The 252,136-nt window shown below is 39.4% G+C and overlaps 10 protein-coding genes, 3 long non-coding RNA genes and 2 other non-coding genes across 19 annotated transcripts in view; 9 read left to right on the top strand and 6 right to left on the bottom strand.

Moving 5' to 3' along the window:
* Positions 1-2,146: 2,146 nt before the first annotated feature.
* On the top strand, positions 2,147-9,106 carry LOC141906792 (methionine synthase reductase-like). Its single transcript, XM_074796163.1, has 15 exons — positions 2,147-2,267; positions 2,437-2,650; positions 3,346-3,496; positions 3,584-3,701; positions 4,254-4,767; positions 4,858-5,001; positions 5,094-5,173; positions 5,741-5,897; positions 6,212-6,392; positions 6,775-6,817; positions 7,022-7,208; positions 7,599-7,717; positions 8,036-8,122; positions 8,219-8,454; positions 8,880-9,106. The coding sequence occupies exons 2-15, from the start codon at positions 2,507-2,509 to the stop codon at positions 8,957-8,959; spliced, it is 2,241 nt and encodes a 746-aa protein (XP_074652264.1). The 5' UTR covers positions 2,147-2,267; positions 2,437-2,506; the 3' UTR covers positions 8,960-9,106.
* Positions 9,107-10,413: 1,307 nt separating this feature from the next.
* On the bottom strand, positions 10,414-83,888 carry LOC141907713 (rho guanine nucleotide exchange factor 11-like). Its single transcript, XM_074797451.1, has 43 exons — positions 83,635-83,888; positions 76,110-76,204; positions 74,164-74,262; positions 73,790-73,839; positions 73,620-73,677; positions 58,338-58,483; positions 58,010-58,090; positions 56,923-57,090; positions 54,184-54,270; positions 50,724-50,771; positions 50,059-50,211; positions 46,616-46,816; positions 36,031-36,213; positions 34,952-35,089; positions 34,468-34,575; positions 34,101-34,199; positions 33,233-33,401; positions 33,000-33,114; positions 32,270-32,311; positions 31,305-31,470; positions 30,924-31,038; positions 30,002-30,145; positions 27,628-27,780; positions 26,795-26,915; positions 26,618-26,681; positions 26,334-26,452; positions 25,691-25,872; positions 25,448-25,594; positions 25,095-25,174; positions 24,864-24,992; positions 24,567-24,684; positions 24,245-24,420; positions 23,892-24,138; positions 23,363-23,453; positions 23,124-23,276; positions 22,135-22,319; positions 21,497-21,606; positions 19,579-19,620; positions 17,201-17,345; positions 16,711-16,820; positions 15,965-16,151; positions 13,951-14,289; positions 10,414-13,547 (listed from the first exon to the last, which is right to left on the bottom strand). Exons 1-43 carry the CDS (start codon positions 83,886-83,888, stop codon positions 13,471-13,473), a joined length of 5,694 nt encoding a protein of 1,897 aa, XP_074653552.1. The 3' UTR covers positions 10,414-13,470.
* Positions 83,889-111,758: 27,870 nt separating this feature from the next.
* Positions 111,759-155,678, top strand: LOC141907670 (amyloid-beta precursor-like protein). Of its 2 annotated transcripts, none has more exons than XM_074797389.1 (11): positions 111,759-111,890; positions 124,563-124,709; positions 136,298-136,430; positions 139,883-140,119; positions 145,018-145,268; positions 145,985-146,080; positions 147,003-147,161; positions 147,700-147,928; positions 149,178-149,297; positions 149,793-150,034; positions 151,292-155,678. In XM_074797389.1, the coding sequence occupies exons 1-11, from the start codon at positions 111,837-111,839 to the stop codon at positions 151,577-151,579; spliced, it is 1,956 nt and encodes a 651-aa protein (XP_074653490.1). In that variant the 5' UTR covers positions 111,759-111,836; the 3' UTR covers positions 151,580-155,678. The 2 variants fall into 2 exon arrangements, with proteins under 2 accessions (XP_074653490.1, XP_074653489.1); XM_074797388.1 differs by lacking the exon at positions 111,759-111,890 and adding an exon at positions 116,616-116,933.
* A 779-nt stretch (positions 155,679-156,457) lies between these two features.
* Positions 156,458-171,139, top strand: LOC141907010 (monocarboxylate transporter 12-B-like). 3 transcript variants are annotated; one of them, XM_074796546.1, is made up of 7 exons: positions 156,458-156,524; positions 160,666-160,955; positions 161,570-161,713; positions 162,143-163,207; positions 165,659-165,928; positions 167,057-167,182; positions 167,851-171,139. In XM_074796546.1, exons 2-7 carry the CDS (start codon positions 160,691-160,693, stop codon positions 168,051-168,053), a joined length of 2,073 nt encoding a protein of 690 aa, XP_074652647.1. In that variant the 5' UTR covers positions 156,458-156,524; positions 160,666-160,690; the 3' UTR covers positions 168,054-171,139. The 3 variants fall into 3 exon arrangements, with proteins under 3 accessions (XP_074652647.1, XP_074652645.1, XP_074652648.1); XM_074796544.1 differs by lacking the exon at positions 156,458-156,524 and adding an exon at positions 157,922-158,106; XM_074796547.1 differs by lacking the exon at positions 156,458-156,524 and adding an exon at positions 158,305-158,364.
* A 7,482-nt stretch (positions 171,140-178,621) lies between these two features.
* Trnav-cac (transfer RNA valine (anticodon CAC)) lies at positions 178,622-178,694 on the top strand. Its single transcript has one exon. It is a non-coding gene; the product is annotated as a tRNA-Val (tRNA).
* Positions 178,695-180,053: 1,359 nt separating this feature from the next.
* On the bottom strand, positions 180,054-180,126 carry Trnav-cac (transfer RNA valine (anticodon CAC)). Its single transcript has one exon. It is a non-coding gene; the product is annotated as a tRNA-Val (tRNA).
* A 1,289-nt stretch (positions 180,127-181,415) lies between these two features.
* LOC141906788 (anaphase-promoting complex subunit 13-like) lies at positions 181,416-182,248 on the top strand. The gene is made up of 2 exons (XM_074796150.1): positions 181,416-181,489; positions 181,950-182,248. The coding sequence occupies exon 2, from the start codon at positions 182,021-182,023 to the stop codon at positions 182,246-182,248; it is 228 nt and encodes a 75-aa protein (XP_074652251.1). The 5' UTR covers positions 181,416-181,489; positions 181,950-182,020.
* Positions 182,249-182,296: 48 nt separating this feature from the next.
* On the top strand, positions 182,297-184,540 carry LOC141906787 (AP-4 complex subunit beta-1-like). The gene has a single exon (XM_074796149.1). The coding sequence runs from the start codon at positions 182,297-182,299 to the stop codon at positions 183,929-183,931; it is 1,635 nt and encodes a 544-aa protein (XP_074652250.1). The 3' UTR covers positions 183,932-184,540.
* A 2,131-nt stretch (positions 184,541-186,671) lies between these two features.
* LOC141907125 (serine/threonine-protein kinase SIK2-like) lies at positions 186,672-209,662 on the bottom strand. The gene is made up of 8 exons (XM_074796696.1): positions 209,434-209,662; positions 207,751-207,867; positions 205,228-205,291; positions 201,265-201,426; positions 200,671-200,795; positions 199,980-200,103; positions 191,627-191,859; positions 186,672-190,933 (listed from the first exon to the last, which is right to left on the bottom strand). Exons 1-8 carry the CDS (start codon positions 209,548-209,550, stop codon positions 188,837-188,839), a joined length of 3,039 nt encoding a protein of 1,012 aa, XP_074652797.1. The 5' UTR covers positions 209,551-209,662; the 3' UTR covers positions 186,672-188,836.
* A 2,676-nt stretch (positions 209,663-212,338) lies between these two features.
* On the bottom strand, positions 212,339-226,205 carry LOC141907325 (uncharacterized). Of its 2 annotated transcripts, none has more exons than XM_074796930.1 (14): positions 226,130-226,205; positions 224,836-225,415; positions 224,179-224,387; positions 223,571-223,748; positions 222,748-222,974; positions 222,112-222,293; positions 221,644-221,740; positions 220,867-221,047; positions 220,663-220,788; positions 220,384-220,538; positions 219,532-220,075; positions 219,219-219,392; positions 218,984-219,143; positions 212,339-215,102 (listed from the first exon to the last, which is right to left on the bottom strand). In XM_074796930.1, the coding sequence occupies exons 2-14, from the start codon at positions 225,341-225,343 to the stop codon at positions 214,946-214,948; spliced, it is 2,898 nt and encodes a 965-aa protein (XP_074653031.1). In that variant the 5' UTR covers positions 225,344-225,415; positions 226,130-226,205; the 3' UTR covers positions 212,339-214,945. The 2 variants fall into 2 exon arrangements, with proteins under 2 accessions (XP_074653031.1, XP_074653032.1); XM_074796931.1 differs by having other exon boundaries at positions 226,115-226,180.
* A 210-nt stretch (positions 226,206-226,415) lies between these two features.
* Positions 226,416-234,143, bottom strand: LOC141907024 (NADP-dependent malic enzyme-like). Its single transcript, XM_074796562.1, has 12 exons — positions 233,811-234,143; positions 232,715-232,998; positions 232,122-232,197; positions 231,540-231,701; positions 231,340-231,443; positions 231,129-231,238; positions 230,952-231,049; positions 230,746-230,859; positions 230,546-230,657; positions 229,964-230,106; positions 229,618-229,788; positions 226,416-229,104 (listed from the first exon to the last, which is right to left on the bottom strand). Exons 1-12 carry the CDS (start codon positions 234,027-234,029, stop codon positions 228,847-228,849), a joined length of 1,851 nt encoding a protein of 616 aa, XP_074652663.1. The 5' UTR covers positions 234,030-234,143; the 3' UTR covers positions 226,416-228,846.
* A 5,153-nt stretch (positions 234,144-239,296) lies between these two features.
* Positions 239,297-240,087, top strand: LOC141907466 (uncharacterized). Its single transcript, XR_012619494.1, has 4 exons — positions 239,297-239,397; positions 239,483-239,638; positions 239,724-239,875; positions 239,961-240,087. It is a non-coding gene; the product is annotated as an uncharacterized LOC141907466 (long non-coding RNA).
* A 193-nt stretch (positions 240,088-240,280) lies between these two features.
* LOC141907467 (uncharacterized) lies at positions 240,281-240,798 on the top strand. Its single transcript, XR_012619495.1, has 3 exons — positions 240,281-240,355; positions 240,433-240,589; positions 240,675-240,798. It is a non-coding gene; the product is annotated as an uncharacterized LOC141907467 (long non-coding RNA).
* A 796-nt stretch (positions 240,799-241,594) lies between these two features.
* Positions 241,595-242,371, top strand: LOC141907465 (uncharacterized). The gene is made up of 4 exons (XR_012619493.1): positions 241,595-241,756; positions 241,842-241,998; positions 242,084-242,236; positions 242,322-242,371. It is a non-coding gene; the product is annotated as an uncharacterized LOC141907465 (long non-coding RNA).
* A 6,497-nt stretch (positions 242,372-248,868) lies between these two features.
* LOC141906711 (NADH-ubiquinone oxidoreductase 49 kDa subunit-like) overlaps positions 248,869-252,136 on the bottom strand; it is a 5,702-nt gene continuing 2,434 nt past the window's right edge. Inside the window, exons 7-11 of the mRNA XM_074796023.1 lie at positions 251,677-251,840; positions 251,121-251,240; positions 250,909-251,038; positions 250,268-250,447; positions 248,869-249,685 (exon numbers count right to left, since the gene is read on the bottom strand). Coding sequence (XP_074652124.1) covers positions 249,590-249,685; positions 250,268-250,447; positions 250,909-251,038; positions 251,121-251,240; positions 251,677-251,840 — 690 coding nt within the window. The 3' untranslated portion in view covers positions 248,869-249,589. The remainder of the gene's footprint in view (positions 249,686-250,267; positions 250,448-250,908; positions 251,039-251,120; positions 251,241-251,676; positions 251,841-252,136) is intronic.

The following is a 252,136-nucleotide window of genomic DNA, read 5'->3' as shown; positions in this document are numbered from 1 at the left end:
TTTTTCCGCATTATGTGTTAAATTTTGCTTAAGCCTACAAAAATCATGTCATCATTGATGCCGGTCCTCTGAAGAAAAATAAACTCAAAAGAAAAACCATTCAGTAAATGATAATAATAATATTGAGTTTATTAATCACGATACAATAAAAGTGGTAATTTTCAATTTGCCTCGTGCAAATTCATACGCTCGCTGTTGTAATGTGTCTCTGGTGAAATTAATCCCTTAAGTTCCTAATCTTTGTTTCTTGGTGAAATAATGTACGTTCAATATTGACCCTCGCCATCAATAACTCTCGCCTTTCTTTCCCGCTACCTGAAATAATAAAAAGAAAGTATTTCTTAGTGGTTAATTATTGATGTTAAAAAGTCTGTAAAACATTCTTTGAATTTAGAAAATTATACAGCGGAACCTCGTTGCAACGAACTTCAGGGCACCAGAAAATCTGTTAGTTATAACTCGTTATCAAGTATGGAAATAATTGATATTGTCTTATCTGGAATGGAATTCTAGTTTTGTATTAACTGATAAATTTTTAAAACGAGGTCCCGCTGTAAACAGAGTTCTACAGATGGTGAAAATATCTCAGAATTCATTGTCTCAATTCAGGTTGAAATTCCAAATAAATCCGTGACTGAAATATCTAAACATACGTGAAATAAACAATCACCAAATTTCACAAAAAAGAGAACGTTACCGCAGTAAGAGTCAGAGTCTACTATATTTCACAAACTTCTTACTCAGTATTTGACACCAACTCGGGGTAGAATTTTACCAGTCTCAACTTTACCGAAGTAAGAGACAGAGTCTACTATATTTCACAAACTTACCGGTACGTGGCCTTTAACTTCGACTGTTTCATCACTTTCTCCTGGCTCTTGATAATGCTTTTTGACGTTTTCCTTTCGACTTTGACCTTGTTTTTGAAGAAGGTGAAGGTCGGCATCGCTGAGATATTGTACCGATTCAACGCTTCCTAAAAAACCGACGAATAAATCATTAAAGCAAAATACGACGGGTTTTTTGGACGCTTAAAGTACGGTCGAACTTGTCTCTCTTGGACTTACGGTCAATTTATCGACGTTCGACTTTTAGAAAAACGGCATTAGAATATTTGGCGGTGTATCCTTCGAAAACAAGCGCGATTTGATGACAAGGGCCGCACCTACAGAAGTGATCAGGGTTAGGGTTAAAGCATTTCTATTAAAGGTTAAATAATGCTGGATTCGTTAATCTCTTTGATTCGTGATTGAGGTTACTTTCTGAAATTAAACCGATACCGGTATACATGATACCAACAATTAAACCTGGATTGACTTTGCAATTCATGTTTCATCCGTTTTTCAAACTTACCATGATACAACAACAATTCATTCTGTGTATGTTGAGCTCATTCAATTTAATACGTATAACTTCTAATTCTTAAGAAAACCTGAGTTGTATCTCAGAAAATCAACATCAGAACACACAGGCCAGGGCACAGGGGCTCGTATCAGAGTTGTAGGTAATGTAAAAACGATAATCTGTTAATCCAACGTAGGCCTATATAGTATATATCAAATAATATTTTATATAAACTATATACATTATATATATCAAATAATATTTTATATAAACTATATACATTGGATTAACAGATTATCGTTTTTACATTACCTACAACTCTGATACGAGCCCCTGTGGGCCAGGGGGCTGGTGGAAGCGAGTTCGGGAGCGATACCGGACCCCTGGCAAGCGAGGATGCTCGTGGTAGTATTATATATTAGAGGCGTTTTTACGAGCATCCGATTTTTGCGATCGATTTCGTGAACGATTTGCTCCGATCGTACGATCGAATTGAACGTTCGTAAAAATGACGATGGATTTGGCTAATCACATGACATAAATATGGCGACGTTGAGGAAAAAAATGTATGGTTTTGAACTACCCGGTGCCGCCATCTTGGAAATCAAATCGCCAAATCGCTCGCCGAGCGAGTTGGTCGATTTCAAAAATCGATCGGAAAATCGTGTTCGTAAAAACGCCGATTGTGAAATCGATCGCAAAAATCGGTGCTCGTAAATGCGTTCCTACGATCGATCGCAAAAATCGGATGCTCGTAAAAACGCCTTAGTTCACAGAAATTCAGCTTGGGGACCGTACGGTGCTGCCACCAAATTCACTGTTTATAGATCAACATCAACCTTATCCGGACGTCATTTCGTAACGCACCGTCGCAATGAACATGTCTATGTGATTATACAACGGACGGCCGGCAGTAAAAGATCGTAAATAAACCTGATTTTGACTCTTCGAAAATTTTGTGGAAACTCTTGGCTTTGTTTGTTTGTTTGATGAAATTAGATTTCTTATCTTTATCTTAAAAGATAACTTTGTTATATTTTATATTTTAAACATATGCTAATATAATATAAATAACTTTTATATTTTAAACAGATCATTTATGAGAATTGCGTGAAATTAGTGGTTATTCGTAAACATTAGCATAATCATCAATCAAAGTCAAATGCCAGAAAAAAAGGGTAGATTCTTGTTGGTGTACGGCTCGCAGACGGGTCAGGCAGAGGCGATTGCTGAAGAGATGTTTGAAACTGCTCTTTCGTACAATCTTCATCCAGAACTTCACTGTCTCAGCAAAACTGATAAAAAGGTTTGTCAAAAAATTCTGATGAACAAATTCTGTAATGTAGATACGGTAGTGCTTGTTTTCGTTTTCTCATTCTAGACTACTCTTACTGGCCACCATCAGCCAAAGTTTCTTTTCATCCTTCAACTTATTCAGTGACTGGATTGCAATTAAGTCACCATGTCATCAATGCCGATCGGCCAACCATCCCCTCTATGTATAACAGTTGAACTTATTTAATTCATCGTAGTGATCATTATATATTGATGACTTATCCAAAGGACGACCTGCCGGTCAAGAAATTGTTTTGCAAAATACAAACTGGCACTTCAATGATTGAAATGGGTTCATCTCTGTGTATGCAGACCTGGACCAATGAAGTTGGATTTTCAAACGTTGAAAATAAACAATTTTGTGGATTAAATGATGCAACAAATTATCTAATGACCAAGTTTGTGCCCGTAGCCATCCATGTCTCAGGGGGGAGGTCCAATTTTCATGAAAGTGGAACTTTTTTCAGGTGCTAGCAGGAATGTTGGGTCCTTGGGGTATTAAGAACCCTCTCGACCTAAATACGGGCCTAAAGTTGACAGGAGTACTGTTTTCAGTTTCCATTCTTGGGACATGGCAAGGCCTCTTAAATAAAAATGACAGCGTCAGCACCCTTTGACCCCCGGTTAACCCCTTTAACGATACGTCTTTTTCGATCGCCTTTTCAGTTCAATATCGAGCGTGAAAAGTACGTCGTCATCGTTGTCTCGACGACCGGCGAAGGAGACCCTCCGGATACCGCTCTGAAATTTTGGCGTCGGATCAAGAAAAAAACGTTACCCACCGATCTCCTCAGCGATGTCAAATACGCTATACTAGGTGCGTAATACAGGATTAATCAGTTTTCATTTCTTGGTTTGAGTAGTCGATGTTTTTCCATACTGAATCTGATGTTTTTCGCGATAGGTTTGGGCGATTCGAACTATACAAACTTTTGTAATTGCTGTCGGATATTCGATGAAAGGTTGCAAGAACTCGGCGCCAAACACTTCTACGCTACAGGATATGGAGATGATGCTGTAGGGTAAGTGCTCGCTATCAGGTCATTGACTTGATCATGGTCGATGAATGGGGAAATTATCTAGTATTTCCATTTAGGGCATATTTTGGGATGTATAGATATTGTGTTACCACATTTAATTGCACAGTTATAGGTTTATGACATGTTCTTGGATTGCGCTGTGATCATTGGTTTCTGTGTTTTACCAGGGGGCATTGAATATTGAAACTGTCAGATTGTTGACCAAACAATCCGCGTTCCAAGTGGCCACCATGTTTTTGGACCCCTAGTTTCTATGGTGATAAGTTCCAGAAACTGCATAACTCTGAAAAACTATGGAACATGTGCGATTTTGGAATTTCGTCTGCCAATTATGTCAGAATTCAATCCCCCAACAAATGACTAGCCTCGCATAAAACCTTAACAAGCCTGAGGACACTACGTCGTTTCAATCAAACGTTTTCCTGTCATTTGTAAATATTTGGTTGAGGCGGTATCATTTAACATTAAGTCCTTACGAGACCATCATCAATATGTTACATTATCTTGTATCTTAGGTACCTGTTTGTTTTGCAGGCTAGAGGTAGTTGTGGAGCCATGGATGGATGGACTGTGGCCTGTACTACAGAAAGAATTGGGTGTATCTGACCTTGATGAAGAAACGAGTTACAACAACGCAGTTTCAGAGCCTCCACTGATAAACGAAAATGCTGATACTAACGAGCCAAAGACTGCAGAAAATAGTCATAACCACGATACGGAAGATCGTGAAAATTTAGTCGAAAAGGTTGAAAACGGAATATCAGATCTTGAAATAGGCGAATCAGTAACAATCTCGAATGGCTACAGGGAATCTGTCCTAATAACTAATGGCGTCAGTGACTCGGTGGACGGTGATCAAACAGTGAATAAAAATCAATTACAAACTCAAGTTTCCGTTCAAAAAGAACCAGTAGAATCTGAACTGACTTCGACTCCTCCGCTTGAACGTTCTCTGACCTCATCTATCCCTCCCCTTTCCGAAGCAAACCTTTCTTTGCCCGTAGTCAGCCCGCCGTTTATAGAAATAAACTTCAGCAATGAAAAATGGGTAAGTGTTGTACGGCCAAATATTCTATATGATAGCCGATCAATTTTGGAATAGTTAGTAGAAACGAAGGAGGATTGTTTCGATTTTCAGGACTCTAGTCAAAGTTCGATACAAAACGGAGCGAAGCTACCGTCAGCCGCGAGCTCGGTCGCTTTGGTTGCCGTAACAAAGGCGACAGTTTTGACCAGCGTCGACGCGGTGAAGAAGACACTTGAATTGGAATTAGAAGCGCCTGTAAGTCTATCGGGGCAATAATTGGGTACAGATCATTCGATTTGATTACACGAGAGTTATTTCTTCGATCTTTCGCGCTTTTTTTTTAATAGGATTATCAATACGAACCCGGTGATTCGGTGAGCATCGTTTGTGAGAATGAACCGTCCGAGGTCCAAAGACTTTTACAGAGGTAAGATTTAAAAATTCCGCAAATTCTAAGCTCCTTTCTTTGAATTTTTATTCACAAGGTTAATGTGTACTACGTATATGTAAAATCTTTTGAACCCTTATATTTAGTACTTAAATCTCTCGACACAATCATTGAGATGTAGTAGACTTCATTTACCGCTGATTCAATTGCTTGGATTATCGCAAGCCCCGAACAAAAGGCCTTTCCTTACTTTATATCATCTTGATATCGATCCATCCCTGCTCTCCAACTACCCAAGAATTTGCGTTCCTCTGTGTGAGAATACTTGAAAGCCAAATTGCACAAATGCATGTACTTATAACTTTGATTGATGCGTTATTATTATAGAGGTTTTCAAGGTTAATTTCTTCGTTTTTCATCTGACTATGACCTCCAGTCCAGAATAAAAAGTTCCTTTTCTAATTACCTAATAATCGGACTCGGTGATAATAATACTCAATAATAGTGTTATTGATTCATTGAATCAATAACACTATTAGTGAGTATTATTATCACTAATAATGTTTGAATCAAACATTATTAGCATTGTTAAAATTGACTTGGTAGATTGAATGTTGCTGATGTAGCGGATAAAAAGTGTATTCTATCCGTCATGGCTGAAACGAAGAAAAAGCGTGCAGTGATTCATGATTATATTCCTACCGAAGCCACATTACGACATATATTCACATCGTGTTGTGATATCCGCACGACTCTGAAAAAGGTTCGTTCACAGGGCTTTATGAAACGGATGGATTGTTTCAGTGAAGAATTTCAGGGTTCAAATACTAGATAAGCTCAAAAGGGTTAATTTTAACAGTCTGTATTGAAATTAATAGTTGGACTATGAAATTTGTATATACCATAGGGTACGCTGAAGTGGGGCCTTTTGGGATTAAGAAAATGGTCATTAAAAGATATTTTGTATCAAGAATATTTCAAAATATTTTGTACAGCTGAGTTAAACGGTTATTTGACCTAATTAGATTTGATTTCTACCAGAAGTAAAAGGGAAAAAATGGCTGTGGTACATTTCAGGCGTGTTTAAGGATGTTGGTCGACTACACGACCGACCCGACTGAGAAGCGTCGTCTGCAGGAGTTGACCAGTAAACAAGGCAGCGAAGACTACGCCAAGTTCGTACGAGAAACGCACGTTTCGCTGTTGGATATTCTACTGAGTTTTCCCAGCTGTAATCCACCCGTTGAACGGTTGATCGGTGAGTCAGAGTCCTAGAAGATGTTACACCTGCTGCTCAAATTGCCACTCTACAGGGCCTCTCAAATTGCCTCTATGACTCATGAATCATTAGAAACTCCTTCGAAATGGAAAGGTGCTTGATGCTCCTTACATTTGAGCAAAATGCCCTAAACTCCTTCAATTTTGAGAAAAGAGCAATTAGGAATTTTTAGTCTAGTTTGTGATTGTACTGTAGACTACCCCTAGAAATCAGTCTACTGTAAATGTGTTATGAAATTCATGCAGGGATTCCTCGTTATTTGAAATGTTCTCCTTAAAAACTCCTTTAAACTTGATATCCACGAATGACCGATCTGTAGGGAACCGTTCTAACTAATGCATGTATTCTTACATTTCATCAGAACAATTACCAAGACTTCAGCCTCGTCCATACTCGGCTTGTAGGTGAGTTGAAAAAGAAATACCGGTTTAAGACACGTCTTGATTTAAATAATTTGGGGCTGATGAAATTCATGAGAAATGTGACTGGAAATTGTTTCATACATAACAAATTTCTGTCCGGCCTAGATGAGCCAGTTATCTTTTTAGAAGAATTTGCTCAATTAACTTCTAAGCAGGTCTGAACGAAGCTTTCTTCCGATGTTTCAGTTCACCCCTGGAAATTCCTGGCCGAATACGCATCGCCTTCAACGTACTCGAAATGGAAGCCGGTTCCGGTCGTCACAGTGACCGTACAGGAGTTTGTACCGGTTGGCTAAATCGTATCACTGAGAAAATGACAACAAATCCGACATCCACGTCGGAAAACGGCTTCTCGGGTGATGATACCATGCAGGTAGAGTAGAGAAAACATTGGAAGTATTTGTGGGGGTTTCTAGTGCCATCAGATTTCAAGGTGTCCACTTACGCGGTACCGTGAAATCGGGGAAAAATCGGCAAGTTTTCCATTTCTTTTAGAAAAGTGAGAGAATAGTGAGGGAATTTTGAATTAAAAAAAGTTAAAATCAAAGAAAAGTCGGGTAAATTTGTTGAGATTGCTAGATCGCATATAAAATCAAACATTTTCAACCTATGTCTTACAAATTTGACTTTGTTAATTGATTGGATTCTTAGCAGATCGAATCAGGGAAAACAACATACGTGTCGGGGAAAAAGCGAGTCTAATTAAAGTGGTCAGCCTGGATTCCTTGATTCTAAAATGAAATAGATTCTTATATACATTTAGGTTCCGATGTATTTCCGTACGAATCAACATTTCCGTCTGCCAACTGACCCATCGGTTGACTTGGTGATGATCGGCCCTGGAACCGGCGTTGCCCCGTTCGTTGGTATGATCAAACACAGGTAAAAAAAAACACATTCACTTCGAAGCCAAATTTTGGAAATACGGTTAACTCCACTTGATCTGGTAAATCTGGGACTTATTGAAATTTGAGTTATGATTTCACAGAATCATAGAAATGGGGAAACATAATTCGTATAGGTGGACTGTTAATAAAATCTGAATGGCATCAAAATGATGATTAATCTGATCCCAGTAAAGCGGGGCCTACTGTAACTAAAAGAGCTGCCATCTTTTATAAGGGGATATAGCTATAAACTAATGGGATAGGCCTGTGATTTATTTGATATCCGAGTCCAACTGATTGCTTTTCGATTCAGGCATGCTCAAAAACAAGCTGGTCACGACATCGGGAAAATGTGGTTATTCTATGGCTGTCGACATGAGGCCTGTGACTACATTTACAGGTAAAACACTAAAATCAGTTCATTCGCGCGCTGACAAAAACACCCTTGTTGTTCGTCGATGTGTTTAGTTTTCATTCTACGTCTTGTGCGTTGTAGGGAAGATCTAGAGAAGCTTCGCGCGTGCGGTTCGTTGACCGAACTGAGCGTTAGTTTCTCGCGCGACGATCGATCACCCGAGCAGCCTCGATATGTACAAGATAGTATGAGAATACGCGGGAAGCAACTCTACGAGTGGATACAAGGTGGCGCCCACGTGTACGTGTGCGGGGATGCTAACCACATGGCGAAAGATGTGAATGAAGCCTGGGCGGATATTATTTCAGAATGCAAAGGTCGGTAGCTAGTCTCTATATTGGTTCTCAGGCTTCCATGAGACCCTTATAATCAGTCTGTCTTTCACCTACTTAACATTAATAGTGCGTCGATCTTGATGAAACTTGGTTACGATGTTAGTATGGGGTCCAGCGGTGTAAAGAATGGGCCCAGTGCGCCACCTGGTGGCCGAACTTTTTTCAGCGACACAACCTTGAAGATGACCTCATTACTGAGGAAAGGGGTCGAAATTCCAGAGGCTGTCTTGACAAAATTTAGCTATTGGCCCAAGATACAACATATCCAAAATATAATGGGAACTAATGCATGGGAATTTCGGAGTTCAGCCCGAGTCCGAGAACTGTTGTCACCTGTGGCATGTTTGATTCGTGCAGGCCATCTGCACAACACTGATCAGTGATAGTTATTTGTTTCTTGATTTCAGGAGTTACGATTGATGTAGCGAAAGCAAGGTTGATGTCATTACGTCTCAACCATAGATATCTGGAGGACGTTTGGTCTTAACTACTGTAGAATTATGAACCACTCGTAAACTTTTCTAGTTCGTCATAGTGATTATGAATAAGTCTCCCGAGAAAATTCGATATGTGATTTTAATAAACCAGTGCGTTTGTTTTAAGATAGTGCTAGAAAATTCCAGCCGAATAAAATGTGTGAAAATTGTTTTCAAAATTCTAATGTCTTACCGTTGTTTGTTCACTGGCTCCATTGTACCATTCAGAGACTTCACCCGAGATTTTGCCTCTTCGATGCAGCTTTTGTATGAGAAGTGATCAGATTGTGACTTTTTCTTCAAGATCCACCTGATCATAAGAACTTACTTTTGAATGTAGATCGTTTTTTTTGTGAACGAAGGTCAGTGGAGCTGATGGTTAAGAAGGTGCTCCGTCAAGCCATCTAGCATCAACTTTGACTACTAGTCCTACAGTTTCTATCAAGAGCAAATATTGTACCAATGATCTGTGAGCCAAGGTCTAAAACAGTGAATAGGCATTTTTTGGGTTTGACCACTTAGTGGTTTCGGGCCTATATGTCTATGAATTGCTACTAGTCCTACAAGAATATAGAGCCATTCAATGGATTTGTCCCTATAGTTCAAGTCGTGTTTCTATGAATCAATACTAGTCCTACAGATTTTTACTAGTTTTCTAAATTTTCTACTGATGTTCCCAAGGGTGAGACTACTACGATAAAGACCCTTTGTTAAGGGATTCGACCTACTAGACAAGACCCATATTTCTATGAATTGTTACTAACTAATCCTTCTCGTGGTACCTTGACTAATCCATTGGGGGTACCTTTAGCGATGGGGCCATTAGATAAATGAAGAATGATGGATGATGAAGTTAACAAAGCCCAGCTGAGCTGTATCAGCCTACAGCCTGCTTTATCCTCTATATAAGTACTGCTACTTACAAGTAAAGAAACTTACATACTTGCAAGTATCCTATATATTAAGTGGGATGAACGAGGCTAATGGAATATTCCATATTCCGATCAGATATTACTGGAAACCTATCCAAACTCGGACATAGCAAACTCTTCCAAAAACGAAATTTCAGACTTATTTTCTACTCCTTATTTGGACTATCCCTTAACTCTTGACATCCATTTTCAGTCCCAGTTAGGTGATGTTAACCCCAGGCATAGTGGCATTGCTCTTTCTTATACAAGACTCGTCAGTCCAGAACAGGCTTGAATCCTAGCAACCTCAGAACCAGCTAAAGATGCCCATAGTGCCACTCATTGGGAAGAGATGGCCATCCATCCCTATTGCTTTTGAGGATTTCGTACAATCTACCAGTAGGTTTTGCGGAGTACTAAAAACATAGTATATTCCTCAACTGGATAAATGTGGTACCAGAAACGGCACCAGACAACAACTAACACTCCACGAATGAATTAACTCAAGACCGTAAACATTGAGTGAATATACAGTTTAATTAATATATATATGCACATAAAATGATAAGCCGATGATTTGCATACAAGTTGTCGAAACCTATCACTGACAGAATATTTATCGAATTCTCATTTTTTCAGATATATTTACAAGAAGTAAGAAGAAGAGAAATCGTAAATATATATATATTCATGTATATATATATTTATACGAATTTTGATATATATGACTTTACAGCATTTTCAATTAATACAACTTAAAGAGGTGGATAAAACAATACCTAATTTCTATTCTATTTACAATTTTGCTACTTTGTTTGTTTTTAAACGAATAACTACTTTTCGAAACTCATATTATATGTACATTCGACGTATGGACCGAGGAGAATGTACATGTCCAATGATATTTTCAACGACGTAGATTTTTTTCATAGCATCCGTATTATTTTTAACCGCCGGTTGTTTTTACACAGAAATTTTTCGACCCATACCGGCTGACCATCAGTCCTAAAATAATTTCCTTGTCCCAATGCACCGATTTCAACTTGGCTTTTACCAAAAAGACAGCTCGATCCAAATCATAAGTACAACTACTAACTTATCAACTTTGAATTTCACTGAAAACAGTAGGGAATTTTACCTTTACCAACACTCTAGGTAAACAAGGTCAATCTGCTGCAAAAATATATAAGTTATATACTGTTGCCTGTAGCATAATACGATGTAAATAATACATTATGTAATTATTACTGACAATATATACAGTAAAGTATGGATATATCGTAATTTCCATCATAACAGTCTTAGACAGGTAGTTGGGAGGCACAGGGTTACAAACCGGTGGTTGTCGAATTTCCAGAAATTCCGCGTGATCACCACCCAGTTCTACAGTTGTGAGTTAAGATTTGACTCGGAGTTAACTCATCGAAAATGAACTGATTTTAACTCAGAGTTAACTCTAACTCACAACTGTAGAATGGGTCCAGAAAGCTAAATTCCAAACGTTTTCGGCCATTTAAATAAGCGTGAACCCCTAGCAAAATTCCTGGATCCGCCCCTGTCTGAATTCTGACATTTTTAGATGTAGCACCAGCTACTGACAAAATTAAATGCAAAATGCATAGTATGGATCCCATATACGATACATCCATATTCGCTGTACAATTCAAGGATAGAGAACGAATTCTTCATCCGAACGAATAAACGTCGACGACAATTTCCCGATTGTCCGACTGTAAACGGTTCAAAGCTTCCTCTCATCATTGTATAAATGATAATATCGATCTAATACGTGAGCACCATCCATCGACAGGTCAGAACATAAACGTCGAAACTTTCTCTGTACAATGCAAACATCTGGAATTTTAACGTGTCACTGTATATATATATACACCAGGTCAAACGCGAAGAAAATCGATTTCGACTTCAATCAACGCATCATTATTCATCAAATATTCTCTTTCATGAAATATATATATATGTATGTATGTATGTATGGGATCTTTGTACAAATCCTATACAAGTTTCCAACACTAGGCCGTAGGCATTGACCATCCTTCAAAAATTGGCAATCAGTAAGTACGAACCTTACATATTGTACACGCACATGTGAGCGGGCAATATCTACCCCGCATTTAGCATATTTTAACGTGTTTTTTGAATAATAACCATATTACTATAATACACAAAACTGAAAATCATCATCAATCAGTCAACAGTAAGAGAAGGTTTTGCATATATAACAATGATATCATATCAATTACTGAGTAATAATAGCACAGCCGATAACTGGTAAAAAGTAGTAGCCCATCTCTAGCCCTTGTCGATTTTCGAATCCCCAGCTCCCCATGTACGCAATTCAAAGCATTTGGCCATTATGTACATAGGGAGAAATATGGACAATTTTTGGACCCGACTCCTTCCCACGTCGACGCATACATATTTGATGAATGAATGGCCCCTTATCACATTCACAAAAACCCTAGCCCGATCAAAACTAAGAGTACGAATTGTACGACCACAAGATCAAAATTTACGACTATAACTCGAAACGTTTTGAATTTTGGAAAAATTACGATCGAAGTAAAAAGTCACAAACAATATCGTACTTGATTTCAACCGTTCCGCACTGAAGCAGTTAGGCAAGATCCAATGTCGTTTTGTGGAACTTGAATAAAGCGGGTATCATCACCGCATAAGTGGAACTATGCTCTTTGCTGCAACAGTATGAATGGGGTGCCGGCAACGTTACAGTGGCAAGCAAGGATTCAGCGATAATCCGCCAGGATCACTAGAGCAGCTAGAGTTGCAGCGCTCCAATTATTTCCAGTCGACTTTTCTCATTTGTAAATCAATATTCAGTGAAATCCAAGCATTGACACAGGTGAGAAAGTCAATCTTACATATATTTGATGAGTTTGTTGGTGATTTCACATTCGGAAGCCTAAAAATCAAGTTCAAATTTCATCGAAAATGAATAGATTTTCGCTACGACTGACCATCTGGTGAGTGCCGGTGTCCCATTGTGTCGCAATCAATAACCATTGAAAATGTATTGACCAAACGACAGTTAAACAACACTTGAAATAAGCGCACAATCACAAGACTGAATCCATTGAGTGATATAATACTTTAAAACAGCAATAATCATGAAATAAGTCATAATAATGATAACGATAATAATAATAATAATGATAATAATTATTATCTTAATAGATCAATGAAGATTAAATCTAGATTTAAATGCATTTGTAGCATCTTATAGAAAATGATAAATTAACTAATAACTGCTAACTAAAAGGTTTTTAAGTAGCGGTAAGTAGGTCCCTTTTTGCTTATTATGTAGTTTTTTTTTGTCTATGCTTCACTGACATACGCTAGTGTTCAGACGTCTATCAGACGACACCGAAAATTCGAATCAAAAATGCTGCGGACAACTGAACTTAAGAACCAATATTCCGATTGGTCGAGTATGAACATTTACTGAGCGACATTCGAACTAGAAAAGATGACTGCAGCACCATTCGACACAGTCTACGAATTCCGATTCAACTTTGTATGTCAATAGCAGCTACCGCCGTATCTTAACGAGAGAATAAAATCGCCGATGTTGTTCACACCGAGCTCTCGACTGATGTATCCGCAGTGGCGTCTGTTATTCGGTCGTCCGGCGATCCATCGACATTCGCATCTGAAACATATCCGTATAAAAAGACTTCGGTTACAATTCCATGCTCAGAAATACCTCCATATTAGCCCTCGATCGCCTGCGTCTGATAAGGGAGACCATAACAGAAACTTAGGATTTTTGACTACGCCGTTTTGACTTAACTACGTAATAAACAATGCATCTAATTAAGGACAACTTAAATGGCGCGGATTAATGGAGTTTTCAGACAACATGATCCAGTTCCACAGTTGTTAATAGTTAAAATTGGCTTATTTTCGGTAAGTCATTTCTAACTCGGAGTTCTCAGAATCGGAACTCACAACTTTGGAATTGGGACCAGAATTACTGAATCTATTCTAATCAATCTATTGTCATGCATTGCGTTAGAGAAGGACTGTTGGTAGGTAGGATGTTAGACATTTACCTGTTTCATCTTTACCCTCGGTCAGATCTTCCGCTACGCGCTCTTCTTTTTCACTTGTCATCATCTCAACAGCTTTGTCGATCACGTTGTCCAATATATCAGTGACGTATTCTTCGGTCGTCTCTACCGTGACATCATCGTCATCATCGTCTGCGACATTTTTACTATCGTCATCGTCGATTACTTCCTCGACGACGATATCCGTTTCGATGGCGGCGACAACGATTTCTTCCGAGTCGTCGACGGATTGCTCCAGCGACACGGCCGCCATCAAAAGTGGTTCGTCGCCGTTGTCGTCGTTGATAGATAGTTCAGATGCGGGGGGTGGGGAAAACAGGGCTAAAATGTACAAACGAACGTAAAATCAACTACAAATAGATCACTCGTGATCGCTACTCACTAGAAATCAGGGGTCGTAAACAGTCAACTGTTTTTACTTCCTTAAATATCTAATTCATGCTGTGGGAATGAAAATATAAATGCGGGACACTTTTCAGACGCATGCACCTAAAAATAACTTCGAGCGAACGCCTAATGCATTTTGACAATTGAGCGCAATGAACTGCATTTTGGTCAGTTTAATCGCGATATGAACAAAAATTATTTTCTTCGTAGTTTTAATTCATAGTTTTAATCGTTTTTTGCCAGTTGCTTCATGCAACGTTGCTAACGAGTCAGGGTCCCTACAGATCATTTGTTCCTGGATATAAGGAGTTTTCAAAGAGAAAATTTCAAATTTCAAGGAAGCGTCTGCATGGCTTTCATATCCCAATTACTGTAGACTCCTCCTAAATTGGTACTGTTTATCTTTGTAAACCATTAATGGTGATTTTTTAAGCAAATATTTATCTTTTACACTGCCTAAACTTTCTAATTCAGTAACCACCTGATAGGATAAAAAAATCCAGATCCCATTTGTACTGAGTTCTAGGTGTAATCTACGGTACAACTGCTAACTAGCCAAACATTTCTAATTGTCTATTTCTCAAAATTGAAGGAGTTTTGAAGGTGTTTCTAACATTTTGTTCATATCAAAGGAGTTTTGAGCACTTTCAAAAACATTTTCCCTTTCCCTTTCAAGAGTTTTTCAGGAATCAAGGAGTCGTAGGGACCCTGTGAGTAAAGACGAACAATGTATCACTAAAATGAACATCATTAAGCCTGCAAATGTTGACACACCTCAAATCGAGAATAGAAAAACTAAACGACAACATTGCTTTACCAAAAAAAACCGACCAACAACGCGACAACTAAACCGGCGCAACAAATGTTTATCATCAGATAAAATAAACGATACAAAGAAAAACAACAGAGCAAACATAATCGGCGTTTCAGAGCGGGGAAAATATACCTATCACGAGCATTACATAGAAGAAATCTACTACAGCTTTCCATAATCCTAGAGGCGGTTGAAAGAGTTAAGAGAGGAGATGAAAATGAATTAAAACTCAGAGATCGAGTTGACGATTATCTACATACGACTATGTAACTACCGAAGATACGGCCGATTTAGAAATATATCGAATATTAACACTCGAATAGAGTCTTCACACAAATCATTAATCTATCTTTCGAGAGATGAATAGAGCGTAGTAAAGGCAATATTTTCGCAAACTAAACAAGAAATAACTACGTAATAATTGTATCCGCGTATTTTAAATATGTACGTATACGTAACGAAAACTTCAGTTCGACTAACTATAAAATGAACAACTGAGAACGCAGCGACAAACATCATAATGTTCACAAAACTATGAATTCACCTTTGATGGAGTTGATTATACGATGGACACCTGCTGAATGGAGTTATACAAAACACTCTTTTACTACTACCGATCTTTGTAGAAGTGAATATAAGATGGAAAAAGAAAGAGACCGCACTTTACTGCCATGTAAAAATGGATTCAAAAGCGCTTCCGACGCGATTGCCGTCGAGAATTTTTCGTAACGATTTCTAAAGTTTGAAGAGCTTATAAACGTGTACAAATAATTACGAATAATTCGAGGAGCGTACCTGATTCGTCGCTGGCGGGGACGACCGATTCCTCCACCACGTCAGCAGTTTCCGACGCTGACGATGCGTTCGACAGGAAACTATTCGGACGGCTCGTTTTTGGCGACGACGACACGAGTTCTCTCCGCGTGACCTTCAACTCGTGCTGCAAGCGAGACGTTTCGTGTTCTTGTTCGGTCATCACGGCCTAGCGCAGTAAAAAAATTTCGCACTTATCATTCAGGCTCAGACGTGTTAGGGGATATACTGATACCGACTACCGCATGTGCAAGGGCAGATCTAGGTAAATTGGAAGGCCGGGGTCCAGAAGAGATAAAAAGGTATTTTTCAGGTAAAGCGGCCAAGTCACAGGTATCGGGATTCCGCAAGGTTCCGACCTTAGTTTTAGATATTTTTGAAGAAATAAATCTGAAAGGTTGCAATTTCCGAGAGGATGAGTGTCAAATCAACAGCTTTTAATGATCCCTGTCTTGACAAAAAGGTCCACCTGAATGAGAAGGCAGTGGTCCTGACCCCCGAGACCACCCCATAAATCCACCCTCGATGTGAGTGTTCCCTGAACGGAGGTCTAACATTGCAAATCTAGGAAATGGAAGACCTCCCGAAATCAGGACTACCCTTCATCAAACAGGTTTTTCATAGGTTGGTACCCAGATTGTCTGGACCTTTCATATCAGCCTTGATTTCAGATTTCCGAGAACCCGAACCAAAAAGCAGCTCTTGTCGAGCATCTTATCAACACTTACCCGCAACTGGCCGAGGTTTTTGCCGAGGTTTGAAACTACTTTGAGAAGATCTCCGGATGGTAAGGTCAATGCCAACTTCAGATTCTGCGTAGTTGTCGATGGTCTTATGTCTACAATGAACAGCAATTAGAATGTGAATTGGAACATACGTATTTTATTTTTCCATTATCATTTCATTTGGTGGACTAGAGTTTTGCATTCGCCTTGCAAAAGCAATCCCCCCGGCCATCCCCAAAAAAACCTCCCTAACTCTGGTCCGGTGAAAAGGTTGCTTTAATCAAATATTGCAACGCAGTTATCTGGTTTCTCATCATTCATTCCCCAAAAAATTATCTTTTCAAAGGATACCATTGCAGTGCTTTATAGGAAATGAATTCAGAATCCCAGGGATATAATAATATCCTGCGAGGCTTTTTTTAAGGGCCACTGAATTAAGAATCTATTTTGTAACATAAACGCGCAGAAAAAGTCTAAAGACCTGTAGACTCACCGGACAAAGCGCGAGGTGATGAATCATTTGATTCCGGAGGAGCAGTCAGGGCATCTTTCACCATCTGCATGAGGAAGCCGACCTGAGTAATCGCGGATAGCACCAGTTCATTCGGCCCTCGCTCTTCGTCGAATTCACTGGCCATCTACAAAATAGAAATTCATACGTGAAAATGGCGATTATCTAAATAGATAACTGCTCATTATTCTAAACAGGCAATCCGAATGAAAAATACAATACAATGATATATTCTAATGATTAAATACGAGGGAACACATTCATAACTCAATAGAATGAATTCGTATTTTTTTTCGTATATATAGTACAGACATTATATCTAGAACTTTGAACGAAGAAGTATATGTTTTTTCTTTCAATCCAAACATAGCCACATGCAATGATTCAGAGAGAGAGAGAGAATCTGTCTTCATACTCAGTAATTCATTCGGTTGAAATTTTAATTCGAGTAAGCCACGATCTTTTTCATTTGACTAAGCTGATCGAAATTCATTGAGAAAAAAGATGAAATTTAAATGATATAAAGGAAGAACTAAAAATTATTGAAAGGATTTCTCACGTTTGAAAAACATCAAAAGAATTGACAGACAGTTTTTTTCATGCACAATATGATCAGAAAATTTACAATTGTTCAAGAAAGTTAGCCAGATTTTGTGTCATTTCGCGGCCGATAATGTTATCCCATTATGTATCGCTGTCTAAGCTTTTAATAGAATGGCCAATGGAGGCAGCTCTCTCTCCCGAGATCATTCCGAATTCATTCAAAATCGCATTACGGATACAGCACTTGAGGGAAATATAATATTTCATTTCAAAGATTAGCTTCGCATGTTGAAAGCCACAAACAACAACAGCTACAAAACTGCTCGACATGGACAATACTTTTGCAACGAAGCTGAAACAAATTATGTCCATTCGCAAAAAAAAAACATCCAAGTCATTTATCGAGATCATATCGAAGCCAAAAACCAAAACAACCAAATTCATACATGCTCAAAATTAACACGAGTAAGAAAAATACGTCTTCTTTTTTTACGAAGAATTTGCACAAAACATAAACGCATCCTAGAACTTTACCAAAAATAAACCCAGAACCTAATCTGAATACCGAAAAGAAATATCCACATAAATTGAAGCGAAGCAGGAGAACATCGAGAGAATTTTTTTAACGATAAGTGCATGAATCAATGAGCGCCGGGCATAACAACAGTAGCACCATCTATGAACGCACCTCAGAACTATCATGATACTGAATAGAGCTAGAGGTTCGCGCATAATAGTATCCTTTGTGTTCGGAATCGTGTGGCAGACTTACTTTTCACAACTCTTTCAGCTCAGAAGGTACATACATGTGTTTAAATGATATGAATATTGTAAATATATCTAAACATAGCACCGTAACTAAAAAGTGAAATCCGCTTTTAGGATTTCAAGAAATGGAGGAATTACATACAAGGCCGCTTCAGAAAATTATAATCATCGGGGGCCGATTCCAAAGTCAAGCAATAGAGCCGATCAGTCACTTGCCTCGGCTCATAAACTTCTGAGGCCAGTTCCATAGTCAGGCTTAGACTTAAGACCATTCTAAGACCAGTTCTAGTTCTATAGCCAATCTAACGACTTAAGACCAGTCTTAAGATTAAAGACCGCTTTTGGTCTTAAGTCTTGACTATGGAACCGGCCCAGGTCCCAGTTGCTCAGTCATAACTTAAGTCCAAAAGTGGTCTTAAATCTTAAGACTGGTCTTAAGTCATTCGAATGGCTATAGATCTAAGTTGGACTAAGAATGGTCTTGAATATAAGCCCCAAGGGCCGGTTCCATAGTCATGGCTTAGACTTACGCCCAGTCTAAGACTATGTTAGTCATAAAGCCAATCTAACAACTTAAGACCAATCTTAAGACTTAAGCCCACTTTTGGACTTAAGTCTCGACTGTGGATCTGGCCACAGGGGCTGGTTTATAGACTGGTATTAGCTTTAACCTGGTGGCGTTAACCTTCAATCGAAAATGAATTGAGTTAGACCCGGGTTTAAGTTAATACCAGTCTATAAACCCAGCCCCTGATTAACAATACTGAGCAACTCAAGATATATAAGCACGTTATATATCGACGTATCTAACTCGAAGATTCTTATGCTGGATACCCTGAAGTAATAAGAGGATTGCGCTGTTACGATCATCTGAGCTGATTTTCAGGCTCGATACGCGACTCCCGAACGAGGCCCCCGAATTTTCGTCATGCAAATTCACGTCGAGGTGTATTCATTGTCTGCCACTTCGCAGGAGCTTGCGTTACAACAAGCTATCACCGGATCGGATATACACACGTATACATATGCACATGAACAGACGAACTCACCGGATTAAAATCTACCGATAGATTTGGTGGTATCGGAGGGTTCTAAAGTAAACACACAAGATTATGTATATATGTATAGGTAATAATCTTTTCTATGTATGATATCGACGATCTAAAAACGTGTATCGATAACAACAAAAATAGCGAAACGAGGGGCTGCATTTTTCAGGAGCGCTCCGTTCTCCCTCGGAGATACAACCTTTCCGAATGAAGTACGAATTACCGAATTGTTTTTATGAACTGAGAGGTTGAATCCTATAGCAAAGACTGGACCTAGTTCCGCGGTTGTGAGCTCAACATTATTCAGTTTATATATTCTATTTGATGAGTCAAATTTGGATGTCAAACTGCGGAGCTTGGGACTTTCTTAGCATATAGCCGCGATCACACACGGAGACGATTTGTCCCAAGCCAAATTGACACAGATCAAGTCCGAGTCAAATTTGGCCTGTGCCCAGTAATGAGAGCGCGTTCACATGTAAACCACTCACTCGATACTAAACAATCCGAAAACGAAGCGAAGTGGGTCACTTCCAGAATCAGTTGTAATTCACATGCACTAACTTGACCAGTGCTAAAATTTGGCTCTAGCCTGGTCAGACATTCACAGGCCCATTTGGCACCCGTGTGAACAGTCGTTCCAGACCTGAAATGCTCGTATGGTCGTGGTTTATGGCTGATCTTGTTCATTAACTGAAGGCCAAATATGATATCGGTACTTCGGAGGATAAGTGGCTTCGAAAAAATGCAGCCGGGAGGTATGAAACAGAAAATTAAATGATCATTAAACGAATAAATGGGGGGAAATGAATAGAAAGAGACAAGTCTGAACAACATTCATTCCATATCTGAGAAAACTGATAGCAGTAAATTGGAATAGTCATCAGAATTGGAAATGGCTTTGTTATATCATTCAGACAGGACAATATATCATTATATCATTCAGGACAACTGAATTGAAATAAATGACGACAATCTAAAATAAATTAATCGGTGGAAGACCAGTAGAAAAAAATCTCGCCATAGCAATCAACAACTGTTTTCATCCCAATCAGTCATGAGAATAATTTTTTATTCATTCAGGTGAATTTCAATGGAATGGGTCTGCGTTTTGATCGAAGCTGGTCTGGTCTGTACGAAAGTAAAGGAATTAGTCCAAATTATAGGGCCAGATGGTGCGTACAGAATATTGAATTAATGGCAAGATTTTCATCCTCTTTTGTGTTACATCATTAGTTTTTTCTTACACAGTTGTCGCCTATAAACACACGCGATGACGTAACATAATCACTCACTACACAAAATACTTCTAACAAACAGAAACCTTTACGGAACTTTCACATACGATATCCAGACAACGTCCCCACTCCACATGGATAACTACGCTTACTTTTTAGCGAGAAAATGTGGATGATTGTCAGGTAAATTGTCATCGGAATCTCGAGATGAATCCACAAAGATTTTAACTAATTGATGACAATTACTTTATTACAAACACATTTTCCTATGAATACTAAAACAGGGTGGCCACTTTCAATCCATTTACTAATCCCCCGAGTTTTCCCTGATTTTTCCATATGATTACACAAAATTGACTGAACGAAACAGAGGGAATCAAGAGAAATTTCTAGGCTTAAAATCTTCATTCACTTTTCATTAAATCACGCATTGATAAAGAAACGCGTAGTCATTAGCATTATCAGAATTCCCTTAGTTTTCCAGGTTTTTGGTAAAATTTGTTAAGATTCCCAGAGTTTTCCAAGTTTTCCAGGTCAGTGTCCCACCCTGTAAAATGTAACACGTAGCTTTCCGGAGAAGCAGAGTTCCCGATGTCTAACCAACTTTAGCAATTTTATTCCCGTTACACGTACAACAACTAAATAAATAGCTATCAATCACGATAGAGCATCCTATTTACCTCTGCAACGTGTTCAAATTCCTCGACCGGTACTCCAAACATGTCGGCTAGAATGCGATGTTTCTCGCGTAGAGCACGTTCGATGATGTCGTCTTTTTGTCGCAGTTTTTCTAGAAAAAAATTATAAAAATCAAAACGTCTGAATCGTCGTTCAACAATTTTCATAGCCATTTTCAAGTAGAAGATGAATTGAATGATATCGGAAGTAAATCTGATTATGAGATTAAAACCTCGGGTTGACTAGGATCCGATCAGATCGTCGAATCGTAAGCAGTTCGCAGAATAATTGTAAGTCGAATCGTGAGGATAGAACATGTTGTTTTTCCTAAGACTGATCTTAACGTCGTAGCCAAAGTATTGCATCATAAGGCCTTTAGCTTTCAAAATGGCAAGTCAACAAACCACGAGACTCTGCAATGATCGAATCATCGTAGTTGACCTGAGTGCTCTCAAGATCATGAGACAAACCAATCGGCAATCAGCGATCGCGTGTGTACTACCGCTGTTTTACAACGACCTAGTCGGGTCTTAAGTCGACTCGAGCTAGGCTTAATGGGCTAAGCTACTCTGTATCTACCAGAAGGGATTAACCGCTCAGAAATCAGTTTAATAAACTGAAGCTTTGTTTGAACACGTACCTAATGGTGAAAGGATAGGTTCCGCGCGTGAATATACGGGATTCGTAACGCACACTTCGGTCGGAGTTATAAGCTCCGGTTCCTGCGTCACTTGCAACATCGACACTTTTCCGACTTTATCCAGACTCTCCGTGCTGCCCATCTTGATCGGTGGCATTTCGACGTAATCTGGCTCCGGTTCGGATCTGAAAAATCGTAATGAAATTCAATTGTAGGCCGCGAATGAAGAACAGAATCTGCGCCGGTATAAACCAGGAATGCGCGGAATTCTGATTGTTGCAGTTATCGTGGCACCTGTTAAACATTTCAGCTGAGATAATCAGAACACTGACAGGTAGACTGATATCAATCCCTCAGTATTTCAGACGTAATGAGCAAAACTCACTGTTGATGATTTTACTATTTATTCTGACAGTTTTGAAGTTCTGACTAAACTTCATCATCGGAGAAATGAAGGTCATTTTCTGTTCCTCTGATGATGAAGTTTAGTCAGAACTTCGAAATCGTCAAAATGAATTGTTAGATCATCAACAGTGAGTTTTGCTCGATTAACTATTCCATATTATAACAACCATTTATAGTACACCTTTGATTTTGGATATTTCTGGTTTAATACTCTACACAACGAAACACTTACTTCGCATCTGCATGGTAAACCTTTTTATCTTTAACTGGTGGTAGCGGTACGTTGAATTTCGACACTTCGTTGTCTAGACTCCAACATAAGCCCATTCTAATCAACTAATAAATCCATCCCACTAATAAATCTAGATATCTACGCGCATCATAATAATTTCCTGGTTTATCTCGAACCAGGATATAAATCTCAGATGATTGTTTACGGAAACAATGAAACCCATATTTTACCACATATGGCATAGAAGCTTTAGCCCAACTATAACGTGGTTAATTTCTAACCATTTCAACAATGAAAGTCTAAACAAATGGCATGAACATCATTCAAATTAATTTGAAAATATTCTTCTTACATTTTTCGTTCGCAGACTTTTTCGGCATCTGGTTTTTCAGCATCGCTTGGCATAGAGACAACCGATACAGGAGTGGTCGGCTCGTGAATAGGCATCGAGGTTGAGCCCCCTCTAGGTAAGATGGCTGCGGTTTCAGTTATATGTTTCACCCATCTGAAATCGTAAATAAGCGTAAATAAATCGAGAGAATAAACTCCAAAGACCCAGACGCACAATTTTACAATTCTTTTCGAACTCACCTTTTGCGTTCTTCCGCTGATATGGCGACTAGCTCATAGATCTGAGGCCCTGCCGTTGACAATGTACTGATCAAGAAAAATGCACGTTTATCTGAAAACAGACGCAAAGTGAACAATTATAAATACAAGGTGCTTATTCTGTGATAGAGTGAAGCATTATGAAGCATAACGTAAGAAATTTAATGCTGAGGCATTTTTCTGGGATTTGTCTTAAATCTTTACTTATCCAATCACTTTACGAACAATATGTAGTTTAACTTATCCTTAAAATAGAGATGTGTTAACCGATTGAAAGGGTGTTTCAACCCCAAGTTCTCCAGGTTTTTGTAAAATCTTCCCCTGATCCTTTTCTAGATTACCCAAGTTTTCCAGGTATTCCAGGTCAGTGGCCACCCTCGTTAATAAACATTTGATTTGCCATTGGGGGTATCATCGAGGCATCTTAGTATTGAGCAGCCTAAGGCTTACGGGGTTAAGGTTCCTGGACATTGATAAGTCCTTTGTTATGTCACTGGAGGCATGATTTTACCTGCTGCTACGTTTCGCGTTAGTATACTTTTCAGCTGTATTATTGGACTATGCGTGAACTTTGTGTCCTCTTTGCCTGGAAACTGCGTCGTGTTCTGACACTTGAGTATGTATTTATCATCCGATTTCTGTAGTAGCACCAATATATCCTCCAACATCACGCCCTGAACTTCGATTTGTTTGTTGCGATTCAGACGCCACGTCATGCTGCCTTCGTAAATCATGCGACACTTCGTGAAGTCCAAATTCTGAATAGAAAACAATGGATGAAATAAATGCGAGGCCCCTCAGTACATCTCTATGTATTTGGAATAAACTTTCAAGTTAGTTTTCTTGTCCTTGTTGGCATCATACCTTGAAAGCTTCAGCGTCGCTATTTTTACAATTTTCCAGTCGTTTTTCCGTGCGTTTCTGCAACTCGACTAATCTCTGATGATTTTCAAACTCTTTCACGGCCGAATTTACAAAGTCTAATATCTCTTTACAACATTCTAATGCCCGTTGTAGTTTGGTATGTTCTTCCTGCGATGCTAAATAAACGAACGATGAAGACTACTTATGAATACCGGTACCACAATGAATGAGCAAATAAATTGCTACCTGGGCTGAATTCAAGGCAGAAATTATTATCCTAGGATATACTTGAATCATAGTAAAGAGGAATATCTTCACTTACACGGTGTATACTTAAGTAAATTTTCGATAAGAAGCCGATATTTCGTCAATCTTTGCATCTGTTTGGGTAACTGTTCACGAAGCAATAACTTACGACATAGGGGATGACTTTCAGCTTCCTGAATAGGTAGAGAATAATTGAAACAATCAAATACAAGTAGATTTTCAACCAAAAGGTGCTAAATGTACATTACACATATCCCTTGACCACATAGGAAGAGTTGTAGAGTTATAAGATTTGTTTCTTCCATTGATGAGGCCTTAAAATCTGACGTGAGAGAATATTCCGAAGACTTACAGCTATAAACATAGCGACTCTGTGATCCTTTTTGGCTTGATGTCGTTTCAACGACTCTAATGCATAGGATTGACTTTGGCAAAATTTGGCACAACATTTACGAAACTTGATTCCGTTTTCGCCGTCGAACTGTAATAGAAAGACAGACAGCAATCAAACATCGACGAACAAAGAGATCGCGAAGATACGGCGAAATTTCGATTTCGATTGAACCAAAAACGATTCACTGACCCTGTCTAAAAGAATGTCTCCAACTTGTTCCACGACCGGATTTCGTTTTTGCACTTCTTTCATACTATCATTTAAAGATACTGAAATATATGAATGAAAAAAAATAGAAAATATTCACAGCGTTTCTGATGTACATCAGTGGATAATTGAATTTCAGAGCTACGCATATAGAGGCGCAACAGGGTGATGAAAACACAATACTAAAAATTTTTCCTGTTCATAGAGTACATACGCAAAATTTGGTCACGACCACTCTTCCCCTCATGAATGCATTTCTTAGCATGATGTACATAGAGAATAGACTAATTGTTTTTCGGCTTATGAATACTCCGATGATTCTCATTCTAACTCACCGTGCATTTCTAATAACTCCCCTAGATTTGGGAATAAACTTTTGACTAGATCTTTAGGTAAAGAGTTATCCGCGTGCCAGGGCCGATAGAACAACTTGTCGAGCAGTTTCAACGCGCGAGTGTGAGTCTTCTCCGTGAAAAACAATTCTGAATTTAAAAAGAACGTCCTATGAGCTCCCACTCCGATTTGCGACCGAGGAATTTCAGTTCAATCCAGAAAGGTAACAAGATAACGAGACGTACCGTTAATGACCTCCTGTCGCTTGCGTTCTTTCGGTTTCAGTTTACGGACGGTGTCTTTACCGAGTAACTCATCCAGTAACGGCAGTTCGTCGCCACCCTCGAAGTCCGAGTCATCATTAAAATTAAGACTAGTTGGAGGTAGTTGATTCACAGCTTCTGATGAAGTGCTCGGACTTTCACTTCTCCAAGAAAAATTGAAAACAGTAATCATTAATCGAAATTGATAACTTCAGTCTTACGGAGATGCATAGAAGTGGTAAGCACGTTTGCTACCAGCTTGTCAATACGGTGCAGCCCCAAATTGCAGCACGAATATACTCGTAGGTTGGCACTGAAGCTGTTATTTAATCAGCCTTTGCACAAAATCAACCAATGAGCATTGTGCATGAAGCTGATCATTTCAAATTGCCAGCCAATCAGAAACTGTTTCATTCCCAGTTGGCAAATATCTTATTGCAATAGGAAGAATCAGCTACGAATATATTCGTAGTGGCACATGGTGACTGACCCGGATGTAAAAGTATATTCGTACCCGGCACCAAACCAAATTGTCGATGCTGCCAAAATAACAAAACCAAATCTGGCATCGGATTTCTTTTGTTGAGCATTATGCCCGTAACAAGAGAGCTAAACGATAACTTACTTGGCTGAAAGACTGGAGTTTGAGGAACTAGAAGTTTGATCAAGAGCCTGGTTTATTGCAGTTTTATCCCCGGAGACATCACTGTTTGTACGTTTCACAGATCCAGATCTGTCTTTAGGCTGAAGAAAGAAAATAACCGAGAAACATAGTAGTTTTAATATCAGTACTCTTATCCGGAGCTGGTGTTCAGCCGAGGAAAGTTTCGCAGATCACTTATACATAGGCTATAACTACACCGTAATATTTTGAAACATTTCCACGGATCAGACTTCCAAAATACATACCCGTGTGCCTTTTAGACTTTCCGACCTGTTGATATTTACACTACTGTTTCGACCTTCATCTTTCCTGCAAATGACAATACCACCGTACAAGTTAAGCTCAATTTTCTGGTCTTTCGATAAAGCGCAGAACTAAAAATGCCTTCAATGCAACCAGTTCCTCACGATGAAGAGACTTACTTGTCTTCGTCTGACATGGGACTCGTGCTCCTCGGCGAACGACTAGGTTTATTATCTTCCGATGACGAATTCGCGTTATATCTCTCCACTAGTAGACTATGACGATTCGTGCTACGGTTATCTACAATAACGCGAATTACAGTAAGTGCGACCGAACATGTATTCTGGTTGGGTTACAATTTCACAATACGGTTAAGCCCAACGTACTAGACACAGGGAAATGTACAGGAACAGGAGACAGAATCATGCGTTTCGGTACATTTCCCTGTGTCGTGCCCATTTTCAAGAAATGAGAAATATAGCTCGGGAAACAATGTTCGATTCTGTGTTACTATGTTGCTATGTTTCCATATTTCCCTCCACCTTGTGCATTGGGTTTTAAAGCCTGGCTCAGGTCGACTAACGACCCAACTGCATCGTCTTAAAACAGCCACAGTGCACACATGAATGAGTACACTGATTGCGGATTCGTTTGTCTCACAAACTTAAGAGCACTCATGCAGACAATGACTCGATCATCGCCGAGTCTAATGCTTTTGACTAAGTCAGCAAACAAATTCTAAAAGTCACATGATCCAATACTCATCGCTGATTGGCTACGACATTTAGAATTTTCAATCGTAGGAAATTAAACTTGTTCATATCCTTACGATCACTAAGGATTGGTCTGCGACAATCCGTCGCGGTCGTAAGTACACTCATGTCGAAAAGGTTCCCAATTACAAAATCGACCTTCTAGTGGATCCGATCAGAGCTTACGATCTGATCGCATCTTAGTGCGACCTGAGTTAGGCTCAAGGGGCGCGGGAATTACGGTTATTACAGTAACTTACCCAATTCTTCTTCTTCCGTCGCTTCTTTGACCGTGTTGCCTAACAACGACGTGCTGACGCTTCCCGTCGGCGTGCCACTACCGCGTTCTTCTTCCTTAGCATCGTGCAGACGCTGCGCCTTCTCGACTGGAGTAGGATTATAGTACGACGGAACTTTAGAAATCGATACGACAATTCACACGAAACAGTGACGAAACGATGACGACAGGTGGAGGTGTGGTTGGTGAAAGAAGCGACATGACACAGCGGGTAGGTGGAACGAAAGAGAAAAAAAAAACACAAAAAGCAAAAAGCGATTAGTGAAATTTATCATCGATTATCGTTAAGAAACCAGGTGTGAAACAAAACATCATTGGCCGCGATCACACAGAGCCAAATTTGGCCCGGGCCAAATCGGCACAGATCCGGCTGAGTCAAATTAATTTGGCCTGTGCCTAATAAGAGAGCGCGTTCACATGTAAACCACTCACTTGATACTAAACAATGCTTAAACAAAGCAAAGTGAGTCAATTCCGGAACCAGTCGCAATTCACACGCAATTATTTGTCTAGTGCTAAAATTTAGCTTAGGCCTGGTCTGACATTTTTGTCGGCCAAATTTTGCCCAAGACAAACAGGTATGCCCCCAATTGGCACTTGTGTGAACAGTTGTTCCGGGGCCAAAAACGCTCTGTACGATCGCGGCTATTAACGCAAGCAATAATTTGAAGTCATTAAGAATATTTTGTAATGCACAATCTGGGGGCTGGTTTTCATGTTCCAACTTTCTGCCCCAAACGAGCAACAACAACTAAAATTCTTATTGACTTCAATTGAACAGAATCAAACATAGCTTAAGATAATAGATAGATTGATTAAAACAACTGGCTAATGTCAATTGAAAAAGTTAACTCATCTAAGATAGAGGGAAATTGAATTTTCAGTGTATAAAATGGTTATTTTGTGCTTTGTAAATGAACTAAATACAGATACCGGTACTCTTTGACATCTTAACTAAAATCATTACAACTTCTTGATATCGTACACTCAACAAGTGTCAACTGAACAAACTTAACAGCAAGGGCGGTTGCTCAAAAGTTGGTTCAAGATAACCAGCGGATAAATACCAAAGTGAAAATGAACTTTTAATTGTCACTACATCCTATCCACTGGTTAACCAACTTTTGAGCAACTGGTTAGTAACTGAATATATAAAGGATATATACTGGTATATATAGGAAGGAAAACGATTGTTAGTGGATTATTTTGATACGTGATCGTCGTCATCATCTCCTGTTTACAGTCAAAAACATCATAAAATCCTTCTTGAAAAAGCAACAGAAGGCATTAAGTAAATACAAACACAGTTGGGAAAAACAATAGTCACTGAATGCGTTTGATCATTGTGGATAGCTGCTAGCTAAATCGGGACGGATGGATCATGCGCAAAGCAGACCATGTGATCCCGCAATGGTGTACCGGGTCGTGAAAATCGCAACGCTACAGGGTGTCGGCATTTTGAGCAACAATGAAACCCCTGGTCACCGAAGTTACGAACACTTAAACTGGGAGTGGCAGTAGCCGCTATATACATCGTATATTTACCGTCGAAATGGAGGTGATAGTTGGTCAAATGAGTTATGAAATCCCATTCTTCGACGGCAAAGGAAAATTTATTAGAATACATCATGAAACGTACCACAAATATCATCATGAGGAAATCAAGGGCTCCAATCGCATAGAATTTTCATCAAAATATTAGTTCACCACCGAATAGTTTTCTGGATCCAGTTCCGCAGTTGTGAATTAAGAGTTTACTCCGAGTTAAAACTAGTTAATTTTCAACAAGTATCGGAACTCACAACTGTGGAACTTGGGTCCTGATCCATTGATCCAATGGGGCATCGACACACGACCGCTAACAATTTTATTACTTCATCTTGTTCGATCAACTTCAAATTTCCACACCCAAATATTACCGTATCAGCCGCCATAAATGTTTAAGATAAACGTTTAAGATGCACTTTTCTAGTGAGAATTGAATCAGGTTTACATATAGTGGATCTACTTTCTAGAGAAAATTACTTCAGTTTGAATTTCATTGAAATGCGAAAAATTTTGAAGTGCAGAAAATCCAGAAAAGACTAGCGAAAATTTAAGCCCCGAACACATTAAAATTTTGTTGCAGCGAATATTTTCGCACAGTTTGTCCGTGAGATGCGAATTTTACCGCGAACCAATCAATGACGAGCAACAACAACAACAATTTTAAGTTTCCTGGAGCCATCATTTTCTTTGATCGCACAGGTGTATCAGCGAAAATCCGAAGCTCGCTCGGGGCTTTAGCGAATGTTGCCGGTACGCCACTGACCACATCGATTCCAATGAATACTTACTCGCTTGTGCACTGTTGACGCTAGGTTTACGAATGCCCGTAGCAATCTTATCGAATACCGACTTTCGATTGCTGCGTTTTTTCACCGTACTGCACGATTCAGGCGGGAAGTCGAGGCAGTTTTTGTGGTAGTTTTGATCACAGGCTGAAACGAAACGAAAATGAATCCAATAACGAACGTTCCGAACGATACTGAACTACATTGCACGGTGAAACCTCGTTACAACGAACTCCGATATAACGAACTTAGAATTGCATCCCATGTAAGATAATCTAATTAGTCTCATACTGGATTCATCAAACTATCGGTTTCCAGGTCCTTTGGAGTTCGCCGTAACGAGGTTACACTGTACCAGGTATCGATAATTGAACATCGAGTAAAATCTCAAAAATCCTCATCATGTTCATCTTAATTCTAAGACTTTCTTAATTCTACCACTTTCTCTGATATGACAGGGTGATCACTCTCTGTCCACCTGCAAATCCCCTTTTGATGCATTTTCCATGTGATTACACAAAATTCCCTGAATGAATCAGAGAAATTTTTAGGTTTAAAATGTTGCAATTCATCCATTTTTCATTGAATCACGTATTGAAACAGGCTGTCAATAACATCATCTGCATTCCCTGAGTTTTCCAGGTTTTTTGGGTGTAAAATTCATCAAATTCCCTGAGTTTGCCCTGATTTTTTCTCTAGACTTTTCTGGTTCCCTGAGTTTCCCTGAGTTTTCCAGGTCAGTGGCCTCCCTGTATGATAACTGCTTGAACATTGAATACATATACTGCATATACCACACGCATCCAGTTAATGAAAGAGTAACATCCATCAATCGACGATGACGAAAAGTATAGAGTAGAAAGAAAATATCAACCAGTTATCATTTTTTCGACATTAATTACCATCCGTGCTGGGAGATACTTACTCGTACATTGGTATCCTTGGTAACCGATACCCCATAATAAGCCAGAACAGTGATTACAAAAAGTTGTGACATAATAATGTTGCGCCTGACACGCGTGTCCATTCGACATGTGGGCCTGAAAAACAACAAAATCGGAATCATTGCGATGAAAATACATCATGTATGTATCTATGATTTCAAGCAATATTCATTACAATGGTATAACCACCTACAAAGCACATTTGGATTCATTTTCTAGGTTGAAATAATATATTTATGTTGAATTTAACTGTTTAGGCTACATAGAAGCATATGATGCACGGCATGACTGTTGTACAGGTATTTTTTCAGGCAGGGTGGCCACTTTCCACCCATTTACAGCCTAATAGAACATGTACATACTTTTTTATTTGTCTTATTGAACTTGAGTATGAATTTCTTGTCTTTTTCGACGTAGGTCGGCACTCGTTCTAGAAGCTTCGCTCGCGATGTAGCACCAATTTGTTTGAGGAATGTAACTATTGCGGAGAGTAGGGCGGTATTACGATCAGAGGCGTCTTCATCTTCTCTGTAAAAACGTGCATAAAGACAAACAATGACTAACGAACATTATGGGTAAGGGTTTCTTTCTAAATGCCGTGACACGCGTTTTGTCGAAAATATATATTCGGTAAGCTCCGCCTTCGTAACTGTCAATATTTCACCGAGTTCAATGCATACCGATTAAAGAAGTTTTTACCAAATGAATTCTAGTGAAATACACCCAACTCGCATTGGTTTAGCAAGTTGACAGCTACTGAAAAGGGAGGAGTCCACCGTATAACTCAAGAAAATAGTGAACACACCTAAGACTGCAATACAAAACATAGTACTCGAATGACCACCATAGTGCAAGCAGTGAAGGCAAACGCTCACCCCTCCGAAAATATGTTTTGGCGAGAGAAGCCCCTTGTGACAGGAAACGCAAGCGGTATATATAAATATAGATATATACATATACGTATAACATACATGAATATACATTTGAGGAGAAATGTTTTTTCAGCTCTCCGCTCAAAAGTCGAGGAAACTCAATCTTAATCTTACGACTCAGGGCCCCAGTCTCACAAAAAGGTTTAACTCTTAAATCGATTTAATTTCTTCATTAATTCAGTTTATCTTAAATCGATTTAGGCCTTTATCCATTTCGTGAAACTGGGCCCAGAACACGTATACGAGACACTGCCCGAAGCCACATCGGAAATCACGAAATAAAATCAGTTTTCATATACGAACAAACAGATCGTCACATCATGAAGTCATAATAATCCAGTGGCATAAGCGATAAATATATAAGGTAAAGTTCATTGAAAATATCTTGCACTTACACATGATAACCTCTATATTGATGCTTATTCTCCGAGGCAATACTACAATCAAACGATTCAATTTCAATTCACACTGTTATGAATCTTATCTATCTCTTTCTTATTTACCGCTTTCACTCCTCAGAGCATCTGGTTATTAATTAGACTAATTCAAAATCCCAGGGACAGTCGTTAGAACATCGCCGATAGTTTTAATTGCTACAGTTATCAAGAATGAGAAAGATGTCATCGGCAACTAATCGTATTTTCTTTCGATAAAAACATACGTAGACTTGGTCCCACTCGTCAACATAAAAACCCAATACAAGGATTCAAAACTCATCCCAGAACAAAACCCTGCCACACTAGACCAGTGCGCAGCTATATGTGCAGTAGAGATGATGTCAGCCAATCAGAAATCCTATTCTATTTTTGCCTTGGTTTTTCTGTTTATATTCTATCTGTGAAATTTGCCTCAGCGATTACACAATGAGCAACCTGATTGGTGCCCCGAGAAGACTAGTCACAAACTTGCACACCCAGTCTAGTGTGGCAGGATTCCGTGCTATGGCCGAGTCTAGTGACGTGATGCTATCATGTTTGAATGACCTGTATGGCGTTTTGTTCGAGCCACACACAGACTATTCAAATATGTTCCTAAGAGTGAAAGATGTTAGAAGTTAAACAAACATCCTTTCGCCGACAGGACAATATATTCAACTCAACTCACCCCGACCGAAAATCAACTTACGATAATAGACGTTTGAGGTGACGTTCATAGATGATTTGCTCGATAATTCGAAGTTCTTCCGATCTTGGTAAACTGTAATTATGCAAATCGTTTTCACCGTACATACTTGCTAAGCCTGCGAATAAACAACACAACCAAACATAAATAAGAATTGAATCCATCAAACCAAGGAAAAAAAAAATGGTTTTCTATATTCTCGATCCAGATTCGATTTTCAAAAAAACAGAACTGACCTAATTTACGTTTATCACGAAATTCCGTCAACACGTCGTTAATTTGGTTGTTGGCCACGTGACGCGCGTGTTGGAACACAAGTCGCAGTTGATCCTCTTTCTCGTATTTATACGACAGCACGTTCTCAATGCCCTGCACGATGTTGTCATCCACGCTCACGCGCAACGGCTAGAAAGAAATGAGAACAAAAATGAAAGGGTTTAAGTGAAAAATTCTGGCAAATCTGATAGTAATAATTGACTTAAACCAACATTTATACAATGATCAAGAATCCTTTACAGTTTATTTGAGCTTGTTCTCATATCAAGTACTATATATCTCTATGAGTGGGTCATCCCTCAGTAGGGAGAGTCTAACAACATTCTAATATTAGTGCTCAGGGGCCAGTTGCTCAAAAGTTGGTTACAGATAACCAGTCGATAGTTGACATAGTGATAATTGAAAGTTCATTGTTACTGCAGTATTTATCAGCCGGTATCTTTAGCCAACTTTTGAGCAACTGGCCCCAGTAGGATAGGCGAAATCCCCAAAGATGGTAAATGATTTATTTGCCCCAGGTGGAGAGGCAATGAGCATGTGGGATACAAAAATCCATACAAAGCAAAACACAGTTTTCAGGTTGACTAGCAAACCCCGCTAGAACTGGAAACCATCAGAATATAGGTTTTCACATTCGTACGTTATGAATAAATACATCAATAGTATAGATTGAATCATACACGTAGTATTTAATTGACATTCATATTAACAATGCGGGATTTTTTTAATAAATAGTGTCACTTCCTGTTATTCAGAGCAGTAGATGCAGGTTGCATTGATACAAACACAGCGAACAGACCGGCATAACATACTGGCGTATATACTTACAGCCTTTTCAGCAAGGAATGTAGAATGAATTTCATAAGCCCATTTTCGCATATCTTTAGCGCTACCTTGTGTATATCCTTCAGTCACTAGATAAAATAGCTGCAAGAGACATACAAAGTAACCATTTAATTCATCATGCTAGAATTTATACTCTATACATTACTTTGTAGGTTGATAAATTTCATTGCTTTTATGCTAGAGGCGAAACATTTCTACGTGCTGTATTCTAATATATATATTCTATTCTTTACTCGCATACAGCATACACTAACTGTCACATTCACGGACCATCCTGATATCTCCGCCTCATTAGGATTCCCTATCGAACAGCTGATCAAAAAATTCACAAGTAAAATGACACACTTACCAATGGCGACGGGTCGCTATTTGATATCATGTAATTGAGGAATACAGTCAGATGTGCTGGTTTATCCTTTAGACTTGCCAGATCATTGAAAGGCTGAGACGATTCATACTGAAAAATACAAAATAAATCTTCAGTCTATTACGCTGTATATGATATGCAAACACAATTAGGAGACATCAGTCATCTTTTGTACAGGCTCCAACAGTTCATAATAAATCTTTTGTCTGAGTACCAAAATCATGTCATACAGCTCAGATGGGACTAGAGTCACGAACTAAAGTATGATTAGTCGCAACAACTAAATTAAAACAACTATTTTCAATGAATAAATCTTTTTAATTAACTTAAATGGCATTAATGGGCCATGCCGGTGTTTGTCGTCAACAAGAATTTCTCTGTTCCGAGAAATGATCGTCAAACGAGAATTAAGATGAAAAGATTGCTAAGAATCGTTACGGAAGATAGAAGAAAAATTTAAACATACCACTTCCTCATCGGCGCTGAACTCATCTTCTTCCATGTTCATAATGTGCTCCGTATGAGCGACCGTGTGAATCTGCGCCGTCTTCAACTGCATCGGTTCCACCGGACCGTGTTCGATAACGGCCGATTTTAAACGAGGCTGAAAGAATTTCATAAGATTTTCACCGTTACTCCACTACAACATCAACTCCTTCGTCGAATGCATATTCGATGCGTTATATAACCAGATTTATATATGTAAGGCAGGTAGAAGCTCCCCACGGCCTTGGCATCGATCACTAAATCTGCCAGTAATTGACTGGCGAATGAACCTGAGGCCATCTGCAATGGATACCTGTTGGTCGACAAATCATTATTTACATAAACACCGAATAATGAAAGCCAGCAGCAGCCAAATCAAGTTCTTCATATTGCAAATCGATTGTTAGACCTAACGCCTCCTTTGATGGCTTATTCAAAATGAAGAACATTATAGACTCTTCGAAAAAAGTTGAATATCTCATTGACAAAAATCGCCTGAATCTGCCAAGCCATTTCATGCATTTATAATCGGAACATGCAAAGCTTAATTTGACATCACAGGAAATTGTGATGTCACAGCCAACTTTCTGGAATGTCTGTAAGGAAATGTCAGACGTAACTTTTCCACAACTTCGACCCCGATGCATGGTGCGAGAATCAGTCGGTTGAATTGAGTCAACAGGTGGCAGACAAGACCTGCTACATCCTCCTCCACAAGAGGTGCTGAACATAATGCGAAAATTGCAATTTTCGAATAGTACTCTACCCTTTCCTCAGGAGTGGATTTAGGGGGTGGTCTCAGGGGTCCGACCCTTGCCTTCCCATTGAGGTTGCCCGCACGCACTTCATCAAAAACATCTAATAACGAGGATGGGACCCCGCTAGTAGCCTATGAAATGGCTGCTTTATCCGAGAAATGCCTCTTCATATCTTTTGGACCCCGACCTTCCAAATTTCCTAGATCCGCCCCTGCCTTTTGCGAATATTCTCCAAATATATGACGCCCAGGAAGTGCATTGAGAAATTCGAGACGATAACTGCCATCTCATTTCAACATACCACTGTGGATACTGTGACTGGTTCGTGTATTTTCGCAACTTCCTCACGGACCTCGGAGGGTTCGACGTATTCGACAATGCCTTGTTGTTGCATAGGTGTGGGTGACGGTATCGGACTGTGCTGCGGCGATTGCGAATCCGACAAACTGCCACTGTCGTACATACTCGTCGGCAGAGACGGCGTCTGTAAAACAAAAACGAAAAAATTCATTCATTCAACTAACCTGACATATATACATACGAAACATGGAAGATGACACACATTCACATTTCATGTCATCCTCCTCCAGTAAAGATTTGGACCCGATGGCACGCCACGGTACGAAACCCTGCCACATGGCACACCACGGTACAAACCCTACCACATGGCACACCACGGCACAAAACCCAGCCACACTAGACCGAATGCACAGGTACATGCGCAGCTTAGAGATGATGCCATTTCTAGAAATCCTGTTTTGTTCTGGCTGGATGTTTCCATTTATAGTTTATCCATGAAATTTGCCTCAGCCATCATACAACAGGCAACTTGATTGGTGCCACGAGTTTCCTTGCGACAAACCTGCGCATGTACCCGCACACCCGGTCTAGCGTCACAGAGTCAGCGACGCCATCAGGTTCGAATCCCTGCCGAAGGAGGTTGTCTCCGTGTCATCGACATCATCTGAGTCGATATCGTAAGCGGAATCCGTACGCATTACGTACCCGAAGACGTTTGAACGAAACGAGCGTAACATCGCCGCGTTTTAATTTCGTTTTAGAAGCCGTCATCACCGACGGCCGCGTCGTCGTTATCGACTCGGCGGCGTTCGCGCCGACGCCGTACGCGCCGCTTTCGCTGTCAGCGGCGGCGTCTATCAATACGACGGGCAGTTGTAATGACATCGTTCGATAATTTCCATATTGTTACAACGATGATGATTACTATTCTAATCTACTCGAGCGATGAGATTTCGTGCTATGATCCACCGTTCTTACCAGTAGTACCACTACTGTTCGACGTACGTACGCGTGAGCGTTAATCCATAGCTGTTAGTGAACGCTAATCGGCGTATAAAATGATGTTACCGACACTATTCCATTGGTTCTAATCAATGTAACACGAATTCACTGTGTTCGATGTCTTCGTCTCACAAGTACAGTTAGGTTATCAAAGCAGAACGGCAAAGGCAAACCGTTTTACTAGTTCATAATAATCCAGTCAAATTACGTATATTCATTGTAAACACAAGGCATTTCATTTGCATATGCATTACCACAGGTTGCATCTGCAGTAAGCTTAACTGCAGTACAAGTAGTACTCGGTCTTTATTCCCCTCAGACGCTTTAGAAACTAGAATTGAAGCCTTATTCATACTAGACAATAATGGTAATAATGCATCGAGATACATTTATGTTTGCAATGAATATAACCAACAGGATTTCTCGATTTTCTTCGTATAGCCCCTGTACCCTAAAATCCTCGATAACATAATACAATTCTTGCTACCCAAACACTGCCTACCGATATACGTAGATAATATATATATATATATGTAATGACATTCGAATGTAATAGCAAACGTAACTTTTCGCAATGAGTTCAGATCATGATTAACAAGCAAAAAATAACAATATACTGCAAGCAATCTCAGAGAAAGAAAATATCTTAATCCACTTAAGCAATCAATATTCCATTCGTGGTATAGGTATCCTAAATGTGCCGAGCTTTCAGGGTATGTAATATTTCCATCGGTAGTAACTACATCTTTCAGCACAATCCCTTCGCACTGCGCGTTATCATCCTCAACTGACTCTCTACGTAGTACACATATTATTACAATATTCCATATTGGCTGTCACACGAGGGAACAATAATACCTGAGAACATCGAGGCCGATATTACAACGACGAGGTTTAGGTTCAACTATCGATAAAACGATCTACTAATATCTAATCCACGCCGCTGCTGCTGCTGCTGTCACCGCGTACATACCAATAAACACTGTTTTATATATATATATATATATATCTATATATAGCGCACGCCACTGTTATAGCTCAACTCACCAAGACAGCGATGAGGCGGTTTTACATTGGAGATTATTGAAAATTCATACAGGGTACCTAATAGCAAGCTTCGTCCATCAGTGTGTTCGTTAGAGCGGATGGAGATTTTTGAACGGTAGATTAGGATTTAACCGGCCGACGACGATGTAGAATCCTAATTCGCTAAAAAGATTCTATAACTTTTATGTTTTTGAGTATGGAACGATTCAATTTCGAACAAAAAATCATCTTTTCCATATGAAAACCTGCTTTTCGACGGTTCACAGTCTGATAATGGGTTTGATCAATTACAATTTTCTTTCTATATTTCACTCTTAATCCGTTCAGTTCGGGCTGGATTGATGAGTCAAATAAACGACTATGGATTGGAGCCTTATTCATTCTCGAGTGGAGTCTTATTAGCAACAGGTAGATTAAGATTTAACCAATGTTGATATAGAATCGGAATTCACTGAAAAGATTCCATAACCTTTGTTTTTTATTTTGCATTTGGAACAATTCAATTTCGAACAATGCACTGGCTGAAATAGATTTAATAAATTCCAATTCTATCCCCCATATTTCACACACTTTCAATCTGTTCACCTTTAGGGCTTTAATTATGAGTCAACTGACTAGCAATATGACTATCACTTCTATATAACACCCCCTCCACACCCCCCAGTTAGAGAAGGCACCGGTCGGTTGTTAAAAAACTGGCCCCTGTAGTTGCGTTTTATCTGGTATTTCATCACACCATCGCAGTCTGACCGTAACCCCCCAGAATAAACAACAAGAGTCCACGTATCATCTACACAGGGCTCTGTGTGTGACGTGACAGACGGCAACACGATACTACAGATTTCCCATAATACAGCAATCATCTTCTCATGAGCCAAACTGTATCTCATCAAAATACACATAGGACCAGATACTGCGACGTCGTCGTCTGCCTAAAAGCTTGATGTCTGCCTAAAAGCTTTGCGGCATATGTCGATATTACACAGGAAAAATCAACCTAGCTTTGTAATAATAAGGAAAGCCTCGCGGCGTTCGATATTTGCTGAAACCGTTCAGAACTCGTATGAAATAATAATTGATACGTCATTCATCTACGAAACAACTGCCTTATTTGCCGGCGACGGTTGGAAAATAGTCTGTCGGCAAAAAAAAACAACTGAAGCTCAGCGAATGCCGTAATACGTATTCAAATGTCGTCTCGGCTGCAAAAAATAATTCAGGCTACTGAAATATATTAATAATCCTCTCATCAAAATTCTAAATTATCCCGAACAATCCTGATATCACCAGGAGGATGGGTTATCAACATTTTTGGAGCACACATAAACAGTGCCCGGGAGCAGACATACACGAATATACCCCTCTTATCACAGTCTACGCTGATCGATATTGCATAACACGCGACCGATATCCCCAGACAGACGCTTATAATAACAACGATAATAATTAAATAGATTTTTTCCAAGGAATTCGACCATCTTGAAATCGAAGCAGCGATATAATCCATATACTTGCGGAGTGACATTTTTTATACATGGATTCACGTAACTGAAAACTTAATTTTTTTCTATTAAAGAACGCTACGACTAAATCACAATATTCGAGTTGCATTTCGAGGGTAAGAGACGAAATCGACTACTTTCAATTTCAACGCCGAAAAGAAAAATAATGTTCCACGTTGAAATAGCCAGGAACCAGGAAGTGCCAGTAGTATCATTCCCTATATACCCGTAAAACACCGGTTCGCATAGACGTAATCCATATGTATGTCTCCGATAGAAAGAGCTACCCCCCACATCTAATAAAACCTGCGCACTAAGGTAATTCCAAATGAATTCTACCATCTGCAGTGTGTCAATATAGAGACGGTCCTTGTGTCGGTGAGGTGAACTCCTTTGCGTGTCTATGAAAACTGAACTGTCACACCTCGGCTAATCCTATACGTGCATAAATATACACAGAAATATATATCCGGCCAATAAAACACATGACGACAGGTCATAAAACGTTAACTTCTAAAGCGACGCGCGTACACATCGTGAAAGGTCATTTCCGAGTTTCCTAGTATTTACCCTCGGACAGCAGGCCGCCCTCGTCCCGAACGGAATCAAAGACCACATTGAGCGAAGCCGGAGCGTAGTATTAACCGGAGCATAGTAGTTTATGCCGGAGTAGCGGCGGCGTCGAAGCGCGGTTAAATATTGAATCTTATGATTTATTAAAAGCGCACGGCACTTATCTCACGAGCAGAACGTCGAGAGCTACGAATCGACTGAAACCGATACTCAATAGCAGTCGCTGCCGTCGCGTTTAAACGATCGACGTGTCGACGATGACACTATTGGAATGTCGTCATCATCATCGGTGGCGGCTTCACAAATTTTCAACAGTCATTAAGACAACGGAAGAGCTACCGATGAACCCTTGACTGTGACATGTTCCAATGAGAACTGTTACGCCCATAAATCATTTTCACAATGTGAATTTCATTTCAAAACGTCGTCGAGCCCCGTAATATCCATTCCTAACAGATTACTGGAGCAGAACGATACCACGAAACTTGCAGTCACTTTTTCGATTCATTTAACATAATGACAAACGAGTAACATATATTTTTCTTATTTCGAGTTGTTAACCTGTATATGCGTGTATGACCAAACTAGTTCTACCTATTAGTTTTCTAAGCTTTTTTTTCACATTTCGTGACATTCTCTTTACTAGGAAGCTATCTTGAGGAACAATCTAGATGAAATACTGAGCAGTAAGTCAATTGACCGTTAGAAAGCTCTGTTGCAAATTCGGCGTGGCCGCAAATGCATTATTCCATTTCATTTCGTCGCCATATAACCAAAACAAGTACAGTACAACATTTTGTTACCTAATCAAATTCAGCAGGACACAGTGAAATGAACCGTCGAGCGCTTTCTACCGAATATCTAGGCAAACAAGGCACCATTACTTAGCAATACGCAGTTGTTATGTCAATAGAAAATTCCTTTCTGACCCTCGCAGCGCTCATTTAGTCGAGACCAACGCAAGGCTAATGGTGACCAATGCAAAGCTCTTAATTACGAGTAATATCCCACACGTATCCTATTATTCAAAGGCGTCAATATATGTGCGTGACTAGTTCAAGGGAAACAGTGACATTATTCATCCACAGCATGAATTTTTCAACATGGACATGAGGCGATTTTTCCTATCGTTTTCCATCAAACTGGAAACCAACTTTAAGTAATTGACCAAAACGACTTATTCAGAATTAGCAATCTATTTTTACTCTATCTGGAAATTATTCGCTAGCTGCGATCGGACGAGCACTTTAAGCCCAGGCTAAATTTGGCCTTGCCAAATTAGGCCCGACCAAAAACATCGCACCAGGCCCGTTCCAAATTTCAGCATGGGTCAAATCATTGCTTATATATAATGCAACTGGTTCTGCACTCTCTAATTGGGTACGAGCCAAATTTGACTCGTGCCTGAGGACTGATCCGTAAGATTGCCACTTTAGTCAAATTCGAAGGACGTTTCGTGAGACTGAGGCTCTTAACTGTCTAAATTTAGCTTTCAAACAAGATCGCAGATCAAGTGCTGCTTGTCTCATATTATCAGTCGTCTGATTGATGGCTGTTTTGATGATCGATTCACTGCTGAGTTTAACTCGTGACAATAGACAATCTATATATATATATATATATATATATATATATATATATATATATATATATATATATATATATATATATATATATATATATATATATATATATATATATATATATATATATATATATATATATATATATATATATATATATATATATATATATATATATATATATATATATATATATATATATATATATATATATATATATATATATATATATATATATATATATATATATATATATATATATATATATATATATATATATATATATATATATATATATATATATATATATATATATATATATATATATATATATATATATATATATATATATATTGTGTGGCCTAGTTTACACACAATACCAACAAAAACAATAATCTTTTCAAAATCTATGTTTTCTTATTCACAAAATGAAGCAGGTTCAATCCAGATATAAGCCGGGATCACATAAGCCTTTGTAGCACGTACCAAATCAGGCCCGGAACAACGCACGGATTCCAAATGGGCCGATCCCTGTTTGACCCGGGTCAAATTTAGCCTGAACCAAATGTCGGACCAGGCTCCGGGTTTTAAGTCGAATTAAGACGCATATCCAAGCCAATCTGATCAAAGTCAAGTCAGAGGAAACAACCAGAAATATTACTACTTTGCTGATGAATCATCAGCTAAACAATGACTTACTGAGATCCCCTATCTATAGAAGCAAACAGATTGATCAATGTAATTGTTACTATTTTTAGGGTCAATGCAGATATTTATACATCTTATACGTAATTGCTAAGGGTTACTGTCAATTCTTGGAAATGTACGATCTGATTGAATAAATGGGGGTTTCCCCACCGAGGTGAAACCTGTAGTAATTATAGCTGCAAAGCAGCGATAACGGGTTTTCTGCATTAATGATCATCTGTTGTCCAATCATAGTCCTAAGCCTCATCCTGTAAATTTAGAATTGAATCGGTGGTGCCATCTGTTCATGCACTGCCACCAATTCACGCAGTGGTGGACTAATATTAGCATTGGTATAGATCAAGCGCTTTTTTTATATCTATATATATTTGCAATTTATATCTTTCAGGGCCCAGTTTCATGAAAAGTTTAAGCCTAAAACGGTTAAGTTTGAATTGTTGTCCTCATTGAAAACATGAAGTAACCATTGGCAATTACACCAAAAATTTGAGTATAACTTTTTTGTGAAACCGAGCCCAGGGCTTCGTATTATGATTGTCATATAACCAGTTATAGATTAATACATTTTGTGCGTTGATAATCAAATAAATCAAATCAAATCTAATAGCATCATGGCACTAGTAGTGGTGATTGGTGATCCCCCGAATGGTGTCGACCAAACAAATGGCTAATGCTTCATTAGACACTATTTTGTGACGTTTAACAACGCAAAGCTATTTTATGGTGACAATTCGTAAAAAATCCCATGCAGTAACCTTACATCATTCATGTCTGAATGTCTTCGGAAAGTTTTTAGCCTTCAAAAACAGGTAAGACTGCGATATTACACTTTCATTACGTAGAATGTGAAATGAGATTTTTGTAAAGTCTAAGGAATTACAATATTGGTTTTATGTCAAATGATCAGAAAAGGAATTACATCATGGGTTTTATGTAAAATGATCAGAAAAGGAATTACATCATGGGTTTTATGTCAAATGATCAGAAAAGGAATTACATCATGGGTTTTCTGTCAAATGATCAGAAAAGGAATTACAATATGGGTTTTCCGTCGAATGATCTGAAAACCCTAATAATGCGCGATGACATCAAAGACAACTACTAGATAGTAAAATGTCATAAACATCATTACCGAAGTTCTGTATTATACCATAAAATCATTACTAGAACCGTAAAATTCATACCACATCATTACGGTTTTTTGAGTGGACCAATATGATATCACGTCATCACGCGTACGGAGATTTTACGACTATGGCCAAGTACCGTGTTTCTTTGAGATAACTGAATATTAGTAATCACTACTTCTCAATTCCGAGCAATGCCATTAAACTCAAGACGTAAACAATAACGATGAACAATGCGTCAAACATGCCATGCACGAAATTTCAATTTCTATCTATCATATTCTGTCTCTCCGACTATCGCATCGACTAAATTGATATAGACGCATTTTTAATCTCTTAAACCACTGGGCACAGCTTATTCGGGCATCTCTTTTTTTTCTCTTCGAGAGAAACAGGCAGAGAAGAAACACTGCCACCATGTCCCAGGGATTGATAAGATCAGTATGCGAAACAGGGGTGGATCCAGCCGGGGAATATGTCTATATTCCTAAAAATTATTTCTCAATGATATGTCAGTGGCGAAGCTTATTCTCAAAAATATCTTAATCACATATTTCTGACTATATTCTGGAATACAGTGGAATATAGCTTGGATCCTTTTCTGTGAAAAGCCGACATCTTGTGCCACAGCCTTCTAGTCTATTAATTTTGGTTTAACAACGCTTGATGTTAGTAAAAGGAAAACGAAAAACTTAGAAATTTGCGAAAGCAATGAATTAACGTTACTTATTAATGAAAACAAACGTGTACAGTATCACATCAAATATTTCTATCTAATCAAAACGTGAATGTTGAGTTTGTTTCATACCTTGAAAAACTGGTAGTGCAGAAAGTTAAATTTCTGAAATGTAACAAGTAACGCACAAAATTGTGTGATTACAAACAGCATTCGTCAATAGAAAGCAAAAGTGCTGTGGGGTCTCAGATTGAAATAATCTTCAAGTTTAGTCAGTAGTGTGATGTACTAATGCAACAATACGAAAAATGGAATCTTCAACACACAAAAATGCAGATTGAAAAAAAAAAAATTTCGATAATAGATAGTCCCAAAAAATGAAGATGAAGAAGTCAATTTTACAGAATATTCTTTAGCTTTGTCTGGATTCATATCAATCCTGAGTTTATCTACCAGTGTATAAGCCTATCAAATTGGTTTCAGCATAGCTGAAAACAATGACGGTCACGTAACCTAATTCAAATTCAGCGGAAGTAAATGAAAAACCAACAACAACCCTGGTGGTTTTATTTATAGATTTTCCGCTGGTTTCCTGATGATGATGTAACAACAATAGACGTATTCGTGTACAGTACATCCCGACAGGGGCGGAACCTTTCATAATCATATAGAGCAGTACATTTTTTTATATACAATTCTAACTGGGTCAGTCATTGAATAATAGGTTTACTAACGGTCTGCGTTTGACAGGAATAGAGCTACGATCAATCGCTTCAGCTCACCATGTCATCGTGTCAAAATTAAGACGCATCTACATATATCACTGAGAAAATATTTTCGCAACTGCTACGATCATTCCAACTCAGAAGTATCAATTTCAAAACCAGGGCGCCAGTTTTACAGACTGGTATTGATTTTAACCCCGGGGGGGGGGGGGGGTAACTCATTTGAAAATGAATCGGGTTAGCCTGCTGGCTTAATTCGATATCAGTCTGTAAAACCGTCCCCAGGAGTTTAAAGCATAGGGATGATTTCTGCAGTTACCATGTATACGCATGTTTTCATCAATTAAATTTCAATGATGTCATGACATAATATATAATTTGCGTTGCTTATCAGGGGCAGATCCACATGGAAGCACGTGTGCCAGTCACTATTTTTCAATGCCCTTTAGAAAAATACAATGGCAACATTTTTCAGGGCACTTTTTCCACCCGAAGACAATAGTCTGCAACGAATGATGTAGTTTATATTCTCTTAAATGCCTATAATTTCAAAATTTTTCAGACCCTTTTTGTGGTTAAGTGGATTCTTAACTTGTCCTTTTTCAGCATATTTGTCATAATCATTTCTTCGTGCTCCTGTCAAAGTCTGTCCCTGGATTCACCCGTGCTGATCAGATTTGATGATATTGTGAATGTAGGTGCATGTTAATTTTTCATTCAATATGACCTTCCCATTTGTATTGTATTTTGTATTCATGTTTATTAAAAACGAACAGAACAAAAACATGATGTTACGATGTGGTCGACTGTGTTTAACGAATGCACAGTACAGTATAGAAAAACATTAATAAACGGCACTGATTGCTGAGCAAAACTCTTAAATCCCTTACGGTATTTATTATGACTGCACAATTCAGGTATGATTTTTATATGCATTAACCAGGAATTTGAAATATGCAATTGAAATGCTTGTTAGGTATATAGGCGACATCGACACAATCTATGAGCGGGTCAATTAAGGCTAGGTATAAATAGTGCGGAGGCCAACCGGGGACACATTATTCACGAACTATTCGTTAAAATCATAGACGATTTAATTCTATTCATACTGCGCGCGATTCGCATGAATTTAACTTTTCTCTCATCGAAAATAGCGCAAATTCTTTGAATATCTGGCGTTATGTGGAATAGAATCCTACATTCTTTTGGTACAGCTTTTTTGCATTGTTGCCCCACAATTTATATATATAAATATATGTATATACATATGTATATAGGCATCTAAAAAACTGGCTTATGAATAGAAAGCCATCAACTCGTATTCTTTTTGACAGTCACTAAATAATTATTGGCTACTGTTGGGCAATCAAATTGATTTGACTCTGTTAAATTAAACCCACAGCTCTAGAGCTCTTTGGGTATAGAAAACAAAATACAGTAAACCTCGCCTAACTCGGACAAACTGGACCGTTGAATCGGTGCGAAGCTAGAGACTCAAAACAAGCTTATATCGCTATTAAATGTATTTGTGTTTGGCAGCCCTTGTTCAACATGCGTAAGGGGAACAAAGGGTAATATCACTTGGAAAACCTTTCAAATTCGGCGGAAAGTGAAAAGTTTTCCTTCGTTAACCGGGTACTCACTCGACTTTTCTCCGATTCGGTACGTTTGATATTGGTGAGGTGCGGACAGGAGTCGGAGCCGGATAACGTACGATGGTGTTTCTGCTGCGATCCGACGTCCGACACGGACCGAGGTATCGCTCTGTTGTGTTCACCGCCATCATTATCCATTAACGTATCGGGCATCGACCCAGTTTTCTTGTGACGCGGACCGTCTGGTAACTGTAAAAGAAGAAATAGACGCGTTGAATAGACGACTTCTACAGTGTTTACCTTCATCCTCCCCCCATCGGCAGGGATTCGAACCTGATGGCATCACTAGGCTCAGCCTCTGCGCTAAACCCTGACACACTATACCGGGTGCACAGCTACATGCGCAACTATCTAAACTAGCTAAAATAAAACATGATTTTTGAGTGGCTAACAATGACATCATCTAAGCTGCTCATGTACCTGCGCACTTGGTCTAGTGTGGCCGAGTTTCGTACCGTGGCGAGCTTGGATGCCGCCAGGTTCGAATCCCTGCCGGGGAGGATGGTATAGTCTATAGGAAGAACATTCTCTATTGACATATTCTTTCATTCCACATGAACATCATTTCAACTGATAAAGAAATACATTTCTAAAACCAAGGATTGAACATTTTGGCAGAAAGGAGAAGGATCGTGGATAACTGACTGATAACTAACGGGTAAACGGTAACCATGATTCAAAAATTCACGTTAAAAATTTCAAACCTAAAATCTAAGATTATGGGAATCATTCGCACACGTTTTGTGATCGAAGTTAACGAACCTAATTGAAACTTAAAGGCAATAAACTCGTTGAACATGAATGGGTGTCGTCAAATTGTCGAATACATGCAAAATATGAAATATGTATCACACCATTCGATATAAGTCAATAATAATAATACCATAAGTGTTGTGGGTGTACAAAATAAACAATGTCCACAATGGCCTATACTAGTTTCATCTCAAGGTCGAACGAGCCGGGAGGTAAGTGACCCGCTTTTCGTGGGCAGAAAACAACAAAATGAAAGCGAAATCTTTACTCGCTACTTGCGCTCGGCAAAAACGAATTATAGCCATTGAAATATTCATAACCCTCTGATTGTAGGGTTTGTGCCTTGTCAATATTGACACGAGCTGGATGTGGCCGTGTTTATAATGACAGCTTGTTATAACGATGTACGGAGCGATGATAACCACGCGATAAGACTTAACAGGGACACACCGACGTGACCCCCGCGGGTTGGCGCTCCATTCGATGCATGGTTGATGGAAACATGGACTCTACACGATGGAATAGTGTACTCCGTCCGTTAATATCTGAGAAATAATGGCCATCGCTAATGCTATTAGCGGACAGCATAAATAGGCTAGCTGACATTGTTTCTTAATCCCTATTATATGCAAGAGCCATTTTCAGTGACTGTTCAAACACAACAAACTACAACTACAGTTTTAAATATTCAATACATGGCTCCTATTATATATGTTAATTTGGTAGTTTGCCAGGGTCGGCAGAAATCTCAGTCTATTGGCCAGCCGTACACCCACTGGGCGATCTTATAGACTCGTTGAATAAGAACAATAGCAGTCAATGACCACCAGTTGATTTCATATTCATGTTACTTACTACCCTAAATAAACATACTTTATTAACACTTCAAGTGCATTACACGCAATATTGTCTGATGACAAAGTCTAATCTAGCCGACTGAAGTATACCAGGCGACAATACAAAAATTAAAGCAAAATTTCAGCCTTTTTCATGAATTCCTTTTAGAGCTTGATATTAGGCTAATGATTAGCAAAAAACAGCATATCTCAAACTCTCCCATTGTTCTCATGTGTACATTTTTATAACAACAAGTCCTCGGGCATCGATAAAAAGTGCTTTTTTCAGAATAGAATCGTTACCTAACCCCCCCCCCCCTATTCTGCTTACTCCAGCCGCCCTTACCCTTCTGGTTTAGCCAAGATATACACCAGAGTAAGTTAGCAAACTTTTCATTCCTAGATATGTATCATCAGTCTGATCAATCCTTGTCATACAAGAAAATAAGTGGCGGTAGACACAAGTTTTTTTATAAAGTGGACCATTTATCATCTAACTTAAAAAGCAGCTTTTCAGTACATCAAAAGCGTATGAAATTCGATCTAAACAGTTGAAAAGCTGGGCGTTTTTTTCATCATAAAAAAATGGTCACATTGTGTCTATGGCCAAAACAGAGTACATTGCACCCAACAACGGCAAAGAAGATAAGAAAACATTGACTTAACCTCAAACCGTCAGAGAGTAGGTCAGGTAAATTTGTCTGATCACATTTAAATAAATTCAAGTAAGTTTATATTTCCCTGTTGTGTTGGCGGTCTTGATGCTCTTGTCGTTTAGTTCAAACACATTCTATGTGTATAGAAGCAAATTGCTCTTTATCGGCTACAAAATATCGCGGAAAAAATTCACTTTTAATAGGTCACTTCGAAAACAGATCAAACTAATATCGTACCTTATCATGAAATATTCCCAGGCCTATTTTAAACCTATCGATGAAATTGTGATGTTCCGTCATAGTGTTAACTCCTGATAGTTCATTCTTCCGATGATAAGACTGCGCTTTAGAAAATGTTTTTTTTTTCACAACTGTGACAGAACAGGATGTTACAACTTTAAATAGTCCAACCTATATAATATTTACAGTGTTGGTACCGTTTGTTGACACTAGACGTCGTTATCTCATGACACAATGGTTTTCGCCGCACACCATCGGGCGGACGGACTGTTGAATTACACAATAATTACATTAATCCAAGTCAAGACAACAGGAATTCCTGTCTGAACGCGGTCTAATAAGCATTTCAATCTAAATTAGCGTACATAATCAGGGTGCCGTGGCCACTTCTATTCGACTTTCTTTTTCCCTGACTTGTCCCTGACATGCACGTTTTCACTGACAGCGATCTAGCACTTAACAAATTTCCCTGACTTTTCCTAGATTCTTAGCTTCTTCTATAAAATTCCCTATTTTAAAGCAAAGAAAATTTCCTGAATTTTCCCTGATTTAGTGTGGCCACCCTGATAATGATTTGTAGTTACGTAACTTTCAGAAGGCAACTTTTTATCAATCTATAGACATCTTGTATTCAGTGAATGGCTGGAATGACTCAGTATTCAAAAGTGCACAATTTTGTCGAAAAAAAAATTTGAAATGTCCTTTTCTAATTTAATTTGCCGGTAAAGAATCGCTAAGACCCTCAGGGGCCAGTTACATAGTCACAGCTTAGACTTAAGACCAAACTAAGACCGACTTAGCTCTATAGCAAATTTAACAACTTTAGACGGTTCTTAAGATCTAAGACCACTCTTGGACTAAATTCATGACTGTGAAAACAGCGCCAGATCTTGCCACTTGGCTTGAAAAGTTGAATCTAACTTCAAATAGCAGAATGGTAGCTTACCCACGAGACCGGATCGTCTCCGGGACCTGGTAGATCTCCGGGCGTAGAATCATGACCAGATGACATATCCACTCCTTCGTCTAAACTACTGTCCATCGGTATATTATAACTATGACCCACGTCGTGCGGACTCTGAACTGGCGTCGTAGAACTCTGGAAAAGAGAACAAACGGAATGCAGCATCGACGGATAAATTGAGCTTTATGATACTGAAAAAATATCAAAGATTTGGGAAGAATAAAGGAACCCACAAAATTTTTGCCAAGAAAGATTCAAGAAAACCGAATCAAAGTAACTTCATCAGCATTCCTTAACTTCAGTCTTTTCCAGCTTTTTAATCTATTTTTTCATTTGCAATCACTAGCCTGTGATCTTACTCGTGGAAGGGACTCCGAAGGGAAAAAAATTGACGAACGGATGAAAAGGGACTTAATCGATCCGTGTACAGCTGAACATCGAGAGAGTATACCGTACATGCGATGCGGGCATGCTAGTAAGATCAGCAGCAGCTGGAAAGTGTTTCAAAACACTGAAAATTGCTTTTATTTGCACGGGGCGGGGGGGGGGGGGGTCTGCAAGTGTACATTCTAAAGCTGCCTGATAGAAATTTGTGTGGATGGCGGGAAGTGTACGCCGTGTGCAAGTGCAGTGCAATGTGAAATTACCTGTCTTAGCGAGATAAACTGGGAGCCGTCTTCATTAGCAGAAACAATCTGTCGGATAATAGAGAGAGAGAAAGATGGGAAGATAGCGTTAGTGCTCGAGCTTAAATCATTCATGCATAGTGAACAATGAATACAAAACATTTTATGTTTATATATACAGTAGAACCATGTACAATGAACATCAAGACACAGGGGCTAGTTTTATAGTCAAGACTGACTTAGTTCTATAGCCAATCTAAAAACATAAGACCGGTCTTACGATATGAGACCACTTTTGGACTTCAGCCGTGACTGTGCAACCAGCCCCCGGGTCTTAAGACTGATATCTCTAATAACTGGATGCCAGGGGTCCGAAAAACCAATACAATAGCAGGATTCTAACTAAATCTCTAGGCCTTCGTGACACTTCGTTTGAAATGAATGAATTATTTCATTCATAACAAAACATTCAATTAATTGTTTTCATCGTAACAAAGTTCTACGTTATACATTGTCGTTGTCGTCAAATGTGCCAAAAAATTTCTTCGCAATTAATCATCCATGATTAGAATGATCGAGAGTATTCATACTATAATACATAGTGATCTATATGAATTGATAGTGTCGTGCAAGGGCATTAGATGCCACATAAGGTTTTTTCAATCGCTTTCTTTTTTTGATGTCTGCATTTTGACCAAAAACGGCAAACAAATAAACGCTAAAAAGGAGCAATAAATTAATCAACTGATAAAACGACGGGAACTAAGAATGCATTAAAACCAGCAATTTATCAATATGTAGACCCTTCCAGAAGAGACAGCTACCTCCATAAATCTATCTGTACAGGGTCCCTACAGATTGGTCATTCCTGGTGGTATAGGGAGTTTTCAAGGAGAAAATTTCACAATTCAAGGAAGCACCATCCTCCCTCTGCAGGGACTCGAACCTGATGGCATCGCTCCACTCAGCCACGGCACGAACCCCTGCATCAGTAGACCGGATGCGCAGGTACATGCGCAGCTTTCCGAACGAAAACTGGCGGCACCAATCAGATTGCTCGTTGAGGCAAATTTCAAGGAAGAACTATAAATGGGAAAACCCGGCTAAAATAAAACGGGATTTCTGATTGGCTAAAAATCACATCACCTGAATTGCGCATGTATCTGCGCACACGGACGATTATGGCAGGGTTTCGTGCCGTGGCAATCTCGATGCCATCAGGTTCGAATCCCTGCCGGGGGAGGATGGGAAGCGCCTACATGACTATTATATCCCATTTACAGTAGACTCCACCCAACATCAGTACTGTTTATCTCGGTAAAGCGTTAATGCGTTGGTTTTATAACCTAGCATTCTAACTCGGTAACAGCCTAATAGGGTTACAAAACTACTGATTTAGGCGTAGTCTTATGTACAACTTCTAAAGTATCTAATTGCCTATTTCTCAAATTAAAAGGAGTTTCAAGCACCTTCAAAAACATTTTCCACTTGGAAATCTTTAAGGAATCAAGGAGTCGTAGGGACCTTCAGGATTTATCGAGGCAGCTTGTCGATTTAAGATAGGATTACACAGCCAAAGAGCTCACTAGAAGCAGTACAAAAACTTCGGCTCATTCTAAAAAGTGAATAAGAACGTCCTAAAAAGTATAATAAAACGAAAAAAATTTGATGTCATTAGGAGGTTGAACAAAACGCAAGACACTGTGCATGTGCTCCAACGAACAGCAATTGATTTTTAAATGTGTGCAAATTCCAATTCAATTTCCAATAAGTTAAAATCATTATGCGCGGTTTCAAAAACCTATAATTAGTCAATAGTTGTTTCATTCTTAAAACTCATCTCCTGTGCATTTTAGTCATCTGCAAGGGTTAATTTCAAGGGTTTGTGTTACTTTTCTAGTGCAGGAAACTCAAAAAATCCCCTCAAACACACATTTCATTTTGGAAGCACCTTCACTTCGTAGAACAATTATGTCATCGAAAAACTGTAATAATTTTTCAGCTATCAATCAGCACCAACATGTGTCATAGTTTGAGTTATTGTCTGCGTAATTTAGACACGCTGTAGCACTACAAAATATTCTCTTTTCTCGTATATTTCGAAACTCACATCATCGTCAATCGCGTCAATTTGTATTACCGACAGCATTGCCAACGCAGATGCAGACGATTCTATCGAAGTTGCTTGATCGTTTGCGGCGCTCGGCGCGGCGCGCAACACGAAAAATATAATTCGTTGTCATAACGACTATCATAGAAAAACAATATGCACATCGGCAGATGATCGATAGCCGATAAAAAAGTTTCTCCGTGTATAGCGCCCGGGTTTTTTTCCGAAGCGCACGCATACACATCATCGCGGGGAGCGTGTCGATTTGAGGTGACAATAAATCAAGATATATGAAAACGATCGGAGACTAAAATATTAGTAGAATAGATGGTTGGACACAGTTCCACTTAGCTGAGAGTTAACTTTTCCAGTTGAAAGATAGGATGGCCACTTTTCACCGATTTAAGAGAGTTTTCCCTGATTTTTCCATGCTATGACAAAAAATTCCCTGAGTAAATCCCGAGGTATTCCTTGGTTTTAGAATGTAACAATTTATTCATTTTTATAAATGACATATTGATGTGTGAAATGTGTGGTCAATAACATCCAAATTCCCTGGGGCCGGTTTTATAGACTGATATAACCTTTAACCTTGGGGCTAACTCAATTGATAATGCATTGTGTTAGCCCCTGGGTTTAAGGTAATACCAGTCCATAAAACCTGCCCCCGAGTTTGCAGGTTTTTGCGCAAAACTTGTCATACTCTGAATTTCAGAGATTTTTTCTAGATTTTTCTGATCCCGACTTTTCCAGGTCAGTGGCCACCCTGAACGATTAGTACATTTTCAAACGTGGAATGGGTCCCGATTATTATCTCTTCATAAAAAAACTCTTATACATGAACATATCACGTTTTTTAATACAGGACAAGATCATTCCGCTGAAGAATAGATAATTCGCGGATGAAGTAAAGCGCTTAAAAAAAACGAAAAGATTTGAAAAATACTAAACTACATATAAGACCACAGATTATGAAGAGTAAACAATGCGAAGTCTATCATTACAAATCGAACAAACTGGCGATATTGATTAATGTTCTCAGGCTGGGTATGGTCATCGAACATTTTGTTTGTTCGTTAGTGAACTATAAGTAAACGAACAATAATCACAACGATACTGATTGGAATTTGAGAATTCTAGAGACTCGGGTAGGTGAAAGCCAGGATTTGCCATTACTAAATCTTTTAGGAAGATTTTTTGTAAGGACAGATCCATTGAGATAGAGTTCAGGGATTGCCTGTAAATCGCGGAATTCGCCAGATACTATTCTCGACGGAAGGGTTGGTTATCACCGCTAGAGAGGGCGGAGGAGGACGAGAGACACGATAGATTTCGACGAGGAGGGACGGTCGACGTAGACAGGACATATACCTCACGAGTACACAGGAGATATCGTTCAGAACGATCACAGCTTATCACACCAGGTGGCGGTGCTGGAGTAGCGGAACAAATCGTAACCTGAAACCATACAGCGAGAAAAATAACCATGCGTTATGAATGTGAGAAGCGTTTCAGTAGTTAACAGCTCAATTTCACCTGCCACAGTGTTGCTAATCTCATATTTGCACCTAATTATACAGTCATATCCCAGCTACGGCCCACTTATGATTTTTTGATGCGTCTTTACAAGACATTTTCTAATAGTTCTTGGCATTGTGAAGAAGTTGTGAAGAAGTTTGGCATTTTATCATGTAAAATGTACATCAGATCACAATAGCATTACTTTCATTTTTAAGATCCTTTACTTCTTCAATTTCTTTTTTCTAAATTTCATCCTGAACCGTTTGTGGTAAGAGTAAAACTAAAAAACAATCCCTGGCAGGTGAGCATGAACAACACAAGAACAAGAAAATCTCATTCACTGATAGTGAGACATAATCATACAGAAATATTTTCATAATTCCTATCAAAAGGAACCATTCATAAAGTACATATGCCCGCCAATTGGAAGAGAAGGCCGACAATGATGTAGAAGCAGTGATCTTCATAGGCCTATGCTGGAATTCTATAGGGACTGCATTCATTGTTGTCAAGTGTATGACATCGTAGCTGCGGTAGTAGCAAGGCTTTCGATCCCCCCCAAAAATTAAAGAAAATTTGAGCTTCATTTTGGTTAATCACTTACTTTTCACATAAGCTCGATTTATTGCAAAACATTGATATCCACTCTGTTAGGGGCAGAAGATATCTTAGGGGTGGCTGATTTTCAGAGAGTGGATGGGAAAATGGGAAGGGTGGCCACCACTCTAAAACCTGTTGCGGAGAACACTGAAAATATCTACCAGTGTTTGTATATATCGTAGAGACAATAAGGTAAGAGACTGGTGCATACATACTTTACAAATGGTTCCAAAACATGGGTGAACTCGATGAACGGGTAACACAACGACATAGGTACATACACATACATCATGTAAGCAGAGGGGTATACGAAAGTTCATGCTACAGTAACATTTAATACATCAAAATATCCATATCACAAATTCTTCCGCCTCTAATCGCACATCTTATCGACCCATCCAAAAAAGATACATTGATAACTCCCCCTGTGAAATGAAATCATCTTATGGGGTACCGGCAACGCTAGTGTGGCAAGTGGAATTCCACCGTAATCCCCTAGGTTTGCTAGTCTACAGTACGACGTTGACGCTGGATATCTTCTCAAACTCAATTAAAATCTAACAATAATTTCTCAAAGCCTATGCATGATGTATGAAAATCGTAGCAAATATGAACTCTAAAGACTTATTCAGAATTTATTTCGAAGCGTGATTTGCCCAATTTTTGGATTGGAAGAGGGAAAATTGAGATCAAAGTTACTTGAAAATGAACAAATTTTGATCAAGTGCATCTGATATCTCAGTGGCGCCATCTGACGGGATAGCTGGTGTGCCAGTTCCCTATTGGCACCAAAAATTCACTGAAATTCACCAGTCAGAAAACGAGGGCCATGGTAATCTATAAGTGAAGCAATTAGCCTAATATGAATTGTAATGTCGGTGTGGGGATTTTAAGGGGGCAGCCATCTTTTGAGGAGGGCATGGGGTCTATAACATTCATGGTTGTACAACATAATCAAACTGGAATCCTTATTCTGGGTTAAGAAACCTATAGCCTTTACCCATTTTTTCATTGTAACATATTTTTATTATTTCAAGACGCCCACGGCACCAGAATTTGTCTAATTGAGCATTTTTTTTCAATTCATATTACATTTCATTGTTATCACAGAGAAATGTGTCTGGTTCCATGGCGACAACATTTTCGCACCACAGCACTCTTAGGCAAATCAAAATATCTTTCATGTGTCAATTAAGCGGCTAAATGAGGCTAATTCACTTTTCCGCAGTATCAGAAATATTTCACGCAGGTCTTAGCAGAGTCGCATGGAGTGCCATCTATCTCATAGTTTAAACATCAATATAGACAAAATAGGTGTAACCTAACAAAGCGTAATTATTACTGTATATCTCAGTTAACTAGCACACAATATATTCGAAAGCGGGTTCGATTTTCGGCGAAGGAAACATGTGCCGGCTTAATATCTATCAAGGGAAGAAAGCTAAGATCTGCGCATGAATTATTCGATATTTCAGTCGAACAAATGAGGGTATATGGACTGCCGGCAGAGTTCAAAAACTAAGAAAAATTGTTATCCAGGGCGTTATTTGTAGCAGATGAACTTCTATAATCCTAAGTCGAACACGGTATATACCGGTATTAGGCGGCTATAAGGGATACTTCGAGTAGATGATGATATTGTCGCAAATTGGTTAGACTTTTCTGCTAATGTTAATCAATTCACTGCACAGTGAAAATCAGTGCCCGCATATACGTTATTATATTGTGCAGATGTTCGTCTCGGTTTATGTATGCGGATATAAAAGCGGATCGATGAACTATACCTTCAGTCCGGAACCGGAAGGCGAAGGCGGGACGACGACAAAATCAAATGTCAGCTAAACGAAAACACCAAACATTTCAAAATCGGTAGTAAATAGTAAACCTTAATTCACCGACGCGATGGCTGAAAGACGAACTGCTCGGCGGTATAAAATTCAACGCAAAGCCTTGCGTAAAAAACCCTATACAAATATGTACTCCTCTCACCTCTTTATTTCCGGCGCCGTAGAACCCGGCGCGATGATCCGGAGACACCGGCGAATCCTGCGCGGCGCTCTGTAACTGCGCCTCTAAGATTTTCAGACGTTTTTCGTGGTCGCTTAGTCGAGCCATCAGTTTGTCGCTGGGGTTTCGTTGACTGTCTCGTTTCACTTTCTGTAACGCAAGAAATAGAGAAGCAAATAAGAGCACGTTCAAATTGTAGCAACTCGCGACCACCACCCCTGTTCGAATGTTCACGCACACCGCCGTCTGAACTCTTGACGATCATTTTCTAAAAGTGAAGTGATAAAATGACTAAGCCATAGGCAACAACGGTTCTCAGGCTCAGGCTCCAATCTGGAACTCTGAAATTCCCATGCGTCAGTTCCCATTGCATTTTGGATATGTTGCATCTAGGACCAATAGCTAAATTCATTTAAGATAACTTTTTGAATTTCGACCCCGTTCTTAAGTTATGACATAATCCTCAAGGTCATGTCACTGAAAAACAGCGTTTTAATGCCTAGTTCTGCTGCTAGGTGGCACACTGGGGCCATTCTCTGAACTTATTAACATTGTACTCAAGTTTCATCAAGATCGACCCACTATTAACGAAGCTAAGTAGATGAAAGACAGACCAGGTGGACAGTACGAAATAAGGGTCTCGTAATGGAAGTCCGAGAACCAAAAGTCTGGGACAGGTTGTATAGACTGGTATTAAGTTTTAACACAGGGGCCAGTTTAATAAACCGGTGTTACCTAGCTCAATCGGCAATGAATTGAGTTAAACCCTGGGTTGAAGGTAATATCTGCCTATAAAACCGGGCCGAGGGGTTAACTCATTTGACAATGAATTCAGTTAAAATCCTCAAAGAGTCAAATCTTAGTCGGTCATTATGGGACATGGTCCTGGTATTCATAGTCCAGTTTTCAGTTCATTTTCAATCAGATAAGTTTGGGTTGACGTCGTGACCACACACATGTGTAGCCTTACTGATTAAAAATGTAAGAATTATGATTAAGTATCGGATGTGTGAGGGCAGTGGGTGCAGGCAGCAGATTGATACTTCAGGGCATCCACAATTAAACATACCTCATAATCGCGTAGAGCCTGTTCATACATTATACGCAGTGTCACTGCTTTCTCACTGCGGAACTGCTGATTCTTGGCGATCTACAAGTATGATATACATCGACTAAGCACAATGCAAACATAATAAGCACGGTATCCACTCAGAACATAGTAAAGTTTTAAATCTTAGGTAGAGAGTTCAGGTAACCAAATATCCATAGAAGCGATAACTATAAAAACCTCATTTTCTTATGAGAAATAACAGTCGTTGATCATGAAATGTTTCTGTTATAGTCAAGTTTTGTTCGTAAAAGGATATTTCAATGAGAGAAATATCTACTGTACTCACGTCAACTGGCTGTGGTCCGGTGATTTTATTTTTCTCGCCAGCGGACGGTTTCTGATTCGGCGATGGAGGGACCTCGAGATCTTTAGTTTCTTTGCTCGGCGTGCCTGGCGGTCGGCCTAACAGCGTCAACGCCACATATGAGCCAGCTGTAATTAGAAGTTCGGAAACGATCGTAAGTTAAAAATTGAATTGAAATCCAGCTACATACCTGCAAACAATGTGTACAATATTCGATACGATCTGATGCAAATGTTCTGGCAAAAAATACAGGGGCTGGTTTCAAAGACTAGTATTAACTTTAACCCACAAATGAAAATGATTTACGTTAGCCCCGCGATTAAAGTTAAGACAAGTCCATAAAACCAGCCCCCGATTTCTAGTGCAAACTCTATACCAAAATCCTTGCCGTAATCCCGAAAAATTTGGAACCGAGAAATCCTACTCATACAGCCCCTATACACAGGGTTTAAGAGAAATTGCGAGAATTTAAATGAATATAGCCGACTAAATCAACATTACCCGAACAATGCAATACTAGTATTTGATCGAGAGATTTCGCAATCAGGTCAATAAGAAGAATACTGGAATTTCTTTTATTTGGTTACATATCCAAATATCTAATTGTCCCCAGTCTGAACGTGCTAATTTCAATAAGAACCTGAAATTCTGTACTGAACATTTCATGAAAGGAAAGCAAACAATCCTGGGCTATATTCTTTTATGTGCGCACATATTGCAATTTCAAACCTTGTCCAACAAGGCCAGTCAGTTTTCAAGTAACAAATTTTTTCAACGAGAAATAACCTTGGAACGTGTTTCAATGTAAAAAGTCAATTTTTACCACTACAAATACGAACATAATTTCGATGAAATATAAACAAAAGTTGCTTTCAGGCATTTCACATAATTTTTTATTTGGTTACTTCAAAATTATGCCTTTGTGCAATGACAACCCGGGTGAGCATTATTTCAACATCTAGAACCCACATCTCAACTATATCTGCACTTCGATTTCCGATTTCTAAATCAAACCCCGTTTCGCTCATGGCAGGTGTGGTGGGTTTGTGAGGAACACCAAATGAAAACAAACCAAAGGAAATCTACCAATCGAATAAATAACAGGGTCAATTCCTATTCTAACATAAAAAAGCCCGCATTGCAATTAAATAAGGTTTTTCAGAGGCAGATCCTAGGGTTGGGTGCAGGGGGTGCATAACCCCTCCTAAAAAAAATTGCCTTGAAATTTTATGGGAAAATGAAAAATATCAATCTTATTCCCTGTATTTCCAAAAATAAGTTAATGTTTTCCGATGAACTTTTTTCAGGGTGCCCTGTTAATCATATGATGTTCCTTATTTTGGGATGCACTCCACCCTGAATCAGACCCTAGATGCGCCCCTGTTTCACCCCTCTGCAGCCACTCCCCATTGTAAACTGTAGACATTGATACCTGGCAGTAACGAGTGACTTCAATGCACACAGCGGAAAAGCTTGAAGATTATCGTTATAAATATCCCAGGGTTGTTTCTGCGGCGACGGTCGCTTAACGTCGAAATTCGCGGAAATCGAATAAAGCTAAAGTGAATATCAACAACACCGAGCGAGCGAGCGCCGCGACTTCGACGTTGCCGCCGATATTCTGCAGTCATTTGTAACGGTCGTTCGTTTCCACGGAAATTATGTTTGAAATACTGATTACTTCCGAGAAAATGACGCATTCCGTGAGGACAAATAATATTTAGATTCTGAATTTTCCTTGAACCGCACGGCAGCGTGGGGCCACCATCCCAGTTTGAATTTATCGTATTGCCAATTCTATATTTCCTAACTAAATTAAGCAACGTTTATTAGAAATATCTAGAAATCACCTGGGCCCGGTTTAATAGACCGGTATTCCCTCTATCCTTGGGGCTAACTAAATTGAAAATGAACTAAATTAACCTTTGGCTTAAAGGTAATATCGGTCTATAAAACCAGGCCCTGGGTTTTCCTTGCTTTTTCTATGTGATGACATAAAATTTCCTGAGTGAATCCGAAAAATTTCTAGCTTTGAAATGTTACAAAATCCATTCGTTCATCATTGAATGACGCACTTATTAAGAAACACGCAGTCAATAGCATTATCCAAATTCCATGAGTTGGTAAGATTTGTCAAATTCCCTGAAAATTCCCTGATATTTTCTAGATTTTTCCAAATCCCTGAGTTGTCTATGTATTCCAGGTCCGTGGCCACCTTTAAAGACTTCTAAAGCACACCTGCCAGCCATGTCTTGCGATATTAATCTCTCAACGAGGAAGATAAAAGGGATAGAAATTCTTAAACGCAGTGTGCCTTCTAGAGTGCTGCCTAATAATCAATACAATACCAGATAACTTCAAATTGCTTTGACAAAATTTATGGCCGTTTTATAAATGCAAGACTGGTATCCCGTAAATATGATATCCGGGTGAGGCTGCAAATATCAATACAGAGAATAGGGAATACAAAAAAACAACAGATCAGAAAGAAAGTGATCTATCGACGACTCAGCAGCAGACGGTGAAACAATTGCCGGCAGACGGTGAAACAATTGCCGGCAATCAAACGCGGTGAACGCAAAGAAAACATGATTGGCGTTTATTTCAAAACAGCCTGCAGTGAAAAAATAATTGATTTGATTTGAATTCAAAGGGCGAAATCGTTACACTTCTACAAATAGTGGAGTGGTAAATGTAGCAAACGTCAAGAAAATACACACAACAGGTGAAGTGCTTTAGAACTAATCCACTACTTTGTCGAAACAGAATGAGTCCCACTAAATTGATGAAAACATTAGAAATTGTTCCGTTACACCTTTGAATGCTTAGACATACTAATAATGCTTGAGGCTTATCTTGTGTCAAAAATTGAGGCTTCAGCGCCAAACTATTCTGTGAGAGTTGCATAATCAGCTTATGCCCTAGTTGTCTCCTATTTCTTAATGAAGTTATCATTTACCTTCGCCGAGTTTCAACGTGAGATCCGAATTATGCCGACGTTTGCTTCGTCTCCTTCGTATCATCTTCGTTCCGTTTAGCGGTAAACAATTTTTTTACGGAAACGCGTCGAGTCGCATTCGGGTTTCAGTTTAAGATACCTGAGGCTTTAACCGATAGCAGCAGGATTCCTTACGTCCCGCCGCTGTTGACTTTTATCGCGTAAAATCCCTAAGAACCGGGTATCGGCAGTTATTCACGACGCAATGGCGACGAAAATACGGATACAATTCCAGGATGGCGGCGAATTAAACATATTCGATGTTAATCCCATCATTTCATGTCATTTCATACGTTACTGTATAAATCAGAAAGCATTGGGCAAAAGCGAATTAATCGCGGCACAATAGACAAACAGCGGCCACTACGACGACGACGATGCGCAGTTATCAATGAAAACGAGCGCAAACTTAAACGGCTTCAATTCTTCGCAGCCGACAATTTCATCGTTCCGTGATGTGTTGAGTTGCGTCGTCCATCGTTGCAGTACACACACGACACACGTAACTATCCAATTAGCCGATCAATAGTAACGATTTCACTGACTGCGTCGTTGTTCACCGCCGCAGATGCACCAGCAGCGACGACAAACACCGGCGCAAGCTCTCACACCAACGGTCTTAGATCAGATCACCTGACGGGCTCATTCGACGAAATCTGGCGTATATTACTACATGAATACATGAATGAGCCGCCGCCGCTGCTGTGGCTGCCGCACCTACCGACGACGACCACGCACGGGTGGTGACAATCTCGGCTACGACTACGAAAACGGGCGCCGATCGAACCGCGCGATGCGGTGTCCTCCGGTAATCGGAGCAAACCTTAAGACGCGCTGAAGATGATGAATGACGTATTTCGGTAGAATATCATCGGCGTTGATTGTAAGCGAGTACGCGTGAATTTGTAGAAATGAAGATCTACGGGAGCCAGAAATCGAATCAACATTATACACGTTGCACAGACTATGCTATTAGAATACCACGAGGACTTATCCTATGAAAACCGAGAGATATGAAATCTGATGGCTTTCACTCGCTTGCTCGCACTCGCTCGTGGCCAATAAGCGGTATTTGAACTTCAAACAGTCAGTACGACGCGAGATGATTGTACTCGAGGAAGGTGCGTACATCCGAAGCACTTTACGCAGTCGTGGTTACGCTACGTGCATTCACGTCGCTGAAATGCGCGACGCAAGAGCGCGCGACTTCGAGTGACGATGATCTAGTGGTGGATCAATATTAACACACGATATTAGACACCATATTTCAGCAGTTTCTCAATAACCACTTTCTGATTTACGATATTCTCGCTCTCAATCGGCCCTACGTAGCCAAAGCCGGATAAGTCGATTTCTATCTTCACCGAAAAATGGCCATTTACCATATATGGAATGCAAATCGCCGAACTAGTCTCGAAATTGGCCAGTTTTTTTCATCCAGGTTGAATGAATCATTGCCTGAAAAAAGCCGTGGACTGTGCATCCATATTCAGACTACGGATAAGACAACTGAATACAGTCCTCGCGATGTTGATCGAGGGGTGAACATAAAACAGCGTCACGCGACGATTTTCATCACCAACACAGTAATATCACCACGTCCCTAAACGCTAATCACCGTAATACACGGCTGATGGGCGTATGTTCTTTCACTTTTACCACGTTTTCTATGTAATTTCGGACTGTTCATTGTCGGTAGCTGTATATAGCATTTCCTATGTTGGTACTTATTAGTCGCTTACAAATTGAAAACTACGTTCAAGTCAATCGACATTTCGAATTCTCTTCACGACGAATCAGATTTGCCCGCGACCAATCAGATTTGCCTTTGAATATAATAATAATAATAATAATTGACATTTATATAGCGCATGTATCCAAACTAGAGTCTTGTTCAAATGCGCTCCAAACTTGGTATTATTATCCCCAGTCTATAACTCTATTCCATGTATCAGTCATCTCTCCCTGGGGAGAGGTAACATCCGAGCAGCTGCTAGGCGCTCAGGAGTCATCTATCAGACCAGGTACCCATTTACTCCTGGGTGGAGAAAGGCAATGAGGATAAGTGTCTTGCCCGAGGACACTACAGCAATGTACGGGGTTCGAACCCACGACCTGGCTTCCTAGAGCCGAACGCACTAACCGCTCGGCCAAACCGCTCCAATAGAATATGATGTCTTGTATTCAGTATATATTTTGTGCACGTGTACGCGTATTCCGCCGTGTATGAAATTCGACGACGATGAAGTAACCGGATGAAACGTGTCTGGAAATCTATAAAGCATTGTTTTTAAAAAGCGGAGCATTCTAAAAGCGTCGATATGGCAACAACTTGATTGGTTTGATAACCGCGCCGGCTGGCTGGATGATACAAGGCGCATGTATTGAGGGTATAGAATAAGATAATATAAATATAGGATAACCTCATCTAATAGATAGATATATCGCTTGCGTAATGTTTCATATGAATCGAAAAGCAACATTGGAAATTAGGCAAAGTGTAGCGGTCAGACTGTTTCAAGGTAAAATAGTCAGCAGTTTTCTCGAATGCAAAACGGGTTCCCGGCATTTTTCTAAATCAATGATTCAGCCATGAAATAAGAAAATGTATATCACAAGCACTTTTGGCCCATGCCAAATTAGGCCTGGAACAACTGTTCACAAAGGTGCCAAATGGGCATGTGTCTGTTTGGCCAGGGCCAAATTATTACGAGCATGTGAACGCGCTTTCTAATTAGACATGGGCCAATTTTGACTCTGGCCGCATCCATGCCAATTTGGCCTGTGCCAAATCTCCATGTGACCGTTGCTATGTTTACATAACAAAGCCATAGTCCATCTTCATCATTGGCCATAATAAACAACCTCGTGCAACAAGGGAAAACAGTTTGGAAACGCGCCAAGTATGACTGCATTAAGTCCTGCGATAACCGGTAACATACTCTTTCCTGATCAACTGAAAATATCCAATTACAGTTCGATAGTCGAGATTTGACGCTTGGGTGGAGACTAACGATATCGATAGGCTTATCATTTATTGATCGCGCGTGCTCCTTCATTCATTCGATTTACTGCCTTGGCCGGTTTTGGTTAACCAGCGCGTTATGTACCGCAATATCATTCAGCTAAATTCCGATGAGAAAAACTCCGGTTCACTCCCATTTTTCAGAGTAACGAACTTTGTTCAATCTACGGATGATCTCGAGATGGTCGCTCGCAGGTTCAATATAGCCTATTCTCATCAATCTGAATAATCATGAATAAGCAACCAAAATGAATGCTTCGAAGAAATTCATCCGTTCATGGGAACGTGTACGTACAGGAGAAACCTCTCCGGGTTCCACTTCCGCGAGTAAACAGCGCGTTAATTGAATTACACCTAAATCAAATATGGACAAACAGCACTAAATATTCATTCGTCGCAAAAAAGCGGCAGGAAAACCGTCTGAATCCCGATCAATTTCGGTCGTCATTCTAAAATCAAACGCTGTTCGAAACTGTTTTGATTTCAGCGTTCGTACGAACGAACAGGTTGAAATATTGACAAACTGGATTTCAAATCTAAACAGCAACGAGCGCTTTATCAATTTCAGAGAGTGTTCAATCGATGCATTAATCTACAAATGTAAATCTAATCGCCCGTGGAGTACGGAGTACGCGAAGAATGACAGGCCGATACCGGCGCTGAAAGAGAACCCTGCTTCACTTCAACGCGACGACAAATTTCATAAAACTAAGCGAACATCGTTCTGTCATCAGGCACGTGATCCCAATTTTTCTTTTTATTGTTGACTTCATTTCAGATCAGCTTTTTTAACAACTGATCGCAATTTCAAGGCCCCGACCTTCAGTTAAAGATGCTAAAATCAACCATTCAACTACCTTTTATTCGATGAGGATTGTTGAAAAGGGGGCTATTAGCCTGTATAAACCTTACCCCACTACGTGTATAATGATGTACAGGTGTTGTATACCGGTTATGATACAGTTTGACTGATGCTGACACGGCTGATGTTCGAAGCGAAACAGCCGAGCAAGAATGCCGGATTAACAGTGTATCTAAACCATGCGCTCTACGGAGCAAAAGCAAGAATTCCAACTCATTCTGCTTACAACAGCTGATAACCATACCTGTAATCCATTCCTATACGTACAAGCTACCTACTACGTACACTTCCGTGTATTCATCAGCAAATTCTAGGTATTTTCAAAACGCGAGTCCATCCTTACCCAACTTACAGATCTACTTCTAGAGCCAACCCAATTTCTTAGCATCTTTGATGAAAAGTTAAAAAACGGCATAAAAATCAATGCCAAAACAAAACCAAGAACCTTAACAGCAATGATGGCACCTTCTATGACCTCATCAAATTTACCGGATGTTTGGTTCTTTGAAAATCAGGCTAATCACGCTTAACGGGTTGGTGGTTATCACAGCGATATCTACAGGCACCATCATTTCTGGAAAAGTCCATACCTCCAGATCTCAATGACGATCTCAAGGAATCGATTAAAAGTAAATACGAACTTTTTGGCAACGCGAACCACTTAAAGAAAAGAATACGCATACCGACCAAACTTAACAAGAAAGGCTGGTTAGAACCACTCGTTATTTGAGTTGATCGACCACACTACGATGAAAACTTATCATCCATAAAAATCAAGCAAGGTGGCCGCTTTGATTTGATGTGTTTTCCGTGACTATTCCCTGACATGCACATTGTATGCCATGACTTCATCTGATCTGCTAAGAATCCAAACAAGACATATATGACGGAAACTGTTTGATTTTACGCTCAATGTAGCAATCTCAACAAATTTCTACGACTTTTCCCTGATTTGTAGCAATTTCACGAAATTCCCCGACTATTCCCTGATTTCCAAAGTAAGCGGCCACCCTGTCGAGGTCTTCGAAAAGTAGAAAAGAGTCGTAGCGCATTATAGTAGTATAATTGGAATACTTACAAAGTTTTCTCATGACTTCGCGCGCCGAATGCGTCGTCAGGCTATTTCCGCGGCTCGGTTTCGACGATGAACTCGGCGATGACGAACCCGAATTTGATGACGGAAAACTATGACCGCGATTGTGTTTCGAGCCCGGGGACGACGTCGACGTTTTCGACGCGGCCGCCATTTTCGGGCTCGCCGTACCCGCCGTATTCGTTCTCATGACGACGACGATGACAACAAATGAGATATGTAGCGATAAAATTCCTCCGGATCCAGCGGAAAATTTCAATCCGCTGTTAAATTCGACTTAAAGCCTGCCATGATCCGTATTCCGTATCAGATAAAACTAAATCAACCGATTGTATGTATTTTAACACAGCTTTCAACTACATCACATGTACATGTACTACTGTATCAGCGATCAAAGATCGGAGAAATCTATATAAAAACTATAACACAGCTTTCAACTACATTACATATACACGGTGTTACTGTATCAGAGATCGGAGAAATCTATATAAAACTATTTTCGCGATAAATCCATTCGCGGCCAAATTGAGACGATTTCAAACCATCGAAAAAGGTTACTTTTCGATTTAACGCCGACACTAATCTGCGGGTAAACAAAATTCCGCCACGGACTATGACGCAAAAGACTATACTTGTTGTCTGGTGAATCTATATACGCCGGTAACAAAACACCTGTAAAAGCGTTGTTGTTGATGGTGAAGATACTTCGTTTTTTACGCTAATACACCAACACACTTATATATACATCGTGTACTAAACGCTCGGCAGTACGGACGGTATACGTGGGAAAATATTCCTATATTCTTTTAAAGCTGCGCGCAGGGAGTTCTTCGATCTAGAAAACAATATCGAAAAGAGATTGCGCTGCGTGTAGCATAACGGAATCTTCTGTCACCAAGATCGCACTTCAGGATCAGGATACCGTATTACGATACTCCACAGCCTAAGTAAAAGTTTATAAGAAAAACGTTTTTGTCTTCGTGTGAACACGTTCTTGTTTTTCTCCAGACAACTTTCGCGACTCGTAGTCAGGATGTAGCGATCGCGCGTTTCCTTCGCACAATACAAGTAATCAACACGAGTGCAGCGTTCGTAGCTATCATTTCCGGTGAAATATATCATACGCGTCTACGCTTTTAAAAAAACTTGATGTCGCGCGCTATAACCGAATACCTCGATTTAACTCCAACAGTATAAGAATCCAGTGAACTTTCAAACTGTTTTGAGGTACTACGAATGCAACTTCGATAAATTTGTATCGTTAAGAACCTTTTTCTGGACGAAATGTGTTCATTTACCACGGTGTGAATATCCTAACCCGTCCGCAATTTCAAAACTTATCAGAAATTTTGCGCGAATCGTTCCGGACTATTTTCAGCATTTGTGCAATACGCATGAAACAATAACTAACTTCACTAGTTTACTCCGTACAGTATATAGTGCTCATGCAGAGAGAGCCACGTTAAACAAGATGAAAACCTTGACGGAAAGGAAGTTATTTCTAGTATCGCTGAACATCGATGATGATGATGATGATGATAAATGTGAAACGTTTGCAGTTGATACGCTTCTGCTAGTTCGGTCAAATTACCGAAACGAGAACTTATTCACGTTTAAACCTGCGAGCCCTCCTTGACAAATCCACTTTACTGGACTAGCGACTTATTCGGACGAAGGAACACAAGCGAGAGGTAACAGATATTCCAAAAAATTTTGCAATTCTCCTTCGACGTCTTCGTTGATGTGTAGACCTGATAGCGATCTGAATTTTTTATATTCTGTTATGACAGCAACCAGCGCCGATATCAATCGTATTATTTTCAGGTATTCTAACCTCTGGCTAAAGTGTCTGGTCAACTCGGTAAATCCCAAAATGGGTTAACGAAAAATCGACAGAATTTTCGCAGCGGACTTATCAAACTGCGTCATCATCATCATCGAAGTCAGTCGAAGTACGGGGAATAAGCGCGTTGAATTAACTGCGTGAACAGCACTTGAACTTTGATGTAGCACCACCCGTTAATAGTACAGAATAATACTACCTAAACCAGTATAATCTTAATTGACATAGCTGATGAACTAAAACCCAGGGAACGATTACTGATTACTTTGTGTGTGCCTTTTGATAACGGTTAGCCTACGAGAACCGAGAGAGGTTACCTAGATGACCTCATTCAGTTCACAGAACATAAGACACTCAATTATGATATCCAGAGTGAGGTGCTGACTTTTTTGCGCTCTCGCCCGATCCAACGAATTATAATATTATCAACTTAGCACTTTTTCTTCTGAGGTACATTAGGGTAACTGTTGAAAACTTTTAGGATGGTACTTTCTCAGTCACAATACTCAATAGTTAAATCATCCTACTAACATGCACTATCAAGTCAACTAACTTATTTACCGATCGCTTCCTCATCAAACTCCCAATATGACTCTGCAGCTAGCGTTATACACCACAAGATGCCCGGAATAAAAAGACGCCGACACTTCCCAACTTGAAAACTTCCGAATGATGATACGAAACGATATGTTCAGGCATTCCACGCGCGCACGAGCCACAACCAGGTACGGCGATGAAATCTACATTAACCCGATTCCTGTCATCGAAAACTTGTTCGATAATGGCCGTGATATATTCCAACTACTACACCTAGACCCTCCCCGAGAACAACGCGATAAATCTTTCCAGGCACTATCAATCTACATCTGTATCCGTAATGTATGGAAGCAGAATATTCCTTCCGATAACTCGGCAACACGTTATCATCGTAACATCGGCAGCAGTGCTTAGGTAACTTTCAAAATCCTTTAGGTCGACGGTGCGATGCCAAGTACGAATTTGGCAAACTCCAAACGCGGAAGAACGATAGAATCACTCGACAATCACTCTTCGCTGACGAAACATACGCCAACAAACAGTTATATGAATTCAAAATTCCCAAGTTTTTCCCATGTATTTCATGGGTGATTTTTCAATTTTCCCAAATGCAAATGAACACATATCGTCGTTCAACAGTCAACATTTTAGCGGCGACTGGTTGATAAAGGTGATTTTCAAGGGAAACTGCTGAAGAAAGTTACCCTTGGCAAATGCAATATGTGAAATGTAATGAATTTCCCAAATATTTCCCTGATATGAGGAAAATATTTCAAATTCCCAAATATTTCCAAACCGGGAATAATTATTTCAAAATTCCCAAGTTTTTCCCAATTTCCCTGTTCTGTGGGAACCATGTTTACAGTAATATCATAGAATCCATGATATCCTGATTTAGAATTTGTATAAGGAAGTTACGACTAACGACTATTGCAGCTTCGATCATCACATCATCGATCTCCAGCTTTCAGACTAATACACCCCTCTTGCGTACCCACCACTGCTTTATTTCAGCCAAGAGCTTAAATCCGGGATATGTTAACACGAAAAACTGAATTATAGCGTCGTCTCTGATTCCCGTTAAACTCAAGCGCACGACGACGGACGTTCTGACGAGAGCGGAAACATAAAAATTCACCTCGCTGGAATTCTGATCGGATATAGGGAAAAAGACTACCGCAAACCGCGGTGAACCGTAAAAATCATCTACACAGTGCCACAACCATCCTATCAAGACGAAAGCGTCAATGATTTGGCCTTTGGTATTTATTTTTCTTGCCGAATGGAGAATTCCTTCTAGAATGAGTACATTAACTGTTTCTATTGTTTCTATAGAGCATATACTTAAATATCAGCTATCATCTTTTACTCATTTGTCTATCTTGTATGTACGCGCAGGCGGTGTACGTACGCAGTTTTCCTGACATTTCGAACACTGTCTCCTGACTCACGCAACTATATTCATCGAAAATACGAGAACACAAAACATCGGTAAAATGCGATCAAACCGAGAAGGTGAGCCGCGCAGTTGTACCTGTCAGTAAAAAAACATACCAGGTTAAGGAGTCAGTAGTCAGTGGGAGGAGGAGACTAGGCGGCGGTCATAACCACTCATCGCAGTTAAAACCTAGCCATTTTGATGGCTATGCCCTCTTTGATCGCACGCTTCTGGAAGACGGAATATTTTTCTCAAGAGAAGATTTCAACTGTCACAGAGGAGGAGGAATTGGCAGAAACTTTTGAACCCAGTCACGGATCAAGGGGGATGTCTATTTTGAGGTCCTTTAAAATTTCCATGCTCAAATATTCAGGGCTGAATATTTTCTGAAGATCGAAATTACGATTGAACAATCAAAATCATGATTGAACAACTGAAAAAAATAGCAAAATTCTAGCTGTAATTAGCTGTTTTACCAATTCTAGAAGATCGAAAACATCATTGTGCATGTGAACGATGAAATTCCAGCAAAACTTAGAAAAAGGCCCTAAATTTCCGGAGTGGACAACCCCCCTTGCTTTTGACCCTGGATCCGCCCCAGCGAACGATAGAATATAGAAAGAAGTAGATAATTCCTATTCAAGATGAATAGGTAGAAGTTGGTATCAAGGTTATTATGTGCATATCTAGGAATGCTTAGGGAACTACGGTAAAATAGAACTCTAGGAGTTACCAAAGCGAAAGGAAATTACCTAACCAACAGATGGTTAACGCAAAAAACAATTCGACTCATCTCGCATGAAAAGGAGCTAGAGAATGGCGAAACACACATACACGAGATACCAGAAAATCTATCAGCCTAGAGCAAATAAATAGATAGCATTCTAGAGCCATGATTTTCCTATAGAAGAAATGAACACGCAATCTAAAGCCGGGCGTAGGTCGACCTTGCGACGCGAACGCGTTGCGTCACAAGTGGCCGCGCAAGTCGGTTGCGACGCGATTATCAGCGATTGTGTGCGACAGGTTGCTCCCAGTCGCAAGAGCGCGTAGATCGGTTGCGATGGTCGCGTCGCGTCGCAGAAAGTAGAACATGTGCGACTCATTGCGTAGGTAGTTGCGTAGGGGCAGTCGCAAGGTAGCGTAGGTTGGTTGGTCGTTGCGACGCGATCGTCGCTGGCGGCCGCAGTGAGTCGCGTCGCAGTGAGTTGCAAGCCGTCGCAAGGCCGACCTACGCCCGGCTTACACGTATATTGCACTTTCAGTTTGCCTATGACAAGAAATTCGGAAAAAATCCATCCAGTCTACTAATGTAGACAGATTCATTGATAATTCAAAACAATTTTAACCACAATCGATGCTCCATTCACGACACGGGTCGGCCGGATGATCGACGACAACGCAGGCGGCGATTTTCACACGGAGCCGCCCGATGAAAAAAACCAGTTCCACGAAATGTCCTGATCCATCGAGTGAAAGTCACATTCGTAAAGACTATTAGTATTACGATAATTGGTATACGTGCTGTTGTGAAGTATATGCTGTTGCTATGGTTATGAAAATAGTCGAGAGAAAGAGGCACCAGAGAGGAAAGCTAGAGCCACTTGTTGACTAACTGATGAACAAAATTACAGGCCATACTGCAGCAGTAATGGGGCCCAAAGAGCCAACCAGTAATTGATACCTGGCTTACGTTTCCGCTGCCACTCTTTGACAAAAAATATCATGACAGTGAAAATGCAGTGACGATAAGTCGTCTCATAATAACTTGTCCGAATTCTTGACTTGTCAGGCTTTTTTATCCTTTTTTACTTTGGTTAAAAAAATTTTGACAACACCCCCACTGTTATAGGTCTACATGCCAAAACTTGATGGGGAGTGAATAGTGTCGGTCGATATTCGAGGTTCCTCTTTCCCGATTGGGGTAGGAAGCCCAGAGAAGTTCCACTGATCAAGAAATGCAGCTGCCCCACAAACCATTATTTGATGAACAGATCCATCTGCCTAAACCGTACAAGGGCCATTGCATCTCTCTAGAGTAAAGAAAACTGTGAAGAGAATACTGTTTACTAGATTGAGCACTAGGCTGAGGCTCTAATTATGCCTATAACTCATTTGAATGTGACTACCAGCACATCAAACATATCAACATGCATATCTTTCATCCGCATCCACATTATTCAGTGCTGCCATCTAATAATAATTTCATGAACTACGAAATATCGTGAAAGGCAACTGTTCAGAGAATTTAGTTCTTATCATGTCCAACAACATTCTGCCTAAAAGGGCCCAGTTTCCCGAAGCTAGTTAAACAAACTTCAATTCTTGAGTTCAATGAATGAGGTTGTGATTACCAAATAATCGTGAATTTGTTTTGCGAAACTGGTCCCAGGTATTAGCATTTCCATGTTTTCTTTGAAAATAGTGTTAATTGAGAATGAATTAGAAACAAGTCTGAAACACATGCAGCAGATAGAAACGCTACTCTGTAACTGGATAGCACAATTTCTATGAACCATCTAGCAGACACTGTTGGCTGATAGAACATTGACACCTTTCTGAGATATTCTCAGAAGAAATACTTTCGGGTTGAATCCTAGGTCTTGCAATATCATCTCCTACCATAGAGCTCCGGGATACAGCTGTAGTTGTGAGGTTTCTAATTAATCCGCTGTTAGAATTATGGCATTATCTTCGAGCGAGCTGTTGACTGATTTCGCGCAGAAAAAAGTCACCTTCAAATATCGAGTCAAGTCAAATATCTTTTGTTAAAACAGTATCAGCGTACATATAGCATTATATGTACTTACATCTACATGCCTATATTAACTACTGTTGCACATGCTCTTCGTGCGATGTTTTGTTCCATTATTCCGTTAATAATCAGTTAATCTACCTTTATTTTGCATTAATTTGTTCATAAGGATTTTGCCTTCAGAACTAAACAATTTTACCCAAAGTTGTTTTTTTTCTCATTAATCAGCGATAGTTTATTACCCGGTATATGCACACGTAGTGCTGAAAAATGGAGAGGTTGCTGTGACGTCATTACCTATTCAATAGCATAACAAAACACAGTAGGTGGCACCACGGGCCGTGGAAGCTGTTTTCAGCATCACGCGAGTGTATTCTCATTAAACTATTGCTGATAAATGAAAATGAAAACAAGTGTATGTGAATTCTTTGTTTATTCTGAATTCAAAATCCTCACTAAACACAATGATGCATAACATACACAGACCAACTGAATATTCACAAAATTATGGATCAAAACATCGCATGGCGAGCATGTGTGACAGAAGTGTAAGCTTGTCTAAGCTCAAACCAAAAGGTTCATAAGTCCTGGCACCACAAGAAAAAGCACAAGGAGAAACAAAATGGCAAAATGACCAACTGCACCTGATGGGCAATTGACTCCCAATCTATAGATAAGTTCACAATGGCACGCAAAAGGGATTTTACACTTACATTTGATTAGCCGGACCACTTCTTTGTGATTTGAACCAGCAACTAACGTCCCATTCACCTAGAAAAAGATCATCACAAATTCATATAGGCTACATAGATTAGAAGAAAGATTTCAGATGAAAATGTTCAACTTGATTCTGAAAATACGAAAATGGACACGATGTACTTACCTTCAATATCTTATCACCTTCTCGTACACCGGAACGGTGGGCAGCACCATCTAAAACAGAATATAAAACAGTAATGATGAGTTTGATAATCACAAAAATCTCTCTTTTTCTTCAATAATTATGTATCCTTTTAGATCTAAAGCCTCTAGTGCTAAACATGAACAAAATAAAGCTTAACAATGCTTGAATCAAATGTCTTAGTAACTGTTTCTACTAGTTTTTAAACTCCCTTAATTGTTACTTTGATGAAAGGTTTCATAATGCTGTTTCAACGTTTTCAGACTAAATGATCAGCTTGCCATTATCAATAACAAAATGCCTAAGTTATAATCAAATTTAAAGGTATGCTTAGTTTAATGTCATCCAAAACGTACTTTCTTTCACAGATTCCACAAAGACTGGGTTTTCCCCACTGACAGTCAAACCATATCCACGTTCATCACGTTGCAACACGACACATCTCTGTATAAGTCCTAAAAATCAGAGTAGCATTTGCAATAAATGTAAATATATATTTCAATGGTATTCATACTACGCGATGTGCACTGATGTAGTAGAATGAAGTACAAATACGTCATATACCATATCATTTAGAAAAACCCACAATATCAATTAGAACAACTGTAATTGGTTGTTTTTCTTATCCATCCACACATCTTCAGAGTTAATTTGAAAATAGATTATTTTCACTATTTTGATTCAAATGATTAAACATTTTCAAATAAACTCTGAAGACGGGTGGAAGGATTCCACCCGAAATGTGAGAACTCACAAAAACAATTGATATTGTGGGTTTCTCTCAATGATATTCATCAAGATTAATTATCAATTAACCCATTAGCACTCAAGCCGCCCGTATCTGTCCTGCCTATTACTCCTCAAGCCGCCCGAATCCGCCCCGGTACTTTTTTCATGCAGCATATGGAAAACGATTATAGTGGGATTCGAACCCAATAGCTTATGATAAACTACACACCTATGTCCTCGAAATACCAAACAGAAATCAACATCCTCCTATTTCAATTTCTCGAGTATTTCGAGTTTGAACATGACACATCTGAGCGCTTCAAATCCACTTCAAATCCAAGTAAGTTTGGATGAATTTCGGGGGGCCAAAAGGACATGATTTTGGTGGCCCACCTCATCAAACTTATATCATATGAAAGCCTCGGCTATTTACTACAAAATAACACTAACTTGTCGTGCATGGAAATAAACAGCAAACGAGCTATTCGGTATCGTGATGAACTTGGATTTCATCTTGAATTTTCTGAGGAGTAATTGACACTACATAGTGCAATTCCTGAGTGCTAATGGGTTAAGGTGTCCATTTATACGCTATGAATTGAACGTAACAAGGTTTGAAAAATACGCTTGCTAGGAAGGGATATTTCTTGTGTTTTCTAAAAAAGATTCCAGATGTTTGCACTACACGATGCAATTTTCTACATTTCAAGTTTGATTGATCAGCGAGATTGCAACTGTCAGACGATGTAACACTTTCATGAATGAAGTTCGAGGGAAAAACCGCAAAATTTAGAGATTCGATCGACAAATCACACACTCTTAGAATGTCGAGATTTTTTTCAAATGTTTCTTTTTTTACTACAAGAAATTCTGACACAAATTCGATACATGATCTACTTTCCAAAAACCCGAACATTTAGGATGTGCATTACCCTAAACAGCGGCAGGGATTGAGGGGCTATGTGTTTGCATGGTTTACCCTTATACAGTGGCTGGGATCGAGGGCCTGGGTGCTTGCGTGGATTACCCTTATACAGTGTCTGGGATCGAGGGACTGGGTGCTTGCATGGATTATCCTTATGTGAATTGTCTGGGATCGAGGGGCTGGGTGCTTGCATGGATTACCTTTATACAGTGGCTGGGATCAAGGGACTGGGTGGGTGTTTGTGTGGATTACCTTTATACAGTGTCTGGGATCGAGGGACTGGGTGCTTGCGTGGATTATCCTTATACAGTGGCTGGGATCGAGAGACTGGGTGCTTGCATGGATTGCCTTTATACAGTGGCTGGGATCGAGGGACTGGGTGCTTGCGTGGATTACCCTTATGTAAACTGTCTGGGATCAAGGGTCTAGGTGCTTGCATGGATTACCCTTGTACAGTGGCAGGGATAGAGGGACTGGGTGTTTGTGTGGATTAACGGTGGCTCCACCGAGGGATTGTATATTGGTTAGAAAACTGTGCATGGCCAAATTACTCATTTTTCATAATGTAATTTCGAGCAGGGCACTATCCCATTATATACCGGATATGAACCATAACTTAAAACAGAGTCCAAAATCGATTCTTTTTACCTTGTAAATTATTGAGATCGGCAAACTGCTTTTCGTCTTTATCTTTATCTTTTTTCGGCGAAGTTGAATCTGTATCTTTACTCAATGATCCTAACCTGAAACAGATAACAGTAACATACGTAATGAGATATTTGGCGCAGAAAAAAATGCACAGGTACATCACGGACCAATCCATAGTGGTCAATGCACAGGCACGTCACGGTCCGATCCAGACGGTCACTTTTTCCCTGATTATTCCCTGACAAGTTGTTTTCCCATCTACTAAGAATCCAATCACAGTCAAATAGGTAATACATAGACATAGACGAAAAACTTTTTGACTTTACGCCCGATCTAGCAATCTCATCTAATTTCCCAGACTTTTAGCCTTTTTACATTCCCTGATTTCCAAATAAGTGACATCCTGTTTGCATGGATGAAGACAGAAGGTAAATTGTGAAGAAAAGACTCTAATAACTGGTGTAAAGGAAAAATTGTGTACGCTTACTTTCTAGGTTTAGAGAGACTGGAGATAGCTAAGGCTATATGTCAGGGACATTTACATTAAATCAATTAATAATTCATGTGTTGCGATTACTCATTTATCAAAGATACGCAGGCAAATTTAATACTACGATTAGAACGTCTAGAATTAAAATGTCATGATATTTGTGCAGAAATTCACTAGTACAATGATAGTTCTTTCGTCCATTTTTTAAATCTGGTGCAGATGGGCTATTTTCTTGCTTAAAAATCGCAGCTCATCTGCCGGTTCATGCAACTGCAGCTGATCTCATACAATACAATAGCCGACATCACACAAGCATTTTTGGCCCGTGCCGAATTAGGCCCGGAACAACTGTTCACACAGGTGCCAAATGTGCCCGTGCCTGTTTGGTCCGGGTCAAAATTTAGCGAGGGTCAAATAATCGCATGTGAATTGCTACTGGTTCCGGAAATGACTCACTTCGCGTTGTTTAAAGGCTGGTTTTAACGAGCGGTTTCCAGCTAGCTTTTTCCAGCTGCCGCAGGAAACCGCTCATGAAAACACCGAAAAATTGGCCCCGAGCTGGAAAACGCGGTAGCTGGAAAAAGCTACTGCAAAATTTTTCAGCTGGAAATTGCTGGCTGGAAACCGCTCTTAAAAATGCTTCCCGCAGTGGTTTCCAGCTCTGCCACCAAAAACGCTCATGAAAACGGCCAAACTGCTGAAGCGGTTTCCGACTACCAGCGGCAATTTCCAGCTATTGCATGCAATAGCTTTTTTTGTCCAGCGGCTGGAAACCGCTCCTAAAAACGCGTGCCACTGGTATTGAAATTCGGTTGTCCGGGTGACCATGCACATTCGTGCTTGTTGTTGCTCGGGGCGTTTTCACGTAGCTGGAAAAAGCTGGCAGGAATCAGCTACGTGAAAATCAGCCTTAAGCATTGTTTAGTATGAGTGAGTGGTTCACGTGCATGGACAGGCTCTCTAATTAGACACGGGCCTAATTTGACCCGGGCTTGATCCGTGCCAATTTGGCTCGTGCCAAATAGTCTCCATGTGACTACAAATATCAAACACGCCCAATATTATGCTAGTTGCATGAACGTGCAAACATTATTTGCAGGTTTCTTCATGGTCTATAAATTGCCTCCTGATTGGTAGTTGCGCTGCAATCAGCATCGGCAGTCAGCCGTCTGCGCCAGGCTTTTATGTTGTTTCCTGTATTTTTTCTCAACAGTTTTCAGACAAAAACAAAGCACATTTTGCGGGACAGTTGCTCGGAAGCATTCGAACCATTGTTGTACGCGAGAATGTCTGTAGGCCGCCTCCACTCACTGGGCTGAGATTGATGTTTTACCTTACAGCTGTGCAATCAAATACGAATCCATCTGCCAAAAAACCACCCTCTCCTTCGATCAAAATACAGCATTCTCCCGATGATTTATACCTCGATATAAACAGACCGTTTTTTGACGGTAAATCTCTTGAATATAATAATGTATGCTTGTGCACAATTTTTGTTGATAAACGAGACATTTCCTCATGAAAAAAATCCGCTTATCTTCCCGTTTGGACAGCGCTCCGAGTAGGTCGAACCGTCACGGCAAAAAATGGATTGCAGCGATCTAAAACGCGCTCTGCGGACAAGAATTTACGAGTTAACCGTACTAAGTTATTTATGACTCTGTGGAATGTCTAAGTATAAGTAACTATAATTCATCGTTTGCAGGGAATGAAGAAGAAACCAAGGCCGATATTAGGAACGATTTGACCTCGCGCCTCTCTCTACGGTATTAGCGATTGAACCGGAGAATACAAGGAGAATACAATGCGCATGTATTAGCAACATCGTAAAACTGGCGGTCAGTGATGAAAAACGATATCGACTCTCTTGAAAGGGAAAGTGGTCGGAAAGGTAACCAGAAAGTAAGTCGATACCGTATTACCTTTCGAAGGGAAAAGTGGTCGGAAAGGTAACCAGAAAGTAAGTCGATACCGGTATTACCTTTCGAACGCAAGTTCACTAGTTAGCGGAAAGACAGAAATATTCCGAGAAACGTGACGTCTCTCGTCGCGAAAATTCGATCGATTCTATACTTTTTGCATGGCTACGATTATTAAAAATACTGTTTCAACCAGAAGCCTTCAGTAAACAGCGACGATGATAACGTTTTCAGACTCAAGATACAGATGATTGAGTACGTGCCAGCTCAGACTTTCTGCATTTACCACCGTTTAATATAATCTTTACACAAAGTCGACGAAACATAAAAATCAAGAGACAAACAATTTTTCATTATTAATCCGATATGTTGCCATCAAATAATCGAAATAAAAGGCGTAAATCGGTGCATTGGTTTAAAAACATGAATAAAAGCACTCGATAACTTAAGCCGTGTATAATCAGACAAGCGTATTTGGCCCGGAACATCTGTTCATACGGGTGCCAAATTTGGCCCGACCAAAAACGTCGGACCAAGCCTGGGCCAAATTTCAACACGGACAAATGATTGCATTTAAATTTCATCTGGTTCCGGAAATGACCCGATTCGCTTTGTTTGAGCATTGTTTAGTATCCAGGAAGAAAGCCACTAAATATTTGGATGGATATATGAAAGCTGTGGGTACTGGAGTGTGTAATGGGTATTGTAGTGTGATCTGTGTGCATTTGTGGCCAGCACACAGATCACATTGTTCAATGGGGTTTGATCCAGGACTCGCAAGATTTTCAACAACACGGTAGTAACGTGTAATAAACGATGACTTGAATTGCATGACTACCTACCACCCCTCATTATTGTTGGAAAACTAAACGTTCCGCACTGACTAAAAATTAGTAATAATAATTAATAACATTTTAGAAATGGCCAGAATTTTAACTTAGGTTCTATCTCATTTTTATTTTACAATTGCGATTGGTATAATTTTTTTTTTAACGGCTGTTAAGGCTTCATGTTTCGTCTGCAATTCACTGCAAATAGTTACGCAACTACGCACATTTCAGTGTCTTTGGCAGCTATACACTCAATCGGCACCGTTCGTGACTAGCTTCACTGCGGAATTATCATTAATTAACATCGCCATATCACATCATCAACTTATATTGTGCCTTAAAACCCTAACAGCCGAAATAATTGAAATGCACACACGATTTCTATCATTGAAAATTGAGAGAGTGGCCGTGTTTGTGTTCTGCTGCTTCGCGTAAATCTCGCGGGGTGGCGCCACCGCGCGGAGTGGGGCCGATACGTCGAGTGAGTGGTTTGCGTGTGAATGCACTCTCTAATAAAGCACGCACCACATTTCGGGCCTGATCCGTGCCGATTTGGCCCGGGCCTAATCGTCAACAACTTATAATCAATAATCAAATACAGCTTATTTGGAAGCTTCGTTCATATTCAATCGAGTATGCTCCGTTTCATGGATTATCGGATTTTTTTTCTAGATTTCTTTTTTTACTTCATACGAAGAGCTTTGAACTGTAAGAGGAACTCGGCAACAACTCAAAGAGCACCTGTAATGCGTTTGCATGTAGTTGTGTGGTTGAATGCTCTCTGATTCAAGGTTAAACCACATCTCAACATGGGCCGCGGAGTGTACAACTGAGGTAGGTGGCCACATGGGAAGACAACATGCAACAAAATGTTTCATCTCTACGCACTTCACCCTCTATGTTTTAACCTAGACAAACATAGCCATATATCAGAACTAGATGCCAAAGACATTGTAGAAAATCCCAATGGATTCATTACCCTTAGTATAAATCCAGCACCTCAGCCAGACATTTGATTATTTTTCAGCATTCCTTTAATTTTGTTCGAAGTAAGGATCCAGTTGCTCAAAAGTTGGTTAAACCTAACCAGTGGATAGTTGCCATAGTGACAATTAGAAGTCCATTGTTACTTTGGTATTTATTCACCGGTTATCTTTAACCACCCTTTGAGCAACTGGCCCCAGGATGTTAAGAAAACGTAAACATGATAAAGTATCTAAGGTTTCGGGGGGGGGGGGGGGTGGCTGGACACAGTTAGATATACTACCTGCATAAAGGAACCCTGCCTAAAATTCTATATACTTTTTAAGGCTTCAAACTCTTATCAGATTTTGATGGTATACGGTCTAACATATTCACGTCCATGACATTCACATCGAGTAGGAGGAAGTTTAATGTCACCGTTGTTGCGACCGTCAATGTGGTTATTCATCAATCTGACACCAAACCACAGACGAATCTCTAGAGAGCAACGACGTATTTCAGATCGCCAGACGCTGTGTAAACAATGCTTTCAGATTTGAGAAATATGACTTTCGAACTATGAAACGAATCGTCGGATTCAGTAGATTCATCAGTTTAATTAAAATCTATTCCCAAGTACGTACCTGGACTCAGATGTGAAGTCCTTACTTGCAAAAAGTGATCTCGAATCTGAAGCCTGGTGTTTGACCCTTTCAGTGTGTCTACTGGTACACTAAAGCCGTGTGTATATACCTATTCAACACACTGGGTGGAATTTTTCAAAATTTTCAAATAATCTCCAACAAATGGTATTATTTAGTCAGCACTGAAAGGGCTTTTCAAACAGCTGGATGACAAAATTAGTCTTAAAATGGTAATCTTTGGTCTAAAAAGTGCATGGTGCCCAGGGGATGTCCGGAGCATCTAATTGCGCTCATCTATTTCTAATATATGGCCTAAGTAGCCGGTGTTGTAGAAAATGAGTAGAAATAAAGCATTTTGATGCAGATCGTCTTCCCAGCATTTGGCATTCTCTTTTGGAGAAAACGGAAAGCATCCAACAACACACCCAATATTTAGCAGCGTAATCCGGTATGATCCAAATGGCCTCTACATAACAGCGGTCATTATGGTCCAAACAATAGCATTTACTACGATGAGCACTAGCCAGGCAGCTTAGGTGCATACCATTATTTAAGAATAACGTGGACGTTCCGGACAAAAGGGCCAAATTTTTTTACATGCTTCCGATGGGCCAAGCTTCAATTTTTTATAGGAGCCATGACCGGAAACGACATATTGGCGGCCATTTTGGATTTTCAAGATGGCTGCCATGCTTAAACGTATATCTCCAATATCTCGGCTTCCAATCACTCTAGACCCTCAATTTTGGTGTCTAACATTACATTTCGCTGATCAGACCTAATAGCTTCAAACCAACCTAGCACAGGATATGTATTCGACATTAGAGGTACTAGCTCGTTTTTAGGGACCGTACAAAAAACTAAGCATAATTCTACGCATCAAAGGTCTTACTTACTATGTACTAAGTATAACACGAGACAGTATGCCAAAACAAGCAGCAATGCACAAAATTTCTGTGTATATAAACAAAGTTTTCTGTTTTAAGTAAAGTCATTCACTATAGCGAATATCTCGGATGAGAAGAAGACATAACAAAAAACGATATGTATTATGTACTGCCTGCGGGCGAGAGCATCGCCGAGGAAATAAGGCTAAAGCAACAGTAGGAAATTCTCTCATTCGCTCATCGGAATTTAAGAAGTTTGTACCCAAATCTACCGACAGTTCGCACGCCGAAACATTCTCATAAGTTCATCATGTTTTCCATGATGTAGATGATTAGAACGAAAAGACTCCAGTGGCGAATTCTTTCTCTTCGGCGCGAGTAGTTTTTCGAACAAGCTTTCCGATAATTTACACCGAACGTAAGCAGCATACGTCGTCGTAAGACACCCGAGGAATTAACGCAATCTTAAACGGATTTCATCTCGGTCGAGAGAGTTGCTGCACCTGATTATATCGCGCAGCGACGAAGTGGAGTCGAAAAATATCGCACGAACTCTCCCCCCTGACGCTGTACGACCGTCTAACTGTAAGCCATTGACAAGCTATTAACGATAACGACTTCTGCATTACAGGACGAACGCAAACACGACAATTCGAATAAATACAGTTTCAGAAAAGGGAGTTAGCTTAAAATTGCGGCGACATCGCACAGCTGTTTAAGCCGACTTATGCCGCCGACCCTTGAGCGGGGCGCAGGTCGACCTGCGAAGCAGCGTTTTTGTCCCTGACAATCGTAGACGTCCCCGCAACTGGAAACAAATGTGTCACTGCTAGTTGCTTGAATCAGCTGGTTCTAAATGTACAGCGTCATTCATTGTTAAATGTTGAAATCATGGCATAGCCGGAAGATCAAGCGAAATTTTGGCATTATCTTCTATTGTACGCATCTCAATACATTTCAAAGCAAGCATCAGCATTGATAGAATACTGACTTTGGTAGGGGTAGCTGATTTACAGAGAGGTGGATGTAGAAATCGATGGCCACCCCTCTAAAACCTATTGTGGAGAATGCTGATGTAGTTGCCAATCGCAGGGCCCCTGAAGATCCTTTCAATGATTTCCCAGTTGGAGACAGTTAATTCAATTCCAGTCGTTAATGATAGACCTAAGCCAGCCATGTTGAAGTTGAGACATTACTGGGTAATCGGTAATGGATTGTTACAGCAGGAAGAAGAAAATGATGAAAAGTTTTGTTCGACGGAATTTTTCAACTTAATTTCCAATGTAAATCCAAATTGTTTTAACAGAGAACTAACTATCTGCGAGAAAATGAAATCATTCTCAGAAAATTGAGAATATAACAAGCCAAAGGCGAAAATGGTTCTCGGGCTCGGGCTAGAAACTGGAACTCTGAAATTCCAATGCATTAGTTCCCATTGCATTTTGGATATGAAGATAACTTTTGAAATTTCAACCCCGTTCGTCAGTTATGATGTCATCTTCATCAAGGTCATGTCACTGAAGAACAAAGTTCTTACTGCCTAGTTCTGCCACTAGGTGGTGCACTGGACCCATTCTTTGCACCACCCAACTAGACCCCCATACTAACATTGTACCCAGTTTCATCAAGATCGATCCACTATTAACGAAGCTAAATAGCTGAAAGACAGACACGCAGATAAACAAACACAAGCCAGACAGACATTATGGCAATAAGGATCTCACGGAAGCCCGAGAACCAATAAACACGCGGCATTTCTTCGAATTAGCGATCAGAGATGATGGATACAAACCTTGAAGAAGCCGAACGGAAATCGTCGCCCGACGAATCGGACAAAGCGCCCTCGATTTCGTCGATGTCGAAGAAAACGTCGTCGTCGCCGACTATATTCCCGACGACATCGACGTCGTCGAAAACATCGATCAATCGACGGTCACTCGTATCCTCCTCGTCGTTCATGTTCTCATCATCTTCATCGTCGTCCCGTTTCAGTATGTGCGCCTCATCGTCGCCGAAATAGTGCTGCAACAAAATCCAACCGAGCATCGCACACATCGGCGCCGCTTTATCGTAACGCGCACGCGCGCTTTTTACTTTTTCATACGACCCTCTCACGAAAAACTAGGTCAAATCCGTGTCAAGGTCAGAAGCGAATCGATCGGTTCTGAAGTGTTGTGGCGATTATCGAACCGGGCTGCCTTACCACCCGCGATTTTGCAGTTAAAACGAATGCGCCGAATGCGTTCACGCTTAAATCCGATCAACCGATACGAAATGCTTCCACCAATTTCAAGGTCACGTGAGCTGTAAGGTCGAGCTCGTTTAAAATACGTCGAGAACCCGACCGCGTAACGTTGACACAGGTTAACCTGATTACGACGGTTGACAGTCGATATATGAGAACCTTACAGCAAAACGGTTGTTGTACAGTTTTGTGAAATATTCCAAACCGGACGCGCGAAGATGAAATATTCCTAAAAATAAACTTCGAAATGTTCACCGCGCCAATAAACGCACCGCTACCACCGCTGCTCTCGCGGGTTCACTATTCTCTTGTCAAGCAAACACTCCTTCCATCTCGTCACGGTGTATCCCCCGTATATTGACAATCATCTCACTTGTATTGCGCAAAGTGATAAATAAAACGTGGGCGGCAAATCGAAAGGAAGAAGCTATTCCTACGAATGACGAATACACAAACCGTCTAATTACCGAAAAAGAACGACGAATACACAAACTGTCTAATAACCGAAAAAAATCCGGGCGACGACGGATTCAAACGTTATACATACCGACATCGTTTCTGAACGTAGAACCCAAAATCCTACACACAATTCGTTCGTACAGCAATCGACTACAACATCTGATCCGAAAAGAATACATACATCATAAATCGTGTATGTCAAAAAATTCACTCGTTCCAACTCGACATCGCCATTAACACGCAACGCTTATCGTTATTTAAAGAGCGAAGAGCGAATAACCACTTGTTCGCACGGAGTGACAGCGGCGAAAGAACAATCAGCGCTGTAAGACGACGACTCACTGTCCAATAAATCCGTGCATCTCTCGCGATGATGAATGTGAACGTCGTCAGTTATTATCAGCCTGCAGCGAGTAGACACATGTAAACGAATAGATGTATTTTCTATTACTCGTAATAGACGTAATAATCTGCGATGCGATCGGTCTTACACCAGCAGTAGAGCTTGCGACGACTGGGGTTGCTGTGTCATTCTCATCGCGAACTCTTCTAGGTGTAAGAACGATCAGCAAGGCAGCAGCAGATAGAAACGTCCCACTAGAAACCCAGAGATACATGACCGATGGATCCCGGCAACTCTAAAGGCCGAGGTTAGTATATACATTGGTACGCATAGACCAATCGGTTGGCACACATGGATATAGTTCCACAGTTGCGAGTAAGAGTTAACTCTTGAGTTAAAATCTGTTCATTTTCAATGATTAAACACTGAGTCAGATCTTAACTCTCTCAACTGTGGAACTCGAACATGGTGTTTTACTAGTTAAACCACAAAAAGAAAATAAATTAGGAAAACGATGAAATAGTTCATTAAAAGCGATCTCGAGGTCTATCGCATTGGTAAGAATATTTTTGGAGACACCATTCAAAACAATCAGCGCAGGATTTAGGAATTATTTTTTGAAAATAATTAGCAGTCAGTTGGAGCGCCGTCTCTGGGAATGTCTCAGCTGGGTCACTACTTCAATATCTAATAATAGCCAGGCTAAACGGCGGCGCCCGGGTTTCCATTTCACGGAAATTCGATGCGAAATGAAGATTTCTGCGTTGGTGCGCGCCATCAGAGAAACACTAGCCAAAACGTTTCAACGATTTCTTATTTTTTTTCAGAGCCCTCGCGCACTGCAGCAGTCAACAGCGATTTACGACGCGAGTCTACTTCAAACGAGAACGCGATCTTTCCTCGAAGACTAGTATCAAAGAAAGTGACATCGCCCGAAACATTACCTGAGCTTCTAAGTACCGGAAATTGATTAACAGTGCCTACGGATGTACGACTAACAATCCATATAATGAAACCACGCTGGCGACTTATTTTTTTTCACGAAATGCAGGAAATTATTGAAGCTTCAGCGAATGTTAAATAGCGCACCGCACCGATGAAATATCTGTTTCTACCTGAACCTGCTTTACTCATGCCGAAGTAAAAGAAGTAAAAATAACTACCAGTATACCTATACCTCGCTGCTGCTACTACAACCCGAGTACTGAAAGCTTCTAATTAACGAACGCACGATTAACTAAATTCAACTAATGATTGTAAGATAATGATCGTTTGTATATAACAAAGTAGTTAGTGGCCTCACCACTGGTGGTGATTGAAGCTTCAATACTCCGATAGATCAGATCACTTTTAGTGAATGAATAAATTCTACTCATGATCATGCTTTCTTCAGCAACTGCGGATACAGGGCAAAAAATCCAAGGGCTAGTTGTAAACGAGCGGTGTGAGCGAGTAGTTAGAGAGTTCGATTCAAGTCAGGCCGTGGGTTCAAACCCTGTTTATTAGGATGACTCTGGAGCGCACAGCAGCAGCTCAGATGTTACTTCTCACCATGGAGAGATGAATAATAAATGGTTAGAGTCTGTGGTTAGAACAGGCTGTGGGTAATATTACAAACATAATGGTAAGCGCTGTTGAACATTTTATCAAATGGATAGAACTAATGAAATCAAATTACTATTACTATCACTATTCCCGTTCTTGGCACCTGAATGCGAGGGGTGACGGCGCAAAGTCCTTTAGGGGGGGAGTTTAAAAGTAGATCATTTTTTGAGCATTTAGTGATTTCAGAACAAAATGACCACAAAAATTTGTCACTGTAAGTGTAAATTTCTTAAGCGCGGTCGTGAAAATATCCTCTTGCCAAAAAATAGGGGCCCTGCTTAGGCCCTCCCTTGGATTCATCCCTGTTTAATGGGCTATTATTTTCAAAGCATTCAGTCGGGTATTCCTACGTACGGCATTTCCATTTTCAAATCTAAGTAACGTGACTGAAATGAACTACTTCCTCACAACGAGAAAAAGAGCTGATATCTTTCTTATAAATCACGAATTATGCTCGTCTTATCATAGACGCCTATAAAACAGATATCAAGGAGACTATAAAATTGAAATTGATCGCAAATAATACCGCAGTATGCTCAATAACTGACTTGTTCTTCGGCCGATTCAAAATCCACAAGCTTATGCTCTAGTTTTAGAAGTCCTAGAGAGGTTTTAATCACCTCATGAGACTTTCAGGACCGAGGTTTAGTCAACCACATTCATTTCGAGGATGGTTTTAAAAAAACCCCATTTCATCGGTTTTACATTCGGCACTTCATAGATGTCTACAGCTCCCAAAGAAAACATCGCAGCTACCATTCAAAACGAAAACCGTGATGATACGCTAATCTGTACGATAAATCAAAAAACTAACCATCGTATTACGAACCACTAAAGCTTTAGTTAGAAGTTAAGTAAAGTATAACGTTACTTTATATATACAATTATCATAACTGCTAGGGCAATTTTATCACTTAGCGCTTTTATCGGCGCGCGCAGAATGAGTCTTCCGAGTAGTACTTTTGTATACTGATTTATCGTCCGTCCGTGAATTCTTTTATGAAAATATTAATCTTCTCCCCGGCGCGCGATCGGATACTACGACTACATAGAAAGAGAGAGATATGAAATATGCTATACTTGCACTCTTTTGCAGCAGATTTCGGGGATTGCCAGGCAAACGTAGCCCTTAAAACTGCGAATTTCCCAATCATGTACTTCGATTTAAACAAAAAAATATGCAAACTCGACCGCCGATCACACAACTATATGTGTACTTCGATTTCCGATTTCAAAATCAAACCCCCTGTTTTGCTCCCGGCACGTGTGGTGGGTCTGTAAGGGACACTCAATCAGAAAATCAAACAAAATTTACCAACCAAATAAATAACAGGGACAATCCCTATTTCAAGATCAAAACTGCGAATATACATGCTGTTCGAATAAAGAGAACCTAACCGCCGACTAATAAATCATTATACTAGAAAAATAAATTCTTTTCTCGTTGAAAACGCAATCAGATTAACCAGGGTGGCCAAATGAATTTGACTTGCTTTTTCAATGACATGTACGATTGTGATTGTGTTTCAATCTGACATGTACGTCGACTTGCTCGGAATCTAATCAATTAACACAGGCAAATACGTAAGGTAGAGATGGAAATTGTTTGATTTTACACGCGATCTAGCAAACTCAACAAATTTACCTGCATGTTTAGTTTTTTTTCAACTATTTGTCAAATGAAGTGCAAAACTGATCACATTAAAAATAAAAACGAATACGAATACAATATCTTAAGGGTTTCAGAACTCTTTCCTAACAAATCCTGATCGAGAATCTCGGTTCAATAGTTCTAGGTTGAATTTGACTATGCAGAGTTGCAAGCAGTTCATTTCCACAGCATTCTTATAGGGTTTCCCAATTTCATTTTCGCATATTTTTTCCATACCTTTTCCACATCCAGATTATGAATTAGAGAAAAAAAGAGAATAAGAGAGCAAAACTAAATTTCCATAGATTTTTCAGGGCCTTGAAAATCAATTCCCGGTCTCCAAAACTTCCCAAGATTTTTGAAAACCCATGTTTAATCAACAACCAAGAACCGTTGAACCAATTCCACATCTACCACAACAGATGCGCCATATCTGTCCGTATTGAATTTCTCTCTAATTCCGTAGTCAAACGAATAAAGCACGAGATTTATAGACGATCCTATCATTTACGCCGCGGTATTCGGCGCTGCTGCAACCGAGGCAATATTCCCGTCGTCATCGATGATATATCAATACAAAATATTTCTCAATATTTGATCGTCAAGCGCGGCGCGAGAGGGAGAGAATATTCAATATTTGCTCTCTCGCGTTGTTGCGATCCACTTTCATTCCCGACGATATGCCAGCATTAAAAGATCGGTCACCCACCCGACCCCCGCAAAACCAAATTACACCCGAAATCCTATTCGTTGACGCGCGTTTAAATCCACTTTTCATGCGAGCGATAAAATAATGCGAATATCGACGAATAACGACGTTTCAGAGCTCGCGTCCACACCGTCGCCGAAAACCGGTGTTTAATCCGCCTGGAGAATTTAAAACCGGAATCATCATCTTCGTCATCATCATCATCTACGATATTACCATGCATAAACCTGTTTCCTCTACTCGCGTGTAACAACTTTCTCGATCGCCGAGTGCACAAGAAATCTTCTCATACCCTATAATACACAGTTTATACTGATGCGTGTCTGTGCGTATGTGTACATGTATCCTTCACAGCTTCTTCATAATATTCCTTGCACCTTCCGACGAGCAGAGAGTGAAGAGGAGCAGTGTTTTAAAAGGTTTTAATACAGTCAGTAACGATGCTGCTGCTACCACTGCTGCTGCCGCCAATGCTGCTTCAGTCGTTGTTGTTTTCCCAAACATCAGCTGCCGCCACCGATGCACTAACGTTCCCCGATGGAAGCATCTGAGAGTGAGAAAGATACCGGGATAGACGAAGACGGAGGAAGGCGGAGAGAAGAGTATATATTCGCTATCATAACAGCGTAGTATGCTCTCAAAGTGCTCTACATATACCTATACCTAAAAACAAGGTGCAAACCATGGTCTTTCTTCCCTTGACAAAATTATGCCCCTCTCCCAAACCCAATGAACAAGCATTGAGCAATAGTGACATTAAACCGATAGCCGACGACCTGAGATGTTCTGCGGTGACGCTGCTGATGGAGAAGCAAGGGGTCGATTATTTCCACTTCGTTTACTGCAAATATGGCTATTTATACATACAGTTGACACACAGCGTTAGTGGCGAGAAGAGATCGCCTCGAGCGCTGCAATAAAAATTGATTATATCCTGATAAGCATGCGCATCGGTCATTTTCACAATGTCAATGAAAATATGTCCTGGCATCGACTCGGCCACAGCACGAAACCCTGCCACACTAGACCGGGTGCGCAGGTACATGCAAAGGTTTGCAAATTTCATGGATAAACCATAAATGGAAACACCCATGCTAAAATATAATGGTATTTCTGATTGGTTAATGTCAACATCGACCAAACCGCAAGTCAGGCAGGGTTTAATAATGTTGCTGTTACACGATGCTATCGGGTTCGAATCCCTGCCAGGGCAGGTTTGGGCACTGGTCTGTATACCGTATCCGATGCATGATTGAAAACCAAACTTGTACTTCTTGTAGCAGCCTGTGTCAGCGCGTGGGATAATCGGATCGTAGGTCATCAATGAGTTCGCTCTTACGAGGTTTGTCGACTGATAGATTGATGGTAAGCTTAAAAAGGCATTAGACGTCCATGTTGAAACGCCTAACACACAGATAAACATTTATTAAACGAAATGGTCAGGAGAGAGGTAAGGTAATGACACCTCGGTACAGTTCAACGAGTACATGAACATTAAATTCAAGAGCCAACCGGTGATGGCGAAGGACAGCAATTCCTGCTAATCATTTCCAATTTATACAGATTATGAGATTCATGATGATGACTATTAGCAAAAATACATAAAGAGGATGTATTTTTGCTATTAGGTTACAGTTGAAACAGCTCATTAAATTATAAGCTGAATGGAAACTTTTCTGACTTCATCTTTCTCATTATATCAGTGTGGAATTCTCTATAATTCGTCACAACACTGTGTTTCATGGTTAATACAAATACAGATCATGATCTTCCTCGAGCATCCCGTGTGTTTATATGGTCCACAAAATGATCCGGCGAAATCCAAACGTTAACAGGACATTTCCGAATGCCTGCAATCGCAAGTTATCACTTCGAAGATTTAGAATTTGATCTGTTTTAACTCGGTGTCTTTACATTCATTGCTCGCTCGGTGTCAGCACCAAGAAAATATCACAGTTTGTACTATAAGGTGGGAGGTTAGAGGAAAGCCGTAAACTGTGCGTTCCTACGAGCCGACGAATGGAATAAAGCTGAAATTGGTAGATTAGGCAACCGCCGCTGGAGCTATTAAGCCGAGGCTTAGCGTCTTAATCCGACCATCAAGTAAGACTCTCGATTAATCAATTTCATTAATGATTACGAGGTATAGAGATAAGGATGACAGGTATATTAACACGTTTCACCTGTTGAATCTTATCCGCATAACTATAAGCCCTTAAATTCAAAATCTAAGCAACGAAGTTCATGATTTCATTTTGAAGAAAGTTTTGCAATCGGGTGAAAGGTTTCGGTATGGAATGAGTATTCACAACAAATAACTTTCAATCTCTAAAGCGGCAAAACGTAATGAAAATGCTTTTAACGAGTCGTGTTTGACGTATTGAATGATGATCTGCGGCGATCGTTTTCCACAAATCCGCATTCTATGATCAGTAACACGAACGAAGAATTGGTAGAATATGCATTAAAGAAATTAGAATGGATGTCTTCAAATGGTAAAGTCGACTTCAATTTTCATGATTGAATTGGAAATCCATCTTGTCCGCCGAGCTCTGTACATGGTCTCCGAAGAAGACGTTTTCCATAGAGAATAGGTTTCAGACATAGCCCGGGTCACAAAAACAGTAATGAGGTCTTCATCGAGTAGGCAGCAGAACAAGAGTAGTTTAGTGCCGATAACAATTACGCCGTCTTTTTTACTTTCGGGACAAATATTTTTTTGCGAAATATCGAAACCTGACAAAGCCACTCATAAAATGTAAAGATGATAATGACAATAACAATTGAATAAACACTATTCTGTGTTGTGACGATAAATACAGAATCCTACGCTGATATGACAAAAGATAAAGAGGAGGAAGTTTCCTTACCGTACGGTAAAGAAACTTCTCGGACTTTATCTTTTGTCATATCAGTGTGGGATTCTCTATTTATGATAAGAATAATTTCTTACAACACAAGTGAAGAAGACACTTCAAAACGGAAAGTTCAGTCCAACCATAAGTAAATATCACAATGCATATTCATACGAACGTTATGAAGACCACAGTCAGTCGAGTCTAACCTAAATAACTCGATGATTACAAATATACCTCTATATTTATCCATTTAGGTAGTTTGTACATACATATTAAGTACATACGTCTGTACATCGAGGCAAATCATTTTTATAAAAGGCAACTAATGAGGAACCTTAATATTTGTCGATTTGACCTGAAGCGCAAAAACGTCATATTTGTATGTATAAATGAATGAATATCTTTAGTTCAGTGGATATTCAGTCCACACCACCTGATATCTCTAATAATCATAGTAGTTTTCACCAAAACTGAGAGTAATTTTGAAAAGATGAACTACGATTTGAGAGCATTTTGATATTTTTGTTAGCAGAGCGTTTAAAAAGAGTAGAGACTGCTCTCAAATACCCAGCAGTCATAGCCAAATCTGGATAATAAAACTGTTTTACCATATTGTAACCAATCGTTTATTCAATTAGATATACAATTGTTCAACGAAACTTAGATATAAGAAATTAAAGTGTCACACACAAAATCTCGAGATCATGAATCCGTACTTGAGAGAGTATGTGGGAAACGCAACAATGGCAGCCATCTTGTATCCAAATCTTACCCTATCTTTGCGATTGATTACGGTGGTGGTGCGTCTCAAAGAAGCTCAAAGCTCAGAATTCTCGGAAGTTTTACTGATGGTGTATATAGCCGATGAAATATGTACCCCCTGCACGTTCACAGGTGCTACAAATCTCGCAACTTGGTTCAAACTTCCACCGGTAATACTACCATACGGGAGCATTTCCCGGAATTGTGAGTTACCATCAATGATTCCTTACAACTGGACGGGGGGGGGGGAAAGAGCTCAGAAACGTAGGAGTGGTTACCATTCAGTTATGCGTGTTTACTCTGCAAGGTTTCTAATACCCGGATAATTTGCCTCCGGTAATCACAGAACCACCAGGTGGCAGCACAGGAAAGCTATGCCGTGTTCACCCTAATACATTATTCAGATTTCAGAATGGACCGCAGGCGTCCACATTAGCTTAAAAAGTGTGTTCTAAATTGTTCAATTCCATTTCGGCGCAGATCTATTCAGACAACTGAAAGACCGACCCAGGTCCGTTCCAAATTGTAGAATGGACCATTTCTCTAACAGCGGATGTACGAACATGCAGCATTGATTTGCTCTGTTTCAAATCGTTCTGTCCAGGTACGGGCCATATTAGAATGGACTTATTGGTGGATTAACTAGTTATAGAGTGAATGCAGCACTAGTCACACAGACATTTCACTCTGATGCTCAATATCATCAAGAGGGAATGGGAACGCCATACCAACTATTCCAGAAGATAGCTCGCAAATCACCGATTGCCCGAGAAAAGAAATTATCGACCGCAACAGTAGCTGAATATCGTCAGCCGCCCATTGTTCCGCGGTCCAGATATGCTGGTAATGATTGACGACCCGACGGCGGCCGCAAAAAAGCGACCAATATCTAAATTCTTCCTTTTCGGCCATTAACGACCGAAAGCGTTACATATACAACGTTTGATTTATCGAAGTATATCCCGGCCGAGATATGATCGATGGCGGCGTGAAAATGGGAAGCACGCTATTCTGTAAACACGAAATGAACTCTGCGCGTCCCCCACTCGAGAAATTACTCGCCGCAGCCCGAGGGGGGTTGGGGGATCCGGTCGAAATCTGGAATTCCGACGTCGGCGTAAAACAAGCCAATAATTGTCACCGTGAATTGAGATGTTTTTTTTTTTTTTTTGATTAACGCCGATGATCAAATGGAAAACGATTGCGGCTGACAGCGGTAATAGGATACATTCGTCGTCGTCGTCGTCGTACAATAACCCACAGGCAACTACGACGCTGCTGCAAATTCGACGAACACAAAACACTGCGCGTCGTGTTCACACATGAGAATTATCGAATGACTCGAAACGGCTGTGGCTTCCGAATGGGGAAAAAATTTTGTCGCCGACAAATACCAAATCAGCAAATTCTCCTCAAATCAAATCAAATCAATCAGTCAATCAATCAATCAATTGACGATGACATGACGCTAATTTGTGGCAGGCTAGAATTCTCGCAATCACAGCATACTGCATTCGCTACAGCGGACTAGATGGTTATCTATCTTATACTTGTAAAAACCAGATTAAAATTCAAATCGATATTTCGACGAGAAGACATTGTACGCCGGATCATAGAAGCGGAAGACTAATTTCGAGAGCGAGGGAACGATGAGAAGTCGATTAAAGGGGCGCCGCTCGACCCGCGGGGCAGCGACGCGTCGAGGAAACGAAAATGATCAACCGGCCGTGATAGCTATCAAAACAGTAAACGTATCGATTCGATGATCGCTGATTGATCTGATCGGTTATCGATCGTAGAGATATCAGGCGCTCACGTCGGAGAACGTTTAGTCAACCGAAAATCCCATTTACTCGTGATTAATTGCGAAATATCCTTTGTTCATCAGCGTAGAGTATATATAGTCACGGTTAGCATGAAAGAATAATGAGCAACGACTGGGGAGTAGGGGGTTAAAACAACCAAAAAATGAACTGGCATCGACATTTCCTATCACGGGCATGTACTTCAATCTAAAATTTCATTCATTCAACAGATCATTTGACAATATCTGCACTGTCTGAATCAAACGTCCTTTTTCATTCCCGGTGTTTTTTCTAGGGATACAACAATCAGATCATATCAATAAACACTCAAGCAAATAAATAAGAGGGAAAGTTCCATATTTCCAGGTAGAAAAACAACCATTAACCAGGTAACCGGTACAACCCAAAGCAGAAGGGATGCAGCGATTTGGAAATTCTCGGAGCTGCCCCTATTGGGTACATGGCTTTACGTATTCATCCGAGACCACCGAATTGGCGATACCGCGACCACGGAATTTTTCATTATTTGCCGTATCTTTCTCGTTCTGCAACAGGTTTTATCAACCATCCACCAATAACTACAACCAAGCTACGACTTATAACTACTCATTGCTGCAATCAAAATGTGGCTAACAGGTAACAAAAATCTCTCTGATCAGTAAATGAATGGACTTAATCTTTGACAAATACTGAAAATGACAACAAGCTATAGAAATATGCGTCAAAACGTACGAAAGGGTTAATGATTTAATATGACGCTGACTCTGGTATTTACCCAACGTATTATAAATGGAATGTCGCCCTATTTACGCAATTCATATTGCATTAAAGACATTTTTAACCCGTACAAGATATTTCACGTGAGGTTACGACAACAGATTGAAAGTTAGGAACCTGGAAAATAGTAATCCGTTCAATGATTATACATATAATTCAATCTATGACAATTGCTTCCCGGAAAAGTTTGAAAACATGCAAAGGGTCTTAACTTCACAGGGCCCCTACAAATCAGTCATTCATGGATAAAAAGGAGTTTTCGAAGCGCCTGCATCACTTTGATATCCCAATTACTGTAGACTCCTCCTAAATCAGTACTGTTTATCTCAGTAAACCAATTATTTCATGGTTATCTCAGTAAACCATTTATTTGATGGTTACGTAGTAAGCCAATTCCAATCCTTTTTAATTTGGCTTATTGGGCAACAAATCCAGGTCCCAACTGTACCGATTTAAGCATCGTCTATTTATTGTACAGCTTCTAAAATTTCTCATTGCCTATTTCTCAAAAATTGAGGGAGTTTCTCGAACTTTGCTCAAATTAAAGGAGTTTCAAGCAGTTTTAAAAGCATTTTTGATTTAGAAAGAGTTTTTAAGGAATCAAGGAGTCACATGGACCCTGTTTCACAGAGGGCGCACCAGTATCCCATCTTAATGGAGGAAAAAATGTTGGCGAAATATACAAATATATATATGTATGTATATATATATATATATATACATATATATATATATATATATATATATATATATATATTGGATGATTTTCAATCCGACTAAACAATGGTTAATGGTTAATATTTTCAGCTAGGTATACCTACGTACCGCCGGAAACTTTGTGGTGATCTGTGCAGATAAACCTGTTTATTTTCGGCGTGGAAATCGTGAGACCTCGACCGCTGGTGGCCGTACGAATCAGCCGGAATCGACCGCACGCGATCGTATCGCGCCGACGACGGCGACATTAAGGAGGAGCGCTGCGGTCCAGTCGGATCCGACGTCTGGCGTCGTTTTTGAACATATTTCGGTAACGGTCGATTGAAATTGCGTTCGAGAGTTCGGTCGGCGTAATCGCTCGCGTAATGATCGTCGACAAACGTGATTTCCAATCTCGGACTTACCGAACACCGATCACAATCGCTTTCGTGCGATAAACTTTTCACCGATTCCGTTGATTCCATTTTTTTCAACCCGACGACTTTTTCGTCGCCTTCGTCGTCAATACTACCCTGTAAATCGATCGCGTTCGCTCGTCGCAGCGAGTACGTTTCGAAATCTTCCGGGCCGACGGCATCCGTTTTGGCGCGATCCCGCGCACCCAGATTCGGCGAGATTCGCCCCGTGCCGTCTAAATCTCGCGATCGTCGCGACGCGCTGCGATTCAGCGTGAACGACCGGTACTTGATTTCGGTCGGAGTCGATTGTTCTTCGACGCGATCGGATTCCGATTGTTGTCTCGGATCGTCGCGCGAAGGACTACTACGTTCGTGGCGAGTCGTAGGACGTCGTGTACCGTTTCCTTCGTGACGATGGCTCTCTACGCCGACGCCAGAATCCGTGTTAACCGTTACATCCGGGTGACTATTGCCGACAGGCTCGTGGCGCCGCTGAGCTGCTAGCAGGAAACACATCTGCCGTCTGTCGTCGTGAAGCTCGTTTAAATTAGCCGACCACGAATGACACAGGTCGGAGTTCAAACGACGATGTACGCGTAGCGAAGTCGGACCCGATGCGCTGGGGCCACCGGTGAGAAACCGACGATGTTTTAGTCGTGCCCCCGATGGCGCCGCCGTCGTCGGACTCGTTAAACCGCGCGAGATCCTCTCGGCATAATATTCGCCCAACGTCAGGCGATCGGCGTCGCTCAGATTCCTGGCGGCGTCGTCGACGAGATCCGGTGACCGTTGCGCCGAATCGTTTCGATAGATATCCTCGCACGAACCGGTGAAAAATCGGCGCTCGTCCGACGGGCGGTAGAAAAATTTGCGCCGTCTTCGCGGATCCATCGCGATTCTCTTGCGACGTCTGCGTTAAACTTGACTGTCGCGAATAACTATCGAATTGTGCCGTACTGCAAATATATCTAATGCATTTACACCACAAGCAGCGATATTATTCAAGCAGTGTTGAGATTAAACCCTAAATCCCTATAACAAAGCAAATCCTCTAACAGAATAAAAGGTATCAAATATCAGGTATCGCGTGCGATCCTTGCATTTTTTCGACTTCCGCCCTGTCAACATCGTTGAATTCTGTACGAAACCATGTCCGCTGATTATTACAGTACAGTTTGGCGTCGAAATATATTTCCAGCCCAGCAGCCAGGCCCCGACAGTCGCAGGCCGCAGCAGCTGGTCTATACATATATATATATATATATATACACACGCGACTGACGACGGCTAAAACTAAAACTCCTAGCGCAGTAAATCTGACTATATATGCGCAAAACAGTACAAATAGCGAACAGTATATTCTCGATCAACTCGTACATATATATCTGTGCAGTTCCGATGACCCAGAAATTTATTGCTGAAATTGTGTTTCTATTATGATTATTCATCTGAACTACATAAACGGATGAGTAGGGTATATGCTGAAATTGGTTGTTTCGCCGTGGCACACTATTATATAGCCCACTAGGTTACATCGCCCGATTGACGAAAATGACAATTGTCAGATTGTACTATTTTCTTGGGCGAACAGGAGTAGAAACGGAAAGTGAAGATAACCAAGTCTCTCCCTAAACATTCTTCGGAACGGACTCGATTGTTTCGGATATCATAATTTTCGTTACGTACGGAGATAAAGAAAAGCGATTTCTCCAACGAACGAAGAGGATAATTCGAATTAACTCCCATCTTCGATGTAAAATCGATTAAGACGGAAGACTCGGATCCGTGCTGCCATCTGACGATAAGCAGACGAACTACCGCAGACGTCGGGGCTATCGTTCCTATGTGTACGGTGTATAAGGGGGCAAAACCAAACAAGAAACCCCGATTAGCCAAACATCGGCCTGGATATCTATTTCGACGTCACATCAATCATTTAGATTTCGCATTCGACTTGATCAAACAGCCCCGGCGTGCGCCGCGGGGAAGGGCAGGCAGAGAGACGAGCGCCGAAAACGACGTGAGCATTCGCCGAGAGTCATCGTCCATCGACGACGATTAAAAGACGATTAGCTACGCTCGATTAATCATTGACTTATACGCAATATGGAGATTCAGGGGAGAAAGGGAAGGGGAGGGTCGCCTAATCGTTAACCCGCGTTATCATAACCGAAAAAATATAGAAATCTGAACTCGATTCCGGACGCTTCACAACGGAGCGTGAATCCACAGCGTACGGATGCGCGGAAGAGTGGAATAGACCCATGCAGGGAAAGCGATTAAAATCGGAAAAAAACCTCGCGAAATTATCAACGTACATATTATATAAACCAGTAATGTTGCCCGTTGGAAAACTGAATCAGGTATTGACTGCTGAAAATACCTGCTCCTAGGTTGTCTTTTTTTAATTTCCAGTGCATTAGCTGATTAAAAGCTCGTTCTTTCGTACGATACTGAAGTGAAACATAATTCACACGAATAAATACGCGTTCACATCTCATCACCGCTCATCTGACAATAAACGTCGAAATAGACGACATTTTTGATCGTACATTTAGCACCCATGTGAATAGTTCCGGGCTTAATTTGGCCCGGGCCAAAAACGCTTGCGTGATAGTCGGCTAATGACTACCTTTTCATTGTCAATCGACAAGTTATTTAGAATTGATGGAAACTGCGAGGGGGAGGGGGGCTGCTCGCTGAAACAGCTCTGCCCATCCTTTAGCGAGTAATATCCCTGCAAAGTTTAATACCTGCCTACGTACCACAGTCTGCCTAGGGAGAGTTGCCATGGTATTTAATCTGACCGAGAGGAGATTTTCACTCAACAGATTTTCGAATTACAGCCGTATCAGACTCGATAATTGCTCGACTTCCAACGAATTATCAATAATTTTTCGTGACATATACACTTGACACGGATTCACCCAACAAAATGAGATATAAACAGGAGAATATGGTCACCTCATATAACGAGAATCCCACAAAAATAACGAACAAGAAAATTAACTTTAATAAATTATTTGACGCCTGCGAAAAAATGTAGAATTTCTGGGATAAGCTAATGTGGAATTGCAAATTTGAAATCGAAGTTTTAAGAAATTTGGGGAATTATGAGATTTGGCGATTGGGTAGATGATACAGTCTTCGACTGGTCTAATTAAAAAAAAAAATTGTCAACTTGTGACCGACTTCGATTCACTTTTGCTCTAAGCTGGTCTGCAACTTCATTGCCTCCATGGTTGAAGAAAGAGCTCTTCTGATGTCTGCTTCATCATGATTTCGAGCATATCGTGTAGCCAGCCGGCCCGGTCCTGGGCCCGGTTGGGTTTGGCTGTCACTCGATATCCTAGACTTGAGTCTGGGTTGAAGTAGACATCGTCATTTAAATAACTTATTCATGTTATTCTGTATGAATTACCCATGTGTCTTGTATTTTGTATTTTCTTATTCTAAAATTTGTAACTTTATTGAAATTGGGAATTTCATCCCGTAATTTCAATGTAATAAGGATCAATAAAGTATTGAATTGAATTGTCACCTTATACACATGCCATCAGTGGACGCGGAGCCGTATATGACAGCTATGCTATTATAGATTGTTAATCTCATGAAACTTGCATACCCCTAATATCGAACATATTTTCTAAAACATTTGAATATTGAAATTATTTGTTTACACGTTTTTATATAGACCGCTTGTAGCCGCCGATGAAATTCACGCCGGCCCTACTCAGATCATAGATAGCTTCGTCATTCCACTAGCATCCCCATGTCAGGGTCTGACTTTTATATCAGACTTCCAAATCGTGTATACATCCGCCATTTAACCGAATAATCCGATTTACTTATCATTTCTATTTATGCCTGCCGCTCCTGATATAATCATACATCCTTTACTATTACAATTCGTCTTATCATGATATTCAATGCAATATAACATTTCAACGTTCAAATAGAGGTCATTATATAATCACAGGGAGCCATTCTACATCTTTATCAATAATATTTTGCCAAATAGCTTGTATGTGTACACATAAACCTGTGACGTTTTGCACATCGATTTACTGTTGTCGTTTGTAAAATGACGCTGAATGGTTAACATTGTTTAGGTTTTATAATGGTAACGTTTTATAAGGCGTCAAAAAAAGTCCTAAAAAGGTTTCCTCGAGTTAATTCCATGCTGGTACGAAAATATTCTGATAGTCATCTTCAGGAATATTGGAAGTTGACTATCAGAATAAAGTCAAAAGGTCGAATAAACCACTCGTTCAAGGAAACATTTAAGACTGTATTTTCCGTTTCTATTGCGGGGTTCTCTGTAGATAATCAACACGGATATGGTGTCTTATTAATGGTGAATATGAACACCTAATCTGAAATAAAAACCTAGCAACATTAAGGCATTGACAAGAAACCTCGCTTATTTTCACTTCGACTCAAGAGACTTTCAAATTGATGAATAGAACAAGCAGACGCTGGAGTCTCGGTAGTCGCTGATGATAATTGATGTCTGCCGGGTACGTCAACAACAAAATTGAGCAATAAAACAAAGCAGCATAAACTGCAACAAATGAAGGTGAAACAAGGCGTTTTAAATCGAATTAATCAAAAAGATAACGAACGAACATCGGAATATTTACCACGGTGTCGCGCCGGCTAACGAGGAAATGCGGCTTCGTCCGTACCGACTAATAGCTGTAAAATGGAACGACACAAAGCTCATTACTGACCTGTCATTGGCTAACCGACCTTTCAAACTTTTCCTAAGTCAGTAAAAACTTTTACTTCGGGCTTTCTGCGTTATACAGCATTATTCTATTTCATTTTTACCCAATAGAACTGGTCAACTGAGAAAACCGCCCTTCAGTCGGTAAATTCTCGATGAAAATTTGGAGAAATAGAATTTCAATTTCATCAATTCAATTCAATATTCATTTCACCAAAAAGCAGAAGCATTGATAATCAGGAGAAAGGTAAACAATTTAAAAACGAGTGAAAAAAATTATTCATTCAATTGGACGGAAATACATGTTCGCAATAAAAAAACATAGACAAGATAAGTATTGTGATAACTTGATGAACTGTGAGGATGAGGGAGTTTTATATTAACAGTCCCGACTCCGTGAGTCTATAACATAAGATAGTGGACACTCCCAACCATATGGACTAAAAACAAGACATTTATGACATATATATAGATTTATCTGAACAAATGAAAATTTTTTTCAAACCAAAGCCAGCCGTTCACGTTTTATCTATCCCGTGATCACTAGTATCAATTAGAAAATAAGGGCGTCGACAAAACGAGCAATTACGATAGAGATAGCTTATTTCAGAGACACATAAAATACAAGACGCAGAGACCGAGACATTATCAATAATGCACAATAAAAGGAATGTATCTGAATCTTCAATTAGTGAGAGACAAATAGAACTACATAGCGGCCGGCTCATAATAGAAATACGTGCATCAACATAACGCCCACGATAAAAGGCCAACTTTCTTAACTGATTTTTTCATAGGTTTTATGAAATTACGCAACACATTTCAGCCGTAGTATCAAAACAACAAATATTTTCTTTACCCCGCTTACTATAAACAATACAATAAAACACACAATTTCGGAGGTTGTCACTGAAGACACTGCTTAATTGGTGATCATTTTGGACCTATGAAATCGATCCAATTTGTGAGGCATCCCGGAGTCTGGATCAGTCTTTTTAAGGTCCAAATTGGAACGGTTTGATAACGAACGTACCAATTAGGAAACGGCTTTTCGCTAGGCGCGTTTCAAATTGGAACGGGCCAAGACCGTTCTAAATGTAGTGTGTGACGCGGCTCAAGTCTCATCTCTACGGTAGCATTCGACCTTTTCAAAATGGGTCACTAACACTCAAAGGTCGCTGATCACCTCATATCCCCCCAAAAAACCACAATATCAGGCAGTTCGTACGAGCAATTAATGATCGATAATATTTCATAATTGAAATGATTGTAAACGCTAAACTACGCAAATCAGCGTCTCGACAGATCAGTCATTCGTGGATATACAGAGAGTTTTCAAGGAGTTAATTTCATATTTCGAGGAACCTATCTATATAGGCCTACGTCATCAACTTTAAAGCTGTAAAGATAAGATTCGATTTAATCGATCGATGATTGAATAGAAATCAAGTCCCTGATAAGACTTTTTTTAATAGCTCGGTTTACCGCGTAGACGATTGTTCAAACATCATTCCAGAGGAAATGAAAAATTTTTTAAAATCATTTTTTGAAGGAGGGAAATGTCCAAACAAATGATTCTTGGAATATTCGAATCCAGGCACGCTACAATCAAAAAAATGTTTTCATCATTCTCAGAAAAAGAACAAAAAAAACTTCTTTGCTCATTCATATTTCAACCAAAATTACCCAACAACGATAATGTTACGTATCGTGATCATAGACCCTGAATTAGTGATCTATCACTTACGCGACACAAGACATTGACATAACCTGATGGCCATACGTCAGACACCACATCCATTAGGTGTGCAAGGTTTACTCTACTACTGCAAACTAGACGAAAAAAATTCGAATTGCCGGAATTTTTAAGGGGTTTTGGGCATTTCGCCCAAATCAAGGGTTTTCAAGCACCTTTAAAAGCATTCACTGTTTCGAAGGAGTGTTTTCAGGAATCAAGGAGTGATAGGGACCATGTTTAAGAAAATTTCATCATCCATTTGATACCTGAATATATCGCAAATATTTTTTAAAATGTTATTCTAAAAAATGACCCAACAACGACGAGGTATCGTACTATGCTCATAGACCCTGAATTGGAGATTTATCACTTGGTGCGACACGAGATGTCGACATAACCTGATGGCCACATGTCAGACACCGCATCCACCTGCCACCGCCCTTCATGACAATATCGTTAATGGTGTAGTCAGAAATAACACAAAAAGCTGTTTCCATCGCCCACATAAATCCGGCTCCACTTTTGCGAATTAGATTTGTCTCAGAAAAAGTCATGTGTTCGCTTCATTTTCATAAAACGATGAAACCTCTTCTGGCAAACCTCCGGTCAAACTCTATAAGGGCAATCGGGGAAATTATTACTATCGCACAATTTTAGTAACAGTGCCGATATACTTTCGGATACTGATTTTTAACCGTTACGAAAACCGTAATAGAACATTTTTTAAATTGGACACAGTTAACGCGAGCCTAGTACGGAATTAACTTAGATAGTGACAATGCTGAATTAATGTTATGCACCGATGTCAACATCCTAATCGGTAGCAATGTATCAGAGATAGTTATGAATATAGAATTATCATTGTGTCCAAAATTTTGTAGATATTTTGATAATTTGGTGATTCTATCAAATATTAAAAAAATACGTTGAAAGCTTCGACCCTTTTTTCGAATATCATTGATTGGATGGAATCACCAGATTATATCAATAATCAAGAATCATAATCAAGCGTACTGAAATCATGAATCGCGAAATAATACGAAGCCATTCCCGGGTATGTTTTGATTATTTTTCTTAACGGCGCACCGAGTAAATTGAAAATGATTGATGATAATAAATCATAGGGAAAACAATATTAGGCTACAGGCATTTGAGAATTTCAATTCTAATCAAAGTTTTCGAAATCCTCTAAAATAGGACGTTATAATCATTACATCTGATCTGTAGATTTGCATTTTCTATCAAAACAGATTTTCAGAAAATGACCGAGCTATTTTTTTCAAATTCTCCGTTTTTTCCTCGATTTTAAGGAAAAGAGTCAGAATTCCCTGATTTTCCCTGGAGGGGAAAAAAACAGGATCATGTTGTTGAGATACTATATAGGTTGGTTTATCACTGGATTTTCGAAAAAATCGAATTCATACTAAACCCTGTCAGACTACGAACTCGGTATAAGTGCGTGGAGGGATTTGTGGAATTAAAGATGATAATACCAATACTCCTTACCGACGAGATGGCTTATCCTTACCTGTACTTCTGTTGATGATCCGATCCGAGGATCCTCATCGAAAAAGCTCGGCGAATTCCGGACATTCTCGAGGGGGGGTCGAGCGCTCGAATCGTAAATCCCGGAGTAATCAAATCCTAGTAATAGGTATACGTAAGATAATCATCGTTATTCCACTTAAATATTACGCCCACTCATTTCCGATTCATTGATTAGTCTTTAACAACGCGAAACAAGGGATCTTCTTAAATGTCGAGAAGGCTGACCGTATTAGACACTAATCCGAACAGTACTGAGGGGCTTTCCGCTGTCAGATATCGCCGAAACAATAGGCAACGATGAAAAAAAAAACGTAAGAATTTCACCTTTGACGCTATCACAACAAACGAACGAGGCACCACGGCGCACTATAACAAGGTGAAAAAGTGTTCGCATTAAATGTACGACTTCTTGTACTGTGTCTACTGAGAGGCCTGTTTACCAAAATATAAGCCTATATCGGAACATCAAAGTACATTCGACGACGTATATGACACGCACGTAGTCAGACCGGAATATGAAAAGAGCAGTTCAAGCGTGTGCCTTGCTTAATCCCATTCAACCGAATGATGAAAGAGAAAACTGTCACCGTGCCGATAAAGAAAGTGAAGGTAACTGTGATCCAAATAAAGAAGTTCTAGAACTTCTATGTCAACAATAGAAGTTGCTGAAACTATTGAAAATTCGACTAGCACTTCACAAAGCTATACCGTAAATGGAGAACTACAGCTGAAAGCACAGCGAACACTTTTCAGGGATACCTAAATGGTATGAACGCAGAAGTTCTGCCGTTAGCCCAAGTACAGCTAGCACTTTTGGAGATACAAAGGTATATGATAACGTTGAGCAGTGCCTATAAATCCGAGTACGGTTCGCACTTCACGGAGACACCGCGACGATGCGAGATATTAATGCTTGAATCTGGCAGCGACGCCGATCGCGCCGGTAATAACTTAATCGGAATATATCGGAAGATTTGAATTTGATCTCCTCTTGCCCCGCGTATATGCCAGCATTCAACCACTTAACAATGCTCAATCATTGCTCTATTGACAACTGGCCGGTGATCATTTACGTTCATAATCCGCAATACCGAACAGCGTTCATCCCTACTCTTCCTATCGTTTTTCGCAAAAATTCCTTCAAAGTTTCCATTTTTGAAACGAAAACCAATGCCGTTAAAACAGCCTGACTTTATATGCACTTAGATATATATACATTGTATATATATATATATATATATATACAGTGTCAACTAAAACTATCGATGGCGAAATAAACCGGTGAACTTCGAGCCTCGCGAGTCTGACATGTAGGACGTACGTAACTGATAAACAACGGTATATTATCGACGACGACAAATCTGATTAATCGTCGTCACATGATCGGGAAATTTCGACAATTCGAAATATCCGATGAAATTCTACGCCGGGGAAACCGGTTACTTATACGTTTAAAAGCCATATATCAATCTCTGACCTAGAATCAAGGATCACCGAAGAGACAATGTAGGCATGATTGAATTCGGAGCCTAGTAGAAGTGGTGACATTCTCCATCGCGAACAAGTACCACAGATACAAACAAAAGATGAAAAAGATAGAATTCCATGTGCGTAATAGTATCAGCAATACCACTGTCGATTGCGATTTTACCAACAATCCATACCACAATTCAAGTCAAATTCGAAAAAATAAATCGTCAGTGCACGAGACTTGTTCTGGCATCGTTTCAGGTATAAGAACCTCTGGTCACTAAATCACGTCCCGCACGGGGTTGGTGACATTCTCATTACTGTGGAGCCTGTTTGATTATTGAATGTCTGTACAAAACACAATACGCGTGCACGGAGTCGCCCCTGCTGCCCCATAGCCGGTTTATAGATGCCGAATAATAGACCGGCAAAAATGAATTTCATGCGATACAATGGAAAAAAGTTCATTCACTCTGTCCTCAACTCCATTCTGCTGACCTAATTTCCCGATAGAATTTCCGATATCGTACAAGAATAGTCCCGATAGAATCACTGGTCATTTGGTCAAGTATCTTTTTTCAGCAAACTTCGCTGAGTTGAAATCTCTCATATCATTACAATTTATATAGGCCTATAAATGAGCGTTGCTTCAATCTATATCAAACACCGTAATATTCTTCATTGATAAATAGATTCTGTTAAGACCTGTCTCTTCCAATCTTTTAAATCTAATCAGAAAACTTTAACCTTTTTAAAAAAGAACATTTTCAAACTAACTTTTCTTTTAACTTGATCTTTTTACTCCTATTGTTTTATTACATGCTTACTTATATGTATCAATTGTGTATTTCTATGTTCAAATGCATAAATAAGTATTAGTTATACGCTATATAAGAAATGAATTACAAATTATTATTACTACAAGACTTGAAATGAAACCTGGCTAAAAACAAACAAAATCAAAGACAAATGCCCTGTTTTGAGTTTTTGTCACAGCAGTAACAGAGCACTAACAGTAACTAGCACCCGTAAACAATGGTAGGTTCGCAGGTTGGCGTATATAGGTAGAAATTATCTTCATATACTTTACACTTGCAATAACAACTGCTTTCACTGTTTATTGCTTTAATACCATGCATCAAAAAGTAAGAATCGTATAAGTAAGCAATAGAGTCCAAGAGTTACTATAATATACTAAGCCGAGCCTATAATATAAACAATTGATCAACAATGAAAAACCCTATGATTTAAATTTTTCTTTTAATTCAGTGGGTTAAATGTTAAGACTATCAGGGTGGCCTCTTGGTTTTGAAATATTACTATATACTCATTTTTCATGAATTGATTAAGAAACATCGGTACTTATTGACGTATCCAAATTCCTCCATGAATTTTCGCGAAATCTGTCAAATTCGCAGGTCTTTTCCCCGATTTTTTCTAGACTTGTCCGATAGCCTGGGTTTTCCAGCTCAGTGACCACTCTGATTACGATACAGTTGAAAGTCCTAAGGTTGAGAGGGTTTAATTTTCGAACAGAAATCAATATCGATATCTTTCAGCTCGCGGTATATAAGCCCGAACAACTAGCAATAACCATCATTCAATATTTTTTTTTTCCTTGTTCTACAGGACTGTAAATGGTATAACCTAATGGCGACTATTTCTATCAACGAGAAATGAAATATGACACCCGGCGGAATTAAACACGCCGACATCGTCCCCGTTAGGAAACGAATATTTCGCGGCCCGACGTCACGTCTTCGGTCGGCAAATATGAAATATCCATGAGACAAAAATAAGAATTTAAGCCTTGATTGATTAGTTTAAAGAGAAGAGCTGCTAATAACGTATGAAAAGACATGTGAAAATTTGAGTTTTCTGAATCGAAGACAAAATAAAGAAATAACTATTTCAATGCGATGTTATGGTTTAACAAACAGTGTCTGCATCACTTTATCATCATATCCCACTTATTATAGACTCCTCCTAAATCGGTACTGTTGATCTCAGTAAACCATTAATTCAGAGGTTTTGTAAGCACATTTTTATCCTTACTACCTGAACTTGGTTTCTAATTCAGTAACTGCCTAATAGGGTAAAGCAAACCATGGTCCCAACTGTACCGATTTGGGCATAGTCTACTGTACAACTACAAACTAGACGAAAAATTTCAATCGCCTATTTCTCAAAATTGATGAGTTTTAAAAAGGAGTTTCGGGCAATTTGCTCATATTGAAGGAGTTTCGAGCACCTTTAAAAGCATCGTCTGTTTAGAAAGAGTTTTTAAGGACTAGAAGAAGTCGTAGGGAAGCCGAGACAGTACATTCAAATATACAGACAACGAAAACGCCCACTAACATCTACAACAAATATCTAATCAGAAAATTGAAGTGCACCATCAAATAGCTGCGCTATAACTGCGATCACTTCGATAAACGGTCACAACAAACAGGAGGCCTGGTTATAATATATTCGCAGAGCTCTGGGAAAAAAACATGCGCGACAGATGGCAGCACCTGGTAGGCTTAACCGTTACATCGTCGCCGATACTTCCAATTAAAAAGCTGTTCATTTCTAAAAGCGATCAATAGATAGCCTATTAAACCGCCACATATCATATACACAAAATGATATGTATGTGGAAGAAAATAAAACGCTACGAACGCAATTGGCAGTGTTTGGTCAGCTTGTACTCCGATCATAGTCATTGAAACCATCAATCGAATTAGCTTACTAATTTTCAGAGAGCGAATTAATTCGATTTTAGATTCTGCATTCTTCGAATTAAAAGCCAGCCGTAATTACGCACGCGGTCCGCCGATTAGTAGACGTAGTTTTGATCGCTATGGCAACGGATCATCGCTGCGTTGACAAGCTTAAATATTATGATGGATCGCATTTAATTCGAACGCTTCGAAAATATTTTCGTTTTCCGGCGTAAAAATGCTGAAACCTAGGTCGGCGAGACCTAGTCGCGATAAAGTACAACTAGGACTTCACACAGCGCTTGCCTTATGACACTCACTGAAAAGCTACTAAGATGTTTCGAAGAATTATTGTTATGAAAAAGAAACTACTGTTACTGATAAGTCAAGAAGATACGCAATATCCGTGTAAAATGAATATACAAGAGAAATCCCGCAATAATTCAACCAAAGATGTAAAATTTTTGAATAAAATAGTGATTAACGTCTCGGCTAACGACTATTAGCCATCATCAGGCGACTGAATTACTGTGGCATTTCTCGCGCAACTTCATTTGCTATTGGAATCTTTTCGGATCGGCGGAATTGTGAGCCGACTTCTGCAGTGCCAGCCCGAGCTGCCACTTGATATTTCTACATCAAAAATCAAATTTATGATTAGTATTTCTAATGGCTCACATCAACTCAGCCAGTATGAGTTTCTGATCGAATGAACAAGCAACGATGGCATATTGGCAGAGTTGTCGGCTCATCATATTGGCCAAATCAGCTATGTTTTGGGCTCACATCGATGTAATTGTAGGCTCAAATTCGCCAAGTTATAGACTAGGCTCATATTGGATGAGTTGTAGACTGGCTCATATTGACCAAGTCAGCTATGTTGTGGGCTCGTGTAAGCCAAGATCTGGACTCATATTCATGCCATAGTTGTGAGCTCATATTGGCTCAGTTGTGGGCTCATATTTTGAATTCTCATGGTGCCATGTTAGATCAATACTTTGACCGTACCGAAGTCTATTAATTAAAGCATGCAAAAAAACATGTTTTTTCTTACTTTTCAGTGCGCGGAAAGAATCCTGAAAACCGTTTCGAGTCTTCACGTTTGTGATGAGACATTTTCAACCGGTCACATGTCGAGCAAAAATTCAAACACTCAGCTGGACGGCTTTCAATCTGAAAACGAAAGATATACATAGCCATGTAACAAATATCATCAGAGAAAACAAGCGAATTCTCTAGGACACCATACGAGCAGCATAAACTCTAAAGTAGAGTGCCTGTCCAATGTCTAAATTAGTTTAAACTATACTAGGGGTAAGAATTAAAATTATGTAATATTCAGATTAGTAGTTATCTCTTAGCCTATAACCATGGTATATGGGAATCGGGATTGAATCCTGGCAGCAGCAGAGAGGATTGACCCACATTTTGAACTTAACCAGGTAGGCCTAGGCTACCGGGTATCATTTAATCGTCTACCTCATAAGGCCTATAGGTTGAATGCGAATTTCTCATAAAACAAAATAATTGTAAATGGTAGGCATGAAAATGAATTGTTAAAATTTATTTACTTTGGTAAAAACAGACCTTAAACCTCACCCTAACCCTCTAGACTTCATAAAAACCCTTACCCTGAACCCAATATTACAATTTCATTGCCATATTTTATTAGTATACCTTATTACATATTGCCCTGGCAAAAAAGCTTTTACTAAAATAATGCCGCATTGGCAAAATATCCACTTCCTCAAATTAACTTTGGTCTATGTTTCCTTGGAATTTTCGGACAGAATATCATGCCGAATGTGACAATTAGGGACGAAATCGTTTAAAATATTCAAGACACAAAAACGCCCGGAAATGAATTTCTTAGAAATTTTGACGGGGACAATGATGTTGACAAGTCAAGTAGAGACGTCGAATTTAACCGTTTTATTGCCAGTACAGCTCAAAGCAATCCGTATTGATACGAGGACTTTATTAACGTGTACAGTTCTAAGGGATTGAACTTACTGAATCTTATTCTAAATCCTAGAAATTAACGATTAATCGAGCTAAAAACTAATGAAACATGCTATTTCCTAACAACACCTTCTTCAGAATACAGACGAGCGAAAATAGTGCTGATGAAAATATGCACAGAAATCAGCTAGAATTGTATCGCTACTTCTGTAATGGTGATTACTAGACCAATTAAGTGTCTTTAATGTTGGTATATTGTGAAAGCTGCGATGTCACTGTCTTTTCGTTTGTATTTTTGTTTTGTTTACACGGCGTTTTGATACAGGACTACATTTCATTCGGATTGTTAGACGGCGCTAGATGACGGTAGCTGGATTCATTCCTTGCCCCGTAGCTGATGTGAATATTCTCGGAGCTATCCTGATTTCTATACAAGGGCAACAGAACAAATACAAATTCACTGTTCGAGCGTCGAAAATGTTCAATCTGTATTCAGCAATAAGGCCCAGCTGAGTAAGGCTATTTTAACACTGACTTGCACACGAGACAAAAAAGTACAATTATAAACTCTTTGGTACTGAGAGTCCCACAAGACGATCTGAAACGCCCTATCAAGCGGAACCCGGACTTGACACAAAATAATTTTGACCCCAGTATCCTAGGTACTATATAGAAAAGACTTTAATATAGTACCTCAGGATACTGGGGTCGAAATCCTTCTGTCAAGTCTCTGTCCCTGTGAAGCGGCCAAGTTCGAAATTCTATTAATTCTTTATCCCATACTTTGTGGATCTTTCAGAATGAGATCGGAGATACTCAGGTCATTGAGTCCCCGGAAGGAAAATTCACTGGAGTTTTGTAAAGGAGACTGGCCGCGTCCTGCGAGACTGGGAGTACTAAAAAGTCTAATGTCTAGATGGTGCTGCCCCCAAGTATACGCTGCACAACCGCAAGCTTTTTTTGTGAAAATTAAATGACAAATTTATCACTAGAATTTATTGAAATAATCTTAAGCTATATAAAACTTGATTTCTATTCATGTGTTGTAAAATCAATCTATAATATATAACTAATTTTCCATGGCGATAATATTGAATTCACGAAAATTATAGTCCAATGTCTCGGTTCCGGCTGCGTAATTGGTAGTGCGCGTAGAATTGACAGCTCGTCGAATGTGAAATCGAGTTGGTGATTGGCTAAAAACTTTAAGCGCTTCGACTTAAATCTTGTCAAAGTTTACACCGTTCTTCCACGCAAATCCATATTGCATCGCTAAAAACCGAATAATAGTTATATTCTGTATTCGAAAAATCTCCGTTGTCAGTAATTTCTCCTTTTTATTGTTTACTACAGCACTTTTTCTCAAACTACTTAGATCTGCTTCGGCCAATCAGACGGCTCGTTTCAGCCGGCTCGAAAGCGACTAAATGACATCACTCAGAATCGACATTTCCTGGTTCACTTGAAGTAAGATTTTGAGTGATTACTCGAAATTTTGAGCCCAAACATCAAAATGGGGCCAAAACTTGCGTCCGTTATAGCAGTGATTATAGCCATAGCTTTACCGGTAAGTGATAGTCTATTCAAATTTACGATAATTGTAAATCTAAACTTGCAAGATCACAAAAAAGGTAGACTGGGGCTGGGCGATCCCTGTCTGGTACTCATTATTCGTATTCTTACTGAACGCCGTTTGTTGGTGCTGCTTTCACTAAAACCTTTTTTGTTTCTGTTCCTAACTGATATTTTTCCTGTGAAACTAAGATTGGGACTTATTGTTCCGCCAATTCATTTTTACAGAGCAGAGAAGAGCTTTGTATCTGCTCTGTAAGTGTATTATTGTAAAAAAGATTTATCTTATATACAGAGCTTATACCTATTTACAGAGCTTGTATATATACCCCCATTTTTTACATATTGTATATGTGAGGAAAAGAAGCGTTACAAATTTATATTTTAAGCATTAGAATATATGATATATTGGTTATTAGCCCTACCATATGTTAGATCCTAAGAAAAAATTTCGTAGGCCCTTGGACGTTGGTTTAGATTACCCATTTTGGAATAAGGGTTGAACCGAGACAAGCACCAGATTTAATACACTTAGGAGGCTAAGGAAATTAAACTTATCTTAGATTAACAGTAAGCAATAGATCTGCCCTTGAAAAAAACTATGAAATATAAGTTTGGAGCGTTAATTCATTTTTCTCTGGTCGTATAGGCCTAGTTTTTATATTTTGCCTTTTCGTATAGGCCTACGATGTACACGCCAGTACTGATATATTGATTTCTGGATTAGTGTGTGATCAGAACAATCGATGTTTGATGCATGAATACCTGTATACCACCTCCGCCGATATGTATCTTCAGTGTTTATCATTAATTCAGTGCGGTGATAGTCTCAACCCATTGCACGTATAAATTATTTATCTGTCAAGTTATTCGGCTATACTTTCCACATTCAGGCCCTTCCACACTGCCAAAAACTGTAGGCCCTACTGTACAAAGTTTGTGCAGAATTGTATGTCCGCTAACACAAAATTGTGCTCATGGAAGTGACTCGTGGCAAGTGTGCCAATACGGAAATCTCAGGAAAAGTCTTTGAATGTAGCTGCTGCAAGATTGAGTATTCGATGAAATCACCAGAGATTTTTTCTTTCGCGTTTGATTTCTCTTCAGCCTGTTTTCAGCGCATTTTGAATTGATCTAAACACTCGTAGTTCAATTTTGCTTTATATGTTTTAACTCGTATGCAGACTCTCAAAGCGCGGCAGGCCTAATGGATTGGTTTTTGTCTGAAGCAATCGCCGCCGTTTAAACGATGTCTTTTTTGTCGAGAGAGTAGATATCACGTACCGCGATGTCTATTTTTGTTAGCGCGCGGCGGCGGCTACAGAATCGCGACGCAATTACTCTTCTATTCATCGTAAGAGCCTCGCTTCGTCGTCGTCGTCGTCTGTTGCGAAACGGGACAGACGGACGCAACGAGCAAAAAGACTCCTCTCGTCAAACTCGGTCGTCGTCGGCCCGGCCGACATCATCTCTCGTGCGTCATTAATAAATCATCTACCGACGAACTCGCCGCGCGCAACGCGGGACGACTCTTCGCCGCCGCCTCTGCCACAATTTCGTTGCCATGGTCACCACTTGCTGCGTCGTCTTCGTCGTTCTTCATTAATAACGGAAGAAATGTTCGAAGATGATGATGACGATGACGATGATGATTGCTCGCACGATTCTCAACAAGTTGAACTTTCTTACGAGCGTATGTCTCTCGTCTTTCTTGATGAAGTAATTTTCGGGGAACGTTAATTATGAAAGTTTTTTGTCAGAATAGCGCTATATTTGCTGTTCCCTTTGATCGCGGAAAAAAGCGGGGAAAAAATTGCGATGATCAGAGAACCATTTTCTCCGTCTTCGGCTTAAAAACACCTTCGATTTTGATTAATGCAAATGATTTACGAAAGATGATGGAACTACCCCGTATTCTCCGTGCTGGAATTTTAAGGGGGCTTCATTCATTGTTAAGTGGCTGCTGCAGTATTTAGTTTTTCGATGTCGCCAAAAATACAGAGAATCAAGCTTAATTTTGGTGTAATCTTCTATTCTTTGCATTAGCTCAATACATTTCAAGGCGTTTAGCTGAATTGGTAGAATATTTATATCCACTCTGGTAGATATTTATGACGGGTGGCTGATCTTCAGAAGGGTTGATTTAAATATGATACCTGTTGTGGCGAACACTGCTACCCTATCAAATTTACTGTTCTTAGGCTATAAACTATGCTATATAGAAATTTTATTTAGAAGTCAAAGGTTTTTATCTCAAAAGTTTTAACATTTACATCTTAGTGGTGTTACAAATATAGAGAAGAAACGTACCAGCACTTCACTTACGACTGATATGTCATGGCTGTAATTGACAATAAGGTTAATGCGTTGTATATAAAGAGTATGAAATGCATTGTGAGTAATGAAAAAATATCTTAAGGCTATCTTGGAGCGATTTATGATTCATCTTCAGAACAACTGTTTACTCGTCGACGTTTTCTCGCTGCGCTTTCGCTTGTTCTTTGTTTCTCCCGATGGTTGTTTTTATGAAGAAAATAATAGTAGTTTGAAGTTCGGCTGAAAATGACAATAAATCATGCACGGCTAGAAAGCGACTTGAAAGAAGTCGTTTTAACTATACGATATTGCATGATCAACGGTATCAGGCGTGCAGTAACTAGAGCCCTGAAAGTTACTTTCCCGGTTTCCCTTTAGATCTTTGGTTGTTCTACCACGACGGTAAACTGACTTGACTATACGATCTAAAAGATGTGATCTCTGGTAAAAATGGGAATTCACTTATTCGATATCTATATCGTTCAGTTTAAGAAATGAACTAGGGCGTTATTAGGATATATTACAGTTTGAATTTTAAAGATCTAACGAATCAAAAGTTCATATATTCTTTACTGCCAGAAGCCCACTAAAAATGGTAATTAATTAATAGAATTTGATAAATATTTTTCTTTGAAATGTTCTTTATAGATCGCGGAGTGGGAATTTTTACCTAGGGGGCCTTTAACGAGGGACTTTTTCAATATTTCGGTACCCATATATGAATATCTTTAGTGTCAAAGCATCTATTATATGAAACCCTGTCTAGTTGGCCCGTTTACAAGGCTTTTCTATATGCAGAAATTAATGAAAGTCTTCTTCACGGTATGTCGATTTGAGCAACAACGGCTATATGTGAGCGTGATGCCTCGTTTGCATTCTAGTCCTGTGTATCTCGCACTCGGGACTCATAATTGTCTATCATCGCTGATTAAACATCGGCATAAATCATACAGACTATCGAGTGTATGGAACCGGAGAAGCCGTGAATGTTGATGAAATGACTTCATTTCGTGAACAGTTGGGAGTTTGGCATAAACAAGAAAACCTACTTGAAAGTTTATTGACGCCTTGAGAATGGAAACAAATATATCGCATAATGTTGTCGATAATGAATAATTTTATTATACATTATATAATATTAAAGACCAATAAAGTTATTTTGGATTTGAATGTATCGGTAATTTAAATGAATTGAATTGACCAGCAACCAGTCTAGCCCTGATATACTGATGACATAGGCCTACATCCTGTCAAAAATAATGATCGAAAATAAAATAGGAGTTATGAAGTATGCTTGATTACAAAATTAACGACAAAATTTACGATTGTATTTGTTATTTTGAAACGCCGATACTGATGATGTAGTGCACATCAACTCACGCAGAACCCCTTAAATAACGCATACTAGGTATCAATGTATATAAACATTATCGTAACGGTTTTCATGTCATCGATAAAAATGATTAACTCGAGATGGTTACTGAAATCATTGTGGTTATCGACACAAAAAGTAGCTATTCATTTCCCTACAACTGATCTATACATTTTGTACGTATCGTAGTCAAAAAAATTGACGCCTTAAAAACGAGACATTTACGCGCTCCCATCGTGTCATCTTTTTATCCTCGGAAGGCGGATAGAAATTCATTATCCCCCGTATCGTATTTCTCGTCATCTAAAACGTTTCCCAGATACGGACACTTGACTCGAAGACCTCAGATTTTTTTTTAAAAAGATCCGCTACTCGTAAAAAGAATTGCGAGTGGGAGGTTTTGTTGAACCTATCGGAAGTAACTCGTCATTGTGCTTTATTTCGATGATACCGTATGAAAGCTTGTAAAGTTATAAAAAACCTGAACAAGAAAACGAACTGAAAAAGTTTATTGATGCCTTGAAAAATAACTCATTTATTGCTTAATATTGTCCACAATGAATGATATATCATTTTGGATTTGAATGTATTGATAATTGTATTGAATTGAATTCACTGGCAACCAGTCCAGCCTGACAGCCTGTCATAGTGCACATCCTCTCATAATTATCCAAATTTATCAACAATAAAATACAAGTTATGAAATATATTCAATTACAAAATAGACACCAATATTGATGATGTAGTGCACATCGACTCAAACAGCATATACAAGGTATTTACCTCGGCAAAAGATTTATATTTATAGGTTTTCATTTAAGATAGGTTAATGCGGGTGAAACGTCATACGACAAATTGAGCCTCAATTGACGAACTAATGATTATGTAACTAGGTCGTATACATAATTAGTATAACGAGGTCGTTGTTTTTAGTTCGGTGATGTCTGCCCTACGGGGACTTATATCGCGTTTCAAAACGGATGGATGTGACAACCAGCTGATTGGCTGTTGGTTTCTTTGTACGATGGTAAAGCTCGGCGGCGTCCCCGAGGACAGGGTTTCCCCATATATCTGTATTGATGTTTAACTCACGGAACCGCTAATTCTCGTCGCCACACTGGCTCCAAAGTGTACATTGTCTACGATAGGGGATTATTGTGTGTAGGAGAGCAACTCGCGAGGATATAAACCGAACCGATTCATTCGAAAGGATTTAGTACTAGATTTCGACTCTCGACTCGTAGTCTACACCTACTTATAGAACCTCGAATTATCATCATGGATTACAACGATTTATTGGTTATGTTTTATCTACTTTTGTTCGTTATCTCCGATTCTATCGCGAGTCGGGTATGTATATGATGATATTGTGGTCGTGGAATTGAAATTTGAAAATTTGTCCGACAGGTATTTATTAGTAATAATGATAATGAGGATAATAGTGATATCATTTTTAAAGCCCTGTAATTCCACGCCGAGACTAAGTTCGAAAGCGCTGCTCCTCTGGAGCGTCATAGTATGCGCGGAAAAGTACTGTTTCGAAGTGAGACTTGAATTGGACAGACTTCCGTCTCGTGCATCACTTAATGTCAAATGTTAATGGTGTAGGAAGTATTCAGCTGCATGATGAGATAGTTTCATCATCAGCCTCTCGATTATTATCACAGAGAGATGATTTTCCAATTTCGGGTATTGATAGGAAGGTGACGTTGTCTACCGATGAGGGAGGTTATGTTGGCAGGTCATTCGATATGATCGATTATTTATCGTTGTATCGGCGTAGATATACAACAAACCGTTAACCAGTCCCGTAAGATCAATGACGCAGCGCGCGAGCACGCTTCATCTGTTTCTAGGTGTGGCGCGCATCGTTTTGTGTTTTATATGATCGTTTTACCGTTTGACTGATATAATGCGTCCCCCTCCGCGCGGACGAACCCTTTCTTCTCTTAACGAGTTTATATGGGCTGTGAATGTTTTTCATTAATGAAATGGATTCGTGATTAGCTGATAGTGGGAGAGAGCTCCCAGGTTCCCAGCTCAATAATGATGACAGTATATATAGCTGCTCCTAGCAGACATGCACAAAGAGCAGGCACTTGATGTTTGCTCACTGCCATCAGACTGCGATGTTATGATTTCCGGTCTCTTTGTTTTCCCTGCTTAGGAGAATGAAATTCAATTCTATGGTCAATAAATTCCATAAATAGTTGTGGTGGAGTTGATGTAGTACAGCCATGGGCAAAACGACTTGGGGTGAAGTGTGAATAGAGTTTTTTTTTTTTTATGTAATGCTTTGACTTAATTTTGCTGAATTATATAATTCGCTAAGGTACATGATGTTCATCGATAGCAATTTGAATGGACAAATTTTCATTAAACAGTATAGGATGTGAATAATCTATACGTTTTTGTTTTTATCTAGTTAGAGGTAATGATAGCGAAGACTGGCTAATCACTTCAGTTTATAGCCTGATAGTGTAGGCTGATTCTTGAAAGTCAACGATCAAACTCTCTTAAAACCGTATCTGCATTTCTATAATAGCTCGCGTAGTTTTGTTGACAAATCCATATCTGACTATACCCGAAAATTCCCCGTTATACATTGATAAGTAAAATTCATGATCATCCAAATACGGTTCTTAGATCTCCGATGTAAATAGCTTATTTCAGCCGTTCGCGTCCCTGATAAATGAAACGTCTTCCCTGCCACGCCGGCTGTTCCGGAAACTTGATAAATCTCTGTATAGCTTATCCCGCGGATGAAACCCAGAGCCGGAATGATTCCCACAAATTTGACGAGGCGCGCGTCATAAATTATCTGGATAGATGAGCTTAATCCCTCTTTCTGGAGCTGGAAGACGTTCTGTTGGATGCTTTCGCGTTTTAAATGGCAACAGACCAGTATTTGACTATGCTATCATCGAGCTGATGGTACTCAGATATGCCATCTGTTTGTCAATATTAGGTTTATGATAGGAATTCACGATTCATTACGCTGATTCTATCAATATATAAATACTGTGTATACATATATGGGATTATAGCTGGGTTTGTAATAACATTAAAATCAATTCCTAGCATTTACCCACAATGGACTTTGATTTAGATAATGTTGATATTTCAGTTGCCCCCGTATTGATAAAACTGATAACTCTATATCAGTAATGAAAAACCGTAATTCGTGATTAAATTTTGAATCAATCTGAAAAGAAGATTAATATTTCTACTAAACTGCGACTTTATCGTAACAGATAATAAATCACTTATTCTTATAAAGCAGATGAAATTACATTTACCGAGGAGAGACACTAATAAACTAATGGATGTTTGTTATATCTGATGAACCGAGAGAATCTCGCCTGTCCGGTAGTGATCACTTTCCCTTCTTATTAACGACTTCCCAACTCCTTATATTTCACTTGTCCTGTATTGATGAAAATGTTAACTAAAACCATAACTCGTGACAAATTTTCCAATGAACCTGCAAAAATAAATGAATAGTTCAAGCGAACTGCGACTTTATTGCAAAAGATTATGATAGATCACGTATTCGTAGGGGGCATTCATTTATTACGTACGCATTAGGAGAGGAGGAGGGTTCAATGCAATTGCACTGTAATGCTTAATGTGTATGACATAATGGCCGATGGGGCTTGAAAAATTCAAATTTTATGCGTATATTATAAATTAAATGAATGATCCCTTATAAGAAGAGTCGATGATATTTTTGCCCGGTTGATTATAATTTTTGGTCAAGAAAATTCCACTGACTTAAGACGACGCTAATAAACTAATGCGTGATCGTAATATCTGATGAACCTTTTAGAGTCCGTGGATGAACTGAGCGAATCTGGTATTGATCACTTTCCCTTCTCCAACTCATAGATGACTTCCCCTCCTCGTTATCGGTTTTTCCACCGAATTTGACTCAGCGATGCGTTAGATCGACGACGACGGGGTCAGTCGTAACCGGATTTAAGAATCGTTCCGATGAAGAAGATTCGCCCGATATGAATCTGACTCAGCAGACGGGTTTCGATCTCGTCGGTCATCGATCCACGCCGCGGCTGATTCTGATTGGTCATCGATCGTCGCGGCGATAACGTACGAACGATTAATAATTAGCTAGATTCTAGATTCTGAAAATAATCCACAGAATGCCAATGAAATTGATCGTCGTCGTAGCCATGTCTCGGCGCTGTGGAACAAACTACTCATCCTCCCCCGGCAGCATCGAGACTCGCTACTGTACAAAACCCTGCCACACTTGTCCAAATGCGCAGCTCAGATGATGTCATTATTAGCCAATCAGAAATCCCATTTTATTTTAACCCAGGTTTTTCCAATTATGGTTTATCCGCGAAGTTTGCCTTTGCGATTATACAACGGGCAATCTGATTTGTACCGCTAGTATACCCGCGGCAAACCTGCGCATCTATCTGCGCACCCAGTTTAGTGCGGAGGGTTTTGTACCGTGGCTGAGTCTTGGGATCCCATCTGGTTGGAATCCCTGCCGGGGCGGATGAGGCTTCCCTGTATTTGCTTTGAAGTACTTAGTTGACTAAAGGGTGATTATATTGAATGAACCATTGGCTACGATGTAATATGATTTTGGCAAAGTCCCAGTTTGATCAGTCGATGTATCAGCTGGCAGAAATTGTAATTATCTGTTAAAGCATATAGAATGAACTAGTCGCGATGTGTAGGGTTCTTCAGTGTTCATGTTTTCAAATTGCCTTCATTAGATATGGGGAGTAGAACTGCGCTCTTGTCTAATAAACATTGTTTTTACTATGTCTAGAAGCATTGGTATGCGTGAAAAATGATATTGTACATATACATTTAAAAAGAATGGTTTTTCGTTCATCCCTGATTCTAGTCGGGATGATAACAGATTTTAGCTATGTTTTAGCAATATGGTACCCCCTGTACTACGCGCTAAAGTGAAAATTTGGTTAATTAAACTAGCCACAATGATATACTAGGACCCGCAGCTGACGATAGACTCTCGTAAAAGTCAGAAACGTCATGTCTTTGACATTTAGGGTTCATATTACTCGGTTGACTCACTTGAAAATCTGTGAATTTGAAATATTACTCTAGACTCCTAATTTTGGAAACATTTTGAGGATTAAAAACCTGATAAGCCGATGTATTTCCATTTATGACTATGGTTCCTGACCTAATCAGCAATGTACCCAGAGGTATATATATATATATATATATATATATATATATATATATATATATATATATATATATATATATATATATATATATATATATATCCATCATAAGCCTCTTTGATTATTTTCCAGATATTAATAAAAATAAATATAATTCCAGATATTAATAGAATAAATAATTTGTGTATATGTTCGTTCGGATTCAGCTGACACCTGTGAAACTGCAATACAAGTGAGACTCTTATCACTTCAATCACTGAGTTTTTATCTCATGTGTTGCTTGTTGTTCACAGGTGATGACTTCACACGTGTGTGTTCAGGTGTGTTGAAGTGTATTTTTTGGCACGTCATACGAAGCTCTCCTCTCTCTCTCCTCTCTCTCGCCGCCGTCTGAATTTCCCGTTGGTGTGTGACGGTTCTTCCGTCGCGTTGTCTACTATTAAAAACCATCGACGACGCCGCAATTTCAGGTGAATTGTAGCTCTTGAAGGTGTGCTTCTTCGTGCTAGCTCGTTACTTCAGTACGTTTCCAGACTTCGAAGTCCATAAATATATGAATAGGCCGAGAGTGTATTCAAATTGGTCTCGGGAGCTCCTCGCCGATTAGATGGTTTATAATAGTATGGTTTTCATTTTGAAAAAAGTTTCTTCGTCAAAAACGCCGAGACGTTACGTCGAAGTGTTCTTTCAAAATAAGGCGAGAGTGTGGCCTATGATTATGGAGTTAGGGAAGGTCTGAAACGTGGAATGATTATTTCCGTGTCGAGTTATAACCTTAACTCGTTCTAGACGAGGGTTTTGACATTCTCGACAGACACCACTCATCGACGCTTGTTGACGAGACATTTCAGAAAAGCGAGGCCTCCGCGGCTGTCTTTAAGCGCTGGATATGTGGTACCGCAATTAGGACCGTAATTGTGTGTACTGAGACTAAGCGACCTGTTGGCGGCCCCACGCCGAGAGTGTCGTCGTTATTTACACTAGCCGGTCTTTTCAATGCAAATGGAAATTACGACTACAAAGAAATACCTGAAAGGAGTGAATGCAAACTACGTATTAACCACGTAACCTATTTCATCCGGGTTGTATTGATAGTAGTAATTCCCTTTTGTTCGAATTTCTTTAGATGTTTTCCTTTTCTTTTTTAATCTCGTAAAAAAACGTAATAAAAAGAATATCATGAAAATATATACTATGTTGTCAGGGTCCCTACGATTCCATAAAAACTCCTTTTAGACAGAAATTGCTTTTCAAAGGTGCTTGAAACGCCTTAGATTTGAGTAAGATGCCCAAAACTCCTTCGATTTTGAGAAATAGGCAACAAGAGAAATATTTTAGGTTGTACAGTAGACTACGCCTAAATTGGTACCGCTGGGACCAAGAATTTTTCACCACCCAATTGGGCGATTACCGAATTCGAATCGTGCGTTTAATAGTGTAAATGATATAAATTTACTAAGACGACCACTGAATTATCGGTTTTCCCGAGATAAACAGTACCAATTGACGTAGTAGGAGACTAAAGTAATTGGAATATGAAAGCGATGCAGACACTTGCTCGAAATTTGAGGATCCTCCTTAAAAACCTTATATCCAGTATGTTGTATATATATCATGTACATTGACTGCGGCAAGCTTCATTAGTTATGCGGAGACGTTGAATCTTGTTTCGCACCTCCCCGCGGATATGTTCTGGTGATTATGGATGTTTTAATATCATGAAATTATTCACCCCGAGAGCCGTCATCCTCCCGAGCCGCTGTCGTAGTCGTCGGGCGAACGAAGAGAAACGCATAAACGTCGCGCTCCAAGCAACTGAGGGGGCACACGTGTGGTGATGGTAATACGTTGCCATGGGAACCTCTTGTTGCAAAAATCGGAAGCATAAGGTTTAGCGGCCGCCGGAGTAGCTGCTGCCTGATGATATCGCTCATCATCGGCGGGACAGAGGGTAAATGATGGTAGCGTATCCTCCTCCTCCGAGGGTTACGCATTGATTGAACTAGTAAACTCGGTTATTGACGTCGGTCGTCAGCTGATTGCCGCCAGGTGCGACGCGAATCGCTGATGACGTCTGAATTTTGAATAAAGAAAAAATCGAGATTTCCGATACAGTTACCGATCATCATCTCATATCAATGACAGAATCGTCCCTAAATATAGTTTATGGGTACAACCCCAATTTGAAAACTGTCAGCATCAGTAGTCACATTATAATGATATTATAGGGACAGATTATTCAATTTTACTGATCATCATCTCATATCAATGACAGAATCGTCCCTAAATATAGTTTATGGGTACAACCCCAATTTGAAAACTGTCAGCATCAGTAGTCACATTATAATGACATTATAGGGACAGATTATTTAATTTTGCAGAAATCTTGCTGTGTTGTTAGCGTAGACTTGATTATTTTTTGTCAATCAGACTGTGGATGGTTAGTGAATCACGGTCGCCTAGCCTACCCGCACTATTTTCAAAGGGAAAGAATTTTCTTGTTTTTCATACTTCTACGGCGCTTTGTTTATTTTTCAATCTATTCATTAGCAAATGTGAATACATCATCTGAATACAGCAACACCGAGTACACCTAGTAATAATAAGATAAAAACCCACTATTTACAGATTAAAAGAATTTAAAAACAAGAATTTATTTATTCAATCTAAAATATATATAAGACACGACGTTTCGATCTCACCCTAGAGATCATCGTCAGGTGTGAGAGGGTGAGATCGAAAGGGTGAGATCAAAATGTCATGTCTTATATATATTTTAGATTGAATGAATAAATTCTTGTGTTTAAATTCTTTTAATCTGTAAATAGTGGGTTTTTATCTTATTATCCGTTCACCACGTTTGAGTGTGGTTATCGTTCTAACACCTAGTAATACTTGCAGTAGTAACAGCTATCATTGGAAAGTCGTTTCTAGCCATGTTTAGAAACTTGTATAATCTTATGAATGAATTCGAAATTGTCGAGATTAGATGCTTTTTAATGCGTTTTAGAAACGCAAAGTTACCGATAGCGATTTCAAGCGGAAATTTATGCCAGATCCGGCCCAACTCTCGTCGTCGACTTCTATATTATATTAGTGCTGTGTATAACAGTACGCACAATGTGGATGTACGGTACACGAGAAATGCATCGAATATAAATGCGTTCATTATAAGCTCGTCGGAACGACCGTACGATCGACGATCAGTAATTGAGTATCGATCGTGGAGTGTATGCGTATCGATATTCAACCGGGGGTTCAATCTCCAACAATGCCGAACGATCGCGGCGCGATTCGGCGCGGCGACCAGTGTGTAAAAATATGTCGGTTCGACATTTGTCACCGACAGAGAGGGGTTAGGTTACCCTATACAGAATGGCTACTGGCCTGGAAAATGCAAGGAATCAGCAAAATCAAAAAAAGGGAATTAGACAGATTTTCGCCTTTATTGTTAGATAACAAATACGTTAGATATAAATGGTTTACTTAGATACATTATAAGCAATAGCTTATAAATACGAATTCAGGCAAAATATAGTAATTTCATAAAATCTAGGAATACAGTAAGGGTGATACAAATTTGAATATTGACTCTTAAATAGCGTATAAATTGTTTTTAACTAACTTAGCCGTATTGTCAAAAAAAATTTCCTTGTTCATTAAAAATGTTTGGCCTTCATCACCAAATAAATAGAATTTGACATTTGGTTGGTATAGAAAGAGAAGGCTGGGCACATTTCATCGAGAATTTGTTTGTTAACAATAATATGCGGTGCATTGTGTATTTCAGGCTATGGCAAACGATGATATTCCCGAACCGAGCGTAGCATTTATGTGTAACAAACCAGCCATGCATCGAACTGTGCTCGGCTGGGTGAAAGACGAGTCTACGGATTGTTTAAATTCACCGCAAGAAATTCTGGAATACTGCAAGAAGGTATGTAAAAACTGTGTTGTCGTCGTTGACTAGCATTTGTTGAACAACTGAAAATGAATGAATTTTTTTGACTCATGAGTGATGATTCATATCGTTATATACGTTAACTGTAAAAAAGAGGGTGGTAGGTGAATCACTACAATAGTTCATACCTGTTCTTATGATAATGCACAGTCGCAGAATGTGCAAGCGTTTGTTTTCAGTAAAGAGGCTGTAAGCAAGTAGAAGATCGAAATTTAGCTTAACCCTTTCTGTGTGTCTACTGCACTGTAGCGCGGTGTATAAATTAGTGATGGACCTTAGTACACTGCGTTGCAGTGTACTAATGTTACTAGTTATTAGTTTTATCTCTATTGGATGGCAGCACCTATCAAACAGTGTAATATTAGTGTAACTAGCAATACACCGCACCACGGTGTAGATGTACTGAAGTGATATACTGTTATTCAACACACTGGGGTGATATTTTTTTAAATTTTCAAATTGCTTCCAGCACTTTTGAGTGTTGATGATTTAGCACTGTAGGGGTTAAATATTGCCTAGTGTGTACCAGGCTTTAGGTTTGTGGTTCATCTTAGAAGGTTCAGTATCACAAATCATCGTCATCTCGTCTATAGACCTATGATTGTTAGCGTTTCAGTGAAGTGACTTCTTTGCTACTTGATTCTGTAAATACAAAGCTTCTGTTGATGTCAGATTTTTCTTCCATGATTATACACGCCGACGACAAATCCTCCGCGTCTCGGATGCTTAAACCACCGCAAGAAGATTAAAGGGGAGACGAACGCGAAGAAACCGGCGGGTGACGGATTTGCGAGATCCATCACCGGAAACAACCGCCGACTGACAAGCTACCGTACCGGCTAATCTGAGCTCATTACGACTTAAAAACCATCTCCATCGGCGGGCCATTACCGAGAGTAAAACACCGGTGTTGTCGCTCTCGCGCGTTGCTTAATGGCAGATCATTGAAATTTTGACTACACGCTGGCATCCGCCCGGTCGCGGCCAGTATTCATCGAACTACGACTGATGTATATTGAAGATGTCTGTCTTTCAGGCATCATTATCATCAGGCAACCTTGACTCTTAATGCATGACTGCCCGATCAATCCTTGATCCATATTCTTGCAATCATATCGGAGTTGACTAGTTATTATCAGTACCGTAACCGGGCGGCCACTGACCTGGAAAGCTCAAGGAACCAGAAAAATCAGGGAAATTGGGAAATTTTACCAAAAACCTGGAAAACTCGGGGATAATGCTATTGACCACGTGTTTCTTTATCAATACGTGATTCAATGAAAAATGAATAATTGCAACACTCAAATCTTAGATATTTCTCTGATTCGCTCAGGTAATTTTGTGTAGTCACATGAAAATATCAAGGAAAACTCTGTGGATTTGCAAAAAGAGCGAAATCTGGTCGCCCTTTGTAACTGCCAATGGCATTTAAATCTAACCTTGATCCGTATATGCATAATCCTGGTCTTTCATGACCCACGCACGACAATAATGGACGACCACATCAGAGTATAGTGGTGCCATTTTCAGTATACGGTGTGGAACGGTCGCTAGCTTTTATCATCGCACGGATGGCTCGATACAGCCAACTGGTCCCACTCGCTGTGACAATCAAAGCTTGTCGTACACCGCAACGTGAGGTACCTTCTCTTAATAATACCCCTACTCTCTCTTAGCTTTAGAAAGGTTTGCCGGATCAATCATCGTCTTATTAGCAACACCTGCCTTTAATACTTGTTGCAGGGTATTAGAGGTGGGTAGTGAACGGTTGTTATTGCACAGGTTTCTGCCAGGTTCTGAATCCCGGAAAGTTATTCACGTAGCTACGCTTAAAATCGAACTCGATTCGACTCCTGAAGTTGTTTATTTCTCTTGAACAGACACGTTTATTGTTGCGAAGGCAAATAGATTGTACAGACATCAAGTCAATGGATGGGTTCCGCGTGTGATTTGAAAACATTATTTTTTCAATTTCCATCAAACGTCAAACGGGCTCAATCCACTTAACCCTTTCATTGCTGACTAATTAATACCCTGGAGATAATTTGAATGTGTTGAATAACGGGAATACCACTATAGCGAGTCCACACCGTGGTGCGGTGTATCGTTAGTTACTAATATTTCACTTAGTAATGATAGGTGCTGCCATCTTTCAATAGAGATAAAAGTAATTACTAATTACATCGATACACCGCAGTGCGGTGTACTAGCAAAATCTATCACCGATTTATACACCGCATTGCGGTGAAGACGCTCTGAAAGGGTTAAACCATTACTTGGTCCGTACTTAATTGGAACAGGCCAAATTCAGACCGTTCGTAAATAATGTAGCGCAAACAAGGCTCTAACAGTCGATGGATTGTGCGTGGGATTTGAAAACTATTTTTTCCATTTTCAATCGAACAAGCTCAATCCGAATAAACCGTCAGAATTTTGTCAGCATTTTACGAGAGATTAATCTAATCAGCTGTATACGTCGTGGTAGTTGATGTTATAGTGAAAATCATTGAATTATCAGCTACAACGACCGGTTCACTCAGTATACCACACGGCCGCCGCCGCCAGGAGCATCGATACAACCAGGTGTTTAATGAGAGAAACCGTATTGGGCTAATTAATCAAATCTACAAGGAGCTACGACGCGCACGTCAAAGACGATTTGTCAGATTCGATTAGAGATGTGTCATTACGATTCTCGGTTGTTGACTCTTCGAGGAAATGTTCTATTTCGATCGATTGATATTTTCGACGTTGTATTCAGTTCGAAATGTCAATGTATTTTACTAATTAAAAGCCGTACAATAGCAACACTGACTTTCTCACCGATTTTGAAATTTTTAACATTGTTTTAAGTTCGAAATGTAACTTATTTTGCTAATTAAAAGCCATACTAGTAACACTGACTTTCGCTCCCTATTTCAATTGAAATTTTCAACATTGTTTAATCTGAAATGTCAAATTATTTCATTAATTTACAAACATACTTTAACGTTTAAATCTGAATCTGCTTATTGCCAGATTTTAGTCAGTAGACTAGGACTATGTATGAACGTGTATTACATTTACACGTTGAGAAATAGGTATAATTTCTTCCGTTGCTGGGAAATTTTTTTTTCCATTTGAACAGTAAATATACATACCTGACCATATGACTGCTATTTGAGAGTAGTTTCTACACTTTTTAAACGCTCAACTACTACCAAAAATATCAAAATACTCTCAAAATCAGAACCATTTCTAATTAATTCTTTATCAAAATACTGTTTTTTGTCTCACATTACTCTGATTTTTTGGTGAAACTCACTACAATTAGAGATATAAGGTCGCCTGACCTTAAATAGGTACAATATACATATATACGTACATGTACATACATGTGAATTTGAATTTCATCCTAGAAACTATAATCGTCGCTTTGAAACTGGTGAAGAGTAAAGGGTTAATGTCGCGTGGAGTAACCTTATTGATTCGAATAGTAAAATATATACGTAATGATATTCACCATTGAAAACGTTTGCGTGGAAAAAAAAACGTGAAATACCACGAAAAATGTCGAACGTGGGCCTTCAAACAGCGTGGTGAATTGGCAACGACAAAGTCATAACGTCATTTGGAATACTTTCTACTATGTATAGTAGAAAATATACCCCCACCTGATAATACTATTCATTCATAACCCGTTCAAGTAGAAATATGAATATTCTGTTTAGATGCTCGCGGCCTTGTTTGCAAATACTTTTTTGGCGCATCCATGTAATGACTTTTCGGGAAAATACACAAAATCGTACTATTTTTTGTTTTGTTGTGTTTTATTTTTTTTTTTCGTAGTCATTAGATAACTTGACAAACTTCATCAGGGCCAAATAAAACGTTGTATAGTGACTTTGTAAATTTGACATTTCAGTTGAAATCTTATCGCGTAGTGAATCATCATCATCATTTCGAGGCTATTGATTCTCCCTCCGGACATTATCTGCTCTGCACGGCGTTGTTGTGAAGGATGTCTCTGATTAATTATTTTTTCTATTAGCGCCGATTGATATGATATTGTATCGGTATGCTTTGAATGTTATTAGTATCGCGACATCTCAGGAAGGTCTCTCTACCCGATAAGCTATAATTTAGTTTTTCGGATAATTGGAAAAAATTCGTCACATCTCTCTGAAAATAAGTTTCCGTCTTAAGCCAATCGACATTGCTTTGAAATCGATGAGATTTTTATTTGAAATTCTCTTTTTCGATTTAAAGTGTTTCAATTTTCTCGAGCTGCTTTCAAACTCCCTTGTTGAAGTTGATTTCTTTTATTTCTGATATGAGATATGGAAGACTTCATCACCTCATCGCAAAGTAGTTCCCAAATGGCTTTTTCCCATTACGATTTTTGTTCTGTCAAATTTCATTGAATTCATAAATGAATGTTGAAATTTTAAACAAATCTCGGGCTTCCATTACAAGCCCTTATTTAAATACTGTCTGTTTGTGTGTAGTGTCTGTATTTCAGCTAAAACTTAGCTTCGTTGTTAGTGGATGGATCTTGATGAAACTTGGGTACAATGTTAGTAAGTGCAGAGAATGCGGGCCCAGTGTGCCACCTAGCAGCAGAACTAGGCACTAAAGACTGTTTTTCAGCAGCATGACCTTGAAGATGACTTCATAACTGAGGAAAGGTTGAAGAAAAGTGGTCTTGACTAAATTTAGCTATTGGTCCTAGATACAAACATATCCAAAATGCACTGGGAAATAACGCATGGGAATTTCGGAGTTCCAGATTCGAGCCTAAGCCCGAGAATCATTGTCATCTGTGGCTTGTTTTCGTATTAATTCATGGAATTGAAAGTTGAATACAGCTTTTTCAGTGTCTGGAGTTTCGATCAATGGTTTAGTCTCAAATGTATTAAATTCAATTTGATTTGAGTACAAGATAAGATTGCTAATACAGATGATATTCATACAGGGCCCAAAGCTATCTGTGATTTCAGGTTGGAGTAATTTCAATTCAAGCAATGCTCGACGATGTGTAACTTTGCCGCGATTGCATCATGCAAGCGGACGACAATGAATATGGATTTATCGATGATGCAGGAAATAAATACTCGTACAACAGCAACTAAATCAATGATGCCGGCATGTAGCTTTAACTGGCAACACTTGAAAGTTGATTTCTTCAAAACAGCGCATATCAGTCATACCAGCGTGGGCATACAGTACTTCGGAAGAAGAATAAACCGTTAATTGAAGTCATGGAATTTTAAATTTATTTAAAAAAACCTGAGCGGGGAAAATTTCTTCATAAATATTCATGGATTCTGTGGTTTCCTCTCCCCCCTCCCAGTAATAGCATGATTATTTCAAAAAGTTATAGACAAATTGATGAGCAATTAAGGAAAGATTAGGGACCGAAAGATTTCGCGGATTTAGATTTCAACAGTTTGATTCATTGGTTATTTACGAGTCAGCCTTATATTGATGAGATTTATTTGACTCGTCATTCATATAGCCTGTAACTGTCTTTTACTTGGAAAGCATTTTACAGCTCAGCTGTGTCAGTTGTTGAGGATCGAATTGATTTTAGCTTCTCGTCATATGTAACTTACATGTGTGGGAACTACGTTGGCTAATGGCAAGCGGTTTGAAGTAGAAGTGACACTTTTCTCTGATATCCAGTTTCCAGTTCTGTATACAATGAAGTAATTGATGCACGTTCGGTCGTAACAGTGTCACAGAATCGTGTCTCACTATAGTCGTGTCTTATTACATCTACTTTTACATTAGCGTTTTTTTTGTTGATTCGCGAAGTGGCTATGCTCTAACTTTCACCACGGTCAAGTGGATTGGCACTGCAGCTGTTAATGGACGGTTAACCCCTTAATTATCGGGTACCAGCTGGTGAAAAGCTGTCTACATTTCATGGATAAACATTTGATACCGTTCTGGTCGTCACAATCAGTTACCACTGTCTGATTGTCATAATTAGTCATCCACTGTTTGATTGTCACAATCAACTGTCCCACTGGTCAATTGTCACAATCAGTCATCCACTGTTTGATTGTTACAATCAGTCGTCCACTGGTGGATTATCACAATCAGTCATCCACTGTTTGATTGTCACAATCAGTTGTCCACTGGTCGATTGTCACAATCAGTCATCCGCTGTTAGATTGTCACAATCAGTCATCCGCATGTTGATTGTCACAATCAGTCATCCATATGTTGATTGTCACAATCAGTCATCCACTCATTGATCTCGACCGTCATTAATGAGTAACTGATCCCGTGACAAATACCATCTTATGCTGTTAAAACTCAGAACACCCATTAGAGCAGCCGGCACAGTGGGAACATTGAGTTGGAACATATAAAGTGTTCTGGAACATTTCAATTTCCAATTTATATACTCTGTCACAGCAGAGAACAAATATCAACAATTATCATAACGTATCAACTGCAGTTCGATTTTTAAGTGTTCAAATTAATGTTCTCCTCGTTCGGAGACGCATGGGGGCAAACATCGTGTATTGGACCGACAGATATCTTGAAGATATCCAAAAACCGATTATCTAATATCTTTCCTTTCAAACCGATTGAAGGGTAAGATTTTATCGGTAAGATTTAAACGGGAATTTTTCATTCGTCGACCAATCAGCCTTCGTGACGAATAACTTAAAAACATTCTCGGCCGTATCGCGATCGTTTAGTATTTCAGTCGATTTAAACGTATTCGTTCATCCCTAAAGTTACGAATTAGGCGAACTTGACTTCCATAATACGACGAAGTACTCATTGATCGTCGAAGCAGCGCGCGCACACCCCGACTATACGTCGGCGTAATATGCTTCATACAGAAATCATAATTTCATTTACAAATGTCAACCGCGTACGTTCGCAAAACAGTTGATGATAGGGACCGTAACTGTCACCACGACAACGACGACGACGACGTAGGCGGGAAAAACGCGAAAAAAATGTGTATATGACGAACGAGCTCGGAGATTTAATTCGAACGTATTCAAAAATACTGGCAGATTATAAATATGCTAGGCATTTTTTTTCCATTTTAAGCTTCTTAACTTCAGCGATATTGATTTTATTCGTGGAGGTTTGGCAGTGGATACAAACACACTAAGCCGATATGATTCAATCTCCAAATTGCCTCCAATAAAGTGTTCCCGTGTTATTTGTTTTTCAATCGTGAATAATTCTGAAATCTCTTCGTTTATGGATACGCAAACCTGACTACCACTAGTATTTGAGAGAGTAGTGATCCTACTCATCTGAGAGCTAAATTTGTACCAAAATTCAAAATCAACATAGTACAAGTCAACCCCTATATACCGCCATCCCATATACCGCCCTCCCATATACCGCCATCCCATATACCCGCCTATCGCCAGGTTTTCTCGATGTACATCTCTATACAAATACATAGTCAAACGCCCCCGATATACCGCCATACTCTCTATACTGCCAAAATCGTTCTGCACCGATGTGGGCGGTATATGGGGGGTTGACTGTACACTGAAAATCAAAAAGGTTTCTAGTTCATTTTCAATTAAACTGTTATTTTTTACGTCGAAGTATTACGAAATATTACTGAAAACTATTCCACAATGGAAATACCAGGTAGTCGGGTGTGGATATGTCGACTAAAGACTTAAGACAATATTGTATGAGATGGTTGCAATTTATTTCAGAGTGACATCGTGATAGTGAACGTGGTTTCTCGGAAATATTTTTCTTGATGCTTCGAGAACAAGATGACGGTTCGATGGAACTGTTGATCAAAACGAATTGGATTATTAAAAAATATGAATAAATACTAGCGAAATCACAATGTAATTAGGCAGTAAATAGTTTGAAATCAGATTCGTTATGGTTGAACTTTTCTTAGGTAGTGTTAATCATTTTCTGGAAGCACGGGTGGTCATTCCCGGCGTGTTTCAGAAAGTTCAATTTCGTCGTTTTTTGTAAAGTCTCGCGAAATAAGAAAAATAGTAATACGAAGCCCGGTGTAATTTCCCTCTGTATCGGCGATGAAACGAAACATTCTTTGAAACAGGGTCTCGTATATTCTAATTTTCTCCCGGGAAATTCTTTCGTCGTCTTTGTTTTGCATCCGGTCCAATTTCCTTCGAATCACGGACCGAAACTTCGTCCTGCTAGAATACGTCCTGTCGTCGTCGTGAATCTTGTTACGAAGGTTTTTTGTTATTTTTCTTTTAAATGCGTTCATATTTCTGGTTTTCTAGATAGATACACGCGTGTATCTCGCTTGTACCGCGGCCTACCTGTCTATGAGAGAAATCTTAAACTTGCGCATTTCGCCCGATAGTCCGATCTAATTTCAGTACCGTCTGAAAGCCGTTTCTGAAAGCCGTTTCATGTAAATCGATGCCTATCCTCTATTTCTCTGTGGTGGTTATTCAACAATGAAAAAAAGACAATAGCACAAGTAGGCTATGTACGGTTATCAGTTTTTTCTTTTATGAAGTTAAGATTCTAAAGCTAAGCGAAATTAAAGGAGTTCGTTGATCGGTAATGGTTTGAGATATGTGTTAAAAAAGTTTGAAATTGAAACGGAAACTTTAGGAAATTTTAGTCTCTTGAGACAATATTGACATCAAGGTTTTAGGCCAGCCGTAGGCTGACCCTTTTGCTATATAAATGGTGCGAGTGTCCAGATGAAAGGAGGCTTTTTGACTGCACAACTGCGCGCATTAGATAGAAGTTCCTCAATCACTAAGCCAAAAAGTTAAAATGGAAACGTTGAAATTTATTTTAATTTTTTTTTGTTTTTCGGAAAAATAAATGGGTGAAATGGGAGGGGGAGTAGTCTGTCTGCAGCAATAGTTTTAACTCCGATGGTATGATTCATTGATTTTAAAGGATTGTAGTTTAGATGACATAAGACTAGAATTGAATTTGGGCTCAATAGTCATTAAAAGCGATATCTTAAAATCTATTGACTGCTTTGCTGCCTCTTAATATCCTATCTTCCACCAGGGAAGCTCGGACAAGATTTCATATTTCATAATCATACTCCTATTATAGACAAAAGGCTATGTCTCCAATTAATTTCCCGGGAAATTCAACGAGACTTGCTCCGCGCGACGACGATGAGGGTCATCTTCGGTGTCAGCTTCGTCGCGTTCTTCTTCAATCGAAAATAACCGTCGGTTGCCATGGTAAATTTCATCTTCGATCATTCGCCGTCGCGAACGACGAGAGATTTGGGACGACGAGGAAAAAAGGATTTATACAAATCGCATTTTGATGGAATGACTGGCGTCGTTTAACTTGAATGTACCCGATGTCAATTCAATTGATGGATACTAAGTCCGCTTCACTACGCGGTATTTTCGTATTTAACGCAGTTCCTCGTGGATTCTTGATATCATTTCGATCTGAAATGTCATCCCTCTGATGGTCGGAAATTTTCATCTGAAAATCTATAAATATCACAGTTGTTTTTTAGAAACTGACTTAGGAAAATACAGTTTTGAAATAATTTTACCCTGTTCTTTTCCATTTAAAATGCGTGTAAAAGAACAAAATCTTCTTATTTATACCTTTGGCCCTTCCGGAGAAATCTGTACTGCAAGTATTTAAAAAAAACCGTCTAAGTAAGCGTGAACAAGAAGTTTAAGTCACCTTTTAACATTTCCCGATATGTTGTTTTCTCAGCGATGTGCCACTCTGAGACCTGAGAAAAATCAGTGTTGATGCTGTGCTGGTTAGTAGTGTAGACTGATGAATTTCATCGCCGTTTAATTCAATTATCTCTGCGACAGTTAAACTGATTTACACAGATGAAACAACTGCCATTCGATACATCTATCGCAGCCTTTTCATCGGCGGATTTAATTTTTCGTGCGGGCGATGACAAAAATGTTGACAAATCGAATCATCGCGAGCAGGACCGACCGAACAATGAATTACGAAGCGCGATATGTAATAAGTAGCGAATTGTGACTGTTATGCGTCCTGGCAGGAATTTATACGATCACGCCAGTATTTTTGGCCCATGCCAAGTTAGACCCGGAACAACTCTGTTTGCAGGGGTACCAAATGGGCCCGGGCCAAAATTTTATAGCACAGGTCAAATTATTGCATGTGAATTGCAACAAAGTGACTCATTTCGCTTTGTTTCAGCATTGTTTACATAGTATTGAGTGAGTGATTTATGTGTGAGCGCGCTCTCTAATTAGGCACGGGCCAAATTGTCCGGGTCCGATCGGTGGCAATTTCTTGGCCCGTGCTTAATCGTCTCCGTGTGAGCGCAGGCTGTAGATCTGCTCGCAAATACCCTAAGCCTAACCATGGAGCCAGAGTCCATGGCCTAACTCAGGTCGCATTAGATCTGACCCAATTGTTAGGTTGTAAGGAATCCACAACCAGTCGCCCATTTTTCAGTCGGGGAATTTTTACAACATTGTACTGATCGCCGATCAGACGTGTTCTATTTCTTACGACGATTGGATCGGATCTTTCGTGACCAGAGTGTACTTACGACCGATCGTAAGGTCATAGCCAATAAACGGCGATGTATACATCACATGACTTAAGCAGTCGGTTCAAAACGATCGTGGATCTCAGGTGACCCGAGTGTAGGGCTAAGATCCTACAAAACAAGTCTTGGCCGAATTGGCGAGTTGGCGAGTGTTCTTAGGACCAAATCGTAGACAATCAGATCGATCTTAGTGCGACCTCTGCGTTTTGCTTAAGATAATATAATGAACAATCATGGTCTAAATTGTCATTTGAGTCACGCATTATCGGGGCGATGACTCCATGTGAGAGATACTTCATGTAGCAGTACCCGGATACAGTTTTCGTATTCAATTTTCGTATTCAATATTATCTCCCGGTACTAACCTGCACAATGGGAGGCGTGGCTCTGGTTCCCGAAATCTTTTTCGCCTTCCTTTGATCTTTCTTCATCTCCCTCGACATGATAAACTGAAATGTCTAGTCTTCCTATTAGCGTTTGTATATCTAGACTTGAGAATGCTCGCTGCGGGTATTTTTTTTCCTCTAACAAATGTTAACTTTAACTCCCTCCGAGTCGCTAAAACCTGAGAACTTTGTGCAGCATCTTGTTTGGTAAATAAATAGAATATTATGATTTTTACTTTCATAGCAGATGCCTGTATGTTAGCTCTTTTTTAAAAAGAAAATGTATTTCGAGGCTTAGTAAAATGCTACCATGTTTCTCCCCCTTCTCTACCAACCAAAGTGACCAGGCAGGCTGGTGTTTTTCGTTATTCTATTAAAAACAACAGATTTTGCATTATATGTAACTGAAATTGTAAAGGAAAATAAAGATGATTTTATTTTAAAACAAATTGATGGAATTTTTTTCGAATAAAGAAAGATTGAAATTTCCAAATATGGATATAAAATTGCGGGTAGGTAAAGACAGGGTGATGATCTGCTGACTGCATATTAATGCTTTCAAGTGACATATTGTCATATTCATTACCGGGTACTTCTTTTCTGCTTGCTACCATTATGTAAACCTTTAAAAAAAAAGTATATTCACACGTTTATCTTCTCGTATTTTCCAGATGTATCCCGGTATGGACATTACTAACATCGTCGAAGCGACACATTTCGAGACGATCAGCAACTGGTGCAAACGTAACCACAAACATTGTCACCGAAACGGAGAATACACAATACGACCAATCCGATGTCTCGGTACGTATGCTTTATAGTTTGGCTACCGGGTATGGTCGCCAGGTGGCGCTTTCATCGCGTAGGCCACTATGAAACGCGATGATTGCCTGAGAGGTTGATTATTCATAAGAAATCGATGATTTTAATGTCAATCGAAAAGTGATGTGCAGAAGACTCTGCTTCATGGATCATTTTGGACTAGGAAACTTGAGTATTGAGCGATATCCAAGTTGGATCGTATTAGATCTCAAGCTTCCACTGTCCGTCTGTCTTTCAGATCGATCTTGATGAAACTTGGATACAATTCATAGTATAGGGTCTAGTTGTGCAGTGTGAACAATAGGCCCAGTGCGCCACCTAATGACAGAACTAGGCATTAAAAACCCTATTTTTCTGTGACCTGACTTTGAAGATGAGCTCATAATTGAGGAATGTAATCTATATTTAAAAAGTTGTCTCGACAAAATTTAGCTATTGGCCCTAGTAGATACGACATTTCAAAAATGGGAACGAACATATGGTAATTTTGAAGTTCTAGATTGCAGCCTGAGCCCAACGACCATTATCGCCTATGGCTTATATAATTCAGCGTTGGGAAAATGTACCAACAAGTAAAGAGTTAACGCGTTATCCCAGTTGCCCGGATCTGTCTCGAGTGGAGTCCGCTGTACTCATCACTCCGCTGAAATCATCGTTAAAAACTGTTATACTTCTTCCACTAAAGATTCAACTGTGTCGAGAAAGCGGAATCGATTTAATCGAGAAGATCGTTTTTTTTTTTCAGCGTTCGCCGATTAAGATTTCAGATAATCCGCAATAAGGAAATGCATTGAGCCAATGCGAGATTATTATGAGCGCTCGAAGAGCGCTTGCTCTTCTGTTGCCAAGAGTAGAATAATTAATTTGCCCATCAACAGTTTTTCTCCTCTCGAGGTAGAATTGATGTCGCGAGACGAGTTTAGAGGAAATTAATGCCAGAAGATTTCATTGACCATTTTTAGTGTGTATGTCATTATATATCCCTGTATGTCTTCGATGTACATGTATAACTTTTGATAAACTCAAAGTTTCAAATTTCGAAAATAATCTATTAGATAAGAACCTATATTAATTTGGTATATGCACCAACAGTAAATGAGGGTTGCCACTGACCTGGAAAACTAGGAAAACTGGGAATCGGAGAAGTCTAGAAAAAATCAGGGAATTCGACAAATTTACCTAAAACCTGGAAAAGTCATGGAATTGCGCAACACTTGTTTCTTTATCAGTACGTGATTCCATGAAATTTCTCTGATTCACTCAAGGAATTTCGGGCAATTGCATGGAAAAATTGGGGAAATCTTTTTAAGGGATTTATAAACGGGCGGTAATGGCCACCCTGTAAATATTCCCGATGGACATCCGTTTGTATATTAGCTGAGCTGCGGGCCGACTGAAACGCAACGACGATAATTAGCGGAGAATTTGTAACGATTCCGACAGGGAAATTCCAGGCACTTGCCGTAATTGGTTCGCTCTTATTCCTAGTCTCGCATCTGTCATTATTGTAAATGTCTCTGCCGCCCCCGCCCGCGTGTGTAGGCCGTTCGTTTGGCAGCGGTTCGAGACACTTTTTTGAAGGCGGTTATGATGGAAAAGTGAAATATTTTATAAACAATTTTTTTACCGTCTTGGCGTTGAAATGTCTAGACATATTTCAAGTCATTATTATCACCCGGAAAGCCTTTGAAAAGCATGATATTTTGAGTTTGAATGCTTTACTCTATTGGGCCTGAACAGTCGCAACTGAAATTTTGCAAGATTATGGGATGATTGGGAACTCTACCATCAGGCTGCAAGATTATGGGAAGATTGGGAACTCTACCATAGGGCTGCAAGATTATGGGAAGATTGGGTACTCTACCATGGGGCTGCGAGATTATGGGAAGATTGGGAACTCTACCATTGGGCTGCGAGATTATGGGATGATTGGGAACTCTACCATTGGGCTGCAAGGTTTTCGGAAGATTGGGAACTCTACCATTGGGCTGTGAGATTATTGGGAACTCTACCATTGGGCTGCGAGATTATGGGAATATTGGGAACTCTACCATTGGGCTGCGAGATTATGGGTAGATTTGGAACACTACCATCGGGCTATTATACCGTCGCGATAAATAAACCGTAAAAAAAGAATGCTGTAAATGTCAATTAAAACGATTCGAGCGGAAGATCCTAAACACATACAACACAGACTAATTATCGGATATCAGATAATATACCAACGCGAATTCCTATTTATATCTACGGCTATTGCTAATGAAGTGGCTTATATACGGCTTATTGTCGAAAGCCGCGTATAAATGATGGGTAATTATCGGCTCTGTCCTGAATCCGTCCTGAATCGGCCCTGGTTCATATTTCAGTAATAGCTCGCGTCGCATCATCTAGGTTGATAATATTTCATAGGAAATTAGTCGATGGCTCTACTATGGCCTCGCCTGAGCGAATTGGTCGTTCTGAAAAGGATGAACTTTATATTATACGCACGTACCGTTTCTCAGATACAGATGCCCAAGTTTAATCAGAATTGTCAAACTAAGTTCGTAGCCTTTTTTGTGCGAGGGGTGATAGATATTGTAGGAGCCAAGACTAAGTAATCATAAATGAAAACAGTTCTGATTCACTGTATAATGCTTCAGACGATGATATCTCTATAGTGCTTGGCTGCAAAACGATTTTTCGTAAAAAATGTATAAAAGCATGATTTGCATTGTAATCAACCCCTAGAACCTGAATTATCCGACTGGTAATTAGAATCCGCTGTGTACATGTGAGAGGTTCGTTTTAAATTATTTATGAAATGTATTCAAATACTTTCATCCATGTTTATCAGACCACCAATATACGGTAGTACGCCTCGAGTAGTAACCCATTGAGTTTTTCGGAAATCGGAAAACTGATATTTCTCTTTCCATAAAAATATCTCTCTAACATTCTCCGATGTGTATTCAGGTTCCCTACGACTCATTGATTCCTTAAAAACCCCTTCAAAACAGAAAATGCTTTCAAAGGTGTTCGGAAACTCCTTTAATTTGAACGCAATGCCCAAAACTCCTTTGAAACGCCTTCAATTTTGAGAAATAGGTCATTAGAAATGTTTGTCTAGTTTGTAGTTGTACAGTGGACAACGCCTAAATCGATACAGTTGGGACCTGGGTGTTTTTTACCCAATTAGGCGGTTATCAAATAAGAAACCAAAACTTACTAGCTTACTAGAACAACTGAATTAATGGTTTACTAGAACAACTGAATTAATGGTTTACGGAGATAAACAGTACCTATTTAGGAGGAGTCTACAGTTATATGAAGGGATATGAAAGTGATGCAGACACCTCCTCGAAATTTGAAGCTTTCTCCTATAAAACTCCTTGAAAACCCTTTATATCCAGGAATGACTAACCGGTAGTGACGGTTCTATTATTATTTTGCAGTTGGACCGTTCCAAAGTGACGCGCTGCTCGTACCCCGACACTGCAACTTCAGCCACGAACACGACCCGAAGAAATGTCTAGGTTTCGACGCTTGGACCCAGTCGGCGATGAAGAGATGCGCCGAACGTAACATGCACTTACATAAAAAGAACTACGCGATGTTGCAACCATGCGGTACCGACCTGTTCGCCGGTGTTGAGTTCGTTTGCTGCCCCAAATCACAGATTCCTCCTCAAAGTAAGTAGTAGTCCGCCTCTCCCATTTTTGGTTGCAGAGGTCAACGAATCGGTATCCTTTACCGCAGTTTCGATTTAAGTTTGATTCACCCGAGGGTCGATATTAGTTCATTCTCGACCATTGAGAATTGTGAAACCCGCTGGAACTTCTTCTCTCGCCTTTTTCCTTATAACGATAAAAAATCCTCAAACCTGGTAGTAATACCCTCAGTTAGCACTAGCGGGAAATCTTAACAGCTTGATAACTGGATCCAATGGTAGGTAGAATGTTTAACCAAACCAGTCATTTACATCGTAATGGATTTTGACCCTTCAGACTGTATTTTTGTGTCGCTTTCGTCCATCCGTCTATCCAGGCTGGCCGGCGTGCATCCAGTAAGAATCCTGCTCTATTGTCCACAGTTGTCGACCACTTTTCTCATAACTTAGTTGACGGATTATGGATGGGAGGAGGATTTGCTTTATCGTTTTTGACTACTGCAAGTAATCTAAGATGGCTGCCACAGCCTTGTTTCTGCTCGAATTCAACACTCTGCACCTTTTCCCCCTGTAAAGTCTGCAGTTTTGGACCATTTTTCTCATAAGTTAGTATCTCGGTTATACGATTTTGATCCAAGATGGCTGCCACGGCCATATTTGTAGAGCCTTCATATTTTGGTTGAGGGGTATTTATTGCTAGTGAAGCTCTAGTTTTCTGAGTTGTATTGACTGATCAACAGTTGTGAATTCCGATGGTTGTGATTCTCCGAGTGACCTTCCACTCAAAAAGTCAAGCGATGAATTTTCACGTATTCTACAATTGCGGACGCGAAGTGAATAGACTCTCCACCGGGCCTTGTATTAATTTCATCCCTGAATCGTCGACGGATTGATTTCTCGGCTATTTCCGTCTGGAGCCTTACAGCGCGTGATACGGCATACATCTTTGAATCTTAATGTCTTAGTCATGTCATCATGCGAGTTGCACGGCGGTGCGCTATCCTTCGCTAATGCATGTTTTATCAGTTCGCCGTCCGACGATGATTAATTCGCAGGCTTCGAGAGGCGGTATTCAGATCGATCGGTAGACTCTCTCTCTCCGTATGTTAGCTGAAAAATCATCGACTACCGCCGTGGTCAATTCATTCAACCAGGTTACATTCTTTCTCCGCCGGCTTAAGTGCTAAATCGTATTCCATCCACAGGTCCAGTCATCACTACCCAATTAGTCATCCGTATTATCAACTGATATAATGAGTGATGATGGTTTTAACCCTTTCTCCCTATAGAACAATAAGTTTTCAAACCGAAATCTGTCCCTTTCGTTAAGATTTTATCAGCATTTTGATCTCGGATTATAACTGTTTTAGATTCTTCCACCTACCAAGGACTACTCAAGGCTCATTACGAGCGGTCAAGTGTCTTTTTCCCCATTCTATAGAGTGAGAAGAACCATCATTGACCAAGTCACTAAGAATCAATAGGTTTTTCCTCAGACTGGTGGTAATATTAGTGGTTCTAATTGATACAGTCTGACAGTTTTCCATATGACTCTCAGTTTATCCATCCACCCATTTCAGGGTTCAATCACCACTACTTAAATTCTTATTCGGTCTACTGTTCTTTTTGCTTTTATAATTCTTAAACAGGGAATGAGCTGTTGCTCAATTCATTAGCTGGTTTACTTTTACCGGTGGAAAGAGATAGCTAACAAGTCACATTGCGTGCAAAGCTGTTAGTTACGACTGACTGTAAACCAAGCTGCGAGATTCCATGAACGCCTGTTTTGAGACGAGATAACGAGTCTTAACGGACGATTAGATATTGTTTCGGCGTTGAGAGATTGAATTTTTGTCATCGTTGTTAGTCAGTGTCGGTGATGTTTTCGTAGGATCTGTTGAGTCAGACTCGTCGGTGGTTGTTGACTGTATTACTCACAGTTCGCTTAACGACTTGTTGCGCGCCACTGCAGCCGGCTAAACGACACTGTTACCACGGTTACTGCATCGGTTATTACAGGCTTTATTACGGGATTTCAGCTCGTTCACGGATCACTTGAGATTTATATCCGTCGTTCAAGGCGTTATGAACATACGCTTCGTCGTCGTCGTCAGACAAGACTTGTCGAAAATAATCGTTATCGATTTTGTGTGTGAAGTCGATCTGATGATTTTGCCGCGATTTTTTGGCTGACTATTTCAATAATGCAAGTTTCCACGTGATTCGGGAAATGAACTACCCCGGTTTTGACACCCCTTAACGTTGAAGATTTGTTTTCATTGACGGATTAATATGCAACTTAAGAGATTAGGTGTTTTATTATAAAATGTATTATGGCCTTAAAGAGCCAATTCTAGTATCAAGAAAAAATCAAAATTATAAGCTCACATGAGGCATACATAAAACACAGTACCCAGTTTTATTGATTTATCTTTGACCCGGTGGAGGTTTGGTTTCATACCCAGTTTAAAGGTACATGTAATACCAGTCTATTTAACGCGGGTGCACTCAATAAAGCATAAGACCAACACGGGAAAGATTAATAACTTTTTTATCTGAATTTATTCTGAGCGACTCTATACTGACACTCACATTGATTAACTTCATATTCACAGAACTTTAAATACACAGATTATTTATACGATCTCTTTAGTAAGTCTCGCGTTTTCTCTGAAATGAAGCCTCGCCAACCTGCGTCATTCTTAATTAAATTGTTCACCCGGCTGAAAGTGGCTGCTTTTTGTTTGAACGTGACACTTATCGCGAACACGCAGTACATGGTTACCGCGGCAACGATTGTTCTTTCGGAGACCCATCTGCCCATCAGACGACGACAAAGATCAATCTCGATGTGAAACACCGTTTTCAGTTTCATCAGTCAACGAGCTTTTTAGTCGGCATCTGATGAGCCGAGATTTTATGATAGATATAAAATCAACGCCCAAGTGCTGACTTACTAATAATAACCGAAAGTGCTGGAGATGATTTGAAAAGTTTTTAAAATTCCAATCCAGTGTGTTGAATAACAGGCATACAGCTTACGTGCATTTACACTTTGGTGCGGTGTATTGTTAGTTACTAAAGCCCAACGCACACGGCAAAACGTTTCTTTCGCCGAAACAGAAACACGTTTTTCAGAAAACCTTTTTTTCTCGGGGAAAACGTTCTTCAGTTCGGCGTTTTTTGATTTGCTTCCCCGCACACTGCATAACAAAAAACAATCGAAAACGTTTTTTCACTATGAAAAAACGTTTTTTCGGTGCCGTGTGCGTTGGGCTTTATATTTCACTATGATTGTCAGTTGTTGCCAACTTCCACTACAGATTAGAACTAATTACGAATAGCATCAAAACACCGCAATGCGGTGTACTAGCTAACTTCGCCGATTTATACACTGCACCGGAGAGTAGACACACTGAATGGGTTAAGAACTTCTTTTTCAAACTTGATACCGACGTGTCTTCGTCAAAATTGGTTGTGCATAAATTGCTTACGAACGACGGTTCCTCCTGTCGCTATTGTAATAAGTAAATCGCGTGTTGATGATATTGGCGCGGGCTCGTATATTCTCCACTTGCCGCCGCCGCCGCGGTGCTCTCGAGTGCTGCTGCGTTAAATCAACATCGGTAATAGCCGACGATTAATTATTGCCCGTCTGTCGATTCGGACGCAGCCGGCATATGCGTGCGTTTAACGGTAACAGTCATAACTGTTGCCGCTCTAGAATTGTTTCCATGGCGTCTGATGGACACTCGAACGTCCCAGATGAGCGTTACTATGGCAACTAATTGCCACCTATTGGACTGATTGTCCTTCAAGGCCTGTCGCCTATCCGGAACAAGATGGGCCAGTAAAATAGGTCCGTTTGTTCCGTGACATGGTCAGCCCAATGTTGAACGTTTCGAAAAAGGCGACGGAATCGTTTCGCAAAATATGCTTGGTGACAATCTGAGGTCGTGAATGTTTGCCTTCGCTTACCTGGGGGAAAAGCTGTTTTTCTTAATGCTTCCCGCTTGGAAACAAAAGTTGACACAGCAGATGAGATTTATTCAAAAGGCGAAAACATCTTCTTGTTTAAGGAAATACACCTGATCTTATACCGGGAAACCGGTGTTCTGTTAATTTGATTTTCCAGGGACGTCTTATCGCTGACAAACAGTTTCTTTGTTCGGTTCATATCTCACCTCACTGAGCGCCGAACATTTCTCGCTACGGCAAGTGCCGCGTGATTTGCTGTCACTTGTCTTTGTTGTTTAAGGCCTGCAGAGCCAAACCATAAGATTGAAAATTTTCTACCTTATTACCAATACTGGTTATAGGCCTAACGTTCGTTACCGGAAGTAGGTATCAGTTTTCGCGTCAACCAACTATATTTCAATGAAAATCCGTCGGTTCAAGTTTCCAGTAAGCATTTTCTCAAAAACTATACACGCACTCACCTTTTCCAAGATTTCCCAATTTTTTTAGAAAATGCTTACTTGAACCGACGGATTTTCATTGAAATGTAGTTGGCTGATGCGAAAACTGATACCTACTTCTGGTAACGAACGTTAGGCCTATAACCCGTATTGTGGCTAATAGACCTAGCAGTCCAGAATATATCATAAATTGTATATATTTATCATGTACTTAACCCTTTCAGTGTGTCTACACCGCAGTGCCATGTATAAATCATTGATAGCCTTTGCTAGAACATCAATGTACTTAGTAATTAGTTTTTTTTATCTCAATTGATAGATGGCAACAACTTCCAAACAATGAAATATTAGTAACCATACGACGCACCAAAGTGTAAATTCACAATAGCGTGGTACTTGTTATACACTGCACTGGGATGGAATTTTCAAATAATCTCCAGTACTTTTGGGTATTATTACTGACTGGGTTGATAAACAGTTTCACATTTCAATCTGATTGCAGCTACGATGCCCGTGCAAAAGGCGATATCCTCCGAAGGAAGCGATGAGAACGTGGAGAAAGCAAAGAAACCGCCGATGGCCGCTAAACCGGAGAAAACCGTTAAGAAAGCCGACCCGCATCCGGAGAAAGAGGACGCGTATACGGCGTATTTACACTTCAGCGAAGATCCAAACCATCAACTGAACGAACACGAACGATTCAAGGCTGCAATGAAAACATGGATGAATTCTCATCATGAGAAGATAACTAGGGTACGTAGATGCAGCGGTCGATGAAATTTCAATATCTAGGATATGTGTATATAGTATCGGTAGAACAGTCCAGGGTGTCTACTGTATGGGCATATAACACTGAAGCCAGACATGCACTGTAGCTGAAAAACATGTTCCCAACTAAAAAATCACATCCGTTTTTTTGTTTGGCGGAAGCAAGTGCAAACAAGAAGTGGCATTTCGAGTCATGTTTTCATGAGTCCGTGCGCAATTGACTGTATGAACCATGTTATTGAACTGATTTCAAGTACGGCAGGTAGCTCGGATTTGGTTTTCTAATATCATTAGTAAGGTGACAAGACCATATCGACACCAGATTCTATAACTAGTTTCATTCTGCAGTAAGAAATCCAATTGAGGGTATAGAGTTACCCACTGTACTTGAAATCAACCAAATTATGCTTAAATTACGTCCTTGAACCTCATTTTTAACACGGGATTATCAACTAGGTTAAGGTTACGAATCAATACTAATAGAAAGCTGGTCCTTGAATTGTGAATTAGCTGTTATGCAATGAGGAACAGCCTCAAGCCTGTTGATTGATACTAAGTCCATTTGGTTTCTCTGAAACTGTTCAACCAGACAATTCTAGAATATTTCTAGCAATTTTAGAATATTTATATGCAACCGATAATCGAACCGATAAAATTGAATCAACTGATTTTCATCAAGGCTATACTTTCTTTTCAAACAGATGATGAAAGATTGGAACTCGGCACGTGAACACGTTGAACAGCTAAGATCGAACGACCGAAAAGCGGCTGACAAACTAAACATGGAGATCACCGAGGTATGCTTGTTGTTTCTTTCTTTAAGCCATTTCTATACATAACGCAACCACCAGAGACCATCATTCTATACATGATTAACTAGTAGCAGACCTGACTCGGTAAAAAATTAGTCCCTCTGCTCCTTTTCATATACATGGATAAAGCATTTTGTGGCCTTGCATGTTAATAATTAATGTTCGTGACCTTGAAAATATCCCCAGTCACCCCTGAATCACATTGCCAGTACATGTAGTTACCTTTTCTCGTCCAGGGTTCTGTTTCAAAAGAGCTACCAAGCGTAATGACAGTTAGTTTTGATTGTGAGTTCATCGAAAGTGAGAAGGCTGTCATTAGCGACTAATCATAATTTTGTTTCATAGTCATCATCCACTTGGTGTGAAAAAAAGAGTAGGAAAATATGTACATGTACAGAGAATGATATATTTTCTATTCTATGCCCTATATTGTGGCTGTTATAAAAGCCACATCAAAAGGTTTAGATCTAATCCCAGTCTGTAGATTGACGAATAGAAGGGGTAACTAGTATTCATGCACCCAACTACAGTCAGTAGCGTTCGCGTAACAAAAACAATTTGCCTTTTTGCGTTCGTCGCATCGGGTATTCGACAATGTCTTAAAGAAGGCGACAGACTGATTTATCGGGGATGAATCAGGTTGGCGGAAAAGATTGAGTTTGTCATGCGACTGATTGGTAAAATGAGGTTATTCTTCGCAGTCGTGACCATATGAGTCATCGCAGACTAGCAGACGCTGATTGTTGTCGGAGTGAATTTTCCGTAAAAAAAGAAACTGCCTGCAGCGAGCGCCGAACCGATATTGTGTGTTCATAGTTGCATATATGGAGTCAAAACGAAATATCTGATGAAATTGTACCCAATAAAGGAATGAAATGTATTTATTCTTTTTTTGTTCGTTCCACAGCGTTTCCAGAAAATGTACCAAGCAATGGAACAAGACGGCGCTGCCAGAAAACGTCAACTGGTTGCCATTCATCAGCAACACGTTCAGGCCAACCTCAACAAGCAAAAGAGGAAAACTATGGACGAATACATCAAACAATTGAAAATGGTGGACCCACAGGTTAGTAGAGTACACTTTGCCCACTTAGCATATATGGCCGGTTTTATAGACTGGTTTTTACCCAGTGGTTAACTTCAAACTCCGAGGCTAAAGTCTAAACTAGTCTGTGAAACCAGCCCCATGTCATAGATGTATCTTTACCCCCCAACTATGATCTCTATTTTTTAATTAACCCTTTCATTGCATCTGCTCCACAGCGTGGTGTATAAATCGGTGATGGACTTTGCTAGTTCATGGCACTGCGGTGTATTGATTTTATTAGTAATTAGTTTTTATCTGTATTAAAAGATGGCAGGACCCCAAAGTGAAACGTTAGTAACTAACAATGCACCGCACAGCTGCGTAAAACGCACTAAAGCAGTATGCCCGCTATTCAACACACTAGTGTGGATATTTTCTTAACTTTCAAATTATATCCAGCATTTTCGGGTATTAATTAGTCAGCAACAAAAGGATTAATTGAATGAAATATTCAAGACTTAAATCAATGTCTTGGATGGTTTAATTACTGCTAACATGATATCTATTAACGTTACAGCCTCATGCTATTACTCGTGCACTGGAACACTACATCCGCGCCGAACAGAAGGACCGCATTCACACCATCAACCACTTTGAACACGTGCGCGAGGTCGACCCCGAAGAGGCCGAACGTTTATACGCCGACATCCGTGAACACCTGAACGTTATCGACAAGCGTATCGAGCAGTCGATGCAGATGTTACAGCGAGTCCCGCAACTCCGCGAGAAAATTACCATCCAAATTAGTAAGTATACTACTTCACATGTGCGCATACTGCGCTTGTATTCGCGTATGCACATACTGCGCTTGTATTCGCGTATGCCAGTGGAATGCGATGATTTCAATTCGTTCGGCAAAGCTTCAGTTTATGCCGCCACGCCATTTCCTCTGATCAGTTATTGATGGCGCAGAATTTTCCACGCCGGGCAATTCTAATCCTGAACTAATACAACAAGAATATAGCGTGCCGATTATCACTGTTGTCATTTGTTCCATGTTCATTTCTCTCTATGTTTTTATTTATGTCTAGTGAAAAGATTTAATTTCACTGGTAAGATATTCTCATACTGGCTCACGAGTTGCTGGTGTCTTGTAGTTTTTATACGCTAGCGTTCATGATATTCTTCGCGTCATGCTCATACACGCATTTCATATATCCCATTAAGTCATTTCAGGTTTGGAATTTTACATTTTCTACGTATTGGTGATCTTGATTATAATCATTTCGATAAGTTCTGAATTTTTGTTTCGTTTTACCCATCACTGAAAAGTCGTGTCATCATTTATTGGTGAAAAAATGAGGGTGTAAACTCGAGTTGAAATTGCTAAGAAGATGAAATTGCCCCTTCATTGAAATTGATGCATGCTTGATCAATCCTTGTGGTTTACTCATCCAAATGCATCATCATTCACGTGTACGTCATCATCATATTCGTGGTTATGGAAGCTTGTGTGTGACAGCATTATAATGGTCTATGTTTCGATCAATTTTTCAACGAAGGTGGCAGCACTGCCCTGGCACGGGTTCAGATTTTTAGGCGGATCATGACTGCTAGAAGAATAATAACGAAGCATTAATCTATCATGAAGCGAATAACTACATTGGCTAGGTTTTGTTGATCTTGAACTAGGGATTGACCCTGTTATTTATTTGATTGGTAGATTTGGTCTCATTTGTCTGATTTGGTGTCCCTTACAAACTCGTCACACTTGCTGGGAATGAAACAGGGGGATTGATTTTGAAATCGGAAATCTAAGTACTGATATAGATAGTAGTGCGATCGGGGGTCAAATTTACAGACTTAGGTGGAAATCGAAGTACTTAATTTGAAATTTTGGTTCCGGTTCATTTAAATAATCTTCCAACCAGCCTGAACCAGTAAACAACTGATTGGGGTTGATTGTGTTGGCTGTCTTATTTAGTAGATCGGGATTTTGGAAATAACTATATTATAAGATAGAAGATGACCATTTCTCACGCATTTTTGTTGCAGAGGAATTTATGAAGACGTACCGAAGCGTTGAAGAGTCGATTAAGGATATCATGTCGATGCCGTTACCTCAGCCGAAAGAACCGAAACCCGAAGTTAAACCACAACCTGAAAAACCTAAAGGTAGATAGATTGTAATTAAAATAATTGCCATTTTTCAGTCGTGATGAATATCAACAATATCAATTCAAACAACTGTTATTCCTTATTTATATCATCGTTTTGACTTTGAAAACAGTAAAATTCTTTATCCTTGTGCCAACACTAATATAAGGCGTAGACACCTTATTCCAAATTGTAGAAATGCTGTTAATATAAGTCCTGGTTTTTCTCTTCAGTTGTAACCGTCATATGATTTTGTCCTACCCTGTGTTAATATCTATTCAAGGGAAGTTCCTGGTGTCACTAAGCGACCCCCTACAATAGTAGCTATACCTCATTATGAAATAAACTCTCACCCGAAATATGAGAAAGAAACAATAACGGTTGTTTTAATTGATGTTGTGGGTTTCTCTCAATGATTAAAATGGATTCTATTGATCAATATCCGACTATCCCCTGTTAAATGCTTACTAAGATAAGTTTGTGAAACCATTTATAACTGTTTTGTTCTATCAGCGAAAAAACCAGTCGAGAAAAAGAAGAAGCCAGCTCCGGCGAAAGAATCATCCAAGAAACAGCCATTGATCAGCGACGAAGACGAGGACCCGGCTCCGCGAGTCGAAATTATCCAACCGAGCGCGCCGCGACAAGTAAAATTCGACCCGGAAACCGACGAGGATGAACACATTCCATACGTACATATTCAGAAAGATATCAAACACTCAAATCATATGAGAGACCCGCAATCACTGGAACAGGTGCGTATTCCTACTACGTCAAGTTTGACAGTTATTTCTGCGTTCAACTCTAGGAAGCCAGGTTGTGTGTTGATTCCTGAGCGCCAGTAGTTGGCCGGATGTTACTTCTCCCCAGGGAGAGATGACTGATAAATGGTTTATAGAGTTACAAGCTGGGGGTAATAATACCGACTTAATAGAAAGTGCCGTTGAACATAGTATCACAGTGAAAAGGGCGCTATAGAAAGTAGATTTATACTATCACTATTACTATTACCATTAATTTTGAGAAAAATTGAGATAAATCAAAAGATTTTCTGTTGGGTTAGTTGCTTCTAGTACGTACATAAAATTGGGGTCGGTATAGCTTGAGAGTTATGAGTTAAATCTTACTTCGAATGGATAAATCAACTTAATCAACAGTTGTGCCACTAGCGTCCTCTACTTCAATCTTATCAGCTAATGAAAATTTATACAATTATCAAGCTATTAAATAGGTAAGCAATTTCACTAAGTTTAGATCGTTGACCTATTTTGATAGATTTGACTTGATCATAATATTTTGTATGCGTGTACATTTTACATTGATTAAGGATATCTTTGTTTGGTTTGTTTTGTGCGCAGTATCAGAACTTCAAGTTATTCTATGTATGTCGGATACATTGTGGAGGTTACCAACAGAATTTATTCTTTAGTTTCGGTAAAGAAGAATCCAATAATCAATCGGGTTGAAATCAATCAAGGATTGCCTTTGTTTTCACAGCATTTGTTATTATCTCAGTTACTGGAAACAATTCTACTGGCGATTTTACGTTTCAACAGTATAGATAGCGTTAATTCATTCTAGATCTTTAATGGACATTCGAGCCTAAACCTGGGTACAGGGATAAGAACCACTTTACAAAAGCTCTGCAGTCAAGATACATGGGTTCCAATCATATGATTTTATTACCATCTCGCAATGGTTAAGAATTGATTTAATCTATTTATGCTCGATTTCTTTCTACAAATAAATCTTTATTTCCTGTAGATTATATTGAGATACACAAATTAAATGTTAGAGCTGGAAAAATATGATAAAATAATTACAAAGAGTTGTACATTAAATGATGTTATAAATAAACAGCAGGGGACATATAAAAAAAACAAGCTTGTGGTATATATCACCTTAAAGATGTTACAACAACAAAAAATTTATAAGTAGCTTATGATAAATGTATCTGCAGATGATCTAATTACAAATCTAATATCTTATTTTCTCTCTTACTTTTCACGCAGTCTGTACAGTCGTCGTCGAACCACAAATCGCAGATCGTGGCCTCCAGTCACCAGGGAAGTTCGTTCGGCATCGCCATCGGCAGCGTTTCCGTTTTCGCGATAATCGTCATAACGCTCGTCGTCCTACGCAAGAAGATCACTCGCACGCCGACCAACACCGGCTTCGTCGAGGTCGACCAGCCGCCGCCAGCATCGACGAGCTCGCCGGAAGAACGACACGTCGCCAATATGCAAATGAATGGATACGAAAATCCGACGTATAAATACTTCGAGACGGCAACGGCGTAAGCTGCGCGTGCGTGCTTGTGCAACAACGGCGAACAACGACGCGAGAATTTGAGCGCTTTAGTTTTCATCGAGCGATGTTGTTAGATTTATAATAATCTTCATCGAGACCGTTATTGTCAGATTGCAGTTCCTCCTCCCGCGATTGGTCAGAACTCTCGGCGTGCAGTAAAACTACGTCGTGTGCGTTTTATCAACTTGTTTTTCGTCGACAATTTTCGCATGCACTTTATAGAAACGAATTCATCATCTGACTCCATGTCGTTTCCGGTTATCGGCTTGTTCGAGCCGATGGAAGTTCATTCGAGGCTGCACTATTCCGTTATTTGAGCAGCTCGATCGAATGCGTACTTAAAATGTGTGAATCTGTACACGAACGTCGCTTCTACTAAGATGGAGATCGTCGGTCTTATGTCAACCATTTTTTCCAGCTAACGGCTCGACGTAAATGGCTTGCCATCAAATGAAAAGTCTAGCTTAAAACCAGCGATTAATTTGCAGATAATGATAAAACAATGTTATCGATGTTTCATTTGTATTTTCTCAGCCAGTTTCAACCAAATTGCCGTACGTTGGAAAAAGTGGTTCCATACATAGTGAATATTTACTGCGCCCTAAGATGGGGGGGGGGGGGGCGTTTTTGAGAAATCTCTCCGTAGTTTCACATTTTTAAGGACCAGTTCTGTCCTGATGGTGTACATATAACCAAAAATACTCTTCATAAGTGAAAAATAGAACGCACGTGATTTTATTCTCGTCACTGGTGAAATTCTGTCGCCGGCTTTTTCTGCTAAATTTCTATCCATCGTCCCCAGCCGACGTTACGCGTATGTATATACAAACAGAGTACTAGGACAAACGGAACCGTCTGCCGAGATGTTCCTTTGATCGAAACACTATGTCCCGCAGTTCTACGATAATATAAGTAAAGATATTGATAACGTAATTAACGAATAATGATGAATAATTAAAAACGAATAAACCGATGATTCTATAGAATTATTGTAATCATTATTATCGATGTATAACTCTATATATACATATATATATATATATATATATATATATATCATACAACTGTCGCTGTTTGAATTGAGCTAACATGTGTGTACCGTGATATCTAATTCTCGTGTTTAACGATGACGAATATCGTCGCCAATTTTTTTTTTTTCTAATTCGAATTGTAGTAGCTATTTAACTACCGCGACGAGGAAATAATACGAAAAATCTTTTCAAGTATATTCATATATACACCATCGCATTTAATCAAAATTATTACGACCAGTTTTGATCAAAGACTCGCCCGTTCGGCCTCATCGCGTACTCGATAGCTTTTGATATGTTATTACCCTTCGTATTGATATACACCGCAAATGATAAACAATGTATTGTGTGTATTGATTATATTATTGAATATTAACTATATCCACTATTTGTAAGCTCTATGTTATACTGATGTATGTTTTAAAATCGATTGAAATCGCCTACAAAATCGTGTCTCTTCCTTCTGAATAGGAAGCTCGAGCTCTCGTCACTGCCGAGCACCCCCGTAGGCTAGCTCTTTCTTGCGACTGTTATTTTTTGTCATTTCTACATCTCGTACGCTCTTTAACTGAATTCGTCTTTTCGTCATTCCTGTGACCGTGACCGTATTAACGGTAGTAGTTATAACGGTAATGATAGTAACAATGATGACAATAACAATCCTTAATGATGATGACTATATTCGATGTGAGATTAGTGTCTGTATTCTAGTGCATACACCATGTCAATCATTTACGTCGGAAAATTTTGCATCTGCGACGAGCAGTTTAAAAACCACCAAATCAAAAATGCCAATCGATGCGCAGATATTCAAAATGAGATTTGTTTTACTTTTTTTTACCCGAAACCATTTATTAGTTTCTTAAACTTTAGAGAAATTGTTGATGTGATTATGATTATTATTATTATGTTTTAGGTTTTTATTGTATAAGGTGTTAACGGCTTTTTAATGCGTGAACACGCGGCTAAGAATGTATACAATCAAATTCATTGCTGATTGAAATTCATATATACGAATCACGTGTATAAACCGTCGGTGCGTTTATCGATGTCATATTGTCAAGATACATAGGGCTTGTTTAATTGTCACTCGATGTGCGGACGCTGTGAGGAAAATGAATCATTTCAGCGCGATTTTTCTTGATCGATTCGGCTAACATTGTTAAATGAAGTGAGCGTAGCTGTTTGTTTTATCTGAAGACGTCATTCTTGTTTTCTCGTAACGAATGAACATTCTGGTTGGTTGTACAAATTTATTCCTCATACGCATGTACGTAATTTCATGTTACATAACCGGTATAAATATGTGTATACATAAAGAGTTGTCGTAGTTGAATTTTAATTTTCCACCACCCGTCTTCATCAGATTGTATTCATACGCATTGATCAGTGATGCTTGTATTTCCATCCCGTTCGGTATATAGTTTGTCTCGTAACAGTTAGATCACATCACTGAAATTTATGAAATTGTACTGTTTTACGGCAACGATAATTTACGCTCTTGATCGGGTACTTTTTTCTGCTTTAGGAACGGAATGATTATAGCCACGGTCACACGAGCGTTTTTGGCCCGGGCCAAATTTGGCTCGTGCCAAATCGTCTACTTGTGATCGCGGCTTATGTAGCTGGATTACCACCACGAAAGGCACGCGGTTATGGTTCGAATGAAAGATAACGAGAGCCGCGCGCACGTGTTCGTGTGCCGATCTCGTAATCTCGACAACTGTAACACTCTCAACGAACTCCTCGCTTCCTTGAGACGATGTACGCGTCAATTGGGCACTGGTTTGCTCCTCGACGCAATGAATTGAACAGCGGTAGCTACAAAATAAAAAAAATCGATTTCATGAAAAATTTGCTGTCAGATTTTATCGAGCAATATGGCTGTTGTTGACCGCAATGAATAAAACACTGGCCATTAGATGGTATATATTAGTTAGGTGTTAAATATTCTCGCTGACTGTTGTAAAAATGAGCCAATAATCGGCATTGTTGTAGTGGGTTGGGTGTGATTAATGACATTGTTGATCGATGAATATCTGGCCGATTATCCCTGGTAATCCCTTAACCGCGTTAAGTTTAATGCGTGGAACTGTGAAAAGATCTCGCTTATGGATAAGCCTACGTTCACACAGCTGTGTCGTTCCAGGGTGACAGTGCTCGGTTTTTTACACGAAACAGGGTTTACCATCTTGAACTGCAAGAAGTGTATCTAGATTCTATAAACCCGGCTCTTTGTTGTTTTGGATAATAACGCTTACTGGTGAAAATTACGCGATGTTATAGATAATGGGCTGCCCGATGACACGAGTTTCAAGCTCTTGTCTCCACGTCGGCCCTTATGAATTCACTGTGCCAAGTAATGTATGGAATGTGCGTATTCATGTGTAATATGCCTCCAGTAAACAGGCCAGGTATAAAATAGGCATACATTTTTAGTTAACTAAATATGGAAATTGAACACGAATTAAAGTTCCATTTAGGTCTTCATCGCTCCCTTTTCCTATAAGATGGGGGTGTGGGGTCTGCTTAAGTAGGCTGAATATTTTACTTTGTTGCCTTGAGCTCGCTGCGTGTGTGGCCAGTGTCGGGGCTGTGGATTGGGATTTCGCTTTGTAGTTGCGCTCTGCTTTATATTATTGTGGTCAACAGCGCGTAGCAAACATTTTAGGAAACAAATTGCATCTCGTAGAGTTCCTAGAGAATAACGATTAGAAAGTCCTGATACTTCCTAAAGCATCAATTTCATTATTCATCGGTCTATTTATTATCTTGATTTGATGTGTCTTATACAAGTAAAAGAGACCAAATGTTCGAGGATGTTGTAATTTCATTGTTTTGGTCAGATATGTGTACTGTACCAAAAGTTTGCATCATTAGACATTGAAAGACCCTAAAATATTTTGGACAGATACTCGAGCCACCAATTCTTCTGGTTTTGCAATTGAAATTTTTTGTATTTAATGATAATAGCTTCTGCATCATTTGTATAAAACGATGTTTCAATTTTAGTAAACAAAGATATGTGTCAGTGTATATTGTATGATTTTATTAAATTAACCAAAAAATTTTAAAAAACATTTCTTGTTTCTTGTTGGTCTTTGTCTTTTCTCATTGCTCTGGTGTCTTGTCGTTTCTTTTGGGGATTTTATATTATTTCAAGACTTTTCTAACGATAGGACCATAAATTCATATTCTTTACGAATTATTGATAGTATTCAAGTGACGAGGCGGGTCCAGGAGCCGATCTCGGAGGTTCATCCAAGAACCGTCCGGGCGCCGATTCCGTACCGCTCGCTGAGGCGGCTCTGGCAGCTGTTGCATATCTAGACTGGTTGCCTGTCCCGAAGACAGAGACCGGTCAACAGTCTATTGCAAATCCAACTCTGGCAGTCGACTAAAATGACGTCATATCAAACCGAAACAATTTTCACCGATAAGAGATATCGGAAATTGATAAACTAACCATAAGCAGGTTTAAAAACCAGCTAAATCACAACTAGAGCCCGGTTAATTTGTTTCTATGTTATGCGAAAATAAATTTTTCCGCTAAAAATCCTCATGAAATAACCCGGTAGGCGGAGCTTACAGGCGTCAATTAATTTTCGATGCAGGCTAGAGAGCTATGGAATTGCTAGGACTGAAAATGTATGAAATTTAGTCGAAATACAAATCTTTTCGCCGGAGTAATACTGGCAGCGGTGCAAACAGTCGCGCCGCGAGATATGCACGAAATATCAATCGGTTTCGAGTCGTAGTTGAACGGCGAAGTCACAACGGCGGCGGGGTCTCTCTAGCGCGCATCGAAACTGATTAACATATCGCACATGTCAGCGCCTGGAAGAACAGCTGATCGCTGCTCCGAGGCGGCTTTGTTCGACGCAGTCGAATATCACAATAGCGGGTAAGTCTAATTTTTGCTAAATACGTTTCGTCGAATATAAGTTTTTCGTGAGGTAGTTAGATTTTGTGAGTGTCACGGAATTCGTCGGCAATTTTTGAGAATAAGGAGATAGAAAGTCTTCTCTCCCGCCGTTCGCCCGGTCCGGTGTGTGTGCGTGACACCATCGGCATCAACCACCGCTGACTGGCCTCTACCCTGCTTCCTTACACCACTTCGACAAGTGTCAAGTTGTGACTGGATATATTGGCTAAATTCTTGTCGAAGGTTATTCACTTAAATTGTTATTAGGTCAGTTGGTTTTATTTATATACTTGTCAAGACAAATTATGATGTCAATTGTCAAAAATTCATTTACCAAGGAGCAGCCTAATTCTTCTGATTTTTGTGTTAATTTGTTTTACTTTGAATCTAAGAACATCAGTTAAATTGCTATTAGGCTAGTTGGTTTAATTTTCTTGTCGACTGTCATTTTTGTCAAAAAATTCACTTTTAATGAGGAGGGGCCTAATTCCTCTGATTTTTGTGTTAAATTTATTTTACATTGAATCAGAAGAAAATCAGTTGCGTTACATTCTTGTCATCTGGGGTGATTTTTCGTCTTCTGCTTGTTTGATTATTTGATTTTCTCTTAAATTTTGTATTATTTATTGAGAAATCTTAGACGTGACGTGCAAGGATTTCTTCATACGGTCTCTTAAAAGATTTTTTACTTAAAGGGACCTCAAACCAGCCTGCCTAAACTTCCCCTCCTCAAGTAGTAACATTAGGATAAGTAGGCTACCAGTGATATTGGCATGTAGCTGAAATTTGATTGAGACTTGACATTTTGCTACTGTTTTTGCGATGCCAGAATATACCCCTGTTTGAGGCCATAATTTTTGTCACTCTGCCCTGCATTTGGTAGGGCCTATCTGATCATTGACAAATTCAATCTGATATGTGATATTTTGGGCCTTCGATAGGGCATATTAAAGATAGGTAGACCTATGAAGATGTTTACCTAGAAATGTCAACAATGGCAATACTTTCATATATTTTGGGTTCGGTCTTCGAAGTTTTTTTTGTGGCTTTAAGCGTCCATCGCAAAAGTTCATGAGCAGTGAAAGTTGGCTATAACATTTCTCTCTGAGATGGTTCGTTTAACGGTTGAAATTTTATATGATATATTTTCGACAGTCAGGGCGGTAATGTACTTATTTTTATTTAAAACCTTTTATAAACCTGTATCGGCTTTGTTTTCGGATTAAGATAGTGTTCGTTCGCCTGGTTTATAGCGCGGAGGTGGTAGGCAGGCAGGCAGTATAAAGTGTAGTGTAACGTACATTCAGAGATTTTCCATGTAGACACTCTTGCATTGCAAGTGGTGCCATCACGTGATTTCGTGTGACCTAGAAATACGTTATAAATAGCTACGCCGTATGCACGCGTGTATGTGTAGTATAGCCGTACGAACGTATGAATGGTGTCTTCCATGTTGTGCTAAAACTCTCTCTCTATTATAAACGTAAATGAGCTTCTTATGTATTGATGTTACGTTCGTTTGAAATCGTCTATCGATGTATGACAAAAGTACGAAAACAAGGTACGTTGTTCGATTGGTCGTTTCGGCGAAAAACGATTTTTCCCGGAAATACCCTCTCGTCGCGTGTTTCATCATTCGATTCGTCCATTACTCAATCGGCGCTGACGAATGCATTATGGCTTCCGTTTTTATTGAGACGTGGGAGTGTGGGTGCTACCCGAGTAATACCCGAGTTATTCGTAGTAGTAGTAGTTAGTTTTCGTGCCATTCGATTGTTGTTGGAAGTAGCAATCGTTGATTCTGTCTCTTTTTATATCAGTAAGTCGGGCTAAATTTCTTTGTGCTAGGCACATTGATTTGCTGCGTTCAGGGTTAAACCTCATTCTACGCTTTCGCATTATGACTTCTACTACCGTGCATATTAGGCCTATGTCAGAATAACATAAATAATCTTTTAATTACATTGCTAACTCCGAAGAATGTTCTCATTATTTTCTCGTGGCCTAGCCCTGTAAAAACTTGCTACGCGCTCGATTTTATCGTAAGGTATTAAGCTCTCCTCTCAGGCCCGAGAGGAATGCAATTAAGTCGAGTTAATTGTTGACATAATGAATTTTTAAACATTGTCGTTGGCAAATAATTTTGTCTCCCGATAACCTATTGAATACAGTTGGCCTGTGGCATTTTTATGATTTGATCTATTGACTTTATTAATGACTTTATTGATCAATATATCCTAGACACTTTGTTGACCAATTGGGTCAATCAGTCAATCAATCCTGGTCACATTACCTCCTAGAAAATGTTTTCGCTTTTCGTATTGTTAGAAAGTTATCAAACCGTGTCAGTTCTGATTTCGTGCACTCTGGACGTTGGTTGTCGTATTGTTCTTACATTAATCAAGCCTCTGTACGCGAACTTTGTCCGGGTTGCCTAACTAGGCGAATGGTGTATATTACACCTGATATCAGCTCGTAGATTCTGACGGCTAGTTAGCTTTCCCCGACAGAGACGGAGAGTGCCGCTTCGCGCAGAAATATGTCCGGTCGAGGTTGGGAAAGTTTCAGGACTAGTATCGCTTTCACAATACAATCATAAACTGACTTCGGATATTGTATGAAAGAGGTTTCGCAGGTTTTTTGAACGATATTGTAATCGCATTCGGATATTAAATCGTTTTAAGCGTGAGGAATTCGGGTCTAAATGCAAGCGTATTTGAATTATTCACTTTTGGATGATGAAATTTCTTCGTTCGAAGAAGAATACACCGAAGAGGTTTGGATTAGAAGGTAAAAAAAGACGGAATATTTTCCAGCCCCCGACTTCCTTCCGTTCGCGATGTTCTCCATATGATGGGATTTTTTAGGGGCTGCATTTCGACATTGTGGCTGCTGAACTAGCGAGGCTTTTGATCCCCTATCCCCTTCCCCCTAAAAAATATACAGAAAATTAAGCTTGATTTTGGTGTACAGTAATCTTCTATTTTTCAAATATACTCTTAAAGCAATTATGCACTGATAGAATGTCAACAACTTATATGGGGGCAGCAGATATTATATAGGGAGTGGCTGATTATCAGAGGGGTGGATGTAAAAATGAATAGGGGGCTGCTGCCCTTCTAAAACAAATTGTGAAGAGAGAATGACACTGGTTCAAACTGAACTACCTCTTGCATTCCTAGTGAAAAACGTCTCATTATGAATCCGAGTGGTTTTTTCATAAACTATGTTTGTATTTAGTCTGCGTTTGTGTCGCTGCGATATTGATGAATTAAGTAAATTGACAATAACGTGAAGCATTTTCTGAGAAATGTTATGATGTTCAGATCAGGATATTGCCGCCACTATATTGATCGGTTACTGTTAACTCGTGGTGACCTTGTTTTTATCGAGAATTCCGTCTAGGCGCTCTGGATCGGTGGATCGAATCAATCCCTCCCATTGGTCTATACCTCTATAGTGAACTGATATACCCCTATTGAAGTAGTAACCTGGGGCAACTACAGGAGGGCTATCCAGTAAACACAATGGGGAAATTTATACTGTCAATGAATATGTAATAGTTCATGTCAGATGCTTCCAATATTTGATATGAATTCCAGGAAGCTACCAGCCAGGATCGTTGACTCGAAATAAATTAATAGGTCACTGAATAATTCACTGCTGCCTGGTTTATTACAGTATTAATATGGAAAATATGATGTAACTGCGAGGTCGCGACGATTCCTTGATTCCTTAAAAAAAGATTTATTGAAAAGCGGAAAATGTTTTTAAAAGGTGCTTGAAACTCTTCCAATTCGAGCAAAATGTCAGAAACTCCATCAGTTTTGAGAAATGGGCAATTAGTTTTCGAAGTTGTATAAAAGACTGATTCGGAACTGTTGGAAGCTGGATAACCCTAAGCGGTTAGCGAGTTAGTTATGTCAAAGATAAATATCTCCTTTTTGAAACCACTGAATTAACAGTTTACTGAGATGAACAGTACCGATTTTGGAGGCGTCTTGTCGTAAATGGGATATAAGCGATGCAGGTGCTTCCATGAAGTGTGAAATTTTCTCAAGATATTACTGTAGGGAGCCCGCATTGGAAATTTGTAATCAGTGTCGCGATCTATTTTCAGAACCAGAAATGTTCATTTTAAAACGATGGGTGTAACGAAGAATTTGATCGACAAACCGAAAGAGGAAGACGACGAGATCGTCGCCGACGACGATCTCGTGCCGCCGGTACCTCCGGACGGCGGCTGGGGATGGGTCGTCGTGATCGCGTCGTTGTTCTGCAATATAATCGTTGATGGCGTGTGCTTCAGTTTCGGCATATTCTTCATCGCTTTTCAAGAGCACTTCCATTCGACGACATCGGCGACATCATGGGTCGGTTCCCTCTTGATCGGCATTTATCTCATTATGGGTAAGCAGTGCTACGGATTCTAGTTACGAAACGAAACGCAGCAATGTGATGAAAAGATGAATGATAATCCTTTATAACGGAACTGGTAACTTCGGAAATTCATAATTTACCCGACACGGGAACTGAAATTGTATTTCAGTTTAAAAACGCGTTATACGCTCAATGTGATTAACCCTTTGTGTCCCACATACGTCGAAATCGCCGTTCAATTCTGCAGCATTTTCGTGCGAAGATCGTTGAATGCCAAGCCCCCGCTGCTCATAGGAAATAACTTTGCGACTGGTCTCATAGAGAGGTATCGACTTTGACTTTGACCAGTGGGTTAACCCAATTGAAAAGGAAGTAGATAATCCCCCCCCCCCCCCAGTTTAATAAACGGCAGTCCCGGGTGCCTGAGTCCGGAGCTGATATCCATGTTTTAGAAGACACTTCTATCTAGTCGGGTATCAGTGGATCATCCAACTTACATTTTAATTGTATCCTATTCCCCAATTTTGAGTTTAAATGGTTGGTTGAACACGAAGGGTTACATGGTGCTTAAATTATGTAGATGAATGGTTTTGAGGCTAATGAAATTGATGTTCATTTTGGTTATTTATTTTTTTGCTTTTCAGGTCCACTTGCCAGCGCCCTTGCAAACAAATTCGGGTGCCGAGTCATTACCATAGCGGGAGCGATCATTACGACGATCGCTTTCGTCATGGCGATAATGGCTCCAAATATTGAGATTCTGATCGTCGCGTATGGAATATTTGGAGGTATGTAATATTACTCCCCGTGGGAGAGTACGACCGTTCACGATCCCATCTCGTGATTATATATCCCTGAAGAAATGATATGTCGCTAAAACAGGGTGGCTGCTGACCTGGAAACCTCTCAGGGAATTGGGGAATTAGTCAAATTTTACCAGGAACCAGGATCCACAATCGTGAGTTAGAGTCAACTCTGTGAGTTAAAATTAGTTAATTTTCACAAAGTCATATCTTAACTCAGAACTGGGGAACTGGGTCCTGGAAAACGGAATTTGGATGATGCTATTGTCGAAGTGTTCCTTTATCAATCAACACACGAATGAATGAATCGTAACATTTTTTGTGATTCGCTCAAGGGATTTTATGAATGGGCAGAAAGTTATCGCCCTGTTTAACAAATATTTTCTAATGGCGCTATCGAATTTTCCATTGTAGGAATCGGTTTCGGTTTGATTTATTTGCCGTCGATCGTCATCGTTGGATTTTACTTCGAGCGACGTCGCGCATTTGCAACTGGAATAGCCGTGTGCGGTTCAGGAATCGGAACGTTGGTGTTCGCGCCGTTGGCCGAGTCGTTGTTGGAAAAGTACGATTGGAAGGGCAGTTTGCTGATCATGGCCGGAATCGTGTTGAACTGTTGCATCGGCGGCGCGTTGTTCCGGCCGTTGGAATATACAAAACCGAAAAACCGCGGGAAGTATCGCAAAGAGGGCGACATTCCGCGCAGCAAGATTCGCCGCGGGTCGATCTTTCAAAAGATAATCGAGGAGAAAGCGCGTCAACGAACGATATCGCAAGGTTCTCTCGACGGGTGCGTGATCACTCGAAACAATGAATTAGTCAAGTTGCCGGCTCATTTGCGAATCAGTTTAAGTAATCAAATGATGAACCGTATCGCGCAGGACAACATGTCCGGAAATCGAACTCCAGGCGCCGGGCCGTCGCCGAAGAACGGCGCAAACGATCCGTCGACCAGCCAGGCTGGTTACGCTGTGCCAAAACAAAGTCCCGACGGTGATACGCAGTCATTGCAGGTCTGCCTGACGCGTCGCGGAACCGATCCGAATCCGCTCGTCAACGCGAACGGTTTGAAGTTCGGCGGCTCGTTGCCGGCTAGCTGCGCGTCGAGTCTGCACACGGCGGGTGGCAGCGCTGGCGAGCTCGACCCGTACGCCGAGCAGCAGCGTCTCGAACAGGAGAAGGACATGATCGTCGAGCAGATCAGCAAGGACATGGCGCGCCCGATGTATCGCAAGGATATTCTATACAGCGGTAGCATGATGCGCGTGCCGCAGTACGTGTCAACGCCCGACGTCAAGGAGTACGTCGTGTCGGTGACTTCCATACCGGAAAACCAGTATTACACCGACTCGATGTTCAATAAATATTGCCCGTCTTTGAAAGCGATGATGGACGTCATTAAGGAAATGCTCGACTTCCATTTGTTGCGCAGTCCGACTTTTGTTGTTTTCTGTTTGTCGAGTGTGTTCAGCATGTTAGGTGAGTAGTACCCGCGCTTCCCAGGTCCGTGTGAATCCTTGATTCCTAGTTGAAAACTCTTTACTCCCGAACTGGGATCACTTTTAAATGTGCTTCAAACTTTTTTTGAGTGAAATGTCCAATACTCCTTTAAAACTCTCCTTTGCTAAATAGGCTAAATAGGCAATTGAAAATCTTCTCGTGTACAGAAAACAAAACCTTTATCAGAACAGTTGGGACCAGGATTTTTTCTTCACCCCGCTAGGTGGTTACTGAATTTGATACAAAAATTTAGTGGGATAATAATTGCTTACGAAACCACTGAAGTACCGGTTTATCGAGATTAACAGTACCCGAAGTATTGTAGTGATGCAGACGACAATTCCATGAAATTTGAGAATTTTCCCCTTTAGACAGAAATGACCGATCTGTAGGCACCCTGGGCCTTCATCTAGGGTTATATGTGGGAATATCGACTAGAGCATAGATTGAGCGGATGAGCGATTCTAAACAAAGGCATTACAACCGAACAATAGCCGCCTGTTTGACTTCAGTTTATGTCCATTATTGTTCGTAAGTAAGCCCCTGCGTGGCACTGTATTGACGTTATGCGGCTATAGGCCTAGAGGGAAACTATAATTCATATTGTTACATATTTGGAAACATATGTCGAATGTGTATATATATATTTATATATGCGCGTGCGGTGTACTAGACATCGACTGGTGTTATCTGGTTTAAACCCTTCCCCAACGACGCGTTGTTAGATCACAACAAGTGCCTCGATCGATAAAAACAACCGCGGAAATTTTTTACTTTAATAGATTCGAATAGATTCCGGAGCTCTCGACGTTGTTGTTGTTATATCGCATGGCCGCATTTGATGAAATAATGTTATACTTCTGGTTTGCGAATGCGTGCCGTTAACTTCCTATATAGGTATATAGCGATTTTACTTCGGGCATGTTAAGCAAATGAAGTTGTGAAGAATAATAGACTAGGGCCTACCTATTCATCAATATCGAGCCCCAGTTGCATTGTTGCTGCAAATATAAGTATAGCTAAATGGAGGGAAGATGACTGTATTTGATCGCTTAAATGTCACTCTAAATGTGGCTTCTTCTCAGAAGCCATTCGTTTATCCCTGGAAATTCTTGAAATTCTAGCGGGATAGAATTTCATAGTTGATTTAAACATCTGACCCCTTGATAATGACCAACGCTTGACCCATGCTTTAGATGAAATATGAATTGAACTGTCGGCTTGGTTGATCTAGTAGCCTATAGGGCTTACATGGCATTATATATAAAACCATGTACATTTGTTTGAATAGCATGGCCTAGTAACCTGTATTCGCTAGCTATTGATAGCGATAACCTTAACCGACCCTGGGTAATTAATATAATGCTCTTCTCAGTATCAAGTTCTTTCCTGTCTATATCATCACCCTGTGTGTGTGTTTGTGTGTACCACCAATCCAGGGTACAGATCAGAATCCTGACATTTGTTTGGCAAGATACCAAACATCCGTCTTCTCCTATCTTAGTTAGCTAACTTTTCCTCTCTCGATCTTGTGAAAACCCAATTTCAGGTTTAAACGATATTTGTCTTGAGGAAAAGGGCAACCTCAATGGGAAGGCAGGGTCCAGACCCCCGAGACCACCCTCTAAATCCGCCCATGAAATATGCCCGATGTTCATAACATATTACTACTAACTACACTTTTGAAATTTTAACTGGTATTGGATTAGTTCCATTTTAGTACGTACATTTGACATTTTCATATTCAATCATTAACACATTTTCCTTAAGTCCTTATAACGTGACACTGCATATTGTATTTAAATGCAGATCGAAATCATCATGCACGCGATACAAACCCAATTAAAGTTAAATAGAGTGAAAATGATTATTAGTTGCCTAACTGGAATTGCTGTCATAGACTGAATTATTGAAGTTATCACAGGGCGTTAAAAAAGGTGCTTTGTGCACTTCGAACATATTTTTCGCCAAATCGCAACGGTTGAATTTAACTGGCAAATTTATGAATACGCCCGATTATGAATGAGTGTATTACAATAAATAGCGATATTCCACAGCGTATGCACCTTTGCAGTCATCAGAGCTGCCAACAAGAGAGGTGCAGTGGCCGAGTGGCTGTCACTGGTCTTGTCAATCCTGGTTTTATGGGTTCAAACCCTGGTGGCAACAGAGCATCTTGGTCGAAGGTTCTCTGGTCTCATAAAAGCAAAATCAAAGAAATATTTTTTTAAAGCTGCCAACTGTTCCTGATTATGAGTATATTTTTCCTATTTATAAATGTTATTTCTCAGGGCGTCAAAAGACTTTCAAGTTTAGCTTTCTTGTTCTAAATCGTCTCTTATTGCAAGCAGTTTTGTTATAATTTAACGATTTCGAACGGTGTCCACGAAATGAAATACCGATAACGCGTTCTTTTTCTCGACTTTGCAGGTTTTTTCGTACCGTTCACGTTCATCGTCGACAACGCGCTGGAATTGGAGGTCGACCCCGATTTGGCGTACTATCTCATTTCGGCGCTCGGCTTCATGAACATCATCGGCCGCGTGATGACCGGGTTCATCTCCGACCGGCCGTGGGCCGACTGTTTGATCATCAACAGTTTTGCGTTGATCATCGCCGGAATACTGACGGCTTTGTGTCCGTTCTGTTCGACGTTCGTGCACCTGATGCTTTACGTTGCCGGTTTTGGACTGTGCATTGGTAAGTACACTATCGAAGCGGGTCCAGGGGCAGACTGACAAAAAATTGAGGTATACAGTTAAAAAGGGGCAATTTTTCCACACGTTGCGACCATCAGTCGAAAACAGGGGTTTGGATATTTAGAAATTCAGTGCATTTTTATGCGATTTCGAATCTTGTGCCGCGTACTGCTGCTCTATTATTAGTTGTATGTGGAAAAAGTACATTGGAAAAGAATATGCTATTGTATTGTCAGAAAGGGCATGTAAGAGAATTGTGACAGTAGCATATACGTGCACTTGTGCTCCCTTCTGGGTCCTGCACAATTTGACCGTGGCCCTGGTGTCGTCGTTTAGGAACCAGTTGGTTAAAATCAGCTCACACCTAGGAAAACTTAGACCCAGGTGCGATGATTTCCAAATTCATAATTGGTGGTCGTGACATAGGAATATCATCATGGTTATGCCACCTACGAATGTACATGATTGAGCGTATGTCCGTTCATTAGCCTGCACGGAGCGAATATTGCGCAAATTTTGCATGTATAGCACAGAATGTAGAGCCCCCGCACACCTGGCGAAAAATGCGCTCAACAAAGGGGAGCTGTGGCAAGTGTGTATGCATCATATAACCATAGTTACTACATGTACATATCTGCAGCATTTTCAAAGTGGCTATTCTTGGCCTAATCAAATTATCTTATTTGAATATGATGGAATTCTTCTGTTCCTGCCTATTGCATCTCCATTGCGAGAAATAAAATACAAATAGAGGTTCTTGCGAGGGAAAGCATGATTTTAGTAGTTCTGGTAATCCCATATCATGCAGAAAGGGATACCGGTACTCATGATAATAATCAACGTAATAAATCAATGATCTTGTTTTCCTGAATTATTCTCGCTGCTAATAATCATTTTTGAATGATTGTGTATCGCATTGATGACAAAAGCAGCGTTAAGTGCGCAGAGTTCCCCTACCGCCGAGTACGCCTTAGCACTGCGATGAAAATTATCAAACATGTTAGATATTCCACAAAATGTGCTAGAAAAGTCGCCCAATGCTGCTGCACACTTTGATGGCCCCTATAACTGCTATATTACAGCCGGACAAGCTGCTTGAACAATAAATGTGTCTTAATTTATTTTTCAGCCGCGTTTGTATCGTTGAGGTCTATTCTCGTGGTTGAGTTGATGGGACTGGAAAAGTTGACGAACGCATTTGGCATTTTGATTCTTTTCCAAGGAATCGCTACGATTGTCGGCACTCCACTCGCTGGTAAGATATACATACGTGATGAATTAATGAAAGGTCAATGTTTTCCCCGTGCTCCAGATTTTCAGTGCTAGAAGGTCGAATAAGTCTGCAGCTTTCGGTAGCAATGATATCCCGTGCCTAAGCAGCGATGAAACGTTAATACTTGTTGAACACACATGGCTGTTTGTAATCTTATGTTACAGGGTCCCTAGCAATCCCTGATTCGTTAAAAACTCCTTCCAAATGAAAAATGCTTGTAAAGGTGCTCTTAATTTGAGCAAAATGCCTTGAACTCCTTCACATTGAGAAAAAGGCAATTATATCTTTTCATCTAGTTCGTAGAACAAAGTAATTTACCCCTAAATTGGTACAATTGGGATTTGTTTTTACCTTATTAGGCAGTTAGTTAGAAACCAGGTTTATGTAGTGTACAGGATAAAATTGGCTTACAAAAATCACTGAAAAAATAGTGTAGTGAGATAAACCGTACCGATTTAGGAGTCTACAGTAATTGGAATATGAAAGCAGGTGCTTCCTCGATATTTGAAATTTCCTTTTATAAGACTCCTTGAAAACACCTTGTATCTAGGAATGGCTGATCTGTTAAGACCTGGGACCCTCAGTAGGTTACCATGTTCAATGTATGTCGTATTTTAATATACCGTACTGATTGTGAATTTTTCTTGCAGGCGCGTTCAAAGATGTTACCGGCTCATATGATATTACGTTTTACCTCGCCGGCGGTATGATATCGATGAGTGGGCTGATGTGCTTGCCGCTGCGTCGGCTGAACGCGTGGGAGAACCGCCAGAAAGGCCTCGGCAATCGGACATACTATCACGGCGACGAGACCGACTCGTGTCAGATCGATTCGATGATCACGAGCGTGTAGAGACGCCCGCGCGCGCGCGCAAAAGCCAGTCGCGATTATCGATAACGAAAAATAAAAAAAACTTACTGGATTATATCTGTGATTTAAAATGGTGCATTGTGAGAATTAACAAAAAGAATGAGAGCTGGATATTGCTGTGCGTGTAAGAGTGTGTGTGTGTGTGTTACAATCAACAACTACCGCGATCGAATGATGACGATGTCACGATCTGTTAACATTGAACTCAGTTGCGTGCTTGCGTTTATGTATGAAAGACGCTTAATTCTTCGTTGTGACAGAAAAATGTCTCATTATAGTATGGAAAGATACCAAGAATATATATATATGTCGGCGTGTGTCTATGTTTGTTTAAGAAATACGAACGTAAAGTATGTTATTTTAAAGAAATAGAATCTGATATGTCTATATATGTAAAAGAAAAATGTAAATCATCTACTGAAATGATTATCGATCTTTTTAGCTGCGTATTTTTTTTTCTGTTTGTTTTTTTGGTCAGGGTGGATCGATCCGGGGAATAGAAATGGTCAAGTATTTTTCGTGCGGCGCATAATAAAACCAATTTGACAACATCGCGCATCGAGATGACTCGTTACGATACGATCGCGATGATTATACGTTGGTTATATAGGATTGATAAACTCGTTGTTGCGGGTAGCAACAATTTTTTTTTCTCATAGAGATTATAAGTATTTACTACGACAGTCTCTATATTTGGTCATTTTACGAACTTGTCATGTGCGCGCTCGCGCGTTGATTCGTTGATTTAACTTGGATGCGACGGATAGAAATGTTTGATGAATTATACGATTGTTGTCTGTCTATATTGATAAGTGTATTATGATAACTGTCACAGATTCTGTATTATAAGCCTGTGTTTGAGAAGTCAGTTGTTCAGATTTCAAATATTTTTGCTGCCTGGCATGTGGCTAGTTTGTACTTTTTACGCGCTTAAATTCGGAATGATGTAAGAAGGGAAGTTCTCTTAGTTGTTGTGTGGAAGAAAGTCGATTGACTCATGACATGGGATTCATCAGCCAGTAGAATTTAACAAACCTTTACTAGTCGTAGTTATCTCGACTAGTATAGATTATTATCTCCCATATATCCCTTCGATTGTTTATCATTAGTTGAAATTAAGCTATGACGGAGCGATAGTCATTATCACTTGATATAACATCCCTCCTCAAACGTCCCCCCCCCCCTGATACTAAGTGTTATTCAGGCCTAGCCCAGGTGTTGCTTGTTTTTCTGATTTCGCGAAAAACATCGCCTCGTAAGACTGGTTGGCGTTATGGATAGCACTTGGTATATGCGCAGGAGCCACCTGCGCTAAGGCCCTGGATGTGACGCGGCTTTCAGAAAAAATCGCTTTTATAGAAGATATTACGACACTGTGCTGCATTAGTAAGGTGGTTCGTTAAGGTCGTTGGATCAATTGTATGCAACGCGAGGTTAGAATAGACTCTCAAACATATGCAATTTTCAAGAGTTCAGCTTTGCATATTTTTGACGAAATTCAATTACGAGTTGTTTGAATTAAATACTGTAGTTTTGCATATTATCAGGTGCTGCAAGATCGTTGGAACGGAGAGTTGATTATTACGGAACTCAGTCGCCTTATCCATTATCTGATCGTATACTCCAAAGCATGCTAGACACTGTTGATAAGCATTCCGAGTAAACTTGATCTGTTCAATGAATTATTTTAAGGTCACCCGAGATATCGATATTTGACTATTATCTATCGGGTTTGTGGACGATCGTTTGAAACGGATCAAGGGTGACAGTTTCTAAGTCGGCTATCTTAAAGACGGTTCACTACGTAAAACACTTGGTTTTACAGATCAGGGAATTCCGACTCTTTTTGAAAATCGAGGTTAAGTAAGGGAATTTGAATATTTTGTTCTCTTGTCGTTAGTCATTGCTGAATGGCACAAGGAACCTCTCATAAAGAAACGGCTCCCACCGAGGATATCTTGTAATTTGATATGGGTAGTTTTTGGCAATGGTCTGGGAAATATTAGGGAATTTTCAATTCCCTGATCTGTTGGAACCCTGGTGACATCTCTCGCAGTAAAAAGCAATGAGTAAATGAGAAATATATGTAGACTGATAGATGAGAAAGAAAAGAATAAGATTGTGTATTGTCAATATTGTTGTTATCAGTTATTTCCACTGTTCTCAAGATGGATCAATGTTCCGGCAATGTACCCGTCTTGATTTTGAGTGATGATTGTCGCTGGGGTCGTTTTCCCACCTGGTTTCAGCAGCGACGCAATAGATATTACTTTTTATAGTTTCCCTCCTTGTATCGTGGCCATGTATGCTATCCTTGGAGAGAATGAGTCTTTATCGTAATTTCGGTGATTAATGATGATGATGATATATGTGTTATATAAGGTAGTGTCCATACAAAAACGAATTTTACGCACAATTGTTGTATATTAAATATATGCTATATGAGTATAGATATAAAATGAAACTACTTGATAACTAAAGTAACTAGTGACGATGTGAATGCGTTGAGTGGGTCGATGTTTGTACATTATTTACGTATGAATTATATACCGGTACTTCATGTATATTTATATCGAAGAAAAAGGTATTTACCGCTTATTGGTCTCTGGCAGATAGGACCGAGTCTTGCATCGTGACATATACTACCGGTAGATACTACGAAAGATACGATTAATTCTAGTTTGCCGGTTGAATTTCGAAAAAAAAAAAGAAAAGTATATTTCTAGGTATTTTTCGAAAAGTTGAATTGCTAGTGAGTTGCACGCGCCGCAAGTTCGAATAGCACAGTTTGTAATATATTTGGAAGATCGGACCATTGCTATCTAGGCAAATATCATTGTAGTTTGTACATCGTGTATATCTGATTTCAATAATTATTGATTATTTTCAGCCATGAATATATCAATTAGTAGGATTGGTACTTCAGATGAAATATTTCTGAAGTTGCCAGAACTTTGTGACTTTTGTGTCTAGGTGCATATGTGTATATCTGTGCACTTAGTCTATGCATTCTTAGATTTTTTATAACGTCTGCTATCAACGCAATTCAGACTGAACAATATATATATATATATATATATATATATATATATATATATATATATATATATATATATATATATATATATATATATATATATATATATATATATATATATATATATATATATATATATATATATATATATATATATATATATATATATATATATATATATATATATATATATATATATATATATATATATATATATATATATATATATATATATATATATATATATATATATATATATATATATATATATATATATATATATATATATATATATATATATATATATATATATATATATTTGAATGACATATGTGACCACCTGTTTCATTTCTTTCTTTGACAAGTAGCGCGCGAGTAGAGTGCGAAATGTTAGTTTGTCTTAGGCTTTGTATTCGCCTAATGCAGTTGGCTGATTTGTCTTCGAGTGCTACCCTGTTATGTTGAATTGTAGACTATGTATTCCTGTGTTAGATAGAAATATTATATTGACAAGTTAACATATATCTGATCTCAACGTATATTTTATGATTCTACCTCGAATATTCGCTTTCCGAGATGAATGTCGGGTCACGTTTGCCATTATCCCCGTGGCTTACGTGCGCCGGCAAGAATCAGATGCAGTTCTTTCCTGGATATGAGGTGTTATTTTGACTAGTTCTAGGGAAGTACACGGGTGGATCGTTTACTATCTCTCTCTCTCTCTCCCCTCCTATGTCTTCAATTGTCATAGATCTGTGCTAATTATGTGTATGAATAATTGATGCATTAGTTCGTGTGCTGAAAGCCTGACAATATCGGGGTTATGTGTACTTTCTATTTCACTTTCCCTAGTGTGTCATCCGATAATAATAATACAGAGCTAATTAATTAATCACCGTTGTTGAATTTTTGAAACTTAATCTCGCTGTCCTCGATGTTAACTATCGCGCATATGTAATCATAATGATCCGATCAGTTTTATGATTGGTACAAAGTCTTAAGTTTACATATTTATATGTATAGCTTTACTTTCTCTAGCGTCAGAGTGATTCTTCATTTCTATATGTAAAACGAGAACCCTTATTACGTATTATAGTTTATATGTAATGTGCTTTATTTATGAAAAATGATCCAGCCAGTACTAATTACTGACTCATTATGAATAAATGATCTTATTATGATTATTATATATAGTGGTATTATTATTATTAGTATTATTATCGGTAAAATCTCTATTAGTAGATTCCTGGAAGTCTATAGTTATCCTGATTCTCTTGGCGTTTTAGTTTCGTGGAAAACTGATAAGTTATTGTCCTAGTCTTTTCAACAGTAGATATTAATTTAGCAGTTGGAAAAAAATTATTTCCGCGATAAGAATGTTGTTCGTTTCAAAGGTTGGTGACTGTTCTTTTATAAGAATTCGAACAGCTGTGGTTTTTGCGAAAGAGTTGCACCTCGGGGGTTCTGGGTATGCACCAGATGTCCCCCGGCAAGTAAGAGCTTGTATGTACTTTATGTCTACAGTTGGAAGCCTCAAGATGACGTAAGATGTTGATTGATAGATATGTTCCGTTTTTGAATCGCAACTACGCAGCTGTTCGAAAAGGCTCTCTGCCTACACTGGTTGTTATACTTTAGTGTACGTATGGATTTAGCTAATGATTAGTCCTCGGTGAACCTAGCTCGATGTACCCGATGACTCGGATGTGCCAGTTTTCATTCAATTATATTCATTTTTTCACTCCAAGAGTGGTACAATGAAACCGAAAGTTACTCGTGGGAATTACATACCAGTACGTATAGAAATGAGAAGTGATTATCATTAGTTAGGTTGATTTTTTGCATCAATTCAATGTATGACACCCGGGCCAATTTCTGAACTATGACGCCTTGGCATTTGGTGGGTGCGTGTTGATAGTTGTCATTTTATAATTCAATCGCCTACTGAGAACTGAGTGATTCACTTCTGGTGCCATACTTTCTGCTGCGTTAGTATGACCTTTCTACAAATTTAGTGAAAATTTCTTATGGTGGCCACGGTGTATTTTAGAAATGATATGAAGCAGCACTACAATACGATAACTGCAATCTAGAAATGGACCTTTTGTAGTTACGATAAGATTTGTGTAAGACTGCTTTCTCGTATAAGCGTGTGGAATTGATAATTATTTGTACCGGTATTTGATTTTAAGGAACCTAACCTTAATGTATATGTTTATATAGGTATGAATGTACAGTGTAAATATAGTTTTGTACATACTATTAAGAACTGCACGAATAATGATTATTAAAATGGCTTTCGCTGTGCGGCATTGATGTACAAATTCGAATACGAATGTATTACGTTTTCGAAGTGTGTAATGTATATAGTTTTGTACAGGTGTTTTTAACTAGTCAGAACTATGCGCTTTAGGAACTGTTCATAAACTATGAAAAAACATAAGCCCTACGTTGAGGAGATTGCAAATAATTTGCCAAGCAATTTCGGTAGTCTATGAACAGCCCAGTGGTCAAGTACATATACAAAACAGGTTGGTTAATTAGTCAATTGATTTCAGCCAGTTGTAAATGACCAGCGCCGTAACAATTGTGCTTCAGTATATATTTCATTATCATTGGCAAGCGGCAAGATTGTCCATTAGTGGGACGTAGCCCGTATTTCCTAAGTACACTTGCTAAATGATAGACTGTAGATTCGAAGAAGAGGTGCCTAAAATGTTCTCCAATTAAATGTATAGTTTCTCCCAATCGAATGTGATCATATGAATGTCTCGACGTATAAGAAATTCGCTAATCTCCCGTATTATTTTTTTTTGGTTTAATGCAATATAAAATAGACTTCGTTGTACTAGTAGAAGTACTACATATTCGTATACTACTATGTAGCTAGCTCTTGTGTGCTCTTTAACGTAAACGTGTTTAACAAATGCTTTATTTTCGTGCTGTTCGTCTCTGCTATTATTATCATATAGTTGGTTATGTATATATTATTTGCGTAATGTGAAGAATTTGTTTTATTTGTAAAAAAAAGATGAATGATTTTCGCGCGATAAGTAGTGCGTTATTGAGGTAGGCTAACCACAGGACCAAGTTACGTAGTTGTAAGTTGAGTTTGTTTAAGATTTGTGCTTTTTCATTTGTTAAACTTGAAAGTTTCAACGTACAGATAAATGTAAAACTTGGTCGCGGTTTCATTGTTGTCTGGTTTGTTAAATCCACGTACAACCGAATTTGTGTGATAAGGATCTTTTGTTCACATTTATATTTTATTATTTTCGATATTGTTTTCCACGTGTTCGGTGGAATAGCGATGTGTTAACAACATCAATCTGTGAGTTCAATTAACTAACCGAACATAACTTGACAGACCAAGACTTGTATCGTGCTTTGTACTGTGCGTGAGAAATCTGCTTTTCACGTTTATCGAACAGCCTAGGGTTTATAAAAATTTGAAAGGTAGCAAAAGCATGTTGGTTGACATCTGTTTTTTAAGCTGATCTGTGTTTAAGCTGTTCAATATCCATTGTTAAAAGAGTCTGGTTGTCCCGAGAATGTTGTGTCTCTGGAAGATTATTTGCGATTTTGAAATAAAACCATCTTATTTGTATGCCATATATATAAACCGTGATGATCGATATGAATGAATTAACTTTAACTGATGATAAAAAATAAACATATTTCCATGAAAAACTCCAAAGATATGCGTTGTTTGATCGTTTTGCATTAGTTCATATTTCATGGTCGGGTAAATCAATTGTATGAGTTTTCGCGTGGTGGAAAACTACCACACTTTAAGGGTACCGGTAGGTCAAAAATGCACTTAGGAAGCGAAGTCCCGATCCATTAGACTGGAGGTAGTCAAACGGGAGGGCGGCCACTGACCTGGAAAAATTTAGGGAATCGGAAAAATCTCGAAACAAATCGGGGCATTTGACAAATTTAACCAAAAAAGAACGGAAAACCCAGGGAATTTGGACCCACTTGCTGCTTTATCAGTTCGTGATTCAATGAAAATGAAACGCTGTGTAACATTTTAAACCTAAAAATTTCTCTGACTCACTCCCTAATCACATGGAAAAATCAACTCGGAATTTGTAAATACGGCGCGAAAAGTGGCCACCCTGAACGGGAATCTTGTAGAGATCCGGCAGATGTCCACAGTAGATGTGCGAAATATGGAGGCTTTCGGAATTCAATGATGTAGAGAATCATACATTTGGAGATTTCTTTAGCGGAGTACTGCAACGTAATACGAAGGGGGCAGCTCGCAACGGGTTTACCATCGACCCTCGCTTTCACGATGATAGTCCCTGGATCCTCCAAGAACTGTCCAGGGCCTGGAATTACTTAGGGAGCTCTGAAGGTGCTACATTCTATTTCAGACCTGGATTGGGTGCTAGAAAAATTTGAACTTCTAAAGGTTGTCATTGAATCATATTTCTCCGTTGCAGTTCAATCGCTATGCTACCCTGGTCCTGCAGTTAACTTCGGGTTGGTTGAATGGCCTATTGATTTTACAGTAAACCGGCAGATCTAGATTCCAGGAATTACCAGTTTTATATCTAGGGTCTTTATTTATCCCGGTGAAGTGGTAGCCGAGCGATGGATATTCACATAACAGTTACTCGAATTATAGTCCACAAACCAGGACATTTTGTCGTTTTTTTTATATCTGCGACACAGATTCGTACGTGACAAGAACTAGAGCATTTCGATAACGATCTGTTGCATAAGCAAGCCTGGCACCGCATAAGAAGCTTTGGTAACGAGGCCTTGGCATCTGATAACATTACTTTCTTTGAACAGTAAGCTTCTTTGAGCGGAAAAATAAAAACACGTGGTGCAGTTCTTTTAATGCGGAAATTATTCATGGAAAGAGAACGGTCGGATTTCAACACCGAGTATTCAATTTTTGATAATAAAGAGAAGAAAAAAAAGAATTCCAGATAAGTTGAAAACTATAACGGGTATTAAACTTCTTTTCTCCAGAGTCAGAGTGTGGCTACCGATAATTCTATGAATCTATATAAACTATTGATCAATTTCATTTATAACACACTTCTACAGATTCTTGAATTCTGTCGAAAGTAGTCGAATCAAATTACGGCAAAAATCGAGATCGTGACTGAAATAATTTTAAAGATCAAGAATTTACGTGTCCACCCCTCGGGCCATGCGGCGATGACTCAAATTAGTTGCGTTGTGCCAGGCCTTGTGATTTCCAGGTGTGATTTGAACGAGATTCGGGTTACCAACGATTGAACGTCACTCCAAGAATTACGAAGCGCCTTTTTGGGCGATACGGTCGATATAGAAGTACTACAAACTACAGCGGCAATTGCTCAAACAAACAATATGTACTCATAGACTGGCGACCAGTCTACTATTAGTTACCGCCAAAAAAATTCAAAGGCGTTACGCTAGAGCGCGCGCGCGCATGGGCGCGGTGAATTCAAACTGGAGAAGATGGCCGAATCCCTATTGAAAGTTGAAGGCCAATGGAAATTAAGCAAATACGCGCGCTTTTTACGAACAGCGATAGTAACTGGCGATGGGAGTGGTTCTGGGGAGAGTTCCAGAGGAGTCGGGTGTTCAGGAGCAGTTGGAGGGGCTGGTGCCAGTGGTGGTGCCGGTGACATCGCGAAAAAAGACGGTGATTGGAAGGTAAAGAAACTTTTCAATCAAGTCATCGAGGAACCGGGTGTACATCATGGCAAATCTAGAGTCAATCATTTCCAAAAACCGTATTTAATTTTTGCCAGATATTGGATGCAAGTAACGCTAAACCTTTGTCTCTATCGCTGTTGAGGAGTGGCAGTTTACTGATTCACCACGGAAGAGAGATACTCGTAAGTCTGTCCCTACCCCCCCCCTAAAAAATCTGGGCCCGGTGGACCTATTTAGCGGGGAAAGTGGGCAGTTTCCCTCCCCAGACATTTTGGATAGTACCCATTTTGCATATATTATTGTTCCCATTTTCGGGTGCCTAGCTCCCCCAAAAATCAAATGCTAGGCCTAGGTACGGCCCTGGAAACGACTGGATGTGATACGCGTGTACAGTTTTCAGGTTTTATATACAAACAACTAATTATTTAGCCTTTTATGTCGTTAGACTGAAACTTAATCTCAGATGACAAATTATGTGTAATATTTTGTTTTCGAAAAAGGAGAACCACAGTTTGATAAACCGCGTCGATAAGTGGAGAGCGGTTTGTAAAGGAGATAGCATATTGTTCGCTTATAAAATAAACGTAAGTTTGATTTCTAGGCTTTGCTGAACTGAAGAAGTTATCTATGGCATTCTTGGCATTTTGGTAACCTTTATCTAGGAAGAAACTCGGAAATTTCGTATCATGTTGGCAGCGTCTGAAGTGAAAAGCGGCGCGCAGTACTGCAAAATCCTCTGTCAACATTTGACTGGGTATTTGACGATAAAGGATATATCTCCTGACTGTCACCAGGTCGGTCAAGGCGATGTTCCAATTCAGGTACAGGTGTATATACATGTATACATTCAATGAAAATGTGGATACGACCACGGACACGTCAGGGGCAGATCCGAGGTCAAAGAAAGAGGAGTCCACTATTATATGAAAAATGTGAAATAGTCTAAAATTTTCTAAACAGTGCCCCTCTCAGGAAATGGGTGAATACAGCCCTTTCTGTTTGCCCACCCTTGAGAAGGAGCGCGCGTGGGCGATGTTGCTCGTAGCTGACGGGAGCATTCTTCATCCGGGCCAACGGACGGACTAGGGGCGATTCCTCGGCGAACTCTCAATTTAGTCCGGCGAATTTCCCGCTAAAAGAGCGCTTCTCGTGTTCTCGCCGAGTTTATTACACGACGGTTCACGTTTCTTTTATTTTCACTTAGGGCGAAGAAGAAAGTACTCGGATGGAAGGCGTTGTAACGATTCCTAATTTGGCCAGGTGCATAGCAACACCAAAACGAGTCTCAAACCGAGGTACCCCCTATCACTTGCCTCTCGCCTACAGTCAGCAGAAAAGTGCACCGAGTACGGCTCAGCTGAATTCTTACATCAGATTGTGCCTCAGCGATAGCGCCTTCCCGGCATTCGTTGGGCAGGTCGAAAAACAGCTTTTGAGAATCATCGAAGATGACAAGAAATGATTTACAAAGAACTGAACCGTGCTATTCTAGATTCCGTTTATACGCAATCTTCTATTAAATGTATTTCCAGACTTCCTCAGCATTTGTACAACAGTTCACTGTATAGATTTTGAATAAAACGTGATGATATGAAATTCATTTTTGTTCTCCCGACCCTATATCGTTAACTTGGATACCCTCGCTACTGTATCTGTGTGAAGGACATAGCGCGGTGGTGCAGGCATAATAAATGTCATAAAATTGAAAGGAATTGCTTGTAGTTCAGGATAGTGCACACAAAAATCCGAATGATTTTGGTTAATGTGCCACGACGCTACACATTTTGAGTCTTCCACTACGTCCACTGCTCAAACAAAGATCCGACTGGACAAGTTTGATGCCATCGGTTTCGTAGTGTAGTGGTGATCACGTCCGCTTCACACGCGGAAGGTCGCGGGTTCGAGCCCCGCCGAAACCTTTTGAGCAACTTTTTACTTTCCATTTTAAGATCAGTAGTTCCAGATCTAGTAGTTCCATATGCTGCGAGGGACTTTCAGAATTAGAAATACGAGCCCCGCCGAAACCTTTTGAGCAACTTTTTACTTTCCATTTTAAGATCAGTAGTTCCAGATCTAGTAGTTCCATATGCTGCGAGGGACTTTCAGAATTAGAAATACGGACCAGTGATCCGTATTTGATAATGCATTCTTCAACATTTGGCTTTTCACGTAGCAATTACTTTAAAACCTATTTCATTATTGTGATACGAATAGTGTTTCTTAATTGTAAAATCTTATCATGTAGCCTAAATAAACACGGATCTCTGGATCTAGATATGGTACGAGCGAGGGTCGCGTTTACGGAGGGGTTAGTAATGAAGCCTCGCTTGTTCACGGGAAGGTTTCGGCTGACGGTGTTGATACGGCGCGTATCGTCCAGGTTGTTCCAGTAAATTAGGTAGTCAGTAAGGTGAATTTTAAATGTTTTATAAATGTAACGAGAATGCCAAAAACATTGAAAGAAATGGCACGTACATGTAGTCCAGGTAGTAGTACAGGCTAGTTTTCTACACCACTACCACACTCGTAATAAACATCCGACTTGTCAGCTTCAAATTTGACGGTTTTGCATAGTGTAGTGGCGAGCCCCACCGAAACCTTTTAAACAACTTCTAATGCAACGGGAAATGAAGAATGAAGAATGTAACTTGTGGAAAATGAAGAGGTCCATCGCACATAATTGCTGTATACAATACTGCAGAAAGCGTCAAAAACTACAATTATGTCACGCTTATTACAGTAAAACTTTGGTTAGACCAGCTTCCAGTTTTTAGAGGTCCCAGGCCATATGCTATGTCGAGGGACTATAGTTGAGACCTCAGAACCATTCAGCCAGCGTTCACAATTTAGTTCGTTCTTCGGATGTCACCTAATGCCATCTTTGTCTCAGTTCTTCTGAGGAAGATGTCCGGAGAGAACGTCGAAACATCACGGTACATAAATTTTGATTATTTCAGTGAATAATTGCCTATTACATTGTAGAAGTCAAGATAATCCGATGAATTTCATTGGAGAACAATTTTTTATATCTGTTTATAACTCCCAAAGGTTTGTATATTAATGATGCGCTATAGGCAGAAAAACCCGTTTGTATGGCATAACATCTGAATGAGTGATCAAGACATTTTTTAGAACCAATCAAAAACAACAAATCGGTTCCACTTAATTGGACAAATAATAATGCTGAATCATAGAAACGTACCATCACACTATCTGCTGGATGGAAAAATAGAATTTGAGATATGGTCGAAAAATTGGGGTTCAAAAAGTTGAGTGAAAGGTTTCGGCGGGGCTCGAACCCGCGACCTTCCGCGTGTGAAGCGGACGTGATCACCACTACACTACGAAACCGATGGCATCACAGTTGTCAAGTCGGATATTTGTTTTGAGCGGTTGTAGTGATAGACTCATTGTAATGTTGTGGCACATTGACCAAAATCATTCGGGGTTTTGCACTGTCCAAACTACGAGTCATTCTTACAATTCTATACATAACATTTTCGATGCCTGCATCGCCGCACTCATGTCCTTCGCAAGATTAATTGATGTCAGCACAGCAGATGAAATTAATTTTTGTTCTTTTCCAACCCGTTATCGTAAATTGGGACTCCCCTCCACTGCTACTGCATACAATTCGATAATCAACGTCATTTCGTAGAGGCTATACTCACATGTATGAAAGACATCCAGATATATTTTCAATTGGAAAGGATTTAATCAGCGCACTTTCAAAGGGTGCTCGTCCACACTTCACGTGTGTTGAGTACCAGTACTTTATCTGCAATATTTTTAATTGGAAATAAACTACTTAGAAAGTAAATGCTTTGGACAAAACTCGTCAACTTTATTGAATGAAGTACAGGTTTTCCCATTAATTACTATACATAAACAACTGCACATTTGAAGTTATAGTTAATTACTGGTTTAAATGGTCGTCATACTCGATTTTTAGTATACTAGATTTGTTTCTTCTTCCATCTGAATATTTTCTCTCCCGGACGCAACATCGAACGTGTGATCAAAATGCACTGTCTGTTGAAAAACTGGTCAGAAAATCCTTCAAACCCAATCAATCTTCGAGTTTTCGGGAGTCATATTGTATATAGGCCTATGACTTGATTTTCAAACTTAATACTAGCAATTAAAACCATTTTCCGTAGAGATAAGTATAATGAAAATGATAACGTAGCCGCTTGAAAAACAGACTCGGTCAGTACCGCTGTGACAGTTAAAACCAGAATGAGAACTAGGTAAGATCGTGAAATGAATTTTAGGTTTCACTTGAAAGGGCGTTTGTGCGCACAGTTCCTGGTTGTATTTTTGGGAATATCATTTTTTAAGAATAACGCCGAACTTCCAAAGTTGTGTGCCGTTGCGCTGTGGCAAAAACTGGCCCTTGACCCGTTGAATAAAAGTTCACATCTTTTCAGCAACAATACGTTTATGCTTGGAGTCATTATTTGAATGATCGTTTCAAAATTACTCGACTCAGAGTCTTATGCAAAATGAAATATCGTACAAAATTTGGAACAAGTCAACAATATTGCGTTTAGGTCCGATGTCCGCTCCGTATTCCGCGCTATATAGAGTTTATTGAATTGAATTGATATAGCTCGAGAAAGGGTGGCTCCAGCGAAACTGTATGCGCAATCATCCAGTTGTGATCGATGAAATTCGTTTTTAACTAGATTATTATTTTGGCAGAAATATTCAGGTGAGGGGGCTTATTCAGGCCCTTTATCTTCATCATGTATGGCTTTTCACGTATCACAGATTTACTATCTGTGTAATATAGTAATAGTGTAATGTATACGCTTTGACATTTTTTTTGGCACAAAAGTCATTTTGTCTTGGTAAATCCAATTTGCAATTATAGTTGATAATAGGGGGAATACCGAATAACTGAGTGATACGTATTCTCGGTCATCCTTATTCCAAAAAATAGATTTACTCATGATCCTATGTGTACGCGCCCTCCGCTCCATCTACCAATACTATACACTCCGTAATGCTTAAATCTATCCACAAGCAAAGCATCAAGTCTGCTGATGTCTGTCACAACAATGTCAATTGCCCCAATGACGCATTCAATTCGGTTATTTCAAACAGAGCTCTTGTCCCGCGCCATGGTGGTTAGGCTTCCCCGCGTGAATTTGTAAACATTTCTTTTTCAGGTTCAGTAGACAACAGCAGTTGAGAAACAGCACTTCACATCTCATCAAATTGATCGAAATAGGAATAGAAAATGGATAGTGAAGTGATGCGAGACGGTCATTTGATGGACTTGTGCGACCCCCAGTGGCAATCGGACAAACTACCGATGGAAGATATCGCCGTGCCTCAGATGGAACTTCCCGAATTGGAGCCTGACAACGGCAATAGCAACGAAACATTGTTCGAACAAGAGCAGAAATGGACGGACGTCGCATTGTCGAACCTTCACGAAAACCCAGTTCCGTCGAGCAACAACTAACTGCCGTTCTTGGGGACCATCCGCTAAATCGCTAAATAACTCTCAAACATGCAGTCGAAAGGCGACGTGAATGTCAGCGCTCAGGAACTCGAAGGTCTCTTGAAGCAGGCGCTGTCGCCGAAACTTTCCCACAACGAAATCGAAGCGTTGTTCCCGACGATCGTCAAGTTAATCGCGCACAACGATCTGCGCGTGAAAAAGTTTGCATGTCTGTTCGTGTCGTCGTATGGTGGCGTCGCGCCGCAGACGTTACTGCTGGCGATAAACACACTGGTGAAAGACTGCTCCGACCCGAATCCGACCGTGCGCGGTTTAGCGCTGCGTACGATCTGCGCATTGCGCGACGACAGTTTCAGCGATTACGTCAGCCACGCGGTCGTCGCCGGTCTGAAAGATCGCAGCGCGTACGTGCGCCGCATCGCCGTTTCGAACTGTGTTTCCGTCGCCAGGTCGAACGCGAGTTTCCTCGTCGAGTGCGGCATTGTCGATGAGCTCTACGCGATGATACGCGACACCGATCCGATCGTCGTCGTCAACTGCTTGCACACGCTCGACGAGTTATTACGACCGGAAGGTGGCATCGTCGTCAATAAGAATATAGCGTATTCGTTGTTGAATCGCGTTTCGTCGTTCTCCGAGTGGGGCGTCATACGCGTGTTCGACGTCTTGAAGCGTTACGAGACGAAAGATGAAAACGAAGTTTTCGACATTCTGAATATTCTCGATAAGTATCTGAATCACTTCAACGCGTCGGTTGTCAGGGCAACGGTCGAACTATTCTTGCGATTAGTCGCTGAAATGCCGCATTTACAAGTGGACATATTCAAACGTTCGCACCGCGCGTTGGTTTCTTTTTTAGGGTCGGATAATCGCGAACTCGTTTACGCCGTTCTGGAATATATCGATCGTATGGTTTTGGCGCCATCTACGACGAGCGATAGCGGAGACGTGGGTTCGCCGCGCGCCGTCGATTTAGAAGCGACGAGCTTCTATTGCAAAGCTCACGAACCGACGTACGTAAAAACGAAAAAAATCGCCATGCTCCCGAAGATCGCGACGGACGAAAACGTCACCGAGATCGTTGAAGAATTGTCGATGTATTCGTTGGATATAAACGTCGATGTTTCGGTGGCCGCAGTCGCCGCTTTGGGTAAAATCGCGGTCGCGCGTCAAAACAAAGACTGTTACGACGTCTGCGTCGAAAAACTGCTGAAAATGCTCGAGTTGCGATCGAGTAGTTTGTCGTCGAACGTTCTTTGCGTATTGAAGTCGATTCCGTTAGCCGACGCGGCGCTGGTCAAACGACTCGTCAGTCGACTTCGCGAGTGCGCGAGTTACGTCGAAGACGGCGGCGGTAAAAGCGCCCTCTTGTATCTGCTCGGCGAACATGGCGGCGAGTTCGACGACGGCGCGTACGTCATCGACGACTTCGTCAACGGCGACGACGATTCTCTCGACAACGAAGTCGCGAAAGTGAAATTCAGCGTGTTGCATTCGGCGATGAAGTTGTTTTTCGCGCAGCCGGCGCAGTGCCAGGACGCGTTGGGTAAGCTGTTCGAGATGTGCTTGAGCGATTCTAATACTGTCGATCTGGAGGAGCGTGCGAAACTTTACTATAACATGTTACGCATCGATCCGATCGAAGCTCGGCGAGTCATATGTAATAATGAGTGTCAAACATGAATCCCTCTTTTATCGTGACTGTTGTGAACTGATCGCGTGTAGTATCTTTCCTTTGGAACGGGACACATTAGGGTTTAACCCTACCAGTGATTAATCAATACCCACCAGCGCTGGGGATAATTTAAGGATTTTCAAAAATTCCGCCCCTGTGTTGAATAACAGGCACACCAGTACTGCTATGATGCATCTACACCGTTTGATAGGTGCTGCCATCTTTCATTATAGCTTAAAACTAATGAGTAATCACATCAATTCACCGCTGTTATAAATAATGAATGTCAACCATCAATTTCTCTTATAGTTTAACTGTAGACTGATCACAGGTATCTTTCCCTTTGGAACAAGACACTATGACATATTTTAGGGTTCAATTTGACTGCAGGGTCAATGCTTGTTCATTAAATTAAAACATAATGATAGACTGTGGAAGAATAACCACACTCAGACAAAGAGAACAGCAGAATATACAGAATTTTATTTAAATCTTAAATTCTGTATAATAGTGGGTTTTTAAACTTATTATGATATAGACTTAGCTGACTTTTTCAAAGTCTGAGATATGTGTGATGTATTGTTTATGTTGTAGCATTCATTGTGATTATGTTAATACAGCAATATAAGATAACTTAAAACAAGCTTGGTCACTTTCATTCGATGTTTCTTTCATTTTGTGTAGTTTTAATATGACAGGCTTCTGTTGCGCGTACTCTGGTTCTGCAATATAGTTAGGGGAAATCCAGACAACGGTAGCTCTGGTGGCGGTGCGCTGCCTGATAACTGGTTTATGGCTGTTTGATGTTCCAGGATTGGTAGTGTAAATGAGTCCAAAGGAACATACCATAAGGATATATCTTGATTGGTAGTGCAGGTTGATGAAGAAACATCACTCATCACCCTTAGAACCACCCATTTCCCTTCAGACATCACTTACTGATCATGTAAGGGCAAATCAGGGCCTTAACTAACACTTTTTCTCCAAAATGTAGCTATGTAGACCTACTACAAACCATGAAAAGCATCAAGTAAACTCTAATAATGATCTATATTTCGATTTTATTTCTTAAGAAATATCCATTAAGTCGGTGTTAACACCTAGCACATCAACTGACTGTATTGTACATGAAACATACAAATCCTCATTTCTAACATAAAATACAACTTGTAGAGGGGATTAGGTTGTTTACTGTACGAGTGTTTACTAAGTACTAACTGAAAATTAACACATGACATGAACAATGCATGCGGAATCGACAAGCTCACAGAATAGACAAGCTCAGGCTCCTTGTACCGGTACGATGTACTTGGAAAACTAATCAAGTCAGTGAATTTATACAAAATACTGTTCGAAATCATTTCTGATCTGCAACTGAGGACCAGAAGTACATAGATATAAGAAACCAATGAATTCCATTAGATTAGGATTAAGAAGGCTTATTTACAATCTGTTTTGAACCCATAAAGACCCATAATTTGGAACTGGACATTGTGAAAACCACCCATAAACAGTTTAGTAGAGAGATGGGCATGAAATTAATCAGAGGTAACATCACATGTGTTTTTCAATTAGAATGTACAGTCCGCACAAGATCGCATTCATTATATACACAACAATCAGTTGAACACAATCGTAAATTTGGCTCTCATATCAGCAAATGAAGCAGATTATTCAATGATTAATCAACCCACGTTTAACATCAGTGTACTCCGAATAAATATATTTACAAAAGTCTACACAACATACAGCAATTCCGTTTCAATTTAACGAACGGTTACATTCAATCGACATATTTACACATTACAATCAGGCAAAAGGTGAAGATATTTCTTCCGATAAGCCTTGTATCGGCTGAGTTTAACTGAACACATCTCTATGTGAGGCGTTCAGCATCCTCAGGGTCCCCATGACTCCTTGATTTCTTGAAACCAAAAATTTTTTTCAAGGTCCTTGAATATCCTAGAATTTGACCAAAATGCCCTAAAGTCCTTGAAAACTCTTAGAATTTTAAGAAATTGGTAATCAGAAAATGTTCAGGTCAAAATTTGAAATTTTCCCCGTGAAAAGTCCTTGAATTCTGGAGTGACTGATCTGTAGGGACCCTGATCCTGAATGACAGTTCTTCGGGATCCGGTTCCACAGTTGTGAGTTAAGTGTTAACTCTGAGTTTAAGTTCAGTTCAGTTTCAGTTAACTCAGAGTCAAATCTTAACTTACAACTGTGGAACTGGGTCCGGGGAGAGATGATTGTAACATAGCTTATACATCGAGGGTAATCATACCGAAGTATAGCTATCACTGATCATGCGTACAAGTTATTTTGTAGATATTGGAACTAAGTATAGATGAGTCAATTATACCCGATAGGCCCTTATTGAAACTTCTAGCTTTGACCAGATACACGCATACATATGTACGGAAAATTACCATAGCATGGAACAGCCTCCGTAGAGGTTTTAATTAACTATCGGTATTGAATTAAGAATACTTTATAACCCCTTGAAATATACAAAGGCATAGTAGAACTGACCATACCAAAAAGCAGTCAAAAATCAATACGCGACCTCGCCGCCGTAAAGCTGACAAAGTTTAAAATCCTTTGTCAAACACGCATTATCAACGTACATACATTATCTTCGACGAAATACAAATCTAATTTGCATCTGTAAAAATACAATATATTTCTCTAATAATAATAATATAATAATAATAATAATAATAATAATAATAATAATAATTGTAACAGATGTATTTTTTGTTATCGCGCATTTTTATGTAAGACATTGAAGATTAACGTAGTTGTAAAAGTAACTTTGAATACTTGTAAACAAGAGTCAACAACTGATTGTATAAACAAATAAATGACACGTCTCTATAATGTATGAGATAAACGTTGTATAATTACACCAATGGTATTCACATCTGAGTGCATATTAAACTGCAAATTTCATACATTATCACCTGCTTTGACTTGTTTTTGGTTAAACCGTACATGTAATGTATAAATGCTGTTTGCTTCTAAATGATATTAATAATATGTTTAACAGAAAGCCGACATTTAGTTCTTGAGTTCCACTATACAGGCCCGTGCCGAGGGGATTACTGTTTTTGAATTTGGATACAATTTTCTGGGTTTTTTTTTGAGGGAAATGAAAAGTAATCCATTCTCAAATGATTCATTCAGGTACATATCTGAGAGCTGTCCTTTTTGAATAAGAAAATGCCCATTTTCATGGTGAAAAAATCCCTTTTGCTTGAAATAGAACAGCCTCTCAAAAAAGCTTGGCGCGGGCTTAGTATCATCCTCCCTCGGCAAGGATTCGAACCTGATGGAATCGAGACTGGCTACGGTACAAAACCCTGCCACACTAGACTGAGTGAGCAGCTACATGCGCAGCATAGATGATGTCATTTTTAGCAAATCCTGTTTTATTTCAGCCCGGGTTTTCCCATTTACACAACAAACAATCTGATTGGTGCCGCAAGTTTACTTGTGGCAAACCTGCGCATAGTGTGGCAGTGTGGCAGGGGTCCGTGCCGTGGCTGAGATTAGCAATGCCATCAGGTTCGTATGCCGGGGAGGATGGATTGGTATATGGTAATTGATTCAATCTTAGGGTCAGACTTAAAATGAGCTGGCCAAAGTAACTGGATAAACATTTGACGCCTACCAGGTATCAAATATTTGAAAATAAACTATAACCGGGGGTATTCTTCATTGTTAGCTTGAGACTTTAAATCAATCATGTGATTGTATGTGCTTCGATTAGGTAAAATTGGGCATAGATTTTCCAAATGGCACCGACGATTACTGATTTCATCTGGTGAGGCCTGGGGCATTTACTTTTCGAATAGATCATTTATAACCTTGATTGAACCAGGGGGAGGGGGTTTGGCGAAAACACGATGACATTTTTTCAAGATTTCTCGGTGGAAATTCTGCTGTTATTATTAAGATTTTGACAATGAAAACATCCTCGGAAACACACTGGAATCCGAGCGTATTTAGAATTAGTACTTAACAAAATTTCACGTCCTTGAAATTAATTTCACTTGTTTTCTGACATACCCGGTAAATGCAAATTTATTTCATTCAACTGCACTGGAAAATTATCGAATCCTAGAACAGATAGGCCTACATATTTACCCAAGTTGAATCATCGATGAATAATCAAAACGATCATGAACTTTGGAAATCCGGATTGTGTCAATAACCATTTGAGTACAGGCTGGGAATTGCCTGTACTTACTGGAATAGGACTTTCCATTTCTAATGAAGTGTATCACAAATTTTTTCATCAGTCCAAATTTTCTAACCGGTGAAATGCATCCAAACGACTGTTCATTAAGCAAATGGATGAGGGTGAGATCGCGCCATATTCATCCGAGATTTGACGATAATCAAAGCCCAATTAATTGGTGATATACAATTGACACGTTAAAACATAGCAACTGCCATTAAACAACCACTCTCACACACACACAAATAACAGGGGGTGGATCCAGACGTGTTCCTGCAGCAATTTTCCTATACCCTTTTTAAAAATACAATGGCAATATTTTTCAGGGCACTTTTTCCAGCGGCAACTAATGAGACAGCAGTCTGCGGCATAAGATTTAGCTAATATAGGCCTATTCTAGCCCAAGTGACCCCCAAGTGCCTAGAAATTGTATCAAAATGCACTAATTATAAAGTATGTAAGACCCCAGTTTTGGCTGTGCGGATACTTGATTTGCCCTTTTTCAGCCCTTTTCATTTCATTGTGCTCCTGTCGAAGTCTGCCCCTTGATCCACCCCTGAATGATTGCAATAGATCCCGACATTTTCTTACATACGAATAAAGATTTTCTATTTGAACATTACTGACATTGAATATACGTACTACACGTAGCCTAGCCCCTAATATAGATCTAGTTGATGTCCATACATTCTTCCAACAACGTGTCTTCGGGCGTAAACGAGAACAACGCCATACTCGAGTCGTACTCCCAGAGAGCCATCTCGTCTCCGGGATACGGGGGCATGACCGTCTGTTGCTGGGCGAGTTTGTAAGACGACTGCCGTATGACGTGTTTACGCAGCATCGCTAACCGCGACGGAGGGCACGAAGACATCAACATCGTCGACGGCTGAGCCGACTGGCGAACACTGGCCGCCGCACCGCTGCCGATAATCGGCGGCTGAAGTCCCGGAACTAACTGATTCGGCGACGTACGACCTTGAACTTGCACGAGCGGCGGCGAACAATTGCGCGGATATGGAATGTCGGCGCCGCCGCGACCGATGTGCGCAGCACTGTCTATATGTAATTTTTGTGCCATGAAGTTGTCGGAGAGTCCCGTATGAGATTGCTGTAACAACGAGCCCGTGTGTAGTTGAGTATACGGCGCGATCGGTTGTGGCATGAATTGCGATTCCGACTGCGTCAGGAACGAGTGCGGTTGAACCAACGATGACGCCATTTGATGTTGCGCCGCGGTGAAGTGAGATTCCGACTGCGGTAACAGAGAAAGCTGAACTAACTGTTGTTGCTGCTGTTGGGCGACGAACTGAGATTCAGTTTGCGTTATTACTCCTAACTGCTGCGTCGCAGACGGAGTCCGCGACAGAGCAGATGTACCCGACTGGTACGCCATCTGTATCTGACCCTGTTCGAGGTGCATGCGTTGAAACTGTTGCTGCAGTTGGATAGCTTTGTGCAACGACTGGCGTTTCTGTTGTAAACGATGTTGCAACAATTTCTGTTGAAGAGGTTTCATTTCGTACTCCATCGAACCGACGGCCGACGTAGCCACGGTCGTCGGCGTTTGCGTCATATTCTGCGGAGGCGACAAGCCCAGTCCGTCGACGTTACTCGTAATACTGTCCGGTATGCCCTGGAACATATTATTAGGCACGACTTGTTGATTAAAACTGTTATCCAATGGAAAACTCAACCGTTTCGTTTTTAATGCGCCCATGTTCGGCGGCGGAAAGGTTTGTTCGTTATTCGAGTTCGCCGGCGCCCACAACGTCTTATCAGCTTTCCATAGACTCGTTTTTTCCACGTTCGCGTACAACTCTTGCATGCCGGCGACCTTCATGTTGTCCTTCAATCGCTGACGGAATGCGATCAGATCCTGCGACACGAGACCGTCGGACGCGCGGCGACCCTCGCGGAAATTCACCGGCGAACGCGTTTGACTGCGATTGCGCGGATCGTCGCGTATACTGTTCGCGCCATTCTGATATTTCATATTGTCCGGCGGCGTCATCGAACTCGACACCGTCAAGTATTGAGGTCGTTCGGCGCCCGCTTGCAGGAATCGACGCTTGTGTTCGGTGTCCGGCACGCCCAGGTGCGAATAATTCGTCGCCACTGACGACGACTGGCTCGACATCAGATCGGCTTCGATGTTTGAATCGAAGCTTTGAAACGGCGAATAAGACGACAATAACGAACAGACGCTTTCACTAGCGTTCGTGCTGACGGAACCGCTCGCCGCCTGACTGCGATGCGACGCCGCGAATTGACCCGGCGCGTTCGGATTTTCGGACATCGTATGCCGCCGCGAATTCGGCGGCGTATAGTTCAGACTAGTTGACGCATTGTTGTTCAGGCTCGGCTGCGAGTCCGCCTCGGACATGTCGATCTCGACGCCCTCGTCGATCGACGTCGTGATCACGTGGCCGAAGCTGAACGGCTGTTGCTCGCGTGCGTACAGCGAATACATCGGGTCCTGCGGATATTTGAACGAGTCAATTTCGAACTGTTGATTGGCCGACGACGCGTTATTGGGCGGAGTTACGCAGTCGGTCGTGCGGCTGAAGACGCCGTGACGCACGCAGACGAGCGGCGGTCGTCCTGACGCGCTGTTTTTCATCGCCTGGTCGGCGATCGTGCTCGGGCGGCGTTTTTGCGCGTTCAGTTGTTGATCGATCGGGAAACTACACCGGTGCTGTTTCAAACGTTCTAACAACAGATAATAAATAGCAGTTACGTGATCGTACGCGTCTCGAGTCAATGCCTGAAAAATACCACGCACAAAATCAAAAAATAATCTGTGTTTTTCGTGCAGAATAATTTTCCGTGCTTCAGTACCATTGTGAATGAGCCGCAAATAGGCTTTGTATTGAATTTTTAATGCGAAGATTTAATAGTGAAATGCTCGTGTGAATGCGCTTATATTGTGGGATATCAATTTGTATGTTCTTAATCTCTTTATTATCAATCATTCATCGCTTGGAACATTAGACAAGTGTATATTTGCTGTTGTACGAAAATTAGATTAGAAAATACCATAGCTGAAAAGCCTATCATAGCTGGAAACATCATAGATATTTCAGCTCATTCCACATGAATGCTACTTAACAATGGTGCTAGTCATTACCATCTAACTTTTATGATAATATAAAGAAGATATAACAGAGGGGTGGCCACTATCCATTCCGCCAATTTACATATTCCTTAGTTTTCCCCGATTTTTCTCCGTCATAACACAAAATTCCCTCAATAAATTCAAGGAATTTCTTGGTGGTCAATAACAAATCTGAATTCCTCGGAATTTTCCAGGTTTTTTCTTTTTCGTGCAAAATTTGTCAAATTCCCTGTGATTTTCTCTATAGGTATATCTGATTCCCTGAGTTTTGTAGGTCAATGGCCAACCTGTAGATGAAAGAAAGACATCAAATCATGATTTGCGCTGTCGATAAGTACGCACCTCGATAGTCTTTTGCTGATCGATCCCTAAACTATGCATAAGCCTCAACACTTGTTCATTGTATTCGCAAACTTTGCCGGATGAAACCGACTTAGACGGACATATCACCGGCGTGTTGTTAATTTTCGGCTCGCCGCCGTCCATCGACATCCACTTGTGCTTTTTCACCTGCGCCATCGTGTAACGCTTATTCGAATCGAGTACCAACATTTTGCGTATCAAATTCTCGCAATCTGAAAAAATGTCAACGGAAAAAAAATCATTAATTCACAACTTTGCGATTGATTGATATTATTAAATGTGTATAATTGGTACCAACATAAATTGAAATATTCAATAACCAGCGCAAATTTAAATGTTATATGATAACCCATTAAGAAACCGAAGAATTCAGACCTATAAAATGGCCTTTTTTGTTCAAAACCATCATTTGTTTCAAAGCATCTTGATTCTGAATTACCATATTTCCCCAGGGGGATACATACACATACCAAACCTCAAGACAATCGGACAAAGTGTCTTCAAGATTTTCGATGAAGATCTCAAAAATGTGCAAAACAATGCTGTTCTTGCTGAGCAACAATAGCTTCAGTTCTGATCATCTTGATTCTGATCAGGGGTATTTTTGCGCTGAATTTTGTCAAAGAATAACGAAGCAAAACCTTTGTGCGATGTAATCTTTCTGTATATGATGATGTATGTCATCCTCGCTTGCCAGGGTTTCATTGCCTCCCGCCGAAGCTCGCATCAACACAACCCTAGCCGCAGACCCTTCGTTCGGTAGACCAATGACAGGGTTGCGGCCAGGGGTTGTGTTGACGAGACCTTCGGCGGGACGGGAGGCAATCAAACCCTGGCAAATGAGAATGATGTATGTGGACAATCAACTTTGATGTATCTAAATTAACTATTGTCAGGTCACGTGTGAGATATACATTAACAGTTCCAGTCAACTTTTAATTAGAACAAAAGATTTCTGCAGAAAACATAAGAGCCAATGAATGCGTAGAAAAACTATATAATGTAGAGCAAAATCTCATGAGGCGCCTTGGTTTTAATCAATATCAAGACAGACGGATGAACGTCATAGAATAGCAACCACACATCCGTCCGCGCCTCCACTGATTACGACCCCCTCCATAACATTTACTAAACAAATACGATGCGAAGAGAATATTACACGCGTTTGTGGATCCAACGACCATATTTACAAAAAAAAATCTAAAAATTAAGAGCGAAATATATCAAAATTAAAGCACTAAAAGAATCATTGGGAGAAATCATTTGATATTTCAACTGATTACTCAAAGGTTCACCCGACGATGGTCTCCATTGGGAGACGAAAATTTCATGTCTAGAAAGTTCCTATTTCTTATTCAGAGCGAGATCTAACTTCACAACCTGTGAAACATGGGTTCAGAAGCCTGTTTTATGGTTATCTCTTAGATATCAAGGGACAACTTTAAAGCTCAGCAGAAATGAGAAACATGGTATCAATTTCTATTAGCCATTAAGTTCTTTTTTCAAGCGTGCAGAGACGGACCACGAATCCGGACAAATCCGAGGTTAGAATACGCAGAAATACACTGCGATAGAATATCGCGGCATTCCATTTTTTTCTCTCGTCAGGGGGGAGGGTGGAATGTCGCGAAGAACCAGAAAGCAATAAGCGAACGGTAAACAGTTCAGTCCCGTGGGTAAATCTGATTGCTTCCTGCGATCGCGGTATTTCGCTACCGGCGTTGGCGACGACGACGGGAAACGTTACGATCGATCGATTAGAACTAAAATCATTGACGTCATACAGAGTCGATGACATCATCGATGATGACATCACGACGACGTGACTCACACGCGTCGGACGACGACGACGAGAGACAACAGGCGGGAAATGACTTCCTAGAATCATTGAGTAATCTAAGAAAGAAACCGATAATTGGGGACGTGGGGATTACGATTTCCAGGGGAGAATTTAAGCTCTACGGCCAGGGTATTTACCGGTACCATTTGTATAAGTAATTCAATCTTTTATAATCCATATATATGACATATGATAATTAAATTCAGTTCAATTAATTTCTAAGTTGGATAGAATCCCACAATAATAAGGAAAAAACAGTACGAAAATGTAACTGAAGCTAGTAGTTTCTTCAACATTTCGATTATATCCGATAAGTCATCTTCAGGAATGATGATTATCCATTATTCCTAAAGATGACTATTAGGATATAGTCGAAACGTTGAATAAATTACTAGCTTCAGTTACATTTTAGTTCGCTATCATTGTGGGATTCTCTCTACATCGCTTCAATATGGATATAGTGTCTTTTATCAATCGTGATAATTTTAAGAAGGTTAAGAAGGTTATGCAGGGCGCAGTGCTAGCCAACAGGCTGGACTTACAAATCGAAACATCGAACTTTTGGGCCGAATTGCCGCTTATCTACTACCATAAAATGAGAGATACAATGGGACAAAATATCTGATTAGTGTTCCCTGGCTTTTTGAAACACTTAAGTTAACCAGTCTACGTCTGCATTTTCAACATTCGTCATGAAATCATTGACGAAATCGAGTCTTTTGACCGATCACAATTCCGAAGTAAGCCTATCATACTCTACGAAGAATACAGATCTTATCTCAAGATATATTCCCCGACAAGTTCAATTTCTCAGTATGATTTCAGGTGGTATCGAAAGACGCCGCAATGCGCAGTGTAACCGAACCAGTGTACCAGTGTAACCTGTTGTCGTATATGCAAGAACTGGCTATATGCAACGCACCGAGTAACTCTTAAGTCACCCGACCCCGGCTCCGCCCGCATCATTAGATCACATAACCGCGATGTTATTATATAAAAGAAAACTAAGGGGGCTTTATACCGTCGACAGCAATCTCTCACAGACATGATAGAGAGATACTTGCAGTCTCTCTCTCCTTCTTTTCAGTTCCGTTGTCGTCATACGACGATAATCAACGCAAGCGTTCCGGGAAAACATAATAAACCGTGGCGAAAAAACGACGGCAGATACGTACCAAGAAACGACGACCGCGAGACGAGAAACTCGAACGCTAGCAGTTCGAAATCAATTCGTTACATAGATCGTGTTAATACTTGCCGCGCACATGAAGATTCGACTCGAGGTGAAATAAAACGTAGCGTTTCATCGCGTTAAAACAACTCGAGACGTAATCGATCGACTCGCGACCCCCCGGGAAAAAAATATTCGTCGACTTCTTCGTAGTAGGCTTAACCACGGCCGTATAAACTAGCGTCGGAAATACGGTTGATTCCTTTGGACTAGACCAGCGCATAGTCCTTCTAGTTTATACATCAATGGCTTAACTAAAGACAAAGAAGTTGTTAGCGGCGCATTCATTTCAGAAAGTGGAAGAAACCGAACCATACACAGGAGACGATGGTCAGCGGAATAATGCAACCGTTCAAAACGTGCCATATTTCTACAAACATCCGACTTGAACGGTTATCCGAGCTGATCGGATCCGACCGTGGGTCGAGTCTACAGTAGAATACTAGGCGAATAAACGGCTTTTTGTTCAGCTAGGTTTTTTTTCGCCATGGCTAAAAAACTGTAAATCTGCCGCAACGCCGAAGCGTCTTTACTCAATAGATGATAGTCATTGTAATGGAAGTCACACACACACACTGTCACTGACGTGGCTCTGAAGACGCTTCGAGAATTTTTTCATACGACTAGGAATTCTCATCGAGGAAAAATCTCACCGCGCACGAACAAACAGCTGCCGAGGATAGTCCAGCGCGCCGAGAGAAATACACTCTCGTAAAATCGACCTCCTCGTACGCAGCGGCGAGAGCGGGCGCGTATACACCGCGCTCTTAATCCTGCAGTTATAATACTACGCGCAACTACCATACGGATTATAATACAGAATCCACGCTTAACCCATTAAACGCAAGGACTTCATATATATGTTCATGAATAACAAACGTTTAATCAGCCAATTATATATATATAGGCCTATATGTATATGAATTTGCATATAAAAATTAAGAGATGCATTGTAAAAACTACTGTAAATGATGCATTACATCCATTGGTTATTTTGAAGATACAGGTTTTCTTTTGCTGTATAGATTTGGTCAATCAAAGGTCAAAAGTTTGACGTTTGACACCCTCAAACTATAGGTGGCGCTGTAGTGCAGTGGACATTGGCGGACGTTCTGCAGAGAAAATAAGTCGAGCTTCGACGGACGTTCTGCGGTCTACGGAGTTTTAACAGGGTTCGGGGTAATAGGCGATAGAATTTTCTTTTTAAAAGATCCAAGGACAAACGCGTCGAAATACCACCCACTATTTGAATGCCAATACCACCCACTATTCGAATGCCGTAGCCTATTAAACAGCATTAATTGAGTCATCGGAAGTCAGAGGGATACGTCGGGATTCGCAATATCATCGTCGTCGCTGCTCTTCATAAGGACTCCTTCATTAGACACGTACAGGGTTTCTTATCGCTCTGACCTTATCATCGCTTATCGCATTCCGAGCGACTTAATAGAGACGCGATCAAGTTTTCAATTCGCTTAAAAACTCGTAGGGATCCAGTTCCGCAGTTAAATTTGACTCTATTGAGTTTAAAAAATGTCGACAATGACACCGATTGTAACTTGGCAAGGCGCAGTGGCTGAGTGGGTTAAGCCGCCGGACACTGGTCTCGTCAATCCAGGGTTTATGGGTTCAAACCCTGGTGGCGACAGAGTTTCTTGGTCGAAGGTTCTTCTCTGGTCTCTCCCCCATTGGGAAAAAGACACATCGAACCCGCTTATAATGCCCTGTGTGGCACTTAGCGGGTTGAGGGTGTTAAAAAAAGAAAAAATTGTAACTTGTGAGTTCACTTGAACTCGCAACCGTGTAACCACCGGGGCCCGGCACGTTAAAAAGTAGGTAACAATATACAGAACCTAGGCAGCGGCTTTCTCCCGGATTGAAATGCATAGCGCCGCCTTTTCCCCCTCAAACTGGGTGCCATCCTGAATATTCTTTCTCATGTATTTTGTATGAGCTACCCTCCCCCTCATTTCGTCGGAGGCTTTTCGCTTGTTTTGTTTCTACACACACGGAATTGATCGCAATAGGATACGCACATGCCACAGGTACAACAAACAAATCTCTCGGATTTTTTTTCTGTTTCGAGAAAGCAAACAATACGGTACCGAGAATCGAGGAAAATTAATCGAAATCGATAAACGGTTTGCGTTTCTAGGTAATAATCCGATGCATTTTCTAGATCTAGAGAGTCTATGTTTAGTTTTATATATAGATACAATGAAAAACCTGTGTCGAGTGAAGACAGCTCTTATATGATAATAGTTTTGGTCTTCCAGACATTCCCTAGTCGACCAGGCCAGTCATTTTTCTTGCCCATAACCTCTCCCTAAGCCGACGCTGTAATTCTAATAATTGCCACTTATCTGGCCGAATGTAACGCTTAAACAGAAGTAAATGTCAAACGGTCAAAGCAACGATGCAGATGACAGTGTGCTTCTATTGCTCAATCGAGTTTTTTGCGTCGAGCAATCTACGATGACCTTTTCGGAATGGCGAATTTGACTGCATAGTCTATCAATAGATTACTGACAGCTGATACGCCGTTATTACTGAAACAAACGCCATCTACAGGCAGGGGCGGGCTAAGAACAATTTGAAGCCTCTTTTTTCAATCAATACCAATATACTGTTAGAAAACTGTCCTATCACAGGGGCAGATCCAAGGGAGGGTGCAAGGGGTGTACAGCCCCCTAAATATGTCATGTGTCCCTGAAATTTTATAGGAAAATGGAAAACATTTAACTGGTACCTAAAAAAGTTTGAATTCAACAGCTTGTTCTCTGCAATTCCAAAAATGAGTTAATGTTTTCCAATGAACTTTCTTTTTGGGTGCCCTTAATTTAACCATATGTCCTTTTTTTGGGGGTGCACCCTCCCTGAATCAGACCGTAGATCCACCCCTAGATCATACACGATCGCCTTTCCCCTCTTGAAACACACGTATAAGACATGGTGGTCACCATTTCATCGAGGCCAATTTTACAAAAAAAAATTTAACCGTTAACCCTTTCAGTGCTGGCTAATTAATACCCTATATTGCTGAAGATAATTTGAAAATTCTGAAAAATTCCACCCTAGTGTGTTGAATAACGGGAATAGCACTATAATGCGTCTACACCCTGGTGCGGTATATCGTTAGTTACTAATATTTCACTATGTTTGATAGGTGCTGCCATCTTTCAAGAGAGATAACAAGTAATTACTAATTAAATCAATACACCGCAGTGCGGTGTACTAGCAAAATCCATCACTGATTCCTACACCGCACTGCGGTGTAGACGCACTGAAAGGGATCATTGTTCCCACAGTTATATAATTCAAAATTCCCAAGTTTTTCCCAAGTAATTTCATGGGTGATTTTTCAATTTTCCCAAATGGAAATGAACACATATCGTCATGCTACAGTCAACATTTTAGCGGTGACTGGTTGATAAAGGTGATTTTCAAGGGAAATTGCTGAAGAAAGTTGCCCTTGGCAAATACAATATGTGAAATGTAATGAATTTCCCAAGTATTTCCCTGATTTGAGGAAAATTTTTCAAATTCCCAAATATTTCCAAACCGGGAATTATCATTTCAAAATTCCCAAGTTTTTCCCAATTTCCCTGTTCTGTGGGAACCATGAGGGTTAAACATCTTCAAAATTGATTTAGCAGTTAACCCTTTGGGAAACTGGACCCCAAACTGAATTCTGTTCGACTCGAAAATATAGGGCAGGATGGGCTCAAGAACTGAAGAGATAAACAAGCAAGTTTGGTTATCGATAATGTGATTTACTGGAGCCATTTAATGCGTGGGATATTTGATTCTATGTAATACTGCACTTTCGCATCGGATCTAAAGATATGATCGCGCTTTTAAAACGACCTATATGACCAACAATCTCGCGCCGATCTCATAAACCAACAGAACCACTTAATAATGATATTAAACACAAGTGTCGTTTAATTACATCACCGATTGTCTGGTAGATAACGCTATCTCCGTTTCGTCCCGGGATAGGGAATTAATTATTTCATAAATCAAAGACTCATAGGGGATTCGGCAACAAGCGTTAGGTGTGGAAGTGATTATCTTCTATGCTTAAATTCTTTTTCTCGAAATCTTATCAATAATATGAAAAGGACGCGGGCTTCAAATAAGCCGATCTGATTAATTTTTCCTCTTTGATGCACCGCAGTGTTATATGACGATCAAAGAAATAGAACCTGGAATTCGAGTCGAAAGCCGCGATCGCGCGGAGACAATTCGTTCCCGATCAAATTGGCACGAATCGGGCCTGAGTCAAATTTGGCGCGTAACTAATTAGTTAACCACGCACTCGATACTAAACTATCAGAGATGTAATCAGCCAAAGGAAAGAAAAGAAAAAGGATAATAGTCGATATTCAAACGCCACATTTGGGGAGCTAAATTTTTTAAATTCTAAGTGTTCTAAGATGCAATTTCACAGCATTTTTCTTTTTTTTTTTAACCAAGAAAATGGAAAACAAAAACAGAATTCCGTCAAAAAATGGAAGTTTTACATCTCTGAAACAACGCTCAGACAAAGCAAAGTGAGTCGGGAACCAGTGACAATTCACCAGGGATGAAAACGGCCCATATTGAAAAAGTCGGAAAATATTAAAAAAAAAAAGAATTTTTTGGGGAACAAAAATCAGTAACTTTCAGCCAAAAAACTTACTTCCTTCTGGTCAAAATGTTAATAGTTTGGGCCTGAATTAGAGCCGCTTTTTGAATGAGACGCCATATTGGTTTCTCCGACTCCACAGTTGTGCTTACAACTGCCGAAAACCGTCTTAAGGAGCACTCCTAACTAAGGAGCGCTCCGATGTGACGCCTGCGATTGAGGTGATTAAAGCGATTGAGGTGATTTACACTGTTCTCAGGAATAAAGAAAATGTTAGAAAAGGTCGGAAATCTGTCTATGGTCGGAAGATTTTCATCCCTGATTCACACGCAATAAAATTGACCCGTGCTAAAATTTGGCTCGGGCCTGGTCTGACGTTTTTGATCGCGCCAAACAGGCACAAGCCTATTTGGCGCGCACGCGAGTGGTCGTGCTCGCTGAAGATACCAGATCTGGCACCATCGGGGATAGCTAGATTCAGAATCGAACTACGGTTAATTTTTCGACCAATTTATCACACCCGGTACGTACGTACGTGTAGAGCTGGTTTTAATTCGAATCGAAAAGAAGTAGTTTCAGCGCAGTAATTGAGTTAGGCGCATCGTCGTCGACGGCACACGCGCGTACTTACCGGTAGACATAAAGTAAGGTATACGAAATCGACCGGATAGAACACGCATCCTGAGTGTTTGTAAATTGTAACCATCGAAAGGAAGCGCACCACAGACAAGTACATACAACACAACGCCTAAACTCTGAAAATACATCACGTTAAAACTTCGATAATAAGTCGTAATACAAGACGCGACGACGGTAACGTCAATCGAAATAGGCACACGTTCAATCAGAAGTTCAAGAAAAATGCGAGGCGTATTGGATTTGATGTCCTGCATGGACGAACTTCAGGACTGGTGCGAGCAACTCGGGATTGATACGACCAAAGGATCAGTGGAATTATCATCGCAAGGTTGGAATATGTGAATATCAGTGAACGCTGAAAGCGCCAAGCTCAATGCAGAGCCCATAAATGCATTTTCTAGCATTTGAAGTATTGGTATATGATTCCACCAATTTTGAATTTCTATTTGAATGGAAATTGAAAATTACAAATTCCGGCGGAATCGATTTGGGAAATTATTAGTAGGACCAAAGTCGGCAGGTCGGACCCGCTCCGCCGGCCCTCGGCTTCTGTAAGACCCTGAAATGATTGATTGCCCCTCTTACATAGAAACTCGTTAATAAGGCAAGATTTGTAAAAAAGGCAAGATTTTGTATTTTCTATAGTAGGCAGAATTCACATTCAGTAGGGTTATTCTACTTACCCAAACATCAACCTGAGGACCGAGGTACTTCTTACCCTCGAAGACTTCAGGGGCTGCATAAGGTGGACTACCACACCAGGTGGATAGCGGCTCACCGGACTTAAAAAAGTTTCCAAAACCAAAATCTACAACGAGCGAACGAAAATCTAAGCATAAGAATTCTACTGGTAGTAAGACATTGGTTCGGGGCCCATATTGACAAAACTGGGACCAGTTGCTCGAAAGTTGGTTTTAGTTGACAATCAAAAGTTCACTAAAATGTAATTATCGGCCGGTTATCTTTAATCAACTTTTGAGCAACTGATCGACATAACTTGGAACAGCCTAAGAGGGCCACGATATATCAGCATTTTTCAAAACCCATTAAAACTGTTATGAAGATTTTTCAGTCCAGCACAGGGATTTTCATGCTTCAGGAACAGTTCATGGTTTCTCCCGAGAGGGGTTAAAAAAAAAGGTTAAAAAAAATCCGCGGTAGATGGAAATCATGGATCTCTCAGTGAGGATATATATATATATATATATATATATATATATATATATATATATATATATATATATATATATATATATATATATGTAAATGCTTCTTACCAGCAATTTTAATGTTCATATTTGCATCAAGCAGTAAATTTTCAGCTTTGAGATCCCTATGTACAATGTGGCGCTCGTGACAGTAATTGACAGCGGCGATTATCTGCCAGAACTTTTTGCGCGCCTCGCGCTCCGGCAGACGGCCCTGGAGAGCTATGTAGTCTGCAACGAGAGAAAATAACGATGAATCAAGGACAACGTCGCGCACGTTCCCGAGCTGAAATAAATACTAACGAAAAATCAACTAGGAAAGAACTATATCCATCGTCCATCAGCATCAGCGAACTATAAATACCGGTCAAACTATCCTCTATTGTCAAATTCATTCAACTACCCGGTCACTGTTTCATCCATTGAACTATATACATTCAAGACATTTTACGTGAAAAGATAATGACTATTACGACAGAGTTCATGCAAGGAAGCTAAGCAAATAAATTGCATAACATGAAGGTCAAATACATAGTATAACATGAAGGTTAAATGTATCAAGTGATTAGAATTTATCTGCGGTATCTAACAGCGGGCTTTGTAAAAAAAATTATGTTCAAGCATCAGAAAAGTGGGGGCCATGGCCTCAGTCACGGCTTTCCCATACAACGGGGCGGATCCAGGAATTTTTTGAGAGGCAAGAAAATTTAAAAAAAATAGGATCATTTTCTAAGAATCTAGAGTAATTCTAGAACAAAATAAATAGCGATAATTGGCACTGTATGCGTGACCTTCTTAAGCCAGGTTGTGAAAGTGAATCTCGACAAAAAACCTGGACAAAAGGCCCCCTTGAATCCACCCCTGATAGGCCTACATGCCAGTAAAATTTGTCTATTGTGCGTTCAAAAGTTGGTTATAAGATGGTATAGGTCAAGAACCTGAATAAATTGGATCTCAAAGGTTTAATATTAGCGAACACTAAAGTTCGTTGCAAGTTCAAGTATTAGTTTATACTCAACATGCATGAGAATGACATCATACCATTATCACATTACTAACCAACACCAGATAAAGGTAAACATGAATATACATATATATATATATATATATATATATATATATATATATATATATATATATATATATATATATATATATATATATATATATATATATATATATATATATATATATATATATATATATATATATATATATATATATATATATATATATATATATATATATATATATTTTCTCTAATATGTCAGTCAGTTTGTTTACTATATAGTCAGCCTTTAAACATAAAGGGTTCACACAGTCTCAATGTTATCTTCATAAACATGTCAGGTATTTTTCCCCCTGCAAGCAAAGCGAAACAAACTTCAGAATCCCGACAAAATCAGAATCAGCGAGACTCCACAAGTTTCTGCGCGCTGAGCATTCGCTCTCGTATATAGATACAAATACCGAAAAGATCGTGCGTTTTTTTTATCATCAGTGCGAACATACGAGGCCTACTTGAAAACTTAAAAATACCTTTTTTTATACAGAAATATTTCGAAGTTAGCTGGGTATCAGATGAACAATAAACGATACAAGTTTTTGATGCCACCTAATACAGGCAGAAGTTCATACCGACATGATCTCTGCCGTGTGAAAGCTACTTCGGCAGTTGAATATCCACTAGGTGGCGCTAGTACGCAGTCGGTCCAAAATTTTGAAAAAAATCTATCCCACTTCGTCGTACAAATCAATCGTAAAAAGAAAATTTGAAACTTTGTTGACCCCTTGAAAAAAAACATGAAAACTTTTATATTTTCGAGTCTAGCCTCGATATATTGATTATGTAGCACATATCCTCTCAAAAAATAATTAAGGAAATTTATCAAAAATAAAATTCAGAGTTATTCATAAAATAAATTCAATTACAACAAAATAAACGCCAAAATTCACAATCGCAATTGTTATTTTGAAACGCCAATACTGATGATGTAGTGCACATCTACCCGGACGCAGCACCCTTAAATAACGCATACTAGGAATCAATGTAGGCCTATATAAACATTGTTGTAATGGTTTGTAACTGCTTCAAAAAATCAACAAAAGTTCACGCTTCGAAAATGAACAAACATTAAGTATGACTCATCAAGATTTACGATCTGATAGCTACGTCGTAGTCGTGCGTCAGGCCGCGATCGCAACGAGAAATGCGTTGAAATTTTGTCGAACAATTACGTCTACGTTTAAACATCACGATGCTTGCGCGAACGAACCCCGGATGACGTCCGAAAACGAAACACTGTGACATCATCAATAACCTTTCGCTTTATCAGAAAATCAATGGCCTATACAGAGTACAGCGAGGCAGAAGTTCCTCCCTCCGTTGAGAGAGCGAACGATGGTTGCTAATCAATCATTAAATTTTACGATATTCCATGACAGGCAATTTACAAATTTTCAGCCCGAATCTCCGGCGGGGCGGAAAAAACCACCTTGAATATCAGAACTTCTTGCGGGATCCGCCGGGAATCTTGTCGGCGTAAATCTCCTCGCGAGAATTTCGCGCGCCGCTTTCGAGAGATTTTTTTCACCACCAATTTACCGCCGACAACATCAAGAGATGGATCATTCGCATCGAAGCCTCACAATCGAAATAATACATTCGAAAAAAATTCTCATAACTTTTCTGCAGAAAACCTGATGGGCCGATCGAAACTTCGCGCCGGTCAACCCGGTTAACATTAAGATTGGTCCGTCGTGTGTACAGCCCCTTGCCACTGGAGCGAGGCACGTTTAAATTAAAGACTGGTCCATCTTGTGAGCGAGCCACTGCAGCATCACTCCGGCAATAGGCTCCAGGTTAAAATGAAGACTGTCCACCACGTGTACAGCACCCCCTTGTCACCAAGCCACTGCGCCATCACTACAGCAATAGGCACCCCGGCTTATTTCACTAATCAAAACTTCGGTTCCAGTGGCAGAGTGACCTTTGAATTTTCAACCCAATACTTTTTGTTTAGAAAATGGTGAAGTTGTAACCATGTTTCATTACTTATTTCAACCAGGAAAGTGCTCGGTACGCATCTATTTTTCAAAATTTTCTGGACGAGCATACCCAGCCCATACCCCATATGTAAGCAGTGACCCGAGTAACAAGTGCACGCCCCTTTTCCGAAGAGCTAGATCCGCCCCTGCATTTCCAACTTCAAATGAAACACCGGCTGTAAAAACTACTTTACCGAAAGCAATTTTTCAAACCGGGCGCTGCTTTAGAGAAACATGTCTGATTGCTCGGCTCAAGTTTATCGGGGACGTGCACGCAGTACTGGTCGATAAATACCCTAGGTAAAATAACAACAATATTCCATCGGAAACGGGATAGAATTCTAACCATACATAAGAATTAGTGTAATAGTATCGTGCAGACAATTAGGGCAGCGCTCGTATATTCGTTCTAATCTGCTATATAGATTACCTATACTATAAAAACTACTGACGTAGGCAATGACATCAGGTTTAACCTTTTCACAACCGACGAACGAACGAAACGATCCATGCTTACACCGCGTGCGTGTGTGCGTGCGGTAGTAGAGCACTTTTTCCGGACAGGAATTTCACAAAGAACGGCTTATCGACTGAAACACACTTTTTCCAATTGCGACAGGACATCAAAACTTTTTCTCTTTTTTTCTATCATCGTCGACTAACGTATTTAAAGGTCTCCGACGGTATAAACTGTGCAAATTATCACAGCCAGGTAACATGAGGTGGACGCAGTTTTTTTCAGCCGACCAAACAAACATTTCAAAAGCACAGTCAATATCATCTCGATGTAAAACAATACATCACTCAACAATTCGACACAAAATTTTTCGTTATAATCTTGATTTTTAGCAAAATAAGTGCTCAGGGAAATTTTCTGTGGGACTCCTCGAGGTCATTGCGTTCGCGGGAGAAGGCTGTACCGTACGGCACTGCCTGTTTCTCAAATTTTTGAATGTCCGCCCCTGTTGTTCGTTAAATACTTACCAAATATCTCCCCGTTCGGTGCATATTCAGAAACTATGTACAGCATGTTTTTGGTTTCCATGACCTGAAAAACGATCAAAAGAAGTTGTAAAGAAAATACAAATACACCCCGAGGAGATGGCGGTATAAACGACAGAATAAACCGCCCAAGCCCTCCGACCGCGATAGTGGTTGATGATAAATTTTGGAAACATCTTTCGGAGCACCATGGCATCCAATATGCATTTCGAAATAGAGATTCTGAAATAACACATTATTGTATACGGTAGGCTACTAGTAGAGGTATCTGACAATCACAGGCTTGGGCAGATCTAGGGGTGTTCACGACGTTCAGACCCCCTTGTCAAGTCCTGAAGCGCCCTTTCCGAAAAAACAAAGATTTTCCACATTTCCAACATCTAAACGGAGTCTCTCTCACAACGGATACGTCAGTGGAGTATAAGGGGGCGTATATAGTTGAGACTTTTTCCAGTCTTGGGAGATTAAACCGGCAATATCAATTTCAACAACTAGTATTATATTTTTCCTCACGTCTCAGACAGCAACCTTACATCTATATGAGGGTAGTTTAAGGGGCATAAATCAATTCTAAACGAAAACAAAGTAAATAACAATGCCGCACCATTCGTAAACGATGCGGTATTTTGTCTTATTACCGGCAACAACGATCCTCCCCAGGACGTCACACAACCGAGAAAGTTGCGACCGGTTTTCATCATCATCGAGCGCACTACGAGCGCACGCGCGAAGAGAGACAGCAAGCTTTATTCGATGGCGATGTATTTAACATGGAAATCAGAAAACACGCCGAAAAATCTGTCCGCGACGAAATGTCACATGTATGAATTCGCCGTCGAAATTGTCGGCCGGCGAATACCGGCGAGCACGACAGAAAACCAATCTAAAACTCGCTAGTCGTCGCAGCGGACGTGTTCAACTTTGACATTTCTCGGTATAAGGAGTCGACGCCACTCGAAAAGGTCAAGTCACAATCGCGTCGATGATGAAAAGGTGCCACGATGTCACATTATTGCTGCTAGTTGTTCGTAAATCATTTGAGGAGATATATTCCGCTGATTAACGAACAAACGAGCACGCGCACATGTGAATCAATACCAACATGACGTAGAGCCCTACCAGCACCGGCGCTGATCGACCCCCGAAATTCATTCGTTTTAATACAACTGTAAGAACAAATGCAAAGTTAAAATACTAATCGTTGAAATTTTGCAAAAATGTTATAGAATTTTGAAAGCTGTGCAGGGTTCTTACGGGTTTCCCTATTTCATTTTCCATACCCAGAATCGGCAACCTAGAATGGGCAATGCAAGCCCATTCGAATTAAATAAGTGCCAATTGAAATCAAATTCAAAATAGAAGAAAAATTTCATTTTGAGACCATTTTCCGATTTAGGCTACCCTACTTTTTCCGTAGCCATAGTGAAAAAAAAATGAAATGTCCTTAGCTTTTCCAGGGTCTGGAAAAAAAAATTCCCATACCTATTTCAAAACTTCACTAGTAAGAAGCCTGTAGAAGGCACAGTGGCTTAGTCTTCAGGACATGCTCATTCCAATAAATGTCTCGGGTATTGGTGTACACTTGGTCAGTACCTCCGGACCCCCCCCCCCCCCCGTTACCACCAATGCAGATAAACAAAAATCATTATCTGCTACTCATTATATACACGACCATCACAGGCATATATACTCCACTGGTATTCCCTTAGTATCGATTCAAAATCATTGGTATCTGCTTCTTAGCTAAATGAAAGACATTCCGTTTGAAATGTTTGAAACTTTTTTCTTAAAGATATCTAAATTTGTCGGCACATTACACCCCGACTTCACAGTATGTTAGTTTGATGACATGCGTGCGTGCACAGTCGTAAGGTATGAAAGGAAACACACAAGCTTGCCTGACATGTTCAGTATAGCTGTAAATAAATATCTTCCATCCTTGAAACCCGAGTGAGTTCCACATTCCCCAAACATGCTTAGAAACGGCAGTAAAATTCTCGGTTTTTTTCTGACTATTTTTTGGTATCAGGGATATTCTTCTTGAAATAAGATCTAACCTATTCATACGACATGTCGAGCAAAGATCAAATCAAAGGTACGCTGATCCCGGGGTCCGGTACGTGGGCCTTGTACAAGACCCTCAAATGTTTTCAGTTGCCCTCTTTTGAATGAACTCTTAACTTTTTACTGCCTTATATACGGAATCTTATGAATTTCGTTTGCATAATTTTCATGAGTCAATGAAAAGTTAACTTCTTGGAGATACTGTAAAATACATCTTATCCATCCACGGATTTTCGAATCCAATGCCTTAATCGTTATTTTCAAATAGGGGCCTATGCCTTTTCAATGATGAAAGATCATGCCACTACAATGTAGAATGTGTTGCCAGACCTTCAAAAGTAGGCCTTGGATCAACCCTTGAGCCAACTTCTGTTTTTAACTTTGTTCAATAAGACAATACGAGAGACTAAAGTCAGTAGTAATGATTTCAGTAGGACTTACCTGGTAAACTTTAATGATATTCGGGTGTTTCACCATCTTCAAAATTTGAACTTCTCTGTAAACTTTTGCCAAATTCGACTGATCCAGTCTTGTTTTATCGATTATCTTAATTGCCACCTGAAATAACGAAGAGACATCGATTCAGTTTTCATCCATGAAATGAGAAACCAAATAGTCTGCAAAAATGTGGATTTCACTGAAACACTAGATTGCTTACGAACATCTTTTTAAAAATTATTCTCATTTTTAGAAATCCAGGGCTGCCAGGGCTGCTATCAGTAACAAATTGAATTTTTTTCAGTGACATCGAAATATGAAAGAAAATGTTCAAATTAATCAGTTATCAACAGTAAGACCCTAAGTAACATCTTTCATATTTCTGTACGTATCAAACAAATCAAATCAGCATTTCTCATTAGAAAATAGTAACAAATAGGCCTACTGAAAATCAGGAACACAGGTGGCAGTTCTGGAAATCAGGCTATTTATATTCCTTTAATGAAAAATCTGGGAACATTAGCCGCGATCACATAGCGATGTCCAATTTGGCCCAGGTCAAACTGGCCTACACCAGACCTAGACTCACTTGTTACTTATACAGAGTTTAAAACAATCTATGGCATGTGAGAATTACTTCCAGCACCAGTTGGCATTCACACGGAACAATTTGACCCATGCTAAGATTTGGCACGGGCCTGGTCCGACTGTCAAACTGACACAGATGCATTTGGCAAAAGCATGAACGGTTGGTTTCAGGCCCGATTTGCCACAGGCCAAATTTTTTCCCGGTCAAAAAGGCTTGTGTGATCAAGGCTTCTGATTGGTAGCCTATGTGAAATATGCATCAGTGCTCTAAGTAATATACCTTTCTAGAAGAGTAAAAACCCTCTCGTGAACCCACTGTTGTTATAGCAATCAAAATACACATGGGTACAAATAAAAATCAGTACATTACAGTACCACATAGGCCAACAGTGAGGAGTATAGGCTAAATAGTGCTGACCAATGAGGAGGTCCAGAGTTGATCTTAGGAGAGTTCTGGGGGTTTAGACCATAGCCTTCTCATTAGATCTTGGCTTTTTTGTCAAGAACTAAAAATGATACACAAGGGCTAAAATCTACTCATCTTCTTCGAAAATCAACCTTCGCATAGGCCTATATCAAAATGGGCTACCCATAAGGCGACCCTTTGCAGGTGGTCATACAACTTGTCATGCAACTTGCCCACTTCATTTACCCTTTTCTGCTACCTTAGAATCAGGGCACCCCCAACAAAATTTCTCGAGTGGCTCCTAAAAATGAACACCCCTTCCCCCCAAGTTGTGAATGTATCGTATGCATTTCTTCAAAAAGAACAATTGTATGAAAATTCAAATGATTTTATTTCACCAAGGCAAACAACTTAATAAGATGACCTGTCCTGTTTCCTGGTCCATCCTCCATTCAGTTCACTGTGCAGGGATTGGGCTTTTTTCTCATGTGTTAAGTTTGGCTACTTTGACTGTAGTGTATGTACGCCTATACAGTATAGGCCTAGCTGATACGATGATGAACTAAACAGTCCTCAGAAGTCTCTTTTACATAAGCTTATATGAATCAGATTAATACAACATTCCATACACATTTATACAATTCAATAAAAAACTGATATATTTTTAAACATACACAGATCATAACACTTACTTCGCTTTTCGTAATCCGGTGTTTCCCCAGTTTGACAACGGCAAAATTGCCTTTGCCTATCGTGCGTTCTATATCGTAAAATCCGACCCGTATTGGTCCTTTAGTCCTATCAGCCATTTCCAGGCCTACCGCGCTGCCGGCTCGAACCACCAACGGCCATCAAGAGCCCCCGAATCGTGAGAAATTAGGGCATTTTCTAACTTAACCGTGCATTGATCGCGCCACTACATACAGATACAGCTCTACTGACGTCATTGTGACGTCATGGATTGCCGGTGATTCCGCTATGTCAGGGGGTGTGGCTTCCTTTACGCATGTAAACAAAGAATCAGCTGTGATTGCCGCGGCAGCAAACGTGTCTAGGGGACACTTTTAATCAGTCACGGTCGCTTGTCGTTTCATTTTCATTGAATAACTATAGATGGATTTGGATTGAAGGGCTTCCTGGATAATTCTATAAGATTTAAAAATCTTTGTCGATTCCATTGCAATAGTTGAGCATGTTCCCACACAAATTGTTCTTTGTTGCAGGTTATCGAGTTTTTATTGTGGCCGTATCGTTCGGTATAACTCCACGAAGCGCCCAAGGGCTTCATTTTACAACCGTACCTTCATTTATTTTGACTGAAGTCCAGTGGACTGAATCAGACACTGTATATACTATGCTCGTCTGGAGATTGTTTTAAATTTTGGAAATTAAACAGTACTTCACCTAGCACGATCGCGAAACACACAACAGTCTGACATTTGAATAATCATTCATGATTCATTGTTATCACACCGAGATATATGTACAGTTACCGTGCATTGGCGTATGACATCCTTTTGAAAATGTCTTACTTCATTGAAATACGAAAAAACACTTAAAATTAAATCATTCATAAAGACTAAAATGTGTGAGACATTCAAAAACATTATATGTATATACGTATATTCAATGAGTAATGATGAAGTTTAAAGGAAAAGTTCGATTCGCTTGTCGACATTTATTCATTTGACGACTGCAATAGGCGTCACGTGTCCTTTTCAAGTATTGACGTCACAGATTTTATTAACATGTTTTTGTATGTACGCAGCATGCTGTTCCTTTCTGTAATAACGTATAGGTCATTTTTAACGAATGATTCGAAATAATTGTATACCGCTGTATAGTACATCTTTTTAAGCGTAGGATCAGGTTTTTTGGTTGTTTTTTTAAAAATAGGAATTCGATCGTATATGTGTAGGTTAAATTCTCATTAGGCCCTAGAAGATAAACAATTTGAGAGGAATTAATCCGAATGAGGAGGTAATCATTTCATCTATGTATATACAAAATGAAATGTCTAGAAATCGGGTTGATGATGACTTTCTGCTCTTCGTCTCATCTCGACACGAGGGAAATTCAATCGCCATTTGATCGCACGAAAATCTGTTTATTTTCGCGCGCAAATATTACCGCCGCTTTTCTCCGAATTGTACGGCGTCCGCGGCTCGGCAAACCGCATTGTTTCGATGCATCGGAAATTAAAGACCAGCGATTGACGATTGACAAATAGCGTCTAAGTTTCCGCGTCGTTTTAATTCGAGCAAATTATACCGTCGAAAATTTCAATACTCGATGCCATTCGACGCGTAATGACGTCAATGGAATTTTCGTCTGCTAACGCTGTACTAATCAGCGGATGGTTTTCAGTATGTTTTCCCGATGGAGAATACACACGCTGAATGGGGGATCGATAAAATCCGATCGATTATTAGAAGGTTCCGATTTACGTAGGTAGATCAATAAACCCCGGCCAATGACGTAAATTCCGAGTGGCGGTATTTAATAAGCTCCGGACACGCACCCAGTTCCCAGGGTATGAAATATCGCATTACTGCCTGGTGCAATGTATGTCTTCTTAAAAGATTAACGCTGAAAGTACAAATTACCTGATCATGTGATACATCAATCATGAATTCTAGCCAACAATTTATCGCCAGTCTAGGGACCTACCAACGTATGCTTTATGAAATGATGTTAAAAATCCACTACGAGCGAGGATTATTTTTTCGTAACGTTAAAAACTTTAAAATCATTCAATCGAATTATTCGCCTTTATATCATGAAATCATCGCTGGAAGATAGCGCTACCGCGTTGTACTGATTTCCGGGATTGATGACGTACTCGTATCCTAGAAACGACGCCAAGTATCACACGACACGTGCGTGACAGTAATGTAATTTTCGGCTGATGTGGCATTTTTCTATGAAAACCATTAAACATTCATGTAGAAGTCAGGGGCGTTTATGAAAATCGTTTCATTCGTTATAAGAGTTGGAAGAATTCTCGAAACTATAATGTAACAATAAGATGGGACGCGGTATTTTTTACCAGTTTCTTTTTTTCTAGATGAGAGATCATGTGCGTACGGTACCAAGACAATGAGAATAAAATCAAACCCAGGCTATATTCATGATATTGAGCAAGGGGCGTAAAATTACGAATTGCCATCGGCAAAAAGAATCAAATTCAAGATGGATGGAACAGTTTTAAAACATCTTAATTTTGTTATAAATATACAACAATTGACACACACCCTGGCTCTTATAAAGTCCACATGCTATAATGGTTTTGAATCCCATACCATTAAAAACAGAGATTTACAAAGCCTTTTTTCGATTATTAGATAAATATATATATTTACATTCACCACAAAAATATAGATGTACATATATCTTACACAATATACAATATATATATATATATATATATATATATATATATATATATATATATATATATATATATATATATATATATATATATATATATATATATATATATATATATATATATATATATATATATATATATATATATATATATATATATATATATATATATATATATATATATATATATATATTTATCATTGCACACAACGTCCATTGACTTATTATTTTACTTAGAATATATATTATATGTTCTGCCAAAACTCCTTACATAGTGACCTTGAACTCTAAAAGCAATCTTGGAGGAATTGTTTTACACGTATTTACATAAACCGCATTAGTAATGCAACCATACCCTTCCATGGAAGAATTTCATCTTTCCCTGACTTGATGGTCGATGACCGATTGCCTTTTCATACAAAAAACTTTCTTCGTTGTGGAGCACTGAAATAAATGCAACAATTTGAACACAAGGGCTCGAACGAAGTACAGCTCACATCTCTTGGACATCCCATATGAATGCATTATGTTTGGATCAGCCTAACCAGATGAATTTCACCGGATCAAGTATAGGCTCTATTGTCCTAACTATGGACTTATCGTATTTGGCTTCCCAAGAACCGGTATTTCACGAGAATCAATCATTCCCATTATAAATTTTGAGATTCTAATGAATCAATTATCTAGTTTATTCTTGATTCTAATCTAAATCAAATGGCTTTATAAATTGTACTAAGAAAATGAATTGCAGCTATAACGTCAGCTCACAAACACAGTTGAGTTATGCATAAGCAACAAGAAGATAGCTTTAAGATAAAGACATGAAATGACATCACAATACAAGGCGAAACAAAAAACCTCTGGAGCTGTAGTGGCGAGTGAAAAAGTCTCGAAGCCATGCTAGGTTAATAAAGTTTTAAAATAAGAGATACCAAACATCCAGGAAGTATCAGATTCTAGTTACAAGCTGCGTTCACACTATGATTTCAGTATGGTACTAAGCGTTCACACTAGGAAATTATTCAAGGCCTATTTGCGGCTTATTCAGTTCCGTACTGAAATACGCGGCTTATTAAGCGCAGAATGCGATTCTGCACCGAAAACCTGATCTCAGTACGGCACGGAGCTGGCCGCGTATTTTCTGTAGTGTGGATGCAGATTCGGCGCTTAGCTAGCCGCGTATTTACATCCGCGTAGTACAAAACATTTAACACTAATTACACTCCCCTCTATTGGCACACCGGGCGACTACTATACTGGGCTTACTAAGTGCTGAATTGCCGACTTGTAGTGTGAACGTACCTGGCCTTGTAAGCGCCGTATTTTGGTGAATTTGGCACCAGCAAAGTACGGTACTTCGTAAACGCCGAATCTAGTGTGAACGCAGCTATAGCAGTAGTTCATTTAGGAAAAAGTTTGATTGATATGCCCCATGTGCTTCTCTCTGCTCTTCTCGACATAATGAATGATATCATATTGCAAAAAAAAAATTGCTAAAAAAAGAATTATACCTCGTTTCTCCTTTCTGCTAGGCCTAAAAGTTGACCTGGCTGGCCGCCTACCTACCCTGTAAAATACTTTAAATCTTAAAATACTTTAAATCATGATCAAGCTAACCGTAACAGATCCGGCAGCTACTGAGAAATCAACAGATTATAGATTTTATTGCAGTTCACAAAATGACCTGGCCGATTAGGAGAAACAAGGTACCATTTTTACAATACAATACAAAATACAAAATCGTTTGACGTTTTACGATTGAATTGATATGGTATGGACACAAAAAAACATATTATGCTAAATGCGCAATACTTCGTCTTGATAATATACTTTAAAACATAGTACATGATTAGTCATCGCACTGACAACAGTTTCTACAAAACCTGTGATTCGAGGACTCCCATATAGTAAATATAATCCAGGACCAGTCTTTTTTAGACATTAATTTTCAGATGAGGAAAACAAAAAGATTAATACTGTTCACATTTATTGAGAAGATTATTTGATGTGTTTTCAAAATTATGGCTGAACGGTCTAAGCTGGAATTACATCACCTCATGCGAACAACCATACTTTCAAAAACAGGGATAGACCAGGGGTCAAAGAGTGGAGGGTCTTTGAAATATTTTCAGGGCAAATTAATAAAAAAAGAGCTTTCTGGCAGCACCCTTTTAACACATTTCCAGAATTTCCATCATTTTTTTCATTGGTTAAGACATAAATTGCTTTTTCTAGATTTCTGTTTTCGACTCAATTGTGGCGATTTTGAAAAAGAAGTATTTTCAAACAAATGGGCACTAAAAATTCTGAGATTCCAAAAGAAGTTCCCATGAGTCCACCCCTGCAAAGATTTTTCAGTTTAAAATATTAAGCCTGTAGGGGGATGGGGGGGGCTCACAAAGAATTCAGTTCCGCTTGTTTTTAATTTAAGTTAATCTACGCTTACAACTATTACAACATAATACTTGTATATCAAATTTGCTCATTCATTCATTTAGGCTTTCGTCATATCAGTGGAAATCGCTCACAGGCCATATATGAGCAAAAACATTAAATTTTTTTTCTGGAAATTGGCCAGTGCCAATCAAATTAAGAAAGAACCCACCTGCATATTACTCGCATTACAAACCTGAATATATACATTAGCATTGCACTATAAATATTTCATCACTCAGTGCATTTTGACATGGTTTCATTATTATGTATTATAGTAGGCCCTAGCCCACTACTGTATTCCATCTTAAGATGCAAATCATCCACTCATAAGGATTCATATCATTACATAAATCATTTCACAGAACCAGAATTCAGTTGTTACGACGATGTTTTAGACCTCGGATTCCAGTGACTGTCTCCATACGTGCCCATATATCCAGCCCATTCTTGTTGTTTATACGGCAGTACACGGCTACACCGTGCTCCTGGTGATTTCATACGTTCGTCTCCTTTACAGTTACATGTAATACGCATTCTGGAAACGAAAACGACAAACAAAACTATTATTCAATTCGATCAGTATTAAATTACGAGAAAAACAGAACGGTCCACTGGAAGCACGAACTGACAATTTCCGAGTTACATCAGAGATGAACAGGGAGAGTGCCAAGGGGTGCATGGGGTAGGGCCGTGCAATGAAATTTCAATTTCTTGCTACTCCTAATAGAAGCAGATGAGATTCTTATCTGACCTCTGCCTAGCACTCACGTCAACAACTCAGGTCAACAGTACTTACCTGTAATTGCCAATGAAAATTACCGAGTACGATATGCCTTTTATGTGGTTAGACAAACCCTTCTGGGACTGTATGTCTGTGGCCTCCCCAATACAGAAAACATTGACATATGCAAGGAAAACTTTCTGATGACAATAAAAGCATAAACATATACATGAAATGGGATGAAAGTCAACAGAGTTGATAACTTGGCTTGTTTATTCTCAGATAATCAGATCAGATATCAAAGTCAGTTCTGTACTGCATTCAGACCGATCCAAGAAATTGCGCAATGCCACTCCAGTAATCATATGCAAAACCCAAAGCACCTATTCTCTGGGATTAATTAAGGATCTGCTGGATATTTACCGTCAACTGTCAAGATGGCATTTGAATTAATGAAACGATGGTATAACGCACACTCTTAACATTGTCGACAAATTCAAATCCCAAAAGGTATCCCAGTTTACCTTATTCATTAGTGAAATACTAAACCTGCATTGCTAACGGTTCCTCGAAACTTGTTAAACCCTTATTGAATACAAATTTTATGATAGCACCAACACAAGGACAAGTTTTTGATTACGCGACATACAGATTCGCCTCCTGTAACTGCACAAAAATCAACAAATTGATTTTTTTTTTTCATTTTTCAGTCCTTCGTCGTGTTTTCATTGCAAATTTCATCACAATTTTTTCAATTTCCGTCTCTTAGTTTTCCATCCAGTAATGGGCAAAAAGTTTATTTCCTTCACTTTTTTCCATCATTCGCATAATTAATTCAGCACCTCATCCACTCTTTCGTTTATTTCTATTTTGCAGTTCTTCCAAAATTTTACGCGGAAAATACTCAAATGATAAGAAATTTCTAGATTTATTTTTTCTCCCATTCCCTTGACCTGAAAAGCGCTTTATAACAAAAGAGTTCTTTTCATTTTTCATTTTTTTCCCTTCGCCCTCCCATTTTTTTTTCTTGAAAAAATCCATACTACGAGCAATCAAGAAAATAAACTGCAATTCATTTTAACAAATAAGCATCATTCCCATCCTGAAACAAGACAGAAATTTCCTTTTTCGAGTTACAAGGCAACACGATCTTGAATGCACGCCTGCACAGGCCACAATCATACACAGAGGCTGTCGTTGGGATGCTAATTTCGACACTAATAACCCAAGGGGGCCCAGTTTTATTTCACTGAGAACCTTAGAGTCAGTGGTGTATCGCTCTTAGTACACGCGGTATACAGTGAGAACTGGCCACTCTCCGGACTTGGTGAAAGTTTTATAGACTAGTATTATCTTTAACCCAGGGGTTAACTTAATTGAAAATGAATTAAGTTAACCCCCCCCTGGTAAAATCTAATACCATGTCTATAAAACCCGAGACCCGATGACTTTAATGTTTTTTGGTGTCAGCTCCATGTGGATTCGCCCTTGATTTTTCAACCATTACATTCTCCGATTGTCATCCGAATCGCTAAGCGCGCTACACACACATATACGAGTCAAGACGCACCTGGTCACAGCAGACAACGGTAACATCCATCGATATATGACGAAGTGTTGATCAATAGAGATTGACGTCATTTCAATGAATGGTTATTATACAATAATCGGTTCTCGTCCGTCGACGGGGTTTAACGCGATTTAAGCTTATTATTCCGTTATTCGCGGAGATTCTTCTGGCTAACTCCGCGACTACGTGTCTTCTGATATAGAACTAGTTTACTAGATCGCGTCGAATTAAATTAGGCTTACACAATTCCCACCGAACAAATGACGCCAAACATAAAGCTGTTTGACTAAATCTAATTTACCAGCGCGTATTAGGTCTTATAGATAGCTTACTACGCGATAATTTCCAAATGTTCATTTTCAATTCGATCCTCAGTGAAGACTTATTCGGTACAACAAAGAGAATCTATTCAGAGTGGCCACTTTTATTTGACAAGCTTCCACTATTCCCTGATATGCACGTTATTTTCCCTTAAACTTGATCTGCTAAGAATTCAATCAATTAACACAGTCAAATACGTAAGACATAGATGGAAACTGTTTGATTTTATTTCCCTGGCTAACCCCGGTTTTAAGTTTTATTCCTTGCCTTTCTTAAAGAAGAGAAAATTCCCAGACTTTTCCTGATTTCCAGATTTAAGCTTCGACCACCCGAAATTGTGTATGAAAAGATCGAAAATGAAATGAATATCAGTATCTTTCACTGTTTGCTTCGACTGTTATCCATTTCACAATTCACAATTGCAGGGTTCATAGTGTCCATGACCTATCTCATTTAGGCCTAATGACTTTCAAGGACTTTTTTGACTCTGATTCCAGGCCTTATATATAATCGTCATGCTTAAGCCATGAATCCTGAAATCTACATTTTCCAGGCATTCTTATCTAATCAGTAGATTTTAAGAGCTTAAACAGTGAACTTGTATCTCGGATCTGCAGATGAGAACTAATGACTGATGCCATTCAAGGACAATCACAATGATTTAACGATTTTACAGCACATTCCATGATACTTGAGGCCTTGAATTGACCCAATTCGTATTTCAAAACTTTCAAGGACTGAACCCCGCAATCAGTAACTTTTCAACAAGCATTAAACTTCAGGCCAAAACCGTTAATACGCTAATAGAATACCCGGTAAGTTTTAAGTGAACAGTAGGTCACCGTTGCTTAGTTACGATATACATATATGGATATTGCGTATCTGACGGGAGAAAATGTCAATTTGCGTGATGATGCACTTTCTCCTGGCTTAAGGCGATGATTAAATTCATACGTGGTGGTAATTCCGATAATTCTTTTGTTCAGCCAAGTTTAATTACTTCAAACATACATGTTTACATGTACAAAACCGACTATTCTACAATTCAAATGTTTAAAAACTAAATTCATCACAGATTAAAATCAAAGAACGTTCATTACGCCTGGTGTTGTGACGTCTAGATTTTACTCCTCAAGTAGATTAGTTTGTCACCTTTTAAGTTTGAAGGATAATGGGTTTCATGTTCACATAATCCTATATTTGTGGTCAAATACATAAGAGTGGGAACAAAAGGATTTTAATATACCTGTAATCAGTGTTTGAAGCTAGGAGCTATGTCTATCAGTCACTCACAGTTTTGTGCCAAAATCTTATAAGTTCCCGATTACGGAAATATTGTCAACTAGCCAAGAATCCGTGGAGGGAGAACGTTTAAAGTACATATGCTGTTTTTGTATTTAACTGTTAATCAAAAGAAGACCCTGATAGCAGTTACAAAGTTGATATTCGAAGAACAGCGCGTGCGTGATGTCACGCAGAGCGTCTAAACTTTATCGCAACAACACAAAATCGATGCAATACTAAAACATACATACAGCCGTTATCTTTCAATTGGTACCATAAAACTTGTTTAACGCATAGCGCCACAGACTGCGCCAACCCATGACATAGTTTTGCAGTTAGCTTATATTATAGATACTGAAATAATGTGCAGTCATCTGCCACAATTTATTATCTGGCAAATAATATTCTTGTAATAATCCCAGTTTCGAAGAATTGGGAGGGCAACCGTACATTTAGGGCGGGCAAAGAAGCGTCGGTGCATGCACAACATTGATATAGGAAAAATTGTGAAATAGCTTACCTATACACAGTCATTTGTCCCATCAGTAAGTTATAAGGATTGTAACTAGTTTGACTTTGATACGTTCCGTGTTTATCGTCGACTTTATTGCCAGATTTCTCGAGGCACTCGTGTTCGGCGGCGTGGTTATACGCATCTCTATCCATGTGAAAATATTTACCTTCAAATAGATAATTGAATGCACTTTGAGTTTTCCTGGGCCACGATTTCTTTTTTAGAAGTTAAATCTCCTTACTTTTTGGATTAAAGCGTCGCATTTCTTGAGCCATGAAATCGTCGATGCATTTTTGATCGGCGGGAAGTAACGTTTGCGTCTTCGCCGGAAAAAACCAATACGTGGCGAACACGAGATCGATGGAATGATTGAAGTCGGGATGGTTGGCCTGTAACAAACTCGGCGCAAGTGTACCTATACATTGAAACAAGAAAACAAGAATGCAAAATCAATATTGCGTTAGAGATGAATCTGAGATAATTATCGAATTTTTTGCAGTTCATAAACTTTTCACCCCAGCAGTAAACAAGATACACGTTGATGAATGAATTACCGGTGGATAAAAGTCGCTGTAATCCTGCATCATCGTGGGGACCTAGGTGGCGTTTCTTTCTTAACTTTTTCGCCAACGCGTCACGATCCCGATTTAGATGATTTTCAATTTTGGCTCGTATATTCTCATCCCTCATCATGTCGTTCATATCGACGCGTTCGGCCTCGGATTTCAACTCGTTGCCACGCGCATTTTTCAGATAATCCTCAATTTTTGTCGTTTTGCGAAAATCGTTTGCTCGTGATCCTTGTCGCCCGCTGTGAGTTGACCGTCGACGTCTGTAACTAGGCCTTCGTCGTCGGTAATCGATTTTCCGTCGTCCGGGAATCCCGTCATGATCGGAAATACGACCGATGTTCGATTGATGCGGATACGGCCGGTGACGATTCAAACTCGGCTCATGTCTCGGCGGCGCAATGTTTTCCAGGTCGTTGTCTTCATCGTCTGCGCCGTACTTCTTCAACAGTTCATTCAGATAATTTGCATCTTCCTCACTGAAGTCGTCTGCCAGGTCAGCCTCATCATCATGGCCGTAATCAACTCTCTAAAATACAATATATTACATACTTTTATTCAATTTGCCATAGACATAAAATGTATCACTTAGGCTAAAGAGACTCATTTCTGCTGAGCTTAAAAGTTGACCCGACCAGCCGCCTATATCTACCCTGTACATTACTTTTTTTAAACCATGACCTGAGCAAGCTAACCATAACAGATCCAGCCATTATGGAAACAAACTGATTACAGATCTTATTGCAGTTTACTTAACAATCCAGCAACAAGGTGTCAATTTTTTTGCCTTTTTCTTGATTATTGAATAACTCTTAACATGAGGAAGACAGTACGAACCTCTAACTTATTGATTGGTTTATTCATCATATCGATTTTAGAAAGTTTTGCAAATTTGAGGTAGCGTCGTAAATGTTCCGGATGTTTCTCCACAAAGTCTAATCCTTGTTTCGTCGTATTAACCCAACTTGCCTTCTCAATGTCTTTACGTTCAACTGGAATATAGTATTCATTCAATTACCCGAATTGGGTTCAGTAAATATTCATATCCAAAATCAGTTTTAGGACTTAAAAATTTCATTGGGCACATAGTGAGTAAAACCAGTCTTAATAATTTACCTGAATAGTAAACTTTCACTCCGGGTGATTTAACATTTTTACTGATTGCATACATTTTACTAAACCCGGACGATTTAAAACGAAGTCGACAGAAATCTGATCGACTTTGTTCGTGAATGTTAGTGCCTGAAATACGAAATGATTCACTAAACAATTACGATTTCATAAGTCGTATCGATCAGTTCACTTCGATTTCAAACATACCGTTGATGAATGTAAATTCTCCTCCTTCTCGCTCGTGACCTTGGCAATCAGCTATCCAATAAAGAAATATGTCATTGCCATGACCTTCAACGCTTACAGTCAAGGGCGATGCCTGCGCTCCGACGGAATCACGAATTGGGTCTATCAATGGTTTACCAGTTTTTCCATCCAAAATAGTTGTCTGAAAGTGATATGCAGTATCGTCTGGATGGGAGTTTTTTCAATAGCAGTATATAATTTCCATAAGAAGAAATCCTCACCAGAAGTGAGTAATGTACTACAGCTTTAGTATTCTAGTTCTAATTTTAGTAACTTTTTGATTGATTGATTTTTTCATTATTTTTTTTCAATCATTTTTGACAGCAATAACCAATGATCCACACTTTAAAATTAGTTGATTAAAAGGATAACAAACTTGAGTACTAAAAGATAAAAGGTTTAAAAGCATTTCAGAAATGAAATAGAAACCAGTAATAGCATAAGATTTTAAAGATTTGCTCCAAACCTCCAAGAGTTTATTTGATATACCAACACCATCATTTATATTTGTAGGAGTGTCATCTAATATACCGACACCTAACCAGTGAATGTTAAGGTGAAAATCAAAGCAAAATTAAAATTGCTTCAAGGACCTAGATTAAACTACTTTACCTTGAAGAACAATTTTTGTAATAAAAAAAATTACAAGCTTGAAATAAATAATCGTCACATTTTTCATACAGATTAGGTAAATTTCTGTGAATGTTTTCTTTCTCCTGATGCGATGCCTGTACTTACGATGGAGTGATAGTATATTGGATACCCTGGTCCTATTTGCCAATGAACCATGAAATCAGGGACAGCATCGTCATTAAAATAACCAACTGCTGGAGTACTGGAAAATATTGAATCATTCTGTATCAGATATTTTAATCAATATCTGAATTAGGTCTAAATCGCCGCAGTTCCAGATCCAGTGTCTAAAACTAAAAAATCTGGTCTTCGAAAGTGAACTTATCTTAACTAGCTGCATACAACTGGGATAGTTTCATACTCAAGGGTATGAATTCAATATCAACCTTACGGTATTCAGGTTACAATCAAGAAGCTAACTATCATAGTAATATCGAGGGATACTGAGGTAAATTCCAAAATGTTCTGGATCCGGTTTTTAAAATTCTAACAAAAATCAATCAGTCACTGAGGTATAAAGTAAGCGATACCTCGCCCATGAAATCATGCATGGATTTGACTAACTGAACCTACCTATAAGACTCTGACCAAGGTACGTGGTATTTCCACAGCGGTTCAAACGTTTTTCCATCGAACGCGATAGTCGTAGAATTATAAATCGGTAATACGATATCTTCGACGAAATCTCCGTTCAAATCGATCAACACCGGCGGAGTCATCACACCTTTGAATTTATCCGAATATACTTTCTGCGCCTAAACAATGATAACATGTTGAATATACCGGTAAGCAGGTACTCTATGGCACAACAGTTAACAAAATACAACATTACTACTACAGGGTGGCCACTTTTGTTTGAATTGCTTTTTCCCCGACATGCATGTTGTTTTCCCCTGACTTGATCTGCTAAGATTCCAATCAACTAAGACAGTCAAATATATAAGACATAGATGAAAACAGTTTGAATTTACACGTAATCTGGCAATTTCAACAAATTTGCCTGACTTTTCGCTGAGTTTTAGCTTTATTCTTTTAAACAAAATCCCCTTCTTTTTTAAGGAAAAGAAATTCCCTGACTTTCCAGGAGGTTAGTGGCCAACCTGTACTAGGTACCCTAAACATTCTGAATAAGTAATTGGGCACGCCAGTTGAAACACAATTTCAATTCCCACTGTTCATTACTTGAACCATCATTATCTACAATTTTACCTTATCAACATTTCCTCTGTAGAGATCATCGAGGCCGATGTACCAAAATGAGCCGGGATGCGTCTCACCGCCCGTGCCGAACAGTACGACCTGCGTACCGTCTAATAACGTATGAATCTGAGGCGAATAGTATGATTCGCGTCTGTCCGGTACGGTCACCGCCCGCAATACCTCACCGTCAGCTCCGCTGAATATAATCAGACGACCGGCCAATCGTAATTTACTACCTGTAAAACAATAAAGTCTATAAGTCTATAGGGGCCTATAGAGCCAAATCAATTTGGAGAGAAACTTATTGCTGTTATTTGACCTCGTGGGGGATTTAATAAAAATAACTGAAAACCTGTCTTATACGATAAACTAGAATTTCAATGTACATTGTAATTAATATGATAAGCCATAAAGAGGTAGAGGCCTGAGAATGCAGACCTAAATTAAATGCCCATCTTGTTTCCGATGGACCTAATTTTTCCTGTGATGTTAGGCCTTATGAACCAAACCTCAAGGCTTCTTTACAATTTCCCATTGAAACTAACAGGTTTACAATACATAAGTGCTGATTTGGCCGAACAATAATGGCCACGAGTCACCCATCTTGGTTCCGATGGGGTCAATTTTTGGGCTACAGATGCATCTAGGGTAGATGTATACATAAACCAAATATCAAGACCATATTTCAGGGGATAGAAAGTGAATGTAGTTGCCTGCTGGGGCTTCATCCCAAGTGAGCTAAAATGCCAATTATCAGATTACATTATTTAATACATATATCATATTAAATAAATACCATTATTAGATAAAGTATTAAAAGTATATTCTTTACCAGGTTCTCGTAGAGGGTCTCCTCCGTGTATAGCCAAAACCTCAGGTATCCCATCGCCGTTGTAATCTTTGATTGCCTGAGCGGTGTACAGATTCATAATACCGAATCTACGACGTGCTTTCTCCGCATCGAATGTCCAAATTTCTTTGCCATCTCTACCACTGACTAGACTGAATGCCTGAAAAATCAGGTTGAAGAAATGTCATTCTAATGTCATTTGATGATGGGTGAGAAATGAATCACAGTTCAAGTTAGTACCCTGTGTCCCTGTTCCAAAGCTTAAGTCCATAGTAAGAATTGGTTCAATTTTTCAATTGCTTCGGCTAAAAAATTGATACCTTTGTTTCTCCGCTTTGCTGAGCTGAAAAATTGACCCGGCCGGCCGCCTATCTACCCTGTACATAATTACTTTTTTTAAATCGTGATGAATTTTACCATAACCGGCAGCTATAGAAATGAACTGATTACAAATTTCATCATATTTTACAAAAATGACCCAGCCGCTGCAGAGAAACAGGGCATCATTTTAGTTTAGCCTTAGGTCTAACCCTCAGGTTAAACTGGAACTCAGAACTATGGAACTGAATCCGGTTTCATCGCACACTTACACCGGCACGTCCTCCGCCCAAACAATCAAAAACACCATCGCGGTTGAAATCGATGTTGCAATTCAATCCGAACAGTTCTTCACGGCTGTAGTATCTCCACAATTCCTCACCGGTGATACCGTTCAGAGCTAGGATTCCCCCGAAACACGGGAAACTTCCATCAAAATATATATTACAAACTAACGGATTCGCATCTTCATTCACTGCACCTAAAATCCAGAAAATCTTTATGATGAGCCTCACCGCCAGAGAGCAGAATAGCCCAAAAGGCAATGGGCTGAATAGCTTTCACTGAAAGATCTGCCTCAACATTAGTTAGTTACCAAACATGTTGGTGGTAAGCTTTTATAATCGGATACCGGTACCAACTATTGTGGTTTGTGAAAATAAGTGAATAAAGAATTTTTTTATTCGAATGTGACAGGTTACTGACTACCTCGATAGAGGGTGATGGAATCATCTGGTTAATCGCAATGAGCCGCTTCCATCGCCACCCATTTATGAGACAACGATGATGAATCCAGGTACATCAAAATGACGACGCGAAAGTTGATGCCCTTCTTAAGGCAAAAAATTGGGAAAAGTGGGTTATTTTTCACCCCTGCCAATATGGGGCACATAAGCAGTATTACATGAATGGCCGCCTGTTCAACCTACCGGTTCCAAATGCGACTAGGTGATCCAAAACACCATCGCCGTTGATATCTACATTGCGAATGGCCGATTCAGTGATGAATTTTGGAATGCCGCGAATCCAAACATCGGTTACTTGTATATTACTGCATCCTATAAGTTGCTGTGCATTTGAAGGAATGGAATTAGCTGCTAGAAATGCCTGTTGTACTTGTAAATGTTTACGGAACGATTTCACGATGTACTTCACGACGATTATCAACGCGATCGAAAACGCCAACGCTGCGATCGTGAACAAGATCGGTTTGATGACGCGCCTGAAGGTGGCGGCGTTGTGCACTTTGACCTTCGTTCTCGGTTTGCGCGGATACATCAGCGGACGCGACAGCGACGGATCGTGGTTGTTATCGCGGATGTAAATTTCATCTTCATCGTCATCTGATGAGATTGAGATTCGTTCTGGACAGGTGGCGGTTTGATCACTTGAATCGTCGTGCTGGGCCAGTTTTTCGAAGTGAACCTTGGAGGGCATCCTTTTTTTTCTGTTGTCTTTATTAGCCTAAAAATTCAGTGTTCAAGCTCAACTGATACGGGTTACACCAACCTAAAATAGATGTCATTTGTTAAGTCACTGATAGGTATCGGCATTCCTCTATACTCGCACCACACTATGCTCGGCTTCCCTGTAGGCACTGATGTAGGCCTATCTTTGTAAGCGGAATTGAAAGGTGGAAACCTTTCTTTAATTACCTCAAACAGAAAAAAGATTACATCATCTGTTACAGGGGAATCTTTGATTTTGGAACCCCCAGTGGCGGATCCAGCCTACCGCCAGTGCCACTTGAGCGGCATTCAACATTTCCCCTACTACAACAATTTCAATATAGACAATATCTGCCTGCACGACTTTACACACAAACATGTCGTACAACATACTTGTCGTACATATGTGGTACCTTACTACAGGGTAGTGAATCGGTGCACCAGACACGATCGAGGCTTACGGCTTGCCGATTCTTTAGGCCTATATAGGCCTACACAATATTACTTCGAGCAGTACTCAGATTTGAACCCTGGATCCGCCACTATGTCCCCAGTTATCATGACAAACAAGCCCCTGTATTGTGAATGCGACTGTGGTGGTTGTTAATTAGCTGGTTAGGTTCCCAGTATTTTTGACAAGCATTTCGGGAGCTTTTTTTATCCTGCGCGGCTTATCACCAACGATTAGGCCTACTTATTCAATCAATCAATCATCATTCCTTTAACGAAATGCTTAACGAGGTTTGAAAACGCGCTTTACCTCCGTAGTACAAACCTGGAAACCGATCACATCCTCACAGAACAGAAACAGCATCACGGATATACGCATCCTCGTTAATGGGGAATCCCCGCATAATCAGGGTTTCCCTGCATCTCAATACAATTCAATTCATATTTATTGCACTCCTCTGCTGACCTAGTTTCATTATCAAATAAATCTCTCTTCTCAACTCACTGACTCATCAAACTACTGCAAAAAGAATTGTAAAAAGTCTCGATATGCGACAAAATTGAAGCTTTATTAAAATTCTGAATAAATAACAAAGAAATAAATACTATTAGTACGGTACATAAATTGAACTGCAACGAAAAATGTGGTTAACAACAGTATAATCTTAGATAAAATTCTCTTAGATTAGGAAAAAGCATAAAATTAGCTAAGGGTTTTCAGATATACATACATTTTCAGATCCGTGCACAGGGTACACCATCCGGATGTTGCCCTCAAAAAATATATATTTGATTTAATCTGATATGTTACGCGAAAACTGTTTCAATGATGCCAAAAAGTGATTGTCGCTAAACCATTTCTATCAGAATACCCTAACTACAAAGTTTTAAATATATTCTACAAATATGTAACTGATAAGTTTAAAATCCACCATATACAAAGTTGAAAAGTAAAATTTATTCATCAAAAATTAAAATCGAAAGACACAACGTTTCGAACTCTTACTAGAGACCATCGTTTGGGATCACTCATTTATTACGTACGCATAAAATTTGAATTTTTCAACCCCCCTCCCCCTCTGTACACAAAATCGGCCATTTTTTCATATACATTAAGCATTGGAGTACGCAATTGCACTGACCCCTCCCGCCTCTCCTAATGCGCACGTAATAAATGAATGACCCCTCTTTTGATTTTATTTTTTGATGAATAAAATTCGCTTTTAATCATTTTGTATATAGTGGGTTTTAAACTTATCATCTATTCTCCATACGCGAGAGTGTATGGGCTATTCTACTATGTAACTGATTTCCAATAAATGCAATCTAATAACGGAGACTAGTAGCAGAAAACACAGCCAACTACTGGAAGGGGATGCAAATCTTTTATATATAATCATTACATAACATTAAGTAGAATAAGCATGCAATCTACAGTCCATCGAATAGCATAAGCAATGGATGATCTACTGCAATGCATTGCACTATAGAAATACAACTAGAACATGACGAAATGCTTCGAGGGCCAGGACCAAAATTTCTAAGTATATACTTCGATTTAAACGAAAAATTCTGTAAATTTGACTGTCGATCACACAACTATACCGGTATCTGCAATTCGATTTCCAATTCCAAAATCAAACTCCTGTTTCGATTTCGGCAGGTGTGGCGAGTTTGTAAATCAAAAGTAAATCAATCGAAATCTATACCAATCAAATAGAGAAGAGGGATAATCCCTATTTTAAGATCAAAAAGATGAACATGAAAATAGAAAATATGCTACACGTAGTCGTACTAACGATTTTCTACTGATATTCTGACCTACCCGATAACAAATAAGCTAAGTTATAAGCTAGCTAAGCTATAACGAGACTAACTACTTCTTTGATTATACAATGGCTGCTATGTTGCCATTACAACGAATAATATCTCATTAAAACGCATAATATCGATTTCAAGCCGATGATTTGCAAACCGTATGTCATGCAAGTTCGATAAAGTCTTTTTGTACAAGTAGCTTTTTGATTAGCAATATTTATCACACAGAAAAAACAACATAGCACCAGTAACACACATACAGATACATCAACATCAATAACTGGTATACTATAATATTTCTTTGATATATCTCACAAAACAATGGTGAATGATACGTGTAATTTTAACGCAAAAAGTATTGATCGATTTGAGATCTGTTAATTTTCCTCCACAAATGCTCACTAGCAAAGGTAATTCAGCAAGGTTATTTCCTCCATTTTCCTTGTCAGCCGGAAAGCACCTTGTTAGCTGTTTGAAAGGAGCAATAAAATCATTTTGATTCGCTAATACATGTAGTGGGTAAATCTCCTTTGTAGAATGACAAAACGAACATAGAATTCAAATACACGTATATCATACTTGAAACAAATAAATGTCAGTTAGTTCTTTGACTTGGACACTGACTGAAAAAAGTAATTTGACACATTGGATGAAAATGATAAAATATATAAAATATCGATGCTTCTAACAATCGTAACAATATTGGTATCTGGTATATCATCGTATATATATGTCGTTAGGTTAGTGAGAAAATCTACCGATAACTATAACAAAATTATAAAAAAATGTCATCTCATAACGAGTAAGAATAACAAACATGCTACATAATATGATATAAATTAATACCAATCGCTTTAGACAATTACTAATTATCCCAAACCTATTTACTAATTGATCTAATATAGTCGTTTATCATAGATTGGAATGATCATAATCAAAAAGCATCATCTGTACGATAATTTCTAGTTCACTAATCAATTATAACCATCGAATATACTTATACATCTTTTTGGTTTTTCGATAGCTGCGATCCACAATGGTAAATAAAGGACAAATCTTTGAATATAATCTTCATGGTTTCTCTGTTAACAACGCTTTATACATTCTGATTCACCTCGGTTTCAAACATTACTGAGACATAGAACCAACGTAGGCAAAAACAAGACACGATTTTTCTGACACGATGACTTTCATTAATGAGTGGAGCGTTGGAGGAGGAAAAATTTAAACCTTGGAGCCTCCGGTTTTGATCGGCCATTCGTAGATCTCCGGTAGGAATTTATCGTAATCGGTAGTGTACACTTGACTGCGTATCAAACGTGATTTATCCTTCGGTTCGGGGTAAGTGGCGGCTAAGCCCTCTGCGTACGCGAACTCGGCGACCTTCGTCGCGATCTGAGCCGAGATTTCTCTAATCTGAGACAGCGGAGGGTACACACGACCTTCGTCTAAATGTTCATCCGTCACCAAATCTGCGACCGCCTAAAGTGAAACATACGGTTATAATAATTAGTGGCAATATCTAACCAAATGTTTCATGTATTTTCCTCATCCTATGAATAAATTACCTGCAAAGTGCAAAATTAATGTTTTTTTAATAACCCTATTTATTATACAATCAATTTCATTTATTACACAATCAATTTTTGCCAATGGCGGACCACACTGCTGCCAATTCTAAGGACTGGAGATGAAATAATCAGAATGTGTGGACTATGTTGAAGGAAGTAAATATCTGGCAGAAAATAGTGGGGATTCCTCAATCATGTATCTACTATCGTGCCGCATGGCTTGAGTTTCAACATAAACTTGAGGATGCCATGATGTTATGGAAAGACAGGGATGATGACTTCATTTGGCATCCTATTCAGTTAACAGATGCACTACCAAAATACAAAGAACTACACTGTGTAATCAATGAATATAGACGTTTAGAATATTCATGTTCACGGAAGGGCACATCTATCTATTATTAACTATGTCTTGAACACTGACCTTGGCGGCAATCAAAAAGAAATGGTCGGTGATATGACGAACTCCGCACAGCATTGAACCAAGCGCTACACCCGGGAAAATGTACGCGTTATTCCCTTGTCCGGGGACGAAAGTCTGCTCACCCATTTGCACCGGTAAGAACGGGGAACCACTAGCGAACACACAATTTCCCTACAACGCAAAAACGTTTGAACAGTTATCACAAGAATTTTCTTTTTTTAAACAATATTTCTCAAACTTTCATCGAAATGAACGAAAAATGTGACAGATTTTCTTATACTAAGTACATGGCCTAAACATAATAGCTACAAAAACATGGAAAAAGATGAGTTTAAGGTGAAATTACATTGGTAAACTTGTACGCTTCCTCAGCTGAACACTCGGACATACTCGTCGGATTACTCAATGCGAATATAATAGGTCTGTCATTGAATGAAGCCATATCACGGAGTATCGTCTCGGTAAACACTCCAGGAGTACCAGCAGCACCTGTGATGAAAACACGCTAAAATAAGACTGGCTTAAGATTGGCTTGGAGCTAATTTTGATTATGTGAATGTCAGTTTTGATAAATTTTAAGTGAACTGTGTATCAGCAACTCAATGAGGGTGGCCACTTTTATTTGACTTGCATTTTCCCTGACTATTCCCTGACATGCACGTTGTTTTCTCTGACTTGATCCGATAAGAATCCAATGAATAAACACAGTCAAATATGTAAAACTGTTTGATTTCACAGACTTTTCCCTGATTTTAGCTTTTTTTTTAAACAAATTCCTTGAATATTCTCTGAATTTCTTTTAAGAAACAGACTTCACCCTGATTTCCAGGTAAGTGGCCACCCTTTCTATTCCCAGTACGCTTGAGTTGAAGGCATACATTTCACTATAGACTTATCACAAAATCTATTCATTATCGCAAGAACTGACCAATTAATGCAGTTGGTTTCAGCGACTTCACAATGGCTTCCAGGTTGTTCAACGGTTCGTGATTCTTAGCGAAAAGGACTTTTTGACCGCTAACGCCTCCAGCTGGCCGATCCTAGAAATCAACGATGTGATGTTAATGACAGTTTTAAGCGCATCTAAATACTCGAATAAGGAATCTTTTTTAGAAAAGTTCTACGTACTTTGACAATGAGCCCTTTTGAGTCAACAAGCCAGATTTTCTGTAGGGCTTCAGCCTCGGAAATTCCTTCATCTTCCATAGCGAGTATCAACAGCTTAGCAATTCCTATTGACGCCTATAAGAAATTTTTTTTTAAAATTCTTAATTTCGTACAATTGGTTTACAGGACTAAATGGATTTTTTAGAACTTATCATGTTGTACTATACCTCTCCAGCACCTTGAAACACGAATGTTTGATCTTTTAGTTTATTCTTTGTAATACGCAAACTAGCTATTACCCCTGCGACCGCTACGGATGCTGTGCCTGTAAGTAGATGTAGAATGAAGATCAAAAGGTAATCTCAACAAGGTGATGAGTATAATCTATCTGTTGCATATATTACCTTGGATATCGTCATTGAAGTAGCAATATTTCGTGCGATATTTCTCCAAGAATCGAAATGCGTTATGATTAGCAAAATCTTCAAACTGAATTAGCGTATCCTGGCCATACCTAATACAAATCAATACATTAAAATCAATTAAATAAGTAAATACATGTTTTTGACTTTCTTTTACTGGATTAACGATGACTTCATTAATTTTTTCATGTACCTTTTGACAATGGCCTCCATGAATTCATCAATGAAATTATCATAGACTTTTCCTCTAGTTCTCTTCTGCGGTAATCCTATATACATAGGATCATTAAGCAGTTTCTGAAAAAAATAATACAATTTCACATCGTTATAACTCTCATCTCAAATTTTGAGGACTTGCAAAATTATTTGATCTTATTGTCTACTACTACTCACATCGTTATCAGTGCCTACGTCTAAAACAATGGGTAAACACTGGTGTGGGGGTACCCCAGCTAATGCGGTGTACAGAGACAGTTTACCGACAGGGATACCCATACCGTACGCTCCTAGATCACCTAAACCCAGAATTCGTTCTCCATCGGTCACAACAACAGCCTGCATCGATAGAATACATGAACCTTATTCCAGTTTCAACCCACAAAGGGTGGATCCAGGGCCAGATTTTGATAGCAGCACAAACAAACGAAATGGGCATACCGTTGAAAATGGTAACTATCCAGCAGACACTGAAGGAGCAAAACCAAAACAGGGGGCTGAACAATTTCGAAATTTAAGTGTATTTCAAGACAATTTCCAAGCACTTTGTGATATTAAAGAGAAATCTTCAAATAAAAGTGGCCACGAAAAAAATTGCCGAGTACGGGAATTGTTTGACAGGAGCACGTTCTCCTTCCTTGTAAGCCTTCTGCTGTGTGGATCCACTCCTCCTGGTACTTTAGAAATACCGGTACCTGTACCAAGGATGACCAGGTAAATAATCTTTAAAATGAAAATAGGAAGTCTATATGAACTCACCCTGACGTCGTGTTCGGGCCAATTTCCCAACAATTCAAATATATGACCAGAATCATGAATAGATATAAACAAACCCCTGAAAATACAGATGGTAAACAATGACGAGACAAGTATTTGGGGAGTTGAGCATCACCCTCCCACAAATTGATGGGTACAGCCACAGGATCAGTCTATCACAGTCTAACTCGTCCGAGTCACAAATGGTAAAAACACCTAGGTTGTGTGAATTTCCAAATCCCATTTGCCCCAAATTTCTTTTAAAATCTGTCTACGTTGTCGATTGTAATTTGTATCCGAAACCGCACAAAGATCGTGGGTATCCTGGTCCTATCAAAACCTAAATCAGATATGTACAGTCAACCCTCAATATACCGACCTCCCATATACCGCCGCCCCGCATACCGCTAGGTCTTCTCAATGTACATGCATAAAACACCCCCGATATACCGCCATACTCTCTACACCGCCAAAATCATTCTGCACCGATGTGAGCGGTATATCCGGCTTGACTGTACTACCTAAACTGACCGAGCTAGGCCATCCGACGTCATCTCAAGCAAAGTTGAAACAGACATAAGGCTGTCAGTATTTACCTCGGTCGTCTGAAGATATCTCCGTATTTCTGACACGCTAACCCGACAGTAGGCGTATAGATAATAGGCATCATCTCATCGACGTGTTCGATAACGACGCGATAAAACAGTTTCTCGTTTCGATCGTGCAGCGACAACAGGAATGTATACTTCTCGAGGTCATCGTGGCAACGTCGATAGTTGTACATGATGCGTTGAACCTGCTCGTCCTGATTGAACGTGGCCGGCGGCAGGAGTCCGTGGATCCCCAATATCTGACGTTCCAACAGAGAAAAGTTCATCCCCTGTAATAACAAACGTACATTTAATAAATAGAAATATTCTCACTTTTGTACAAATCCATTTAGGCTACCAGGAAGGAAGCCCCCTTAACATGCACTTTGGTTTTCACAGTTAGTTGACTATTGGGTGAAGCTAATAACTGAATGGACTAGATAGTTCAGTCTAGTCTTTACGTCTACGCAAATGCCGGCCACCGTGGAACTTTGGCTACTTTCTAGCCATTGTACAACAGCTAGAAAGTAAAGTTTCCCAAACCGTAATGACAACTGGTAATCAGACTCGGACTGTGCTCAGTTGTGTCGTTTGCTATTTCCGGACTATAGGCCTAGTCCTGACTAATTGACATAGGTTTCATTTAGTTCACAAATAGCAGCCCCCTCAAGTCCTCGCTTATTTTTTATGGACTGACCTTTTCGTGAGAAAGAAGACAAGCATGTGAAAAATCCCTGAAAATGCGTAAGCTTATGTCGTCGTTTATGTCGTTTCATTGGCCAATGTTCATTTCGTTTGGTCATTTTGAATGGACTGAACTGGTTCTGGACTCTGATCGTGCCCAGAACGTATCTCCGCACGTCTAATTTTAAAAAACAACCCCCTATTTCGATTTGTGCACCCCCTCCATGGAATCACCCCCTCCATGGAATCCTGGATCCGCCGCTGAATAGTCCACAAACTCTGATAACCGAATTTTGCCTTAGCTCACACATGGAATACTTTGTCTTAGGCCTATTTGATGGTCAAAACCGGCTGGTGGAAGCAAGATATCAAAAAGAGGAAGAAAGAAAGCACGCATTGCCAAATTACTCAACCGTACCTTATTGATTCTGGGATCTCTAATTATATCAATTCCACGCACTTTTAATGAGCTCATACGGTCTTTATGATGGTCCCCGAGATCTCTACATACGGAGGCAGTGCTGGAAAATTTACCGGTGGCAGTGATATTTTTTGCAAGTTGCGAAAGGGCCGCATTTTCTCTGCCCAACATTGCCCTTACAGACACTCCGGATTGCCTCAAACAGCTCAACATCATCGTCTCGTACGCTTCTAGTTAAAAAACGAAAAGTCGGCTTCGTTCATTAATTTTCAGAAGTCGGTGAAGCGAGAAATCTAGGGGAGAAATCTGCAAGGAAGGTCAGATTTTGACAGTTCGTCGGGAAAGTGTAAAATCAGGATCAAAATTAGGAGTTTTCTGATGCGGCTCCGGAGTAAGGGGCGGACGCGAATTGCTAAATAGTTCAATAAATAGTTGACGGTGTCGGCGACGTCGCCAGTCGTTTCAATTTAACACCAGGGTCCATAAAAAAGCCCGGCGTAATGCTAGTTGACCCAAAGTCCTAGTAACAAGAAACGAAATTCGGCGAAATTCTTATGGACTCCTTAATTTACATGATGAGGAACCGTTTAATGAGTCCAGTATCAAAATTAAAGAAAAAAAATTTTTTTCTTTCAAATACGGATCAAGCCCCTAGTAGATGCCATACGAGTTAATTTTTTCACAATTTCGACTTAAATGTCGAATTTCGACTTATTATCTTGAATCTTGATTACTGACCCTGTACATGATTTGATACCGCCATACTCTTGACCAAAATCAATAATGGGATAAGAGTAAATTGGAACAAGAAACGAAATTCTAATATGGACTTTCCTAAATTTGCATGATGATGTACCGTTTAATCCAGCATCAAAATCAAAGAAAACAATTTGGGTTTTTTTTCAAATTATGAGTGGTAAAGCATGAAGTGTTTTGGCAGAATTTCAGAGGATCGGTGCTCCAAGTAATTAAGTCTCCCCTCAATTGAATCAAGGAGTTTTTTAATGAAAATCTGTCTATTGACGGGATTCTGTGATAACGGTATGAAATGATGATTAATGACGAATACATGGTATTAGTGGGTTTCCCCCAATTACTCAAATAGACCACTATAGGTCGGTATAATTTTGATTTACAAATTATTCTAGGGTAAAAGCGCAGATCCGCACCTCTCCCCGTAAACGGTTCAATCAATTACATTAATTATCATTGTTTCAGATTCAAAATGTCATCAGCAATTCAGTACGATTTCCATTGGTTAATTCTAAGATATCTTCACTAGATTTTAGCCTTGATTCTGTCATTCAGTAGATTGCGTCGATCACGAGGAGGTGCGGATCTGCACTTTTACCTATTCTAGAATTTAAGAAAAAAAAAAACAGGCGGCGGCTAATAAATTCGGAAGTAGCTGTTGGGAATCAAGTAATTTATTTCATGGCCTTATTAAAGTTCCTCCACTATATTGTTCGGCTGGCTACTGGCGCGTATTCAACCCGGCGGTGGAATCTTTCATAATGATAAACCATTCAACAATAGAGACACAATTGCGGCTATTCAGAGTTTGAAATTGATATTTGATATTTGATATCATTTATACGCGCTATTGAATACGTCACCGGCTGACCACGGTGTACACAAGCATAGGCCATTCACCTCTGCACACTCACACTGTGAACATGCTACCGTGGATTCTCCTCCTGGCGATCTTCGCTGCGCTCCCGCTCCTGTTCCTGCTTCCTGAGGAACGACGTCTTTATGTTTTATGTGTAACTGTTCGTCTCCGTGCTGTCCTGTGCTGTTCCGTGTTAATTAATCCGTTCTATTTTTCAGGATTTAACCCTTTCTATTTTTCAGGGCCGATTTCTCTGTCGAATTTCAACGTTTGCTGGAACAAAACTAATGTCCCAAAGTGTCGGCTCTCCTTCGCCGGTCACATGTCGAGGATGTCAGACAAAGAGTCGGTCAGGAAATGGCTGCCCTCTACACACCCTCATACGGAACACGAAAACCAGGATGACGAGGCCTCACTCTCCCCATGTATCGACAGAGTGTGCTGGGTGACGTCAATGACGGGCAAGTCAGTCGGATTGCATAGGTTAAAAATGGAGTGGTAAAGCTGGACTGTCTACTAGTATTCATTGATTCCTTTTCAGGAATTGCTTCGGGCAAAGATTTAGTCTTGTCTTCCTTTGCGTTCTAGCATTCATTGATTCCTTTTAAGGGATTGCTTCGGGCAGGGATTAATTTCCCTGTCTTCCTTTGCGTGCTAGGATTCATTGATTCACTGCGGGATCGCTTGCGTGCTGGCATTCATTGATTCCTTTTAAGGGATTGCTTCGGGCAGGGATTAATTTTCCTGTCTTCCTTTGAGTGTTAGTATTCATTGATTCCGCGTGGGTTGCTTCGGGCAGGGCTAAGTCTTGTCTTCCTTTGAGTGCTAGTGCGGGCAATCCAGTTGCGCTGCCCTATTTTTGGCTTGGGTAATTTGATAGGTTTGTCAGTTACTGACGTCACCCGGCACACCCTGTCGGTAAATGGTGAAAGTAAGGCGTCGTCATCCTGGTTTTCGTGTTCTGTGTGAGGGCGTGTAGAGGGCAGTATATTCCTGGCTGGCTCTTTGTCTGGTGTTCTCGGTATGTGACCGGCGACGGAGAGCTGAAAAGCTTTCGGACATTAGTTTTGTTCCGTACCAGGTTTTCATCGCTCGTATCTTTTTTTTCATTTCAGGACTCCCTAGATCAAGAAGAAGATGCTGAAGGCGACTACAGAAGATGGCGAAAAAAGAACACTGAACTCAGCAATATTGAAAGTTAAGTTGATACATGTGTAAATTACGATGTATGATTCAGAAAGGATTGTGTAACTACAGAATATCGTTCTTTTACTCATTTCAGGTTTATCTGGAAAGGCCAATCTAAAATCTACCCACTAGAAGTGCCCACAAAAGACTCCACGTTGAATGAACCAAACACCGAAAGTCCTGCCGCAACCAAACCTGGCAGTCTCATCCTGCATGGCAACAGGAATGCATACATACATAAAGCTAAGTTGATTTTTCATATCTGGGGTAGAATGCATAGGCACTGGTGAGGATAGAGATGCTGGTCAAGCTAACCATCTCCGCACTACTTTATTGAAGCTCTATGGCCGGCATATTGTTAAAAGTAAATTGAAATATAGTTAGGGCAATGATTGCTTGAATATTTACAATATCAGACGAAATGATTGAGTGAGGTCCCTTGAATATTCTTTGGTCTGATAATAAAAATGTAGATTGGTCAGTTATTGATTAAAAGATTTGTACACTTAAGCTAAATTCAATATCTAATGTGAAATTTTTCAAATGTACCGTAGATATTTCAGGCCTCATAAAGCTTGTTTAACTGACAATCAAGATATAGATAGGACAATTTACTAATTAACCAATCGCTTAGATATTAGCAATCATTCAATATCTTATAATGTTTGACGAGAAACTCTTCGGGTGTAGATATTTTAGGGCCCCGTATACATGTAGGCTGGCTTTACCTGTAAAGATATATATCAATTAAACTTTATCGTCAGTTAATAGATTTTTTTACAAATAGTATATTGATACATTTATAAACATTCAGGCACTTTACAGTATATATTATATGCTGCTTTACCCATTGCATTAATGAATTTCTGGGGGAAAGATGTATAAAATATTGTCTAGGGCTCTATCGAGATCTGGTGTAATATATATATGGGGATAACTATGGACTGCAGGTCTTTTAGAAACCGTGATTAGGTCTCAGCACTTTGATAAATCTAGAGTAAAAGAAGCTTTCATTGATTCAAATCATTCCACAGAGCCATACTCTGTGCCTTGTTATGCGCTATGATTATTGTTTAACTGAAAATTGTCATATATAGCTAGGAAAAATTGCTCATTAACCAATGGCTTAGATCCACAATTAAGATGAATTCAATATTTCTAAGATCAAAAATTATTTATACGGTATGTAATACATGTCCATAATATAAATGTCGTAAAACTGAAAATTTAAATATAGCTGATATATGTATGAGCACATCTGAATCAGTCTCATCGACTGATCAGTATTTACATCTCCAACTGCCGTGCTTATGGCAACTAATCATGTTCTTCACAATAGCCAAAATCTACCTACACCTAACTGATTCATCTAAAAGCCATACTGTGTGTCAAGTTACGCATAATAGATATTGTTTAACTGACAATTAGAATCAAAGGTGAAAACTCATTAATATATTACTATAAGATATCTACGATTAAGGTAAATTCAATATGTTATGTGAAATTGTTTTTCATTCAGGTCCATGGACATTTAAAATGTAGCTGATTCTTCTTACAGCTGTATTAGTTTTGATACATATTGCCAAAATCATTTCACGCAGATTTACTTCCGATCGAAGGGAGATAAAACAAATCTGTACATGCACAAATAAATTCCTGAATTTGGAAGGGAGAATATTTCAATTTCACTGTGTATGTCAGATTGAGAGCCTTATCCTGACAGGATATCCTAAACTTAGGTCTTATTCCTCTTGCTAATAGCTGTCTTTTACTAACCCCTCTCCTTCAAACTATTTTCTAGCATCAGGGAGCACCGCATCCAGCAATTTTGAAATGTAAGTTTATTCTCATGGAAATGATTATAAAAATTCTAAATGAAATATTTTTTCATTACAGGATATATTTTTTATTGCAGCTAAATTTCAGCTATCAAGAAGAACCAAGCTTGAGATCAACTACTCGTCCAAATCGACCAACTTGAACAGCGCACAGCGAACAGAATTAAACTCATTTACCAACCAACTAATAACATAATCGCCGATAACGAAACCAGCAATCATAAAAGGTAACTTGATATACATGGAATTATTACAATTAATTCGTATTGAAATATTTGGACATTACAGGATATCTTCTTTTAATCATTGCAGCTAAATTTCAACTATGCGAAAAAACCCAGCTTGAGATCAACTACTAGTCCAAAATCGACCAACTTGAACAGTGCACAGATGAGGCCAACAGAATCGAACTCATTAACCCACCAACTTTAGATGATCCGCACCGATAACGAACCCAGCAATCATAAAAGGTAACTTGATATACATGAAATTATTACGATAATATAATATTTGGTCATTACAGGATATCTTCGTTTAATCATTGCAGCTAAATTTCAACTATAAGAAGAAACCCAGCTTGAGATCAGCTACTCGTCCAAAATTGACCAACTGGAACAGCGAACAGATGAGGCCAACAGAATCGAACTCATTGACCAACAAACTAATAAGATAATTGCCGATAACGCACCAAGCAATCATAAAAGGTAACTTGATATACATGAAATTATTACGATTAATTCTTATTGAAATATTTGGTCATTACAGGATATCTTCTTTTAATCATTGCAGCTTAATTTCATCTATAAGAAGAAACCCAGCTTGAGATCAGCTACTCGTCCAAAATCGACCAACTGGAACAGCGAACAGATGAGGCCAACAGAATCGAACTCATTTACCAACCAACTAATAAGATAATTGCCGATAACGAACCCAGCAATCATAAAAGGTAACTTGATATACATGAAATTATTACAATTAATTCTTATTGAAATGTTTTGTCATTACAGGATATCTTCTTTTAATCATTGCAGCTAAATTTCACCTATAAGAAGAAACCCAGCTTGAGATCAGCTACTCCTCCAAAATCGACCAACTGAACAGCAAACAGATGAGGCCAGCAGAATCGAACTCATTTACCAACCAACTAATAAGATAATTGCCGATAACGAACCCAGCAATCATAAAAGGTAACTTGATATACATGAAATTATTATGATTAATTCTTATTGAAATATTTTGTCATTACAGAATATCTTCTTTTAATCATTGCAGCTAAATTTCAACTATGCGAAAAAAACCAGTTTGAGAACAACTACTCGTCAAAAATCGACCAACTTGAATGACGCACAGCCAACTAGGATCTAACTCATTAACCAATCAACTAATAAGATAATCGCCAATAATGAAACCAGCAATCATAAAAGGTAATTTGATATACATGGAATTATTATGATTAATTCTTATTGAAATATTTTGTCATTAAAGGATATCTTCTTTTGATCATTGCAGCTAAATTTCAACTATGAGAAAAAACCCAGCTTGAGAACAACTACTTGGCCAAAATCGACCAACTTGAACAGCGTACAGATGAGCCCAACAGAATCTAACTCATTAACGCACAAACTTTAGATGATCCACACCGATAACGAACCAAGCAATCATAAAAGGTAACTTGACATACATGAAATTATTGCGATTAATTCTTATTGAAATATTTTGTCATGAAAGGATATCTTCTTTTGATCATTGCAGCTAAATTTCAACTATGAGAAAAAACCCAGTTTGAGAACAACTACTCGTAAAAAATCAACCAACTTGAACAGTGCACAGGCAACTAGAATCGAACTCATTAACCAATCAACTAATAAGATAATCGCCAATAATGAAACCAGCAATCATAAAAGGTAAGTTAATATACATGAAATTATTAAGATAATATAATATTTGGTCATTACAGGATATCTTCGTTTAATCATTGCAGCTAAATTTCAACTATAAGAAGAAACCCAGCTTGTGATCAGCTACTCATCCAAAATTGACCAACTGGAACAGCGAACAGATGAGGCCAACAGAATCGAACTCATTTACCAACCAACTAATAAGATAATTGCCGATAACGAACCCAGCAATCATAAAAGGTAACTTGATATACATGAAATTATTATGATTAATTCTTATTGAAATATTTTGTCATTACAGAATATCTTCTTTTAATCATTGCAGCTAAATTTCAACTATGCGAAAAAACCCAGTTTGAGAACAACTAATCGTCAAAAATCGACCAACTTGAATGACGCACAGCCAACTAGGATCTAACTCATTAACCAATCAACTAATAAGATAATCGCCGATAATGAAACCAGCAATCATAAAAGGTAATTTGATATACATGGAATTATTATGATTAATTCTTATTGAAATATTTTGTCATTAAAGGATATCTTCTTTTGATCATTGCAGCTAAATTTCAACTATGAGAAAAAACCCAGCTTGAGAACAACTACTTGGCCAAAATCGACCAACTTGAACAGCGTACAGATGAGCCCAACAGAATCTAACTCATTAACGCACAAACTTTAGATGATCCACACCGATAACGATATACATGGAATTATTATGATTAATTCTTATTGAAATATTTTGTCATTAAAGGATATCTTCTTTTGATCATTGCAGCTAAATTTCAACTATGAGAAAAAACCCAGCTTGAGAACAACTACTTGGCCAAAATCGACCAACTTGAACAGCGTACAGATGAGCCCAACAGAATCGAACTCATTAACGCACAAACTTTAGATGATCCACACCAATAACGAACCAAGCAATCATAAAAGGTAACTTGACATACATGAAATAATTGTGATTAATTCTTATTGAAATATTTTGTCATGAAAGGATATCTTCTTTTGATCATTGCAGCTAAATTTCAACTATGAGAAAAAAACCAGTTTGAGAACAACTACTCGTAAAAAATCAACCAACTTGAACAGTGCACAGGCAACTAGAATCGAACTCATTAACTAATCAACTAATAAGATAATCGCCGATAAAGAAACCAGCAATCATAAAAGGTAAGTTAATATACATGAAATTATTAAGATAATATAATATTTGGTCATTACAGGATATCTTCGTTTAATCATTGCAGCTAAATTTCAACTATAAGAAGAAACCCAGCTTGAGATCAGCTACTCGTCCAAAATTGACCAACTGGAACAGCGAACAGATGAGGCCAACAGAATCGAACTCATTTACCAACCAACTAATAAGATAATTGCCGATAACGAACCCAGCAATCATAAAAGGTAACTTGATATACATGAAATTATTACGATTAATTCTTATTGAAATATTTGGTCATTACAGGATATCTTCTTTTAATCATTGCAGCTTAATTTCATCTATAAGAAGAAACCCAGCTTGAGATCAGCTACTCGTCCAAAATCGACCAACTGGAACAGCGAACAGATGTGGCCAACAGAATCGAACTCATTAACCAACCAACTTATAAGATAATTGCTGATAACGAACCCAGCAATCATAAAAGGTAACTTGATATACATGAAATTATTACGATTAATTCTTATTGAAATATTTGGTCATTACAGGATATCTTCTTTTAATCTTTGCAGCTAAATTTCAACTATGCGAAAAAAACCCAGTTTGAGAACAACTATTCGTAAAAAATCGACCAACTTGAATGACGCACAGCCAACTAGGATCTAACTCATTAACCAATCAACTAATAAGATAATCGCCAATAATGAAACCAGCAATCATAAAAGGTAATTTGATATACATGGAATTATTATGATTAATTCTTATTGAAATATTTTGTCATTAAAGGATATCTTCTTTTGATCATTGCAGCTAAATTTCAACTATGAGAAAAAACCCAGCTTGAGAACAACTACTTGGCCAAAATCGACCAACTTGAACAGCGTACAGATGAGCCTAACAGAATCGAACTCATTAACGCACAAACTTTAGATGATCCACACCGATAACGAACCAAGCAATCATAAAAGGTAACTTGACATACATGAAATTATTGCGATTAATTCTTATTGAAATATTTTGTCATGAAAGGATATCTTCTTTTGATCATTGCAGCTAAATTTCAACTATGAGAAAAAACCCAGTTTGAGAACAACTACTCGTAAAAAATCAACCAACTTGAACAGTGCACAGGCAACTAGAATCGAACTCATTAACAAATCAACTAATAAGATAATCGCCGATAATGAAACCAGCAATCATAAAAGGTAAGTTAATATACATGAAATTATTAAGATAATATAATATTTGGTCATTACAGGATATCTTCGTTTAATCATTGCAGCTAAATTTCAACTATAAGAAGAAACCCAGCTTGTGATCAGCTACTCGTCCAAAATTGACCAACTGGAACAGCGAACAGATGAGGCCAACAGAATCGAACTCATTTACCAACCAACTAATAAGATAATTGCCGATAACGAACCCAGCAATCATAAAAGGTAACTTGATATACATGAAATTATTACGATTAATTCTTATTGAAATATTTTGTCATTACAGGATATCTTCTTTTAATCATTGCAGCTTAATTTCATCTATAAGAAGAAACCCAGCTTGAGATCAGCTACTCGTCCAAAATCGACCAACTGGAACAGCGAACAGATGAGGCCAACAGAATCGAACTCATTAACCAACCAACTTATAAGATAATTGCTGATAACGAACCCAGCAATCATAAAAGGTAACTTGATATACATGAAATCATTACGATTAATTCTTATTGAAATATTTGGTCATTACAGGATATCTTCTTTTAATCTTTGCAGCTAAATTTCAACTATGCGAAAAAAACCCAGTTTGAGAACAACTATTCGTAAAAAATCAACCAACTTGAAGATCGCACAGCCAACTAGGATCGAACTCATTAACCCACCAACTTTAGATGATCCACACCGATAACGAACCAAGCAATCATAAAAGGTAACTTGATATACATGAAATTATTACGATTAATTCTTATTGAAATATTTTGTCATTACAGGATATCTTCTTTTAATTATTGCAGCTAAATATCAACTATGAGAAAAAACCCAGCTTGAGATCAACTACTCGTCAAAAAATCTACAAGAAGATGAATACCGATTGGCCCAGATTAGAAGTTGAGGACCCAGCAACGGATTAATAACTCAACGATGGTTTCTTCTACAAACGGTGGTTGATTGCTATGAAATATTTTACCAGGAGCAGCAGAGACTATAATGAATCTTATAAACACTGATTCGAGCGACAAAGCTAATGGATTATCTCATAAACACTGATTCAGGATAAGCACTGCTTTAAAAGCAGCAAAGACAATAGTGTATCTTATTAGGAGCAGCATAAGCAATAGTGCATCTTATAAACACTGAGATCAAGGAGCGGCAAAGACAATAGCGGATTTCAATAGTAAAGTATTAATTTTTTTACTTATCACCCTTTTTCAAACCAGTCTGATATAATGTTTTCAAGGAAATTATTTTATAATGTTTAATGCAATGTGAGAGTCTAATAAAAGCTAAGCTCCATTAATTCACGATATTGGTATTTGATCCTTGGTTGATAGTGAAGTCAAGTTAGGTTAGTCACTAGGGGTAAATGGTCGCATTGAGCGCCTTGTTCAGCCTCACAGGTCTGTTGAGTTAACTCCTAAACTGAGATATAGTTTCAACATGATATTGTGAGTAATCTTTAAACTTTACCATAGTTAAACATAGTCAACTATGGCTATTTGTCCGTGTAGGTATCACATAGTTAGGAAACATAGAACATAACATTAGGCCAGTGTTGATGTACAAATATTAAGTATTTGCTGAATTGTAGATGTATCAATTTGATGGATATATATCTTCGAAGGCCCATGTTACTGATTTCACAATTGAATCGTATATGTTGATTTTCACATCAAGTTTTAACTTTGAGCCTCCATCAATCTGTTTGATGATCATAGCTACGTATTAGAAATCAAAAGCTTTATTTGAAAGGAGACCATTATTTACATTTGAGAGGTAAAGCTAGGAATAACAAGGCATAAAGTTATAGCTAGAACTAATTTTGAACGTTTTAACATTGTTTTATAGCTGTTTGAACTTTGAACTACGTTATTGTGATGGGTAAATCCATATCACGAGATGGCTCTAGTGAATAATCACTTAGCTTCAAATTGGATGTATAATGATTATAAAGGAGTGGCAGTGAATTGGTAGCGCTTTTTTAAAATGGACCCGGAAACTTTACAGTGAAAAAATGCCTGCAGTTGTAAATAGAGGCGTATAAATAATACATAATACAAACTACAAGTACATAAATTAATAAAAAAATTGATTTAAAAAAAAACCAATAAATAAATTGTAAATAAAACAAAATACAAGTACATACATAAATAGATAATATTAAAAAAATAGATAAAAATAATAAACAACAATAGAAACAAACAACAAATTAATATTCTATTTACCTAAAAAGGCATTTTTTCAAATATTTATCAACAAGGTTCTTCATTTATCGAACAATATTCCTTAAGTATAGCGAAAACCCGAGATCTTTTCTGTTGTTGTTTTAAGCATTCTATCGGACTCAGTTATTGTAATGAACAAAACAAATAACCATAAACCTTAACTAAATCGAACACACTTAAAAGAAATAACTGATATGATAAAATGCTTTGAATAACTATGATGAAAGATCGACCGTCCTATGAACTAGTCGCACTCAATCACTGCTGTGACCATTGATTGTTATACGGGGGTAGACTTACTATCTAAAATCTGGTACATAAGAATGTAAAACAGCTATTACTTTTTAGAAAGAATGTAAAACAGCTATAAACTTAAGTTATTGATGTTATTGAAAAGTTACCGATTGTATGATTATGTTGTTGTTTTCACAGCTGCCAGAAAAAAAAATCAGAATAGTTAGTATTTAATGCCAAGGTGCTTGGACATCTTTAAGACAGGGCAAAATAGGCAAAATTCTAGTTTTCTAGTGAAAGTAATGATTAGTTGATACTTAGATTTCCAGAGTGAATCTGTATGTTCCATCTCTAGTTTTAATGCTCTGTTGGAGACTGTTATTGTAACACATAACGCATGTTTGGAAATTAGGAACTTGCATGATGATGATTCCTCGTTTAAGATATTATTGTCATGTGAATAAAACGATGTACATTTTCATCATTCGTGTTGAAACTTTTTAGTTGTTAATTTCTATAGCAACAATTCCAATGTGGGGCTTTTCAGTGGTTCATAAAATACTGATTTGATTAGCAGGAGCATAGAATAAAAGGAGCAGTTTCTTGATAGGCTAACTCGAGGATATAGTGCTAATTGGTCAATTGTCCTAGCTTTGTTTTGATTATCAGTTTAACCGCATTTGTGTGGGGCCTGTAATATCTGGACAAGAAGAATTTCTGATCTATATATAGAGTTGTATTGATATCTACTATCAAGTTGAATAATACAAATTAAGAAGTTGCCGTAGCTTCGTCAGTCAAACCATATTTATATGAAGATACTCGATTTATCTTAAAATCATCACGAAGAAAAACCTTTATAATAGTTTGCAGGGTTTGATCTAAGGAATAAATGCCACTTGACCTTGGGGCAAGCATATGTAATATCACTTGCCCCCTCAAAAATCAACTTGCCCTACATGAGTAGTCCGATTGAGACACAATCATCCCTAGCATCGAGTGGGATAAAAGCTTTGAGATATAGAATTACACAAGCCCGGTGGACGAGTGATTGTGATAACCTACATGCCCTAATGAAAATATACTTGTCTCGGGCAATTGGACTAGTGCTTAAATCAGACCCTGCTTTGTTTCAATATAACATTTGATTTGTGAAATAAGCTAGTTGATAATTAAAGAAATCTCTCAGACGAGGAAATTTTTGGCAATGTTTTTAGTTTTCTTGTAATAACTAAGATTAATTAGTTTACCTTACGCTTTCCAGAGTGAGTGAATTTGTAGGTTTTATGTTGAACTGTTTTATAAATAACTCATTTAGTGGGGTTGTTGTTTAAGAATAAAATGATATACATGTTTCGTCATTCATACTGTGGTGTTCATCAATGGTTCATAAAATACTATTTTCATTAAGGCCCTTATGGAAAATTGAGTAGCAAAATAGAGGAGCAGTCTCTTGATAAATGAGGATATATGAACAGTATTAATCAGTAGATTACGCTAGCTATGGACTCTAAAACCATGGTTTAACAATGTCTGTATGGGTTCTGAATGTCTGCACAAGAAGCACCTCAAAAAGTTAGTTATTGAATCTTAACTTAATTGTAGCAAAGCCATTAGTTATTAGTAATTGCCCTAGCTCTATTCAAATTGGCAGTTGAACAATATTTATATACTCGATTTATATACTCTTGCTGAATGCATAGAAGAGAATACCTCCAAAATACTTTGCATTAACTGTAACATTTGAGAAAATAACCAATTTGATAATGTCTTGAAACCTCCTAAAGACAAGGCAAAGGTGGCAAAACTAGCTATCTTGTAAAATAATGTTAATGAAAATTACATCAAAGACTGTTTATTTAATCTAATCTTTAGCTTTCCAGATTGAATTTGTGGTTTTATCTCCGGTTCTAATTTTTTTATGTTGGAGACTTTTTTTGAAATACAGGTCACGTTTTTGTAAATGCATGTGGCGCTTCCTCCAGTACATGAATACCTGTCATTTAGGTATAATTGTTGTTGTGGAGATAAAATGACATGTTCATGTCAATTGTTCATAAAACATTGATTTATTAAGGTCCTATCGAATAAAGTTGAGCTTTTTCTTGATAAATGAGATGTCCTCAATCGATGTCATTTGAAAAGTTGACATGATAGATTCATATTTCATAAAATATAACAATGTGTCGTTTATATTGACATCATGAATTGTCAAATTCATAATCTTAGACTAGTCCATTTTTCGGTTTTTTTATGGATCAAAGTTTATTATTCTTTGTGTATTTTTGTTATTTTCCTATTGATGCAAATTGTATAAATCAGCTGTAGTGGAAATGTATCGTAGATAAAGACTTCTAAATACCTTACATGTAACTTTGTTTTAAGTTAGTACAATTTCATACATAGTAATAATAGAAATAAAATATCTATTAAAATTTGAGAAAATAAGCTAAAAGTTAATATGATGTGAAAATAAAATGATGTAAGAAGGTAAATCAGATTGATTACTTAATCCTACACTTTCCAGAGTATTAGGCCAGGTTTATCTCTGGTTTTAGTGCGGGGAGCCATGGACTCACGGTTTAAGAGTCCATGGTTGTGGGCCATAGACGTTTCTGTTTTAGAGTCTATGGTTGGACCATGGGCGTATAAACTCTCGTTTATAGTTTATACGCCTATGGTGGTTGGACTAGTTGTTTTTGAAAGTCCGTGTTTGAGGAGCTTACATTATAATTCCTCGAGCACAAACCTGGCATTTTGTATAATTGTTGTATGAGAATAAATGATTGATTTTGAAATTTGTCATTCGTTTAGTTAAGTTTGATATAGCAACAAGCGTTACTAAAACAAAGCACTGCTAAAACGAAGACTATACGCACCAGAGAAAACCGACCAATTTACGTTTCATATGCGTTTGTTTGTATCTGGTATTGCCTAAACCATGGACGTATAAACTAGGAGATACGTCCATGCCTAAACTCATTGACAGAGGTTGAATACACAGCAAGTGCCCAAGTGATGATTTCTAATGAGTGCGTAGGTCTTCGGTCTTCGTTTTAGTCAGGCATAGTTCTAGTATCGCAAAGTGCATAGGTCTTCGTTTCAGAAAACAGTTTTAGTAACACCCCCATTTCACTGCCCTATAAAATTCACAGCTTTTCACGGAACACACTATTAGTTGAATTACTAGGTAAACTGTAGTTTACCTAGTGGTTCAAGGAAAACTAGTTTGATCGTAACGTATTTCACAGTATCAGCCAGGTCCGAACTATAGCAACCGTGTTCAATTGCGTGGTCGACGATTTCCGGACCATAGTTCCGACTAACGGACATTCCGTTTCATTTAGTTCGACTATAGTCGACTAACTCCGATAACCGAACTAATGAGACAAACAATTTCTAATAGCCTATTTCTCTGAATAGAAGTTTTGGGCAATTCGCTCAAATTAAAGTAGTTTCTAGCTCCTTTTAAAACATTTTCCGTTTTCTAGAAGGAATCGGTCGTAGGAACCCTATTCAATGACAGTCCAAACAAAAAGGGAGACCGGTCTGATGCTATTCATTGGCTCTTCCATTGACCAAACTAAATCTGAATCTCCAGAAAACTCGCTACGCTTGAATATGGAAGCTTGGATTAAAACCCAAAAAATTAACATTCACCACACACGGTCGTGTTTTCTTTTACAATCATTTTTATTCAAATACCACAATATTCTTTCTATACAGTACACCAACACGAACTCGAGAGTCTTTCCATTCATCACATTTAATTATAGGCTTCAAATCGATACAATTTATACCTAGCACTACTCAAAATATTAACAACAAGCGAAAAATATCAGTCTGAACAACTCTTGGGGATTACTGAGAACATTTTGCAGACAGTTTATAAATAAGAAAATCTTAAGTTAGAAAATCAATTTCTCTTAGATGCGACACCTCGGCAAGCGAGGCTCTCCAAAAATTAAGACCACCTGCTTGATTCACCCGAACAATACATAATCCCACACTAATATAACGAGAAAGATGAGGTCCGAAAAATTTCCTTTAAAGCTTATATATTTATTGATTCGATGTTTCGGCTATAACCTAATAGTCATCTTCAGGAATATTAAATATATATATCATAGTTTTCTCGGTATTCCTGTATGACTGACGGTATTAGGTTATAATCGAAAAACATCGAATCAATAAATGATTAGTTTAACGGAAACCTTTTGGAATTTGTCTTTCGTCATATCGGAGTGGGATTATTTCCTCACAACACGGACATAGAGTTTCACTAATGGTTAATACTATGTACAAGACGAGAGAATCTTACGTATTTGTCACTGTTAGTACTTATTTACAAATCGCTAAAGCTATTTCAACATTAATTTCCTAAGACGTCTATTTTGGTTTCAGTTTCGCATTATCGATCGACTTCTCCGAACACTACGTCCAGTGTACCGATAATCGCGACGACATCGGCTAACATGTGGCCTTTTGATAATTTATGTAAACCAGCCTGAAAATGGACAGTCAAATAATTAAACCTTACAAGTGTGTTGACCATCGATGGATTAACAGTCAGGGGCTAGTTCTGAAAAACTTGTCACATCCCAATAGGGTACTTTGATATCAACAAAGGCAATATTAGGTGTACTCCCGCAATGAGGGGCTAGTTGTTAAGAACTTGTCACATCCCAAAATGGTACTTCGATGTCCAGAAGGCAATATCAGGTGTACTCCCGCAATGAGGGGCTAGTTCTGAAGAATTTGTCACATCCCAAAATGGTACTTCGACGTCCAGAAGGCAATATTAGGTGTACTCCCGCAATGAGGGGCTAGTTGTGAAGAACTTGTCACATCCCAAAAGGGTACTTCGATGTCCAGAAGGCAATATTAGGTGTACTCCCGCAATGAGGGGCTAGTTGTGAAGAACTTGTCACATCCCAAAAGGGTACTTCGATGTCCAGAAGGCAATATTAGGTTACCTCGCGCTGAAATGCTCCTATCATCTTTGTTGACGAAATAGAGAAGGGCACTCAAAAGGATTTGATGGACTTGTACAAGTCTCACAAGTACCCCAAGACAGTTCTATACTTACCAGATGAGCGAAACCCGGAGCTTTGATTTTACATCTGTACGGTTTGTTTGTGCCATCGGATATGAGATAGACACCGAATTCACCTTTCGGAGCTTCGATCGCCGTATAAGTATTGCCCGGCGGCACTTGATAACCTTCCGAATAGAGCTTGAAGTGATGAATCAAAGCTTCCATCGATTCCTGCAATGGCACAAGAAACCAAACATTATGCTTCTATACATTACAAGTACGAGTTTCTGAATCGCCAATCGCAGGGAGATATAAACTCCATGTGGCAGATGCACAGGAAACCTTTGTCATGAAATGCGTTCATCGCACGGACCAGTCTACACTACACGTACTAAGGGTCCACTTTGATTTGATTTTACACGGTCAAAGATGTAAGACATAGATGAATTTTCCCTATTTTGCAGGCCAGTGGCCACTCTGTAAGAACAAGGCCTCTACTGATAAGTCATTCCTAGAAAATATCGTAAGGTGTTTCAAAAGAGAAAATTTACTGTACTGTAAAATCTACCCAATTAATGTTGACTCTTTTAAAATTCAATTTAGAAGGAGATACAAAGAAATCGAGGAGTTGTAGGGACCTTGTACGAGGCACTTGTGTACGCGTGTCATTTCAAATTTTTGATTCAACTAACCTTCATTTCACCTCTACGAGGAGGAGATACTTTAGCGTCGTCGACACGGACTTCTCCAGGCGTCATCTTATTCAAACACTGATGTATAATTCGAATCGATTGTCTCATCTCTTCCATACGACACAGATACCTAGAAACGATACGTCTTCCTAGCGTTAAATTTGCTTCTGATGAAATCGACTATGAAACGACTGGATGAATAGTGCGCATACCTGTCGTATGTGTCTCCGGATTTTCCGATCGGAACGTCGAAATCGACCTTGTGGTAGTTATCGTACGGCTGCGATTTCCTGAGATCCCACTTGATACCGGAACCGCGCAACATCACTCCACTGAAAATCGTAAAAGCAACTCATTAAGCGCTTAAAAATCTTCCATTGAAACCTTTAACTGTTTGTTTTCTTTATAAATGACACCAAGCCATGGTTATTGTATCAACCTGTAGCCGGTCTCTTTATTGCTCAATCATTGAAGTGGTTTCAGAACAATAATCAGTGTGCATAATAGGTGTGCTGGTAATAAATAGACAGCATGCTGCCTAGAGTATGCATGGCAGTAGATACAAAACAATTGTACTTGGAAAATTTCTGTGAATCTGAAATTCCATGACTTTAAAGGAAAAAGCCGGGAGTCCAGATTCTTTGATTTTCTTCAGCAGGGAAAAATATTCCTGAATTCCTTGATCTGTATGAACCCTGTTCTTTTCTAATTCGCGCCTTTTTTTTCATCAATATTGTCTAGGAACATCTGATGATCAGCTGTACATACCTGAAGCCATAGTTTAACGCCTCCTCCGACGAGATGACACCGATGTCGATTGTTCGCTCTTTCCAGATTCGGTTATTCGACAACAGTTCGTGAACTTCGTCGATTCGTTGACCGAATTTCTCGATCCATTCGTAAATATCATCCATTAAACCGAGCGGCATATCCTAGACAGTATACAATAATACGAGTTTAACATGCTGAGCAACTATTGGGGGCATGGATTGTGAATGTCTTCTGAATCTATCAAATACCCCGGTAGATTATGCACCGAGTTAAAAAGAATTTGCTGAGTTGGCATAGCATTTGATGATTTTTACATATCAAATTTACATCATAACAACCACTTTTTACCCATTTACAAAGCCCCGAACTTTCCCCTGAATTTTCCAAGTGATTGCACTAAATTCTCCAAGTGAATCTGAGAAATTTCTAGGTTTAAAATGTTACAATTCATTCATTT

This window comes from Tubulanus polymorphus, chromosome 6, assembly GCF_964204645.1.
Source record: "Tubulanus polymorphus chromosome 6, tnTubPoly1.2, whole genome shotgun sequence".
Lineage (NCBI taxonomy): Eukaryota > Metazoa > Nemertea > Palaeonemertea > Tubulaniformes > Tubulanidae > Tubulanus > Tubulanus polymorphus.
Note: the sequence above shows the minus strand (reverse complement) of the source record. Positions and strands in the feature narration are given on the sequence as shown.

What these genes read in the sequence shown, in the direction of transcription:
- LOC141906787 (XM_074796149.1), top strand. Translation starts at nt 182,297, where the DNA reads ATGCAGTCGAAAGGCGACGTGAATGTCAGCGCTCAGGAACTCGAAGGT.
- LOC141907325 (XM_074796930.1), bottom strand. Translation starts at nt 225,343, where the DNA reads ATGCCCTCCAAGGTTCACTTCGAAAAACTGGCCCAGCACGACGATTCA. An exon ending in ACAGCGACTTTTATCCACCG is followed by an intron (nt 219,393 to 219,531) that starts GTAATTCATTCA and finishes TTCAATGTATAG; the next exon opens with GTACACTTGCGCCGAGTTTG. An exon ending in GCGACGCTTTAATCCAAAAA is followed by an intron (nt 219,144 to 219,218) that starts GTAAGGAGATTT and finishes ATCTATTTGAAG; the next exon opens with GTAAATATTTTCACATGGAT.
- LOC141907024 (XM_074796562.1), bottom strand. Translation starts at nt 234,029, where the DNA reads ATGATGTTGAGCTGTTTGAGGCAATCCGGAGTGTCTGTAAGGGCAATG. An exon ending in CTTCAATGACGATATCCAAG is followed by an intron (nt 231,050 to 231,128) that starts GTAATATATGCA and finishes ATCTACTTACAG; the next exon opens with GCACAGCATCCGTAGCGGTC. An exon ending in AAGCGTACAAGTTTACCAAT is followed by an intron (nt 229,789 to 229,963) that starts GTAATTTCACCT and finishes TTTGCGTTGTAG; the next exon opens with GGAAATTGTGTGTTCGCTAG.
- LOC141907713 (XM_074797451.1), bottom strand. Translation starts at nt 83,888, where the DNA reads ATGCTCGGTTGGATTTTGTTGCAGCACTATTTCGGCGACGATGAGGCG. An exon ending in CCGAATCGGAGAAAAGTCGA is followed by an intron (nt 36,214 to 46,615) that starts GTGAGTACCCGG and finishes TTTGTTTTACAG; the next exon opens with ACGCCGTCTCTGCCGACGAG. An exon ending in GGAGTTATTAGAAATGCACG is followed by an intron (nt 25,175 to 25,447) that starts GTGAGTTAGAAT and finishes CATATATTTCAG; the next exon opens with TATCTTTAAATGATAGTATG.
- LOC141906792 (XM_074796163.1), top strand. Translation starts at nt 2,507, where the DNA reads ATGCCAGAAAAAAAGGGTAGATTCTTGTTGGTGTACGGCTCGCAGACG. An exon ending in ACTTCAGCAATGAAAAATGG is followed by an intron (nt 4,768 to 4,857) that starts GTAAGTGTTGTA and finishes TTCGATTTTCAG; the next exon opens with GACTCTAGTCAAAGTTCGAT. An exon ending in GTCCAAAGACTTTTACAGAG is followed by an intron (nt 5,174 to 5,740) that starts GTAAGATTTAAA and finishes TTGACTTGGTAG; the next exon opens with ATTGAATGTTGCTGATGTAG.
- LOC141906788 (XM_074796150.1), top strand. Translation starts at nt 182,021, where the DNA reads ATGGATAGTGAAGTGATGCGAGACGGTCATTTGATGGACTTGTGCGAC.
- LOC141907125 (XM_074796696.1), bottom strand. Translation starts at nt 209,550, where the DNA reads ATGGCTGATAGGACTAAAGGACCAATACGGGTCGGATTTTACGATATA. An exon ending in ACCGGATTACGAAAAGCGAA is followed by an intron (nt 207,868 to 209,433) that starts GTAAGTGTTATG and finishes TCGTTATTTCAG; the next exon opens with GTGGCAATTAAGATAATCGA. An exon ending in TATGAACATTAAAATTGCTG is followed by an intron (nt 200,796 to 201,264) that starts GTAAGAAGCATT and finishes CGCTCGTTGTAG; the next exon opens with ATTTTGGTTTTGGAAACTTT.
- LOC141907670 (XM_074797388.1), top strand. Translation starts at nt 116,862, where the DNA reads ATGGATTACAACGATTTATTGGTTATGTTTTATCTACTTTTGTTCGTT. An exon ending in CCGATTCTATCGCGAGTCGG is followed by an intron (nt 116,934 to 124,562) that starts GTATGTATATGA and finishes TGTGTATTTCAG; the next exon opens with GCTATGGCAAACGATGATAT. An exon ending in ATCATGAGAAGATAACTAGG is followed by an intron (nt 145,269 to 145,984) that starts GTACGTAGATGC and finishes CTTTTCAAACAG; the next exon opens with ATGATGAAAGATTGGAACTC.
- LOC141907010 (XM_074796544.1), top strand. Translation starts at nt 158,081, where the DNA reads ATGTATGACAAAAGTACGAAAACAAG. An exon ending in CGGCATTTATCTCATTATGG is followed by an intron (nt 160,956 to 161,569) that starts GTAAGCAGTGCT and finishes TTTGCTTTTCAG; the next exon opens with GTCCACTTGCCAGCGCCCTT. An exon ending in CGCGTATGGAATATTTGGAG is followed by an intron (nt 161,714 to 162,142) that starts GTATGTAATATT and finishes TTTCCATTGTAG; the next exon opens with GAATCGGTTTCGGTTTGATT.